The sequence below is a fragment of the Sturnira hondurensis genome, unplaced genomic scaffold (assembly GCF_014824575.4).
Source record: "Sturnira hondurensis isolate 20B ecotype Veracruz unplaced genomic scaffold, ASM1482457v3 Scaffold0006413, whole genome shotgun sequence".
NCBI lineage: Eukaryota > Metazoa > Chordata > Mammalia > Chiroptera > Phyllostomidae > Sturnira > Sturnira hondurensis.
Genome location: NW_028079044.1, coordinates 24,637,156 through 24,871,216, shown reverse-complemented (window position 1 = coordinate 24,871,216; position 234,061 = coordinate 24,637,156). Strand labels below are relative to the sequence as shown.

General features: G+C 45.5%; 5 protein-coding genes, 1 long non-coding RNA gene, 2 other non-coding genes and 1 pseudogene across 10 annotated transcripts; 4 read left to right on the top strand and 5 right to left on the bottom strand.

Annotated features, from left to right (window-relative positions):
• Window positions 1–9,155: 9,155 nt before the first annotated feature.
• Window positions 9,156–38,944, bottom strand: POP1 (POP1 ribonuclease P/MRP subunit). Its single transcript, XM_037048254.1, has 16 exons — window positions 38,841–38,944; window positions 36,694–36,837; window positions 35,002–35,169; window positions 33,652–33,827; window positions 32,458–32,706; window positions 29,749–29,836; window positions 29,128–29,315; window positions 28,174–28,430; window positions 27,965–28,058; window positions 25,763–25,874; window positions 25,023–25,142; window positions 19,553–19,668; window positions 17,213–17,404; window positions 16,040–16,194; window positions 11,164–11,499; window positions 9,156–10,240 (listed from the first exon to the last, which is right to left on the bottom strand). The coding sequence occupies exons 2-16, from the start codon at window positions 36,833–36,835 to the stop codon at window positions 9,586–9,588; spliced, it is 3,048 nt and encodes a 1,015-aa protein (XP_036904149.1). The 5' UTR covers window positions 36,836–36,837; window positions 38,841–38,944; the 3' UTR covers window positions 9,156–9,585.
• A 101-nt stretch (window positions 38,945–39,045) lies between these two features.
• On the top strand, window positions 39,046–53,412 carry RIDA (reactive intermediate imine deaminase A). The gene is made up of 6 exons (XM_037048252.1): window positions 39,046–39,199; window positions 47,129–47,234; window positions 48,869–48,923; window positions 49,147–49,215; window positions 50,223–50,278; window positions 52,927–53,412. The coding sequence occupies exons 1-6, from the start codon at window positions 39,135–39,137 to the stop codon at window positions 52,987–52,989; spliced, it is 414 nt and encodes a 137-aa protein (XP_036904147.1). The 5' UTR covers window positions 39,046–39,134; the 3' UTR covers window positions 52,990–53,412.
• Window positions 47,198–60,001, bottom strand: LOC118988546 (uncharacterized). The gene is made up of 3 exons (XR_005066799.1): window positions 55,636–60,001; window positions 53,734–53,849; window positions 47,198–47,273 (listed from the first exon to the last, which is right to left on the bottom strand). It is a non-coding gene; the product is annotated as an uncharacterized LOC118988546 (long non-coding RNA).
• Window positions 60,002–60,709: 708 nt separating this feature from the next.
• ERICH5 (glutamate rich 5) lies at window positions 60,710–78,616 on the bottom strand. Its single transcript, XM_037048251.1, has 3 exons — window positions 78,180–78,616; window positions 63,142–64,035; window positions 60,710–61,848 (listed from the first exon to the last, which is right to left on the bottom strand). Exons 1-3 carry the CDS (start codon window positions 78,235–78,237, stop codon window positions 61,742–61,744), a joined length of 1,059 nt encoding a protein of 352 aa, XP_036904146.1. The 5' UTR covers window positions 78,238–78,616; the 3' UTR covers window positions 60,710–61,741.
• LOC118988959 (60S ribosomal protein L35a-like) lies at window positions 73,148–75,135 on the top strand (annotated as a pseudogene).
• On the bottom strand, window positions 75,570–75,698 carry LOC118989030 (small nucleolar RNA SNORA17). Its single transcript, XR_005066927.1, has one exon. It is a non-coding gene; the product is annotated as a small nucleolar RNA SNORA17 (small nucleolar RNA).
• Window positions 78,617–87,616: 9,000 nt separating the features above from the next.
• On the top strand, window positions 87,617–90,800 carry RPL30 (ribosomal protein L30). The gene is made up of 5 exons (XM_037048253.1): window positions 87,617–87,720; window positions 87,819–87,871; window positions 88,143–88,288; window positions 89,645–89,775; window positions 90,696–90,800. The coding sequence occupies exons 2-5, from the start codon at window positions 87,851–87,853 to the stop codon at window positions 90,743–90,745; spliced, it is 348 nt and encodes a 115-aa protein (XP_036904148.1). The 5' UTR covers window positions 87,617–87,720; window positions 87,819–87,850; the 3' UTR covers window positions 90,746–90,800.
• Window positions 90,393–90,524, top strand: LOC118989012 (small nucleolar RNA SNORA72). Its single transcript, XR_005066912.1, has one exon. It is a non-coding gene; the product is annotated as a small nucleolar RNA SNORA72 (small nucleolar RNA).
• A 4,243-nt stretch (window positions 90,801–95,043) lies between the features above and the next one.
• On the bottom strand, window positions 95,044–221,695 carry MATN2 (matrilin 2). Of its 3 annotated transcripts, none has more exons than XM_037048248.1 (19): window positions 221,455–221,695; window positions 210,158–210,325; window positions 173,741–174,310; window positions 164,801–164,923; window positions 149,547–149,669; window positions 139,417–139,539; window positions 130,847–130,969; window positions 125,520–125,642; window positions 122,262–122,384; window positions 121,936–122,058; window positions 113,460–113,582; window positions 112,070–112,192; window positions 109,740–109,862; window positions 103,394–103,807; window positions 101,034–101,186; window positions 99,909–99,980; window positions 97,687–97,821; window positions 97,222–97,320; window positions 95,044–95,572 (listed from the first exon to the last, which is right to left on the bottom strand). In XM_037048248.1, the coding sequence occupies exons 2-19, from the start codon at window positions 210,297–210,299 to the stop codon at window positions 95,517–95,519; spliced, it is 2,871 nt and encodes a 956-aa protein (XP_036904143.1). In that variant the 5' UTR covers window positions 210,300–210,325; window positions 221,455–221,695; the 3' UTR covers window positions 95,044–95,516. The 3 variants fall into 3 exon arrangements, with proteins under 3 accessions (XP_036904143.1, XP_036904145.1, XP_036904144.1); XM_037048250.1 differs by having other exon boundaries at window positions 97,687–97,764; XM_037048249.1 differs by having other exon boundaries at window positions 210,158–210,299.
• Between the last annotated feature and the right edge of the window lie 12,366 nt (window positions 221,696–234,061).

Sequence of the window (234,061 nt, the reverse complement as noted above, 5' to 3'; positions counted from 1 at the left end):
GTCTCGCCGAGCAAGAAAGTGGCCATCTGCAAGCCAGGAAGAGTCTTCACCGGAAACCAAATCTGCCATCACTCTGGTCTCAGACTTCCCACCCTCCAGGGCTGCGAGAAACAAACGTCTAGTGTTGCAGCCACCCAGCAGTCTGTGGTCCCTCGTTAGGGCAGCCCTACCTGACTGAAGCAGCAGCCTTCAGGAGACATATTCCACGGCACCTCAGACTGTGAGGGGACGGGTAACTTCTGGTGTGTTAAGCCATTGAGAGTGCAGAGTGTATCTCTTGCAGCAACACATCCCTGTATCTATAAAATGATGCCGTTCATTCCCAGTGCACAGGGTGTTGTTGGGGTTCAATTAGGTGATAACTTGTGTGCATTCTCTCTCAAGTAACCCACTTAAATCAAACAAGTGCCGCCCTGGCTGGTGTGGCCCAGTGGATTGAGTGCTGGCCTGTGAAGCAAAAAGCTGCCGGTTTGATTCCCAGTCAGGGCACATGCCTGGGTTGCAGACCGCAATCGGGGGTGTGCAAGAGCCAACGGGTGGATGTTTCTCTCGCACATTCATGTTTCTCTCCCTCCTTCCCCCCTCTCTCTAAAACTAAATAAAATCTTGAAAAAGTAAAATAAATGCCTGAAGAGCACATTGCACGAGCCTGGCATTGTGCTGTCCCTGCCCTCAGGGACCCTCAGAGACCTCTGCCTAGCCAGCAGACCCATAAACAGATCACTGTGTACTGCGGTTAGGGTCCAACTATTGCAGGGCACGAAATAGGGAGGAGGGAGCGCTTAATTCTGGAGGTTTCAGGAGGGGCGATGGTGGACGAGCTTAGTGAGGAGGGCCCTTCGCTGCCTTTGGACGGTTCACCTGAGCCCCAGGAGTCTCGGTCTCCCCGCTTTCTGTGAGCATGGGTTCCCCCAGGGAGCCGCCAGGGATGGGTGAGGTTCTGAGGAAGCATGAAGTCTTGATTTACTTTTGGTAAAGAAGATACCAGTTTTAATTTTTTAAGGCCACAAGAAGCTGGCCTTTATTCATTCTTCGTATTCATTTTAAAGGAAGCAATGGTGTCCCCATCTGTTCCTCCCCACCCCACCCCCCACACATGGACTGCGGGCTCCTCCGGGACCTGGACAGACCCGGTCATATATGCCCTTGGCTTCCCCAAGCCTAAGGCCTGGTTTGTGGCTAGAGCTCCACGAACACCTGCGGACACACACTTCATCCGGTTCCCGGCTGCAGCACTGAAGGACAGAACCCAAATCCCCTCCTGAGGTCGCTTTCCTGAATTTCCCAAACCTCCTACATTCACACCAGTCTTGACCGGATTGAGAAGCCTTTGCCTTGGACCTCTGGAAGCGCCTGCGTCGGTCCAGGGCGCCACCGCGTGGCCGTATCTTGGAACTGCACCGTCGCGGGCCAGGCGGGAAGGCCCATCTCTCCTGCCATCTAACCCTGTCTTTCCCACAGTTTTAGAGAAAACACATCCCGAGTTGGCTACCTTCAGCCTCACCCTCTTCCCCTGCGAAGTCTCTGGAGAGGACAGGCAATGCTTTGACCACAGCTACTTTGGCCTCTGTGCTCCAAGAGCCTATTAAAGGGAGGTCTCTGTGAGCAACCAACAGTTTCGTTAAGGACGCTGACAGGTACAGGTCCAATCACCGTGGGCAGTGTCCTCACCTCAATGAGCCTCAGGTTCCTTCTCTTCAAAATGCAGATTATAAAGCTCATAAAAGTGCTGCGAGGATTAAAAGACATACTCCATAGAAAATAAGCTAAGGCCGTGAGTGTCACGGAACAAGTGCCCTGCACCCGAAGCTCTGCTCCGAAGCGGATGACCCTATCATGTCCATTTCACCGACCAGCACCTGCGGGTCAGACCGCGTCCATGGCCTGCCCGCGGCTGTTCCGCGGGGAAGGACAGCACTTGGAGTCAGGCCTCCGGGAGACCTGCGTTCTGGCCCCAGCTCCGTTACACCTCGGTGGTGTCCCTGGGTGGCTGTGGACGAGGGCGTGCCTTCCCCTCTCTCTGGGGCTTGGTTTCCTCCTCGGCCAAAGGAGGGAGGGGGTGCGGGCCTTTCAGCTCCCAACCGGTTACTCAACAGGTGTGCCTTTCAGAGGCCCCATGGGAAAGCCTCACAATCCCACAGAAGAGTGTTGTCGTCCTTTGCCCCCAGAGGCCGCTGGACAGAAGGAAAGGACAGGGAGCTTTGGCCAGAGGGGTGACAGATGGAAAGAGTAACTCTCGACTCATTCACGGGAGTGGGAGAGTAACAGTAATCCTCTCTGGGACCAGAGGCCCAGGGAGCTCAGAGGGAAGCAGACTGGGGAGCCAGGCAGCAGATTTATGGGCAAGATTAAAAGGGTCGAGTGAAAGGAGACTTGAAAGACTGAACTGGGCTGGGAAGGCGCAGGAGGCAAGGGCTTCGGGAGGGCGTCCCTGCGCCCTCACAGGGTTCCTGTGTGCCCTGAGCACACTCAGAAAGACAGTGCTGTGTGGGGTGCCCGCTCCTTTCTGGGCGGAGGGGTGGCTGTGTGCGTTATCCCTTTGTTTCTGGCTGACGTTTTAGACACGAGGGGGGCTGATGGAGAAAGATCATCACGGCCTCTCACAGATGCCTAATGACGGCAAGACGAGAGGTATGGGCTGTGCTGGAATGGAAGCAACTGCAGCTTATCTGGGCATGATCAACAAGAGAGAAAAGTAACTGAAATCCATCTACTGGGACTCCAGGGATGTCTTTCCCGGAAAACAGCAGGCTGAGAGAGACTGGAGACCTGTGCCAGACCACACGCCAAAGTCCTCATCACTCTTCACGTGGCACTGAAGCAGCGCATTGTTGACCTTGAACTGCCCTGGGACAAGTCCACGCCTGATCGGTGTTTACGTCCCACCCTTCGGGCCTGGCACAGAACAGCGACACGCCTCTCCTGGCCTGAAGAATGCCGGGAGGGAAGGAACAATCCGGCGGGAGGTCGTGAGCTCAGACCCCAGTCAGCTGCTGAGGCCAGAACCCCAAATGGACGTCTTTCCAGCAAGTTCCTGGACGTCTCTACGTGTCAGGTTCCACATCTGTGACATGAACACAGCGATGAATGCGGCTGTAAACATGACTCGGTGTACTGCGCAGGCAGCCTGGGGTGTGCTGTGTGCTCCGTGTTCCCTCTTGTTACTACTGATGACCCAACGCAGTTGTCAGAAACTGAAATTCCATTCCACTGGCCAAACTGAAAGAACTCATGTTTTTCCCACTTCAGGGGACATCCATGCTGAGGAACCACTAGTGACTAAGATGAGGGGGTATCATGCTGGGATTTGGGGCTCCCCAGCTGTTTTGGTTCTGTCTTGACTCCCTGTCACTTGGCTCCCCTCGTCCTGCTCAATGAATGGCCTGGGCTGAAATAGCGAAGGGAGCTTAACAAGAATGACAGGTTTCAGGGCCACACCCCAGAGGCTCAGAAATTTGTGGCTTTTGCAAGCTCCCCAGAGGCTTCCGATGGTAACCAGGTTGGAAAACCACTGGCTCAGCCCCTGCTCCTCCAGGGCCCTGGGTCTCCGCGTCCCCGTGACCTTGTCCAAATGCGCGCTCCTTTCAGGTCCGGGCGCGGCCAAGACCCTGCTTCTCTAATGCGGACGCTGCAGGTCCAGGACCTCGAGGCAAGTAGCGAGACTATCTCCAACCTGCCCACCTCACTGAGGAAGGAGATGACCGAGCCGCAGGCGTGGGGCGAGCCAAGAGCTGAGCACCGTGGGACAGAGGACAAGGGAGGTGTGGGTGAGCAGAAAGGAAGCTGGAAGCTAGTTGGGCAGGACAGATGGGAAAGCCAGCCCCGGAGCCTCCCAAACACGACCACGGGGTTATTTTCCAACCCGACAACAGTCCTGAGATTCGTTTCCTCGTGATGGTTGCAGGCATACAGCGGGCCATACTCTCCCCTGCGCCATATTCTCCCCTGCGCCGCGCAGCGCCTGCAAAACGGAGGGAGGCTCTCTGCACAGATGCCGCGGTCAGAGAGCCAGCTGGGTGTCTGGACCGTAGCCGCTCCCCACGTCGGCAAGATCGACTTCACAGTCTACATGCCAACTGCTGGCACTTACTTCAGAGGGCTCACTGCGCCCCCCACCCATCTCCCTACCGCTCCTCCAACACCCAAGCGTGCACGTGCTTGTGTGCGCACACCCCTTGGCTCTTCGAAAGCATCGAAAGGAAACAGTCACCCTGTCTCCGGAGGACGCTGTGTCAGACGTTTTTCCTCCCATCTCACACTCCCTCGCACACTTCTGTTCAGCCCTAACCACAGCAGCCTGTTGGGAACAGGTGTCATCCAACTGCACGTTGCCTTAGCGGCACCTCCTTTCCACCCTGAGGGCTTCTCAGCTGACCTTCCCTGGGATCCCGCAGAGCAGACCGCGCCGTTTGAGCACCTGTGCAATCCTGGCGGTGCAAGGCTACGCAAGCTCCAGGGGCACCCCTTGACCCCTGGAGTGGGAATGAGAGCTGGTAAACCCAGGTTTCCCTCTTCTGGGCCTCGCGCGGACAATTCGGGGATGCATCCACTTGTCCACACCGGTAGCCAGTTGAATGCACACTCCAACTGCCTATTATTTCTTCCCCAGTTCACTCTGCCCGATCTTCATGCTCCTATTTCCTTAGATAACTTCCTAAAACGTAAGCACCTCAGGCTCTGCTTTTTAGGAAGCTCACACCTGCCTAAGCCGGTAGCAGCTATATCCCGCAAGGGAGGAGGAGTCTGGAGACTTCAGGGGCCCAGAATGTTCCGGGCTCTCCTTAAGCCAGCCGCTCCTGCCCAAGGCTCATGCAGCTGTACAGTTGTTCTGAGGGCAAATTATGTCTTGTACTAAAAATACTTTAAGGCCCTATATGCGATGTCAGAAACAAGAGAAAGAAAGCTAAAGACGTGAGGCTTGTTTGGCCCTTGAGAAGAGAAAAGCAAAAGGTTAATAGCTGATTTCCTAAAAATAGAAGGCTGCTCTCCGAGTTAGCTGACAGGTAAGAATGGAGCTGAAGAGGCACTCTGTCCATCAGAATGCCCCCAAGAGGGGCTGAGGGGACAGCATCTCTGGGTAAAGTGATGAACTTCCTGTCATTGGAGGCATTCAGCTCCTGATTGGTGGGCAAATGTACTGGGGATAATGTGGATGGGATTCATTCATTAGACAGGAGCTTTTAAAGTTGTTCCTTGTCTAGTTCCGTTTAAAAATCACAGAGCCTTTTCTACCTAGGATTTTGGTAGAATGGGTCCACCTCCAAAGAGGGAATATTAACTGATATGTAACCTCATAAACTCCCCCATTCCAAGAACCTACACAACTGGATTGTGTTTTAGTTCTGAGGTTTTCCAGAGGTTGTTTTTTCATGGGTTTTGGTACCACCTAGTGGCCAATTTGTGCATTACAACAGATGCTTGTGCTGGTATAGTATTTATTTGTAGTTTAATACAAACACCAACATGCTGGTATAGTATTTATTTGTAGTTTAATACAAACACCAACGAATCAGATTAATGCACAAGAATATTAAACACAAGTTATGGGTTAGTCAAAATGCTAGAATCTGAGGAATAACAGCAACCAAATAAGACCCAGTCTCCCCTTCAGGAAGCTCACAGCTAATGGAGTAGACGATAAACAACAAAAGAATGATTATTGCCATGTCTGCAGGAAGTAAGGGCAGCCCTTGTGATAGAAAATAACGCAGGTCGGGGGTGGGCTCTCTGAGAAACATAAAGTTAAGCTCGAAGCTGGAGTGAGAGGGGACAGAAAGCAGAAAGTGTGGGGAGCCCAGGGCGAGAACGTTCCACGAAGGCCCAGCACAGCCTGTGGCCACGTCTGGATGGCTTACCCAAGGGGCCGCATGACCAGCAAGTTCCCGCAGTGAGTGAGGCTGGGGGAGCTGCGATGAGATGGAAAGGCTCCGCGTTTGAAAACCTGTGCTTTCGTGAAAGCCCGTGGATGGTCACCATGGGTCCTCCAGAACCACACTGGCTAAATGTTCGTTTTTACAAAGACGGGGAAGGAAAGCACTGTCATGTAAATGGGGTTGTTTGCTCAGCTCCAGCCGCTGAGATCATCCAGGAACACCCATCCGGAACAGCTCATGCACCCCATTCAAGACAGCCTCTGTCTGCTCTCCCTCCGCAGGGCTCCCCAGCTCCCCGTTACTGGGAAGTTTCTGGGCTCTTGGCTAATGACAGAGGAAGCTCATATTAAATGTCTAGAATGGTGGTTCGTATCTGGGCTGCAAGTCACCCAGAAGCTTTCCAGTGCCCCACCAGTTAAGTCAGCACCCCTGGGGGCGGACCTGGGCTCCGGGGCTGAGAAAGCTTCTCAGTGGTGATTCCAACGTGCAGCCAATAGCTGATCTGGAAGGATACTCCCCGAGAGAAAATAAATGACAAAGACCTCATTTTATACTCCCAGGTGGTCAGGTTATACGAGTCAAGAGCCAGGCTGTTTTCGGGTTAAGACCAGGCCCCTTTCCCAGGTGGAAGTCCCCATCAGACCGCTCAGCCTTCGCCACCAGGCTCTCCTGGAATTCCCACCTGGCAGCTTCACAATGGACCCTGTGAGCAGGGCCTGCTAACAGCACAAGAGTTGTGCGCTTTCCCTGGCCTTGTTATTTATTCCCACTTTCCCGCAGTGCAAGGCATCCAAAGAGCCAGACTTCTTAAAGCAGCAGGGCCCAGACCAAGTTGCACATTAGGACAGCCTGGGAGCTTCTGAGACATACTGATGCTCAGGCCCAACCCAAGGTTGGGGGGAAGCTTGGGCCTTCAGGTGATTCTCACACAGCACTCCTGTCAAACACCGCCACCTGTGGTCCTCCATGTTCTGGGGTGACCAGAATCACGGCTGTGTAACCGGGCCTGCTGCTCCGGGTAACCTGCAGCCCCTAGACTTTGTGACCTTTGATCATCTGCTAGGCAGCCCAGTCCTGGGCCTGGCTTCTGTCCTCCCCAGGCTTCATATCGGCTGGCCACAAATGGACCAGTTAAGGCCACTGTGGAGTCCATCCAGCCATCAGCTGCCCACCTCACCTCCCACTGACTGGGAAGAAAGAACACATCCTGGGCATGTAGCAGGCAAGGCAGCAACGCAACACAGAGTTCTGGGTGCACCTGCTGGCTTCCTACGCCCAGCAGGGGCATGAGCATTAGGGTTCCTGCTAATCAAGCTTTGTGAGGAATTGGCAACACGCAGTCCCACTGCCCATGGACTGTACAGCTTTTCATGTGAGCAATTATGGCTGCTGCTTTTCTTAGGAGGTAACTACAACACACATCTCCAAGCCCAGAAGGATATGTACCAGACGCAGTAGGTACCTCTGGGTGCTGAAAGCACAGGTGATTTATGCTGCTATTGTCACTTATCTGCATTTTCTAATTTTTCTATGATGAGTATGGATTACTAATATAAAGATATTACTTATATAATGTAACACAAAGCAGATCAGCACACAGAATCAATCGTTTCACACAGAACTCAGGGGCCGAGCTGGTCTCTGGGTGGTCAGCTCAGTCTGCTCATCACACACTTCCTGACTGTATGAACTCCACCGTCTCTGCCTCCTTGAGAAGAGCACAAGGGGACACAGTGTACTGACTTGGTAGATCAGCAGGCATCTAGTGCGATCAAAATACACATGTTCCAGTATATTCCATGAAACTAGTGTTTCCTGGACAGTAGCTATGCAAAAAAAAAAAAAGAGAGAGAGGGAGAGAGACAGCAAGTGGGAGGGGGCGTCTGAGAAATTTCCTTCCTGTAGGTGTCTGCAGAGGCTCAACTAGACCAACAGTCAATGTGAATAGGCAACAGGCGGAGACACATACAGCTGTCACCAGACTTAGCTGTGAAACACTGTTCAGGGACACGTTTTGGAAAACGCTAGTCCACTTTTCAGCGCAGTTCTGACTACCACCGCAGAGCATGAGTGTGGCCTGTCCCTCGCCACCAGAGCCGGCAGCAGGCCCCAGGCAGGGGCTGCGCAGGGCAAGGCTCCCTGACTCACGGCACACTCACGCTGCCACCGCCCCTACCCCCCAACCCAGTCAGCCAGGCCACAGATAAAGAGGCTCAGAGCCTAGAAAACAAACGAGGAATGCCTCAGTGATATTCATAACTGAATGACAGGTAACAATTTACTGTTTGCAGACGCCACAAAGTTATATTTTTCAGTCCCATTTGGGCTGGACGCAAATACGTTCAGAGGCACAGACGGTGAGAGGGGAAACACCACCACGTCATCAGCTCCTAGGATACTTCTGCGTCTCTCCCCAGCTCACGGTTTGCCAGTTGCTCCTGCAAAAACCCAGCACGTTTACAGGAACGAACGCCTCACGGTGCGATTTAAATTTAATAACGACAAAAAAAAGCCCACTCAAGATCTGCTAGGACTTTATGGGAGGAAAATAAGGGACCGAGGGTATGAGTGAGACATGCACAGGGACTAGAAGTGGTCACCTCGTTTCTCTGTGAGGATCAGCCGCAACGACCCACCATTCCTGCGGGGCAGGACGAGACCTCTCCTCACGGCTCAGGTGTCAGTCAGGCAGATGACGGGACTGCACGACAGTTTACAAGCAGCGTGACACTTCCGTCGTCACCAAGCGGAGGTGAGTGTAGCACCGCACGGCCACACTTCCCCAAGTTCATTCCTAAGCACGCTGGTCCTACATGGTGCTCCTTGTAAAAGGAGTTCGGGATCAAAAAAATTTAGAAAGTATTTCTAAATATCTTCAGAATCTCTCCCTTCTTGGAGATTTACAACGTACACTATCCCATGGAAGGCTCAAGAAGTCCTTTAAAAAGACACACTTAACTGTGTCTTTTTCATTTCACAGAAAATGTTTTTTGAAACTTCGTATGGCTTTGAGAAGTTATTTGCAGAAACAAAAAGCTCAGAAACACGTACTCTGCGGACCGTGTGCTGGTCAACAATGACGAGGGCAGGGATAATGAAAACAAGAGACCCCATCGTGACTCCACCCCCGCAGCCTCGCCACGCCCACGCCCGCCAGCAGAGGGGCAGTAATAGGCTTCCCCGGATTGCCTCCTTCTCGGTGCCGATCGTAGCGCCCACGGCAGACCGCAGTGAGCGCGCCGGACGGTCGGCCCGTGTTTCAGGTACACACGCCAGGCGGGTCGTCTCTTCCTCTTTGGTAACAATCGATCATTAAACCACCATTGCTGCTTACCACATGACCACCGAGTTTCAAAAAAGACTTGCCAGCCCTTTGTTTCCAATAAAACGAAAGCATGGGGAGGAGAAAACATAAAGCTTCTAACCATTTTCAGCAAGAATGACACAGGCCAAGAAATCATAACTGAAAAGCCTGTGGCTGTATACGGCAAATAATTTCAAAGTATTACAGCAAGAACCGAAAAGGTGGAAATCAATGAGATTACTGGAACACTGTAAACGTTTCATTTATTTGTATAGTACATAATTTTTTATGCTTGTTTTCAAGGAATTTCACATATTTCAAAACAAAAGACAGCTGAAACCAAACTCGCTGACGGTGGCCCGGGCAAGAAGCAATCACGTGTGCCCCGGCAGGGGTGTAAACTGGCATTCACAGCTGGACGGCTACCCTCGCAAACCGATACTGCGGGGAGGCGGGAGGCCGCAGGAGCACCAGGCCCCTCTGCGCTGCCGGCTGCCTGCACAGCGTATCCAGCAAGCCCGTCAAACTAACAAACCCCAGGGCCTCTCCACAGCCCACAGCCATGGAGAAGTCTCCCTGGGTGACAAAGCCCAGGAGAACTCGAGAGCAGTGAGCAGTCACGTTGGGAAGTGGGCCTGACCACAAGCCCAGGGTCAGAGCCGGGTGCCCCACGGTAGGGCCCCCCACCGTCAGGCCCTCGGATCCAGCACACCCGTGGTTCTGCCTCTTTTCTGTTTTCTTCTTCTCTTTCTGTTTCCGAATCTTGCTCTTGAAGGGGTCGCTGTGCTTGGGCTCCTGGGGCCCACAGTAGAGCCGATCCCGGCTGAGCTGCAGGAAGTCCTCCGCGGAGGGGGCGCAGATCATGGTGTGCGGCTCTGGGCTGCCCTTCCCGAGCAGGGACAGGCTGACCCACACCAGGGCCCTGGGGAAGCGGTGCAACAGGGGCAGGCAGGCTTCCGGGCTCAGGGCCTGCTGGCCCCTGCCGGGAGCACGCGGGGCTGCCCGGGGGCGTCCACAGCGGGGCCCGCACCAGGCTGACAGCTGCTTCAGCGATGCTCTGCTCCTTCGTGTTGGAGGACATTTCGTTCAAGGAGAGAATAAACAATTAGAAGATTAGGCATTGCTGGAGTTCATTTAATTTTTTATATTCTGTGGGAAAGGATCAAAAGTGCCATTTTTAAAAAAATTAAAACATTGACACCTTTTTATAATCACATTTTACTTTTCACGTGCCTACTATTCTGTGACAGAGACTAAAGGTTTAAGAAGCTGAAGGCAGAGGAAAATAAGACAGTGAGTGGGATAGAACCTAGGGTTGCACGCACAGTGAGAGGATTAAAGAGCAGCCAATGTTTTCATTAGAAAAGAAACTGTAAGGGAGTTAGGTGAAAAGTAAAAAAAGACATGAAATTATGAGGTTACTGTGAATAAAAAGTAAGTATAAGGAGAGAGGGGTGAGCACTTCTTTAAAAATCAAAGTACAAAATAAATAAGAAAAATCAGAGCCCAGAATACAGGATAATTGATGAGCCAGATCTAACAGCCTGCATCAGCACTGACAGTAGAACCCGTTTTACATGACAGCTTCTGTGTGACAACATCACGATGAACCCGATGGGCCACAAACTCAGATCACCCACAAGGAGTGCGAAAAAACCTGATTCAGTGATTTAAAGCAAAGAGCGCTGGCCCCGGGCTTGCGGGGGCTTCTTCGTTCACCTACGACAACTCACGTGGGCAGGCGCCACTTTGAGCAAAGACTAGAGGAAACACGCCGTTTAAAGGAACTGCCTTGATTTAGGTCAGCTGACGACACTCTCAAATCTCAGGCCAGGGAGCTTCATGCCCGGAGGCAAATGCAACTTGGCTGGTGCCCTGGGCCCTCTATGAACGTCCAAAAACTCGCTACGGCTTTGCCTGAAGGAACAGCCTGGTCAGTATTGAACGAGTGGACCCAAAACGTGTCCAGAAGTCATGTGCGCTTACCTCAGAACACAGAGGAGGCTGCCAGTGGCGTCCTGGCCTGACGGCCCCGCGGTCCCTGCCTGGGCTGGACACTCTGCGTCCATCCCTCCTCCGGGCTCCCTGGCGTCGTGTAGCGATGTGCCCTCTTTGTCAGGCGCCTGATGGGTTTTTTCAGGCGTGGGAACGAAAGGCACCTCGTCTCCTCTCAAGTCACTCTCCTCACCTCTCGGCGGGGAAGGCGATCCCTCCTGGGCCTGGCCTCTTGATTCCCAGTCTCGAGTTAACTGCTCCCAGGGACAGCAGAAAGGGGCCAGGGTGCCCAGCTTCACATAGTTGGGCCGTTTGGCGGGAGGGCGTCTAACGAGAACCGAAGGGGAGAGCCGATTTTGAATAATTTAGGATTGGACAATTAAAATAATGACGGCCATTGTACTCTAAGACGAAAACGCATTCTACTATAAAACAAAACCAAACATACAAAGTTTTCTAAGAAGCAGAACAATGAGAAACAGCCAACTCCACGGGCCAAGCTTCTCCGTTTCCTTCATTCTTATTTTCACGGGCAATGCGTCCACAGGGCAGCCCCGCGTGGCCACCGCACGACTCTGGGGGCGCCCCTCCCCGAGACTGCGAGTCAACACGGTCCCTTGCGCAGCGGTGTCCATGCACACTCATGAGGCTCTCCATTCAAATGGCACGGAAGGAGTGAGGGTCAAGTCCTCTCTCACTCGCTCCCGACCTCTAGGGGCCAGGCTGCCCTCCGGAGGCAGCATCAATACCAGTTCCTCACATATCCTTCCCGGAACATCGTCTGCACCTAGAAGCAGACACATTCATGTTCCTTTCACGCTTTGTTCATTCTTACATAGTGGTGGCCTACCAGATACAGCCTTTTTGGCCTAACTTAACTTCTTTCACTTCACATAATATCTTGGAGATCATGCATCTCCATCCACTGAGATCCCAATCTTTTGTAAAAGGCTGCGTATCTCACCCCCGTTTATTCAGATGGCTTCCTAGCGCAGGACAGTTCAGTTATTTTCAAACTTTTGCTTCTACAAACAGCTGGAATGCAGGACCCTGAGCAAGCACAAATTCCCAGGCATGGAGGTGCTGAGGCAGAGTGTTATTGGCATTTGCAATTCTGACAGACATCTCCAAATCACCCTCCACAATGCGGTACCAGTCGACCTTTCCAGGAATGCCTGGGTGAGGGGAGGGCCTCTGAGAAACTCGTTAGCCAGTGAGAACCAGGGTCTGCTCTGGTTCTTACTGACCCCAACAGATGGGAGCAGTCCTGCTACTGCCGTTCTGGGCTGGGGGACTTTCAGGAGTCCCAGACTGTGTCCTCACATTGATGGTCTCCCCGGGACAGGCCTGGCCATCCCTTCCCCCATCTATTGCACACTGCATGCCATATCCTGGGACCCCAGGTGTGTTCCCACATCTCAAGAAGGGCAGCTGGTGAAAAAGTCCCAGGACATCTGTCTCACCCAGAGACCTTTAACACACTTAAAAATGTCCAACTTCACTAGTAAACAGGCAAACACAAATCCTTAGTGTGTGCAACTTTTTTGGATTGAAACCAGCAACCTTGTTTACGGTTGCTGGGAAGCACAGACAGCTTAGGTCTGTGCTTTCTTTCCTCTATGGTTCCTCTCAAGCAGTGGCCATTTCTCCTCCACCTCTCCTGGGCCTGGCCCTGGGCAGATGCCCCCAGACCAGTTTCCCTCTCCCTCTTCCACGACCCCAGCTCCTGAAGCACGCACTGCCAGGCAAACCACGGGCTCTCCCTCTACCGATGCCCAGGCCACCCCCATTCACGGCCCCGCTGCCTCCCCCTCCATCACGGATCCTGTCAGTCTCAGTGCCTTGGGCATCTGCACACACCATCCTTTTTGTTCCCCAGCCTCCCAGAAATGCTGGTCCTCATTCCATGTCTTCACTCCACCTCAACCACCCACGCCGGCTCATTCTGGTCATTACTATTGCTTGCTCCACCTTAAAAATCTCAGGTTCAAGTATTGTTCACTCAGAGGGAAGCCTCCTGTTTTTCCAGCCCACGCACCTGTCCTCTGCAACAATTCCTCGACCACTGAGCCCTCCTATCCATTTGCCGTGTCCTCACTACATGCCCCTGTTCTCACACCTCTCCCCTGATAAGCTTAGACCGAATGGGTCACATGAGAGTCACTTCCCCATGAGGCCGAGGCCAAGCCCATCCTGGTTGCTTTCAACCTCCACCTGCCCAATGCCAGGCCTGATTGGCAGAACACAGCTGGGGAAGAACACACAAGTCCTGAATGTTCTTACCACAAACACAAAACTCAAGTGGATTATTTACATTTCTCCAGTCAGTTCTGTCTTTTACTCTCCCAGAAAACCGTTTCTATTGATTCCACTCTCCTTGGATCTCCAACAGCCTCTCCCCTTTCCCTACTCCTAGCTTGTAACCTCGCCTCTTTTCTCACTGAGAAAACGGTCAAAGCCAGGAGAGTACTACCCAGTCTCTCTGCCAGAGTCAAAACCTACCTCAACCTGTGTTCAAGCCCTGGCTGGTGTGGCTCAGTGGATTGAACACCCGCAAAGAACTGAAGGGTCGCCGGTTCGATTCTAAATCAGGGCACATGCCTGGGTTGCGGGCTGGGTCCCCAGTGGGGACCATGTGAGAGGCAACCACACAGTGATGTTTCTCACCCTCTCTTTCTCCCTCCCTTCCTCTCTCTCTAAAATTAAAAAATATATATATATGCACCCCTATGTTCATTGCAGTGTTATTTACAGCAGCCTAGGTATGGAAACAACCTAAGTGTCCATCAACAGAAGAATGAATGAAGAAGTTGTGGTACATGCAATGGGAATATTACTCAACCATAAAAAAAATGAAATCTCACCATCTGCATCTGCAACAACAAGGATGGACCTGCAAGGCACTATGCTGAGCGAAACAAGACAGAGAAGAACAAAAAATGTATGATCTCACTTAAATATAGAAAGCAAAACAAGTGAACACACAAAACAGAAACAGACGGACAGAGAACAGATGATGGCTGATGGAGGAAAAGGGCAGGGGGAAAGGTGAAGAAGGCGAAGGGGCCGGGGACATACAAACTTCCAGTCACGGGATGGAATGCATGACATAGGGGGACTCAGTCGGAAACGCCGCGAAGCTCTGCCCCAGGACTGGCGGGTATAGGACTTATCACGTGATCGCTTGGTTAGGTACATAAATGCTGTGCCCCCAAAACTAATCTGCACACTGACACTACTGTAATAAAAAATAAGCCCAAGGAGGGCAAAAACAGACTTTGCCTGCCTTCTTCTGCTACAGCCCCAGTGCTTGGAAAGGTGTTTGATATACAATAGGATCGAAATTATGTAAAATGCATATGGATGGGCTATTCACAGAAGCACATGGTGAAAAACCAGAACTTACTGGAAGAGCCACTGACAAACTGTGCTACATCCACCCCAGAGTCCTGGGCAGCCATTCAGTCCTATCTGAGCAAGGGCTGGCCGAGTGCACTCACCAGCTAAACCCGGCCCTCGGTCGGCTTTCTGTGACCCATGAGTTGAGGATGGTTGTTACGTTTTTAAACAGTTGGAAAACAAAGGAAAGGATAATACTGTATGGCACAAGAAAATGATATATGAAGTTCCAATTTGAGTGTCCACGACGTGAGACTGGAATACAGCCGGCTCGTTCACTTAGGGGTCTCCTGTGGCCTCTTTGGTGTCACAAAGGCTGGGGCAAGCAGTTGCCATAGAAACTAAAGGCCCCACAAAACCAAAACCATTTAGGATCTGGCCCTTTCCAGAAAAAGTTCACCAATACTTGGTTTTGACTATCCATTACATAGCATTAAGTTTAAAAAGCAAATTGCAAAAATAGTATATACAATATTCCATTTTAAAAAATTGTTATCTTTGATAAATTTGTATGCATAAAGAAGTCTAAAGGGTAAGAAACAAATACTATTGCCAATTATTCTTTAACAAACAACAGAAGGCCCTCAGCTACCTGTTATAGGAGGCACGGGACAAATAAGGCACGACCGCTGAGAGCGCATGAGCCAGCGCCCCGGGAGTGGGCCCCATCCATTCACTCGGGCATCCTTTCATTCACCTGTCCTCCGACAGTTTGGGGCCAGCCACTGCCGTCTCTGTGGCTGCTGCAGCCAAGAGGAAAGCACAATCGTGGAGCTCACGGTCGAGGAGCTACACCATTCAATTCTTCACTCACTCATCAGTCAGCAAGTAACAGTTATGATGGCCCACTGTGCGCCAGGCACTGGCTAGAGGCTCCAGATGCCACGGCGAGCAGAGCTTCTGGGTTTCCGGGAGCCTACGGTCACGCAGGAAACTCGGGTTCCCACTGTTAGTGTGTACTTCACAGTGTAACGGGAAGAAAGCCCCTCACTGTCCACGCCCCCCTGAAAAAAGAAAGTCTAGACAGAGAGACCGTAAAATGCAAAGACAGTGTTTATCTCTGAGTGCACGAAATACACCCGTTTATAAAGTGTTTTATGTTTCCATAGTTTCATTAAAATTTCATACGCATTACCTCTATAACTCAAATTTCCATTTTCAGGGGGCAGGGCTGGGAGTGGGAAACTACTATTAAGCACCTGAAATCCACGTCCCCAGTTTAGATGTACACTATCACCAACGTCAGCAAATGACCAAGGAAAGGGTCTGTGACCTGGATGGGCCTGTAAAGCCGGCTGCACGACAATCTCTCAACTGAATCGTCTGGGTAACGCCGAACTCAAGGAAAACGTCTATGCATCTCTACCTTCTACAGTAAGAGTTACCGAAGCCATTCCAGACACTGTGAACCAACGTAAGCACTTCTCTTCCTCTTAAGACGTTACCAAACTAGGAGCCAGTTTCTTACCTTTTGTACTTTTCAAGAAGATTGCTGGCTTGTTCCTCAGCAAACAGAAGCCCGGCAGAGCAGTCCGGGAAATCGCCTGGGATGTCAGGTGACCCTTTGTACTGAGCATGCGCTCTGGCCTCTTTTAATCCCCCGGCTCTTGCACCGCGATAGATCTGGAAGAAATGTCAAAGAGGTCCTGTCCATTTGAAATCGCTTAATTGTCTGTATGGGGGAAATGAGAAACGACCTAAATGCCCATCAAAAAGAGAGTGGGAAAACAGATTGTGGGAAAACCCTGTCATGAGCTACCGCACATTAAAAATGAACGAGACAGAGCGTCGGGCAACGTGGAGGGAGCTCAATGTTGAGGACACACAGCGAGCTGCAACAGCATCCACACGGTGAGGTATGTGACGTGGAGGAACACGTCAAGTTCAGGTGCTTTGTCTGGGGCACATCCGTACTTTACAGAGCTGTAAACACACGCGTGGCAGCGACAAGCACCCAAACCAGGACGGCGACTGTCTCAGGAGGAGGGAGGGACACGGAGTCGCAGAGGGTTACAGGTGCTTCCAGTGAGTCTGTGATGTCTTATTGCTCCAGCTGGTGGCTCACTGTATCAGTGTCTATTGTTTTTCTATACTTCCAATATCTCGTAAGTTAAAAATCAGAATTATTTAAAAATATTCCCACTCCCAAGCGATTATCCCTCACACTAGGCATCACCAAATCACCTGCAAGGATCTGAGAGTCTTACATGTCTTCTCTACTCTCTAGCTCAAAGTGGTGTTTAACCAGAAAACACACACACACATTACATTTTTAAAAAATTGTTTAGTTAATAAACAGAAGTACATAGTCGGCACTTAAAAATGTACTCTATACATCTATAAAAATTGAATGATAAAAATTGCCTTTAAATGGCAACAAATTTCTTCAAGTAAAAAAATAAGTCAGTATTTTGTTGCCACTAGTATTCAAAAAATCAGGCCACTCTCAAAAACCTGCAAAACCTCACAATGTGTCAGCACAACCCTCACTAAGAAAACCCTGGCTCCAGCGACTTTCGGAAGCGTCTTGACGCTGCGTGTGGCCGTGTGCACAAAGTCTGGGACATTTTCAGCACATGGCGTTTACTAGGAATGTATTTAAAACCTTGCAACTCTTAGTCAGAATCAAAAAGTAACTTACGAACGGAATCCAGAACGCCATGCCCCAGCCCTTTGGGAGCAGGACGTCCCAGCCACTTCCCCAGCCTCTCCGGTCGTCTCCAACCACTCTGCCCGGCTGCTGAATCAAAAGTACAGGTATCTTGGACTCGTGGGGACCTAAAACAAGCTGTGAGCCAGGCACCAGCAACTCACTTCTCTTCCGGTTTAAATCCTAAAGTGGAAGAAAATAATTCAAGACAAACAACCCTAGCCTTCTAGGAGATTCTACTGGGTCTCCCTAGAAGCAGCTTTAGAAAGTTACATGCTCCTTTAAAAAAGCAAGGAAAAAAAGTGTTCTCAATAAGTAAATTGAATTCTTTTAATGTACAAGGTATCCCTCCAATACAATTTTCCTCTCTACAAGTGCTTTGGTAGAAAATGACAAATTATCTTAAATTTGGGCAAGAACATACTAGATGATTCAAAGTTGTAAGACATACATCCAGACAGAAAACTATACTTGAACAACAATTAAATAAATTTTTTTAAAAAGATATACATCCATTCCACTAATTTCTTATATCAGGATTAATCTTCTATCTCGATATTCTGTCCCTACAATTTATTTCGGTTATGATTTGTCATGAAGTAAAAAAAGTACAATTAACAGCTTCTCCAGGAACCCAAGTGGAAAACTACTCTGGCTCTTGAGAAAATTCCTCACCCAGTCTAGAGGACTGGAAACACAAGATGCTATAACTTACTGGTCAGGTAGACTGCAGATAACACTCTTTCAGACTTCTGTTGACAGCTGTGACAAGAGATGAACAGGGAGGGAGGGGAGAAGCCTACTCCTCGATGAGGAAAAGTACCCACGAAACTGCCGCCAGGCTGCCGTCTAACTGCTTTCTCATGGAAGCCCTTGAGCCATGGCCAAATCCTGAGTCTCATTTTTGTTTCCACAACCAACTACAAACTGGAAATTCCAATGATCTGTGGCTTTCGCCCTGACTTTTCCTCCTGGGATCAAAACCTGTCTGCTGGACATCTGCTCCCGGGACTCCCCAAGCTCAGTTTCCCTGAGATTAAACTCATCTTCCTACTGCATTCGCTCTCCTCCTGTATCCCCATCAGCCTTGTGACGCCACAATTCTCACGGTCCATTCCCTTGTTCAGGCATCCATTCAAATATTTACTATTCATTCAAATAAATACCGAGCACACCTGTTATGTGCCGATTGCTATTCTGGATTCTGCAGACACAGCTATGACAAGTGAGACCTGGCTTTAGCTCTCTTTTAACTAGACTGTCAGGAGCTAACCTACAAGTCTCCTCCTTTCTCTCCACCTGCCTTCCAGTCAACCACTGAGTCTAGTCGATTTTTCCCTCCAGGAATGTGTATGAAGCCCCAGCCCTGGGACCCCCGCCACACTGCCACAGTTCAGGCCCCACCAGGTCCTACATTACAGATTCTTTCCAGGGTCTCTTTCAAGGCCACCCAACCACAAGTCCTCTCTCCAGCTCCTCCATCCCCACCCCTCATCTCCTCCACTCCCCACTGGTTGCTGGAGAGAAATGGGATCAGTGGCTTAGTTTACCACCTTCCACAGTGTCCACCCTGCATCTTTGGTCCAGATCCTTAAAACGCCTCGAGGTCTTCTGTGCTCTGGCGGCTAGTTTCATCTCCTGCTTCCCCCAACTCCAAGCTACTGATCTACTGGAAGATTCCTGAACGTGTCATCCAGTTTTCGGCCTAGGCCCTTGCACACGCTCACTTCCGGCCATCCCTTGTCTACTGCAGCCGTGGCCCCTGGTCCTGAAACCCCGGTTAAGTCAGCTCAAATACCACCTCCTTCATCTGGGGAGCTTTCCCTAATTTCTACAGCATCCCTTCTTTGGGCTTCCTTTGTACCCCGTACGCCCTTGACCACATCAAACAGCCATCTACCCCATCATCTGATGTAAACCTGACACTAGCAGGAGCGTAATCATTGTGGAATCAAAAACAGGAGAACCAATAAATCGATAAAGACAGAGAACACTTAAGAAGTGTTCTGACCTTTCGTTTCCAAGAAAATATTTTATAGGTGCTTACTTCTGTAGAAGAACATACTTAAGAAGAAAAACATGTATTCAAACCATAAGGTTATCATTTCAAGAAAACGCCTTTGTGTTAACTTTCTCTAGGAGATGGTTCCTTTCTAAGAACAGGAAATAAAACCACAGCATGTATCATAAGTGAGGGAGCAGTAAACTACTGGAAAACAAAAGTCAGTCTATGGGATTCTATGAAAGATGAAGTAACTTCTATGTCCTCTCGAGCGATGAATTTCAGCTTGCCTTCACGGCTTTGCCAATGACCCTCATGCCATTAGTTACCTGATCCGAGATTTTGTTCTCTGTGACACTCTCACGGATGGCGCGGCTCCACATAAAGCTATGCGCACACTCCACAGGCACGCCCTCCAGGAGCAGCTGTCTAACTTTCTCCTTATCTAAGAGGGAAAAGAAATAGCCTTCAAACCACATCCTCGTTAAGCTCTAAACGTGGCCAGCTGACCTTTCGTTTCCAAGAAAATATTTTATAGGTGCTTACTTCTGTAGAAGAACATACTTGACTAGAACGTAAGTTATTCTTACAGTGGCTCTCATAATCTATGAAAGAGCAAAGGCTCCTAAACTTATTTTTTACACATTTATTTTTAGTGTAGAAGATGCAAACATCACGTAACATGGCCTTAAATAACCGCCCAATTCCACAGGTAAGATCGCCCAAGTCCAGGAACCCCCCAGAGGTGACCAACAATGTGAATGGTGCCATGGGCCACGTGTCCCCACCAGCTGGGTTCAGGGCCTTTACCTCACTCCTGCCCAACGGTGATGAGACCACAGGTACTGGCCTTTTCTTCAGCCCTAGTATTTACTTCAAGTTTCTGATAACCCTTTGTACTGAACTATCTACTCCTTTCTAGTAAACGTATTTTCCCGTCCCTTTAAAATGGGCATATTTTCTGCAAAGTACGTTATTTAATTCCTTTAACAAACACCGTGCCCCAAAGCACCGCAGTAGGAAAGGAGGCGGGGCTCTGCCAGTCATAAACCTCTACGCTTCCTACGTGCAGCCATTTAATCATGCGGGGGCTAAAAAAAAAAAAAAATCTTCCAAATCCACTTTTGTTTGACTGAAGAAATAAAAGAAAAAAGTCAGACAATTCTTGAGTTTTGCCCATGGCTCTAAGAGGCCAACACAGGAAGGTCCCTCAAAGGCACGTACCTGCGTGGGTCTGAGGGCTGGGAAAAAAGTAAGTTAGCAGTGACCGGGCCGTAATGGGACAGATTTCAAGGGAGAACAAAGATAGAAAAAACGAAACCGATGAACGGATCCGAGAGGAAAGCTCCTGCACAGCAGCAGCTGCCCCGCGTGCACCGCTCTTCCTCATGGGGCCACAAACGAGTGTCTCCAGTAACCGGGTGCATGCGGCGAGTTCCCGCAGCCTGAGAGGGAGCGAGCGGGCTCCACTGCAGACAGCCTCGGGCCTCCCGCAGCACTTCCCCTGCTGATGGTCCGAGCGATGGAAGTGGGATCTATTCTGACTGCTGCAGGCAAAAAAGGCGGCTGAGACTCAGGGTGCAACAGGAGCGTACAGCCTCATCTTCACATATGCTTTAAAAATAATTATAAATAAGCTAGGGAGATGACACGTCCAGACAATGGAATATTATTCAGAAAAAGAAACTAGCTATGAACCCTGTGACAGGAAGCCGCCTCTCACCGCTCCCCAGAGTCTGCAGGAAACCCTGGCACTTTGGGCTCCGGGGCCTGAAAGGCCTGCCTTAACCACAAGGGGGCAGAGTAAACCCCCACCTAACCTGGCTTTACCATCTGAGAATCAAATAAACCAAAGTTAGAGCCTTCAAATATACTGTTTTAAAGTATAGTGACTTTAAATATAGTATACTTCAAATATACTGTTTTAAAGTATAGTGACTTCACTTCTTCACTGAGACCCCTTCAAAGGAACCTAGCTAAAAATTTAGGGATTGTTCCTCCCACAAGGGCAACCAGAGAAGTCACAGCAAAGTGACTGATAACTAGGCACTTCTGAAAGTCAAGTGCAGACCAGAGCTCTAACAGTGTTTAGAAAAGCTGTCACCAGAACAGCGTTGATCTCTCACCTATCACTCTAAAGGCAGCTTGACTATTCCCGTGTTTTGGGTATACACTGCCAAAGAGTGTGTAAAGAGAAAGATTAAGACAAGCCCGTGAGCACAATGTAAGTTCAATATTTTCTAAAACAGATTCATCTCTGGAAGACAAGGGCTAGTTAAAATAGTATATCAAAGCAAAGTAGCAGATGCTAAGGAGAGCAAGTGCTAAAATATAACAGAGAGTACAGCAGAAATTATATTTTAAAACCTCACCCAGGAAACTAGTTACTTACACAGTGAAGTGCTAGGGTAATAAAGTTGAAAAAGTTTGCAAAAACATTTAATTCAAATGCAAGAACCAAACGATCAAGTAAATGTTTTCAAAGCAGCTGAGAATATGCATCACCACTTCAGGTCCTTCACTGAAAGGAAAAACCTGAAGCTGCGGAGTTAAGACTCCCTCAGGAAATATCTTTAATTTAAAAACCAAAAAGGTATGTGTGCTGGTTTGGACTAACAGTTTCGAGAGGGAAGTCACCCAGCACCCTATGAAGGAAGCCATCATAGTTACTGCTCAGCCCAGGGCCCAGCAGACTTCAGGAAAGAGAAATAATAATGGCATACACTGAGCCCTGGCTGGTGAGGTTCAGTGAACTGAGTGCTGGCCTGCAAACCAAAGGGTAATCTGTTCCATTTCCAGACTGAGGCACATGCCTGAGTTGTGGGCCAGGTTTCCCAGTAGGGGGCGCATGACAGGCAACCACATGTTGAAGTTTCTCTCCTCTTTCTCCCTCCCTTCCCCTCTCTAAAAATAAATAAATAAAATGCTTTTTAAAAAATAACATACAGTAAGTCACAAAATGTATAGCTTCTACCCTGCACATCGCGATAACCTAGTAATATTGTTAAGATGTTTTTTAGCCCACAAAGCGAACAACCAACTGAAACGAGAATCCTGATTTAATGTAGGATGAAGCCTCAGCCCTTCCTCTTACCAGTCACTAACCCGCTGAGGCTGCCAGACACAGTGATGGCCAGGCCTCAACGAAGGGGCACAGCTTTGGGTTCCTGTTAAGCTAAAGATAACATAATGGCCTAAGTTGTGCATTAGCTCCTGAGCCCTAAAGCAGAAGGGCCCCTGGCCACATCCTCAGGAAACAAGACTGAAGGATACAGAAGCTGGCCTCCAGGCCTAAAATAATGATTTGCCTCAGTCTTGACCCATCGGCAGACCCCCCACCCCGAGCCCCTTACTCACGACGACTCGTGATTTTTGGTCTATGAAACCCTTGTCTGTAACCCATTGGGAATTCCGGTTTCTCCAGCACAAGCGGCCAGTCTCGTGGAGTAGCGCTGTGTAATAACTGCCACCTTCCCTCGCTGCACCGGGGTCGGCAGCACAGCATGGCAAACTCTGCTTGCTTACACTGCTGTCCTCTGGACAGTCCTCCTTACTTCCGACAGTCCAGTGCTCGGGTGTTTTCCCCACAGCAAGCGCTTCTCCAGCACCAGCTGGGTGCCCTGCAATCTAACTCGATGCTGACGCTCTCTCCCTAGAGAGTGTCATGTCCCACAGGTTATGACACTTCAGATGCCAATTGGCTATACAGTTTTCTGGCCCAAGACTGCGCCCCCAACCCGTATTTCATAATTCGCTAGAATGGTTCTCAGAACTTGCTACATTACTGTTTTGTTTTTTAAGATTTTGTTATTTATTTTTAGAGAGAGAGGGAACATCAATCGGTTGCCTCTCATACCCACCCTGACCTGACTGGGACTGAACCCGCAACCCCCAGACGCGTGCCCCGACTGGGAATCCAACCTGTTACCTTTTGCTATGTGGGATGACACCCAACCAACTAAGCCACACCAGTCAAGCCTGTTTCGTTTCAACAAAAGGAACAGCCAGATGACTTGATAATTAAACTCAGTCTCTAGCCCCTCCCCCCAGAAGGGGTGGGGCTAAAAGTGCCAACCCCCTAATGGCAGTGCTGGTTCCCCTGGCAACTAGCCCACCATCCTCAGGGACTTTTGGAAAGTCCCTCCGTGAACATAATCTCAGGTGTGGTTGAAAGGAGGCTTGTTATGAATAACAAAAGATGCTCCTTTAGCCCTTTAAGGCTCTTATCACTTAGGAAATTACAGAGGTTTTTAGGAGCTACCTGCTAGAAAAGGCACAAAGACTAAAGTATGCATTTCTTCTGTTGTGACAATGTAACCTCTCTTTTCAGAGCTAATTCCCAGTACAATTAAGAAGATAAAGAGTTCCTGACTCAAATCAGGGTGTAAGTAGCACCCTAATAGGTCAGTTTCCTTTAAATCAAAACAGGCAGAGAATGACTACAGTATAGAAGGCGGAACTGGCGGTCTACCTAGCAGTCTACCGGAGAATGAGGTGGTTAGAGCATGTAACAGTGAGATTCTTCCAAAGATCCATCTTGTATTAACTGACCACGCTCACCCAAGCAGGTTTCTAACTTTAGCTTTGAATTGCCTGTCTACATGGTGTTACACTGGTACAATACGACCTCCTGAAAAAGTTTCCTTCTTTATGTAGCTCACATGCCAATCAAAACTTCAAAGAAATTACTTAAAACGGGTTTTAATGAAATTCCACAGTAACTAACAAGACGTTAAATCACATTTTTTAAGATGTAAATTCTACTTGAACTGATTCAAATTAAGATAAAAGCCTTAGAAAGGATTTAATATAAAACTGCCTCATTCCAAAAAAAGAATTTGAGGCCAGAGAATCGAAGTAGAATTAAACTATAGCTCTAAGGCCATTCTGGTGAGCCACAGTCAATGGTTTAGTAAACACTGCAGCTTTTATGGCTGCACCAGACCACACTCCTATTAAAAAAGAAAAGGAAGAGGCAACAGCTCACTGATTAAAGTCTAGACTGCATAATTAACGTACCTACACATCTTCAAACTCCCCTCATTCAGTCCACTTTTCATGAAGTTGTGACGGAGTAATTTTGTGACCCCTTAGTAAACTCTGACTATACACGGAGGTTAAAAACAATCTTCCAATCATTATGACACATGCCTATATTTTTTCTCCAAAACTTCACACGCTAATTTTAATGATTCTTTCAAATAACATGCCAAACACAATTATCTTTCAAATCATAATTCTTTCATTTACATGACAGTAAATACAGTAAGACACTATCGAAACTGCTGCACCTCCCAGACCAGACGAAAATGGGGGCCAATGCGACCCACCTGCCTAGGCCACTCCAGACCAACGACGCCCTCAGGTCGCTCTACTGGGTCTAAACCAAGTCCTCTCACCCTTCGGCACCCGGGATGGCCTTGCCAGGATTCGAACCTGGATCATCTGTGCAGTCAGACAGAGGCTTCCAACGAGCACAAGACCAGCTGCAGGTGCACCTCCCTCCCTCACACGACAACTCTGGAACGCTAGGCCTTTTCAGAGAACCGCAAGGCAGAAAGACCAGTTTTGCTAGGTACTAGAAATAAAACGAACGTGAGGATCAGGCGACACGTCTCACAGCTACAAGGTGCTCCCCTACACGGCATCTCCTGGATCGTAATCACCTTGAAAGAAGCCAGATGGAGGTCGCCCTGGTTTTCTAGACATGAAGTGACTGCCGAGGGGTCACAAACAGAACTCTGGGACTAGACTGCTCAACACAGTGAAGAAAAAACAAAGCAGTTTCAAGAACTTTACCTTGGCATTTTTCTGGATTGGGCAAAGCTTTGGACCTCTTTTGAGGCAAATTTACACGAGGATCCCCAACTGTCAGTCCCAGAACAGTACCTGCCGGGATTTCTGCCGGTGATGTGACCCCTTTAACAACAAACAAAAAAATCCAAGCTTAGAAAGAGTCATTACAATGTATATATATATTTGCTTATATTTTCAAGTCTTCCTAATGAAATTTTCACCTGAGCTATTTTATTTAAAAACCTGTATTTCCCTTTTTTCCCTACTGACACTTTTAGAGAACAAATTAACATTCACAAAGAAGGAAGTTTCTTTCAAAAAAAACATCAATTGAACATTATCGATTATTTTACAACATAAACTTGTATGTTTCTATCATTGATAACTACAGTAGCTTTACACACAAAGCATTCATGTCTATAGTTTCTCTTCAGATGGTATAAATCTTTCACCTTTTACAAAAGCACTCGTGTCTAGTTAAGGACAGAGTTCAGTTTAGTACCTGGTATACGCATTTATCTGCAACATCAGAATGCCAGTTACATCTCGCGTGTTTGCTGTTCCATAAGCAAAGTCAAACAGGCCTTACACTAACGATCCACTCTCTGACCGGCCTTCCTGCCGCATTATAACCAGGAGTTACGGGTTAAAGAGCGCCACTACATGGAGGTAGTCTAACTGCAAAACCGATTCCCACAGCTGTCCCCCCAACGGCCGTACACCCCAGTGTCCCCTCCGCATACCTCCCAACAATTCAAAAATGGCTTCTTGTCTGCGGTGAAGGGAAACAGCATCAGGACTCTTACAGGTTTCAATCCACCAAAGGTGAGGTGTCTTCTCTGTGTCCTCTCCCTCCTGAAAAAAAAAAAACAACTCCGGTTTACCAGACAAATAATGAATCGGCCTTAATAATCCAGTGTGGCTGTGACCCTGCCCCACCCCCATACATTTCTGCTGCACATAGGAATGCGCATTTTATGAGAGGAACAGTGGAAAGTGGCACTATTTTTAACACAGATACTAACACCAGACCATTCTCCTAATTAGAGGCAAGGGCAGAGTGGGGCACTGCTGTCAAGATTTCACACACCAAGAAAAAGACGCTCTGCTTTCAGAGGCTGAGCTTCTCCGCGCTGAGGCCTCTGTGCGCAGCGCCAGCAAGAGGGCCAGCTCCTCTCCTTCCGCCGCCAACTCCTTCGCCACCAGTTTAAGCAAAAAAACCTTCCCCTCCAAGGAAATTCCTGTATTATGACTAGAGCATTCCTAGGTACTTCAAATAACACGCGCAAGTACCTTACTTACACTTTTCCCTGACAGAACCAGGAATTGCGCGCAGTGTCAAAGAGCACTGGAAGTGTCAGGTGCACGCCAAGGAGGAGCACAGACCACCACGGTTCGCACTGACGTCCACTGAAAGGGGATGCGCTCCGAGACCCTAAAGCAACCTGCAGCGCCACGTGCCACTCTCTCTCAGACACGCAGGCAGCACAGTTAGTGGTTTCGAGGGCAGGCTCTGCAAACAAACTTCCCAGGTTCGGACCCTTGCTCTGCGCCTCGTTTCACTGGAGTAGGGCACCGGGTCTGTGCCAGGTGCCGTGCCAAGCACTGGGGGCAGAGTAAGGAACAGAACAGACCCTGTCCTGGCCACCACAAAGCTCAGTCTGATGGGAGACCCAAGTACTGTATAAACGCACACACACACACACACACACACGCAGACATACACACTGAGGGAATGTGCAAGATGCAATGTGAGTTACAGGAGGGAAACTGATTGAACTTGAGGGATAAAGAAAGGATTCTGCAGGGAAGTAAGACAGATATTGAAACCTGAAGAATGAGGAAGGTTTAGTGGTGGAGGCAGAAGGTCCCATCAGGTGGGAAAAAAGAGCAGGCGCAAAGGCTCTGAGGGAGACGAGATCTCGAAGGGAAAGGCCAGCGTAGCTGAACCGCAGAGTTGAGAGACGAGGCAGAAAGGTGTAGGTGACCCGGTCACATGAAGGGCTTTGGACTTTCTCTCAAACACAGTTCAGAAGCTCTTCATCATGAAGCAACACCGCGAGAACACACCGTTCAAAAACCACTCTAAATGGAGTGGGAACAGGAAACAATGAGGGACGTGAAGATGCTGCTTCGGCGTTCAGGCAAGAGACTGGGCAAGGAACGGCAGTGGTTGAGGTAGTGTGGGCGCAACGAAGAGAGAGACGTAGCCTTTGTGTCTTCAAGTACTTTCCTTCTGAAAGCTCAAAAGCTGTCCGGACCTTCATCATATTCGACCGTGTCAAGCCTGTGGGAGGCACAGGCACTGGGAGGTCCACTGCCCTGATTCAGCAAAACAGACCAACTGTGAGCCCAGAGTGCCTGGCTCCCGACCTGGTCTCTACTTTCCACACCTGTGCTGTCCATGTGATGGCCAAGAGGCAGAGTTATTCGAATTTAATTTTCAGCTAATTCAAATTAAATAAAGGTACAAATTCAGTCGCTCAGTCCCACTAGCCATGTTTCCAGTGCTCAGCAGCGACATGTGGCCAGCGGCTACCATGCTGGACAGCACAAAGGGGACAGCGTGTCACAGAAAAGACTGCCAGACAGTGCACCAGACACATTGCTCTCAAGCTTTCAGGGAGCCTAAAGCATGCACAAGTACAAACAAAAAAAGTGCCGCACACTTTCAGGGGCTTATGGAGCAGAAGTTAAGACCTGTCTACAACCTCACAAGGTACAAGAATAATTTGTATTGAAGTAAGAACAAGCCAATTTACTTAGTACATTCATTTAGATTTGACTGTCTAGGAGAAGTGACAAAGTCCTTAATAATAAGCCTAAATAGAGAAATAAACATTTATAGGCCATGGCCCAAAATGTTGCCAAATTGTGTGTTAGATTTCCAAGTTTGCTAGAAAAGACACAACTGGAATAAACCACACAGTCCCATGGAATCTTACCGTGTGGACAGACGCAGCTTTTAGCGCCTCGGTTAGGATGCAGTGGGAGAGTGGGCCAATCAGGCGGAATCGGTTCATCTCCATCGTCAAATCACTGAAAGAGAGAGGAAGCCTTAAAATGGGAACCTTCATGACGCACGACGTCTGCGACTCCGGCCAAACCATGGGAAGGCTCCGCAGAAACGGTTCTGGGCGGCTTCAGCCTGCACCTGATCACAATGCCCGTGGCTGCAGAGATCCAAGAACGGGGCTGGCGTGAATCTCTGGTTCCATCCCCGAAAAACTTTTTAACTGGTTTAGCGCTTTCTCCATCATCTTTCCGTTTTCTCTTCTTGCCCATTTTCTCATCGGGTAGCACAGGTTGGCTTTCTTCGCGGGACGGTGTCAGAAGGGGGTCAGGGACGCAGGGGGTCGGCGTGACAGGTTCAGTGCATTGACATGCTGCTTTCACCTCCTCTAAAATATCCTGAGGGTGGAGTTAAACGTTTTACTTTCAATTTTTTTTAGCTTAAATGCATTACAAATTTAATGTGGTTTAATTTACATTATTTTTATCCTCCCTTTAAAAATTCACATTTTTATGCCCTCGCAAATTAAGATAATGGATTCTCACCAAAGGTTTTTGGCTCTTCTGAGTAGTGCATGGCACTTGGGACACAAAAGAAATCCTGAATGTTGAAGATGGATGAAAACAACAGGACTACACTGACCAAATTTTTTTTCCCAAATTTTAAAAAAATGAGTGTGAAATAGTCTACCATCTAAAAACAGTGAGTATACCAAAAAAAGAGAGACACACAGAGAGAGAAGCTGAGCTGAACGCAGTATCTGCAATCTGCAGAACTCATCCCAACAACTCATCGTCCAACAGGCTCCAGCGGGCACCCAGACACCAGTGCGCCGTCAGGCACGGGGGACGCGTCCGTCCAAAGGCAACAACGTAAGGTCTGCGTCATAAGGTGGGCTTTCATCTCTACTCACGGCTTAGTGAAAACAGAGAGGTCAAGATTTGCTTCATCAATTTTCAAGCCACTTTCCTCCCTCTGGTCACACACCAGGCTACCGCCGAACTTTTGCACCATTTAAATTTCTATAGAATTGACTTCCAACGACCACCAACACCACAGTAATGAGTGACAGGGAAATAAACTCAAGGATTATACCTGTTTAAGAGTCGGGTGAAGCCAGATCCACAACTGCCTGCTCTCGGCAGTGTCGCGGGGGGTCCTCTCGGGCTTCCAAATGAATGTCACAGGCCCCAGCAGGCCCTGGGGGTATTTATTTGCCCGGTACAGCGAGAGACTACCTTGGCGCTTTCCCAACAGGCAGTGAACTGCTGCAAAGGTCAGTCCTGACACAAACAAAAACAAAAGTCCACAGTTCTGAGTGTTGAGACTGCGGTATCATTTCCTGACAGCCAAGCTGTTCTTTATGGTCTCTCCCAATGGATGAAGTCGAGGCTTTGCCCACTGCTTCAATCAAAGTGGCGCACAGTGAGCTCTCAATAAGCATTTCACTGAATGAACCGTTTGATGGGTTTCCAGCTTCTTCCTGCCTAAATTCACTCAATCAGCAAAATGGGTCTCTCACTTTACACTTGACAATATTCGAAAAGTTTAACACCGCTCCAAGCTTTCCTTTATTAATGTACTCACTGGAAACACAAACTGTCTCATGAATTTTTACGTATGTTTAAATTCCCAAATGCATACAGCAGACACTTCTTTATAAAATGAATAAAGGGTCGGAGACGAATATCGGACTCAGATTTCAAACAAGCGTACCTGTGTCTACGCTACACATTGGAGAAAGTGCCTTCAGTATTTCTTCCTCTTTGCCCTTCAACTCCAGACAACAGTAGTAGGATAAGTCCTGCCCAAAGAGAGAGACACCATTAGAAACTCAGCAATTTACGTGAGGGCAACTGCATGAGGCCAAAAGCCACATTGGAAAACCTTCCAGAGCCCAAGACACAGAACAAATTGCTAAAGCTACCACTGGACAACTCAAAATCTGAAAGTGGTCTGTGGCTACTACATTAGCAAACATCCTTAATTGATTTAAATCAAAATAAAAATGAATTTCCACTTAAATGTAAGTTGCAGTGTCCTACTTTTTATAAAGAAAATCTGTGTCTTATCTCATATTCACAGACAAGCAAGTAGAGTGTAAAAACTGCTGCCTCTTAGTAAAGGATTATTCTTCCGTGAAATCTACCTTAGGTAAGAGTCACACTGTTGCAGGCAATTTATCCCGCATTACTTCCATGCTCAGTCTGACTATAATTTTCAATTTTGACTAAGCAATGTAAAAGGAAAAATGCGAGTAAGACTTTACCAATTAAATAAGATAAAAAGGGATCAATATGAGCTAGCAAAATCAGTATGTTAAGAATCATAGCCCCGGCCGGGTGGCTCAGTGGGTTGGAGCATCGACCCCGACACCAGAAGGCTGTGGGTTTGATCCCTGGTCAGGGTGCGAACGGAAGGCAACTGCGGATGCTTCTCTCTCTCATGTCAATGTTTCTCTCACTCTCTCTCCTCTCCTTCTTCCTCTCTTTCTAAAATCAAACACCTTATTTTGTCGCATATGGTGCACATTTTTTGCCCAAGTTTTTGAGGGAAAAATAAGGATGCGCATTACACATGGATAGTACTAAGAATGTGCACTACACAGGGTAGTGCTAAAAAGTGGGACTGTATATACATTATGCACAGGAGCACATGGAAGGAAGGAAGGAAGGAAGGAAAGAAGGAAGGAAGGCAGGAAGGGAAGGTGGAAGGAAGGAAAAGACACACGGTGGCTGAGTGGATCAAAAAACAAGAGCTTTGCATATTCTGTCTACTGGAGACTCACTTCAGATCAGACAAAAAGACACACACAGAAGAAAAGCAAGGGGATGGAAAAAGGTATTTCATGAAAACAGAAACAAACAGAAAAAGGTAGGCTAGCAATACTTATGACACCAGACAAATAGGCTTTAAAACAAAGACATGTACCTCCACGTGTTCACTGCAGCACTGTTTGCAAGAGCTATGACATGGAAGTAACCTGGGTGCCTACCAGTAGATGAACGGACAAAGAAGTGGTGCATGTATACAATCGAGTAGGACTCAGCCACGAAGGGAAAAAAACCTTGCTGTCTGCACCAACATGGATGGGCCTAGAGAGTTCTGTGCTGAATGAAGGTCAAAGACAAATGCTGTACAATTTCACTTACACATGGAATCCAAAAACCAAAATGAACAAGCAGAATAGAAACAGACTCCCACATACAGAGAACATGTTGAGGGTTGCCAGATGGGAAGGGGGTTAAGCAAGTGGATGACAAAGGTAAGGGATTAAAAAGTACAAATTGGTAGTTACAGAATAGTCACAGGGAAGTAAAGTACAGCACAGGCAATGTAGTCACCAGTAATGTAATAACTATGTATGGTGTCAGATGGGTACTAGGTTTCTTTGTAATAAATGTCTGATTATTGGGTTGTATACCTGACACTAATATAATACTATACATCAATTGAAAAATTAAAAATTACTTTAAACATTTAACAAATTAATTTTTAAAGTAAAAATTAAATTACTTTAAAAAATCATTTAAGTGGTGATTTGCTGCTTTGTGCACTTTAAAATTTTTTAAAGGTTATTGTTTTGATGATTCTGCTCTATTGCTCTCAAGAGTTATCAGAGGGTACTAATACCAACGGCTTTCAAAACTGGGCCAAGACTATCCTGCCACTGAAAGGCAGGCCCTCCACAAGAAGAGAATTTCTAAATGCACTCTGGAAGACAGAAAGCAACTGAATTAACAATGGCTGGCCAGGGAGGGACAACCAGATAAAAATGAGGCTGTAAAACCAATCGTCCTCTCAAACAGTTTGAAACCAACCTCCCAGCATCCCACTGAATCATAAACATCTAGAACAGCATCTGAACACCACTCAGGGCCCACAGACGGTTCTCAAATATCTGTTACTGACAAATGATGATTAAGTGAATCAATGCTGAATTCATCTTGAACATGACCATCAAAACCCTGCATGGCCTGGTTACTACTTAGTTCTCCAGAACTGACCTCACCCTGAGCCTTGCTGTGACCCTCTTCATCCCTGTCACAGGCAATTTATTTCAGTCCCTCCCTGCTACCTGGCTTCCTTCTGCCTCCCGGACTCTCCCATTTTCTCATTCCTTAGAGATCTGTTCAAACATCACTTCCATGGGGAAGCTTTCTTGTTCCTCTTGTGAAGAAAGCTCACAGCATTGTATAGATCCCTTTCCATTGGATATCTGGCTAATTCTTTGACTAATGTCAGTCTCCCCTAAAACCTTTAGGCTGCTCCATCTCCAGCATTTAGCAAAGTGCCTCATGCTCAGGAATTACTTTCAAAAGAAATTATTTCAGAGAAAGGGCTTTAGCATACCACGAACAATTCTAAGAGTCTCCACCAGAAAGGGTCTAGATGAACGGAAAAGAAAACAACTGGAAAGCGTACCTGGAGGAGGCAGCGGTTGGTCATAGCTCGATAGCAGGCCCTGTGGCTCTTGACTGTGGGCCGCTCCCCGAGGCAGTAACCCCACTGCTTGACCATGTGAAACCGCTTGGCGTGCCAGATGTGAGTTTCCAACCACATGTTCTTCTTTTGTCTACGGTTAAATTCTAGCATCCGGTTGATGTGGCATCTTCGCGCTTTATGGCATTTGTTTTTTGAATGTTCTTTTTTCTGATGTACTGCTTTCTCTGCCTGTAGTTTCCAGAGCAGAAGCAGGCCCAGTGTGCAACCGTTTCAAAACAAAGCTAAGTGTTAGGAATTCAAACTTAAAACTAACTTGAGCCCATTAAAGGCCCCAGGAATCTGCTTAATTTTTTTTAACTTGGTGATTTCTCCAGTGAAAGCAGAGAGGGAAGCAATGGAAGGAGTGGCGGTTTTACAGGTAGGCAAACCTAAGAAGGAAACACGTCCTTTCACTTAATAGTTGGGCAAGCTTCATGGACTATGAAGATTAGAATATATATATAAAATGTTCACCTCCAACTTACTGTGGCTAACAGTGTATTAGACAGCAAGAGGGAATAAATCCTATACTAGCTTTTGTTGTTATTTTTTATTGTTTTTTAACCTCAAAGATTATAACTAAACCCAAAACTTAGGATGAAAAAATACAGAAGTGAGGAAAACCTACACATTCTATGCCAGTTGGGGCTGACAGGTAAATGCTAAACGCTATCACTGGGAAACAGACTTCACCTTGAGCTTGAAACTACAAAGTTCCTGTGTGCTTTTCGCTCTCAGTCTCTCCCACAGCCAAGCTCAAGTTCTGTGGGAAAAGCTCTTCTTCGTTAGTCTGTGGGCCCCTTATGGGTAAGGACTTTCCCTTGATGGATTCCAACCCCACGGCCAGCACAGTACTGGTACCCAAAAGGCGCACAATACAAACATTCCAAAACAACTAATAAAGACGTGGGTACCTCAGACAACCTCAGAAAGTCTAAGCCAAAATTTCTGGTGAAGCCAAAAATAATTAGGCTTGAAACAAAAATTAAAATCAAGCTCAGGTTTTCAACACTGAAAAGTCAAAAGGCAAGTACTAGGCAATGCTGCTGCCTTTTTCTGGTTTTCATTTTAACAAATTCCCATTTTCTTTTAGGAACTACTAACTAAAACATTTACATTAAGTGAAACTTATACCTCTTTCTGAGCAATCTCCCGTAAGCGTCTCGGAAGGCGTTTGACATTGTGGCTCATGGCTCTTCGTCTCATGTGTCGCGGCAGAGTCTGGAAAACCAGCGAATTCGAAGACTTCTGAGTCACTGCTTTCAACATAGCACTGATTTCAGCGGCTCGCGCCTGAGCGAAAGTAGAGGCTATTGAAGGAAAGAGCGCTGTCATTAAAAACCAGTCTTGGGTTTTCTGGGACATTTTTCTGGGACATCTCAGAAGAAAGAAAGATTTGAAGAACATGAGCTTACAACTCACCCACCACCCTAACCCCCCGTTAGAGTGACATCACTGGTGGTTATTGATGCAAAGATTGTGGAACTATTCTCCAACTTTCACTTTTTCACATTTTCTAGAAGGATTCGGTGTCACTTTTCTAATAAAAGAAAAAGTGTCAAGATTACAAAAAGCTTTTTAAAACAGCTACACTGCAAAATAACCATGACCATTTTTTAAGTAAAATAATCACAGAAGAAAACAAAACAATGTTCACTCATGATTTCTGCACACGAAAAAAACAAAAACAAAAAGATGAAAAACACAAAGGAAAAAAACAATGAAAAAAAACACTAAATTTTAAAAATGATCTTGACTCCAAGTGTTTTTTCCTTAATATTTTCCAAATATGTGACCATAACTATTATTAGTTTTCTTTATTGAAAACTACGTTTAAAAAAATAGACCGCTGGGGAAATTCAAGTGAATTCCCCCAAGAAGGTATAAAGAGAAACCAGAAGGCACCCCTAAGGTGTGTACAAGGAATATGGGGTCATGAGGTAGTGGGGGTCAAAGTGATGAGGCAGATGCGGGGTGAGGCTAGAAACGACCCAGAGTCAGGCACTTAAAGGTCCAGGTTGCCTTTAGTCCTCACCTGAGGATGTGTTTACTGATATTAGAGAGAAAGGAAGAGAGAGAGAAACCCTGACATGAGAGAGAAACGTCTATTGGTTGCCTCCTGCATGCGCCCTGACCAGAAATCAAACCGGCAACCCCTGGTGCACAGAATGACACTCCACCCGAGCACACGGCCAGGGCTGCGCTGCCTTTAGAGCACATCGATTTGCTCTCAGCCCTGGAAATGCCATGCTGAGGCGTGTAAACTGCATTTTATATGTTTAAAAGGGGGAGGGAAGAGAGAAACAAAGAAGGGAGAGCAATCAGGCCCAAGCCCGAACGCTGCAGGTGAGAAGGGCCTGGAGCAAAAGGAGGCGATCTCCGAGAAGGCAGGGCCACGGCACCCAGAGGGCATCAGAAATCTGGCCGCATTAAAAATGAGGAGCTCGTGGTACAATCCAGCCTCACCGCTGTACAAATACCTACCTGTGATATACTTGGGAATCTCCTGCGATGTGCCCTCAGGACCTGCTTTCCAGCCTCCCTTTTTCTTAAACGTTACTCTGGAGGAAGACTGCTCACTCGCATCAGGCTCAGGCGGTGAACAGTGGGTCATTCTGGTTTGCCGTGCTAGTGCAGTTCCAGCAAAAGGATCTAGTATATTAAGAAAAAGAAAGAAATGTGTTACCCTTATCGGGAATGGAGAATATTTGTTGGGTGGCAACAGTGACCATGTTTTCAGTCCTGTAACCACCCTGTAACATGGCTATTACTGCCCTCCCTTTCCCGGGGAGGAGAATGGGCAGAAAGGTGCATTGACTTGCCGGAGATGACACAGCTAATAAGCAGCACACTAACTGATCACCTCGGTATGACACACAAAAGAATCCTGGGTGTGACTGACACAAGGGAACTTTTCTCCAGATAAAGAGTGCAACATGGATTTTAAACCCAACCCCCCTGAAGTACTACAGCCCACATGACTTTGTATATTCAGTCTTTTATTGTCATTCTCTGGCACACTGAGGTTGGGAGCCCATGCTAAATTTGAAAGAAGAAATAAAAGCAAAATCTCTATACAAAAGCCTGGACATTCAAACCATTCTGCCTCCAAGACAACATCAAATCCTTGTCTGCGAATGGAGAGATCAGTAGGAAATGTTATGGATTCCCACTTACTTCCATTATGGTGCTAATTATGAAGCCCCTACAAATATGAAGCATGTTACAAAACACGTCATTGCAAGGTTTAAGATAACATGTTAAGGTTTATCACACGGCATGGTAGGCATCAACTGTTAGATCTGAACCTAGATCTTATGACTATGAATCTAAAACATATTTCATCAGACACAATGCACACTATTCTTCCGAGTGTTCCCCAAAAGGTCTTCGTCCCCTGCTTGCTGTCATCCACCCCTGGCATTTTCTATTGCTGCTCAACGAACAATATCACTTTCATATTACTTTATGAGGTTCTAAAACCAGCACTCTGATTAAATCAAGATAACTGCACTGGTTATTTTTAGGAGATACAGAAGTATAATTTAACAATAACTGATCAAAGGAGACACAAAATATGTCAATTCTAAAAGACAAATAGCCAATTCTCATTCCCAATAGTTATTTTCTAAAAAGTCATAATACTGAACCACTGTTTCTAGAGAAATAAATACATATACTCATATATCACATTGATTATAATTTAAAATCATAAAAATAATTCATCCTGGTAGATTCATCCTCTATTTTACAAAATAAAAAACGAGGTTCAGAAGTGTTAAGTGACCTAAGGTCACCCCACAGCTGGAAATCAAACCCCAGGCAGAGCCGGAGCTTCCTGAACTGCACTGCGCTGCGCACCATCGTCTCAGTCCCCATCCTCCAGTCGGCTCTGCATGACAGCTGACACGAGAACACAGCTGGAAATGTCCACACGGGGTCAACTGAATTCCCCCCTGTTCTGCACACGTCTACGAATGATAGCCAAGTGTCATGGTGTTAATTTAGGGTTTACAAACAAACTTTTGCAACCAGGTGAATTTGCAAATAGTAAAGGTCAACTAACTGTTATCTGTTCTTAACTCAATTCATGTACTATTTAGATGATGACCATCAAAAGGTGCTGACGAAAGCAATTTGCTCCAGTGAGAGTGGAGAGAGCACTGTGCATCTTACCTAGTTTTGGAGCTCGGAAAGCTTTTCCGCCTCCACTGTGGTGCTTCACTCCTCTGTCAGCCACAAAGCCAGAGGATAAGGTCACGTTAGTGGGCTGGTTTCTCATTTTCTTTGCATGTTTTCTTTCTTTTGCATTAGACATCTCTGGAAAGAAAGTAATAAATTTAGTACAGGGGAAGGGAATTTCCATTCAAAAATAAAAATATAATAAATATTCATGCAACTAAATATATAATAAATCTTCACTACAGGTAGAGCAAAAATATAAAAATGGTATCATAATATTATCACTATCATAATTATCACTATCATTATCACTATCATAATATTGATTTACAGCAGGAATTCATAACCAGAGCAATCTCTTGGGGAGCCATAAATGGTATTAACACCAAAAACATGATTCAATAGAAAAAAAAAATTCTATTGCTGGAAGAGACTACATTAGTACACTTCAGTTTGCATGGCCAAATAAAGTCATGTACCAATGTTGACACTGCAAAAAGTCCATTGAAAGAATGAAAAATGTGGTAAGAGGTAAGATTCCCTATGCCATGATAAAATTAAATTAGTGAAAACATTTATTAAAAATTCTTAGGTGAACATGAGCTGGAATCATGAACCAGAATCAAATGAAACAAACAACTCACTATTCTGATATAACATGCACAAAAACTGAACATAAATTATTGATGTTTTCATTTCTACTACTGAGATGAGGCCAGCTGCACCTTCCTTTAATTTGGAACAGCAAAAGATTTCTATTTGAAGGAAGGATAAAGAACAAAAAGCTGGAGGAGCCTGATGGATTTACTCAGTAATTCTCAATTCTCAAATTTGACATCCCCCTTTCTTTCTCAGCAGTTTCAAACACTTGTTTTTTATCTTGAAATAAAATTCACAGTAACAAAACTACCACACATACAATTGTTATCAGGACATGTCTTACAATATGCCCCAATTATAACGTAAAGAACTAAACCAAAATTTTAATAATATGCATTTCACAACTGTACTAGATGACATTGTAAAAAAAGGAAAAGCTCTGAAAGTTCTTGAGCCAGAAGAAGGAAAGCCAAAACCTTAGCAGTATGTCGAATGAGGAGGGACAAACAGGATTTTCTTACAGTATTACATTTTAGAAGAAGGGCAGGACTGGGATCTTATCCGTCTTTTTCACTACTGCACTTTCCAGCACCCAGCCCAGTGCCTTGCACAAAGTAGAGGGTCAACATCTATTTCTAAAAGGTACATGTGCACACATAAATGAAGAAGTGAAGCGTGCTATAGTGTATTATAACAAAATTAAAACTATTTAGCCAAATACCACCCCTTCTGACACAGCAAGACTGAATATCTGCCAAGAGACCAGCCCTGGGGCCAGCTGCTGGATCAAGACCAATGTCTTCCTTTTTGAAATCAGATCCCAGTCACTTAGGGCTCAACTCAAGTCAAAAGGGAAGGAATAAAGAGCTCCAAAAGCTCCAGAAGCACCAGAGAAGAGAACAAGGGAGGGGCTGGAAGGTGGAAAACGCTCTGATTGCAGCTTGGTCGTTCCCAGAATGACCCATCTTATTGCTTTCGGGCAGCGAGTTTCAACCCGAGAGACACAAGAATTTTTTAAACATGCAATACATGATTTTTTTAGTCAGGGGCACGGACCTCTTTTGCCTTAGATTGTCAAATAAAAACATGACAGCAGACAACATAATAGGCGTCCGGTATGAATCAATCAAAATTATACCTATTTTTGTCAGGCAAAAAAAGATAATATAATTTTGGTGTGCCACAGAATTTTAGTAATTAGGTTATGTGTATCATAACATGAAAAGGGTTGAAAATGGCTGCATTAAGGTATAAGGGCGAGGCGGGGGGCGGGGGGTAGACAAGCCCAGTCCGAGAATGGCCTCCCTCGGGTGTGGCAACATAGCAAAAAGAAAGACTGAAGGAGGTGGACAGCAGGGGCCAAAGGAGGGGAGGGGCGGCCAGAAGAGCCCAGGAGCAGAAAACAAGGGGGAAAGAGGAAAGAGGGGGTCAGCAGGGTCTGAGAGAGAAGATCGTGGTGAGGGGAGCAGTGTGCGGAAATCAGGTTGGGGGCCGACACACAAACACACTCCCCTAGTGAACACCAGCCCCTCACAACCTACCTGCCCGATGCTCCGGGGGTGGAAAGCTAGAGCTTCCCAGGTCAGAATGACAAGATTCTACCACAATCCCCTCCAAAAAGACAGGCGCTGCGAACGAGCTGGAGGACGCATGCGCCAGTGCGGCCAAGGTCTCCACGTGGCCGGGACCCGCGCAAAGACTACAACTCCCAGAGTGCTGAGCGAACCGCCCCCGCTACTTGGATAGACTGCCGTGGGCTGGTCTTGTTGGGACTCGAGAGGTGCTACTGAACGGGATCATTTTGACCCAAGGCCCTGAGGACAAAAGATTTAGCCATGGCGTCCTTAATCAGAAAGGTGATCAGCACCACGAGAGCCCCAGCAGCCATTGGTCCCTACAGGTAACCGGGCATGGGTAGCGCGGGTGGACCCCAGGTGTGCAAGGTCGGTCCCGGGACTGACCACCTGGGATCAGAGCTGGGATGGGCTTCAGGATTCATCCGCCAACCTCATCAAATACGCGAGGAAAGCTAACCTGAGAAAGGGGGCAACGCATCCGAATACCCACAAGTGAGTTAGGAGCACAATAGGTTGTGGACACTGCGTTCCCAGGGATTTTGTCTGGACCAGGGGTATCTGGCTATGTAGCCAGCCAGAAAAGTTCCTCTGGTTAGAAGTGGTCTGTTTTTTAACTTTTTTCTCCCCTTTTTTAGGGGTGGGCGGTGGAGGGGGCGGGTAACAGCTTCTTGAGCTATAATTCGCATACAGCCAAAATTCATCCCTTTAAAGTGTTCAATTCATCAATTTTTACTATACTCACAAAGCAGTGCAGCCACAGCCATTATGTAACCTCCGGACATTTTATTACCCCGTCCACCTCTTCCCCGGGCAACCACTAATCTCCTCTGCCTCTCTCTGGATTTGCCTGTTTTGCACATTTCCTATAGTAAATGGAATTCTACAATATGTGGTGCTTGGGAATTGACTTCTTTCGCTTAGCACAACGATTTTCAGTCTTTTTCATCTCATGACACACATAAATTGATTACTAAAGTTCTACAGCACACCAAAAAAATATAGTTTTTGCCAATCTGACAAAAAATAGGTATAATTTATTCATTCACACCAGACAGCTGTTGTTGTGTTGGCTGTTGTCACTTTTAATTGACAATCTAAGGGAAAGGACATCAATGCCCCTGACTAAACAGTCAGGTATTGCATGTTTTTAAAATTCTTGCAGCACACTGGTTGAAAATCACTGACTTAGCATAATGTTTGGCTAACCCTCTTTTCACTCAAAGGAGTAAATCCATCCACAGGTGCTTAGCAAATCCCTGCACATCCACTCAAGACACAAGTTTTTACAGCCCACGTATGCATGTTTTGGGATTATTAATTCATTTGCTCATGCTTATTTCCCTCTAACAAAGTCCAGTATGAATCATAATGAAGATAATTTCTAAGATCGCCCCACTTGCTCTAGCTAAATACATACATCCTGGCCAGAGCATCTGTCCTGGGTGTGTTTCCACTTTGTCAGAAGTGCTGCTAGATAGAAAAGTTCATTCCTTTCTTAAAAGGCTTCATTTTCTTAAGATGTCTCAGCTTTAAAACTATTGGATCTTATATGTATTCTTGTGTACTTTTATTTTCCTAATGTAAGTTTTGTTTTTACTTCTCTAAAGTATGTCCTGTAACCTTTTTCTATTTTGTCTTCTTAAAATACTCTATAGTGTCTGTTCACTGTTAAAAGAATGACAGCTGGACCCCTTGAACTATGACAGACATGTATTGAGTAGCTACCACCTGCAAGCACTTCAAGGGGTACAAAAATGTATAAGAAATCAAAAAAGAAACATGTTAATGTAGTACTCACTATGGCAGGCACTACGAGAACCACCTTCTTTTCTAAATAGCATCCCCATTTTACAAGAAAACTGAAGCTCAGAATGAACTTCTGTTCAGTGAAAGTGACAGAACTTGTTTGAACAGGGCCTGGCTCCCTCCTCTACACCACAGTGTCATGAAAAGTAGCGCTTATATGTGGCAGAACAGTAATTGTTATGATAGGGTTAGAAATAAAATGCAAAGGGTGCGAGGGAGTACCAGAGGTGGGGGAGTGGGGTGGCAAAAGAAGAAAAGAAATTGGTGACTTGGGGCAGAGGAAGAAAAAGATTTAGAAAGGCTCCTTGTGAGAGGTAGGCCTTGATTGGGGTTTTGAAGGTTGAATCTGCCACTTACAATGCTGTAGTAAAGTTTGATTTTTAAAATACAGTTCACCCTTGAAAACCATGGGTTGGCCCTGGCTGGTGTGGCTCAGTGGATTGAGTGCCGACCTACAAACCAAGGGGGCACGTGAAAGGCAACACACACTGATGTTTCCCTCCCTTTCTCCCTCCCTTCCTGTCTAAAAATAAATAAATAAACAAACCTTTAAAGAAAAACACGGGTTGAACTGCGTGGGTCCACTAATATGCAGCTTTCTTTCAATATTGTAAATGTATTTTCCTTATGATTCGCCTAATAACCTTTTCTCTAGCTTACTTGATTGTAAGAATACAGTATAGATACATACACAAAATAGGTGTCAATCACTGTTATCAGCCAGGCTTCTTTCTGTCAACAGTAGGCTGTTAGTAAAGGTTTTGGGAGGTCAAAAGTTAACATGAGGATTTTCTGCTGTTGTGGGGGTGGGTGCCCCATCATCCTCATTGGTCAGGGGTCAACTGTACTTTGTTAAGGACTTCAACAGGAAGTTGTGGGGTGAAGGGTGTCCCAGGCAGAGGGAATGACTTGAGGCATAGAGATAGCAGAATACATGGCATAAAGATTTTCGGGAGGAAGTTTTGGTAATCTGAGTACCAATTTTACTTTTTTTTCATTTGCCAAATCTGTGTACTACCTCTATTTTAACTTACTTAACACTTTTCTTTGAGATGGCTTACTGTGACAAATTTAAAAAGGAATGGCAGGGGCGGGGTGAAAACCAACCCAAAAGAAGGCAACCCGTGAAAAAAAACCCCTCAAATAAATAAACAATTACTAAATTCTAGCCAGATCCTGCAGTTAGTTCAGAACCCAAGGCCTGTGCTCTTTCTGTTAAAAGCGATAGGTTTCTTTTCACTTTTAGGCTTGTTTTCTAAAAATGATTATTTTCTCCATGTAATCAGAGGATTGAAGTCCTAGTTGCTAACATTTATGAATGCTTACTCAGCCTTAGGCACTGTTCTAAGTGCTTTGTATGCAGTTGCTATTCCAGTCCCCATTTTTCAGATGGTGGAAGAATCGAAAGGAATCGATTCCTTACTGTTGTTCAATGTTGGTGTGTGACACACACTTTCAGAAACACTGGTTAGGACTTGGACTTTGAATTTTTTTGTTTTGCCTCTTGCTAAAAATTAGCTTTTAGCAAAGCCTGGATTGTTATGGCTTCCAGTGATAAACTAAAAGGGTATAAACTTCATTTTGTATGCAGTAAGGAGCCATCAAACGTTTTTGAAGCAGAAATGACATGATCAGATCCCTTTTAGGAAGAGAATTCTGATAGTCATTTGAGAAAACGTTAAGACTAGTTAAGGGAGCATCACAAAAAAAACCTAAAAATCAGTGCTCTTTTTTACTTCTGCCCAGTGGTCTTCCCTCAGAACAAAAGTGACCCTTAACAAAAGCCGAGTGATTAACAGAGCCCGGAACATGTGCTTTCCTCCAGTGTGTAGTTTGTTCAGGAAAGCGAGCATGAGAGTAATATCCCTGGTTGACCCAGAGGTGGAGCTCAACTAGCATAGTAAAGCTGCAAGCACAAAAGAAGGCAAACACGAATATGTCCGCTTGACAAGGGGCAACCGTCAGCTTCCTTGTGGGGAGACTTCAGGACCTGGTGCCTCTGTGCTTTTCTGTATCCAAAGGTGATACGAGGCCACTGGCAGTGGTACTAATTTTCAGTATTCTGTGAAGAAAGAAACACATTCCAGCTACCCACTGATATCCCAATAGAGTGAATTAGACATTTTATAACCACTTGGAAATTGTGCGTGTGTGTGCATGGAGTTTGTAGTTAGTTCACTTTCGAGAATTCTGGGTCTTCTCCAGGAGGAGTTCAGATGTGTTGAACTTTCAGTCCCTGGCATCGGGATGGATGGGGTGTTGTCACTAATTAGCTAATCAGCTCAGCACATTTCAGGGACACCCAGGACAGAACCTTGAGAGATTTTGACATCACATTGCTATCATGTTGCTTTCCATTTCCCTAGCACACTATGCAAGTAGTCTTACAAGTTTGAAGTGCTAGTCCATGTGGCATAAATTATGATGTGAGAATTACTACTAGGATGTTTTTGAAGAGTGTTATTACCCTTTGACCTGCAAGTAGAATAATGCATTTTAAATTTTCTGGAGCCTAATGACTTGTCTATGGTTAGTAGGATTCTTATGCTCAGGAAGGGTCAACTGTCCCATTATTTTTGTGAACAGTCTCTATTAATTTACAAGAGTTAACTCACTTAGCTCAGATACTGTCAGAGTTCCGGGGCTTAGTCTTAATTTTCTGAAATGAGTTCCTTTTTATGGTAAAAAAAAATTTTTTGACCAAGGATAATCCATATGGGCTTGAACTATGGGGAGAGTTAAAGGTATTTTTCAAAGGGCCACGCGTAGCCAATTCTACACAGAATAGTTAATAGAAAGTGTTAGCTGGTGGTACCGATCGACCTGAGACAAGCTGACACATTAACAAATTCAACAGTTACCTATTTGTGGGCTAGGGTGAAAGCCAGATGGTGGAGAAGAATTCCTAGACTTTTTAAATCCTGTTACCAAGTTTAAATTTACCCTCTTCAGTTCTCTGATACTAAAAGCCAGTAGGTCTTCCAAAAAAGATACTTTATTAACAGCCAAAGTTGTTCAAGCTACTAAGTGGTTAGAGAGCAAACCGTCAACAAGAAGCTATTATGTTCCCACTACGTGTAAGGAATCACCCAGGCCCTGCACAGCTGAGACAGCCAGACACTGCCCCGGCCTTCTGGGAGCTTGCAGCCTGGCACACCCCGGGCGTTAGAAGAACAGAGGACCTTGAGGCAGAGTCCTGTACCTGGCTCAGGACCTCCTGGCAGAGGACCCTGAGGCAGGCTCCACCAGAGGACCTCATGGGTTACACGTGTATGGAAAAGAGAACTTCAGATCCTTTGGTGGACTAGGAAGACCATTAATCAATCAATAAGGATTTAGAGCTCTAGACATATTATACACTTCAACTAACATTTATAATAGCACTCTGGAAATCCGAGATGGAAAAATAAATCTCCCTGTTTCAGAAGCCTTTGATTCCAGTAGAAAATAACTCTTATTTTCAAGACTCTTACTTTTTTCCCTCCTCCTATTAAACACATTTTAAATGGTAAAGATGAAAAGGAAGATTCCCAAGTGTCAGGAACAGAGAAATGGAATCAGAGCCAAAAGAACAAGCTGATGCGTGAAGCCCATGAGGAGCTAAGACCTGGGTACAGGCCTTCGGAGCTGGGGTTCTAAATTCCCACCTAGAAGATGATGCCCTAGGTGTATACGTTTGAGGTACTGGAAGGAGATGCCTCCACAGAGCCTAGAAGAGGTACGGTGAGAAGCGGGTGAAAAGAGGCGTAGAAAACTGTATCCATGACCCTGTCAAAGCAGGAAGGCAGTGCGCTGTGTGGCCTGAGCCTCGCGTTGTACAGCCTGCAGAGCACATCCAAGGCAAAGAGAATGAAGAGGTCACCTAGAAAGCCAAGGCATCACTGATGGCAGATGTCACATCAGCAATAACCAGGGCCAGGGGCCATGCAGAAATCTTCCAAGTGCTGGAAAAACTAACTTCCAATTCTGCGTCCAGCTAAATTCTATTTGAAAAGTGAGGGCAAAATAGACATTTTTTATTAAGGGAAAAAAAGTTGTTAGAGCCCTGGCTGGTGTAGCTCAGTGGATTGAGCGCGGGCCTGTGAACCACACGATCGCGGTTCGATTCCCAGTCAGGGCACATGCCTGGGTTGCAGGCCAGTTCCCAGCAGGGGACTCACGAGAGGCAACCATACATTGATATTTCTCTCCTTCTCTCCTTCCCTTCCCCTCTAAAGATAAATAAATACAATTTTTTTTAAAAGTTGTTAGAAAAAAATGTCTAAGCCCCTGCTAGGAAAAAAAACACACACACTAAAAACATACCTCAATAATGAGTATGTGGAACAAAAAATTATGTAAGTAAATCTAAATAACCCCTGAAAACTAAGAATATACAGAGATGGAGGCTAGGGAGTTGGGGAAGAGCTTAAGTGAAAACACAATAGGACTAAAATAATAGAAATAACGAGGGGGGGAGCTGAGTTTTAACTAAAGTCCCTCTTGTTCTATTCAGAGGAAGCTGGATAAACTTGGGAGTTTAGAGCAAATGTGTATGAAAGATTCAGGAGTAATAACTAAATTAGAAAGAATATAAGTTTCCTTATTTCCAAACCAGAAGTTTAGCAAATAAGGAAAACTGAAAACTTCAGAAGTCAGAAAAGGAGGAGGAAAAATCAAAGCATGAGACATAGGAAAGCTGAGAATAAGGTTAACAGATAACTCGTAAGTATATGGATAAATGCATTAATGGAAACAGATTAAGCTCTCCCAATTTAAAAGGGATGCTTAGATTAGAAGGGACATTACATTTAAAAGGAACAAAATTAATTCCACAAAAATCCACTTCAGCTGGAAGGGTGCTATGTTTCTCTTGAACAAAGCACTGGGACAGGAAGGATGGTAACGTGCCTGTGGCTTTACCGACCCCGTAAAGCTGCTGCAGCATCTGAACCCCCGACTCATGAAGTTACGTGAGCAGCCGGTGGAATCCGAGTTCCCAGCGCACTGACACCTGTTTGGAGAATCAGAGAACTTTTCTGCAACAGAAAACAACCTTATACTCTACTCCTATTTCTCAAGAAGAGCTCTTAACAAGGCAGTGATTCAAGGGATACAGTGTGACTTTTATGACCTTGTTCCAGACTTCTTTCATGAGTTTTGTAACACGGTCTTTGATGCTAATGTAAAGGCAGTGATTCATAGCGACCAGTGGGGCGTCTTCACCAAAGCAGCAAAACCAGATGTGTTACCAGGTACTCCGACAGTGTCGGCGGCAGGCCCCTTTTCACTGTTTTATCTTTCAGTGGTCTTCACAGTTTCCAAAATGGGTTCACAGAACCAGAGGGTTTTTTTTTTTTTAGATTTTATTTATTTTTAAAGGGAGGGAGGGAGGGAGGGAGGGAGGGAAAAAGAGGAGAGGAACATCGGTTCCCTCTTACATGCCCCCAACCGGGGACCTAACCCAAACCCCAGACACATGCCTTGACTGGAAATTGAACTGGTAACCTTTCGGTTTGTGGGACGATGCCCAACCTACTGAGCCACACCAGTCAGGGCCAAACAAGAATTCTTGATGGCATCAGTAGGCTTTCAAAGGATAAAATGGAGAACCTAGCTTCACTAAAAAAGTATGTTTTCTGGCTGACTTAGTAGCCAGAGCTTAGTAGTTTTCTGGGTAGAATTAGAGGATTCTTCAGCTTGGTTGGTTTCTGGCTTCTATCAGCAAGAACCTTGCCAGACAGGAAAAAACATGACTCCGTACCTATCCCTGCATATGCAGTCTTCAGCGTGAGATCAAAGGATACGTGAGTTTTGTCCTGCTCTTTTTCATTGTATTTTAAAAATATTTTTCCATTTAAACTAGACTGTATAAATACAGATGGCCTTGATTCTTGTCAGTGGGAAACCGGTAGAGCACCACATAGACCAACAGTGAGGACTGTACATAGTCAAACTGGATACCCTTTATTTGCCCATTTTTAGTGGGTTAGTTTTCTTTGTATCACTGAGTTATAAGAGTATATATTCTGGATACAAGTCCTTTGTTTTGCACATGTTTTCTCCCAGTCTATGACTTGTGTTTTCATTTTCCTAAGATGTTTTTCAACAGGCAAGTTTTTTATTTTTTTTTAATTTTTATTTATTTATCTTTAGAGGGTAAGGGAAGGAGAGAGGGAGAGAAATATCAATGTATGGTTGCCTCTCATGCTTCCCCCACTGGGAACTGGCCTGCAACCCAGGCATGTGCACTGACTGGGAATTGAACCGAGATCGTCTGCTTCACAGGCCCGCGCTCAATCCACTGAGCTACACTAGCCAGGGGTGGCAAGTTTTTAATTTTAATGAAGTCAGTTATCAATGTTTAATATTACATTTTGTGCTTATTGTGTCCTAGCAAAGAAATCTTCTAGCAGTGCACTTTATATTGATATCTTATCTTTACACTGCATCTCTGTCTGTTGCAGTCAAGCTGTGTTGGTGGACAGGACCGTTTACATCTCGGGACAGCTGGGCATGGACCCTTCGAGCGGACAGCTTGTGCCGGGAGGGGTGGCGGCAGAGGCTAAACAGGCGAGTCACTTTCCACAGGCGAAGTTTCGTTCTGTACTACTTTTTAATATTGAGGAGTATTAAAAATCCACTAGGCTAATTTACTATAAAGAGATTACCAGATAAATGCTTTTTAACTTACTTACTGCTTTCAGACAATTGTATGTCAATAGAAAGTTAGAAATTTAATGAATTATTTAACAAAAAAAGATTGTTCTTTCCAAGGTGATTTTAAACCTGAATTATTGGATATTAACTAAACTTATTATGATAACCATTTCATGATATATACTTATGTCACATTATGTTATGTACCTAAAACCAATACAATGTTATGTCAATTATATCTCCCTAAAACTGGCAGGGGAGCGCTGAATTATTGAAATCAGATAACATCTTGCCATTTCCACAAGGATTGGAAAGTTTTATTTCAGGGCCACTGACCTGCACAAACCACCCCACGACCACAGAAGTGAAAGTCAACACCTGTTAGTGAGAGAGAAATATCAAGATTACATGCAGTGTGTTCTTCTAAATAAGACTGGGGAATACAATCTAATCCAATAAGTAGAATTATATGATAATTTCATACATTCACCAAGTCGTTTGGAATATCCAAAGACAGTAACTAAGTGTCCACCCATAAGGAGCTAGTTTAATCACATAATAAGTGCACTGCTTCTTGGCTTTCCTCGGGCAGGGTGAGTCTGCCTGAAGCTGTGATGAGACATTTTCTCCTTTTGCGCATAAAAAACCGGGTTGAAGTCGTTTCCTCGGTGCTGGAATGTGTGAAGTTGTCAGTGTCCGAGAATCTGAAACAAACAGTTTCTGGGGTTCCTAATGCTTTATCACTTCAATACCATCAGTAAGAGCCATCAAGCAAGCATTAAAACATGCTTTTTAAAAAATAATATTTGATTTTAAAGAGTTCTTTTCCCTTTTTCTCAAAAAAAACAGTATATATTAGTAAATTTTATTTATGTAAATTTATATGTGTGTTTGTGTTTGGCAGTCTGGCCTTTGGAAAAACATAATTTTTCATCCTGCCCTTATTTTTTCCAATTCATTCTTTGTGTCAACTTTACTAGTCACATTATAGTATCTGATGATATTTTTTCTTTAAAAATAATTTAAATAGATAATACATAGATAAGGCAAAAAATTCAAAAGGTACAAAAAGCATATACAGTGAAAAGGTGTCTCCCACCCTTACTCCATCCATCCTCCCCAGTCTCCATCATCACTGCTCCTTAGGTACGGTCAGTATAAGACCCAGTGGCACGTGCAGTCCAGAGACAGTCGGCGCTGGTACCAGCATGTGTCCTCAATAAGTTTTTTTAAATGTCTATATCCTCACACACACACATACACACAGGTGGTAACTTATTGTGCTTGCTACTCGCATCTTGATTTTATTTCACCATGTAACAATTTATGCTGTAGAGCTTTTCATGTTAATTTACTTGTATGGATCTAGTATGATTTATTTCATATTTATTTAGAGGTAGCCTAGAAAGAGTAGAATTTCCTAAAAAGGGAAACTTTTTTTGCAACATAAGTTATTTATGGAGGTATTAGTGAAAGATGATTTATTGAATTGATTAAAGCTTTACTGTAACATCAGTGCCTTGGGCCTTCCTTGCCTTGGTTCACAGGCTCTCACAAACATGGGTGAAATTCTGAAAGCTGCAGGCTGTGACTTCACTAATGGTGAGCTCCTTGACACTTCTGCAATTTCTGTTTGATTTTTTTTTTGCTCTTTTTTTACATGGTGTCCAGTAATATGCCATGCCATATCTTTGTTGCTTTTTAACATAGTTTTAATTTCACTCCCATTTTAATCAAGACAGTCAGTCGTAGACCATACACTGTTTTTTAAGTACGGTTTTGGATCAGACCAAAGAGCTAACCCTGATGACTATGTATCTTCTAGTGGTAAAAACAACTGTTTTGCTGGCTGACATAAATGACTTCAATACTGTCAATGAGATCTACAAACAGTGTAAGTAACTTGGCTTCAGTACCATTTTCCATGTTAAAGAGGAAAATTAACTAGTAACTATTAACTGTAACGAGAGTGCACCATGAACTGAGAGTGAGAGGAGATGCTAAAGAAGTCCTCGCAGACGTCATCCGAAAAGAGTGCGTAGTCCGGTGGGACACATCCAGTGTGCCCTGGGGAGAGCAATCCAAGACCTATATGTTGTGTTCCCTAGAATAATACACAGTAACCCTACAAACCTAGTTCCCTGAGGCTTAATCTTGTTACACCATTCTCAGGTTTTTACACCCTCCTTATATATATATATTTTTTTAAACAGATTGTATTATTGCTACGATATTGTCTAGCCACCATCCCTATTTGGGCGCTCTCAGAATCATTTAGCTGGTTAGTTACTTAACATTTCCTCATGTGCAAAATGGGTATTTCAGCATTGGCATGCTGAGATGAGCTAATACAACACATAAACACGTTAGAACAGATGCCAGTATGTTGCAAGCACTCAGTAAATGTTCTCTCTACCCATTCACATTGTTGTCTTAGTGGGGAAATGGGTGTCCCTGCCAACTGGTGAGATGAGACCAAAGTGTAACGTGGGGAAAGCATCGTTACTTACTCTGCCCTGAAGGAATGGCCAGTAAGTGGAAGTTGGCAGTGAGAGCACCTGCCAGAACTGCTGGAAATGGGCAGCTATTTCCTATTTAGATCATTATTTTCTAAGGATAACTTTAAAAACAAAATGCTTTTCATACCAAACAAGGGCAAAGTATCAGAGAATGTATTTGCATTTTTTTCCCAGAAAGCTAAGACATTATAGAAAGTAGTAAATATATCACAGGAACCTTGTGGCAAAATATTTTATCAAGCACACATGAATGCAAGCCTATTTTTCTCAGTGTTGCTTATGTCTAAGAACTGAGAAATCTTGAAGCACTCACCTTCCATAGTCTTGATTATGCAATATTGAGTAATAATAGGATCTGAAAACTATAGTTTTTTTAATTTAGACTTCAAGAATAATTTTCCTGCAAGAGCTGCTTACCAGGTTGCTGCTTTGCCCAAGGTAAGTACCCTTTAAGATGACTAATGTACACAATTTAAAATTTCTACATTGTTTTCCGAATGTAACATACTAAGCAGTGAGGCAGGAAATTTCTAAAAGGAAAATAAATAGCCCCAGCTTTCCAGGAACTTAAAGTCTAAAAGGAAACCCCTAACATTATATGCATGGGGAAAAAATTAAGAAACTTAGACACAACCAAGTTTAAAAACAAAGTTTTAGTAACAAAAACGCAACCAAAACACAGAAAAATTGAACTGTACGGAAGTCCGACGACAACGAACCATTCAGCCAGACTGGTAAGAGGGGCGGAGTCAGTGGCGGAGCGGGGTCGGGCTAGAAAAAGCAGCCAAACCGACCGAGGCTTGCAGGCAGGGTTGGCAGATTCCAGGTGTGGAGTGGCAATGGGTGGACCCAGTGAGGGCACAAGGTGGTTGGCTGACTGCAGTCATACATTTGCGGACAGATAAACCAGGCAAAGGAGCGAGCAGTGAGACAGACCATGCAGGCTAGGGCCCCAGCGACGGGAATTAGAGCCTAAAAGCACCAAATGAAAAAACTTACAGGGTCGAGGTACTGGGAGAAGCTCCCAGGCTCACGGTTTGTCTGGAAGCTCCCAAGCTCTCAGACCCACAGGGTACTGGCGGGTGCACAGGCCCACACACCCAGGAGCTGGCACCAGGGGAGGGGGGGCCAGGTTTGCTTGCGGGAAGCAGCAGAGGGGACCGAAATCTGAGAGAGAGCAGAACAAATGCCATTGCCCCTCTCTGACCCCGCCCCCACATACAGCATCACAACCCAGCAACCTGGGTTGTCCCACCCTGGTGAACGCCTAAGGCTCCGCCCCTCAAATGTAACAGGTGCGACCTGACCAAAAAATTATGGCCCAAACGGAAGAACAGATCAAAGCTCCAGAAATAATACAACTAAGCAACCAAGAGATAGCCAACCTATCAGATGCACAGTTAAAAATACTGGTGATCAGGATGCTCACGGAACTGGTTGATTTTAGTCACAAATTAGATGAAATAATGAAGGCTTCACTAATTGAAATGAAGGGAAATGCACAGGAAACCAATAGTGATGGAAAGGAAACTGGGACTCAAATCAAGGGAGTGGACCAGGAGGAAGGAAGAAATGACCAAACAGAAAAATGTGAAGTAACAAGAATTCAAAAAAATGAGGAGAGGCTTACGAACCTCCAGGACATCTTTAAACATTCCAACATCCAAATTATAGGGGTACCAGAAGAGGAAAAGAAACAGCCACGAGTGGAAAACTTATTTGAACAAATAATAAAGGAGAACTTCCCCAGTCTGGCGAAGGAAATAGACTCAGGAAATCCAGGAAGCTCAGAGAGTCCCAAAGAAGCTGGACTCAAGAAGGAACACACCAAGGCACATCATAATTACGTTAGCCAAGATGAAAATGAAGGAGAGAATCCTAGAAGCAGCAAGAGATAAGGGAACAGTCACCTACAAAGGAGTTCCCATCAGACTGTCAGCTGACTTCTCAAAAGAGACCTTGCAGGCAAGAAGGGGCTGGAAAGAAGTATTCCAAGTCATGACATCCAAAGACCTACATCCAAGATTGCTCTATCCAGCAAAGCTTTCATTTAGAATGGAAGGGCAGATAAAGTGCTTCTCAGATAAGGTCAAATTCAAGGAATTCATCATTACCAAGCCCTTATTTTATGAAATGTTAAAGGGACTTATGTAAGAAAAAGAAGATAAAAATAGGAACAGTGAAAGGACAGCAAACTTACAGTTATTAACAACCACACCTAAAACAAAAGCAAACTAAGAGGACAGCTAGATCAGGAGAGGAACCATAGAAATGGAGATCACATGGAGGGTTAGCAACAGGGGAGTGGGAGGAGGAGAAGGGGGGAGAAGGTACAGAAAATAGCAGACAGTAGGTAGAAAATAGACGGGGGAGGGCAAGAATAGTATGGGAAATACAGAATCTAAAGAACTTGTGACACATGGACATACACCAAAGGGGGAATGGTGGGGGAAATGGAACAACTGTAATGGCATAATCAATAAAATATATTAGAAAAAATTAAGAAACTTAAGACATTTTAAAAATTAGTCTTAAAAATTCAGAAAATTAAAAATTAAGTCCACACATGAACGCAGCAGAATCAGAGTACTTAAATTTTGAAAAAGAAGTAAAATAGCAGCTATAGTGTTTTGATGTTACTTAGAGCCTGTATACATGGAGCCAGGCTTGTGGGTGGTTATTTTAATTCCTTTACTTGGTGGTTACTTGGAATGATCAATATCATCAAACTTATGAAGGTATTGGGTATAGAAGAAGGAGCTCTGAACTTGGAGTCACAAGATGTGGGTTTGAACCTCTGTCATGTAGCTTTGTGTCCTGGGAAAGGTTAAATAACCTTTCGAAGCTTCAGTGTATCGGTGGGAATTGAGGAGAGAACACGCCTGTCCAACAGAGCTGCTGTGAGAATGACGTGATGAATGAGATGACCGTGATTAGCCTGGTACCCTGGCTGTCATAGGCTCTTAGTGAACGTTTCCCTCCCCTATCCTTAAAAAGTTTAATGTTAAAGATGCTGTAGTAGGTATTGTAGAGCTCATTAATTTTTTTAAAATGACCTCAGCGTTGCTTCCTTATTTTCCTCCCAGGGAGGCCGTGTTGAGATCGAAGCCGTCGCTGTCCAGGGCCCTCTCACAGCAGCTGCGCTCTAAGTGGACCGAGTGCTACTTAGTCTGGAGTTTTCACAGTGTTTTTGAATTAACGTCATAATTTTTATAGTCGACGTGGAGAAGTATACAATTGACTAAAGTATCTGAAGTATTATGGAAATATAATATAATAGGGGGAATGGAACATGAATTGGAAATGAGGAGACGAATCCCGTTACTGATACTGTAAGCTTCACGTATGCACGCAGATGCCTGGATGTGAGAAAGAATGAGTGTGCCTCCTTCAATTAGGTCCTTTTTAATCTAATGTTGTGAAGTATTTCATTGTCGTGTCAGACATACGATTCTGCTTTTACTTGAGTAAAAATAAAGATTTCAGTTTGAATGGCAGAGTTGAAGAAGAAAGTGGACCAAAATTTTATAGAACATTTTTCTAATGGCAATAAAGTAGACATACAGATTTTCCTTGGTGTGATTCTGTCTACTTATTTTTAATGGTTTAATTTCTACACTAGAGCACATTCCCTAATTAAAGATGGGGGACCATGGAGAGACCATAAAACGCCACCTATTTTTTTTCTCAAAACTTGTTTCTGACTTGCATTTTTACACTGTTGTAATCTATGTGTAAATATTTTGTGTTCTTTAAAGTCTTTCAACATTTTTAGACAACTACTACATGATTACTTCCATGTAGACTAAATTTGTTGTAGACTAAATTTGAGCACAAAAATTATACAGATTGAGAAGTAAAAGTCTCTTTCAGTCACTCTCCATTCCACTTACCTCCCCCAAGAGAACCTCTGCTAAGACTTTCGAACATGACCAGCCAGCAGTTTTCTGCGTGTACACGCCTGATCATCGAAGTGCGGTTGTGGCTGGTTCACACAAATGGAGCTCCACTGTGTATACAGCGGCAGGCCAAAGCAGGGTTACAGTTGTACACATGGAAAGTAATACAATGATTAATAATAACCCAAGAATAAACTGTGTTTTGCACACTCACAACTGTTAACTTTGTGCCCCACCCTGTATTGTTCTATATATACTCTCTTCTGTCTTGAAGATATTAAATACATATAGTTCTTCCCATTTTTAAAATCGTAGCCGAGTGTTCTTTTGTGTTGGATATACCTTAGGTGATTTAGGTGTTTCTCCAAACAATTTGTTTTCAAAGTTATGGTCATGTGCCACTTAACAGCGGAGATACATTCTGAGAAATGCACTGTTGGATGATTTTGTCATCGTGCAGACATCACAGAGCACACTTACACAACCTAGATGGACTGGCTCACTACACACCCAGGCTAATGGTATAGCCTGTTGGTGCTAGGCTGTGAGCCTGCGCAGCACGCACAGCATGAGTAAATCACGCACACGAGAAACGATGCATTCGAGACGTGAACACCAGGTGTATGAGGCTGCTGCCCGTGTAACACAGCACACTGTTTTACAGCAAATTTTTTAATAAGTAGAAAGTGGACCCCCTCAAATAGTGACTAAAAAGTATAAATAATAAATACATAAACCAGTAACAGTCATTTGTTACCATTTTCAAGTACTATGTCCAACAGACACTGCGCTGTACTTGCATAGGACTGGCAGCCCAGTAGGCGTGTACGCACCAGCCTCAACACAAACACAGGAGCACTTCATTGTCCCATGACCTGATGGCAGCTGTGACTTCACTAGGCCCCATTAAATCAAATCTCATGGGACCACGGTTGTATGTTTGAGCTGCATTGACTAAAACGTCACTAGGGGACATGTGAGGTGTTACAGGAATACTGCCATAATATTCTTACACATACAGATAGCATCGTTATATATGCCTGTTTTTTCAGGTTATTTTAGAAATGGCATGCTACTTTGAAAAGCTCAATCAACTAAAACAGAGTATTAAAAGCAGTCAAGAACAAATTTGGGAGTAATTCCAAGCGGGTTCTAGGCCCAGGTCTTCCACTTAGCTCTATCACCTTGAACTAGTTATTTAACCTCTTTAAGCCTCAGTTTCCTGAGATAATAATTGTATCATCTCAAAGGACTGTCATACAAATTAAGATGATATATCTGGAAAGTACTTAGCACTGTCTAGCATATGACAAAGGCTCATCAAAACTGTCACTATTCAGCAATATTTAATGATTATAAGTCATCACAGAATATTGTGCCGGGTCAAAGAGTTTGTGCTATTTACCTAACTAAGTTTATTAAAAGATGAGTATGAGGTCTCAGGCAGAGGTGGGGAGTATGGCACTGTGAATTGACAGAATGAGACTAGATGCTGAAAACTGTTTTAGACATTTTCACATGAAGCAATATAACGAATAAGGGCATGAACCATAAAAGCCAAATCACAAATCCTGTTCCACCACTTTGGGCAAGTTACTTAAAAGTTCTCTGTTCCATTTCTCCTGTAACACATCTCCTCTGTTTCATCTGTAATGATATTACTACTACCTACCTTATAAAGATGTAAGGATTAAATTAATATGTATAAAGCCCTTAGAATAATGATTGGTACATATTGATGATGATAGAAGGTGTTCTGTTATTTGACAATAAAAAGAAATGAGCTATCAAGTCACAAAGAGACATGCATATTGCTAAGTGAAAGAAGTCAGTCTGAAAAGGTTACATATTGCAACTAGTATAAGCAAGCAAAAAAAAAAAAATCCATAGACTCACATAACAGAGAAGTCCAGAGTACAGCTGGCTTTAGGTGTGCATGCTCCAGAAACCTCGTGGCGCCATCTTGTCTCTCTTGGGGGAGATGCTGCAGACCCAGACATGCAGACCACCAGGGTGCGAACCCCAGCAAAAGGGCATCACTTGCTGCTGTGTCCGGCAGGAGAGTCTCAGAGAAGCCTCTGATTGATGCAGCTCAGGTTAGGGTCCCCTTCCTAAATCAATGACTGGAGCCAGGAAATTAGATAACTGTTTAGCCTGGGTAAAGGGGACATAGTTATAGATAGATCATGGATTCAAACGCAAGCGTTAAAGAGGGGGAAATAAAATGCTGGTACCCAGGTTAGTTGACTCGTTAGTGGCTGGGTTGGGGTTTTGAATCTTCTCTCCACACTAGAGGAGAATCGCTAGATTTTGTTACCTGTGAAAAGGAACCCTTCTGTTAGCCTTTCAAGCATACAGAAAGAGCTATCTCTTTGAAGTGTGTTATCATTACAGAAATGATCATGAGGTGTCTAAAAACAGTCACCCGTATTTTCCTGCTGTGGTCATATTCTTTATCTTTGACACTGTGAAGTTTGAAGAATGCTTTTTTTTTTGGAAGGACACAATGAGTCAGCAGTAATTTCAGGTGTTCCTGTAATAAACTCAGATTAAAAATATACTGAGAAAAGCTTTCAAACATTTCATTATTTCTGTTTATTCAATCAAAGCCATAAATATGGAACCAGAAGTACAAAGTAATGATTTTGTACAAAGAAGTACAAAAGTACAAAGTAAGGGTTTTGGCCATATTTTCCCCTGCAGCCAATTATGTTCAGTACTGAGGAAAGTTTCGTGATTACATGAGAATAAAGAGCATTCGTCATCAACAAATCTTGACAGAGTGACAAATATGCCCTGAGTCCTTGAAGGCACTTTCCTGCCCTCTGAAGAGCTTAACAATCTTTTCTCTAGCATTTGGTTGGCAATTCAGAAGTATTAAAAATAATGCCAAATAAAATATTTACTTTGTGTTTTTTCCTAAGATATCAGAAACTTACCAGCAATTGTCATCAGCTAAGTGCTAGTATAATCAGGCATAGTCGCTCTCTCTATAACAATAACCAAGATTTACTACATAGCAAGTTTCACTGGTACATTCTCTCCAACCTGCTCACCCCGATAGGCTCCAGTGAACCAAATCCAGAAGCCCTGTTCTCAGAGAAGTAGACAAAGGCCTGCTGATAGCTGTGCTTTGGCTTACTTGTTATTGCAACACTGCAAATAATCACCCCTCACATACATCAACATGGTTTCTGATTGAAGTACATGTAATATTTGAATTTCACCTTTTAGGGTTTATAGTTTCTGAAGTTTGTACCATGAACATGTGCTCATTTTATACTAAGAAAAATTAATAATAAAGGAGTCCTTCTTTGCAATTATAACCTAAATAATCACTGTAGCCACACTCAAATACTTAGATAAAAGTAGTGTTATTTTTATCAAAAAGCTTTTTAACCAAATTGTGATATCCAGAAAACTTGAAGCAAATCCATACTGATCCACTAAATAACTACTGGTTGACATAAACTATTAGTTTGCCTTCACAGTGAATTGGTTCCTTCTTGTATGTGCCCTGACTGGGGATCGAACCTGCAACCCTGGCATGTTGGGACAATGCTCCAACCAACTGGGCTACGTGACCAGGGCCAACTACAGTTACTAAGAAAAATTTGAGAACTATCTATATTCTACAAGAAAAAAAAAAGGCAGATGCCAAGCCAAAATTAGTATCCCTTGGTGGTTTCTCAGAATTCTTTTTTCTAGAAACTGTTAAGACTTGCAGATCTCTGTTCTCAACAGCTGAGAGTGGAGCATGTTTATTCAGGCCAGTGGCACAGTATTAAACTGAAAGGGTAACTTAGATTAATTGAATGTGGACTGGTCCTTCTTCCACCTTCAAAAGTTAGTAAAGCCTGGATTTGATGCCTGGAGACTTCCTTCATTAGGTGCAGAAATGGTATTATTATTATTGTTAGCTTGCAGTATCTCAAATACTGTCCGATAAATTAGCTGAGTGGTACTTCTGAGGTAAAGCTAAAGGCCTACGATTTTACTCTGTGCGAATTAGTAATACCAGGGAGCTCTCTAACCTGTTGATAGTAACAAAAACTCAGAAGAGCAATTCCACACCTATCGTCTGCTCTCTGAAATTACACTGATTCTGTCTCTGCAATTAAACCTTGAGATTATAGCCAAATGCTCATTAACTTTATAAGCTCTGGGGAGGAGAGGAGCTGACAAAGTTTGAGATTAAAAGACAGCCTGTAAGTAACTGCTTTCAAATTCTCAGACACAGCCGTGCCTTGCTGTTCGGCGTGAGGAAAGAAAGAGGAGAAGATGGTTCTCCTTTTCCCTCACAGATGTGTGTGGACTACACGAATGGGTTTATGGGGGCGTTTGTGGAACAACTCAGAATTAACTGCATCACCAAATTATGAAACTCAGATGCTTATAATGTTAGATGCTCTGACACTGCATTTTCCAAAGGAGCACAGATGTAAACCCTACTAGGGTTATTTGACCATGACCATCCAACACTCTTTGACTAGTTAGATGTGGAAAAGACATTTTCCTTGAAAAGCCATTCTAAATCCAAGGCCAAGTGTGGAATAAAGTTTTTGTTAAAAGTGATAAGGGGCCCTGGCCAGTGTGGCTCATTTGGTTGGTGTGTCATCCTGTAACCAAAAGTTTGTGGTTCCATCCCTGGCCCAGGCGAGTATGGAGGCAACTGATCAATGTTTATCTCTCTTTATTCCTCTCTCCCTTCCTCTCTCTCTAAAAAGCAGTGAAAAAAATATCCTTGGGTGAGGATTAAAGAAACAAAAAAGTGATAAGGGTGTTCTGACTGCTCAAAGGCTATTAGCTCTTCTAGGAGTTCTTACACCAAAATCTAAATGAGAAAAACAATATGGTCACAGGCTGACCACACGCTCCATTCCTGTGGTCTCCCAGGAGGCCAGGTGCAGAGCACTTCCTGCCCAGAGTTTTGGAGTGTGGCCTGGGGAGTTCAGTTTGCAGCTGCACCCTCTGCTGGTAAATGCACACTTCCCGACTGGGGATGCTAGCTAGCAGATCATTTGTTCACCATTTCCCTCTAGTCAGGAACAGAAAATACTGAAATTATCTTAATAAAATACAAACTGGGCTACAAAGTGGCTATATAGCACCCAGGATTAGAAAATCCAGCCCTGATGGTAGTTTTTGTATTAATTCATTATAAACAGCGCAAGCCTTCCATCTAACTTGTACATTTTTAATCTGGTGGCAAAACTGATCATCTCTTCTGACATGGGATGTAGCATCAGAATGCACTTTGCTATGCTAAGTTTATCAGTCTTGGGCAAAAGAAAAACAATCTAACACAGGAAAGGATAGATCAGTGATTTACATGCACTTTTTACAACCCAAGGGTTAGTAAATTGTCATTTGTGTCTTTAAATGTGGGTATGTAAATACACACTTCTATTTTAGCATATACATACAGCCTGGCATAGACATTACCTTCTTGTGAAAGTATACACGAGAAACTTTTCATCATCTTTGTGCAGAAAAATAAGGGATATAGGAGGGAGAGGTTCACTGCTTGTTTTATACATTTTTGTATTATTTGTGTTTTACTCTAGAAATTTAGTATTTTAATTTTGTTTTTGAAATTAATTAACATTATTTAGCTGGCATATTTCAATTTTGGAATATTCAAATAGCATGAACATTTTAATTTTCCTTGTAAGTTTTGAATAAAAACAATATTATCTAAAAGAATAAGAACAGTTTCTAAACAAGGTGTTAGTAACCAATTAAAGGCCAAAGGTAAAAGTGTAGAAAGTACCATAAATTTATACAAATTTCCAAATTTTTCCTGAGAATGATTTTAGTCATTAATGAAAAGTAATGGGATTAATAAAAAATTCAAAAACTTTACATTACAACTATACAACAATGTTCTTGAGAAAGAGTTCTTTCAAGCATGAGTTCCAAATAGGTCTCTAACATATGTCAGATACTGAAAAAAATCCACACGATGGAGAATGAACCTTATGCCTCTTAAGTAAATGAATCCTACCTATTTTTTCAGTACTTGATTAAAGTATAATTCCACGGTTTAAGGTGATTATTCATATTTTACACTATTCTGACATGTTCTACTTAGTAGATATCTCTATAAAAATACCTTCTGGTCAGAAAAAAACAACTTTGGATTACATCAGTTCTGCTTTATGTTACTTTCTGACCTGAAAACATTGCTCTTTTTGGCCCTGGCTGGTGTAGCTCAGTGGGTTGAGCACAGGCTATGAACCAAAAGGTCGCCAATTTGACTCCCAGTCAAGGCATATGCCCAGGTTGTAAGCCAGGTCCCTAGTGGGGGCCACGTGAGAGGCAACCCACTGATGTTTCTCTCCCTCTTTTTCTCCTTCCCTTCCTCTCTCTCTAAAAATAAATAAATAAAACTTAAAAAAAAACATTGCTCTTTTTGGAACTACACCAAATATATAGCTTGTTATTGAGCTTGAGTAGCCTTGGCAGGAAAATGTGAGCATTACCTCAATGCATGTTTTAAATATATCCTTTGGTGATGAAGTAAATGCAAATGGGAGCCTTTGGTATTTATTATGCATTCATTGATTCAACAAATATTTATCAAGCGCTCTCATGGTCTGTTAAAGGAGCTACATGCCTGAACACACAGATAGACACAACAGTCCTTGCTCTCAGCGAAATCACAATCCAGCTGCTTCTTGCAGCAGAGGGGATGATGTCAGCTCCTCAAGCCACCATGCTTATTGGCCGCCTCAACTCTTCAAAGTCAGAAACACAAATTAATATTAAACTCGGGATAAAAATGATCATTCTTCCAACTATGCCCTATATTCTTAATTACAGTTCATCTTAGTAATCATTTTAATGCAGAAGCTGAGCAATAATCTTTTAAAAAGATGATATATTTACAAATAAGATAAAGAAACCAAATGCTTCCAGAATATATCTCTATCCTGATATTCATAAACACAGGCACTCAGTGGTGGGCAAGGTTGCTATTATTATTATTCACATATAAGCACTCACCAAGATCCCCCAGCAACTTTGGAAAAATTCTCTAAAAGTGAGTTTCTATTACAGTGCATCATCTAATGTTAATGAACTATTGTAAATGGTTTTTAAAATCTTGATTTCTTAGCTGCTTTTTACCTCAATAGCCTAATATTAAATCACGATAATCTCAAAAAGAATTGGGCCCAAGGAATAACTCCACAGGGGTGACAAACATGTTTTAATTCTTGCTGTTTGTTGCCTTTGAAACACATTTAGAAGTCAGTTACTTTAAAGTCAATCACTGTACTTTGGCATGACTTGGATACCAAAAGGGTACCAGTAATTGAAACCCCTCACTTGAGGGTAAGATCACCAGATTCAAAATGGCACATGGAAAATGTGCAGCCTTTCACTGGGAAAAGGTCTAATCCTGCAGCAGCAACAGAGTGTGAATTCCTTTGACAAGGATTTTGTTATGTATTTAACATGATGAATAGATAGACTTTAGGGGAGAAGGTAATTTGCTGACATTCTTGCTAAGGTTTTACTAGCTTTAAATTCTGTATTAGGAAATACATCCCAGGTATAGCTTGCACCATTTTGCTGTTCATTCTCATTCCATAGTAATTATAACTGTGACTTTATTGTCCTGAGCTCCCTAAAATTTACTAACTCCCTCCTTTAGCCACTTATACCTGAAGGTTTCTACTTTCATTTTTGGGTTTCATTTTCTATACTGAATGGACCCACGGCCACAATGAAGAAAACACCCTCAAACTCCTACAATCTCATAAACCGTAGTTGTTCTTGGCTCTGGCTATTGTCTTTTTAAAAGGATATTCTAAGCAGCTAAAAAAACAGTTTACAGCTAAGGCGTTTTATGGAGCAATGTAGTCAAGAACATGATAACCACACTCATATAGAACATGTAGATCTTGAAAGCTAAGCTCTGTAACCACAGCCTCACTCCATCTTCCTGTCCTCTGTGATAACGCTCGGGTCCATCACCCTCCTCTCACCACACGATCTATGTGGCTGCCGAAAGGTCCACGGCTTCTCCCGTTTCTCCGTCTTGTGTTTCAGCTCCTTCGCTTACTTTCTCCCTCTCTGTTTCAACCTTTTCTCCTGTCTCACCTGGAAAAGTGACCAAAGGAGAGGTTAAGAGATGCTTTGTAGCATTGACAATAAAGTAGCCACGGCTGGTTTCCAATGGGGACAGCTCTTAATGTTTAGGTCTAAAGAGTAAGTTTTTCTGGTGGTTTCTGGGTGGTTCTCTCGGATCCTCTGAGTGCTCATGGCAATGAGTCCGAGTCTGGACACTGCACATACGAATCTGTTTCCCTGAGAAGTCAGTTTGGACAGTGTTGGCCCCCAAGCTCATGGGTGGAGCCAAGCAGCAGCCACTTCTTTTGATGGGACCATACTCCTAGTCACCAAGGTCCCCCTGGGCTCCACTTGACATTTCCTGCGCCCCTCACTTCACTCCCCGTCATTATCCTAGCCCCTACAGACTTGGGTTTGCCACCCCTGGTCTAACAAATATGTGCGTTTTCTTGTGTCTCCCCTGTGATTCCCACAGTACCTTTACATACCTTACTTGAACTGCTTACCTCACTGGACTGGTTCAGTTCCACCTTCTCCCCACTAGCCTGTGACCCCCTTGAGAACAGGAGCTATGTTTCAGTCCTTCTGCACCCTAGCATCCAGCATATGATGAGGCACACCAAAATTGCCATGTTAATACATGAAAGAATTAAGCAACAGATGGATAGATGCTTCACTTAATTATAGCATAAAGCTAGAATTTGCCAAAATATGAATCATGCTCCAGAAGAAATAAATTAAAATGTCATTTTTTATTATATGTCAACAATGAACAGTGTAGCCACCACTTGTTTCAGGCTGGTAAAGCACATTTCAACAACACCATGTGCCAACACACTACATTTTCTCTAGTCTTTTCTTAACGGTGAACAGACTGCAGGACAGGTGCAGACTGACGGTGACTTTCTAAGGGTAAGATCCATTATTGTGCAGTCTTTCATTAGAAGGTCAATTCCCCCACTAACCGTCTACTTATCTTTACTTTGGACTTTCATAATCATGCGTGGGGCTCAATAAAGAATGAACTTGGAAAAACTCAGAAATTTTAACACGTTGCCTTCTATTATGCAGAACGTATTCAGCTCTATTCAATGATGAGACTCTAGGTTAAAAATGTGGACACGGACTCTGCTTTAGAAAATTGTGCTGGAAAGCCAAACGCCTGTTTTCCAGGTGTGGAAGCCTTTTTGGTTTGGGCCAAATGAACTTCAACCACCTGTGACAGAGACTGCAGTGGCGATATGTTAGCCACCCCTGTTCCCAGAGGGGATCTCTTCTGGAGCCCCCCAAAACACCCTGAACCGTCAACAGCATAACCCTTACCTTCGATGTGGTGGTCCTTTTCGTTTGTGTGAGTTTTCCTGACCATTTCCATGTCGGTGCCTGCTTCCAGCATTCCTGCCGGATGCTCGGAGCTCCTGACGCCTCCTTCAGGTTGAGTCTGCTCCAGGTTTTCTGGACGTTCAGGAGTTTTATGAATCAAATCATTCTTTACAGCTGTTTTCACAAGCTGACTTCCTTCCAGTATTTTCAGAAATCCTTTCTCTCTGGGCACTGTCTTTAGAAGTTGGGACTGCTCATCTCTTCCCAGTGTTTCTTGAACTTCATGCTCTTCAGTTCTTTCAACAAGCTGACTTCCTTCCAAAATTTCTGGAGCTTCAGTCTCCCTGGGAACAGTTTCTAGGAGTGGGGGCCTTCCCATTGCTTCCTGAGGTTGTGGCGCTGTACCTGCTTCCAGAGGTGGCATTTTTTCAGCTATTCTTAAAGAGTGCACCTCTCCGACAGTGAGCGGAATCTCAGCATCACCCACTACTCCAGGGGAGGTCCTCCCTCCTGCTGTCCTCACAGGCTGACTCTGGGCTTCCCCCGCGAGAGGTTCAGTCTCAGCACTTCCTTCTGAAGGCTGGGCTCCTGTCGCCATTTCCGCATCTTTCCTTTCTTCTGCTTTTTGAGTATCATGTGTGCCACCTGGCTGAAGTGGCCCAGACTCCCTGGGTCCCTCCAGAGGCCGAGTCTTCTCGGAGGATCCTGGCGGGTCTGCAGCATCCTTTGCCAGGGGCTGTCCATGGAGGGATTTAACACCATTAGCTGCAGACTCTGATGGAATCTTGAGCTTCTCTAGGGGAGAAAGGCTTTCCTTTTGTGCCTTGTCGTGAATAGTAGCTTCTCTTCCCAGTGTAAGCGGTTTGGGTTGGACAAAGCCAGACTCACTTTCTTCTGTGGTTAAAAAATACATATTTGAAGTTACTTGTTGGTCATTCATTTGAAAAATAAAATGAAAATAGACATTATTGTTTGGTTTCCATCATGAGAATGCATATTGCTATCAAGAAGTAGATTGAACAGTTTAGGACAGTGCTGGGTACAACTGAGTATACAGCAAGGCCACGCCATGACCCGGACATACTCCCTAACTCCATCTCTCTGCTGCTTTCAGCTCCGACACCTCACCTTAAACATTAAGGTCCTCCAAAACCACAGCGTTTTCTTCCCTGTTTGCTCCTTATGCACATTCTCATGGCTCCCATCTCGTATTCTGCTTGAGCGCATTTTGTTTTCTCATGTCCTGGTCCCTGTTCCACCCTTCCTCCTCCTTAGTCATAGTTGAAGATGTCCCCATGGGTGGCCCTGGGGCTGCCTGAAATGCCTCACTTTCCTCCTAAAGCAGGATGACCCTCAGCGAAAGGAAGAGGCCCCGTGACAGGGAAGCCCTACCAGGTAAAGACTGAGATGTCGAGAAGGAAGGGGGCGTGTTCAGTGCAGCCAGAGAGTTTCATTTTGTTTTCGGGGCAAAGTAGGAAGAGAGATGGAGAGAGAGTTGGCAAACAGGCATTTTAACTACGGCTCTTCCTCCAGCCATGTGACCTGGGCAATCACTCCCTGGGATAACAGCTGTAAAACTGCTGTGACTCTGTCCCTCCCACCTGTTTCAGATGCAGGTGAGCCAACACCACACCTTGAACAGGGGGTGCAAAAGCCGACGTGGTGACATGTTTACATTCTGACCCACTGACACAACTTTTGGAAACTTGTCCTGAAAGCACAAATGCTAGGAAAATGCTTTGGGGCAAAGGACATCATCCCAGTACTCTTTGTAATGGCAAAAGCTGAAAACCAACTTCAAAGAATAAAACTGGGGGGAAGATAAATATTCCACTGGTGAAAGAGTGCTGTACCATGAAAAAAGATGATCATGAAGGCCATATGCTAAAATAAGAAAATAATTCTGATATGTGTTAAGAAATTAGCACTCACAAGCTGGGTTAATCAAATGAAATAATGCATATAAGGTGTTTATTAGCACAAGTGCTGCTGTACAATTAAGAGCTCAAGCAGCCAGCTATCAATTTCATATATAGCTATAGGTATATATTGTATGTATCAATGCTGAAAGGAAGGAATGGAGGGAGGGCGGGAGACAGGAAAAGCAAACTGCAAATGGAGGGAGAAATCTTGGCAGAAAATGAACCAGCACATTATAATGGGCCCCTAGGTGATATATTTCTCCTTCTGTATTCTTTTCCAAAAATAGTCTCTCTTTTTGCAGTTTTCCCTAAGTTACCTCTTGCCTTGCCATACATGGATATAGTAAGAACTGTGTGCTTATATAAATTTGAGGTGTACAGCTAATTCTCAGGCGTCCTATCTCCTCTTCTCTGGGAGCAAATCTTTTCATTCTGTTACCTATTCAGGAGGGACATTTTTTCTGTATCTCTACATGAATAGCTGTTTCATGATTTTTCAGAGGGCATTTCCATTAACTCCCACCATGGAAAATAAAGGCTTAGCTTTTTTCATTCCTTCCCCGTCACCCCCACCCTCTCCCATACATAGTCACATTTCCTTTCAATTCACTAATTGTACACTCATAATTATTTAAAATAGTAATTATGTGGTAATCTGGGTTATATCTATATTGTCACATGTACGTATAACAAGAACGTCTGCTTAGACGAACTGGGCCATATAGTAAGCTATGACTTTGGGTGAACATATTTTGTTTTTAATAATTGTATGCTTCTTCACTTCCTTGGTTTATGTGTTATCGTTAATTCGACTCACTGCCAATTGTTTCTCTTCTTAATACATTTCTTCACACCAAGTCATTTCCCACCCTGCCTCCTGGACAGGAGCAGAATCAGAGCCTGAGGCTGGAGAAGCAGCGTTTAGGAAGGATTTTGTGAGATGCACGGCAGCAGGCTGCAGGCCCCAGGGGTCCGAGTGACAGAACTGGAAGGAGAACTACCCGGCACTTCCCTCTGGCCTCGTGAACGAGGCTTTCAGATTAATAGCATGCCAGGTAACTTAACCCAAGGGATTTCTCAGGTCTATGAAGAATTTGTTATGACAAGACAATTCACTTATATATCACACAACGGATGTTCTGGTGATGACTGCCCTAGGGAATTAACAGGGAAATGTGTTAGTAAATGAATCACAGACATCTGCCAAATTGTATTTTCCGGTGCGACAGTCATGACAGTGATCAGTTCGGCCAGCTCAACCCAGCTGTCCCAGCACTGGGCATGTTCTAAAAGCATCATTCTTCCAGAGGAGAAAGCAGTGGGGGAAATGTGCTGACACCCGAACCATAGCCACGCGATTCTACATTTTTGAAAAATATATTATGCTATCAGTCTAAGTCAAGTTTTTCCCCCAAATCTCAAGCATAAGTGTCCAAGGGACCTATCAGTTTTTACCATAACTAGAATATCCACGCCCCTGATCACAGTACCAATTTCCATTCTTATGTAGTTGTCTTCATCTTAATGGTATACCTGATATAGGCAAACATCCTTAACATGTGATATTTTTATAGCACAACCTGAAAATAGTCCCCAAGCTGGGAAATATTACTAAAGAATATCACCCTCTCTAATGTTTTTCTGGAGTAGCCCAAAGGAGCTAAACCACCTTTAAAATGATCACCAAAAAAATTAGAAAAATGCTCAAAGAGTAGTGACAGGTTCATTTTGTACTTACATTGATCAACTAAAAGAGAGGCCAGAGGCCTTATCACCTTGAAAATGACACCTGTAATGTAGTGGGGTTTGAATCCTGCTTCCCCCACTTCCTAGTTTTACCAAGTTTCTTGGCACCTAAGTTTCATCACCTGCAGACCTGTTGTGAGGATTACATAATAACGCCTGGGAAGCACCAGCACAGCGAGTGACACCCCCCAGGTGACAATCAGTGTCAGCTGCCACCAGTCTCATACTCCACATGATGGCCTTAGCCAGGAAGAGGCTGTGGCGGAGAGACAGAAAAGTAAGGCAATTCCATCCATTCCAGTACTGGCATCTTTCTCAGTCTATTCAGAAAAGAACATCAGAATAAGTAAATGAAAAGGCTGGAAAACAAATGGTTATTTCAAACCATCTCTCAGAGAACTCAAGGATGAAGTCTACAATCGCCACGAACATTTCCTTTCAGACACGGGACTGCATATCCTTCAGAACATTTTCATCGCCCCCCCTGCTGAGGGAAGTGCAGTGTTTGAATCCGTCTGACCTCCCTCCTCCTGGGCTGGAGTGGGGCTTCCCAGACTGTTCCGATGTTGGGTATGCATCCCGAGTCCATCATTTCCACAACTGTGCAATGTAGACAAGTTCCTAGCCCCTCTGAACCTCGGTGTTCTCATCTGTAAAATGAGGATATTATGTTTGCCTTTCAGGCTTGTTAGGAGAATTGGCTGAGATGAGAATGTGTGTAATTACCCAAAGTGGGGTGTGACATAAGACGGTCCTCAGTAAACAGGGGTGCGGGGATGCGGCCACGTGGATTTCTCACTGCACAAGGGTGTCCTGCTGAAGGGGTGGGGGAGAGCTGAGCCCCAGTCTGTGTGCCCCTGCACGGCCACAGGTGTCGGGGTGGAGAGGGCGTCTTTTCCCAGTCTCACAAAGGTCCTCCGTGGGCTCACAGTGGCCCCGTCCATAAACTATAACCAACTCTGCAACGAAAAGAACGAACTGTGCCTTTCAGTGACCTGGATAAAGAGTCACCTAAACTCTATAAAGCTGTCAGGGTTGACCTATAACGTCCTGTTGTTACAACGGTAAGTTATAAAACATGATTGTTACACGAAGGCCCGTGGCAGGTACTGACGTGATGTGATTTCTGCCCAGTGCTCTGAATGTCATGTGAAGAAATTCGGTGAAGCATGGGTAAATGGCAGGACTACCTATGACTCAAATAAAAAAAAAGAACATGATTGGTAATAGATAATGGAATAGTATTCATAATATCAGCCATAATTTGACCAGACTTGACTGGCATTAATAAAAGCCACTGATAGCTCTGTGTGTGTGTGTGTGTGTGTGTGTAAACAAACATGTTTCAGTGTTGGCTTTGATTCCGTTTTATTTCTAAACATTCATCAGGTGCTTTCTGCATGCCAGCTCTGGGCTGAGCATGAGGGTGATGGCAGTTAACAGGGAAGATCTGGTCCCTGCCATCTTAGAATTTACTGTCTGCAGGGACATTCTAATAACTACTTCCCTCATTAAGCCCAACTTGGTACCCACACATTCAATACCTCTTACCCCAGGATCTCCACACACTCTGTCCCCGGGGGCGCTTTGTGAATCCTCGGCACACCTCCTGGAGGTAGAAGGTACTACATCATTTCTTCTAGCCCTCTGACTGGAAAAGCAGTGAGCTCTGTTGCCCACAAAAGGAGACATTCTGTGCCTAATCTGTATTGCTACCTAAGAAATATTGAGGGCAGATGCATTGTTTCCACACCTGAGGTTGTTTAAAGGTGTGTCTGTTTTCCGAATCCTGCATCTGATCAAATCATACACCGCTTTGGGCCTAATCCTCTGGTGCTCATTCTCTCTCTCGATTCTGCAGTAAGCTGGTCTGTGCACAAATCTGTTGTGACAGTTGAGCTAACAGGAGCCTGGCCGCAAGCACCATTGTGATAGGCACACAAAGAAGTTAAAAGCTAGGCCAACATTACAGAAAGGCTTAGGACTAGAGCTAACATACCTGAAATTCACGTTATGGTAGAAGCTCATCAACTCAGTTCATTACCCTAATCAGAAATGAAAAGTTTCTTCCCAAGAAGGAGAAAACCTTGAGGTCAGCATTTCCTGTCCCGTGGGTCTGACAACGATACCCCCAAGTTCTCACTGGCCTGTCTGTGGGGTTTTCTAGAAAACCAGTGTGAAGAGGGGAGTCTTGGTATTTTCCCTCATTGCCACCACTTCTAGGCTCTTAGAGCTTTTGAGTTTGGGGAACCAGGGAAGCAGCATGAGTCAGCTCCAGGGGAAGAGTCCACTCAACTTCCTTCTCATTTGTTCACTTTGCTTTCTTCTCAATCCCATTCTATTATTTATCCACCCATCCCACAAACATTTGCAGAGCTAATTGTGGTGCTACTGTACATATTTTTGCCCCTTTCCTTCATCAAAGTCTGTAAAAATATGGCCCTTGTGTGCCATGGGACAAATGCTGATCCCCAAAGGGGCATTCTGCTATTTGGCGGATGTTAACAAGGCCCTCGTCTTGAAGAGAGGTGACCTTAAGCAACATCCCATGCAACGCCAAGTACGAAACCGGCAGCCAAAAAACAATCCTAGAGAAAAGGCAAATAAAAATCAGACAAACTACCTTTCTCTCTTAGTAGGAAGACTTGAATTTACATATTTAAAATCAGTTTTGACCATCACAAAGTAAAGGCAATAAAGTTTGAAGGTAAACGTAATTTTTAAGTTTAACCACAGAGAAACAAGCACACGTAGCTGGAAAGACACTTGGGAACACGTGGTAAGCCCACAGGGAGACAGGGGCTCCTGCGCTGAAGAGCCACAGCCAGCCCTCTGGCCCTGACAGTCGCCCCCCTCAGATACGACTTTTCCAATTTCACTGTCTTTGATTTCTTTTAGACTCCTGTAAAATACACTCTTTTTTCAAAAAAGCTATTGCATAAAACCTCACTTTTGAAGTCATCAACAGTATTCACCACTAGAAAAAGACAAGTTTCATTGATCGATGGTCGTTATTGGCGCATGGCGATCCAATATGTGGGCAGAAATCTAGTCTACAAAATCAAGGGCATCTCACTGAACAGGAAGGGGAAAGTGAAGATTATGTTTCTGATATGTGTGAATTGTGATCCCTGGCCCACGGGCCTACACAGGCCTCACCCACCATGCTTCTCCAGAAAAGCAGCAGCCGACATGTACTGGGGCACTGTGCCGACCGCTGCACGTGGATTGTCTCACTTAGCCCTCCCAACCGTCCCCCACAGTAGGTCCACTGCAGGCATGCCTCGTTTTACCGTGTTTTGCAGGTACTGCTTTTTTAACAAATTGGTTTGTGGCAACCCTATCGGTGCCATTGTCCAACAGCATCTGCTCACTTCATGTCTTTGTGTCACGTTTCAGTAATTCTCGCAATAAGAGAATTCTCTCTCACACTTTTTCATTATGATTGTATCTGTTATGGTGATCTGTCATCAGCGATCTTTGAGGTTACTAGGGCAACACCCTCCATACGCAAAAAGATGCCAACTTTCTGAAGGCTCGGATGATTAGCATCTTTTAGCTCACACGCATTGAGGCACTGCATGTATCTAAACTGGTCTAATACGATGTGCTCAACCCAATGCAAGTCAAGCCACATGGATTTAAAAGTCAAGAAGTGTTGGTATGAATAAAGAGCACGTTAGCAGGCCTCACGGTCTTGCGTGTTATTAGAGAGGCCAAAGGGACCGTCGAGGAACAAGGGTCACCCATGCCTCCTGGGTGTGGGGCTATAGCCACCACCACCCAGTCCCAGCCCAGCCCAGTTATCCCCAGGGACCCCCACACCTTGAGGAAGAAAGTGGTGTCCGTTGAACTTGCCCCTAGGACAGAGCAAGTCCTCACCCTTTCTTTTCTCTGCATTTTGCCAACGACCATCCCTTGTTTCTGAGCATACTAGCATTATCTGGCTTATTTTACTCCCCCCTTTCATAAAGCATAATTCCCATGGAATTTTAACCGTTAAAAACAATGTGTTTTTTTTCCAGTCCTCAAGCTTAAAGGGCAAAACTCTGACACCCTTGTACATACAAAACAATGGATTCCAGAGCCTGATGGCGGTCCCCAAGGAGGGGTTCATGGAAGTGGACAACAGCAACAGCCCTGGGACGCAAAGAAGCTTCCGAGGTCATTACGGTGTTTCCCAGATGGTAGCACTCACTGCAGGGCTTTAGTCTGCTCTTCCGACTTCAAAAAAATAAAATAAAAATAAAAAACGAGCATTGTCTAGTACTACCTACACTTGTACACTCCGGGATTTGAAACCTAGCCAAGTTTGATGTGTTTTATCAGTTTTGGTGAGCCTTTCTGTCACCCCCCACAAGTATTAGGTTTTTATTTTAAACCTGATGGTGTAAAACATTAACGTAAGTGAAACCGTACACAGGAGCTGGCAGATGTGGCCACCTTACAGAAGCACGATTTGCCAGAACATGATAAAGCTCTGCTCTGCTGTGTCCACCTTTTCCTGTACCATAGACAACTCTTTTTTTTTCTTTTCTTTCTTTCCTTGTGTTGTTCCCATTTTCCCCTCACCTCCCCCTCCCCGCCGATAGAAGACTCTCTTAACAACCCAACACTTTCTCCCTGAGCCCACCTGGGCCAGTGACCTTCCAGTTTCTGTTGCTCTTTGGGTTCTGATTCCTACTCTCCCTGATTTTCTAAATAGTGCTCTCACCCCGCAGAATCCCCACCTCCGCTGATCCGTTCACTCGCCCACCCACCCACTCCACAGAGCTAGACTGCAATTCTCCCATGTGTACGGCCCCAGGACACACTCTGGCACAACTGGACCTAGACCTCAGATGGAACTGGAGTCTGAGAGAAGGGGGCCTTCGGAGTCACACACATCAGACTTAAGCCCCAACCCCATCACTTAGTACCTCTGAGACCTTAGACAAGCTACTAATCCTCACTAAGTGGCAGTTTTATAGTTGTGTCTGGTAATACTAATATCTGCTTTATTTATAATGCCCTTATAGGAGCTAAATGAGATCATGGACTAAAGGACCTGGAGCCAAGCCGGTGCCCCTATCTTGTCTCCTGACCCCTGTGCCACGCCCATGTTTCGATGCAGCTGCATCAAAGCCTTCTGGTTAAAAAAATAAAAGATTAATTGTATGGGTGAGAGTGTAAATTGGCGCAACCTTTACGGAAGGCATGCAGGCAGCCCTCTATGGAAATTATAAGTGCACACACCCTTTGACTTAGTAATGGCACTTTTGGGAAACAGTCCTGCAGTTACATTTCACACAATCAAAATGATGTATGTACGAAGGAATTCAACGGCAGCCGTTTGCATCAGGAAAAGACAGAAAATAAATCAAATGTCCCTCAACAAGGATCTCATTAAATAAATCACACAATGTATTATTGAGCAAGTGTAAAAAAGGAGAAAGAAGTTCTCTAGGTATCAAATAGAAAAATCTTCACAATGATGGGTGAAAAGAACAAAGGGAAGACTACTGGTTAGAATACACTACATGTTATGAATAAAGGTGAGAGAGAGAAATAATATTTGCAATGTATAAAGAAGCTTTGGAAGAACATACAAAAGAAATTTCACCTTTGGGTGAGATCAAAGCTGAGCAGACGGTGGGGCTGGGGTAGGAGGTGAGGTTTTCACTGCATGTCTTTTCCAAGTGTCTTCAACTCCTTGAGCCATGCACTCAGTTCTTATACTCCATTTCAATTAGCTGTGCATAAGAACCAGGCCTACCACAAAGACTTACCAAACACTTCTGGGTGCCAGGCTCAAGAGGGGACACGAAGACATACAGAACTCAGTCCAGAGACTTTTAGCGTTTAAAAGAAAGAAATCCCTATGCCCTGGCTAGCGTAGCTCAGTGGATTGAGCACAGGCCTGCGAACCAGAGGATCATGGTTTGATTCCCAGTCGGGGCACATGCCTGGGTTGCAGGCCAGTTCCCAGCAGGGAACGCACGAAAGGCAACCATACATTGATGTTTCTCTCCCTCCCCTCTAAAGATAAATAAATAAAATCTTAAAAAAAAAAATCTAAAAAATAAATAAATAAAAGAAATCCCATTTTTATAAATGGCTGTATGCAAGAAGGGCCTATAAAAATTCATTTTAGTGTTTGTCATGTTTGTTATTCAATTATGAAAAAAATAGTTTGCCTACTTAGGACTGAAATTCACTGTGTAAAAATACTGGCTAAAGACTGAAGGAATCTCCACAGTACAAAGACCGATTGTGACAAAACTGTGTGAATCGAGCCTCTTCCCCTCACCCAGGCCGCAGGGACTCCAGGCAGCTCATGAGAGTGCAGGCTGGAACAAATGAATGACCGGCTGCCAGTGGACAGGTACACATTAACCTAGAAATGAATTTGTCAATAATTACCATCTATTTACTTTGTCCACTTTGGTGCTTAGGCTGTAAAATCTCAGGAAGAGGTCTGCCACAAAGAGATGGCATTTATTTTATAAAAGAGTTCAGGGAAGGGTTAGCCATGTAAGCAAGGGCTCGCCGCACTGGGAGGAGGGTTCAGAGGCCAAGGCTCCAGAGACCTTTGGGTCCATTCAAGTCTGTGGAGTCCACAAAACTTCTGTGTCCAGATTCCATCAGCTACTAACGGCATTGACAAGAACATAAATTGCCCTAATATTTATAACTTGCTTCCACAAAGAAGAAATTCCAAACTCAATTTGTCTAATTGCCCTTTAAAAAAAATTCTCACTGAGGATATGTTTATTGGTTTTACAGAGACAGGAAGGGAGAGAGAGAAAGAGGAACATAGAAGTGAGAGAGAAACATTGACTGGGTTGCCTCCTCTATGCTTCCTGACTGGGGATCAAATCAGCAACCTAGGTATGTGCCCTGACCTGGGGTCAAACCCATAACCTTTTGGTGTACAGGACAATGCTCCAACCAACTGAGCTACCTACCCAGGGCTGTCTAATTGTCTTTTTGAAAAAAAAAGTCTCTTTCCTCATACAATTCAGCACACTGAGTAAAAATCTGTGTGACTATGAGAACTGTTCCACTTTGAAGCACTGGATTATTTACAACGAGAGGCCACTCCCCACCTGTTTCCCTAGTCAGTGGTCTTTGGAGGCGAGGAAAAGCTCAGCAGCATTCAGGGTCTCACAGGTCAAATGAATGTCTCCATGTGAATGGGTTTTCCTATTCAGTCGCAGCTTCCTAACCAGTCCTGCTATATCACATTCAAATGGGAGCCCCCAAAATAAGCACCTTCATAGCTTAATGTTACTAGATTTAAGAGCTATAAGAAACCCTTGGCTGGTGTAGCTCAGTGGACTGAGCTCAGGCTGCAAAACGAAGGGTCGCTAGTTCAATTCCCAGTCAGGGCACATGCCTGGGTTGCAGGCCAGTTCCCAACAGGGGACGCACGAGAGGCAACCACACACTGATGTTTCTAGCCCTCTCTTTCTCCCTCCCTTCCACTCTAAATAAATAAATAAATAAATAAAAATCTTTTTTTAAATGTCCAGGGAAAATTTATTTAAAAAAAAAAGAGCTGTAAGAGATCTTACAGGTAGGTAATCTAATTCAACCCATTATTTATTATTCTTTTGCTGATAGTCTAATACTGCATCATGTATAACAAACAGTTGTTAAACAACAAACAACAGTTCTTAAGCCAGTAACAGAAGGTTGTTGGCGGAACTATCCACACGAATCCAGTCTACAGGCTACTTGATGTATTTTAGCTTTAACCCTTAGGGTTCTGAGGTTGATATTGTGAACTTAGAAGGGTGTCTTGGAGTTGAATTCCTGCTGCTGAACGTTGGGGCCTGCCAGGAACAGGACTTCCACAACACCAAGTACGTCTGGAAGGCTGTGGTCTTCCATTTTTGCTGGCTAAACGGGGTCTCCGGAACCAAAGGGAGTGTACGGCTCTTCTTAAAATTGAAGGTGTTTATGCTCGAGATGAAACTGAATTCTACCTAGGCACGAGATGTGCTTATGTGTACAAAGGAAAGAACAACACCATGACTCCTGGGGGTAAACCAGACAAAAGCAGAGTGGCCTGGGGAAAGGTAACTCGTGCTCATGGAAACAGTGCCTGGTTCGTGCTACATTCTGAAGCAACCCTCCTGCGAAGGCCATTGGACACAGAATCCGTGTAATGCTGTACCCCTTGAGGATTCAAACTTATTGATAACTAAATAACAACCCTGACTGTGCGGCTCGGCTGGGGGCCCTCTGGCAAAGCGAAGGATTTGGGGCTGGGGACATGGATGGGTGGCAGGTTCAGTGCCTGATCAAGATGCAAAGGGGAGCCAACTAATGAATGTTTCTTTTAGACGTCGATGGCTCTTATCTTCCTTGTCTCCCTCCCTTCCCTCTCAAATAAGTAGATAAAATCTATTTTAAAGAGTAAATTTAAAAAAAGAACCTCTTATGATATAAAGATTATCCGTATCTCTATGGGAGGCATTGGAAGTCTCTACATCTACACACTCTGCTTAAAACATCTCTAAGGTTGAATGTCCTCCAAATATTCATATTCCTAGTTAAACTCAGAGGAATACATAAGTTTCATATTTACTGACTCTTACTTAGAAGCATATATATTTTATTATAACCTTGTTTTTATATTATTTATTCATATATATGTATTACATATCATATTTTATATTTATTATAATGTATATCTTATTTAGGGCTTATAATAAATACTCTATTATACTTTATTTATATTTCTTGTTTTTTTCTTTTTCTTTTTTTTCCCCAAGTGTCAGACCATCAATCACCCAGGCGCTCACACCAGAATGCTGGGCGTAGACAGGCCTCTCTGCTCTCTGCCACCTAATGACACAAATGTGACACAGCAGACACATCTGCAACGCCTCGAGGGGCAGTTATTTATATTTCTTTTGTTGTTCGAATGGTGAATGACCACTCCTCTCATGGAGACCCAGAGTGACTTGAGGCCAAAACAGATTTAAATCTAGTTATCAGAAGCTCTGGCACAGGACTAGGTCAAGCTCTGGAATCAGAGTACCTCAATTCAAATCCCAGCTCTGACTATTCAGAGACCTGGAACCTTCGGCAAATTATTCACTCTTATCTGCAAAATGGGGAAATCATAATCATAGTCATAACATTGTTATAAGGATTAAATAAAGTAATTCACTCACCAATTATGTACCAAGCATCGCTAGGCACTGGGGTGGGAGAGAGGGGAACAGTGAGTAAATGTATGCACAGGACATTTAATAAACATGGACTGTTTTTATCTCAAAGCACATACACACTTGGGATTTTATATGAAGAAGTTTTGAGAAGTTTTTCCTGCAGAAACAGGAATGAATTATTTATCCAGCCTCCAATGTCATGGAGGTGAAGTGGGGATGACCACACAATGGTGTCCACTTACATGAAAGTATTGTCTGATGGAGGCTCCGAAGCAAAACACCTGCTGATTGATTCAATATGTGCACTGAGCAAGTTATGCAATGTACTAATTCATCTTCTGTGCACTAAAACGGGTGGTCATGTGTTTTAACCTTTCAGATCCACATCTTCATAAACTCAGAACAGCAAGGAAAGCATGAATAATCACTGAAAGGGTGGGTGTGACTCATGTACGTGGTTATTAATATTGGTGATAAAATTTTTTTAAAAGGTCATTCACTATGTTGTGAGAGGATTAAAAACCCCATTTCATCTGTTGGATTCTCCTGCCCTTCCCCAAAAGTAACATTCCCTGCAATACATGTTTTTATCAGTTTAAAATTCTGTAATGATGATTTAATGCTTTGCTGTTTAAACCAGGGTGCCATTCCTGGGAGACTCGGGACATGGCAGGGGATGAGAGAAGCCAAAATAATATGGTGTGTGTTCCTGAAGCTTTTCCCATTTTCCCCAATTTTCATGTTGAAATTAACAAGGATGTAACATGGAACAGAATGCAAAGTCCGCCTGATTGCACAAAATAATACATGAAACAAAAAAGAAACTGTTCCTTGCACCAGCCTTTTGAGAGCATATTTGGGGTGCAGAGGATTTCGTCTCTTTGGGGCAAAGGTCAGCAAGCACCAGGCCTCAGGAAGGGGTTTTCCGCCTTGTCACATTGTCAGCCACAAGGTGTTTGGGGTCATTTTTAAATATGGCTTTAGTTTTTGCCTATTTTAATTTTTTTTTTATTTTCTGCTACCTACTGAAGCTAGAAATAAATCATCGTAGGCCATGAAAATTAGTGCAGTGAAACATTACTGACCAGGACTCAGTGCCCCAGCTCTGAAACAGCATTTGAAAAACCTGCCCTCTCTGGTACAAAAATCAGACAGGAAGATTTCTGTGTTAACCGAATAATACAAGGTGCTAAAAGAAGACCCGAGAAAAGGAGTTCATCGGAGTATAAAATTTCCCCTAAAGTTAGTCTTGAAGAAGATTGTAAACCAGCTTGAAGGAATTTGCTTAACCTTCAGAGCTTTGTCCAAAAGGTTAGCCATTCAAAATCTAAGAAGTGAGTCAGCTATAGAACCCAGTCACTCTACTTCATTAATCTGCTTTTATTCTTTCCGTGGCACTTCCCGCTATCAGAATCTCTCTTAATCATTCCTTCAAGTTGTTTATTGTCTGTCTCATCCACCTCAAAACTTCAAAAGTGGAGTATCCCTTATCTCCAGCATCTGGCCAAGCAACCTGGCTGTTATACTCTATACTTGACACTCAAAATATATTTACTTGTTGAATTTCTTAATAAGATTCCGCGATGACCACTTTTGATCACTTGCGTATTTGTCAAATACTTAAACCAAGGATAAGAGAAAGTGTACCTGACCTCTGCAGAAGTGCCGGGACCTATCTGGAGTGACTGTCTAGCTGTACTTTCTGCCCCTTGGCCATGGCCAAAGCTGACACTCTTTCAGGAGGGCAAAGCGGTCCCAATAGAAAACGGGTATACATCTCTCCTTACGACCGAAACTAATGGTTCCCTGTAAATTGCACCTTTATATAATCTGTAGTTTTTTGGGAGATTAAATAGCACCTGTTGTTGAGGACAGGTAATTGCTCATCTGTTTAAAAGAATGTGGCACCTAGCCACGTTAGGGATTTAACGCCGGCGGGCACACCGGGGGACAGGGCAACCAAAGAGCCCGGCCCTGAGCCCTGAGCTTCGGGGCGCACGCGGACCGCCGCACCCTGGGTCACAGCAGCGCCGTTCCAAATTTCTAGATGGAGTCGCACTGAGCTAAGGGTACCACTCCCATCCTCAGGGAGGAGCCCGCCCCCTGCCGGGCTGGGTGGGCACGAGCCGCCCCTTTCGGACCCCCAGGGAGCCGGCGGACCCGGATCGGAAGGCCCTGGCGGACGGCGGGTCCGTCACATGCTCACCGCTGCGGGGCCTGCTGCAGTCGCTGGCCTGGCCGAGGGCGCTGCTGGAGCAGCCCATTGTGGCGCCGCCGCGGGCAGGAGAGCGGCTCAGCGCGCGAGTACAGCCACCTGCTCAGCCCCACGCGGTGTCCGTCCCGGAGCCTGGATCCCGCGCGACGACCGCCGCAGCACAGAAGTTCCTCCAACCTGGGCGGCCCGGCTCCCGTGGCTGTAGGGCGCAAGCGCACTCTGCGGAGCGCCGGGCTGCGGGTGCGCACCTGGAGAGGAAAGGGAGCCGCGGGGTGCGCTAAGAGTCCAGGAGCGGAGAGCTAGGAAGCGGAGAGGACGGGGACGCGGAGCCAGGTGTAGTGAAGGCCGAGAGGAAAGCAGGGATAGAAACGATGCCACGGGAGTGGGAGGACGGATCATCTGAATAATCACTAAATAGCTGGGGAGAGGAGGAGATGATTGTGGCCAGTGGCTCTTGATTGGTAGACTAGATTTGTGATGAGTCTTAATCTTATATAACTTAAGTACTGTTACCACAAGGAAGTTCAAGGTTGACACAATACTATTTAATCCACCCTCGTATTCAACTCTGGTCACTTGTCCAACCCAGGACCACAAACTGCATTTAGTTGTCGTATCTACTTTGCTCCCAACATCCGAAGTCGTTCCCTCAGTTTTCTTTCGTGACCGGTACAGTTTGTAAAAGAACAGGCCAACATTCCTCAGTTTGGGTTTGTCTGATGTTTCCTCATGGTTATTTTCAGACATAATTGTCTGTGTGTTCATACTGAGGCACATGTCAGTTTGTCCCATTATTGATAGTGTAGTTAAGGCAATATTTGTTAAGTTTCGTCACTGAAAAGTTATTTTACTCTTTGCAATTTATGGGAAGAGACTTTAAGTAAATATTTGAATTCTCAGCAAACTTTTATCTGCTACTTTCGGCATATAGTAATATTCTTGCTTGGATCAATTATTTTTACAATGGTTACAAAATCATAATTTTTCTCATTACACCATTCCTTCTACATGATACTTTCATGGAGCACTTTCCCCTTTCCTCCCTTTATTATTCACTTAGGGAATACTCACGGATTTTTACATTATGCAGTGGGTTATGTTGCCATCTGCGTTAGTTTGTTGGGGCTGCTATAACAATGTACTGCAGATAGGGTGATTTAACAAATTTATTTCCTAGAAGTGTGAAATCAAGGGGTGTCCGCAGGGCCAGTTTCCTTCAGAAGCCTCTCTCCTTGGCTGGCAGATGGCAGTCTTCTCCACGTGTCTTCACACGGTCCTCCCGCGATGGGTCAGCTCGACCTCATAAGGACACCAACCGTATTGGAGTGGTGTTCGCCCACATGACCTCATTTTACCTTAATTACCTATTTAAAGGCCCTTTCTCCAAATACAGCTGCGCTATGAGGTACAGGGGGCTAGAACTTCACCATATAAATTTGGGGCTGCCAAGTTCAGCCTTTAACACCATCATTATTTTTATGCTCAGATTGTGTAAAATTTGGGATATTTCCCTATAAGGGTCATGGGATACAAACAAAGCCACGGTCTTTGCCATGTCCACAGGCCTCTCCCCTTCTTCCTACCCTCCTTTTCCACCTTCCCTTTCCCTCCTGATCTGCTCTCTCCTTTCTCTCTTCCTCTTCCTCTCCCTCCTACACTGCAGGCCTGGCAAAGCCTTGGCCACCCAGCAATTAGTTCAGAGACCCCTTCAAATAAAGGTGAGACTGGAGATTTTTGAGGAAGGGCCCTTCATAACATTACACATAAGTTATCATTTACTTTTTCGAATTGGCCTGGACTATCTTACTTTTCCTCAGCTGTAACTATCAGCCAAGCCATGGCCTTCCATTTCCGTCAGAGGAAGCATCTGAGAATCAGTTGAATAATCACCTGGTGTCCTGTGGATGTTAGGAAGTGTTTCTCATGAGCTACTTCAGCTTTTGCTCTATGGGCTGGGAATGAAGTGGCAGTAGGAACAGGGACAGCAGTCAAGTGTGGGCTCAACACCGTGTTCCCCCACTTACCAAACTGGGTGGAGCGCCCTGCTTGCCAGCAGCAGCGAGAGGGACCAACAGTGAGCTTCTGAATGGTGCCCTTTGAGAGGACCTATCAGCCACTTTATGGAAGATGGATCGGACCTCTTTGGGGACAGTAGTCTTTACTGTAATAGACATTAGATTAGACTTACTTTGCCTGCCCATTATGCCTCTGCTGGCACCATCCTTTAGGGGATGGTATGTATTTTCAAGATATCACACATCTATGAAGACATTACATTCACATTGTACTGTATTGAAGAACTCACTTACTGTGGAACAAGGAATAGGTTCATTCCTGTGTGAATTACCGGTCTTTCCATATAGCTCATTGTCCAGGAGAAGCTACACCCATAAAATGCTGGACGGGCACATTAAGCATGTTAGACACCTGTGAAGGCTGGGACGCTGCCCTGTGGTCTGCAGTGTCCTCTGAACCAGTGACTAATAAATGGCTCAGCTTCCTCCATGACTAGTATTTCCAGCTCTGGGTCTTGCTCTCCCGGCTTCTTGTTCATTTGGCAAAGTACAAAATAAAAGGCGAAGTACAAAATAAAAGCCTTTTCTGCTTAACTGAGCTCCTTTGTTTCTGTTGCTTACAAAAGTATCCAGACTAACATATATAATGCTGACCCTACCTCCCCTCTTCCTGACCACTCTCCTTCTTAGCAATTGCCTGTCCTGTCTATTCCTTTAGTCCTGGTAACGCCTGATGGTAACTGATACTGTGATTCTAAAGGGCAGTATCACACCTCGATGTGTTATATCTAGAAGGTGCAATGGTTTACGTATCTTTTCACCTCCAAGGACTCCTTGTATCGTTTTTTCTTTGACATACCCACGTCGTTGTTGCCACAATTTTGCATTTATTATCTATTTCTCCATTAAGAAGTCAGTGACATTTTCAGATCAGTAGGACATGCAGTGGTACAGTATTAAGTTGATTAACTCTGGTTAAAAGTGAAACACATTGATGTCTTAGCATGTGCAATTACAGCTTTACTAAAGAGTACATTGCAGACTTTTCAAATGATTGAAAATGATATGTAAATTTTCATACTTTTGTGGACACTTAGGAACACAGGATCCCCATGTATTCTAAAATTCAAAAACTGACTATAAGAAACTGACCCTGAGTTGTTTGTATACAAGAGCATAAAAAACATGTTTCTTTTCATGGAAAAGTGGCTTTAAAAAATAGGAGAAAATGTTTCTCTGGCTTATTTCTCTTTTTAATCTGATGCACTCTAGAGCATTCTCAGTCTGAACAAAAAGAGTATAGAACTATTTTGGATTCTGTATTTTTGTGGAGGCAGAAAGGGTGGACCTGAGTGAGTAACATTCCTTCCCACCTGTCCTGCAGAGGTTGAGAATTCTTGTAGAGGGGTGTGTCTGCAGTCACCTGAAAGGCCACCAACATTCCCTGGGTCTACAGGGTCTTTTTGCTGGGATTCACGGTCCCTCCCTCGCCCCACCATATTTGTGAGTGTACTTAATGCCAGGGGTGATTTAAGAATGCGAAGGCTGAATTAGACAAATAGAGTTCCAAATTACTAATGGGCCACTTTGTAATCTGGACACTGGATAAGTAATAGTTGATCATAATGAACATGAGTTTTAACTGCGTAATGATAAGGGGATGGGTTAATGAGTATCAGATGAACTTGTATTTGCTCTAACAGGGAAGGCAGCTGGTCACTTTTAAGGCCCATAGCAAGTAAAAACCAGCAGCATAAAAGCAGGTGCCTGCAGTTTTCAGAAACTTGGAGCAGTGATTTTGGTGAAGGAAAACTAAAGGAGAGCCTTATGTTAATTCTGTCCTATCACCTTTATCTTTGAAGACCACTCTGAAATGCTGCAGACCAGTATCCAGAAAAAGATAATGTCTGCATAGCAAAATCCTTTCTCAAAGCATATACGTATCCCAACTTTTTAGTATTAAGATTTAACAACTGTTATCCCTTTGCTGCATTTGCTCTACCTACCTACCTGCCACCTACATTTATTTTAGCAATTCAAAAATAAGTCGCAGATATCCTGATACCTATCTAAAATTATTCATTGTACATCTCTTTAGGCTAAGGACTTTCTCTGTGTGACTTAAAGTAGCTATTTATTTGTTTATTTTTTAGAGAGAGGGGGAGGGAGAAAGAGTGAGAAACATCGATCAGATGCCCCTGGTGCTCCCCCAAACAGGGACTGATCTTTCAGTTTGCAGCTGGGCACTGAGTCCATGGAGCCACACCAGCCAGGACTAAAGTAGCTATTTTTAACAGTTAACAGTAACCTTCCAACACAGGGATCTGCAAACTGTGGCCTGCAGACCAAGTCCTGCCGGCGGCCTGATTTTGTAAATAATGCTTTATCGGGACATGGCCATGCTCATTCATTTCCATATTGTCTGTCGCTGCTTTTGTGCTACAACATCAGGGTTGAGCAGTTGCCACAGAAACTTAGGCTAAAAGGCCTAAAATACTGTTTGGCACTCTTATAGAAAATGCCTATTCCCACGCTAATAAAAACAAGTGTGAAAATATTTACAAAATCTTCACGAGCCAAATGATTTGACTGTCATTTTTCGAGGCGAGCGTTCCTTCCTCCAGTGTGTAGGTTTTGTGATGTTGTGAATGACTTCAGTTGTGGGTGGGTGAGTGGCTGTGATGGGGAGTTGGGGCAGTAGCAGTAGAACGGAGGAGGAGAACTAACACCCACTGCATACTTAGTCTACACAGGGCCCTGTGCGAGGTGCTTTGTACACTACTGTGTTTACTGTGACCCTCACAACAATATTATTAGGGGGACAGCATTAGCCTAATTTTATTGATGAAGAAGCCGAGGTTTACCCAAAGTCATTCAGGTATTAAAGAGAAAAACAAAGAACCTAAGTCCGTCCTAAGAAGAGACAGCAGAATCAGTTAAGATGCCCCAGGAAGAATTCTCAAGCATTTTGTGGTCATGATTCATACACAAAATGAGTGCTTTGGACCTCTCTGGCTTTTAGCACAAAACTCGGTATGACTGCTGGGAGAAAGCAACCAAGACCTTTCTTTAACCTGAGTAGGGACATGAACTAAAGACCAGTAGCTTAGTATCATATAATGAAAAGCACCTCAGGAAACTCACCTCCAGTATTTAACCATTCATTCTCTCTCTAAAATGGAGGTAATAATCAGGATTACTTTGAGGAAAGTGAGTATCAGAAACCTTTGAAAGTATAGAGCTCAATATAAAAGTGTAAAGCATCATTGTTTAGTTTTCTCTATCTAGGCAGGCATGTCTCAAAACTAATTTGACTCCCTTTTTAAGATTTTATTTATTTGTTAGAGAGGGTGGGAGGGAGAGGAAAACATCAACGTGTGGCTGCCTCTCGCGTGCCCCCGACTGGGGCCCTGGCCCACAACTCAGGCCTGTGCCCTGACTGGGAATCCAACTGGCACTCAGTCCACTGAGCCATACCAGTCAGGGCAGCTCGATAATTCTTCAGTTCTCTACTTCTCAAACTTTAGTACTGATAAGAGTTACCAAGGCTGCTTATTAAATTTGGATTCCAAGGCCCCACATCCAGAGATTTCTTCTACTGACCCGGGTGAGGCCCGGGAGTCAGACCTCAGGGTGATTCGGAATCAGATCATCTGGGAGCTGTAAGCTGAGAAACATAGCTTTAAGACATAACTGACATTCCACAAGATCTATTTACAATAACCACTTTATTATTAAAAAGGAGCTATTCACATAACAATTAACACATGCCGGTAAATAATTTAATGTAAAACAATTCAAGCAGTGCCAGTGCTGAAATATATACAGTGAAAAGTAGATGTCCTCTCCTCACCACTTACTCTTCTCATCTTTCATTAAAAATTTGATAATTAGCCTTCCAAACTGGAATTTTCCAATGCAAATACCAACATATATATTGGTTAAGAATGACAAGCATTTGATGTGTTTTTTTAATGTTCAGATATACTTGTTCACATGTCTTTGAACTGTGACCGATGTGTGGACAGTTCCAAAAGTTCAACTGCTAGGCCAAAAAATTCAAAGAGCACAGAAGGAATAAAATATAGTGTATCCCCACCTCCTTCCAGCCTTCAATTCCACTCCTAAAACTGTTGTGGTCTTGTGTGTCCCTATACAAAATGCTTATGTGGGTAGGTTCATTTGTTTTTTAAACTTTATTTACTCATTTTTTTTTTAAATTATTTTTCAAGTACAGCTTTCTGTCTATTACTCCCATCCCATCCCACCCCCCATCCTCCCCCCTCCCTCCCATTTCCACCCTTCTCAGTTGTTGTCTATGTATCCTTTATATAGGTTCCTCTAAATCCCTCCCTTATTTCCCCTGAAATTCCCTCCCCTCTCCCCTCTGGTCACTGTCAGCCTGTTCTCTATTTCAGTGTCTTTGGTTATATTTTGCTTGCTTGTTTGTTTTGTTGTTTTATTTACTCATTTTTAAAGCGGGGAAGGGAGAAACATCAACGTGTGGTACCTCTTGTCCACCCCCTACTGGGGACCTGGCCCAAAACTCAGGCAAATGCCCTGACTGGAGACTGAACCTACAACCCTTTGGTTCACAGGCCAGCACTCAGTCCACTGAGCCACACCTCAGCCAGGGCAGTAGGTTCATTTTGTTTTGCCACATTGTCCATCTGTCCTTCACCCCAACCTATCTTATATCTAATGTTCATCTTACATATAAACACCCAAGTGCCTATCCCCCCAACCTATTTCATATCTAATGTTCATCTTTTTGGTGACAATTTTAGTGCCTTCATTGTCTTCAAGCCCCATTTGTAATGGAATGACTGATTAGCATGCTGCTTCTATTAATGCTGAAAACCTCGGGATCTTGTCCCAAGGGTCTTCAATCATGGATAAAGAGTCTCCAGGGATTTAAATGCATTTCTAAGAAAACACTAGCCTCTGAAATAAAATTTTGAGCATAAAGGCATTTCTTAAAATTCTCTAAACTTACATAATTATAACATTTAAATCTATGTTCCACTTTTTATTTCTCACCATATTCCAGCCAAACTGTAATATCCATTCACTGATGATGCTCTTTTAGCTCTGCTTGTGCTCTTCTCCAACTAGTACGGATACCCCCTTGATTTCAGTTAATCCTGCTGGGAACCTGACCTCAGATCTCAGTCCTTATCTGTGTTGACCTTTACTGTGGTTGCCTTCAAAGGGCTGAATGTAATTTCAACTCCTTAACAGTTATGGAGTAGTTACATTTATATGGTCCTAAAATTATTTCAGCCCTTCGAAGGCAGCCTTTGAAGGCTGATGTGGCCCCCAGTGAAAATGAGTGACACCCCCAGCCTAGAGTGTTGAATTTATCAGATGTTTGTTAAATTGAATAAACACATTATGCTATTTGTGTCTTTCTCCAAGTGTAGATATCATTGCTGAGGCATATTGTATGACCAAGGCCTAACACGGAACCTGGCACATGGTGGGCTATGCAAAGTCTGTAAGCATTTCATACTTCTACAGGGCAGTCAGATTTATTTATACTGTCTTTTCATAGGTCTTATCTTCTCAACAAGACTGTTCTTTCCATGTCAAGTGCCTAACAAGCATGTTTGATGATGACAGGGAAAAAATGTTTAATCTACACATTTCCAAATTGTACCTGCAATGAATTGTAATGTAGTGTTCTTAAGTAGGTAAGTCCATTTTTACGATAGGATTCCGACCACAAATGAGACACTGACGTGGATCCGTAAAGCCCAGTATTACAAGAGGAGCTGGGTGCTTCAGCTTTCACTCTAGGTAGCAGCACCACAAATTCTTCAGCTTTCAATCAGTAAAATAAATAAGGAACAAGAACAGAGCTTAATGTTTAGAACTAGACTAACAGAGAAGGGCACACCATCTGGGTTTGCACAATGTTAAGTAATTTATATCTAATTGTTATAGCAAGTAGTATAATAACCTAGCTCTACCTGGTTGGTTAATTTCACATCAAAGTGGGATGCACATTAGAATAAACTTTAACTGTGAGGTGACCTACAGTACAGACCCAGGTATGGGTATCAGCTCTATATAATACATAGTCGGCTCCATAATACACTAGATATGGAGACTTGAGAATAGTCACATTACTTATAACACTTGGGGACTGTTAAAATAATAATGTAAGTGGTTGTTGATGTAAGAACATCCAAACATATAAAAGATTTTTATTTATGAGTTTATTTGAGCCAAACTGATAACATACGTGGGGAGCAAGATTTCAAATGCTCCAGAGAATAATTTTTGCAGCTTCTTTCATGCATTTAAAATTAAGGAGGGAGCTCATTTAGTTACAGCACAGTCCCTACACACCACGGTTGTGGTACAGATCCCCAGTCAGGGCACATACAAGAATCAACCGATGAATGCATAAATAAGTGAAACATCAAACTGATGTCTCTCCCTTCCTTTCTTTTCTCTCTCTCAAAAATCAATAAATGAAACTCAGTAGGGGATATAAGGGAAGATTGGAAAAAGCAAGGTGTAGATTGGATTACAATAGTTAACAAAGGTATGTTAACCTAGACGCACCAAATTAATGCACTGGGCAGGCTTAAAACCTTTCACGAAAGAATGTATAGACCTGGAGCATAACTACCCACCACGATCTGCCCAGTTAGTAATTTATGGTCAGAGCACGTAAGGTTACTTTCCGCAGAACCCATTTTTTTCATCCACACCACGCTCCTGGCACGGTTCAGTTGGCCTTTTGGTTCCTACTCCTCCTGACCTTCTCAAGTACAATAGCCCCCGAAAATAGCTTACCTACTGGGCTGATTTTACTTATGATTTATAACTTGACATTTATATCAAGGTCCAAGTTCTCGACAAAAACGATGCTTTAAACTAGACGTGTTTATCATTCTCTCTGTGCAAATTCGGCTTACAAGCTGATACTAACATGGCTAAAAAAGAGGTGAGTTTGAGGAAGCCAGGGCGGGACGCCGAAGTTCTCCGAAGAACCGGCCACTCGGGCGCAGGCAGGGGACTGCACGCTGCTGCTTCAGCCCCGGCGGAACTGACCGAGGAGGGCAGACCCGGCGCTGCGGCGCACTGTTGTCCTCCCGGTCTCTCCCAGAGCCCCGGCTCGGGGCAGAGATGAGCCCCGCAGCGCTAAGACCTAGGTACAGCCACCTCCACCTCTTCGCACCGTTGCTCCAGCCTCACCTTCAGGCGGCTTCTCCAAATACCAATCAGCTCGACTGTTTTCAGCCCTCAGTCTGCAGCCAGAAGCGAGAGTACCGTTGTGGGCACAGGGTTTAAGGCCGCAGCACTGCTAAGCTCACTGAGACACGGCCACCGTCACTAGCCGTACCTATAGCAACTGGTGGCGGTCCTTCTCTTCTTGCCCTGCCTCTTCCGCTGGCGATTTGCTTCCGCTTCCGGCTTCGGAATCCAAACTGAGCCGCAAAAAGCTTTGCATTGTGGGAAGTCTTTCTTTTCTGCTCCCCCGGCCATCTTGGCGGCTGCGCTTGGTGAGTGGTTGGAGCTTTAGGCCGCAAAGGGAAGCCAGCGGGTTGCCGTTTGGACCTGCGGGTCCTAAACCTGCTGTTATCTGCTCTGTGTATTCTAGGTAGGGGTCCGACCCGCACCTACGGCAGAAAGATGGTGGCCGCAAAGAAGACGGTGAGTGAAGTGGGCCGAGGCAGGGAAGCGATTCACGTGGAGAGATGAGCCTCGGCTGGGGCGGGTAGATCGGAGCACACTGGGCGGACAGCATGCCCGGTGGCATTTGGAGGGTCCTAAAAAAAGAAAAAACCCAAGAGGGCGTCTCAGTGGCTTCAGACCCTCGATTTCGGAGGTTTTGTTAATGGGCTCGGCTTCCAGAAAGCTGGAACCGGGTTTGAGGTGGTTACAAACAAGGCCTTCAGATACATGTTAAGTGTTTGCTTTGTAGAAAAAGTCGCTGGAGTCGATCAACTCTAGGCTCCAACTTGTTATGAAGAGTGGCAAGTACGTGCTGGGGTACAAGCAGACACAGAAGATGATCCGACAAGGCAAAGCCAAACTGGTCATCCTCGCCAACAACTGCCCAGCCCTGAGGTATGGAAAGGATCTGAAGTGTGTGTCGTCCACTGTGAGCGAATATGCAGAGTGTAAACTTGCAGTATGGGTGGCGTGGACTCGATTTCTATGTAAAATTTGTTTTACAAGTGAACACTTGAAAAATGACTTAAGGTTGTTACTGTGACGTTTGGCTCTTGATTCCCACTCCCACCTCCCACGCCTGTTTCTCCTTGTGTAAGTGTATCTTACGGGAGAAATGTGGCAGAAGGGATAAAAACCACAATGTCAGAAGGTTGAGGGAAGCACATACATGTAATTGTTTTCACATGTCTTTGGTCCGCCTTTTAGCTTTGAGATGCTTTACAATGTGCTTCATTGCATGAACTTGTCCTAGTGTGGAAAAGCTAGATGAGAAAGTCACCTAGTTCATCCTGCTACGTCAGTTCTCTCCACCCAAGTTTTTGCAGGATTGTGTTAAAACTGAATTTACTGGGTATTGTAAATAAGTTAAAGAAGCTTGGGTCTTACAGCACATAAGCCGTGTTCAGTCCCCTATCCACGTACATTTTCTGTGATAATGTATAACCTCATAGCATTTTACAGGGTGTCAGTACTTCTGCAGTACTCTCCTCCATCCCATCCCATAGTTTGGTCTTATTTCAAACCTACTGTCTATAGCAGTAACGTGAATGTGAACACAGTCGTGAAATGCGGATTCTGATTGGGGGTTTGGAATGGGGCCTGAGATGGTGCCTTTCTTACAACCACCTTATGCCACTGCTGCTGGGCTGTGGGTCCACACTTTGAGTGGAAGCAAAGTTCTGGTAGAACTCCCTTCAAATTTGCAAACCCACAAATGTCTACCTACTCAGTAGATACAAATGTTAACTCTAGGTTAAGTAATATCACTTCTGATCTAGGATTCAGCATCAGAGGGTGATAGAAATGGACCATTTTTTAAAGGCAACATGGATTTGAATCCTGAATTCTCCACTTACTATTCTGTGCCTCAGAATTTATTTCTTCATTTATTTAAAAACAAATAAAATACAAAAAAAGTAGAGGTGGTTGGGGGAATTTACATATAAAGCACCTGGCATGGAGTAAATAGTGCTTTGACTTTGCACCCTTCCCTCTTCTCCATGAATGTAGATACTGTCTTAATGGGACGTGCTCAGTAGATTTTTTTCTGGTTGTCTCACCTCTTGTAATGGATCCAAGGGAGGATGGTTCATGTTGGGTAATGGATATGATAATAGGTTCTTAACAGTAACACAGCTTAGTTACTGTTGGAAGACCTCACCAACATTAAACCTAATGAGAAAAGTAGTAAATACTTAGTCTGTCAGTCACTTGACATGGTCCTTATTTGCCTTTGTTTGATTCCCACAGGAAATCTGAAATAGAGTACTATGCCATGTTGGCCAAGACTGGTGTCCATCACTACTGTGGCAACAACATTGAACTGGGCACAGCGTGTGGGAAATACTACAGGGTGTGCACACTGGCTATCATTGATCCAGGTACGCGTTGGAAATCATATTTTCCTTTATAACGTAATACAAGTATTTGCTATACAAATGTCTTTGGTTCCTGAGTTCAGATGGTGAGAATTTGGATATTTTAAGGCACATCTTACATAGAGAAGATCTTACAGAGATTTTCTTATAGAGAATTGATAATGTCATTATATTGGCTTTGGTGTAAGTGATTTTTTTTTTTTTTTTTTTTTTTTTACTTTGGGAACATGAATTTCATTTGGTCTCTCAAATAATGACTTAGTACCTTGGTAAAGATGCAGTTATAGAAGGGGAGGATAATCGGGCGAAATGGAGGGAAGTAATCCTTAACTGGCTGCTTGAACAGAGGTAAACTTGGTTAAGAGAAGTTGACTCGTGAACAACACAGGTGTGAACTGCATGGGTCTCTTATGTACAGGTTTTTTTAGTGAGTTTTGCTTCAGTGGATTCACCAACTACAGACCAGACAATATTTTCATTCCATGGTTGGGAATCCCAAGTGTGCGAAGGCCAACTTAAGTTATACACAGGGGTCAACTCCCCTAATCCCTGAGTTGTTCGAGGGTCAGCTGTACACGTCATGTTGTTTTTGAACTTAAGAATTCTCAGTTCATAAAATACTGCGAATATTCTCGCTGTTCTGGTTTTGTAATAATCAGGGCAGGCTAACCATTCGCTATATTAAGACCATGCATGTGTCCCCAGACCTAGTTCTTTCCCTAGTTCTGGTTTTATAAATGCTGGTGATAAAAAGTCTGATTTATATTGCTCATCTTAAGTAGGAAACGTCTGCCTCTATGTGACTTTGCTAAACCTCAGGAAAGGATGGCACAGCTGGTATAGTGACTTGAAGATGAGCACTGCTGGTGTCCTGACTACTGGTTCCAAATGAATTGCAAAATCATTGTTGTTTTATTTTTCAGGTGATTCTGATATCATCAGAAGCATGCCAGAACAAACTGGTGAAAAGTAAATCGTGCAGAATTTTTCTTTAATAAAACTGGCCAGAGCTTGGTTTAAGAACTGCATTCCTTCCCATTATTTTTGCATCTTTTTATTTCAGTACTTACTGAAGGTCGGATTAGACAGGGTGAGGCAGCTAGGGATTGTGGCAAAACTTTTGGGTTAAGAGACATATATTCCAGTTTCCATTTTTCCTAAATGGAGTATGCGGGATTCCTTTCCTGTATTGGATTTAATTCCAGCTTTAGAACATGGTTGGTATTTTATATTTGAATGTGTTTGAGAGGCAACAAGGTTTAAAACCCAAAATTTAACCAGAATTGGAATTTATTGTCCAGTTTTAATCTACCAAATCTAGATAGCACAGAAAAGTAAATGAAATTATGTGGATGTTTTCCCACCCTAAATTTTGCCACTACATATTACATCTCCCAGGTGTGTCTCATGGAACCCCTTTCCCACATTTATTAACATCCCTTGGGGGAAAAAACATTCAGAGTAATCGATTTCGTGTGGGGAGATACTTATTTATATACATCCTGATTCACAGAGTTGAATGGTGCTGGTAGGGTGTACCCTACACATTCTGCTTAGGGTCCGAGGGAGGTTGTAAAAGTCAGAAATAACCATGTCTTGAACTTCAGAGTCCATCAGCGTTTAGGAAGTTTTTGGTGGTAGATGAGTGAAGGCAGATGAGGATGCTTTCAATACATTATCTAGAAAGTAAAGTATTTGCTGAACTTGGGATCAAAGGATGCCCTTTATAATAATAGTTATGTAACAACTATGGTTGAGTCAAATTCTCAGTTTCACAAGTAAGGGAATTGGTCCCTTTTTAGGAGAACATTCCATGGTTTTAGTTTAGGTCTGAAGTCAGCCTGAGTTTATTAATATATTGGAGAACAGCTGTTATGAACTAGAGTCTTCCTACTGGTTCATTTAGTTTACTCAGTTTGGGAGCACTGCTGACATTTCACAGAGGAAACAGCTCTTCGTTGTGGAGGACCGTGGATACTACAGGGTATTTTTCATTCCTGGCTTTCTTTCCATGTAACAGCACCTTCAACTGTCACCCCACAATTTAAAAGTAGCATCTCTTAGTTAAGAGGGACAGAATTGTAAATGTCCTGAGGTGCTCATATTTGCATGTCTAAACACCAGTGTGCCCAAGGTGATTTAAAATGTTTGAAATCTGCAGATAACTGTAATTGAACAACAATAAAGTAATTGTGGAAAAAAGTTCACTTTCAGTAATTTATTCTTGAACTGATTTGATGATGAAGTTTGTGCACATAAGGCCCCTTTGGAAAAACTATAGAATGTACACTGCTAAGAGATAGATAGCCTTGATAAAGTGGCAGATAAAACACTCCCTGAAATTGAGGGGCGAGGTGCAGGGAAGTGTTAGAAATCTTTGTCCTTAATCAGAATTACATGGTCAGCCCTGGCTGGCATAGCTCAGTGGATTGAGCGCGGGCCTGCAAACCAACTGTGGTTCAATCCCCAGTCAGGGCACATGCCTGGCTTGCAGGCCAGTTCCCAGCAGGGGACACACGAGGGGCAACCATACATTGATATTTCTCTCTCTCTCCTTTCCTTTCTCTCTAAAAAATAAAACCTTTAAAAAAATAAATAACTTGGTCAGACTACTGTTGGTCTAACGTTAGTCTGTTTCTGTGATTCAAAACGTTTCCGGTTTTAGGAAGTTTATGTACTTGTTTTCCATCTACTTGGTTAATTTCTCCTTCCAGATTGACCTTTCAGCCAGTTGGAGATCTGTGCCTCCAGACTGTTTCCAAGGGAAGGGAGACAAACTGATTTGTCAATAGGGTTGCCTCTTGCACACGCCCCACCTGGGGACCAAACTAGGAACCTTGGCATGTGCCCTGATTGCGACCTTCGCTTTGCAGTGTGATGCCCAACCAGCCGAGCCACATTGGTCAGGGCTCCATGTGCTGTTCTGTGTACTCAACTGTCATTTCAACAAGAAGTTTATAGTTCAGAGAAAAGGAATTTAAAGCAGTAAACAGAAGATTTCTCATCTTGGTCTGAGGCAGCTGTGATGGATGAAATGCCATTAAAGTGCTGCCAAAGAAAGTACCGAATCTGGGAATGTCTAATGTGATATTTTTAAATGTTCTCTTCTGATTGCAATGAGTGTGGTGGGTTTGGCTGGAAAGCAACATATTACGTCGTAGAGAACTGCAAGAAGTCCCAGCGAATTGGATTTCATAATCATGAGTGTAGTTGGACTTCGTGGAAGATGGTCAGTTCTCTTTGATACTCTGTCTTGCAATTCTTATTTCCAGCTTGGACTTGCTCCTCCCTTTTCAGGGGCATCTGCTTTCCTTCTCCCGCCCCCTCTCAGGTCCCTGCCTCCCTGCCCAACACACACACACATCCTCTTTCCATAGGACTGACTGCCTCTGACTTACAATGGAGCCTTTTTTACAGGGTTAATCACATCTCTCTCGTTAACCTAAGGCCCCAGAGGGCAATGACTAAACCTTTTCAACTTTATATCATTTATTGTGTGTGTGGCACATAATAAAAACTGAAAAATCAGGATAAACAATGACTTTCAGGACTTAAACATTTCTCATTGATAAGCTTGTGGCTTTCTAGTCCAGAAGTTTATCTTAATCTTGTCAATAGTAGGTCTCAAACATCTGGTACATTAACCATTATTTAATGTACTACCTTCCACCTGTTTGCTTCAAAAGGTAATAGCAGTGGGAATCTGCCCAAGCACTTTCCCCAGGTAAGGTAAGCAAAGAACTGATTCACTCAACATACACTTCCGTGGCCCCATCTTCGTGTCAGATGCTCTTGGCTGCTGAATAAAAATAATAGCTAATACTGAGCCTTTAAAATGTGTTAGACTTGACTGACTAGTGTACGTGTTAACCCACTCAATCCTCTTGACAGTCCAGTGAGATAGTGCTGTTACCCCACTGGACAGCATCAAGGCTTGGAAAAGTCACAATGAAATGAGGGCAAAACTACACATGAAACATACAGATAGCAAAACAAGGAAAATGGTGAAATATTTCTGATTTTGGGCAATCTTCATATTAAATATGAATTAATCTAAAGTTGATGGGTTGTTGTTTCCTTGAAGGCATTTTTCTCACCAAGTTGAAAGTTGAAACCCTTGTGAAGTGTAATAAAGCTTAAAAAACCAGGAGCATGGGCAGCCCAGAGACACTAGAGGGAGCCAGGACTCAACAGAAAGGGAAGTAGAAGGGAGCCAATTGCATCTCAAAAGGTGAGCCAACCCAAATCAGCGCTTACCTTCCTAATGATGTGTTTGGGGGATCAAATGGGTGACTTACATGTAAGTATAAACTGGATTTGATACTGAATCGCAACTTTTAGACTTTGAAAGAGTCATTTTTAGATGTAATCAAGGCCTAGAAGCTCTCTCCACTGCCCCACACTGCCCTTTGGGAGGACATCGTAATGGACGCTTGTCTTCAAATATTTAATCATGAAGCTTAGTCAAGGTATTCCGTTTGTAAGGCATAATTTTGCCTCCAAAATCCATGGGAAGATCTCACTTGAGTGTCTTTGTCTCATAGTGAAGCTACTCCCTGTGGTGTACCCTTGGTGCTCTAGATGCCTTCGCCTTTGACCCCGTCCCTATTCCCACCTCCTTAGTTTCCCAGGGACAACCGCTATTGTGCACTATCCTTCCAGAATATGTCTTATACTTAAATGTACTGTATGTATCTGAACAAATAGTAATGCTTGCGGCCATCTGAATTTACAGAAATAGCAGTGTGCCAAACATACTTCACTGCTGGCTTTTTCAATTCAGCTCTGTGTTGGGTTTAACCGTGTGTACATGTAGACTTAGTGTGTTCTTCTTCAGCGCTCCATCTCATTTCTAAGGTGTGGGCTATGCCACAATTCATGAGTCCCCCTCTGATTAGGATATTTCTGGTCTGTTAACCTCGTGCCCTCCAGCAGCATTCTCGTGTGGGTCTCAGCCCTGCCCGAGGGCAGTGGCCAGAGTACAGGGGTGTGCCTGTTTTGTTCTGCTGGACATTGCCATTCTCCAAAGGACTGCCTGTTTGCATTCTCATTCACAGTGTCCCAGAGCCCCAGGTTCCCACATCCTTACTGACACATGTCATGGTCACACATACTCACTGTTGCCAAGTGAGGATAAAACGACAGCTATTGTTTCCACCTGCATTTTCCTGATTGCCATGGAGAGTCAACCTTTTTTTCATATGCGTATCGGCCATATTTCACACTTAACATTCCTAGCATTTAAAGTTAAACTAAGAAGTTTACACAGAATACCATTCTCTGAAGTAAATTTTAATATTGTACTAAAATATCCAACTAGTACATGTCCTATGATTTTATGCATACATCCATATACACATATCAAGGTAAAGTCCAATACAAAAAAATGGCTTTTCCTACAGCCAGTGTTGTGCAGAAGGAAGACCGTGCAAACTGTACTTTGTGGCCAGATGAGATCGCAGCGCTCTAAGGCAGGACGAGGCAAAAGCAGATCAGGTCCACAGTACGTCACAGAGTAGCTTGCATAGCTTATTTGTTCTGACTTGGTAAACTCATTTTAAGGTTCCGAGGGATTCTTTCTGTCACTAAATTTATACAAGTTAGTGTCTACTTTTCACCTTTGTTCTATGGCAAATGGGCTTTCTTGGTACTGTACAACTGACTGTAGCCCGAGCTTCGGGGCTCAGAACTGCTTTCACTGTGATCCTCGATATAGTGCCAGAAACACAGACCATTTCGAGTCTTCATCTGTATCTCAGGCGATTTTCCAGGGCTTCCATCCTCTGTGTCATTTCTTCTAGTAAATCTCAAATTAAGGAAGAGGACTCTGAATTGCCTATTTTTATTTACACTAAAATATAACTTAATTTCCCTAAATAGAAATTTGTCCTAAAAAAATCAGGCTTTTTGTTCCATTTCTGTTACACATTTTAAAACCTTGACTTGTAAGTTTATAATGACTTTAACAAATGTGACCAAGACTATAGATCTCTTTTGAGATAAAACATCAAAGTGGGCTAGCTTGGCTCAAATTCTTTTTAATTTTTAACTCTAATCACACCTCTGTTGCTTAAAAATTAACCTGCTGTAGCATGCCTCCAGGAGCCAGAATTGATAATGTCAGTAATGTGAAGAGGCAAGAAACAAGGATTAGGCCTTGACAGTGAGCTAGGACATCCGGGGAGGGGGAGTTTTCACTCGTGGTGCCAGAGAGTGGCCAAAGCGTAGCAACCTTGAGGACGGCTGACCTGTGCTCTTTTATGTATGACTTCCTTAGTCACTTGTGAGGGAGACCCTCGGAGTTGAGGGGGGAGAGGAAGAGAAGAAGAACATTCAAATAAGCATTTGTCTTCCTGTGAACTCCTTAGTACCTTCTACCTGCCCCACTGGGTGCAAAATGAGAGCCCAGATTCACCACCTGCATCAATCACTGTCAGATTATTTTTCTTGGGGGACCATATTTTCAGCTTTCAGAAAGGGAATTTCTATATGCTGTTCCTTATTATATAAACCCATTGGCACAGAGCCAGTTCTGAATTAAACCACTTCCCTATTGACTAGTTGGTGCATGTTGAGATAAATATCAGCCAGTTTTAATAAACTGACTAATTTTAAATCCAGAGCCGTTGGCAGGCTGTTCAGTGTTTAAAAACACTAAATCCTCATTTCTCTATTATCTTAAAGCATTCCTTTTATTTGTAATATTGTTTTAATGAATCATTGGATCCTGCTGTACCCTGGTGGAATGCTTCATCTTAGAGTGCTGATATAAAAGATCTTTGCTGCCAAAAAAAAAAAAACCCAACCCAACCCAGTCCTCGAGAAACTGTGTCCAAAAGAGGCCACGGTGTGGGTTCGGGCCAAAGAAAAGGCCTGTGGTAGAGATGGGGTTCGAAACTCGTCATTCTGACAGGGGTGTCTACCCTGTTGGGGTCTCTGGGCCACAATGGAAGAAGAGTTGGGACACAAAATCACAAAAAAAATCTCATACTGTTTTAAATAAGTTTACCATTTTGTGTCGGGCCGCATTCATAGCCATCCTGAGCCACGTGCGGCCCGGGGGCTGCAGGCTGGACACCCCTGCCTCTTCGCTCCTAACCTTTGCTATACTTCAGATCAGTACATATCCTCCACTTTTTCCTATCAGACAGGGAGTTAATGAAATACATCTGTTTTTTCATGTACATGCTGACTGGCCATACTGCTAAACCTTCCAGAACAGCAAATAGCAACTAAAGGCTTGACCCTTGACCCTAAGCTTGCTTGTGCTTGGCTCTCAAACACCTAACAGTTTTCTTAAGGAAAAAAGCCCTTCCTGGAGTTCACTATTCTTGACTTTATGGACATACTTCATTTGGCCCATTTGGCCCATACCCATGTATAATATCTGTGATGTTTCGACAACATTCTTTGCATTCCATACAGAAGCATAATACAAGAAAAGGATATAGCGTTGTGTTAATTTTCTTACTTCTTCATTTGCAAGATTCTGGACCATGATAAGGTTTTCACATTTGCATTGATCGGGTTTTTCTTCCAAAGGACTTCCTGAGAAAGCAGATGGAAACTGTTCACCTCTGTAAACCCACCAGATTTCCCAGACAGCAGAACAATAGGACTGAATCAGCATATGCAGGAAACCATAAGGAGAGAAACGTTGGACTTTCCCCCCACACGGCCTGATCCAGTAAATCCCAGGAAAGGGCGTCCAGCACTGACGTGGCCTTTGTTGTGGATTTGGGGAAGACCAAGTCAGTTGCTTTTAGTTTTCTAGTTCTCATTTTCCTTCCGTTATTCTCTTTCCCCATCCTATTTTCTATCTCCTCCTTTCCTCTCTTCTTTTAAACTGCATTTGTTGGCAAGCTGAAGGGTTGGTATCAAGTTAAGCTACAGTGATATTTCACTGGGAATTACCTGAAGATTTTGTGGAATGGAACAGCTTTTGTGAAGACCGTGAAAGACTGTCTTCTTCAAACAGATATCTGTGTTGCACTGCAAAATTAGAACAGGAAAGTAGGTCTTGGATACTTATGGTGACTGGCTCAGATTCTGTAAAGACAAGAGCAAATGAAGTCAAACCTGCCTCACATGGCCGTGGTATAAAGGAGCTCGGCTGTCAGAGTAAAGCCCTCTGCATCCCCAGCACACGGTACCGAGCATCAGGGAACGCTGCGGCAGTGAGACAGCGCGGGGAAGCTGCTACCAAACACGGCTAAGGTGTGGAGTAACCGTGTCCTAGCTGACTGAGGGGGAAAGCCACAGTCAGCATAACTCAAATCTTACTTTCATTTCATTTTAAAAGCAGTTTAGTTTTTAATTACTACAGTTGACATACATGATTATAATAGTTTCAGCTGTACACCCCAGTGATTGGACATAATACAACTTACTAAGTGATCATCCCAGTAAATCTCACACCCATCTGACACCACACATAGTTTTTAGAATATTGTTGACTGTATTTCCTGTTTGTACTTTACATCCCAATGACTATTCTGTAACAACCAATTTGGACTTCTTAATCCCTTCACCTTTTCCACCTGCCCCCCCAATACCCTCCCATCTGGTAACTGTCAAAATGTTCTTTGTATCTATAAGTCTGTTTCTGTCCTACCTTTTTTTGCTTTTTAGATTCAATTATTTATAGGTATGTGTTTCCTAGCATTTTAATTGTTAATATTTTTTATCATTTTTTCTTCTTATTTTAAAAATATTTTATTTCTTTATTTTCAGAGAGATGGTATGGGAGGAAGAAAGAATGGGAAAGAGACATTAATCCATTGCCTCTTGCACACCCCCAACTGTGGTCCCGGCCTGAAACCCAGGCATGTGCCCTGACAGGGAATCAAACCAGTAACCTTTGGTTCGTAGGCCAGTGCTCAATCCACTGAGCCACGCCAACTAGGGCACATTTTTTTCTTCTTTTTGAAGATGACCCTCTAACATTTTACATGATACTGGTTTGGTGGCGATGAACTCCTTTGGCTTCTTCTTGTCTGGAAAGGTCTTCGTCTGTCCTTGCATTCTAAATGATTGCTGGGTAGAATAATCTTGGTTGTAGGTACTTGCTTTTCATCACATTGAATATTTCTTGCCAATCTCTTCTCGGTTGCCAAGTTTCTGTTAAGGAATCAGCTGACAATTTTATGGGCGCTCCCTTGTAGGGAACTAACTGCTTTTCTCGCGATGCTTCTAAGATTCTCTCTCTGTCTTTAACCTTCGGCGTGGCATCTTTGGGTTCGTCGTCTTTGTGATTCTCTGTGCTTCCTAGACTTGTAAATCTATTTCCTTCACCAAATTAGGGAAGTTTTCTTCATTAGTTTTTTCAATAGGTTTTCAATTTTTTGCTTTCAATTTTTTGGATTCTTTTTTCTTTTTGCTCCTCTGACTGGGTGGTTTTGTTTTGCTTGTTTGTTTTTGCTTCCTTATACTCCAAATCACTGATTTGACTCTCAACTTTATCTACTCTCCTGTTGATTCCCTGTAAATTATTCTTCATTTCAGTTAGGGTATACTTCATTTCTGACTGGTCCTTTTTCATGCACTGAAGTTCTCACTAAGTTCACTGAGCATCTTTATAACCAGTGTTTTGAACTCTGCATCTAGTAGATTGCTTGTCTCTCTTTTATTTAGTTCTTTTTCTGGAGTTTTGTTACGTTCTTTCTTTTAGGACACATTTCTTTGTCTTCTCATTTTGGCAGCCTCCCTGTGTTTGTTTCTATGCGTCAGGCAGAGCTGCTACGTCTCCCAGGCTTGGCAGTGTGGCCAAATGTAGTAGTTGTCCTGTAGGGTCCAGTGGCACAGCCTCTCAGATCACCCAGGCTGGGCACTTGAGGTGAGACCCCCATGTGGGCTGTGGACATCTGCCTGTTGTACTTGAGTCTTGATTGCTATTGGTATGTCAGTGAGAGGGATTTATTGCCAGGCCAATCAACTGCAAGGATTGGCTCTGACCACTGACCACTCACCTCCGACCACCATGGAGGGTCAGCTGTGCAGGGGCCCAACCCACAGAGCAGGACCCACTTCAGCAGGGCTCATATTTCTCTTTCATTCCTTTACAACTTTTGTCTGGGGGCCAGCCATGGAGGAAGTATCCACCAGAAGTTCTAAAAACACTGCTTTTAAAGACTTACCTGTTGGCTGGTGAACCTTCTTCGGCAGTTCTCCAGCTGGGGAGTCCTGACTTCCATCGGAGTCTTCCAGAGCTAAGAAGAAAAAGATGACCAAAAGCAGTGACAGTTGTCTGCATGCACACGTGTATTCCTTAGGAAACTGGTCCCAGACCAACTCCTCGCCCACCTGCCCTAACATAGGGTATTTTGGTATCATTTGGTAACACCAGGAATTCAAAAAGAAATTGTTTACCAGGAAAACTCAAGACCACTCTAGGGTAGTTTTCTCCAGTGAGGGAAGCCTGGACCCCTTAAGTGCATCTTAGTTAAGAACGCCCCCCAAATATCATACCTAGAAGGCGAGGCGGGGAAAAAAAATTAGAGCTGTCCAAGATTTAGTTGCGGAGGCAAAAGCTCCACTTGTTTCAACTTGAATGAAACAGCCTTGAGGCAAAACATTATCTTCTCACAGCAGAAATCTGAAAGGCCTTCCCTCCCTGGCCTCCCTTCCTCGCATTGTCTCTCCCTTGAGAGGAGGAAGATACATCGCTTAGACTGGGATTTTAGTGGTGACTGAACCTGGGACGGGAGTGAAAAGAAACTGGGCAGCACTGCTGTGCGCCAGCACGCCCTACACAGGGCACAGCCACTGGAGAAAGGCATGGAGAGCTCTTGTACGCGACAGAATCTGGATTCTCAAGGGCAGTCTCATGTTCTGTATGCAGACGTGGTCCATGCAGAAAGATATTCTTCGATTTCAAACAGTGGGCTTGGACAGACTACCATCCCTTTCCACTCCAATTACAGGCGCATCCTGAAATTGCGCATCTGCTCTCCGATTTATGTAATAGTTGTTTCTTAGATGACCATCTCTGAAGGTTTTTTTCTTTTTTGGGTTCAGGATAAAGTATGCCAGGGTGTCAAAACACTTATCACATTGCTCAGCACAAAGCAAGCACCAAGCAACATCGGCTGTCAGTTTTGTCTCCTCTCTCCCTCTTGTACTTCCTGTGCTTAGTGTTTACGGGCCTGTACCCCAGGGGGGCACTTTTTGGAGCACTCTGAAGGAGGGGATGGAGAACTTCTCATTCAAGGGGCCATGCTGCCCTGTTTGCTAAGGTCTCTTCTAGACACGAGCTGCAGTACCTTCACATATGCCTTTCTTTAGTTTCTCACTTATCTCGCCCATTGTGCTGAAGTCTTCAGCGTAGAAGAGATGCTTGTTGGTGGGTTTAGAGGCGATCTCTTGCAGTTCTTCCTCAATGGCTTTTCCTACCCCGACGGCATACATAGTTATACCTAAGGTGAAGAGCAAAACAAGAACGGGTCATTGGGGCTGTGTTCCCATGGCCTGGAAGCCGTGTGCACTGCACCCAATGCCAGCTACAGGTTGAGTGGGGTGATTTCTATGTTGACCTCCCTTTATTTTTTTACCATTTTTATTTTGGTGCTGTGAGCAGAAGACAGGGATCCAAAAGAGGAAGGTGAGGCGTCTAGGTGAGGTCAAGGAGCTAGACCACTAATCTGTTGCTCAGCTCTGGGCAAGGTTAGTTAACTAATCTTTCCTTGAGTCAGCCCTGTGGACCAAGTGGAAAAGAGCACTACCTATGGCTTACTAAATGGAAATCTCTTCTGGGATAAGCCTAAGAAGCAGGCATTTTATGACCTTATAACCTAGTTTCTACTTCTCAATGGTACAGGGTAGGAATGATACGTGACCTGGGGCAAGGTGAAGTTGCATTCTGCCCACCCCCACCCCGCCTGGGGAAGACAAAGCCTTGTGAGGAGGTGCTGAGCTAAAAAGAACTTGCAGACCGCTGGAAATCCCCAAAGTCAGAAACCACAACAAACCCAAGAATCAGCGCTAGATATCAAGACATAAGAGATCTCTCCAAGAACTTCTCTAAACAGTATGAATCCCCGTGTATTCTTTATTCAAAAGTAAAACACTAAGGCCTTAAGTTGTACTTGATTGCCAACATTTTTTCAGCATGGATATCTTATTCTGCCTAATTCATTAGACCAGATATTTAAAAATACACATAAAAATGGCTCTTTAAGCCAGGGGGCAAGAGCTATTCCTTGTTCTAAGTCTGTGTAAGGTCAGCAGCCAAGTTCAGCATATTTGTCCAGGAGCCCAGTGATTTATGTGCAACTTTCTAAAAAGGGTAATTAGTATTTTAAGGTTGTGTTAGCTATGCATAGGAAAAATTACAGGTACATTTTTTGGTTCAAGAACCAAATGTATTTCTCCTACCACCTGCTTTTGGGGGATTTGTGGGAAAGTGGGTTGTGCGAAAAGGAAGGTAGATCGATCTCAGTGCGACACATACCAGGACTGCCGCTGCCTTCGGGGGAAGACGCCTTCCCCAGCACTTTAAGAACGCAGGCTCTAGGGGCCCGTGGGTTTGGCAGGCGCCTTCATTCACAAGCTAGTCTAGATGCAGAGGAACCGAGAGCGAGCAGCCACCCAGATGACAGGCAGGACGCTTGTCTGTGGCTGCTATTCTGTGGGCCTCAGAAGAAGTTGTGAACAGTGAGGGAAGCAGTAACAACCACACGGCCTCCTCCACAAAGGCCGATTGAGAGGAACGGACTCTCCAGCGGGTCACTAGCACTTTCACCCCTTTGTGCGCTCACTCAGCCAATGTTAGTCACACAGGTCCTGCGTGCCAGGCCGAGGAGCTGGGTGCATGACGTCCTGGATGAAGCCCCTGTCTGCACACACTCTTTCCTGCCTACAGGACCCTTAAGGCAGTGTGTCCTCCACAGGTTCTTAAAGACTGTGGCTTTTAAGCAAACTGCTTCACAGCCTTGGGTTTTCTTGTCTCCCCAAAGAAGCCACTTTGCCTTAAGCTGTCTCTACCAACCGTCCTAGCTTTTGGTTTTCCATTTCCAGGGGCCACACTTGACATCTACCCACAGGTGAAGTAACCTCCAGTCCTCCTGCCGTCTAGGTGGGGTCAGAAACCCCTCAGACGAGAGGCTGGATTCTGTTGAGCAACGAGAGCTTAGAGTCACAGCCTCCTGCAATGTTTCGATTTTCTCAAAAGCTACCTTTTGCCTCTTGCGAACACAAGAGTATTTGCTCTCCTAAGGTTTTTATGCTTTTAGCATTCACTTGCAGTACTGATTTTTAAAAGAAGGATCAGTAACAATCCCTCCCACCAGGTGTTTTCACCAGTGCTTGAGGACTGTTGTGCACTTACCTCTGGTTAAACAGCATTGCAGGGCTGATTCTCTCCACTGGAGGTCACACCCTGGCTAGTCAAGTGCAGTAGCTGGTCTGGGTCTAGACTAATCGCCCAATCTGCAACTTTCACATCTTGCCCGTCCCTTACCTCCCTTGCGGGCCTCTAGATGGCAGTTTAGTAAAGGTGCACAGCAGCAGTAGACGGTGCCTTTGTGTAGGCTCAAAGACTCACTCCTAGGGCGGCTGTGACTACCAGTGAGTTCAAGAAACCGGAACCCCAAGTGGTGTAAGCCCCACCCCCAGCCCACTTTACCGTTGGCCTTGGCTTTACTGGCCCACTCGGAGACGTCGTCCTGGGCCCGTCCATCTGTGAACACGATGGCCACCCGGGGCACCCGCAGGGAGAGAGGCCTGGCCCCTTCCACTTGGGTGAAGCTTCTCTCAAACATGTGCTTCAGGGCCAGCCCCGTCATGGAGCCCTTGCCCATGTATTTCATGTGGGCCACGGCCTTCTTCATGTCCTTGGCTGAGCTGAAGTCCCTCAGAGTGAACTCCGTGCGGACCTGCGTGGAATATTGTAGCAGCCCCACTCGAGCGGCTTTGGGGGAGATCACCAAGGAATCTATAATTCCGGTGACGAACTGCTTCACAGTCTCAAAATTATCTTCTCCGAGGCTCTTGGATCCATCGATCACGAAGACCAGGTCGATTGGGCCTTCAGAGCATCCTGTGAGAATGAAAAGGAAGTGGACACAGGTAACTGATTTTAAACGATCATGTACGCCCAAGAATAGGAGAAAGTTATGCTTCAGTTGGAGGCATAACCACTGTGGAGAACTGCCTTTGTTCTTCAGATAACACACAGACGAGTGTGTCAGGAGAAACACACCGCAGAGATACAAACTGTCTAGGCTCCCAGTCCAAACTGTACCCCGGGTCCCTGACAGCAGGTCTGGGAGGGACTGTGTATAAAGTGCACCAAAGAGTCTGACAGCTCCCAGCAGATTCCTACAACTTCACTCTGCACCCCAGTGCTGGCATTCTGACAGAGAACGGAGAAGGAGATCTGTTTGTTTGTTTGTTTGTTTGTTTATGGAACTTTATGCATATTTTTAGTTGAATTTATTGGGATGACATTGGTTAATGAAACCATGAAGCTTCCCAGTGCACAACTCTGTGACACATCTTCTGCGCACTGCATCGTGTGCTCACCACCCAAAGTCAAGTCCCCTCCTACCACCCTTGGTCCCCTTTTGCCCGTTGCCATCTCCCCCACCCCTTCCCCTTGGGCAATCACCGTACCATTGTCCTGTCTATGTGATTTCTTTTCCTTCTTCTCAATACCTCCACCTTTTTCACCCAGTCCCCCAACCTCCCTCCTCTCTGACAGCTATCAGTCTGTTCTATGTTGATAAGATTGTGTTTCTCTTTTGTTTATTAGTTCATTTTGTTCATTAGAGTCCACATATAAGTGAGATCATATGGTATTTGTCTTTTTCTGACTGACTTATTTTCACTTAGCATAATATTCTCCAGGTCTATCCACGGAGAATGGATAGACTGTTGCATGGATAGACCTTCTTTTTCATGACCAAGTAAGAGTTCTTTCATTTTCATGACCAAGTAATATTCTATTGTGTAAATGTACCACAATTTTTTTATCTACTTATCTATTGATGGGTCCTTGGGCTCTTTCTAGATCTCAGCTATTGTAAATAACACTGCTATGAACACAGAGGTGCTTATATTTTTTCAAATTAGTGCTTCAGGTTGGAGAAGGAAATTCTTAAAATCCAGCCCAGCTATCACCTTTTGCAGAGAGCTTTCCTGGAAACCCAGCTTGTATTAGGCACCCTCTGTGTACCCCTCACGCTACAAACTTATCCAACAAAACTTCAGTTATTGAGCACCTGCTTCATGCAGGGCAGCAGGCACAGCAGGATGCAATAGTGACCCAGACAACATTCCAGCACCGGGTTGCTTATCATCCAGTGTACTCCACACACCGTGCAACAGCTGATTAAGTGTGGGTCTCCTCCTCTAGTCTGCCAGTTCCTCCACATCAGGGGCCATATCTCATTCACTTCTGTACCCACCCCCCAAACCTGGCACACAATAGGTGTTCAATAAATGCTTGTTGACAGAATAAAGGAACTGGTGCCCACTGGGTAGCACACCTACCTGCAAGTACCCTACTGACCTATTACAATGTAAACATGAATTATCACTGGGGATTCTTTCTCCACATAAAAGCTTTCCAGGCAGCTCAGAAGGTTGACAGTAAGAGCTTTATGCAAATACTTGAGCAATCTGGATGTGGAGAGATTTTTGTTACTTAGGGCTACATAAGACATTTACACATCCCAAATGGATGACCTCATCACATTCTCTGTTATATATCAAAAAGCTGTCTAATCTTTGAAAGTGAAGCACAACAATATAAGCAATTAAAGGCACACACATTTGAAAATATTTCTATGCCTGGCCTAAATAACATGCTAATGGGTATGTGTGTGCATGTGTGTTAGGGGGTTGAGTTCCTCTTTTTCTCCATTAAGTGCTTATCCTCGTTCCTCAACTTACTGATTCTTTATTAGTGAAAGAAGAAAAGGCCAATTCAGAGTTCCATTTACATTCATAGTTTGTTCCTGAATCAACCAAAAAACAACAACAAAAACAACTGTCAGGGACTTCCAGCCAAGATGGAGGCATAGGTGGAAACACTGTACCTCCTCACACAACCAAGTTTATGAACAACAAAGATTTAGAAACCAGAATGCAACCAGAACAGAGAGAAAATTGAACTGTACTGAAGTCTAACAACAATGAACCATTCATCCAAACCAGTAAGAGGGACAGAGTCAGCGGCTGGTGGAGAAGGGTCACAGCAGGAAAAAGTGGTGGGACTGACCCAGGCACACAGGCAGCAGTTGGCAGATCCCAGGCATGGGGTGTCAATGGGCAGACCCAGTGAGGCACAAGGTGGCTGGAGGACCGTGGTCACATATTTGTGTACAGACAAACCAGGTGAAGGAGCGAGCAGTGAGAGACCCAGGGCCCCAGCACCGGGAAATAAAGCCTAAAAGCACCAATTGGAAAAACTTTTGGGGGTCGAGGTGCTAGGAGAGTCTCCCAGGCTCACAGAGAGTTCGTTGGAGAGACCCACAGGGTTCTAGAGGGTGCACAAGCCCACACACCCCGGACCCAGCACCAAAAGGGCCCAATTTGCTTGCAAGAAGCAGCAGAGGGGACTGAAATCCAAGAGAGAGCAGAACAAATGCCATTTCCCCCTCTGACCCCGCCCCACATACAGCATCACAACCCAGAGACTGGGTCGCCCCACCCTGGTGAACACCTAAGGCTCCGCCTCTCATATGGAACAGGCACAAACAAACCAAAACATTATGGCTCAAGAAGAAGAATAGCTCAAAGCCCCAGAGCCAATACTTTTAAGTGACCAAGAGATAGCCAACCTACCAGATGCACAGTTCAAAATACTGGTGATCAGGATGCTCACAGAACTGGTTGATTTTGGTTGCAAATTATATGAAAAAATAAAGGCTACACTAAGTGAAATGAAGCAAAATGCACAGGGAACCAATAGTAATGGGAAGAAAACTGGGACTCAAATCAATGGAGTAGAGCAGAAGGAGGAAAGAAGCAACCAAACAGAAAAGAATGAAGAAACAAGAATTCAAAAAAATGAGGAGAGGCTTAGGAACCTCCAAGACATCTTTAAATATTCCAACATTCAAATTATAGGGGTACCAGAAGGGGAAGAGGAAGAGCAACAAGAGGAAGAGCACCAGAAGTTATTTGAACAACTAATAAAGGAGAACTTCCCCAATCTGGCAAAGGAAATAGACTTCCAGGAAGTCCAGGAAGCTCAGAGAGTCCCAAAGAAGTTGGACCCAAGAAGGAACACACCAAGGCACATCATAATTACATTAGCCAAGATTAAAATGAAGGAGAGAATCCTAGAAGCAGCAAGAGATAAGGGGACAGTCACCTACAAAGGAGTTCCCATCAGACTGTCAGCGGATTTCTCAAAAGAGACCTTATAGGCAAGAAGGGGCTGGAAAGAAGTATTCCAAGTCATGAAATCCAAAGACCTACAGCCAAGATTGCTCTATCCAGCAAAGCTTTCATTTAGAATTGAAGGGCAGATCAAGTGCTTCTCAGATAAGGTCAAGTTCAAGGAGTTCATTATCACCAAGCCCTTATTATATGCAATGTTAAAGGGATTTATCTAAGAAAAGAAGATAAAAATTATGAACAGTGAAAGGACAGCAAATTCACAGTTATGAACAACCATACCTAAAACAAAAGCAAACTAAGCAGACAGCTAGATCAGGAGCTGTCTCCTGATCTCCATAGAAATGGAGATCCCATGGAGGGTTAGCAACAGGGGAGTGGGAGGAGGAGAAGGGGGGGAGAAGGTACAGAGAATAAGCAGGATAGACAGTAGGTAGAAAACAGACAGTGGGGAGGGCAGGAATAATATGGGAAATGCAGAATCTAAAGTACTTGTGACACATAGACAGGAACTAAAGGGGGGAATGGGGGCAGGGGGTGTGCAGGGTGGGGAGGGAAATGAAGGGGGGAATGGGACAACTGTAATGGCATAATCAATAAAACATATTAAAAAACAGTCAGGCAAAGTGCATGTGGATCTCTAGTGGATTTCAGAAATACTGGAATGATTATATCTGTGTGTCTGTTTTTTCCTCTTCCTTGTACACTCTTTTTGTACAGAAAAAAAAAAACAGCCCACACAGGCTCCACACACAGAGGGGCACGCAGGCTTCTCAGGAAACAAGGATGTTAGTTAGGTGGAGTGCAAGGATATGGGGACGAGGGGGCCAGACTTCGGCTTTCCCACCCAGGAGCAACGCAACCCCACCTGCTGGCTACTTCTTTGCAGGAGGGTCACCCCAACTTTCCTTGGGCATTTTATTTTTGGTAGTCAATTGACTGGCCTTCAGGACTTAATCTTTACCGAGTTCCAGAATTTCAGGGTTGAATAAGACCTTTAAAGGTCATCTAGTGCAGTGCCCCCTGTTGCTTACATCTTTACCACATCCCTATCCAGCCGCCTGAACAACTCTCCCGTTGAGGAACACATCTCCTCACCCCTGAAGCCCCATCTTGGGGCAGCTCCACCACTGATGATGACGACGGCTGTCATTCGTCAAGCACTTAGAATGTGCTGGCGCTGGGCTGAGCACCTTTAGTCATCTTATTTACTTCTCATAGTATAGATGAAAAACTGAGACTCCGAGAATTTAAATACAGAATCTGCCCAAATTCACAGAAGCGTAAGAATGGGGGTTTAAATTCAGATCTGTCTGACTCAAGCTCATGATCTTAGCAAGCCCATCACACGGCTTCCCTGAGAGAGAATTTCTCTGCCCTCCGCCTGAGCTGTACTGCAGCCTCTCGCCAGTCTCCTTTTCTTCCCTGGGGTGGGGATGGGGGTGCGGTGGGTCACGAGGTGACAGTCACTTTAATAATTGAATGGTATCTCAAGTCTTTTTTTCCAGAAAGATTCCAGTTTCTTCCTCTATTTTTCACTTGACATCATGCTGAACTTCCTCACCATGGTGCTTTCTAAATTCCATCTCTATGCCTTTTCTTAATTTTTTCTGTAAAATAATACATGCATATGGAACAAAATTCAAACATTATAAAAGAATATGTGTGTGTGTGTCTGTTGCCCTATGTATATGTGTGTATGTATATAGATATATATAATATATATATTAGAGGGAGCCTCTTCCAAAATATATCAATAGTAATATACTATGAAAACCATTTAGTGCCATTTTTTCTCCCAAAATATCTTGAGGATATTTTAGGTGAAAAAAATATCTTGAGGCTATCTACAGCTGCTTCATCCTTTTCAACAGCTGTATAGTATTCTACTGTACAGCTGCACCGTAACTTAACTGATCAGTCTCTCATAAATAGAGATTTACCTTATTCCCAGTTTTTTGTTCATACAAATAATACTTCACAAAATGTTCATATATATATACAGTTTTGGGAATACATGCATACATTGGTAGGATAAACTCCTACAAGTTGAATTGCCTATAAAATATTGCCAGATTGCCCTTCTAAATGTTGTACTGATTCAGATACTTAGTGATAAACTTGTAATTACCTATTACAATACACCTTTGCCCACATAACGGATCATCAACTTTTTGATCTCTGTAACTGATAGGTTAAAAAAAAGGTATCATAGCTTTAATCTCTTCCTATACATTTCCCCTTTTTTGCTTCTATGGCTTTTATGTTTCATGCCGTGTTTAGAAAGGCCTTCTCTAATCTCAGATTATAAATTAGTTCTCTCAATTTTTCCCCTGCTGCTTTAGCAGTTTTATTTTTGCACGATTAAAGCTTTGCTCCAGCCCCCTCTTCCCTGAAGTGCAGGGCTCAGGGCTGAACGTAACTCTCCAGTGCAGGGCGCAGCCCAAGTCTCAAAAGATTTCCCACTAGTGCCGAGTTCCACTCCCTTCCCCACTCTCTGTTCGTGCACACGCATTTACATTCATGAGGGAAGCAGGGGTGGGGAATTTGTTCCCTGAAAAGAGTCCAAAAAGCAGTTACTCCCAAACCAAATGAAAGCAGAAAGCCAAGTTCAGATCACTTACTCTTGCACCGCCTTCCATCCTCCGCTAGAACAAATCCCTCCGAGCACTTGCAGATGTAGGAATCACCACGATTAACGCAGATGTGTTCGCAGCCATGGTGGGCCGATTTGCAAACATCCTTCCCTGGGAAAATGTGGAGTGAGAGATCCCGTCAGTGCAGAAACAGGCTGGAGTGAGCGGTCACGTCGGGAGAGCGCGGAAGTAATCCATTTTGTAGAAACCCATCTGTGTTCCAACCTCCTTTAAAACAGCCCCCTTTCAATCTAATCCCTAGGACAGGCTGAGGGGAGTGCCCAGAAGGCTTTCACCCCCTCAAGCCTGAATGGTAAGGTGGGTGATCGGTGTCCTGAATTTATCGGCAATTTTTCAAACTGTTCGACCTGCAATGGCTTTGATGTTCCCAAACTACTCATTTTTTTCCAGAGACATCCCCAACGCTCCTGTTTGAACACGAACATGTTCAAATGAACATGTCTCATGTGTGGGGCACATGTAGTAACAGCCCTTTAATCTTCACAGCATCCTGTAGTAAGAGGAAGGCAGGACTACTTGTGCTGAACTTACAAGTGAAACAACTCAGAAAGTTGCGCGGAGTTGCCCGAGTCGCAGCGAGCTGCTGGCAGATGGGGTACATCCTCTCCCCTGAGCACTCCCCTCCGCGGTGTGAGAGCCTGTGGTTCTTCTCTCTCATTTGCTCTCTAAAGGGGGGCGCTTCCTACAACATGGCAATCGGTGTGCTACAGATCCCGCTAGAAAGTGGGAATTTGAAAGTGGAGGGATTTGATTTAGCAATTAAATCCCAGGGGTAGAAGTGGTACCTATTAAGCAACAAACTTGTTGAATGGATAAATGGTGCATGTATGCACGCTTGCATATATAGAAATAGAAAAGAAAGCACGGACTGGCAGCTCGGGCAGACGTGAGGGCAGCATGGTGGACAGGGTCTCCACAGAAGGGGTATTGCTGCGTGAAGGCAAAACACAGGATCATGCAGGGAGCCCTGCAGGTTGGAGCCAGGGTCTCACAGGCCTCCAGGAGACAGCTATTCCTGCTAAAGGTAGGAGCCCTTCTTCCCCGTGGACGACGAGAGCAGTGAGTTCACTCTAACCCAGCTTTGCTGACACATGGAGTGGCCCCAGTTATCTCAAAGGAATCTGGGAGGAAATTCCCCCACGTTCAACCTCAAGGCCAATGAGTTCACTTTGCCTTAACTAAAACAGGGCCATTCTGCTCATGGGACTAGAGTATCAATCATAAGAGCAGGTTGATAGCGCTGAACCCCCCAAAATAGGGATTCCCAGCTCAGAATCTCTCAGTGGAGAAAAATGCTTGCCTCGTGTTCTTCTGACACCTACCTCTCTGAGCTGGCATGTCTCTGTCTCTAACTTTGGGCGCCGTGATGGTTAAGTTTATGTGCTGTGGTGCCCAGTTGTTGGGTCAAACAGCAGTCTAGATGTTGCCATGAAGGGTATTTTTCAGACGAGATTAACACTGGAATCAGTACACTCTGAGTAAAGCAGAGTATCTCCCATAATGTGGGTGGGCCTCACCTAATCAGTGGAAGGTTTTTAGTAAAAAAGACTGAGGTTCCTCTGAAGAAGACAGAATTCTGCCAGCAGACTGCCTTTGGATTGGAGCCGCAACACCAGCTCTTCCATGCATCTCAATGCTGCTGGCCCACCTGCAGATATCAGACTTGCCGAACCCCCATAATCGCGTTCTATCTGTCCGTCCATCCATCACACGTATACATCTATCTATCTATCTATCTAGGTGCATGTGTGTACATATACACACACCCATACATCTTATTGGTGCTGTTTTTTTTGAGAACATTGACTAATATGCCTTCTAAGTACACTGCCAGAGTCTGATCTGTATGATATATAGAAGCGAATGATGGTAGAGTAGATAAAATAAAACCCACAGAAGATCCCTCCAGCGCCTTTCACATCCTCTATGATTACTTATAAGAGCTTCCAAGAAGCAAAAGCCCTGTAATTATCCTCCGATGCCCACAGTGATTGCTCACAGAGATTCTAAGTCAGTCCCATGACCAGCCGGGCACTGTCCACACAACCCTTGTGGAAAGGGCCAGTAGCTGGGGGGAAATGAAAAGAAGCACAGAGCCTGACAACTCAGGACCTTCATCTAAAGATTCCTAACAACTAAGGATCTACTGTACTGATCACCAGCAAAACACTACAGCACCCAAGGCAGGAACTTGTCACTGTGACATTGATCACAAAGAAAGATTTTAAAGATTAAACGGAGTCCTATAACCAAGGCCCACAGATGGACAAGGGCGTCTCTAGCTGGGCGTCACTTACTTCTGCAGTGTTTCCTGTCCCCAGCGAGCCGGAAGCCCTCCAAGCACTTGCAGACAAATGACTCGCCACTGTTCACACAGATGTGCTCACAGCCATGGTCCACTGCTTGGCAGACATCTTTCCCTGGGGGCAGCAGAGCAAGTTAAAACATCTCATTTACATAAAGCTTCCCCAGGGCTCATCAGCTTCCCAGGGTCCATTCATGTCGGCCTGGAATCCAGAACCCCTTGAGCCCAGAGACCCTTGGGGAAGAGGGTGAAATTGAGGCTGCGGGTCAGTGGCTCCAATTCAGGCTATTTCTCCAAAACCTCCTCACCACCTCCCCAGCCTCCTTCACTAGCATCTAATTCAGGTTCTCATAAAAATGCCATCCATCACCAGCTTTCTGCAGATGTACTTTCTGATATCAGACAGGAAACATTTTGGGTATGATTGCTTAGAAAATTAACCCTCAATTTAGATTAGCAGCACTGAAAACTGATTTTGGCTCTGTCCTTGACACATGACATGACTTGGGAGAATTACCTAACCCTTTGAAACCTTATCTTGCCTGTCTGAATGAGAGTAATAATCCCAGTTACCCATCTCTGCAAACACAAGTTGCCCTTTGGAAAGTGCTTTGAGAAGCTTTCAAAAAAGTGACTGATAGGGATGGAAATCACTTGCTTAGGGTTACACACTCCCCTTCGATTATGTGGAGACATGTCTGGCCCCATCAAAGAGGCTTTGCTTTCTGAGATATAAGAATGGCCTCATCATATGATGGTCTCTAGGAGGGATTTGTGCTCCCAGGAACAACAATATCATTAGAAATAAAGAAACAAAGGCTCAGAGAAGTTAAGCAACTTGCCCAGCTAATAAATGGCAGAAATGGAAGTTGACTGAATCTTGCGTTTCCACTAACCCATGCAACTAAACCACTTCGTCTTGCCACAGGGCATAAATGAGCAACTTCAGCTGTAGGTTCGACAGTGATTTCTTTGGAAATCACAGTGATTTGCATCTGTGCATCCATTTGCTCTATTTTTAATGGGCTTTATTGTTTAGGACAGTGTTAGATTCACAGAAAAATTAAAAAGATAGCACAGTGATTTCCCATAAACCCCACACCCAGTTTCCCCTATAACATCTTCCATTAGTGTAATACATGTTATAATTAATGGGGCAATATTGATACATCAGCCAATATCAACCAAAGCCCACAGTTTGTTTGCATTTCCTTACTTTTTACATACTGGCTTTTTTCTGACCCAAGATCCCATCCAGAATTGCACAATGCGTGTGGTGGTCACATTGCACTGAATTCGGGAGTAGCTGACTTACACAGAAACGGGTGGATTTCATGTGAGGACAGGCACACTGATGTGAGCCAGCGCCAAGGAAAACTTACTTCTGCAGGTTTTCCCATCTTCAAGGAGCATATACCCTTCAAAGCACTGGCACACAAAGGTGTCTTCACTGCTTACACACGAGTGTTCACAGCCATGGTTCCCCAAGGCACACGCATCCAATTCTGAGAGCCCCAGTGGAATCAGAGAAACAGAAGAAGGAACGGATTCAGACATCTGTGACTTATTCAATCTCAAACGACATTTCAGACACCCTAAATTAAAACAGTATCTAACTCCACAGTGCACATTTCAAAATAGAAAGCACATCTGTAAGCAGATCTCCTTAATATATAAAGAGCACAAAAATTAAACAGCATCATCTTCTTCACAGGAAAAATGAACAAAAGACCTGAGAAGACAGTTTTACAAAAGGAGAGAACAAGTGGCCTATAAATATTAGAAAATAAGTTCAACTTTATTGGCTATCATATAATGTGGATAACTTATCTACATGTCTACCTAGCTATGCCTGCATGCATCACCCTGCATGCATAACCCATTCATTTAGTTAACGATATCTCACGAGTCCCTGCTCTGTAAGTCAGGCGCTCTTCTAGGCTCTGGAGACACAACAATGAGTAAAACAAAGTTTCTCCTCTGTGAAGCTTATACTTGGCAGCAGGGGTGGGAGGGAAAAGCGGGGAAGACACCAGACAAAATACATGTCAGGTGGGGCAAGGTGCTTTGAGAAAAAAGCAGGCAAAGGGGGAGAGGGCATGCCTGCTGGGTTGGGGGGGGGGGCCTCGTCCTTTTACCCCCAGCAGTCAGAAAGGGCGGCACAGAGCAGAGCCCTGAAGGAAGAGAGGAGTCGAGTGTAGGGGTGTCTCAGAGAGAACAGCACTTCCCAGGAAGAACGTGCCAACTGCTGCAGAGGTGGGAGCTTGGCACGCTCCGGAGAAGGCAGAGACCAGTGGGGCCCAGGCAACGGGAGGGAGCCCGCGGGGACCCATCAGGTGCAGACCACAGGGGGTTCGCAGGAAGTGGTCGGAGCTAGGCGAGAAAGGGTCACCGGGGCGGGGAGGAGGGGGCAGTGTGCGTGTGAACAATAAAGTGACACAATCTCATCTGACTCCATTTTAAAGGGACTGCTGCACACAGAATGGGGCCTGGGTGAGGGTGCAGCACAGGAGCCGGAGGAAACCAATAGCAATAGGCCTGGGGTCCCTGACCAGACTGGGGAGAAGTGGCCAGACTGAGGCCCTGTTTTGAAGGTAGAGCCTACAAGGTTTGCTGATGGCTGATATGCACTGAAGTTATTAAGTAAAAGCTCTGAAGAGTATAATCACTTTTATAATTGGGCACAGATCATACAGTTTTTCCTAAGGCATTTTGGCAGTATTTTATTTTGGAGGGGAGTCCCGAAATGCACCCTGAGTGTTAGTTAAAGCACCCATGGTTATTCTCATTCACCAGCTAGGGACGTTGAGGTTAAGGGTATGCCAAGACCAACTGCTAATAAGTGACAGCACCAGGGTGAAAACGTAACCTTCTGACACTGAATCCTCTGGTTTCGCCAACTTCACTGTCGTGCTTAGTTCTAAGGCAGCAATTTTCAAACCGTGCACCACAAGAATTCTTAAAACGTGGGATACTGGACTGTTTAATCAGGGGCACTGACCACTTTTCCCTTGGATAGACAAATAAAAGAATGACAATAGCCAACACAATAGCTGTCTAGGATGAATGAACCAAAATTATACCTATTTTTTTTGTCAGATCAGCAAAAAATATAACATCTTTTCTTGGAGGGCTGCCGAATTTTTGTCATTAGTTTATGTGTGCTGTGAGACAAAAAAAGGTTGAAAATTGTTGTTCTCAGGTGAGCCTGCAAATATGAAGGAGATGTTTCCAGCTTTCCTTCGAGCAGAAGCGCTGCCAAAATTCTCGAACAACAGGAAAGCGTGATGTTAACTGAAATTATAACCGCAAAGGAGAGTGAACAGAGTTGGCCCCCCCTGTCTGCTCTGAATAGACCTGACTTCCCTAGGCATTGTCTAGAGCCATCACGAATTCAGAGCACATCCTCACGCAGTCTCTAGTGGAAATCCAGCCGAGTTATCCACAGTACAGACCACTAGGTGGCTGGGGAGGCGAGCCTTCTCTCATGAATTCATATTAAGGATGCTCTATTTCCCAAGGTAGTAAAATAGCCATGACTCTTTCAGGCCAGCCTTGTCAAGCCAGAGTGTGCACACCCACTGAGCACACCCCTGCTTTCTAGAGCTTTCCCCGTGCCCCTGGCAGTCCTCTTAGTTCCAGCTCGGTCTTGCATCTTGAAGAGTGGGTGAGTCTTCCCACACAGACCCTGAGGGCCACTGACACCCAGGCACTCTGGGGCCACGGTGGTCAGAGCTTGACCTGGCCGAAAGGCACTGCTTTCCTGGGAACCTGCCAAACCCAGAGTCCCTGTCCCCGGGGGCACGTCTTCACCATCAGTGGCAGATTTTCCCAGAGTTCCCGGCCCGCTTTCTGAGTGCTCTTGCACTCTCATAACAGTGGCTGTTTTGAAATTTTGTTGCGTGCATTCTTTAAAAGTCCGTGGAGAGTTGAGGTTTTTAACCTTTCCCCTCCTCACCCCCTCAGAGTGTCTGATCTAGAGACAGTAACACAGTGATGAGTTCTCAGCCTCAGCATTGATTTAGTACCTGCACACAACAGGTCCCCTGGCAAGTACCCATGGAGCGAAAGGAAACATTTCCTCAATTTTCCACTCTGAAAAGTGAGGGTGACCAGACCCCCACTCCTGGGGCTTTTGTGCAGAGGTTTTAACAGAGAACCAGTGGGGTGAGGGTGCGGGGTCAGCTGGGTTTCTCACTGTCTCCCAACACCCGCCTTGCAGAGCGCACAGTTCCCATCTGTTCAGCAAAATGTCCAGCTTCAGCATGTCAGGCATGCTCTGGGTCACCCATAAACTGAGGAACCGTACACGGGAAACTAGAGAATGCCAAAGCTGTGCTGTAGTTGACCTCCTGACCACAGGATCTAGCAGCTTTCTACTCACCAGGTCTGGAAACCAACCTGGAGCCAGCTTCTCCCGGGAGCCAAAGGTACTCCCCTCAAGGAAAGTACTTCCGTGGGTCCCTAACAGGCAAAGAGCCACCATCCCTGACTCATTATTGTGGGGTACCTTAGCCTTGGGAGAACCATGGGCACCCCAGTGACAGGTTCATTCATTCAGCAAGTATTCATAGAGCACTTACTCGGTGCCAGACACTACATTTTCAGGCTGAAAGGGATCTTGGAGACGGACTGGTCAATCCTTTTGTTTCAAAGCTGAGAAAACTGATGGCCAGAGAGTGACTTTCCCGTGGTCCCTTAACCTGCAGAGGTAAACTGGTTCAGCTGCGCTGGGCAGCAGAGTGATTAGCTCACAAATCCATCACCTCCGTGCTCCCTGGTCCACTGCCCCTAGTGGTCATCATAGGTCAGCAGAGTCTGCTCAGACCCGCTGGGAGACTCTCGGAAGACAAATTAAAATGGTTTTCTCATGGGAGGCCAGGCCACCAAGTGGCTTAATGTAACCCTAAGTGCTGTAGGAGATTTGTCACGCCTGCTTCTCCAAGCTCATCCGTCACCCGTCTCCCTCAGGCACTCAAAACTCAGTACTCTCTGGACCCCGCACCGACACATGCTGTTTCCTATGGTTGGGAAGGGCTCCCCACTCCATCTCAGTCCGTGCCAGAACAAACACCACACACTGGGTGGCTTTTAACAGCAAAAATGCATTGATCTGGAGGCTGGAAGTCTGGGATCAGGGTGCCCATATGGCTGGGTGAGGGCCTCCTCCCAGGTCTCAGACTTCTGGTTGTGTCCTCACAGGACAGAAAGGACTAGGGAGCATTGTGGGGTCTCTTTCATAATGGCGCAAATCCCATTCATGGAGGCTCCACCCTCATGACCTCCCAAGGAGGTCATCATCTCCCAAGGGCACCGCCTCCTAACACTATAACCTTTGGGAGGCTCAGATTCCAACATAAAACTTGAGGGAGGACACAGACATCCAGGCACAAACACCTGCCCCCTCTGGCTCGCCCACTCTGCCAGTCTCTAGGTGTCGGACCAAACGTCTCTCCCTCAGGAGGCTTTCTCTAGACCAGGTGATGGCCCCCTGCCACGTGCTCCTGTGGCACCTCTTCTCCCCACATCACAACCCTCTTCCCCTGGGATGGATGGTATTACGTCCTTAAGATCTTTCTTCCCTGGGACATTCTAAACTGTGCCAGGGAAGAGCCTGGACCTGCCTCTACCCCAGGGATGCCCACACTCAGCATGACACGCCCAGCGGACTGCAGGTACAGGGTCCGTACGTGTGGGGACGAGAACAAATGCAGCCAGCTTAAGGAAGCAGCTGGACCCAAATCCAGAGGCGAGAGTGAGCACAGATTCACCCAGGAGCCGCCACTGAAATGAAATGGACGAGAGGACTCGGGAGAAATCGAGGGACACAGGAAGAAAACATGTCTCCCTAAAAGAAGGGTCTTCCTCCTTTCACACCAAGGGGGCAGGCCCACACGCTTCATCATGCCTTCACCACGAATGGGGTCTGCCATCTGGGATCAGGATGATCAGAAGTGTCAGGACACAGAGCAGGTTTTCAGGGTCCCCTCTGGCAGCCCTGCGTGCTGACACAGACGGCGCTCTCCACATCTGGATTTCACATCTAGCGAGTCACGTACGTCTGAGGTGCAGTAATTGTGGGGTCATGCGTTCTGTGGGCTTGCACTTCGGCGGTGATGACAGGCAGCAATCCTGTGCCTGGGGCTCCACGCAGGAGGTTACTAAAACCAACCCCAGCTCCAGAGGGAGAAAGCCACAGTGGCCGCCTGCCTAGAGGGTAACCAGGGCCGAGAGGCAGAATGACCGTTTTCTGGCCCTTCTTGGAACACAACTAGGAGCAGCTGATCGTTTGCTAACTCTGTAAAGGCTTTTGTGCAGACAAACCGAGAAGCAGCTGAACTGAGCTGTAATTTTAAAGGGCATCTTACTCACTCGAGGCAAGGGATCCGACACCAGGCAACCCAGGTTCTGGTCCCGACTCTGCCACTGACCCCCGGGGCCAGCCTGGGGGTGCCTGTTTCCTGCCTGTGCCTGTTTCCCACAAAAGCAAGGGGAGGTCTCTAAGCTCCCTGCTGTTCCATCAAACCTATAATGTGGACTGAACTGTGTCCCCTCCAAATCCACCTGTTGCAGTCCTGCCCCCCAGTGTGATGGTAATTTGGAGGTAGAGATTTTGGGCATTTTTAGGTTTAGATGAGGTCGTGAGGGTGGAGAGCCCATGACAGGACTGGTGGCCTTATGAGAGGAGCTACCAGCGAGCTTGTTCTCTCCTCTCTCTCCTCTCTCTCTCTCTCTCTCTCTCGGCCACGGGAGGACACAGCCGAGAGGAAGCTTCTCCCTGAACCTGACCGGGCAGGCACCTTGATCTCAGACTTGCAGCTTGCAGAACAGTGAGAAAGAAAACCTCTGTTGTTGAAGCCCCAGTATCTTGTCACAGCAGCCCTGGGAGACCGCTGCACTCCCCTCGCCTTGCTCAGGGCTTCTTCTGCCCTTCCAAGTCAAGCTGGGGGATCAGGCCCTGACAGGCCTTCACAGACCTGCCTGAGGTGGCTGGACAAGGGGGACCCTGACTGGGTCTATCTATTCCCAGTGCTCTATCTCTGTGGCTCAGACCCCCACCAAAGCCCTTCCCCAGTCAGAGGAAGGTGGTCTTCCTAGGGCCTCCTTAGGCTCCTGAGTCTGACCCCTGGGTAACCTCTCCTAGGGGGCCCCTCCAATAGGAGCAGGCCAGGCCCTGGGTGGTGGGGGTTACTTCGGCCTCCTTGGCGGGGAGGGTACAGCCTAAAGGTGGGAGATAAGACCACAACAGAGTATCTTTGGGGTTTATGGCAATTTACATGTTCCCAAAGCTCTTCGGTGAAAGTCTCTCCCTGTGCCACATGGTAACCTTGGCAGAAAGGCAGCAATGACCACTCTCAGCTTACAGCTCGGTGATCAGATCCAGAGATGGTCAATTCCCTTGCCCAGGCTAGGAAGCCACCTAGTCTTGGGACTATTTGTTCAGTGTTCTTTCTACTCTGTGAATTGTTTCTCAGATCTGTGCACAGAGAGCCTGGAGGTGAGGCTGGGGCAGCAGAATGCTGTGGTAAGGTCCAGACCCCACCTGCAGGGGGCGTAGGAGAAAAGCTTCCCGAGGGGGCAGACAGGAAGTTCCCCATAGGTGTGTGAGGGGTGTTATTAGCCACAGGCTGGGTTCCCACCAGCAGAGGGGGGAGAAAGTGGTTTCCTAATTGAGCACAAAATGGACTAGGGGTGTAATACCTGCTCAGAGAATCTGGCTCACTCTCCTGAAAAACTAGAGGATTAAGGAAGACTTAGGATGGGGCCCCAGGGGCCAGGCAAGGGGTTCTCCGACACTGCCAGATCAAGGAGCACGGCTGGAAATTGATTCTGAGAGACAATGGAGAGTCACTGATGGACACTGAGCAGGGAGTGGACCCTGTGCCAGGTACGATATGATAGAAAGACATTTGCTCTGACATTCACTCACTGAACTTTATTGAGCATCTCCCATGGGCCACATAGGACCTGGTCTCAACCTCCAGGAGCCAGCAGGCCAGTGGGCTGCGTGTTCTCTGCCCATCTAGCCCACGGAGTCTTTCCTGATGCTGGTACCCTTGTGAAAGGTCTGTCTCAAGGAAATTTCCAGGGGCTAGAGTGGGGAAGAGGCCTCCCAGTTAACTATGCCATGCTGGAAACACAGCCCATTATGACAAGACGGGGCAGCCAGGCTGAATCGTCCTGGGGCAGACTGGAAGCCTTCAATTAGGGGAATAGTTCAATGCATAGGTAGCAGCTGATGTCTCCTAGGTACCCCCATTCCCTGAGGATAATTCTGGCCTGTCTGATCATCTCACAAGTTTTCATATAGTCTCAACCACATACAAGACACACGTCAAAATTCACTTCTAATTGCACTGTTCACCATTTACTCTTATGGATGATATCACTGTACCAGTAGTTGCAAACACACTTTAAATGCAAAAATGGGCAACATTTACAAGTGTCAGTGGTGTAACCCAGAGGCAGACCTGGGTAGGGAGAGAGAGGGAGCACAAGGTTTTATGGAAAAGTGGCAGCATTTGTTTGGAAGGGCTGTGAGAACTTCTTTAGAAGGCCTGCAACCTTCTTCCAGTCGGCTCTTGGTGATCACAGTAAGAGAGAAGAAGGAAGGGCGTGAATAATCTAAGACAGTGGGGAATTTAAAGGAACCAGTGAAAAAACATGCATCTGGCTCTGGCATGCGGTCAGACGTTGCTACAATTCGACACGCCCATCCTCTCTCTGCACCCGCCTGCCCACACCCTCCTGTGCTGGCCGGAGGGGCAGTGCAGGAGGCGGCTGGGCAGGCGGCCACAAGCAAGCATTAAAATGGGTAATCCGTTTGCCAAGACTCGAGAATCTGCCTCCAAGTACGGAAACGTTTCTCACAGGCTGCACAATTAGGGAGGCACACCCCGCTGGGCAGTCAGCTCACCTGGCCACGTGAGTGGACCCAATAAAAAGGTGGATAAATTAGTTTGTGGCACAATTGTACCAGTGGTCAGGAAACCCAACCCTATAACCAGCAGGATGGGGAGGGTAAATTACAGTCTTTTTTCCTCCACTTCTGATCCCTTCTTTCAAAATGACTTTTTAAAAAGCCTTTATCTTGGAAATAGAATTTCAGGGCAGAAAATAGTATATTTTTCAGTGAAAGGGAGAGAAAGATCTAGGGGATATTGTGTTTGTTTTGGGTTTAACTTAACAAAGACCGAAGATGGGACCAGCTACAAGGAAGTATGTACCCAGGAAACATCAGGCCAACCTCACCACCTGAAGCCAGATGACCTAGATGGGGGGCGGGGAGGTTTCTCAGGAGCCTCCCTCGTCCCAGAACTGCCTTTGGAGTCCCATGCACCAGAGACTGGACCCACTTCACAACAGCTGGCAACCACAGGCTCTCTACTGATCTGAGCTGCGGTTTCCTCACCGCAGGATGGGGATTCCAAGGGGCTGCAGGAACAGGAGGCCTGTATCAGCACGAAGGCAGCAGTCAGGAAGGGGTTCACTGTGCTATTCCCGTGCAACCCCGGCTGGCTTCCACTTTCACCCAGACTGAGGGGTTAAAGAAGTGAGAGCTAAGAAATGGCGCTCTCTGTCCCGCCCCAAAGCAACCATGAGGCAGTCTGTGGAAGTAGAGAAAGCCATCTCTGGTGCTGGAAAAGGGAGCTGGGGGCGGGGGTAGGGGTAGAGGGGGCAGCACCACGGGTCTCACATCAAGGAGAGAGGCCTTTTTGCACATTGACTCTGCTCAGCGACGGCCGAGGAGGAACGCTCGGGAACTACCTGTCCTATTGTGCACCTCCCCGGAATCACCCGTGACCCAGGGGTCGCCTGTGCCGACGCCCACTTGTCACCAGATCTGAGAACACTCACTGGCACAGGTCTTCCCATCACTGCGGAGTACGTGGCCCTCGGGACACTGACAGGCGAAGGATGTGTCTGTGTTGATGCAGGCGTATTCACACCCATGGTCGCTCAACAAGCAATAATCAGCCCCTGCAAAACCCAACAGCCAGGAGAGGTGGTCAGTGAGGCCCGTGGGCTTTTCCACACCACCTTGCCCCCGGGCCTGCCGTCACCGGGGGACATCCCCCTGCTCTCCCTGGAGCAAAGGGCAGAGGAAAGAGAGGCCAGGTGCTGTCCTCTGCAGTCCTCACACTTCTCACTCCCGCACCAGAAAGGGGCGGAGGGGGACTCACGGGAGCAGGTCTTGAGGTCCTCATTGATGAGGAAGCCTTCCGAACACTGGCAGACGAAGGACTCCTCTGTGTTGAGACACAGCTGCTCGCAGCCATGCTCCTGCTCCGCGCAGTGATCCACGCCTGCGGTTGTCACACAAAACCAGAAAATAACAATAGGGGAGGGGGCATCGCCCACCAGCAAGGGGGCATTCAATACAAAACCTCCTTGGAAGGACCCCCTGAGGAGCCATCTCACTTTCTTCTACCCTGTGTGGCTGGCCTCTCTAGAATATCAGGCTCCTTTGTTTCTCTTCCCAGGTGCTTGAAGAGCAGAGCACACGGGACACAGCCCGGTGTTACTGACCACAGCCCTCTTCGCCGAGGGCCTGGGCAGGCAGTCGAAGTGCTGGAGGCCGTGTTGAGAACAGATGCGAACCCCATCTCACCCGGAGGCAAGAGAGGCTCGGGAAGGCCCAGCTGTCTGCCCAAAGGCGCACCGAGAGAGAGTCATGCTGAGAGTCATGCTGAACAATGAATGAGCTTCCTGGCATCAGACCACTTGGGATCAAATCCCACCCCACTGTTTCCTGACAGGAAACGGGATGATGCTGGCTGCTTTCTTAGAGGACTGTGGTGGGAAGTCGGGGAGTTGCTACGCATACAGTCCTCAGCATCGTCGCCGGGGCCCAGTCACCTCTTAATGAATGCTTATTATTATTATTAAGTAGTGCTGAATAAGAATTAATTGTATAGTTTCATTTCCATCTGAAAATGAAAAAGAAGGTTCTTTCCCCCATAACTAGGACACCCAGACTCAGAAAACAAGCCAAAGCCCAGGCCTACACAGATGGCTGCCCCTGGCACCCCTGCACTGCACAGCTGGCCCCGCTGGGCGGTGGGCTCTGAAGGGCCGTGAACACACAGCTGCGTGAACCGCTCCCACCCACGGCCCTGCAGGCTGTCTCCCAGAGGCCGGACAGACATTAGAGGCCGTGTGCAGGGCCAGCAAGTGGACTTCTTTGACTCTCACAGGGCCTGGCTCTCGTGCCTTCTGGAACATTCCACCAGTGGATGTGCCTACTGGAAACATGGCAGGATCTCAGGAGCCAAGGCCTGTATTTACACCCTGGTTCCACCATTTACCAGTCATGAGGCCCCAAGAAAGCTACTTAATCTTTTTGTGCCACGGTTTCCCTATCTTACTTTAAAAAAACACCAATTTTTATTTTTTATTGTAGAGCCAGGGGGAGGGAGAGAGAACGAGAAACACTGATTGGTTGCCTTCCTTCTAAGTCTAACCCCAACCAGCAACCCAGGCATGTGCCCTAACCAGGAATTGAACTGGTGACCTTTTGGTTTGCAGAACGGCGCCTAACCAACTGAGCCCTGCTGGCTAGAGCTTCCCCATCTTTAAATAGGGATAAGAATGTAGATGCTTCCTACGGCTGTTGTGAGGATAAAATGAGCGAATGCCTGGAAAATGCTCCCCGCGGTGCTGCCCAGAGAGGCCTGGGTGGCCCGGGCTTCTCCGAGCCCTCGAGGGGGACAGGACACAGCGGCTTTCTCGGGGGACTCCCAGGAAGAGAAAGAACGTATGGCTTGGTTTATACATTCTTTCTTTTCCACTTCCTTTTTTAAGATTTTGCTTATTTACCCTTAGAGGGGAAGGGAAGGAGAGAAGGAGAGAAATATCAATGTGTGGTTGCCCCTTGTGCATCCCTGCTGGGAACTGGCCTGCAACCCAGGCATGTGCCCTGACTGGGAATCGAACCGTGATCCTCTGGTTTGCAGGCCCGCGCTCAATCCACTGAGCTACACCAGCCAGGGAGATTTATACATTCTTAAAGCTCACTAGGTGGTCCTTTTGATTAGATTCCAGAGAGACAAAAACGGTTCATCTCTGTCCTCTCTTTTGAGTCCTTCTAAGTCCCCCAAGGCATGCTGGGAGGGAGAGGCAGGCCATGGTCCCTGGGGCTTTAGGTGGGCTCAGCCTACTCCTGGAAGAAGGCGGAACGTGCTCAGATCCGCCTTCACCAGGGCACCTCCTTGTGGCATGGAAGACCTCCTGCTCCCCACTCACATCTTAGGAGGGTACTCAGAGACATCCAGAGGCAAATGCCATGGTGGGGCCGACCTTCTGGTTCAACAGTCCTCTGACCTCTGAGATCAGTCCTTAGAAAGCCAACTGGAGGCACTTTGTTCCCTCTGAAGACTAAATGGGCACAAGTTTTCCTGCTCTGTACCTAATACTTCATCTGGGAAATTTCCCCTCCTGGCAGTTTAAGGTCCAAATGCTGAACAGCTGCACTGTTCTCACTCACAGGCTATCTCTGTCCCCCAAGCTGGAGCAGATGTGCGGCTTGCTGGGTGGAAAGCCACACAAAGGGCCCCTTCTCTGCTGGCGGGTCACCAAGCCCCTCTCCCCGCACCAGGGTCACAGGCACCCAATGCGGTGCTCAGGCGCCCCCACCCCCGCTGGCCTGGGCCAGTGCAGACTGGGCCTCATAAAAGACGGAACCGTCCAGCTGGCAAAGCCTGCTAGTTTCCATGCGTTTACGTCACCCAATGGAGCTTTGTTGTGCCTCTTACAAAAGAAAATTAAGGAAAGGCTTCACCAAAAGTCCCATGTGTCTCAACTCCGCCCTCGGATTAGCTCTGTGGTAGTCCAAGTGCTTTCCAAGCTCTGCCCCTTCCCGCCTCTTGTCCTAAGCGGAGGCCAGCACTCTCCCAGGCTCCGTGATAATAATGAACTATTATCCATAACTGTATGTTTTCTGTGTGCTGGCCACAGTGCTGAGAGATTGAAATGCTCCTAATTATTCCCCTTAACAACTCTAGGAGATCAGTCCTATTATTATCTTCACTTTCTTAAACGGATGGAGAAATCAAAGCTTGACAAAGTGAAGTAAGCGCCCTCAGTCACACGTCTAGGACGCAGTTGAGCTTGTACTTGGCTTCAGGATGGTCTGACTTAACCAGTGCTTTGGGGAGCACTGATTAATATTTATCAAGTGCTTATTACATGTTTCACAGCACTCTTCTAAGTGTTTTGTACATATCGATCATTTTAATCCTCACAATGCAATCTACAAGGTAGGAAGCATTAATAGTCCCATTTTGTGGATGATGAAATTGAAGCAGGGAAGGTTAAGTCTCTTAGACCCTCGGGTCCACGGGAAATCCGGGGACTTCAGGAGCAGCAGTCTGCTGGTGAGCGTGGGGGCACTGTGGGGCCCCTTCCCTCTAGTCAGCACCACCACCCCTGGGCACACTTACGGCTGCAAGTCTTGCCGTTGGGGTCCAGGGCATAGCCCCGGGGGCAGCGGCAGTAGTAGCCGTCCTCTGTGTTGACACACTCGTGCTCACAGCCTGGCCTCTTCAGCGCACAGTAGTTGATCCCTGAGGGGAGAAAGGGCAGGTTCTGCTTCAGGCTCCGGGCTTCTCCAGGGCAGTGGGGTCGGCCCCTCACAGGAAATAGTCAATAAGGTGTTCTACGAAACACACAAAAAATACAGTTCCTGCTCTCCCGAGCTTGTTAGGAGGAGAACCTGGTCCCCAAAGTGGATCCCTGGTGTCTGCAGCACGGGTCTTTTCCCCTTTGGTGTCCAAAAAGCTGAAAAATGAGTCGAGGGCCACAGTCCCCAGCCTCATCCCTTCCAAGAAAGATGGAAAAGCTGAGTCTCTTTTTTCAATTAATCTGATCACTAGGGTTCCAAGGCATGTGGGGGGCTGCCATCTGCTGTGGCATCTGACAGTGGCATCAGATGGCACAAAGCAGAATGAACAAAAGCTGATCTTTCAAGATAACCAGCTACTTAGGAGAGGCAGGAAATGGCAGTCACATTAAGAAGCGTCCACATGCTTAGGCTTGCTCTGAGTGAGACCATGGCAGCATCCATACCAAGAACCTGGAGAAGACCCACCTCAGATGCTGCCCAGACTGTTGTAGATTTGTCCTATGGTAATATTCACCCCATCCAAGCTAGTTAGCCATCTGGTTGCCTGGCAGCCAATTCGCAGTTTCATTTCCTGGTAGAAAGTGCTAACACCCCAGGGCCTCACATAGAGCAGGTTATGGGAAGGATGGAGAACAGTAAAAGGGAACAGAATGAGCTTGTGGGGGGCTTTTACGAAACTGATGTTGGGGGGAAAGGTCACCATCAACCTCAGTGGCTGGGCTGGATCAGTTTAACTGCATTGTTCTTTTTTCTGGGGGTGTGATGGCACTATGGGTTGCCTTGCCAACAACCATTACCCTGTTGTCTTGGGACCAGAACTCTGATCCTCATGAATAATGGCTGGTCTAAGTCAGCCCGACAACCATGTTTTCCTTTGTCAGTGATTGGTCTAGGGTGGGAATGTGCCCTCGTTCTAGCCAATGAGACGTAAGGAGAAGTTTATTGGAACCCCTAGGAAAAATTTTCTTTCCTGAAAAGACGAAGATGTATAAAGAGCAATGTTCTGTTCTACCCTCTTTCCTTTCTGCCTTTGGGTCTAGTAGTGTGAGGTCATGATGTCTGGAGCTACAGGGGCTGTTTTATAACCACAAGACGACAAGTGTGAGGATGAAAAGTCAACACACTTCAGCAGAATAAAGGGATAGAAAGAGTCTGGGTTTTTGACAACATCACCAAGCCAATCCTGGGATCAATGACCTCTGGGTCTTGAGGATAGTATGCCAAGTGAAATAAGGCAGTCAGAAAAGGACAAATATTATTTGAGATACCTAGAATAGGAAAATTCATGGAGCAGAAAATAGAATGGTGGTTGCCAGGGGCAGCGGGGAGAGAAGAGTGGGGTGTAGTGTTTGACAGGCACAGAGTTTCAGTTTAGGGAGATGAGGAAGTTCCGGGGACAGGGGAGGGTTCCATCATGATGTAGCCTACGCAGTGTCCCTGAACTGTACAGTGTACAAGGCTTACAATGTAAGTGCAATGGGAACTTTTATTGTGACGTATATTGTACCTCAGTTTTTAAAAAAGCTGGCACGGTCTTTAAGAGAGACATACACACAAATAAATATACTGGAAAACACCAGATTCTTAAAAAGGTGATCACCCAGTTATTTGGCAAACAGCAATTCAAAAATGACTGTCGATCTCTGTATTCTTTACACGCTTCAGTCATATTTCTTCATGTGTGTTTCTTAGATATTCGCTTATTTATTCATTCAATTAGTTTTTATTGAGTAGCTACTATGTACCCCATATCTGGCTCAGTCTCGTCCCTATGAAGTGCTACACATGGACCAGGCTAGGGTGCAGTTTTATCTGGTAAAACCCCTGTGACATCAGATGATCGAACTTTCAGGTAACAAGTTAAACAGCGCTTATGCGATGGAGACCAGGCTGAGAAGGTAAGACAAAAACAATGAAAGATCAGTGATCACAGGGAATGAATTATAATGCCAGCTGAGTGGCACAGGTAGTTCCGAAAAAAAGTGGACCAGCTACTAAATATTAAAGCAGGAAGTCGTGTTCCTTCAGTTTAGTAAATCCAGGCACTGGTAAGTAAAGCAGTCTGTCCAAGGTCACACAGCCAGTGTAGTAGACACTGCCAAGACCAGCCCTCAACATGCCCTGGCTCAGTCCAATGGGTGGACCCCACCCCGGGTCTCTCGAGGGTGAGGTCTCCAGCTTCAGGGAGCACCAGCATAAGCGACCCCAGAGCCCACTCACATCTGATTCTGCCCTGGGGTCCCAGCTGCAAAGCCAGGCCAGTCCTGGTGTCTGCGCTTTGCACAGCCACCTTAATAATTGATGCCTTAAATCGATGCTATAGCACTTTCCAGGAAAAGAAATCGTGCCCGGATGAGGAGGAAGAATGAATCCCTGCCAAGGGTCTTTTCTTCAGCAGGATTCTGCTTGAACTCCTCCCTCCTCAATTTAACTGAATGACATCAAATTCCTTTGAAAAACAGATTTTGTATTAGATTTGAAAATAGCCCACATCCATTAACCAACTATTAAATGTAGATAGCTGTACTCTGATCTTGAGATCTGTAATGCTCTTGAGATCCTCAGACTCCTAATAACAAACCTCATGTTTGAAACCCAATTTCTTTGCTTTCCTCTTCCACCTAATGCTTCTGAGAGACAGTGAACTCTCAGTGTCATGAACAGCTGTCCGCCACAATGGACCGAGGGCAAACATTGAGTCAGGGGCTGGGTCAGCAGCAAAGACTGGAAAATGTAACAACGAGGCAGGATGTTGGGAGAAGGGCTGATGAGGACATCGGGTTTCAGGAACGACTGCCGTTTCCTTGGATGAAAAAGTAGGGCACCTGGCTGAAAAGGAAATGGAGCTCTAACTGCTGAATTACAGGGTGGGGCAAAAGCAGGTTGACAGTTATTCGTATGAAAAATATTAATTAATTAATTAACAAATAGTAATGCAAGAATAAAGTCTGGGTTTCGTGCACTCACAACTGTAACCCCCCTTTTGTCCCACTCTCTCTGTATGTTCACAAGCACTAGGGACTCTGGGCTGGGCCGAAGCCCGCGAACGGCGTATCTGCGGACTGATCTGCGGACTGATCTGCGGTCAAACACTTCTGGATGGCCTCTTCCCCTGCACTTGCCCTTCTCCTCTCGGCCTCCCTCCTCCCTCGATACTGATGTGGGCACCCCCTCGGAGCCTTCTCTTATTCCAAGTGCCTCTCCAGGCCGGATGTGGAGGGAGCAGCAGAGGTGGAGGGAGACTTAGATGAATGGGATGAGACGCGCAGTTTCAAGCGGATTCCCTCCACTGATGGCCACACGCCTGGCTCGTTTCCTCTTCCCTCCGTTAGTAACACAGTGGAGCCCGCAGTAACACGAGTGTCTGAGTCGAACCAGATCTAATTATTCCCCACATAAGAGCTTTTGGCCCACGAATATGAGTCCACCTGGGAGTGATTTTCCCTGGGTGTAGTCAGCCATGGACACATTCTCCACCAAAAAAAAGGATGTGAAAAGCAGAGAGGAGCGGCCAGGCCAGGAAATCTGGCCCTCTAACATACTCTGTATGTGCGGTCTGGTGGAAATACTCCATCTGATTGTTTCTGCATTCTGAACGCTCTCAGTTAAAATTCCCACTTCGTGTGTGCATGTTTCCAGGGTTTGCATCCAGGCAAGGCAACGCAGTTATCTTCTGTAAAAGAGGCTCAGTTTCAAAATATGGGCTCTGCAGCCATCTGCCCGCTTACGAGGCTTAACGCTTCCTAGAGTGAGTGTGTGAGTCAGTACGGGCTGTCAGCAGAATGCGGCTTCTCTGGATTCAGTTACATAGCCCACGTTCCTTTTCAAAAGAGATATGCAGCCAAACCTCTGAAAATTCAGTCCTCTGATGCAGAGTTGCCGCACCTATCACTAGGAAGGGGTAGGGGGAGGATCCGATGAGAGTACACACCCCTAAATAGGAGCTCCGGAGAATTCTGCGTGCTGCACTGTCAGGAGAAGGAGAACAATTCAGAGTGTCTAAGTGTGGCCTGACTATGAGAATATTTTTTGAAAAAATTCACAACCTGCATGGCTTAAAAAGGCCATCTTTCCAACAAGATTGAGTAACTCAAATAATAATTGCAATTTCTCCAGGATGACAAATCTCAGGGAGATCCATCCATTCATTCATTTAATAAATCCTGTGTCACACCTACAAGTGCCAACACTTTGAGCTGTTGAGGGTGCAAGAGTGAGAAAAAGACAAGAATCTTTGTCCTTGTGGACTTTTCATTCCAGGGGTCTCTCAGGGATGGTCCAGTGTAGAGATCCCATTTGGGGCCCATGCTCTGGGTCCCCAACAGGGCTCTTAAAGTGCCAGATGATGGCGTTTGAGTCATTCTGCACATCCTTCATCTCATCCTCCTGACACCATGTCCCCCTTGAACGGCCTGGGGCTGCCCAGAGCCTTGTGTTTCCTCCCTTCACGTCAAAGAGGATAGAGCTGCAATTTCCCTCTCTTAGCAGCTACCAAGTGTCTTGTCTCATAGGACTGGAAGAAACCCGCTTCTTTTGCTCCTGTATCTGATGTCTTTTCTTTCTCAAGGTCCTAAATACATGTTGTAGGGGTAAGAAGGAGGGAGAGAGCACCCCCATTTCAGATAGAGCTTCAGCTCAGGCCTCAGCCTATATGAACCCAATGGGCAGACCCAATGTAGTCAATCTCTAGAAGCCATCCCCATCACAGGATCACGTGAGATAGAGATACAGTAAAGGGCGGGATAATATGAGGAAACATAAAAGTTGCACACAGCCCTGGCTGTTGTAGCTCAGTGGATTGAGCATGGGCCTGCAAACCGAAGGATCATGGTTCGATTCCCAGTCAGGGCACATGCCTGGATTGCAGGCCAGTTCCCAGCAGGTAATGCACCAGGGGATGAAGAGATTAACTACAAATGGGCACTAAGAAACTTTTTGGGATAACAGAAATGTCATTTGATATTTGATATTCCTCTTGATATTTCTCTCCCTCTCTCCTTCCCTTCTCCTCTAAAGATAAACAAAATAAAATCTTTTTTTAAAAAAGTTGCACACAAATATACCTTGTTAGAGATTCACAAGGAAAAGGAAAACTAGTGGGGCATTTAGCAGAGCAGCCTTCTCCCGCCACGCAGGGCCACTTACTGCTGCAGGTTTTCTTGTCTGGATTCAGGGTAAAGCCTTTTAGGCAGTGGCAGGAATAGGAATCATCTGTGTTAACACACTTGTGCTGACATCCGTGATTCCGGGAGGCACAGTAGTCTATCTCTGCAAAGACAGAAAAAAACATTAATGACAAACATAGCAATGAATCTAGCACAGGGAAATTAAGGGATTTTCATCTTAACCTTTCCTAAGCAGACAGAATCCTGCGACCTCAAACACTAATGCCACCAAGAGGTCTCTCTGTGAAGCTATTTCCATGTTTAGCACTATGGCGCCTTGGAAGACAATTTTCTTGACATGTTACAAAATATTTATACAACAAAGCCATTTATGAAGGTGCTTTTCTTGTTTTGGTTCATGTAAGAGCCCCTAAAGTGGAAGAGTATGGTTGAGTGTTATTTTGCTGTATTACAGGCTGGGGAAAGAGAGTTTGGTGATGTTTCATGGAACTAATGCAATTAGAACAATGACATCTTCCCAAAGCAAAACTCCAAGCCACTTAAATTCCCCAACACGGAGCCAACCAATAGGATACAAAACCACATCCTGGGAAAAGGAAGGCTCCATCTATATTCTAGGCATGAAAGGCATAGATATTCTGGATGCACACCACTTCCCTTCTTACAGCTGCATACAGATGGGGTCATTCATCTCCAGGTTGCATGATCGGGGAATGTGATCTCAAGGTGTGCATGAATTTAAATCAAAGTATTCAGAAAAGAGTTACATGGAATTTTTATAATGGGCTTTTACTTATGTAAGTATTTTTAGATATGGGAAGAGACCATTCTATTACATTTAAATTTTGTGATCAAAACATTTTGCTATAGTGGAACTTGGGTGCATTGTTTGAAATTGCTTGAAATAAGTGGCCACTGACGGGGTCTTAAAAGAAATCTTTTTGATTTGATGAGGATTTTTATTGTTTTATGGAACTTGTGGACTATGTATATTATTTTCATATCAAGAGTGTGGTATGAATGAGTTTCCCCAGCCTGTACTAAACAAAAGAAAGGCATAGAATATCCTTTAAAAAATCCTCACTCGAGGATATATTTATGGATTTTTTTAAAAGGGGGGGCAGTGGGGGGGAGAGAGAAAAAGAGTATGTGGATGGGGGACGGGGGGAGAGAAACACTGATCGGTTGCCTCCTGTGCAGGACCTGACTGAGGACTGAACCTGTAACCTAGGTATACGCCTGGCCAAAAGCTGCAATCTTTCGGTGTACAGGACAGCACTCCAACCAACTAAGCTATCTGGCCAGGGCTTGAAAGAAAAAACGTTGAGAAGATGCCAATTCTTCCCAACTTAAAGTCATGGAGATTTTAAACATATATGAAATGGATAGAATAGTATAATGACATATCACTCACCTCCAAGAGAATCAATCTATGGCTGACCTGGTTTCATCTATATTGCCATCCTCTGCATGAAGATTCTATAGTGCTTTGAAGCAAACCCCAGATGTAATATAATTTTGCCCATAAATACTTCATAATGTCCTTAAAAGACTGGAACTCTTAAAAATATAACTACAGTACCATAATCAGATATAAAGATATTTAAAAACCTTTTTATTTGAAAACGATTTCAAACTTACAGAAAGTCACAAACATAAAAATACAAGTGTGTGAATACAAGAAGCACCCATATACTCTGCTCACACTTCATCTATTGCCACATTGCGTTACCATTGCTCATCTTGCTGAACTAGTTGAGGGTGAGTCACACCCGTCACGGTCCTTTTTCCTTAAATACAGCGTGTGCTTCCGAAGAGGAGGAATATTCTCTTGGCGTAGCCATAAACTTCACAAATTTACATTGACGCAGTACTTTTATTTAACCTACCATCTATGTTCTAGTCTTGTCAGTTGATCTAATAATGTTTTTTATAGCAATTTTCATCCTCCAGTACAGGATCCAGTAGTACAGGGTCAGAGATTATATTTAGTTTTCATATATGCTTAGCCTTCTTCTTTTTTTAACTTATAAACTTTTAATTTTTTAAAACTTTTGACTCTTTGTAATAACATGTAAAAATGTGTACAGATATGTAAAAATGTTTGCTTCTTCTATATATCCTTCCTCTATAAGCCTTTTTAAATTTTTGTCTTTACCTTTAAACTTTAAAAATACAAACTAAATACTAAACTAAAATACAAACTCGCACATTAGTGCAGGCCTACACAGGTTCCAGATCATCAATATCATGGCCTTCCTCCTCCACATCTGGGCCCACTGGAAGGTCGTCGGGGCAACAGCACGCATTGTGGTCCACGATGACAGCGCCCTCTTCTGGAAGGGCCTGCCCGAGGCTCTTCTTGAAGACAGGTCATCTTTTCAGAACTGTCCCTGTGGTGGTTTGCCGGTAGTGTTTCTTTTTTTATCATGGGTTTTTCTGGTAAACAGATAATGCGCCATGGACATTCACACTGCTTAGCCTTCTTTAATCTACAACCAGGCTGTCGAATGAGGCCACTTAAATGAAAATGGATTCAAATTAAATAAAATAAAAATTCAGTTCCTGCCCTGGCTGGTGTGGCTCAGTGGACTGAGTGTTCACCCGCAGACCTAAAGGCTACCAGTTCAATTCCCAGTCAGGACACATGCCTGGGTTGCAGGCCAGGTCCCCAGTAGGAGACACGTGAGAGGCAACCACACATTGATGTTTCTCTCCCTCTCTTCATCCTTCCTTTCCCCCCTCTCTAAAAATGAATAAATAAAATCTTGAAAAACATGTTTTTGATAATGCTGAAATGACACATGAAAATGCTCATCATTTAATGTCATACTATATGACCTAAACTACAAAATATATTCATATGCATAAAAATAGAGAGAAATACAGCAAATTGACATTAACAATGGCTATCTTTGGATAACTAGATTACAGATCATTTCATTTTGTATAATTTCATATCTATAATATCCAATTTTCCACAATAAACATATATTACTTTGGTAATATAATTGAAAAGTATTAAAAATAAAAATACACATTCATAATTGTGAAACCAGTTGCCATGGAAAATGGCAGAAATAACATAGAAAAAAGAACATTATGGGAGGTATCCAGTAATTTGGAGAAGAAAATACTCAGGGAACATTACTGGGAATGAGATGTAAATCTTCAGATCTCTATATCCAAAACACAAAATACAGGCAACAAACAAAGCCGTTTTAGAATCTCCACATAGCTGAGTGACTATGAGCTTACAGGTACACCTGGAATTTGGGTAGATAAGAAGCAAAGGTATGGACTTCCGCCAAGATGGAGGCATAGGTGGAAACACTGTGCCTCTACATCACGGTCTCATTCTATTCTAGTCATTCAGACTTTCTTGCTGTCTGTCCCTCAACCTTCCCAGGTCTCACAGTTCTTGCCGTGGGGCCTTTGCACTGGTTCTGTGTTTCCTCTGCCTCAAAGGTCTCCTCTCACCCTCACGTCCTTCAAGTCTTTAATAAATTCATCACTTTCTCATTGAGATTGGCCTTCTCCTCTTACCCTGCTCCAATGGAATGTAAGCTCCGTAAGGGCAAAGGTCTTTGGGTCTGTTTTATTTATTGCTTTATGTCATTTATACAATAGTACCGGGCACATAATAGGTACTCAAAAATATTTCTTGAATGAATAAATGGTTATTGGTATTACCCTTAATAGAGTGTTTCATGGGGTTTAAATAAGTAAACATTGCCCACCAACTACCACTGAAGGCTCACTAAGAGTGGAAGGCAGGTCTCATGCCTTCCTTGAGGCTTCTTCCCAACAGGCTATTTCAAATCCTCCCTCTAGAAGGACCTCAGTTCAGCGATCAGCATCCTCTGAGGTTCAGACATTCAGCCAGTTACAAACCCAACCAGTGATTATTCTTTCATCCAGTGCACATTTCTCTGTCTGGTCCACAGGCTCTCTTATTGCTAATTGATCAGATGCCTATTAAAACCTAGATAGTTACTACAATATTTTCCATGCCTGCCTAGTCTACTAAATGAAATACAATTATTCTGCTATGAATCATTCTTAGTGACCAAGAAAATGTGAGAAGTTTAATCTGTTCTGCAGGTCTCAAAGTACAAGGAAGTAGTTACCAATTCAGTTTAAGGAATGATTTTCTAAGAGTCAGCATTGTACAAAATGCAATGCAATGCATGGAGTGTAGTGAGTGTCACATCAGTGGGGTTATTCAAGTGCAGGCTGGAGGTGCAGGGTGGAAATATTGTACGATGAGTGATTAAACTAGAACTAGGTTGAACTTTTAGTGCCTCTCCAATGGAGGGCCTTTGACTCATGTGCACAGGTGTCACACGTGACCTATTACAGACTGTAGAAAGACAGGGCCACTCTGCACGTTAATGGTAAGTTAGCCAGGAAACCTGAAGACCAATACATTTTAGTTCTTCTATTGGTCATTCCGGATTAAATTGTTTTCTTTTTCTGTGTTTAGCTTTTAATGCAAGTACAAGTATTCACTTAGTACTAGTGAAGCATTCTTTTTGAAAAATAAGGATGGAAATATCCACCAAGTTATCGATAGAGTCTGAAAACTAATGGGTATAATGATCTTGAAGTCTGTAAATTATAAATAGCAACATGAAAAATATGGTGCCTACAATTGCCTCTAACCATCATTAGTTGAATAAGCATTAGACACGAAACCCACAGTCTCCATGATACCAAAGACACAAATCCCTGTCCAATGGACTGAAGTCCTTTATCTTTCCCGCGAAAAGACCCTGAACATCCATCCAAGAATGGTCTGATGCCTGCTTCAGGAGTAACGATTTCAAATTAGACTTCACAAAGCCTTGCCACCATGTGTTCCAGTAATTCCACTCTGGATATACACCCAAAGGAACTGACAGCAGAGACTCAAACAGGTAACTTGTACACCCACGTTCATGGCAGCATTACTCACAATAGTCAAAGGTGGAAGCAACCCAAGAGTCCACTGACAGATGAATGGATAAACAAAATGCCATATATACACAGAATGGAGTATTAGCCTCAAAAATAAAGGGAATCCTGACACATGGTAAAACATGGATGAACCCTGAAGATACCATGCTAAGTGAAATAAGCCAGTCATAAAATGACACATAGTGTACGATTCTATTTATTTGAGGTACAGGAACTAGCCAGATTCATAGAGACAGAACGCAGAATGGTCGTTGCCAGAGGCTGGGGAAGGAGGAGGGAACAGAGAGATACTATTCGATGGGCAAGGAGTGTCAGTTCGGGGAGACAGAGATGTTCTGGGCTGAACGGTGATGGTGGCTGCACAACACCGTGAATGTACTCAATGCCACTGAACTGCACGCTTTAAAAATTGCCATGGTAAATTTTATGGTATATATGTTTTACCAAAATCAAAAACGTCTTGTCATGTTTTACAAACTGATGGCACTGTAGCTATGTGGGTCTACCCGCTCCCCTCTGGAAAATATTCATATACATTTGGATGGGTTGTTTTAGGGCAAGGACTTGAGATAAAAGGTCATGGTCTTTTGAACACTACTTAAACATTTTAAGAGACATTATTTGTTCAGGAACATGAAGCTCTATTATGTACATTTTGGCTTAATTGTAAATTAGTGGTGCTCAGTGTATTGCATACTTACTACTTGGGTTATCTTTCACATATACTTTTGGGTAAAAATAGACACTAAAATTCACCCTGGCTGGTGTAGCTCAGTAGATTGAGCACAGGCTGGGAACCAAAGGGTCACCAGTTCGATTCCCAGTCAGGGCACACGCCTGGGTTAGGGGGCCCATGAGAGGCAACCACACATTGATGTTTCTCTCCCTCTCTTTCTCCTTCCCTTCCCTTCTCTCTAAAAATAAATAAATAAAATCTTTTAAAAAATAGACACTGAAATTTAAGAACCTAAGTATGTTTTATTATTTTTTTCATGTTTATGAGAAGTGAGAAATTTGTTGAAAAATATAACTTTTAACATCACAGCGGCAGCTAGGCTGACCTGGCTGGAAACTGTGGTGATACCTTATCGGTTCCTAATGGGGTACCTCTAAGAGCTCCAAGCTCCACCCCATCTTTCTGTCCTCTTCCCTGGTCCATATTTCCCAGGCCTCGGTCTTGTCCCTGCCGGGGGATGTGGAGCTCTGTCAAGTGTCTTGGTTCTTACAATTGGCCTTTGTGTCTTAATTTCTTATTCTCACAGCTTTCCAAGTACTCCAGTGTCTGTGTCCTTTCTCCTACCAGCTGCCTCCTGAGGTCTGACTCCCTGGCCTGCTCCCAGACATGGTGGAAAGGAGAAGCCCTTCTTCTAGAGGGCATATGTTCCTGAAGCTGCCGCCCAGACCTCTCTGAGTGCCTGCACTCATCTCTGCCCACAGGCAGCCCACTTCTGAGTCTGAACTCTGGGCCCAAGACTGCTGCACCGCTGGGCTCCACGCCTTATCAGTGACACCTTGCAGCTGGAGCAGTCCCTCCCCTGACTCTCAGCCAGACCTCCTCTCCAGGCCCCCACACTGCAGTATCTACTTCCAGAATCTCCTGGCCTACATCCTCTTGGGGCTTGTAATTCTCCACATCCCGAGATTCTGGGATAGGAGGCATGTGGAGCCACAGTGTGGGGGTGATGGCGGAGGAAGAAATCAGGTGACCCCAGCCAGGGAAGGATTCTGTCCAGGAAGGAAGGAAACTACATAGGATGTGTGTTTTTCCCCCCGGGCCCCATCTCAGAGACGCTGCAGCATCCCCACCTGTTCTAGTCCAGCTGGCCTCCTCCCTCCCTTAACTCCTGCTGGGGGTCTCACCAACATCACACTGTAGGCCCTCAGTCGTACAGCACTTTGTGTGGGGACTGAGCTTCTGTGTGGCTTGTGTCCACAGCCAGCTTCCAGTGGGAGCCCCGGGGCCGAGTCTTGAATTTGTTAACACACAGTTAAACTTAGCTCAGGCTCACCGTTTATGCTCGATACGTACCAATTTAAAGCCTTTGAAGCCAGTATCATCCCTGAAAAAAATCTCACCACCAGGCAATTTGCTAAGTGGTTTATATGGATTAGCTCATTTACTCTTGAAGGCAACACTATGAAGTAGACAATATTATCATCTTCTATTACAACTGAGGAAACTGAGGCATAGGATCACCCAGTGAAAAGGCCAAGGAGCTGGGATTTGAACTAAGGCTGAGTCTGCCCCTTTGGTGAAGAGAACTGACTCATCAGACCAGCAACCACAATTCCCAAGCCTTTACCACAGTGCAGGCGGCTGGTTTATAGTTCAGAGTATTCAGAAGGGAAAGGAGACCACAAACAGGGCAGTCTATTCACTCATTTACTTCTCTCACTAAACAGCTGCATGCCAGTCCTGTGCCAGGTGTGAATTTGCACCAGTCCGGCTCATATCTTTGCACACCTTTCCTCCCTGGCTACTCCCAGCTCATCTTTTTCTTCTTACCTGGTGACTGACAGCTCTGCCTCTAAGATCTCTTCTCCTCTAGGAAGGACCTTGCTTTATTCATTGCTACTGGCACGTGGTTAGTGCTCCAGAAATGCATGTTTTCATTTAATGTGTCCCTTCTACTCCCACACTCCACCCTGCCTCCAGCACTGGTGTTTGTAAGCTCTTGACATTTAGGGATTGGCAAGCAAGTTTATGTTCCAGAGTTAAGGAGGATGATTTTTAAAAAAAGCCATGTAGGTATGTCCTGCTTTATGTAATAGATGCATTTTAGAAAAATTATGGGTGCATGAACTTTTTATGAATGAAATTCTATTTTTTCATTGATGTTTGTTTTCATGATGACTTATTTTAAGTTGCTATTAAACTTCATTGTTAAAAATGTGCTGGGCCCTAATACTTTCAGGATAAGCTACTTTCAAGCAAGCCTCTTTATAGGAGTTTAATAACTCACACACAATCGCTTCAGTGCTGTGACATACCTTTATATTTAAAAGAATGCTTTTGGACTTCCTTGGTACACTAGTGATCACCTTTAGTTTACAGATTTTTATGGTCAGATTTGGGGGGCTCAAATCAATTCTGATTTGTGTGTGTATAGTTCAAATCAAATAGAACTACGCAGCTAAAACAAAAAATGAGCAGTTCTCTGCCAGCACCCTCCCCCACTCGGGACAACCACACTCCTTTTGGCTCAGCGACTTTCCTGTACTCGTGTGGAGTCAGAGCTGAAGCCCACAAGCCACAAAGCTCCAGTGAAAGTAGTTCTTAAGCCCCATTAATACTGACGGGCACAGCAAGGCTGAATCAGCATGAGGTAAGATCGTCTGACTGTGAGCATGCTCAGCAAAAGCTGGAAGAACACCCCCACCTGTGGTCTCTGACTAAAGTTAAAAACCACCTTCATTATATGCCTTGAAGGATGACATTGAGGCAGAATCAGCTACGGTCTTAGAGCACGTTAAGGAAGCCCTGGCAAAGGAGGACCAGAGACAGAAGGCACTAGACCCCCCAGCACCTCACCCTACGCTCCTCCAGGCCTGGGAGATTTCCAGGGCCACAGCAATACCCACGGCAATACCATCCACAGAGAAATGTTCTGGTTGTTGTTTGTGACTTACTTGTGCATGTCTTCTTATCTGGATTCAGGGAAAATCCTTTAGGGCACCGGCAAAAGTAGGAGCCATCGGCATTCACACACTCGTGTTCGCACCCATGGTTTTCCGAGGCACAGTGGTCCACAGCTGTACAGATTAAAATGCAGGGTTTAAGCAGAAACACAAACTGAGGTAAAGGGAATGGTAGAATGGAAGCATGCTTCTGATAAATATAAATAGGGATGAATATTGTTGCCCCAACGAGTATGAATAAATAAATACGAACCCAAGGCCTCTCTCCTGCAAACATAAAAACCTATGGAGCCTAGATGAAGCAATTTATATGAGACGATAAATGAAAGAATATATAAACCATTGTGTTTAAAAGGTAAAGAAATGCAAGCTGAAACAATGGTAAGGCACATGTACAGCTACTAGACTGCAAAAACAAAGACAAGGTGAACTCAGTGGCAACAGGCAGCGTGGAAACGGTCAGAGTCATTGATGGCAGGTAGCAGTCTCAACTCAAAAAGTTTGGGAGGACATTTGATGATGTTCGCTCTGGAAATGTGACCAAGCAAATTAAAAGAAGGGGGACATTAACTACAAAACATTCAGGGACAAAAAAATTCTGGAAAATAAGATGAAGCTTAGTGAGGGCAAACAGGTTAGTAATTTATGAGAAAATGCACTAGCCTCTTTCTCTTTAATTCTGCAAGTATTTACCGAGCACCGACCCTGGGCCTGGCTCTGCTTCAGGTGCTGAGGGTTCGGCAAGTGACCGATCAGACAAGAATTTCAGCCCTCCGGGAGTTCCCGTTTGGATGGTGGTGGACAAAAAATAAGATAAATAGCACAGTCTCTTTGGAGGCAGAGAGTGTTCAGGAGAAAAATGAAAGGGCGAAAATGAATAGAGACTATGGGGGTGTGGGAGGGAGGGTGTGACGGAATGAAAGCGTCAGGAAAGGCCTTGCTGAGAAGGTGGCGGGTGGACAGAGCTTTGAAGGAGGCACCCGCAGTGAGGACATCTGGGAAAGGGCCCCATGGCAGGATGAGGAGAGGCTGGAGGCTTTGAATCAGTCTGAAGTCTAAACCACATGCTTCCAACTCGCCTTTTTCCAGAACGCTCTGGAAAACAGTACCCAGTGTTGGATCAGGCATTCATACGGTTGTACAGAAGAAGCTCTTTTAATTGACCTTCACTTAGCCCTCTCCTAATCAATCAAGGCTTTTTATTAAAAGTACATTTATGTGTTTTAAATAAAATGGTTAAGGTAGGTTTATACATGTTTTTTACGATTCTGCTCTTTGAATGACATTTCCCATTAATCGGCCAACCACAGGATAGGAAGGCTTCTTGGGGAACTCTGATTCCATGTGCTGGTTCTGTTTTCATGTGCATAGCCTCTGGGAAACTAAGGGGAGAGAAGAAATCGGCAAGGGAGGATTCAGGCCTTCCTGGGTCCTGACTGGAGAGCCTGGCCTAGAGAAACCCCACCATGTGAAATCCCCACCTTGACCTCAGGGCCACTCACTGGGGACAGCAGATGAGACCGTGAATACAGCATTAAACTCAGAGGGCCCAACTTTCAGGTGTTTGAATCAAAAAGCTTTTTAAGGGCAAGACAGTTCCAGCCGATTCAACTCTGACATCCTTAAATGCATGTTTTGGGTTCTTTGCATAACTTCCTTGGTTGCAAAATAGTACTTGTGAAAAGAGAGGCCCAGTATAGGGGGCAGATGGATGAAGGTGATCTGTGTGTATGACCCAGAGATGCCTCTGTTATTCCAAGTCCTATCTACTTCAACAAAATCCTTTCTTGGTTACTTTGTCTGAAATTTCTACACTCTCCTTTTACAAATAGAAAGAGTACAGTAGTCCCTCTTATCCACGGGGGATACATTCCAAGACCTCCAGTGGATTCTTGAAACTGCTGATAATACTGAGCCCTATATATGAGGTCTGTCTGGAAAAACCCCAGCTATTTTGTTAATGTAATGAGAATAGTTTATGCAGCATCAATGTAACCTGACAGCCAAGGAGAGTGGAATGGAATGTACATGTGTGAACAGTGATGACTTCACTGTAATAGTCAGTGGGGGTGGTAGATGCCATTGAGTGAGCATGTGTACTGTGTGGTCATTGCATTCACAATGACTGAGCGAGTAGAGCAACGAATCTGCATCGGATTTTGTGTTAAGCTTTAACATTCTTTCATGAAACCTATCTGGATAATTCGGAAGGCCACAACTATGGGCAACTGGTGATTGGCAGCTTCATCACGACAACACACCTGCTCATGCATCATGTCTCATGCAGTGTGTTTTGGTGAAACATCAAATCACCCAGGTGACCCAGCCCCCTTACAGCCCAGATTTGGCACCCTGTGACTTCTGGCTTTTCCTAAAACTAAAATCACTTTTGAAAAGGAAGAGATTTCAGACTGTTGATGAGATTCAGGAAGATACAATGGAGCAGCTGATGGCAACTGGGAGAACTGTGCGAGGTCCCAAGGTGCCAACTTTGAAGGGGACTGAGGTGTCATTGCCTGATGTACAATGTTTCTTGTATCTTCTACCTCTAAATAAATGTCTCTATTTTTCATATTACATGGCTGGAGACCTTCTGGACAGTCCTCATATACTATGTTTTCTCCTATACATACATAATTATAATAAAATTTAATTTATAAATTAGGAATAGTAAAAGACTAACAACAACTAATAACACAATAGAATAATTATAACAATATACTGTAATAAAAGTTATGTGAATGTGGTCTCTCTCAAAATATCTTACTGCACTGTACTCTTGTGAGGTTGTCACATGATACAGCACCCACACATGAGACGAAGTGAAGTGAATGACGTGGGCATTGTGACAGAGCAATGGCCATCTGACTACTGGCCATCTGACACTATGGCCCCGGAGTGACTAATGGGCAGTGCGCAAATCCAGCATGGCTATGCTGGACAAAGGGACAATTCATGTCCCAGGCAGAAACGAACGTGATGACTCAAGGTTTTATCACGTTACTCAGAATGGCATGCAACTTAAAACTTATGAATTGTTTATTTCTGAGATTTTCCATTTAATGTTTTCAGACCATGGGTGACTGCAGATTACTGAAACCATGGAAAGCAAAACCATGGATATAGAGGAACTACTGTAACTCCCCGTCTATAGCTCTTCAGCCCTGCGGGCCACAAATTGCTGACGTCTCAGGGTCAAAGCCAGTCTCAGTGTGGTCAGTCTCTGCCTCATATGTGAGAAATCGCACAGTTGTCTTCAATGATAATACTTTGGTGCAAGGTAACAGAACCTAAAATTAACAGTCTCTGATTTACAATCTGGTCACATTCCAAAGTTTTCTCCATAGGGATCAGTCTACAAGGGGGGGCTTTAGTAGAAACAAGGTCGTTAGAGGGGAGCGTTTGAGTTTCAAAGTTTGTTAACAGAGTAAGAAAAACCAGACTCATCATTCAGAGAAATGGTAGAACCAATGTGTTTGCTAAGTATGTATTAGACACACACAGAGTCTGAGTCACAAACCTCTCCTCTCCAGGCACACCTGAATACCTATATGCAGAATTTTAAAGCTCAGAGAGTTTCTTATTGATTTTGATCACAACAGGTGAGTACTGTGAGCTGAATTGTATCTCCCTCCCCAAATCCCTATGATGAAATCCTAATCCCAAATTGGTCAGAATGAGACTGTATTTGGAGGCGGGACCTTTAAAGTCGTGATTAAGTTAAGATGAGGCCAGTGGGGTGGGTGGGTCCTAATTCTGTCTGACTGCTGCCTTTACACAGAGAAAAAAATTGGACACAAAGAGACACCAGGGATGTGCTTACATAGAGGAAAGACCAGGTAAGAGGCAGCAAGAGGGTGGCCACCTGAAGGTCAAGCAGAGAGACCCTTAGTAGAAACCAAACCTGCTGACACCTTGATCTTGGACTTCCAGACTTCAGAAATGCAAGAAAATAAATTTCTATTGTTTAAGTCACTCACTCTGTGGTATATTATTATGGCAGCCTTAAAAAATATTATAGGGAGATATCTAATACTTAACATCTTGGGGGTGGAGGAGATCATGCTCCAAATGTGAGAAATTAGCTGATGAACTAAAAATCTGACCTTTTAATGCAAAAATCAATCTTCCCATCCCTCGTCCCCAACTTAAATACCAACCGTCTCCTCCTCACTGAGGATAATTGATTTGGGAGAAGGTAGGAGAAAAACTTTGAAGGCAGCAGTGATGCCATGCTAAATGTCCACACTGTTTATCGTTCTGAGTATGGAACTCAATATGTTCTTTTTAATGCACTAGATATTCAACATATTTTTAAATGCAAGCATTTGTAAGACAAAACTTCGTAAAGGGTATAGAAATTCAGATTCAACTGATATTTAGCAGTTGCCCATGTATCGGACTGTTGCAGTGGCTGGACTCATATTAACTCATTTAACCCTCACAACAACCCTTTGAGACTGGTGTCATTGTTTTCCTCAGTTTACAGATGCAATGACTGGAACACAGAGGGGTGAAGAGATTTGTAAAATGGAAGCAACAATATACTTGCCCCAGACAGCTATGACAATTATACATAAAGTAGTCAAACAGATCCTAGTACCTAATAATCTTCAAAAAAGCACTTTTTATTCTTATCACAGTGCCTCCGTAATCAGATAAGGTTTAACTTGGGGGTGAACGGATACCCTAATGCCATTCATTTGGTCCACAATCATTCATTTGGCAATGCTACGTGTCAGGCATGTGCTAACCCTGGAGGGCGATGACGAGCACACGCCATCTGCGAGGCATCTTAGAGGAAAGGCAGGAAGGGGAAATCAAGGTCTTAGCGGTTAGTACCTAGGAAGTGAAAGTGGGAGGAACAACTTTCAGGCTTGACTTTATAAACATCTGTATTCTGACTTTTTTTGTATTAATATGAAAAAAATTTGTAACTTAAAATATCATCTAGGGGAAAAGATTTTTAAAAAATGCTTGAGGTTGCAATCACTCACTCAACTTTAGTCAATGATTCAAAAAAAATATGGCAAGTCCACTCATTGAAACATGAAGGTACGATGAAGGGTACACATGGCCCCTGTCTTTAAGGGTTTACGATCTGCCTGGGTACACAAGATGAACAACAGGATCAAAGTTACCCTGAAGGTCAAGGCTGTCAGTAAACAGCAGGTGAGCACATACAGCAGAACATTCACCCTCAAAGATATAACTGGTCTTTGAAAAATGTAAGTTTGACAATGACAGATGATTACTAGACTTATTAGGGTGATCACTTCCTAAGGTATTCAAATGTTAAAATCACTATGTTGTACACCTGGAACTAACATACAATTGTATGTCAACTATAATTTAAAATAAATTTAAAACAGTTTTTATATGTGCACTTCGGGATGGAAAATACCACAGCTTGCACTGACTGGTGTGGCTTAGTTGGTTGGGAGTCATGTCATTGCAAAGCAAAGGGTCGTGGGTTCAGTTCCCAGTCAGGGCACATGCCTGGGTTGCTGATTTGGTCCCCAGTCTGGGCATGCGCAAGAGGCAATCGATGTTTCCCTCTTACATCAATGTTTCTCTCCCTCTCTTTCTCCCTCTCTTCCCATGTGTCAAAAAAAGAAAGAAAGAAAAAATCTTTAAAAAAAAAGAGAAATTAATACAGCTTTAGTGGCAGCTGATGAATGACAAACACAAGGACTCAACTAAAATGAAAGGAGGACCTTAGTCAATAACCCACCCTTGACCGCCTGCATGTGGAAGTGTTGATAAACTTAGCTGATAAATTTAGGCCACAGTGAAATGAGCAGTTAGGGAGATGCGACATTGCCACTCGAATTTAACATTCTGCGAACTCAAAAGTGGGGCGATGTTGTCTGTCAGTCCTGAGTCTGGACGAGAACTGGATTTCCCCGCAGGTCACAGTCATAAGTACGGGGTGAGTCAAAGCACCAGAACCACTGCCATGACGCGCGGGAACTGAACGCCCATTGTGTCCCTTCAGCAGTAGCTGAACGTGGAGAATCTCTACCAAATCTCCTTAAGTGAATACTTGAGATTTGCAGTCCCTACTTCCTCACCACCTACTTCCGGCCCCTTGAAATCAGCCCCTCTTGATCATTGTCCGTGGTCTCCTGGTCGTCCTGGTGCCCCTGATGCCTGGCTGAGTGCGTGGCAGAGGGCTCTGAAATGTTTGCTGAGATGAACCAGTTACTCAACCTGATGGCTTTCTAAGTTCTGTTCCCTTTGGCCTCCCTGGCACATTAATATCGGCTTGGCCTAGAAATACCCTGTCCCCCCACACTCCGTGACTCTTCAGCTGTCTCTCCTTCCCCGCTTTCATGCCCTCCCCATCTTGGGCTGTCCCTTCACAGATAATTTTCCCGCCCCTACTTCTCCCTTTGCTCCCTACATGTGGTTACAGCCTGAGACTCAGACCTTCTCTCCCTCCTCACTCTACACTTTAGATATCCAGGAAACGACGATAATGATTTGTATAGTAGTAGTAGTGATAAATTATCTGCTGTGTTAGGAACTTTACTCATTATCTTACCTAATCCCACAAAATCTCCTGACTCTACATTACGGGTGAGAAAGCCCCAGAAGTTAAATGAATTACGAGTTACACGAAGACACGTGACTAGCAAGCAGCAGAGCTGGAGTTGGGCCCAGGACTTACTCTGCTGAAGGTCCAGATGACTTCAAAACAAAAACACATAAACATTTAAAATGAAAAGCACATGGAGATGGAAATTTAGAAAAACAAAGGGGATGCTGCTGCTTCCTGGCTGCCTCACTGGTTCTACCGGCTCCCAGTTGTGCGACCCTGGTCTCTGCTCCCTCCTGACATGTCCCTGTTGGTGACCCACCTCAACTTCAGACTCACCTTGTCTGAAACTACTCATCACCTTTTCTAAAAAATCTGTTCCTGTCACTCTTTCCTCACTGTCACCATCACTCTCAGAGTCATGGAAGCTCAAACCCAGCAGTCACTAGTGACTCTATCTTCCCCTCTTTATGTATAGCACCTTCTTTCATCCCTTCCTCCCTCCCTCTCCATTCCTACAACGCCTACTCAAACTCCAGCTCCTGTCCCTTCTCGGCTGATAATGACCATGGTCTCCCAACTGGTCTTCCCATCCCTTGCCACCTTTCTCCCAGAACCCACCCTGCAATCTACCACAAGGTTAAGTTCTCTAAGATGAGGCCTTGCCTTTGTGGCTCCCCAATAAAGTCCTTCAGTAGCTCTCTTTCAGAGGTAAAGTCCAGACTCTTTGTCTGATTTTCAAAGCCTTGAACAGTCTAGTGTTTGCCCTGGTATCTTAAACTTAATCTCTTACCTCACATCAGCAGGGATTCTCTGCTTCTACACAGCTGGTCTCCTTAATGGTTTAAGTCAAGCTTAGGAGCTTTAATGAGAGTGATCATATCATTTATTGTCAAACTGGAACCCCTTTGAAAGTGAGAGGGGGTGGTATTGAGAATTGAGCAGGCATAAACTGAGGCTGTCCTGGATTAACTGAGATTTATGGCCTCCATATTCTTAACGGGCCTTCCCCATCTACTTATAAACCATAGACCAGCTGCTCGTGGGATTATCCCAAGGTTCCTAGCAGCCCTTGCTCTCCTCTCAGTCTCCTGCTCTACATCTGGGAGCTGGGGGTCTTCACCTTTGATAAGCCCCTTTAGGTCAATACCCTCAGGTTATGCTGGCTGTTTAGCTTTCAATTTGGCGTTCTCCCTGTGAGTCTCTTCCTGACCCACCAGCTCCCAGGAGCAAGGCTTGCCCCTCCTAGCCCAGCCTCAGCCCCCGAACTTTGAGGGTAGTACCACCTCCACACCACCACTGTCCCTCATGTCTCCCCTTGCCTTGGACATTTGTCCAAGTGCTACCCTTCTTTCCTTGCCCAGATCTTCCCTGCCCTAGCCATTAGGATGTCTCTCTTCTTTGGCCTTCTATAGCCTTTATTACCTCTATCATTTGCTTTGCATTCAGTACAACCCCACTGAGCAGCAACTGACCTTTTGAGAATTAGTTCAGTCTCTCTAACCAAGGTCACTGGCAACAAAGGTCCACTGTTGCTTAATCATCTCACTCCCAGCCTCTAACAGGTAAGGCTCCTGGTCAAGGAGGATGACGACAGGAACACCTGATGGATAAGACCTGGTTATACACAGTCCTTCCAACTCTACCACTCTTCTGCTTGACCGCCCCTCTGAGGAAAGGCAAACATTCTTAGAGGCTGATAACAGCATCGTGAGAAATGCCATTTCTAATAAACACAGCCCACAACAGCTCCCTGGCAACCACAACATCTACTTCATGCTGTTGCTCTCCAACAAATGTCAAATTCCAGAAGTTATAGCAAAACCCTTCAAGACACAAAGGTTCTCTGCTACATAGGGACAATTAAGCAATTATTGGGCAAGACTCAGGGAACTGGGTTCCTCACTGCTCTCTAGTTTCCCAAGGGCGGAGGCGGCCCTCGGCCCCAGCCTTGGCCTTCATGGCCCCGTCCTACCTACTCACTGTGACCGGACTCCCCCTGTCCCTTCCCTCACCCTGTTTCCTAAAACTCATCTACTGGTCTCATTGTCAATGTCCTGGTGTCCTTCTGACCCTGTAGCTCCCACAGTTTCTACTCATTTTACAACTGGTAAGGAGAAAAAAATACATAAAACAAAATACGCAGTATGATCTCATTTTGTCAAACATTAACAAAATGCTTTGCGTTATATATTTACATGGGAAAAAAGTCTGGCAGATAATGCAACACACTATTAGTGGTTGTCTCATCTGTTTAAGTTGAAAGCATCTTATTTACATAATAAAAGTTAATTAAGCAAAAACCACGAGTTGGTGTTTCCTACGTTGCCTTCTTCCTGCCAGTGGCAGTGGGTGTGGCACCCTGCCCCCTTTCATGGGCGCCACCAGCAGATTCAGGAAGAAAGACACCAGCTCTAAGGCTCAGAAGAACAAGTCCATTCGTGGATCTCTAAGGAGGGGGGGTTTCAACGCATCCGCAAGGAACAGCAAACCAACCAACCCATGGTACCCTCTCACACTTCACCTGCAAGGAGCGGGCCATCAGCTCCACTTTAAGTTTTGTTGCTTTTTCCATCCACATCTTTACCTAAAATCAAGGTTGCTGGATAATGTATATTCTACGTGCAAAAAAAAATATTCACTATTTTGTGGGAAGCAAGAGGTAACAATGGGATATGGAAGAGAAAAATGCAGGATTTGGGGTCAGAAAATGTTTGCTCTAGTACTTGATATCAGCGGGCTCCTGTTCTTTCTTTTCCTTCAGATTTCCTGCCTCATAAGTTTTCAGTAAGTTTTCAAGGTACACATACGTATTGTGTAAGCCAGGCACTGACTCTTCGTGGGAGGATGAGGCCGTGCACTTGTAAAGGGCTTCACAGACAAACTGGGAGGTGCCGGCAGGGATGTGCTAGCCTGCTCTGCAGGTGTGAGGAGAGCCACTACCTGTCACTGAAGAGATCAGATGTTACCCGCCACCCCCACCTCTCACCAGGTCGTGGAGTCACTCACCTGGGACTCTGCTCAAGGGACTGCAAGTTCCGTGCACCGCCCTTGCCACTCCTTAGCTGGGGCCTGTGTCTGAGGCTACTTTTTGTTTTCTCTGACCATGGTGTCGTATTAGATATGGCTGGGCTTCTGCACCTGGCAGTCATTTGGCCTGTCACCAAACTGCAGGTCCAATACTTAGCAGGAAGCCTGCCCCCGTCTTTGAGGCGTGGTGCCACCAGGTGAACTTTAGGCATGAGACACATGAGCTACGTTGACGTCCTGAACATGCCCTCCCATTTTCACTTGGTGAAAATCTGCCCAGTCCTTTGCAAGGACTGCAATAACAGGCAGTTTATACAAATTGTCATAAATACACCTTTTGCTGAGGACCCAGGATAAGAAAATGCTAACCTCGGCCATACCTGAAGTCTTTAAAGTTCCAGTTCGAACCACTAGAACCTCAAATGAGCACTTCGTTAAAATTCAAAGGAGAGAGACCAGATAATGCAGGAGGTTGGGGATCGCTGGGGAGGGCCTCACTCTCCCTCCTCCCTGTGATTTCTCCTTACGCAAGGCTGGGGGGAACACTCACCCACACACTTTTTGCCATCCTCCGCCAGGGTGTAGCCACTGTAGCACTGGCAGACGAAGGAGCCCAGCACATTCACGCAGAGCTGCTCACAGCCGTGGTCCTCCGCTGCACACAGGTCCTGGACTGAGACAACATCACACCATCAGAACACAGTGCTGACGGAGGCGACCCCCGGGACAGTGCTGGGCAGCAAACAGCCGCACAGCACCTGCTAAAAGAACTTCTGAAAACACTGTAAACACTGACGTGTGGTCATAGTGGAAAATTTGGAAAACACAGAAAAATCTATAAAAGAAAATCCCTGTTAGCCGCCCCCGACCTGTAATCCTACCACCCAGCGGCAACTGCTGTTAACATTTTGGTGACTTGACTGATATATACACACACATATATTTGAAAGTTGGAATCATTTGTCCTTATTAGCTGCATTTAAATAATTTAAAATTCACATCAGTTTTTATTTCCCTGTGTCACTAAAACTGCTCTGAAAACATTTTGAGCGAACTGCGAGCTATCGAGAGCAGGCATTTGCACTGGTCTGTATCAAATACCATTCCTACTCTTTGAGAACCAGAATGCTTTGTAGTCCGTTTCAGAAATTCTTACAGAAGTAGTCTGGCACTGTCTCTGACATTCTGCAGATGGGGAAGCTGAGAGAGGGCACAGAGGAAAGGCCTGCTATTCCACCACAAACATAGCAGGTCTAAGAATAGCCCCCAATTCCCAAGCCTGTATCAGCCCCATTGGACATACTTCTCCTCATTCTGTGCACCTATCAGAAAGATTTTTGAAAACCCTCTTTGCACTCTGTGTATTCATCCCAGGAATAAATGAGGAAAATGGGAAGGCAGGGTTGGTTAGGAAGGTAACAAAGATTACTAGGGAGAAAGGGTGTATGGCTCTTTGTGGTAGGTCCTATTTTGGTCAGATATTTATCCTATGCCCACGAAGTGCTGAGTCCTGGCTACTTATTCTAATGCAATGTAAGAAAGCACCTACAGGGATGCGTTTAAGGTAGTGGGACTAAGAATATATCAGAAGACAAAAAGGTTGGAGGCATTTTCAATCTATCACTGATTCAGTCTCTCCTTTGCAGAAACATGCTGAATTGCATAGCAAGGAGAATGGCTTGGATTCATAACTAGCTCTTCCAGTAACTTTACCATTAAAGTTGGAGAAAAATCATAGAGTATTAAATGGATTGAATACATTAGGAATAATTTTCTCAGGTTAATATGTCAGTTATAGTAAAAACTCAGCGAACTAGAAAGCTTGATTAATTCTTGAATTCAATAGTTATACTTTAATGTAATTACCCAGGTCTTTGAGTTCTATAATTTATTATGCTTTCAGATAGATATAAAATACCAAATTGATAAAAAGATAAAAGATGATTAATTCATCATCTATTAAATTCATTTATAGTTACAAAATAAATAAAATCTACATCATAACATTAAAAATGCGTAATTCTACACTTTGCCTCCTTGCAAAACCAAAAGAAGAACAACAATAAATCTAAAATAAAAAAACAACCAGACCTGCCAGGAAATGGAACTGTATGAAAGTCTGACAACCAAGGAGTTAAAGAAGAAACATTCATCCAGACCAGTAAAGGGGCAGAGAGGGGCTGTGGGGGTGGAGAGGACACGTGGCAAGGTAGTAGCTGGAGACCAGGAGGTCCCACATTTGCATGCTGTTAAACTGGCAGGAAGGACTGGGGAGTGAGACAGACCATACAATCCAGGGTTCCAGCACGGGGAAAGAAAACCTTGAAACCTATGGCTATAAAAACCTATGTGGGTTGTGGTGGCAGGAGAAACTCACAGCCTCACTGAGTTTGTTGAAGAAACCCATAGGGTCCTAGAATGTACACAAACCCACCCACCTAGGAATCAGCATCAGAAGGGCCCAATTTGCATGTGGGTACCAGGGTAAGTGACTGAAAGCCAGCCAAGAGCCAAATAAGCAGCCTTGTTCCCTCTCAGACCCCTCCCCAACATACAGCACAATGCAGTTACCTGGGTTGCCCTGCAAATACCTAAGGCTCCACCCCTTACTACATAACAGAGATGCCAAGACAAAAAAATATGGCCTGAATGAAAAGAAGATCAAAGATCTAAAAAAAATACAACCAAGTGATAAAGAGATAGCCAACCTATCAGATGCAGAGTTCAAAACACTGATAATCAGGATACTCACAGAAATGGCTGAGTATAGCTGCAAAGTAGAGGAAAAAGTGAAGGCTATGCAAAATGAAATAAAGAAAAATATTGAGGGAACCAACAGTGAAGGGAAAGAAACCAGGACTCAAATCCATGATTTGGAGCAGAAGGAAGAAATAAACATTCAACCACAACAGAATGAAGAAACAAGAATTCAAAAATATGAGGAGAGGCTTAGGAACCTCTGGGATGACTTTAAACATCCCAATGTCCAAATCATAGGGTACCAGAAGGAGAAGAGGAAGAGCAAGAAATTGAAAACTTATTTGAAAAAATAACGAAGTAGAACTTCCCTAATCTGGCAAAGAAAATAGACTTCCAGGAAGTCCAGGAAGCTCAGAGAACCAAAGAAATGGGAGCCAAGGAAGCACACACCAAGGCACATCATAATTACATTAGTCAAAATTAAAGATAAGGAGAGAATCTTAAAAGCAGCAAGAGAAAAGGAGAGAGTAATCTACAAAGGAGTTCCCATAAAACTATCAGCTAATTTCTCAAAAGAAACCTTGTAGGCAAGAAGGAGCTGGAAAGAAGTATTCCAAGACATAAAGGCAAGGACCTACATCCAAGATTGCTCTATCCAGCTAAGCTTTCATTTAGAATGAAAGGGCAGATAAAGTGCTTCCCAGATAAGGTCAAGTTATCTTCATCATCACCAGGCCCTTATTATATGAAATGTTAAAGAGACTTATCTAAACAAAAAGAAGATAAAAAATATGAACAGTAAAATGATAAACTCAGAACTATCAACAACTGAACCAAAAAAAACCCCCACCAAAGTAAGCAAACAAGTAGAATGGGAACAGAATCACAGAAATTGAAATCACATGGAAGGTTAACAGCAGGGAGGGAGAGCAGGGAGAATGGAAGAAGAGGTACAGGGCATGAGAAGCATAAATGGCAGGTACGAAATAGACAGGGGGAGGTTAAGAATAGTATAGGAAATGGAGAAGCCAAAAACTTCTATGTACAACCCATGGACATGAACTAAGGGTGGAGTGTGGGGGATGGGTAATGCTGGTTGGGGGGTGGTGCAGGGTCAGAGGAAAAAAATGGGACAACTGTAATAGCATAATCAATAAAATATACTTTAAAAATGCTTAAGTCTAAGACTCTACAAATAAGGATTCTGGTTTATTTTTTAATAAAAAGATTTTATTTATTTATTTTTCTAGAGAGAGGGGAAGGGAGGGAGAAAGAGGGCACAAAACACTGATGTATGAGAAAAACATCAATGGACTGCCTCTTGCACACCTGCAAATGGGGGCCTGGCCTGCAACCCAGGCATGTGCTCTGACATCGAACCGGTGACCTTTTGGGCTGCAGGCTGGAGCTCAATCCATTGAGCCACACCAGCCAGGGCAAGATTATGGCTTTAAAATTCTAAAAGAAGTATTTTCATTCCCAAATCAATCATGTACTTAAAAATGCACTTCCCTCTTTGTTCACTTGCACTCTCTCTCACTGGAGAACACTCAACTGTGTGGGTCTAGCAGCCAATCCAGGCTGGCCGAAGACCGCATAGGCCCCAAAGGACTAAGCTTTAATATAAAACAGAAACTCCGGACGCTGGCTTTTGTGTTGGCCTTGCTGAAGACAAGGTTGGGCTTGTTCCATGTTAGAACCAACAGAGATGAGACGCTAGAAATGTAGGGGCAGCTTCCACTTCCACCCAAATAAATCTGGCCACACCACAGTCTCCCGTGCTTGGGTCCGTGAAACGCTTTTCTCGCAATCCCGTGGGACAGACTGATTTCCAACAAAAGGACTTCGAGCACATTGCTTTGTTGGGGAACAGCTGCAGTTTCCCGAATTTCAGGCTGAAGTGCTTTGGTTTGCTTGCACGTTGATGGGAAAATTCACTTCTTGAAATGAGGACCTTCAACGGTTGCTCAGAGCTTTTGGCTTCTCCTACCAGCTGTCAGTGCGCTGCTGTGCTTTCCCCTCCTGGCGTGTATCGCAACGTTAACCACAGAGGCCTGCATGCAGGGATGTCTTCACTGTGCCTCCCTTGCTAGACTCTAAGCTCCCTAATGGGGAGGGGAGCTTTCCTGCACAAGGGCTTGCTGGCTGGAAAAATGGCAGCCCAGCACACTGAACAACCTACCCCCTCAAGCCCTAAGCCTGTCTTTGGAGATCGGGCACAGGAGCTTCTCCCCCAGGGTCCTCCCTCCCTTTTCTCTGCTCCAGCTGCTCCTTTGCACCCAGCCCCGCCCCTGTGTCCAGCAGGAAACTGCCTAACAGTGGTTAGGAAGGATTGGTGGGAGTATGTGCGACTTTTAGTCTCTTAAGTATAACTATCTATTTTCAAATTGTCTAACGAGAGTCTGCAACAAGAACTTACATAACAATGAAAAAAACCCATGTGTTACAAAAGTACTCCTTCAAAATTAGCCGTTCAAAAACAATGACCCAGGAAGGGATGATCTTTTTTCCAAAAGACTTCCCCACCCCCCACACTGGTTAGGTAGAGAGACGCAATGAAGTGCTTGTTCCTTTCCAGACAGGGCAGGACACCCGCCTGGGAATAACTGCAAGGTTCCTCTACAAAAGCAGAGGTACCCAGCTTCCACTGCCCATTAGAACCATCTGAGGGCCTTTTGCAAATTCGGGTGCCAGTCTCCAGCCCCTCCCTACATCGGACTGATGGGGTGGGAGTAGGGAGGGATGCAGGCAGCTCCCAGATAACACCAGTGTGTAGCCAGGTTGAAAGTCCTGGAACCCACTGGATAAAACGTCCCCACAACCCTCCAAGGGGAAGGGCCCCAGGGCCCCTTATTAACAAGACTGCCAAGCTCAGTTTCCTCCTTTGAACAACTCTCAGAATTACTGCTGTCCTCGGTCCCCTCGGACACTAGGTAGGGATGCTAAGTGTGGTAGGGACAGGATTACGGCTTGAATTCCAGAAGAACAGTCCCACAAACAAGCCAGCAAGCCTGCCAGCTGGCTTCGTGGCTGTTGTCTTTTCATACTGTTTCTAGAACACTGGGGATTTATAGCCACTAATGGTCCGTACTGTCCCAAGGGAAACCGCTGAAGGATAAATTTAATTAAATGAAGACATGGGAATAAATACAGACTAGGCTCTGACAAAACAACGGTTGTTTTTTGGCAGTTGTCACTTTCATTTAAAACAAATACAGATGTTGGGGATGATTCTTTATGCTTTTGAAAAACAGCCTGGGGGGGTGGGTTTCACTGCAGGGTGATAAAACCATGGGGCGGGGTGGCAGGAGCATGGGACTCAGCGTTCCCATCACCCTTCCAAATCCTCTTGACCAGGTGGTCCCCACTCACGGCTCATGGCCTCAGTCAAAGGTCATCTCCTCCAGGAAGCCTTTTCCAGGTTGGCTGGGTTCCTTCTTCTGACTCCCTAGCACCATACACATGGCTCCACCCTCGCTCTTCTGCATTTTCCCTGTGCTGTTGGAAGGACCCGATCAGAAGCTGTCAGCTCCATGTGCACGTGACCTTGGTCTGCCTCAAACTCCCCAGGGCCTAGCACCGTGTCCTCACACATGTAGTTGGTGCTCCATAACTGCTCATCTGCTGAATGAACAGTGGCAAGGGCCCCACTCCCTGCCTCCCAACTCTAGGATGCTCCTAGAGTCCTAAAAAAATACTCTCCTCCACCAGAAATGGTGTCATGGGAAGATGAGTAAGATAAGAACAAAACTCCTTCCTCTCCTCATCCCGGGAAAGAGGGATTCCCATACCAGAAGAGGGCTCAGAGCACAGTGACAGTGGGAACCGGGCCCCAGCTGCAGACATCAGAATTATCACAGTGGCTGAGGACCCGCTGCCTTGTGTCTGCAGCACCCTGGTACCTGGCACAGACCGGCACAGTGCAGTGTTCAACAAGGACTTGTGCATGGACAGATTAACCCACATCCACGCAGCACAGACGCAGCGTTGACCAGTGATCCTGCCTGACCAATCTTACCTAGGCTGTAAGCTCTGAGGTGAGCAGGGTGAGTATTATTTTTCCTTGGGGTGCTGTGTTCCGTACAGTGGGTGTTTGGTGGACATTTGTTGATTTGACATGACAGTCACCAGCCTATTAAGGTTCCACGTCCCACACCGTAACTTCCCTTACCACCACTATAATTTAACACTTCATTTGCAATCGATTATTTAATGTCTCTTTCCCCTGTCACACGAGGGCAGTGCTTTGCTGTGTTCAGCCTTCCAGCTCAAATATCTAACAGGGTATCTGGCATATGGTCAATTTTTAAAAACATATTTGAATGGCCAACTGAATTAATTTGTCAAATTGTTCAAAGTGCTGGAAAAACAACAGTGAATAAAATAGATTAAAAAATCGATCGATTGATCCCTGTCCCCATGGAGCCAGTGGTGTGAGAGAGCCAGCTCCCACTGACCTACCGGACAGGCTGTGCACACAGCTTCCCAACCCCACACTCCACAAGGCCAAGTGTGTTTCTCGAAATCAGCGGCCGTGGCAGTATTTACACCACAAGAATTGGTGAACATGACAAATCGGAGCTTCCCCCCACCCTGGAGATCTAGTTGTTAAGCACACACCAGCACACCACTGACAGGGGCCAGACACAAAACAAACAGGTAAAACCATTTGTTACATTAGGTTTTGTAAGTGCTGCGGAACACAATTAAGCAGGAAATAGTATGACCAGAAGACGATCGCACTGAAAAGATTATTTTACACGTGGACCTGAAGGAGGTGATATGAAAAAGTAAAGATCGAGGGACTTGAGCCTTGCAGGAGGAGATAAAGGGCAGTTGTGTTTCTTTAGACGGGGTGGGATGAGGTGATCCGACCCAGTGAAGGAATATTGCTCTGGACCCAAACCTGGCTGTAGCCGGGTGATTTCTGTAAGATTGAATTTTCATAGAGGTTAAATAATTAACTGGCGAGCACATGTTATTGCAGAGCTAGACGAGATAATAAACCACCTGGCAGATGGTGGGAACTCAGCAGACGTTAGCCTCCTTATTTCTCAGACTAGAGTAAAGCAAAGTCTTGTATCTCAATTCTGATGAGCATCACTTTGTTGGGTGCCTGTGAAACCTACACATGAACCTTAGATTCAGACTTCTTTAAATAACGTCATCTATCTTTGACTGAGTTTTGGTTTGTGAGTTCTATTCTGAATTGTTCTGATACACAAAACAGGCAATTTTGAATTTTGTAACAAAAGATCTCACCAAACTCAAGCAATGCCTTGTGGAAGGGCAATCCTTAGCGTGTCGCTGAGCATCAGCAAAATTTGCTTGTTTCTCTTAGTTCCCAGAGAATCTTAGAGGGATGTTAACTGTGTCTGCTCAGTCATCCTGGGTGAAATAAATCAGCGAGGCTTTGATGACTAAGAGCCCCAAAGTCAGTGCTCAAATCCATCTCAGCTTTTCCCCCCGAGGCTTCCCATGCACCGTAGATTTAAGTGCCTTCCTTCATTCGTGATCTCAAAACCCTGGCGTTGTGCCTTGGCCCGGAGAGCTTGGAAAACTTTCATCTGGTTACACTGGACAAGGAGCACGGGACACAGACTGTGGTTGCTGTGGCTGACATCATCCTGGCCGAAATCAAAGGGCTTTTACTGACTCTTTCGAATTTCAGACAAGTCACATTGCATGCTGTTGACACCAGTGACAGTGGAGTTAAACCAAAATGAACACCTTTAAAGATGTGCTCCACTTTTTAAATAGCTCCTGCTGTTATTTAGCTTGAGATGGATAAAAACCAAAAATTATCTATCACAGCAAGAAAGAAGAGAAGCGTATTATTAGGGCTGTCATTCCACCGGAATGGGAAACAATGGGATCCCTGCCCGCTCAAACTCCAAAAAGCTCTGTCAGAATTAGCACCCTGCAAACGCAGGCAAACCCCAAATGTGCATTGGGGGGCCCGGTTCCCTTCTCTCATCGTGTCCGAAAGCACTAATCTTATTTTGACAGCTGCCCTTGGATGTAAAGACTTTCAAGAGAAAATGTGAGTCAGCCTTGTGCTTACACTCTGAGAGAAACAAAACAAATCCAGGGCTGGAGAAAAAAACAATCTGTCCTTTAGGCAAACTAACTCCAGGGGTGCTCGCATCTGTCTTGCCCCCAGCGGTTGAATTCTTTTTTACATCAATTCTCTGCTCACTAACAAGATTTTAGTTTTCTTTTAAGAATGGAAAAGAAAAGGGCGCCCCAAAATAAAGCTTTAAAAGAAAAGCAAATCTGACCAAATTAGGTTGATCGAAATTATAAACGTCCACGAATAATGCCCTCCTCTTTTAGAGTGCTTTGCAATTTCCAAAGGGCCGTCCCATCGTCGCAATCTTAATATAAACTCTCTACTAAGTGGGCTCTCCCAGGGAGAGATCCAGTTTAAAACATTTAGGTCAGTGGTTTCCAAACTTGAGCTCACATCAGAACCCCCTAGGAGGCTTGTTAAAACGCACATTCCTAAGCCCCACCTCAAATTGAGGGTAGGGCCTGAGAATTTGTATTTTTAATGGCTTACCTCACAGAGCTGAAGCTGCTACCTGGGACCCCCACTTTGAGAACCACTTCTCTAGGTGCTTGTGAAAATAAGAAAACAGAGAAGCTCTACCAGGTTCAAAGTCAGTTCTCCCTGCTGGGTATGATCTCCCTCACAACCGAGAGTTCTCCACACACGTTTAGTCAGCTCGGTTTTCCCGCCGGGCCCTCTCGTCCAGACTACCCTCCTCACCCTTTTAAACCCTGCACCCTGGCACAGCCTGAGGGTGAGTGTCCAAATTCCAAGGCCCAGGAGCCGGGAGCCAATGACCGAATCTCCTCTACTCAGTGGGGCTCTGATTCTGCTCTGGGCCCTTCACTCTGGGGCTGTGGTCACAGCCTGCTCTTGCTCCGTGCACGGTGGGCCACTCCACTGCTCACACCCTGACCTTCCCGTCCACACCCCATTCTCCCTCCAGGATTCCATCTGCTCCCGGGTCAATTAGCACCACCAAGCAGGTCCAGTCTGGCATTTCCTGAACTCTAAAATCCTCCACCTCCTGCTGCACCCACCACTTGTGTGGGCTCTTTCTCGCAGTAACTAGTTTCCCCTCAAAACTAGATTTCCTCTCTGAAGTTATCCCCCATCTTCTGCCATAAACTCCTCCCTGGAGCAGAGATTATTGATTGCTGTGGCCTCCTAATTAATTCTGTGGTATAAGAAACACATGCACCGAACCGATGAGAACCGCAAACCGATAGCATCTTTCCTAATTCACTCCCCATGTGTGGAGCACAAAGGAAGCCAAGATCTGAGTATTTCTCAGGTCTCAAACATGTAAGGGAAACACTGATTTTTCTCCCTCCACCCCATAAGAGTGCCTGGCCCATAGAGGGGGAATCTGGAAGTACTGAATGAATAAATGAATGGACGGATGGATAGATGGCATTTCTGCCCCCACTCTCTAATTCTAATCCATTTACATACACATATATAAAACTGCCAGGCTCAAGTTACTAAAACGTGATTTTACACTCCACACCCTGTGCTCATCCCCCCACTCACGAAAGACCGCCATTGGAACCTGACCTACAACCAGATCACCCCCAGTTTTGTTTGGGCTTACATTCCTTCCCTTGTCCCCCACTAATGCCCCACACAGACCATCCCAGGCAGGCACTGTGCCCTAGCTCGTGTCCCCCAAAGATGACAAGCCCTGCATTTTTCTTCTTCTCTTCTCTGACTTGCTAGTAAAACCTACTCCACCAACGTCTTCCCTCTCTGTCTCAGCACCTGCTTACATTCCCAAAACACCTTGTTCTGAATATGCTCATAGATTAACATATATACTCGTTCTGAGTTATAAGTGGCAGTGAATTGCACATATTTAAGGTGCACGATTTAATAAACATGACATATCAACATATCACCATAACCGAGATAATGAACATGCCCATCAGACCCAAATCCCCAAATTTCCTCCTGAGCCCTTGGTAAACCCTCCTCCTGCCTCTCCCAGCCCCCTGGCCACAGGCAACCACTAATCTGCTCTGTCACACAGATGAGCAGCCCTTTTCTAAAATTTTATATAAATGGGATCTTGTTATTTCATTGTATCAGTTGGAACCTCCAGTACCAGACTGACTAGAAGGGAGGACAGACACACTGTCTTGCTCCTTAGGAGGAAAGCCCTTCGTCGTCCACCCTTGAGTATGACGTCATCTGAAGGTTTTTTCATAGGTGTCTTTCATCATGCTGAGCAATTTCCCCTTATTCCTGGTTTGCTGAGTTTGTATAATGAATGAATGTTGGGCATTATGCATAGCTTTTTCTGCACATGTTAGAATGACCACATGTTTTTCATTTTTCAATCTGTTAATATGGTGAATTATATGGATTGATTTTTCAGACTTGATTATCTATAGATTCTATTCGCTAAATTTTTTGCCTCACCTGAGGAAATGTTCATTGATTTTAGAAGAGAGGAAGAGAGAGAGAGAGACAGAGACAGAAGGACATCGATGTGAAAGAGAAATGCTGATTGGTTGCCTCCTGTATACGCCCTAACCTGGGATTGAACCCACATCTTTGGTATGTGCCCTGACTGGGAAGCGATCCCACAATTTTTTGGTGTATACGGGACAATGCTCCAACTGACTGAGCCATCAGCTAGGGCTCTATTTGCTAAATTTTTAAGAATTCCTACATCTACATTCATGAGGAACATCAGTTATAGTTTTGTCTGTTTAATAATGTGACTTTTTCTGGATCATGCCCCTTGACTAAACTCAAATACAAAAGCTATTAAATCATTTATGTAGCTTGGGAAAATAATGTCAGGAACATATCTGAAGAATGAAAGCAATCAAATATATTTGGTATGGTTCTTGAGAGAGAAAAAATATGAGAAAGCTAGATGAGAAAGTTTATATTTTTTTGCCAAGTGAAGTTATCTAAATGTTGCATTGTTATTATTCTTCTGGATAGATTAAATAGTCCAGAAGGGAGGGAAAGGAAAGGAAAATTCTTTATTTAAAACAATAAAGCAAGAAAAGGAAACAAGATAAAGCTCTTTCTTGTTCATGGGGATTCAGCGGGAAGGGGAGGATGGGAGAAACAGAGGTGTGAAATGAAGAGACGCACACTTCATGATTCCTCCTGCCCCGTTTTTTACGGGGAGAGGGAAGGAGATAAACTTCCCCTGGGCCCTCCGGGCTAGGCTCTACGCTAACAGTTTTGCAGTTAATTCCTATAATGGTACCATGTGAGGAAGACTTTTTGGAGGACAGGAAAATCCACAGTTTTAACCTCTAGCATATCCCAAATTGCTCGCATGGACAGAACTTTGAAGGGAAGATTATTTCATGTGCTTGACCTAGTCTTTGAAAGGAGGGACACATTTTGAGCCACTGACCAACTGGTGTCCAGAGGGGGGTTACCTGGACAGCGAAGAGACCCAGCACCAGGTCATCTAAAGATGTGTTTACACCTCCCCTGAAGAGGAGAAAATTAGTGGGTGTGGGGGTAGATAACATTCTTAAATAACAAAAGGACTTTCTCTTCTAATTTGGAAAAGGAAACATACTTTTTAGGATGTGGCCTCGGGTGGCAGAAATCTGATCAATGGTGGAAATTATGCACAGTAGGGTTGCAGCTCAACCTCTCTCGCAGGCTGTGTGGGGGAAGAGGTGCAGGTGCGCTGCATGATCCCCGGTCCCCGATGGGAGATCATGGCGGACAGGCACCACTGCCCATCTAGGACACCAGGAGGGAACACAATCCCTGGGTTACATAGGAGAGGGAGCTAAAGTCTGATGGCCAAGGTCCACTTCCGCTCGAGGAATCTGTGAACTAGCCGTGTCTGCCTCCTCTCTCCACACAGGCAGAACATGAATACACAATGGTGTGTGTGTGTGTGTGTGTGTGTGTGTGTGTGTGTGTGTTTGAATGCAGTCACCGAGGAGGCACTCTCACAATCGTTATGCACAATGACACACCACAGCAGCTGGTAGTGGACTCGGGGGATGATGAGCATTTGGATGTTAGCCTTGCTGAATTCATTCTGAATCTCCCCTTGGATCAGTGAGCCTTTGAACCTGCCTGTCTCCTGGGCCTGGAGGAGTTTCTCTGGTTGCAGGGTTACCCTGCTGCCTTCTGGGGGCCCTGAAGGGTCAAACCGTGGTTAGGAGCTAGGACTGTGAAGTCCCACGATTCCTATTCTGGTCTGAATACCTCACTAGCCCTGTAACCTTGAGTAAGCTGTCTAACCTTTTTATTGTACCTTGTTTTCCTTATCCGTAAAATGAGAACGACAAAACCTGCTTTAAGAGCTGGTGTGAGAATTAAATGAGATAACAGGTATAAAGCACTCAGGAGAGCTCCTGGCACATGGCAAACACTCAACCAGAGGCTTGTGTTAGGCCTGACTTCGGGCAGCACGCTGAGCTGGGCAAGGGCTGCAGTCATGTTTGGCGGCAATGACCTTGATCGTTTATCTGATTTACTCTCAGGCAGGAATGTGAGCTCTGACAGAGTAGGAGCATGGCTGATTTAGTCGCTGTTTTACTTCCAGTAATCTGCATGCTCCCCAGCACATCTTCCTCAAAAGTGGAAACGGTTGTGTTTCATTCTTCTCCAGGCCCACCGAGTCCCGGTGCTGCGGGGGCAATCCCTACAAGCAGCTCCGAAACGGAGATCAACGTTGGCCCACCCTCCCCTTGGCACAGCTCCTCACTGTCCACCCCTGGACCAACGCCAAGGGCTAACATGAACTTGTCAACGAGATAGGTTTTAATTTGTCACCACCCTTCCCACTTTATGGGTGAGAACACTGAGTCAAGGAGTTTAAATAACAGCTCAGGATGAGGCAGCCACATCCCATGAGTGACAGTGTCAGGATTCAAACCCATTTCTTTCTGCAAGATCACTGGCAGGCGACAATAGAGTCACTACGTCTTTCTGAGAGAGAGAGAGAGAGGGAGGGAGAACTGTTCTTTATAATTAGACATATTAAGCTAAGTCTGGTGCTTATGATAAAGATAGTTGAACTGCTTTGGAGTGACTAGAGGGCTGGGCCGATGGGTCGGCCCAGCCCTGGCCCCAGCTCCATCCCGTCTCCCTTAACTAGAAGCCCTCCCCCACTTCCCTCCTTCTGGTCCCCATGCCCTCGCTGCCAGTGAATCTCAGAGTGTGGCAGCAGTCTATGGGAGGAGTTCACTGACAGTACAGAGTCCTGGGCCCACTCCAGATCTGCTGACTCTGAATCCCTCGGGTGAGGCCCAGGGCTCGGCTTCAGTGTGGCTCTAGTTACTGCGGCTTGAACCACCGCCCTGGATTCACATCCCTCCCCCACCCTGGCCTCCTTGGCCCTCCATAGTCTGTCTGAAGCCCAGGCAGCTTCTGCTTCATTCTCTTTGCCCCCACAGTTCTCAACTGGAGGGAGCCAAGGCCAGACCAGCACTTTGGGAGAGCTGGGGGCCTCTCTGCTTGAGGCTGGAAAACCCTGGTGTATGGGAAAGGCCTTGCTCATGACATCAGGGGAGAACTTTTTATTTTTTATTTTTTTGCTGAACTCAAATTCCTCTGGCTTAACGATGTCAGCCCAAAGAAAATGGGCATGGGCAGATCCCAGCACGTCACTGGGGCATGAAGCAAGGACAGGAATTCCTTGTGCTCCAGAGAAGGGAGTTAGCCAGGTAGTGGGAGGCTGCATACTCTGTGGAGAAGTTCCTTGGAGAGGAAAAGTTCCCCAAGAGGCTGGGGCCAGAGGGCAGGGTGGGGTGGGGCAGAGCCTGAAGAGGATTTAGGGGTGTCTAAAAGGATGTTTAGGTGGTTTGCTGAGCAGTGTGTGAGATGACATTCCCTGGGCTCCCCCAGTTATCTAGTAAATCCCATCAAACCCGTGAATATTTGGTGTGAGTAATTTTTGTCGTGGAAACTGAAGAAGGGTCAGAGGTTCAAGCAGATCAGGGTGAGTCAGACTGAACTCAGCGACCTGGGATCCTAGGGTGTGAGAGGAGCCGAAGAACACAGAGCCCCTGGGGTTCATAGAGGTCAAGGCCTTCCGGCTTCCACAGCCACAGAACTGGAGGAGGCAGGCAGTTGTTCCCTAATCTAGGGGGTGGGCAGGAAGGCCTCTAGCCAACCACCCGCAACCCCGAAACTGAAAAGTGAGAAGACAAAAGGAAAATGTGGTTTGGCTCTATGAATGCGATACTAATTACTGCCATTTGTGCAAATAGCTTTCCATTAATGCTTAATTGCTTACCGTGCACTATAATAACAGTTATGCATTGCATGAACTACACATCTGATCAGCTAAGCTTTATTTGCCTCCATGTGGGCCTGTCTTCCTCCTGCCTTTCTTGCCTGGTTGTCTATGGACTAATACAGTGACTTTATTTACAACTTGAAGAAAAATAAGTATGGACACAGCACTTGGTGTTGGAGTAATTCTCTCCTCTGAGAGGCAAATTTCCTCATGCTGGCTCAAACATCCATATTATCTAGTTGGGGGACTTGGCCAAAAAGAATGTGAGTTCTATTGACACATATCTGTTGGCCGTTTTCTCTGTAGGAGACCCATAAAATATCCCTCACCAAAGCAAATAGATCCCCGTGCGCCTCTAAAACAGAACTAAATAATCATTCTCAGGCAATGTTACTAACTCCTCCGAAGTCCATGCTTCAGAGAACAGACTAAAATATGGAAACAATTCCTCGGGGAACAGTCACGAGACCTGGTATGAAAAGGCCCTTCAGCAGTTCTCTCTGAAGAACAGCTTGGAAGTAAAAGGCACCAGCTCATGAATTCAAGGAGGCCGTTTCTGAGACGGCGCCGCCAGCCATCTTCCCCGCTCTTCCTGATGGCCTACCACGTGCTCGGCTCTGGCCAAGGGGCTGTGGTAGCAGAGTAGGCAGTAGAGATCAATACAAAATACATGAATTACAAAATCTCACTTGTATCTTTAGGGAGGTGATGACTTGGTTGGGTCATGGGCCCCAGATAAATGGGCCCGGATAAAAGAAGAGGGAGAGGGAGAGAAGAGGAGCACAGTAGGAGTACATCAGCAAAGCAACCTTACTTCTGCAAGTCATCTGATCCGAGTTGAGGATGTACCCTTGTTTGCACCTGCAGACGTACGAGCCCGGGGTGTTGATGCAGAAGTGGGCACAGTTATGCTCCCGGAGGCTGCACATGTGGACCACTGAAAAGAAAGATACGGCAAGCTTAGGCAACAATAATGCCTTCTCTCACTTCATGCACACGGCCAACGCGCATTCAGAACTCTACTCTGTGATGGAGAGAGCAGGCTCCAAAGAGAAAGAAGCTGCAGCCCCCACTCCCAAGGGGGTTTCAAGCCTCTGGTCAGAAGAGACAGTTCTAGATAAATGCTATCAGCCGTAGGTAGACACAGGGCCGTGGAGGGTTAAAGGGAAATCGTGTTGGGCTCCGCCCTATGAAATCACCAAGATTCAACAAAAAACAGGTCCCAGTGACCTACAGAAAGAGAAATTTCATAGTTCAAGTAACAATACCCAACAGTGGGTTGGAAGGTCAGAAGGCTTGATGATACCAGAGCAGCTTTGGCTGAGGTGCGGATGGTCAACAGGCAGCCGTGGAGCTGGAGGGAAAGCTATTAAATGAGCATATGGCTAAGAATCAACAGCTTCTCAGGATCATAAATCCCACGAGTAGTGTGATGTGTTTAGCATGTAAAAGTGTTATGCCAAATTTTGGAGTAAAAAATGCATTCGTATGTCCCATGTTTCCATCAGTTTTAGGTCTCATTTGAAAATATTTCTACATTTAGTTTCTGAAGTACCTCAACTTTCAGCTATATCAGTTCTTACATAAGTCTGTTTGGAGCTCATAAAAATTCCTTTTTTTACATTTTAATTTATGACTTTCTAAAAAAAGACAACTTGAACATATTTCAAATTTACCAACATCAGCATAAACAAGTACGAGTTATGCAAGTGTCCTCAAAAACAAGAAAGGTGGCCATATGTGGAAATGTATTTATAGAAGCTCAAATAAAAGAAGCTTTCAAAAGCTAAGGACAATCCCATTAATCCGGGGCTTAGGAAAACTCAGCAACCAATGAAATAGATGCTGCCCCGTTGTCTCTTCCTGAATCTCACTGATGGTCTGAAAGCTCTTCCCTTTCAAAGGTGACTTTAGTTTTTGGAAAATCCAGAAGTCACAGGGCACCAAATCTGGGCTGTAGGGGGCTGAGTCACCTGGGTGATTTGATGTTTCACCAAAACACCGCACAAGACATGATGCGTGACCCGTGGCATTGTCACAGGGAAGCTGCCAATCACCGGTTGCGCATAGCTGCAGCCTTCTGAATCATCTGAATAGTTTCCAAAATGTTCAAGCTTAACACAAAATTTGGTGCAGCTTCATTGCTCTATTCGCTCATTTTGAATGCAATTGCCACCCAGTACGCATGTTCACTCAACAAAGTCGTCATTGTCACACATGCGCATTCCAGTCCACTCCCCCGGGGCTGCCAGGTTACATCAATGTTGCATAAAGCAAACCATTCTTGTTATATTGACAATGGCTGGACTTTTTCTGGACAGATCTTGTATGTCTCCTTACTTCTACATAAAAAACATGGCGAGCATTAATTAACTAGGGAGTAAAACATTTATTTCATAATAATACAGTTTAGAATGATTCTTCTGAGTTTATAATTGTCTGTGTTTTAGCTAAGATAAAAACAAGATATAGGTAAGATTAGGAAAGTTCATAGATCAAATCCCATCAATCATTTTTACTTTGGTGTGAAATAAATATGTCTTTGTGACCACGGGCAACTTTACTAATCACTTTGTATAAAATTGAAATGAAAATAGCACCTGTCTCACAAGGGCCTCATAAGGGTTGAAATAATCCAGATGGTAAAGTGCTTAGAACAGGAACCAGTACCCGGGGGGGTGGGGCGGGTGACTGCTCAAACCTGTTAACTGTTACACAGCCAAGGGCAAGCATCGTGGTCTTTTGTTTTGTTTTATATACATGGGTTCACCCTACATATATTGATCTTCAACTTGTTTTTTCACTGAGCATTATTCACAAATTCTATCTATATTGATATATAGCATCTTCATAGCACCTAAGATGCACTCCCATTTCAGAGATGTTAAAATGTGAGACATGTGCAGTCGATCCCAATTATTTGCAGATTCTGAATTTGTGAATTTGCCTGCTGGTTAAAAGTTATTTGTGACCCCAAAGCCAATACTCCCAGTGCCTTCACAGTCGTTCATGGGCCTGCTCAGAGCAATGCAACATCGGAGTCTCCAGCTGAGGCTGAACTAGGCGATGCTCTGTCTTTTTGTTTCAGCTCTCAGCCTATAAACGTGTCCTTTTCAAGGTCTACTTCATGCCATGGTTTTCGCACCTTTGTACTTTTTGTTGGTGTTTTGCTGTTTAAAATGGTCACAAGCACAGTGCTGGAGTGTGCAAAAGTGAACTGCTAGTGAAGTGTGTCTCGTATTCCCAAGTGCAAGAGGCTGTGATGTGCCTTAAGGAGAAAGTGTGCATAGATAAATTTTGTTTGCATAGATATCCCACCTCAGTGCTGTGAGCTCTGGGTCCAAAGTCAGTGAACCAACAACAGATATTAAATAAGGTGCGTTTAAATAGAAATACACATAAAACAAGATTGTGTATTGATCAGTTGACAAAAGTGTGACCAGTGTCTCGCAGGAACCTAATTGTATTTCCCCTATGAGCAATGTTTCAGTATTTACTAATTCAGTGTTCACCATAACTTTATAGAACACAATGGCTGAGGATAAGGAGAATCAACTGTACATCTTAGATTTCACCAAATGCATTAGCTCTGGTCTATTCCTTTCAATTGTTTCATTCATCGGTCGTACGACTCATTTTATTTGTCCACTTCTCAATTAGCTGACATTTGAGCAGGCCCCAAATTTTTGCTTGCTCACTACTGTGATGAATATTCTCAAACACACCTCCCCAAACTCACGTGCCACTATTTCCCCAGGATTCGGTTTCAGTTTAACAGATGCAGCCTAATTGCCTTGCAAGGGGGTCACACCAGCCATGCATGAGAGTAACAATTCCGACCCTCTCACACCTTCAGTACCTGACATTATCAACTTTAAGTTTGTGATAGTATGTGAGGGAAAAATCATCACTCTGATTTTAATTTGCATTTGCTTCGCCCTCTGGAAGGCTTTTTCCTTTGAGTGGACTGCTGGAGCTGAGTTACCCACGGGCACAAGGGCATTCCTGAGGAATCCTCAGCACATCACCAATTTCCTCCATAATGAAGGAAGTCTAAGGTCTAGGTAACCAGCTACACAGCAGTTAAGAACTGATGCAAAGCCCAAGTGATGAGCCCAGTGCCCGTCTTCTCAGTGGGACCCTGGCCGATAAAATAGGAAGGAAGGAGACGTGAGGCAGAGAAAATATCTGTTGGGCAGCAGATAGCGCAGTGGTGAAGAGGTTGTTAGCTTTGTCACTTACTATGCATGACCTTGTACAGATGACTTCTTTTCTCTAAATTCCACTTTCTTCACCTGTCAAAGGGGGAAAATTAAAAGAACCATTGCATATAGGGTTTTAGAGCGGCAGCTTGCTGCTGAGGCTTGTTTGGGCCAGGTTCTGTCACAGAAACTGGAACCAGGGGACTGTAAGTTGGAGTAGCAGCAGAGAAAGCACGGAACTGGGAGCCAGACTTGCATTCTGGTTCCCCTCTCCCTCGAGCAAGTGAGGGAAGTTCAGGGAGGTTGGGTAGCTCTTTTTGGCTTATTTCTTGACCTGCAGAAGAAAGGCATGAACAGGGCCTACAGGGCCTCGGCACACACGCTTATCGCTTCGTCTGTGTAGCACCCCTTGTTCTAGAAACTGCCCTCCTCACTCCAGAGGCATGGTAACGGTGGGAGCTGCTGTGCTGGTGTGAGGCAGCCCCACTCCTGGCCACCGTTGGGTGGGACAGGGTTTGAAAACCAGAGTCCTTTCTTGGCATTTAGGAACTAGAACTGAGAAAGCGGGGTTTAAACCGAGGGCAAGGTTACCTGGGGGGTTAACATGCCCTTGGGCCAGAGCACTCAGTGCACAGGGAAGCAGAGGGAAGAGGAGAAGAGAACGTGGGACTCTCCTTCATTACTCTTCTTGGTAATCCCATGAGTAACACAATCCCTCCTTTCTCAAGCTAGTTCAAGTTGAATTTCTACTACTTTCAACTAAAAGAATCCCAAACATTTTACGAAGGTAGAATAAAAATTCTGCATCTGTAAAATTGTGTGGATGAGTGTTCAGTGAGTCCACGAGCATCTGGGTGTCATGCCTTGCTCTCCAGCGGGCCAGGCCTTTGTGATGGGACCGACAGGGACACAACAGTTCTGCCTCTTCCGCTGGCCTACAAGAGCTCTCATTTCTCAGAGGGCCCCCTGCGTGGGCACTGGGCCAAGGCTTTGGGTTCACGGGAAGGAATCACTAGTTAGTCGACTGCCATTGGCAGGACTAGATTTTTTTTTCCTAACTAGGAAATATGGATGCTCGTAAATGTTTATTAATGAACATCTGAGCGATTACAGTAGTAATCAGAGGAGTGGTGGGGCTGACCAGGAATCTTGAAAGGGACAGTTATTGGGTGCGTGAAGTCCACATCTGTCGAAGTCACTCTAAGCTCCCACTCAACACAACAGGGCCTCAAAGAGGTGCAGTAAGTGTAGACTTAGCTCAGGTTGGTTAATGAAAGGCATGTCTTAGGAACACTATTAGGGCTTGACATTGTGCCGGCCTTGGTGGGATGGGGTGGGGCTATTAGGGTAGGAACGGCCAGTCTCCAGGCTCCAAATACCAGGCTAGGTTGATAAAGCAGGTACCAAGAAGTTGATTAAAAGCAGACCTGCCCAAGTTATAATGAGTCTTCAGAAGGCTCAGGACAGACATGTGTTTTTCATCCCCTAAATTCTGTGTCCTCTCTCACTGGATGGCAAAAGTGGTGGACCCCAGGCTGGGTAGGCACTTCCCAGACTGGGCCTCCATTCACAGGACACCTGGCCTCCAGGTTTCTCTGGTGGTCTCAGGACTGGCCTGAGAAGGCAACCTCAGGAGTCCCACCTTCCTCCCCTGCTGTGGCCGGTGTGGGAACTGACTACCCATGGGTATAAAGCCACCACTGTGTCCAAGTTCACGTGGACACAGCCAGTGAGAGCCAGAGCCAGGGCTCACCCTCAGGGGCAGTCCGGCTCCAGAGCCTGATCTCTTCCCGAGTGTTCGATGAAGGTTCCTGCCTCGCACACACTGGGAGACTAAGACCCAGCAGCGCTTTTCGGCTCTGCCTGAAGCACAAGGGCTTCACCCCTTCTTCCCTCTGAGACCCCATCCCTAGGTGTACCACAGCCTCCACCTCCCTGAGTAGCCCTTCATCAGCACCTTTCAAACTGTGGGTCACAAACTTCACAGAAAATCTGGGTTTGTTTTCATGGTTTTGCAAAAAATAGGAAATAGAAAAAAGTGGTTGAAAACACCATTCCTTTCCCAGCTTGCTACAGTTGCCCTCTCTGCAGAGTAAACTCCCGTTCATCTTTCAAGACCATGCCACACAGACTGGTTATGATGCAGGTTCGGAGCCAGAATGCCTGGATTCACAACTCAGCTCTGCCACTTAGTGCGGTGTGACTTTGACAAGTTATTGAGCCTCTCTGGTCTCAATTTCCTTTCCTATACAGTGGGAATTATAAGAGCCCCTACTTCACAGGTTTATTGTGTGAAATAAAATATGAGTTAACATGTGCTAGTAGCTCAAGAGAGCACACACACATATTAAAGTCAGTAAATGTTAATGACTGTTATTATCATCTGTGGTTTAAAGCTCTCCTAGAGCCTGCAGGTAGACCTAAGCATCTTTTGATCAGACCTGGGCTAGGTCCCCAGCGCTGGGTGACATTCCAAGGTCACTGAGGTATGGTCAATATCCGATTTCTCTGTGATTAGAGCATCTTCCCACCTGCCTCGAACCCTGGGCCTGGTGTGTGGAGAGCTCTGGACACAGAGGGACTGCAATCTGCATCCCCAACTCTGATACTTAAAGTGGCTTATCCTTTCTAAGCCTCAGTTCCTATTTCTGTAAAATGGGGATAATAAGAGTACCTGCCTCCTAGGCTGTTATAAGTGCCTAGCCCAGGACAAACTCAGCTGTTATTATCAGAGTGTCACTCAGTAACTGTGGAAGGAAGAAATGAGACTTCCGAAACCTCAGAGATGCCATCTGCCAGCTTGGAAGATACTCATCACTGTTGCCTGAAAACCGGAGCACAGATCAAAGCTGACAGCCTGCTGGTCCTCCAGGTATCTGATCGCAATTATACACCACCCAGCGCACACCGAATAGGGCTCTACTGTTTCCTACACCGCTCACACACCTATTTCTGCAGGTAAAACCCCCATTTGACGGAGGTGCTCAGCACCATGTACCACTGGCAGGTGAGGTCCTGGAGGCTGGAGTCTGCCCCTCCCCCCACTACAAAGGCTTCCCTCAAACTCCAGGTGAATGTCAGCCTCGCTGCTGGTACACCTAGCACAGCTGGATGGTGGAGGCTGCCATCAGAAAGTGCTTTTCCTCACAAGAGTGATTTATAACTCCCAGTGTGCAGGGGAGCAAAATGAGCAAGAGCTTTGGAAGCAGAACCAGCATCCTCTGGCTATTTCTTCTCGGGGAGCTCACTGAACAAGTTCACTCACCCGTAGAGAGGGAGGACAGGTATCGCGTTGCCTCCCCAGGTTCTCATGAGGATCAAGAGCAAAAACAGAAGGGAAAGTGCTTTATAGATGTCACTTACTGTGCTCTTTACTGCACAGCTGATAGAGGCCCCAGGGCTCCCTCAACCTTTGAAGACAGTTGACAAGTCTGCTCCTCAGAGCCCAGCAATGCAGCGAGACAGGACCTGGTCTCCCCTGGGAGTGGGAGTGGGGATTCAGTTCTCAGGCCCCACAAACAAATGAATGAATGGATGGCATGGCACCGATGTTTTCTTAGAGCTTCCCAATTACAACAAAGTGCTGGTGGGGAGGGTGGGAGGGGCTATGAACTGCCTTTTAATGTTGCTGCCTGGCCATAAAGAACACAGAGAAAGTTCTGCTACGGACGAGTCCACACCCTCACATTTGTAGATCACCTTTCCACTTGCTGGTAAGTCCAGAGCACCTACCAAAGAACTCCTCCATGAACACTTCCCAAGACAAATGAATACACCCCTCAAAACTGTTGTGGAACCAATTTCTTTTTTAGTATTTCCAGGAAGAAAGGAACATACATTCTGCAGAAGTCATTTAAAGTCATAAACCTTAAAACTGTTCACAGTGCGCCCTACTGGGTGGAGTTTTCCAGGTGACTTGGGCCCAGCACACCACACAGAAGCCAGCCCTCCTGTGGCACCAGGGAAAGAGGCACTTCTGAACATTTTCCAGGCGACATTGCAGAGAAAAATTTCTTTTTCCTTCATGGCATTGATTTTTGTGAGTAAATCATTTGATTTTTGAGGTTAGTTCTCATCAGGGTTTTTTTTTTAAAGACACATCGCGAGCACACCATTCCTACTCTCTGTGGCTTTGAGAGGAGTTGGGGGTGGCGTCCAGGCTGTGTCACATTCCGAGAACTGTCCCTCAGAGCCCCAGAGGGGCAGGATCCTGCTCCTGGAGACTGGAGATAAGTCTGGTCCTTAAGCTCACTCTCCACTCGAAATATTGGTCATTTCAAAATAGATACTTGCTTTTGTTGTCCCATCAAAGAAACATGGCAGTTGGAGGGGACAAGGACCAATGGGAGTGGGAAAGACAGGACTGGACACTGTTTACCAGGTCAGAAGGCACATTTCCAGTTTCCAGGGACCATAGTGGAACCTGGGTTGGTGCCCTGGGCCCCTCCCTCCTGGAGGAGGGGCGAGAAAACTGCTGCAGGAGCAGGAAACTGGGGAGGGAGCAAGTGGACCCACTGGAAAAAGCTGACACAGGACACTGGGCTGAAGGTTACTGGAAGGAGTCTAGCAAGGAAGGGAGAGGGAAGCCTTGTGAGAGTAGGGTTAGAAAGCAAGAGAGGGAAGAAGACCCTTAACGAGGGAAAAAGCAGCCCTGGCTGGTATAGCTCAGTGGATTGAGTGTGGGCCAGTGTAGGCCTGTGAATCAGAGGATCAAGGTTTGATTCCCAGTCAGGACACATGCTTGGGTTGCAGGCCAGTTCCCAGCAGGAGACGAAAAAGAGGCAACCATACATCGATATTTCTCTCCCTCTCTCCTTCCCCTCTAAAGATAAAGAAATAAAATCCTTTAAAAAAAAGAAAAAAATTTAAAAAGAGGGGGGAAAAGCAGCTCAAAGACTTAGGGAAGGCTCCCATAACAGAGAAGTGGCCCAGAAAGGGGGGGGGGCACCCATTGTCATCCTAACGGTTGGGAAGGAACCAGGACCACATCTTGGTCCTCCCCATACACTGGGCATCTTTGTCAGTTGAGAAAACATCCAGGGCCAGCACCACCTTGGAGCAAATATGGTTGTATTCCCCATCATCCAAGGAGAAATTTTGCCATTATTTTTGCCCTCACAGTCCCATTCCTACTCCAACTCATGAATTCCAACTCAGGGAATTCTGGGAGAGTTCAATGTGTAGGAGAAAAACTTCACCTACCTACTCTTACTCATTCTGCAGTAAATGTCCCCTCCCCAGGGAAGTATCCCTGAACACCCGGGACTAGGCCAGGTCCTGCCCTGAATTATTCCTCCATCACACTGTAATGACTGCAGTTACTTACTTATTTGCATTTCATGCTTAATATCTGTTTCCTTCGCTAGAGTATAAGCCCCCCAAAATGCTGTGTATAAACCCCCCAAAACATTGTGTGTATCTTGGCCTTTGCTGAACAGCCCTTGCAGGCACAGTACCTGGGGTGAGATAGCACAGAATGAGCCCTGGAGGGCAAATAAATAGATCCTAGTAATGCCCCTGGAAGAGGCACAGGATTAGGGTGCAGGACTCACCGCACAACTTGTTCTGGAACACTGAGGTCAGCGACTCCATCTGGCTGAAGTTGGCCACCAGGAAGACGTGATCCTCATGAGGCTCGCTCCCAATGGCCTTCAGAGTGTTGAGGTCCACCTGGCCCACACCAATGGCAAAGATCAAGATGCCTGTGTCCCGTGCCTTGGCAGCTACCTCGGTCACAGAGTCCTGTGGTCTCCCATCTGTCACGATCATTATGACCCTCGGCACATTCTCCCTCAGGGGCCGGGCACCCTCTGCTTCAGAGAAAGCAATGTTCAGGGCGTACTGGATGGCCAGGCCCGTCATGGTGCCCGTGGACAGGTGCCTCATCCTCTTGACGGCACGCTCCACCTCAGACTTCCTCTTGAAGGTCTTGAGGGAGAACTCATTCTTAACGGTGCTGCCATATTGGAGCAGGCCCACTCTGGTGACGTCAGGGCCGATGTCCAAAAACTGCAAGATGTCCATGATGAACTCCTTGACCTTGGCATAGTCATGGGTGTTGACGCTGCGGGAGCTGTCAATGATGAAGACCAGGTCTGCGCGCTTATTTTCACAGGAGCTCTCTGGGAAAGAGGAGAGGTCAAGTGCATTAGAAGAGTGTGAAAGATAGAGTTTGGCTATTGTTGGAAGTCACGGGGCTGGGGATCACCTTTCAAACCTCCAATTTCCATCAGCGTTTCTTCATACCTGGGAAAGTAGTGAGGGTGTATGTGAAAGCTATGTGTGCATGTGCAAGCCTGGGTGCCCATGAGTCCAGGCTGCCAACAACTGGTATTTCTTTTCACAAGATAAACGCACAGTTTAGTTTTTAGAAAGTTGTCAATACACTTTTCAGGTGGCCAAAGACCTGATCAGGGTCAAAATGACTTCACTGTTTACTCTATGCCACAGAAGCTCACCTGGATACTGCAGTGAATATGGAAGAAGTTTAGAAAAGGGATCGACATCAAGGAACGTACAGTCTATTTGGGGAGACTCAACTAGTGGAACGAGTGAAAGAATAGCTGGAATGAAACTATGTGCAGAGAACAGGGATATTGGTGGGCTGGGGTCGAGGAGAGAGGACATGAGCTAGCCTCATGGGTGCACGGTGTTTGGATTGAGAGACGGCACACAGGGAGAGGGACAGCTGGACAAAAGCCCAAGATGGTGCAAAGACAGTGGATAATAGAGCAAGGGGCGAAGGAGCAAGGGGCGAAGAAACTGCTAGGAGTTGTGGGCAGGAATTAAGTTGGAGGGGTAGCCTGAAAGTTATAAAAGGCCTTTAAATTCAGACTGAGAAGTGTGTACATAATGCTACAGGTGATGCGCATAATAGGATTAGCATCCCGTGATGTAACTTGTCTCTGCCGTGGAGAAGCTATGTAATAAAAAATCAACTGAGTGCTGTAATGGTTTGCAAGGTGGGTGACTCAGACCACTTTGCACTAATCTGGTTAGGCGAGGGACTTCAGTCTCAGTCAGGGCAGTGGTGGAAATGGATGAGGGGCCCGGCCAAGAAACATTTCAACCAAGGACATGGTTAAATTGGAAAAAGGCAAAAGCTAAGTCTCTCCCTTATCACCACAGCCAGCATTCTTATTCCTTAAGCACCCGAGAAAAAAGGCTATGTGAGGTTTGAGTCCACGGGTGGAGCTCACTGCATTCTGTGAAGAGGATGGTACTGGATGAGAAGAGACCTCCTGCCTCAGAGGGTGGAAGCTGGAGTTTCTCCGATGTTTTGAGCCACTGCCTCCAGCCAGGGGGAGTCCCTCCTCCCTTCCCCAGACTTGGCAGCTAAATCCACATTTGATAGGGATTAGAAAAGGGATCCCAAGTGCTTGCCCTAAATCCCAAACACCACAGCTGCAAAAAAGAGAGAGAAAGCCAAAAATGAAACAGTGAACTCAGTCATTAAAATGAGAAATAAGAAAGGCCCATGAGGTCACCCCATCCAGGCCAGCTTGCCAGGCCATGACTTGCCTTCACACCAGCACATAACACCTCACCCACTGCAGCCTCACAAGTCTAACAACTTAGGGAAGGGAGCACCCCCAAATGCCAGATGCTGGAAGGGAACCGGCTCTCTGTGGTACCCACATGTAACACTGGGGGCTGTGTGAGTGTAAGGTGAGTTTCTCAGACCAGAGGCCCCAGAAACTGCCTTTGAGGACCCTGGAGTAAGATCGATATAAAACCCCTGGCATTTGTAGGATGTTTTAAAATCTTGTTTTGTCCCCAGAGGGCTTTTATGAGAAAAGAGCTAGGAGTATCACACCCATTGGCTAGATGAGAAAATGGAGGTGCTGACTGTTGGAAAACCTCTTATGATTTAGAAAAAGGAAAACTCTGTGAAGATAACACAGATACCCACCGCACTGGGTAGTTGAGAGAATTGAAGGAAACGATCCAGCCGAGCCCTGAGTCCCGGACACTGCGTCCACCAGCAGAGGCCCTTGGAGAGGGCACCTTCTTCTAATTTTCACGAAGGTGCGTATGTCTAGCACATGGCGCTGGGTGCAGAGGATGGCAGGCCCACAGGAGTCAGACAGAAGACAAGGTGCAGGAGCCAGGCTGACCCCTTCTAGGAGCCTCACCTGCCCCACCCGGGATGTCTCCCACCCTTCACTCGTGAACTGACTTCAGGGAGAATGTGGCCAGTGACCTCCACCTGCTGAGCACTGGAACCAGGCTCTGACCCTGGGCAGAGGAGGACATTCATGGCAGGCTCCTGGGAAGGGAGGGAGAGGGACAGCAGACTGTTCCCCTGAGGGCTCTCTTCCCCTTTGGAAATGGGGAGTGAGTTTCCCAGGACTGGGATCCTTACTGTGGGTCTCCCACCAAGCATCACAATCAGTTCACTTGCAGGGAAGCCCAGAAATTCCACAGGGAATTATGTGCTAAATGGATTAGTGCGTATCAAAACAAACGAGTAGTTTCACAAGGCAGTTAGAAAAACACGCAAAGGTTCAAAATGTTGTGGGAGGTTGCACGGGAGCTGCGATGGTGAGTTGAAAATGGGTTATAGCGCCCGAGTGACCAAGTTTTCCTCTGTAGGTTCAGGGTGGTACCTGAAAACGTTTGTTCCTGGCAAGTTCCCGGTGAAGCCGATCACCACTCCAGGGACCACACTCTGAGCACCACCGGTTACCCAGAGAGAGCTCTCTGGGGAAAAGAAGTTCTTGCAAGTCATGACCTCATTAACTCACTGGGAACTCCCCGCAGTGGGAAACTAGTCTCTCCCCTCTGCATAGCCATGCAGTTGGGAATACGGTAAGTCCTAGGTCAATGTTTGTAGAATTAAATGAGGTTCAGGGACTCCCGGATTAATAAAATCTCTAGAGATGGGGGGATCAAAAAGAGTCCAAGTCACTCACTTTCCAGAAGGAGAAACTGAGGTTCAGAGAGGTGATTCTATGTCCACGAGGTCTCATGGCTCACGAGGGTCACACCTGGCACTTTGCTGGTGCCTTGCCCACCATTGTCAGGCAGGCGCCTTGGAAAATTCTCCGAGCATCTCGAGCTGCTGTTACAACATGAGCTCATAAACCCTGGGGAGGCTTTCTGATATATTCACTGTGAAGAGCCTAACAGCTTCTCCACAGGGGACTCCTGAGAGATGATCCCAGAAAATGACTCTGTGTGTGTTTGTGTGTGTGTGTGTGTGTTCCTTTCACAAGCCGGTTCTGATCCACGATGTCCCTGTCTCCTCAGCCTGGGTGAGTACACAACACTCCTCCTTCGAGACCCTCACAACGGACTTTCAACAGTGACTGGGAGAGGATTTGTGAGCATGTTACAAAATGTCATCCCTTGCACTGTAAAGTGACGGTCTGGCCCTTGTCAACAGCACTTCCAGTGCCATCCGTCAGCTTGAGACCACAGCCTGCACGTTGGCTGAACTGAGTGTCCCGGGCCCTTGCAGAGCGGGCGAACCTGAGCCAGGACAAACGTAAGCAACATTCCCACTCCCATGGGACTGCAGTGTGCGATCNATGTCCACGAGGTCTTATGGCTCACGAGGGTCACACCTGGCACTACGCTGGTGCCTTGCCCACCGTTGTCAGGCAGGCGCCTTGGAAAACTATCCGTGCATCGCAAGCTGCTGTTACAGCATGAGCTCGTAAGCCCTGGGGAGGCTTTCTGATATATTCACTATGAAGAGCCTAACAGCTTCTCCACAGGGGACTCCTGAGAGACGATCCCAGAAAATGACTCTGTGTGTGTGTGTGTGTGTGTGTCTGTGTGTGTGTGTGTTCCTTTCACAAGCCGGTTCTGATCCACGATGTCCCTGTCTCCTCAGCCTGGGTGACTACACAACACTCCTCCTTCGAGACCCTCACAACGGACTTTCAACAGTGACTGGGAGAGGATTTGTGAGCATGTTACAAAATGTCATCCCTTGCACTGTAAAGTGACGGTCTGGCCCTTGTCAACAGCACTTCCAGTGCCATCCGTCAGCTTGAGACCACAGCCTGCACGTTGGCTGAACTGAGTGTCCCGGGCCCTTGCAGAGCGGGCGAACCTGAGCCAGGACAAACGTAAGCAACATTCCCACTCCCATGGGACTGCAGTGTGCGATCTTGGGACTGTTTCTCCTCTCAGGGTTGCTGATTTGTTGCTAATCGGCCTCCCTTGCTCCGGCCACATTCAATCACAACCAAGTAATTGTACAGTAACTATTTGGGGCCATCTGCCCGGGAAGATCCAGGCATGTTTGGAGAAGGGTGTGATGTGAATCTCCATGGCAAGGGTAAAATCACGTCATCCAGGGACTCAAAGGGAGCTCTGGGGTGCTCGGTGAGATGGGCAGAGTCCTCTAATCTTAGTGCAAGTCTAGCCTCTGTTGCTTTCTGTACATGTGGTCTTGAGCCTCTCTCCTTAACCTCTGTGACCCTCAGTCTCTTCTTCTGTCAAATGGGGATAGTGATGCCTCCCAGGGCTGTTGTAAGACTCCAAAGAGAATACAATAATAATTTATAGCTACTGTTCACTGAGCACTTAATAAGTACCAAGCTTTGTTCTGACTACATCCCATATGTTGGCTTATTTACTTCTCATACCCTCCTTAGGGAGTAGATAAGATACTGTTATTATCCTGTTTTGCGGATGAGGACAGTGAGTCTAGGGAGGTTAAATAGCTCAGGGTCTCATCTTTCGGCCCTGGCTCCCTGGGCCCAGCTCCTTCTTTCCCTGGGTTCCCAGGGCCTGAGAGCTGTGGCCCAAACTGGCCTGCCTCCTGCCAAGTGCTTCTCCTCTGTGAAATGGCTATCGATTTTTTTTATTTAATAAGATAATGAAAACAGGTGCTTTCCCAGTAAATCAGGACAGCTAGTTGTTCTCGTCCTCATTCTCTTGACAGGTGCTGACTGAGAGATAAGTAGGAGCAAGGCCCATGGGGGACTGAAGGACGGGACAGGGAGAGGGAGAGCTGAGGCCATGGACCCTGGTGGGACTGGGAGGAACAAGAGGAATGTGGCTGAGATAATAGGCAAATGTCTGGGGTGGGGTGGGGGAGGGAAATGGATTTCAGAAAATGTGATATTTCATACCAATTCCCAGCAAAGTTCCCACAAGCAGATGGTTTGTGGGCACTTAAAAAAAACCAGCTGTAGAACATTGAATGATACAAGTGAAAACATGTAACAATTTCTAGGACAGTGCAGGAGTACAAGGACTGGGAAACTGGAGGATGATTTCCAAGGGCTGACTTGAGGGTAGTGATCATGAAATTGAAATGAGACCAACAACGTGGCGTGTGTGTTGCTCCACTACACTCGGCTGCACAGGTCTAGGGGGAAGCAGGCAAAAGCTGATTGAACCAGGGCTGTCATTTAGCCACTTGAGAGTGATGAATCGGGAGAGTGGCAAAGGCCATCAACAGGGCACCTATAATGATTTCCTCTACAATTAAACTGGGAGAACAGGGAGTAAAGGCAATGAGTGGGGAAAGGAAAGAGAAGAAGTACCAGGATCAATGACCTGAAGGTCCCGATGAAGTCACAAAATTATTGAACCTGGAATATGAGAAGGTATTAGAAGGGATGAGCTGGGAAGATAGGAGGTTTAAATTGAGATTATGACAGGACTGCAGTTATTATAACCACAGGGTCAAAAGTAGGATAAGAGGAGCAATGGCGCTATGATGGAGGGCAAGAATATTGGAGGAAAGGAAGTCAAAGAGATTCAGGGATCACTCACATGGATATTGAAATCACCAAGAATTAAGACAAGAGTAACGTTGAAGAAAGTGGCAGTGAACCAGGAGCAAAAACCATTCTAGGAATAACCAAANGGAATACGAGAAGGTATTAGAAGGGATGAGCTGGGAAGATAGGAGGTTTAAATTGAGATTATGACAGGACTGCAGTTATTATAACCACAGGGTCAAAAGTATGATAAGAGGAGCAATGGCACTATGATGGAGGGCAAGAATATTGGAGGAAAGGAAGTCAAAGAGATTCAGGGATCACTCACATGGATATTGAAATCACCAAGAATTAAGACAAGAGTAACGTTGAAGAAAGTGGCAGTGAACCAGGAGCAAAAACCATTCTAGGAATAACCAAAGGCCTTTTGCAAACGCCCTAAGAATGACCAGAAACACTATGAAGCAGATGAAAATGTCATAAAGGGACCGAGGGAAAATGATCTCACTGAGAGTTTCAAAGGGAACTGGGGAGAAAAACTAAGGCTGTTTTATGATGAGAGAGAGAGAGAAAAAAAAAGAAAACCGCTATTACTATTATGAGCCCAACAGGAGTTTAAAGATGGGGGAAACATACAATTTATGTTTTTATTCCTAGATAGGATGGACCTGGCAAATCAGGAATCCTATACTTAGTTTGAATTTCAGCAAGGCAAAACGACTGTCTCCAGCTGGAAAGATGCAGACCAGTTAGGTAAAGCCAGCCACTTGACAAACATTTACTGCTAGTGAGTACCTACTAGTGTCAAGCCCTGGGAACACAATGGAGGGAAGACTCCCAACTGTGAAAAGCAGGCGTACAGTCAATAATAACAGCACACAATGAAATAAGTAGACCCAAAAGACAGAGAGCTCCGAGAGGGCATGGAGGGGCACGGCTGCTTTTCTCTCTGCAGACAGACTACCCAGGCTCCAGGGCAGGCTTAGCTATGCCCAGTGCCTTGTCTCTGTCACAACCACAGTCTCTGCTCAGCCTGGCCTCAGCCTCGGGACCCTTCTGATGCCGCCCCCAGGCCCCTCCCGTCTACCAGGGCTGGCACACGATGCTGAATCATTTTACCAGCCTGGTCTTCGAGTCTGGCGCTCCTCAGCAAAGACTGAAGTACTCGATTTTGTCTATGTCTAAGAAACTGAACAAAGGTAAATCAGCTAATTATACATTCAACCCTTGAACAACTCAGGTCTGAACAGCTCAGGCCTACTCATATGCAAGTTTTCAATACAAGTTGCCCTCCTATGCTCTTCTTAATAACATTTCCTTCTTTCTAGCTTCCTTATTTTCAGTATTTATATGGTACCTGATACATATAACATACAAAGTATGAACTTGTCGATGGTTTATGTCATCAGTAAGGCTCACAGTCAACACTAGGCTGTTAGTGTCTAAGTTTTGGGGGGAATCAAAGTCATACACAAATTTTCAACAGCAGGGGGTTGGCGCCCCCAACTTTGTTCACGAGTCAAAGTGTCCTTATCTGTGTCCTTATGAGACACAGAGTATTAGTGACAACATTGATTTTCAGTGAGGAATAAGCAGGGCGGGCAGACGAGACTGACCACACCAACAGTCTGCACATACACTCCCAGATGGAGCCACATTTCGGACAGAGGGCTGTTAGCAGGGCAGGGGGCCAAGCAAAGGAAAGAGAAAGAGCGTGAGGACTGGTTCCACCAGCTGTAAAAGTGCTGTGTATCTGCCATGATAAGAATATGAAATGGCCCAGGAAACTTCGTCCTGTGAGCACTTGGTTTATGTGAACTGAACTCTACAGGCTGCCCGAGAAAGAGAGACACAGTTGGAGAGAAAAGACGACTTACCACATAACACAACCCTGCAGTAGTATCTCCCTTTGTCCTCGATGGGCATGTGCCCACAGACGCCTGAGGTGCGGCCCCTGCGGCCACCTCATGTGGTTCTGTCCTCAGGTGCCTCCAGACTATGACTAGCTCTGGGATTACAGGTGACGTCATGGTGATTTCAGAGGCAATTTGGACCATCTTTGCCCCCCAGGGTGACTTAGCATGCGAGTCCCTTGTATTTAAGACACTTGATTGGGGCACCACAGTCCTTGGCCTGGGCTAGAAAGACCACAGTCCGTTCTTCCCTCTCCAGTGTCCTCCTTAGTCACCAGTGGCTACATTACCTCATGCCAAACAATTTACAATGAACTTGATGAGCTACGGCTTTCTTTGAATCAGTCACATCTACTCACACCTTCCTGAAGAACCACTGGGGAATACCCTGATAACTCAATTGTATTATTTTTTTTTTAAGATTTTATTTATTTATTTAACTTTAGAGGGGAAGGAGAGAGGGAAAGAAACATCAATGTATGGTTGCCTTTCGTGTGTCCCCTGCTGGGAGTTGGCCTGCAGGGAACCAGCCTGCAACCCAGACATGCGCAACCCAGGCATGTGCCCTGACTGGGAATTGAACCGGGATCCTCTGGTTCACAGGCCTGTGCTCAATCCACTGAGCTACACCAGCCAGGGCCTCAATTGTATTATTATATGAGGGAGACAAGCTGGACTTCTTAATGGGATCAAAGACAGATCTTGGACTCATTAGCAAATCATTCACCATTTGGAAACATTTTCCAGACATGTGCTCAGAGTTGGGGGCACTTGTGGTTCTCTCTCCACACTGCATACAATGGGTGGCTGCTGGGAGGAATCATTAGTAAACTGAATTGCAGAGTCTAGGCCAGAAAGGATTTCTGAGAACTGGAATAATCAGTCAAAACTACCACAATGAAATCTAACTAGTATAAACGTCAAGCCCTGCATGTAAGGCTCAAAACATCAACTGTATAAACCACAGGAAGTGAGACATTTGTATTGACAGCCAGTCACATGAGGAAATCTCAAACTTGGATGGCCCCTGGACCCCCAGCCCCCAGCCCCAGGACCTGTGAGACATGCCCCCCGACCAAGCCTCAAAATCAAAGTCAGCCATAGGATTCCTCTCAATACAACACTCAAAATTCCCACTACCTAGTGCCTGGGAAACGAAACCTGTTTGCCAGTCAGACTCTCTCCTGTCACTCTCATCTAATCCCTCCCAACCTCAAAGCCCCAGTCACCCCATTGATGGCTTTCTTGGCCTGGGAGAGTGGAGAACTCTCTCCGAAAACGGACCCTGCCTTTCCTGTCTTTACAGCAGAACTTCCCTATAAATGAATATTTTGGTGAGTTTCATTGATCAGAGTCACAATAGCAGTATTTGGCTATGAGTACAATAGAAATGAGCCCTGGCTGGCATAGCTCAGTGGATTGAGCACGGACCTGCGAACCAAAGGATGGCGGTTCGATTCCCAGTCAGGGCACACGCCTCGGTTGCAGGCCAGTTCCCAGCTGGGGACACATGAGAGGCAACCACACACTGATATTTCTCTCCCTTTCTCCTTCCCTTCCCCTCTAAAGATAAATAAACAAAATCTTTAAAAAAAAAAAAGAAGAAATGAGCCTCAGGATGCTGCTTCATAAGAGCAGTTTCTTCAAAAGCCACTACCCCAAGGGTCATGTGTAAATAGCCACTGGTCCCGTTCAAGGAACCATGTACCATGTGCTTCTCTCAAGAACACACAAGAGGTGCTCTGCAGGTCAACCCTTATCTTATTAAGTTCATCCTAACACGTACAATGAGAACAAAAGTTCACCAGCAAATGTTGAAAGTTTGTATTGTCAGGTTTGCTCAAGTGTTACCAACAAGACAATCTGCGGAGCAAAGAGAGATGGGTGACCTGGGAGAGATGGAGTCTATACACTGCGATATTTTTACGTAAAATGTTTTTGTTTTAAAGAAGTTTTAAAGAAGGTTCTGGTGAATAAGCCTGCATTGTTGGGTAGCAATGATGCTCCATAAATTGGAGACCTGAGCCACTAGGGCCCCAAGGAATGCTGGGTTCACACTAGCTCAGATTTCAGTTGTCCCTGCTGACTGTCATAAATTCCTTTAGGAACACAGCTCTGTAAGGCCCTCAGGGAGAGCGCACCAACAAGCCAGCAAAATGGAAAAGAAAGAAGAAAAAAAACCATGCCACATCACACCAGCCTCCTCTGGTAACTGTTACATGAGCTGAAAGAAATGGGACGTCTTATGAGCTTCAAGGACTACGGTTTCCAGAACTCCGGGTAATTTTCTTTGTGAGGGAGCCAGAAAGAAAGCTGCCCCAGGTTAACCCTGGAGAAAGCGGTTTCCAGTGAAGTGAATTTCCTTGCAAGGTAAAGCAGTTTGCTAAAGTTCCACTAAAAAACAAAAAACAAAAAACTCTTGTCTCAGAGTTTGTCTTACAAAACAGGCTTTTTCTTGATAAAGAGAAGGATAAAGAAGCCCTGAAACAGTTGATCGTTTTAAAACTCACTCACTTACAAAATACGTTTGGTATTCTCTATCAAAGCCCCTCTAACCATCTTTCCTCCTTTCTCAAACTGAGAAATGACTCATACCTCAGAACTGTAATCTACACAGGCACGCACGCACGCACACATGCGCACGCGCACGCCGCCTGTCCCCCAGTAGGAGACAGTACAGAAAGCCCTGGGAAACTTTCAGGTGGTTTCTTCTTCCTGCAAAGTGGGAAATAGAGCAGGTGGCTTTTAAAAAGCAAACTGGTGTTTGACCCACAGGAGCGTTTTAACTTAATACGGTAAATTGAGCAACTGCCTCATCTGCTTTCTGAGTTCAGCAAAGGGAAGTCAGGGCAGAGCCGCAGAGCCGCAGAGCCGCAGAGCCGAGACCTGTGAATAGCAATGCAGCGTGGGTGGAGAGGGAGGAGCGCCAGGAGGGAGAGGCCCTGACACGTTGCACCTGGCTCCGTGCAGCCCTGCAGCCCTCTCCCTGGAAGGGGAGGGGTGCAGGACACACAGAGGCAGGGACAGAAGACTCTACAGCTCTCTACCAGCAAAGGCAACGTTGGTCTTTGAGATGCTGCTCTCACCAGTTTGGTTTGGTTGAGTTACGAAAATGTTGTAAACCCCCGTCTTTGTGCTAGGTGCTGGGGATACAGTTTGAGAACCAAGCTTGGCCTGGGGCAGCATATAACCTTGTAGAGAACACAGATTCATAAGATTCATAAAAACATGGGCAGTTAGAGCACTGATCCCAAGACAGTGGGTGGGGAGATATCCAGAGAAGCTGATAAGTGCAGTATGATATTATTTTATAGCATTCTGTAATTAGGAGATGAACAAGGTATTGATTGACCAGGCTGAGTTGGGGTGGGCATTTTATGCAAAGGGTCAGCATGAGCAAAACCCTGGAGGCAGAGTGGAGTGGGGTGCACAGGTGCCTGGGTAACTGCAGGCGGTGTGGTATGGTTGAATCTTAAGGAACAGGGTGGGGATGACAGGGCCATGTAGGGCAGGCTGCTGTGCCTTCTATTAAGAAGTTTGGACTTCATTAAGGAGTCAATGGGGAACCACAGAAGGGTTTCAAATCTGCCCACCTCCTTCAGGGAACATTTCTAAAAGCTTCTGATTCAGCCCAGGCTTCACTCTCTTCAACCTTGATAAAACCCAGAGCCAGCCTCTCCAGTCTGCCCCCTTGCTTTGCCTCGCATTTGAATCCCCAGCTTGGTCTCAGGTGTAAATTAATGTCTGCTGTGTGCACACTGATAAGAAGGCATCAGAGAGAATTTTAAGCCCACTCCTTTGTCTTTAGAAGGCACGGTCTACCCCTTTGTTCTCCAACCCTGGAGTGAGTCTAACTAAAGGACTGGTCAGCTGATTGGTCCCTTCCAACTCATCCTTCTTAGGTGTCCGACTCCTCTACCTCTATTACTCTCCAGAGTTAATTCCAATTGCAAATGAGATAACTATTGATTGAATGTCAATTGGCACTCAGCACGAACTCCTACCTTCTTCTATGAGGCTCCCGGTACTGCAGAAGCTAAAGAGACAAGAACCACATTCCCCCGACTCCTTTTCAGCTAGAGTTCTGGGTGAGAATTAGGTAACACCAATTCAAGCAGGAAGGGAGGGAGAAGCTGTTTCTGCAGGCAAGGTCGTAGAAAGGCAGACTTGGTGTTCTACCATCCATTTACCAGCTTCATAGATGTGGTTACGGTGGCGGCAGTGTCCTGATCCCAGGACAGAGCCTCATGTGATGGCGCTGGACTCCCATTCCTCCAACTGTCCCAACAATTATGTAAGCACACAGTTTCCTGTATGAAATCTCTTTCTGCTTAAAATACCTAGAGAGATTCGTTTCCTGCACTGGCCCTTGTGTTCCCCTCAACTCCTCAATATATCTGTCTTAATGCCCCACCCATCCACAGTGGGTTCCTGCTGAGAACTCCAAATACACTGGAACAAAAAAAAAATACAACTGGGCATGCAGTCTGCTTCACAAAGCTCACCTAAAGGCCACCTCCAGCCAAGCTTTGTGAGAACTGGGCCAACTCTCCTCCCCTCCCCCAAAACCTCTGCATGCCCACCTCCATCCTCTCTACAGTGACGCCCCCAGGCACTGGATTGTTCCCACTCTCCAGTTCATCTGGAAACTTGTTCTCTTTCTGCACTTTGACACAATGCTTCATTTCCTCCACTCTTACTTCACTTGGCTTAGGTTTCCATTCCCTAAAATACATTGAGAACGGTAAATTACATAAAAGGAAAATTATTGTGCCAGAAATTTGTTTCCTCATCACTCACAGTGCTTGAGCAAATGCTCAGCTCCAGCTGCTGTAGGCGACTCCATTAAGCTTGATGCCAAATGTTAGGGTTGCCATGGAAGACAAAAATAACATCTTAGGAATCCCTCACACCCTTGGTGACTTTGGTTTCTAGGTTGTTCTGCAAATAGTCTTTCTTGCAGCCAATCATGAAGATGAAGATCGGTTAATAAGACTGCAAGTTTAATGAACTGAAATGGTATTACTTACAGACCTGATAACTGGGAAGCACTTGAGATATGCATTTTAAAGTTGCAAGTGACCTTACAGACTGCATTCAATCTCCCTGTTCTGCAAAAGGGGAAGAGAAGTCATGTGGTGCAACGGTGGGGCCGCCTTCTGACCCCCAGGATACCCATGCTCCCCCACACCACACACATTCTCCACCCTGGGCAAGTCATGTGCTCTCCCTAACATTCAGTTTCCTCTTCTGCAATACAGAGACAATGATTGTACCTGCCTCATAGGATTGTCATGAAAATTAAATGAATACGTATATGTCAAGTACTTAGATTGTGCCTGGCACAAAGTTAAAGTCAAATAATCATTTATATTTGTTGTTATCATTATTCCCACCTGGTATTGTGTGGAGGACTGTATGGTAGCAACATGGCATCACAAAGAAAGCACTGGACTGAGGGCCACGAAACCCTATTCTGGTCCCTACTCTGCCACCAGCTAGGTGACTCTGGCCACATAACCTTCTTTACCTTTTTTGACCATGGCACTTTGATTTTTAGGATTGGACTGAATGATGTCTCTCAATTCCTTTCCAGCTCTAATGGGCTATTGGTTCTACATAAAATAAATTAAATAGAAATGCCCCTGCCCTGGCTGGTGTAGCTCAGTGGATTGAGCACTGGCCTGCAAACAAAAGGGTTACTGGTTCAATTCCCAGTCAGGGCACATTCGTGGGTTGTGGGTCGGGTCCCCAGGTGGGAGTGCATAAGATGCAACCACACATTGATGTCTCTCTCCCTTTCTCCTTCCCTTCTCCTCTCTCTAAAAATAAATACATAAAATTTTTAAAAAAGGAAAAAAATGTTCCTTGGCCATAATAAATGTTTATAGCCATATCTATAATGAGCTAATATGTATAGAGCAATAAGTACATATCAATATAATACCAAATGTTGCATATACACTAACAACCTATTGTTCCCATTTAACAGGTGGCAATACTGAGACTCAGAGAGTTTAATTTGCCCAAGGTCACACAGTAAATGATGGAGCTAGGATCTGAATCCAGAAATCTGAGTCCAGAACTCATGCTCTTCTACATTAATCTACAGGAAACAACAGACTTACAACTATGCAGGGTACCACCTGCATGACTTCATATTACATTAATGTTCCCTGGTTTTAACTGTAGAGTTCTCTGCGAGCTGTACCCATAAATTCCTAGCATCTGGTACTGTTCAAGAAGGCTTCAAAGGACTTCTGGTCAAGATGGTGGCATAGGTAAACTCAGCTCATCTCTTTGCAAAACCACATCAAAATTACACTAAGTTATATTGCCCTGGCTGGTGTGGCTTAGACTGAGCACTTGACTGGGAACCAAAGGGTCGCTGGTTTTATTCCCAGTCAGGGCACATGCCTGGGTTGTGAACCAAATCGTGTCCCCAGTAGGGGGCACATGAGAGGCAACCACACATTGATGTTTCTCTCCATCTCTTTCTCCTTCGCTTCCCCTCTGTCTAAAAATAAATAAAAAATTTTAAAGAAAAAAATTACATTAAATTATAGAACAACCATCACTCAGAAATGGCAGAAATCGAGTTGAATGGAAGTCTCACAACTATGGAATTAAAGAAACCACATCCATCCAGACTGGTAGGAGGGGCAGAGACACGGAACAGGCTGGTCCCATATACACATGTGGTGGACAAAAATTCAGGAGGGGCATCTTGGGAGTGAAGAGTCCCAACCCCACACCAGTCCCTCCAGCCCAGGATACCAGTATCAGGAAAATAAGTTCCCATAACTTCTGGCTGCAAAAACCAGCAGGAACTGAGTTGGCAGAAGGAACTTCTGGAGTCCCAGGCATTTTTCTCTTAAAGAACCCACACACAAACTCACTTAGATTTACTCCCTCTGAGTTCCAGCACTGGGGTAGCAGCTTGAAAGGCACCAGTGGCATACAGGGAGGAACTGAAGTGTCCAGCATCAAGGTGAGAGCTGGGGGACAGCTTTCTCCCAAACAGAAAGGTGAGCAGAGCCACAAAGCTGGCATGGGGGTGCCATATCTGAGACTCGATCATTTTGGCTAACATCGTTTGTCCTGCCCTGCAGATCACCTAAGTCTCCATCCCACCCAGTTTACAGCTGTTAACAGTAGCTTTTCCATATGAATGCCTGGTCTTGGCTTAAGCTACACGACTTCCTAAATCCTTTCTAATAAGATAGCTGGCCTCATGAGTCCCCAGTGCCTGAACCTCTTTCTAAGTGACCTCAATCTTGGCACTAGCAGCAGCCAGCCTAGATTCACAGCTTGGCTTTGCCTGAGAATCTCCAAGCCCAGCACAAGTAGTAGTCATCTCAGATTGTTTTATAGCTCATGCAGGGTGGCCCTGGGCAAAACACAGGTGGGGTGACCTTGGCCTGCACTCCCAGTGGACAGCTACAGACCATGATGGAAAACCATTACCCTAGCATTAGCCTCCTAACCAGTGTTTGCATTTGCCCCTGTACAGAGGTCCTGACCCTGCAAAGCTGATCTTCCATAGAGGACAGAGGTTAGTGGTCAGTGCCCATAGCCAATCCTTCTAACTGACTGCCCTAAGTAAATCCCTCCCATTGACCTGCCAAGGCAACAAATGCTCAACTGCAAAAGGAGAGTGTACTCAGCCCACACAAAGGGCACACCATGAGTACCCAGCTGGGGCGATAGGGGAATCTGTGCCACTGGACCCTACAGGACACCTACTACATTAGGCCACACTACCAAGACAGGGAGTCATAGCAGCTCTACCTAATACATAGAAACAAACACAGGAGGCTGCCAAAATGAGGAGACAAAGAATCATGACCCAAATGAAAGAATAGATCACAACTCCAGAAAAAGAACTAAACAAAATGGATATAAGCAATCTATCAGGTGCAGAGTTTAAAACACTAGTTATAAGGATGCTCAAAAAACTTAGTGAGAACCTCAACAGCATAAAAAAGATCTGGTCAGAAACAAAGGATACACTAATTAAAATAAAGAACAATTTATGAGAAAACAACAATAGAGTGAATAAGGCTGAGAAGCAAATCAATGATTTGGAACATAAGGAAACAAAAAAACAGAACAAGAAGAAAGAATTTTAAAAAATGAGGATAGTATAAGCAGCCTATGGGACAACTTGAAGCACTCCAACATATGCATCATAGGGGTGCCAGAAAGAGAAGAGAAAGAAAAAGAAATTGGAGATTTATTTGAAAAAAATAATGAAAGAAAACTTTTCTAATTTGGTAAAGAAAATAGACATGCAAGTCTGGGAAGCAAAGAGAGTCCCAAACAAGATGGATGCAAAAAGGCCCAATCCAAGACACATCATAATTAAAATGCCAAATGTTAAAGATAAAGAATCTTAAAAGCAGCAAGAGAAAGCAGTTAGTTACCTACAGGGGAGTTCCCATAAGACTGTCGGCTGATTTTTAAAAGAAACTTTGCAGGCTAGAAGGGACTGACAAAAAACATTCAAAGTCATGAAAAGCAGGGACCTACAGCCTAGATTGCTCTACCCAGCAAAGCTATCATTTAGAATCAAAGGGCAGATAAAGAGTTTCCCAGACAAGAAAAAACTAAAGTTCATCATTACCAAACCATTATTATATGAAATATTAAAGGGACTTATTTAAGAAAAGAAGATCGAAACTATGAACAATAACACGGCAATAAATACATACCTGTCAGCAATTGAATCTAAAAAAACAAACTAAGAAAACAAGAACAGAGACAGAATAGTGGATCAGAGAGCATTTTGATGTTTGCCAGATGGGAGGGGGATGTGGGGGAATGGGTAAAGAGGTGAGGGGATTAAGAAGTACAAGTAGGTAGTCACAGAATAGCCATGGGACATAAAGTACAGCACATGAAATGGAGAAGCCAAAGAACTTATCTGCATGACACATGAATATGAACAAAAGTGTGGGGATTGCCTGAGGAAGGTAGGGGGTTCTGGGTGGAGGAGGGAAAAGGAGTAAAAATTGGGACAACTATAATTCCATAGTCAATACAATATAATGAAATTTTTTAAAAGCAAACAAAAAAAGGAGTCTTCGGGAAACTAGCCACAAAATAAAATAATTCTTAGTTCTTCGTTACACTCCAGAGGCGATCACCTCCACCAATACCCCTCATCTGGACACTAGCATTAGCCTCCTAACCACTGTTTGCATTTGTCCCTCTACAGAGGTCTTCAGTCCAATGGCCAGAGTGACTCTTTAAATACAGGTGAAATCATGTCACTCTTCTGCTTAAACCCCTCCAGTGGCCCCATCTCTCTCAGAAAAAATCCAAACTCCTTAAGTGGCCCCAAAAGCTGTCATGTTACTTCCCCAAGCCACACAACACTGGCATGCTCCCCCCCTGCTGTTCTCTCTACCTGGAACATTCTTCCTCTGGATTCAGTGACCTGTCCCCTCACTGCCTTCAGGTGTGTGTAGAAAGCTCACCTTCTCAGGGAGACCTTCGATTTACAATTTCTTTCTCCCAGCACTCCTTGCTGTCTTTCTGCCTTACTTTTATTTTCTTTTTAAAAAATATTTTATCTAGTTATTTTTAGAGAGAGGGGATGGGAAGGAGAAAGAATGGGAGAGAAACATCGATGTGTGGTTGCCTCTCATGTGTCCCCTACTGGGGACCTGGCCTGCCACCCAGGCATGTGCCCTGACTGGGAATCGAACCGGCAACCTTTTGCTTCACAGGCCTGTGCTCAATCCACTGAACTACACCAGCCAGGGCTCTACCTTACTTTTCTTCATGGTATTTACCAACTTCTCTCCTATTATGCATTGTACTTATTTTTTTTTGTTATTTGTTTCTCATATTATAATACATGATCCATGAGATAGGAGTTTTGCCTATTTTGTTCTCTGTCGTGTTCCCAACACTCCAGGAGCAGGTGCCCCAGTATTTATTAGCTGAATGAATGAAGGATGAATGAGTAGGCACTGTCTGCAGTCCTGCCACACAAGAGGACATCTTGTGTATTTTTGTATCAGATATGACTCAAAGATTTCTCACCACTCTCACCTGTCAAATGTTAGTCCTGGATAAAAGAACTTAAAGCTAGATGTTCATGTTTTTAAAATTATACAGGAACAGGATCAATCCACTTTTGCATAAGAGAGCCTCGAAGACTCCAGTAGATTAAAAAGAGGAGCAAAAATGAATATCCATTATTTCCATAAATAGAAAATGTTTAAAATGTATTAAAAGGGGAAGCAGGAGATGGGTGTTTTACTCCACTAGCTCTTGAGGCAAAACCAGTCCTGAAAAACAGAAGTTCTAAGACAGATTCTCAGCACAGTACTGGCTGTTCCTTGTGATTTCTAAAACAATTCATAGACAGTTTTAAGTTGCATTAGAGACATTTATATTGTGTTTAATACACTTTCATTTACCATACGAGTTTTAAATTGCTAAAAAAATGTATTAAAGTTTGAGCCTTTGACATTCTTTGATGGCAGTTTTTTTTTAACATGTATCACCATTTGAGTAATGTTTTTATAAAGATTTTATTTATTTATCTTTAGAGGGAAAGGGAAGGAGAGAGGGAGAGAAATATCAATGTATGGTTGCCCCTCGTGAGTCCTCTGCCGGGAACTGGCCTGCAACCAGGCATGTGCCCTGACTGGGAATTGAACTGCCGTCATCTGGTTCGCAGGTCCGCACTCAATCCACTGAGCTACACCAGCTACACCAGGGCTAATTTTTTTTGTCTTCCCATCTTTTACCTTGATTACTGCCCTTTCTCCATTTTGTATATTCAATACGTTCAAGAAAATGGCATAACACAATACAGTAGATGACACTCGTGATTGCCTACTTAAATTCACTCTTCTCTCCAAGCCATTCCTGCTCCCTTGCTAAGATTCTAAGCAGCAAGGGGGTGGCCATGAGCTCTGCTAGGCCAGGTTCCACACACCTCTGGAAGTGACCTTTTATGGATGAAGCAAGTCATGGTTACCCCACACCCCAGAGTAGGTAGTTAGGGTGGGCATGCAATCCAGTTTTGGCCGGCGGAGAATAAGGGAAAGTCTACTGGTTTTGAGAAAGATTTTGATCTCTGATAAAGGAAGTGAACAACTAGATGAAAGTCCACCCCTACTCTCTTGTTGCCTTGATGTGGACCATGGAAGGATATGATGGCTGGAACTATGGTTGGAACTATATACGCACAGCCACCTTGTGCGTATAAGGCAGAAGTCGAAGGAAGGAAAGCCTATCTTTTAGGACAACACAGTTGAAAGCTGGACAGAGGCCTGATCTCAATTAAAAAGCTGAGGTCTTGCCACAAACTGGGAATCAAAAACCTTCAGACTTGTTGTGGAATATTTAAATCTCTCTTAATAAAACCACTGTTAGCTTCAGCCAGTTATATCTTACCTTCTACCAGGAGACTTCACTGCTGCACCAAGCCTACTTCAGAGTAGCTGCTAGACAAAAACCTGGTGCATGTATGAATGAATCTAAAGGTACAACTTTGGATATTTTAACAATAAAATGTATTGGACTGTTTTGCTAATTACACCTATTTTCTAAAATTCTCATGTAATCAATTCTATAGAGGTCCTCTAAAACCAGCATCTGATTTAAGGTTGGAAGAGAAAGAATTGCTACTTTATATTTAAATCAGTAAATGCTCAAATAGATGAATAAAATTAATACTAATATTATTAGTAAATGTCATCTTTCATGCATTCATTCAGTACACGATATTAGAAGGCTACTATACCAGGTGCTTTAGAATAGAGATGAAAGGGAAACCCCTAATTCCTAGTTTTAAGAAGTGGAGTAGGGTCTGCTAACAGCATTTTGTCATGTATGGAGTGTTTCTTAATAATAAAACTACATCAACAATACAAGCAACAAGCATGTGTTGGATGGTTACTCTGGGCCAGGCTCCACTCCAGCCCTGTACCCGCATGATCTCATTCCATCCTCATTCCCAGTCCATGAGGGGGTACCAGTGTCACCCCCATTTTACAGGTGAGACAACTGGGTTCAGGGCGGGTTACGCTGCTTACTCACTCTCACACCATGGGATGCCAGAGTTCGGTAAACAACAAGAGCTACTGTTACATTTTTAAAACCACGCTAACAAGCGTGGTAAGGCAGGCCCAGGAGCCAGAGTGGACAGGAAGCTCAGCAAGAAAAGGAGGCGGTGAAATGTCGGGAACAGGGAAGCCATCTCAGGCTGAGCCTCTGCAGAACAAAGGCTCCGGGTGGAGAAACAACAGTCCAGGACACCACTCTGCCCTTAAAGGAAACACCCCCTGCCAGCTGAGCACCTCCAAGGGAGGCCCCCTTGGATGTCTCCCAGACACTCAGAGTGAACACAGACTCGGATGTCACGCATGGCACCCAGTGCATACTTGTCAAGCAAATCAAGTTTCAGCTGCTGTGGTTGTGTGGTGGTTTCATGCTGGAGAGGTGTGCCGACCAGAATTATGTCCATCTCACCCATGTCTGGGGCTGGACTCAGTCAGTGCCTGGTTGGTTGGTGGTTTCGTTCCAGACCTGACAGTCTGACCACTGGCAGGGGCAAGTGTCTACATGAGAGCAAAGGAGGTGGTAAGAGGGGGAAGAGGCTCCACTCAGCACTGGGAGGCTTAATCCTGAGTCCCGGGCTGCTGCCGGTGCACCACTTCATCTTGGACGAGTAACATCTTTGGGCTCTGGCTTCCTTACCCCAGGTTCTTAACCTTCCATGGCAGTCTGCAGAAGCTCACCACCCCTTCTCAGAATAAAAATTGTACAGGCCTAGAACAAAATGCAATACCCTCTAAGGTGGCTATTATAAAAAAATTGGAGAGTAACAAGGGCCAGTAAAGATATGGAGAAATTGGAACCCACATGCATTGCTGGTGGGAATGTAAAATGTTGCAGCTACTGTGGAATAGTTCGGCAGCTCCTCAAAAAGTCCAATACAGAATTACCACCTCTCCCAGCAATTCCATCCTTGTCGTTTATCCCAAAGAATGGACAATGGGGACTCAAACAGATATTGTATGCCAGTGTTCAGAGCAGCATTATTCACAATAGGCAAAAAGGTGTAAACCACCCAGGGGTCAGGCAACAGATAAATGGATAAACAATGTGGTATGTAATGTGTGTGTGTGTGTGTGTGTGTGTGTAATTCAGCCATTAAAAAGTGAAGTTCCAATGCATGCTAAAACATGCATGAACCTTGAAAATATTAAGTGAAAAAAGCCAAACACCAAAGAACGCATTATATCATTCCACTTATATAAGGCATCTAGAATAGGCAAATCCCTGGAGACGGAAAGTAGAAAAGAGGTTACTGGGGGACAGAGGAAGCAGAGGGGGAGTTATTTCCTAATGTGCAGAGAGTTCCCGTATAAGATGATGAAAAAGTCCTGAAAATAGCAAGGGTGGGTGCGCAACACTGCGAATGCACGAAACCAAATGCCTCCGAATCGCACCCTTTAACACAGTTAAAGCGGTTAACTTTATGTTATGTATATGCTACCACAATAAAGCAACAAATACATGAACAAATGCAAAGGATTAAAAGGAAGCTGATTGATTACTTGAACAAGAGTTATCAAGATATTCAAAGGAAAAAAACTGGGGAATATATGAACATATATTTTTTCAAAATAACACTAAATAACAAGATAGAAAGATGCGTCTACTAACTAGTGTAATTCTGAAGCAGCGCTGAGTGTTAGCGCTGCTTTGAGTTGCCTCCGACAACCAGTGCGGGCCGCGAGGATGTCTGTGGTCTATGCTGGGACTGCTCCCACGCCCGTGGTTTGTGGTTTGTAATCATAACAGCAGGAAATGCTAAATGGCAGGTAGAGGTTAGTGGAAAAGGATGTAATGTTTTTCCCCGTCCAAATTACGGACCTACTGAAGTCCATCCAAGAGCTCTTTGGGGGCCCCCGGACCCCAGGGGGGAACTCTCTCAACTAGACAGCTCTAAGCTCTCTTCCCATGACAACGGTGTGACCTGGAGAGTGACTCCTGGCTTCTTCACCGGGGATTGGGGATTATTATAAACTCTACCACTCACGGGCTCTGTGAGGGGAAGGGAGACGAGGCAAACAACAGGTGTTTTGTAAAACTGTGAAACCACCCTGCTTTGTGTCAGGTATTAACAGGGAAACCTAGGGGTCAACAGAGTCCTCGCCCCCGCCCCCAGCATGGATCCCCTGGGTCTCAACGTTCCTTCCACATTTTTGCTCTGTGAACTACAGGAACAGAACACTGAGTACTTTTTGTTAAAGAACACCAAGCCCCCAGGGAGTGGTGATATGGGTGAAGGTGGTCAAAGGTACCAACTTCCAGTTATAAGGTAAATAAGGCCTGGGGATGTAATGTCCAGCATGGTGACTATAGTTAATAATATTGTATTGTATATTTGCAAGTTGCTGAGGGTAGATCTTAAAAGTTCTCATAAAAATTGTTAACTATGTATGATGATAGATGTTAACTAAAATTATTGTGGTGGTGATTTTGCAACATAAACATGTCAAATCATGCTGTACACCAAAAATTAATACAATATTATATATAATTTATATCAATTTTTTAAAAAAGAATATCATATCCCCTCTTAAAATATAATGCTAGGAAGTATAATGTATACCAACAGATTTGAAAACACAGAAAAAACGAGTAATTTTTTAAAAAATTTTAAGATTTTATTTATATATTTTTAGAAAGAGGGTAAGGGAGGGAGAAAGAGAGGGAGAGAAACATCAGTGTGTGCTTGCTTCTCACACACCCCCAACTGGGGACCTGGCCTGCAAGCCAGGCATGTGCCCTGACTGGGAATCGAACTAGCAACCCTTTGATTCACAGGTCGGCACTCAGTCCACTGAGCCACACTAGCCAGGGCACAACACACATACTTTTTAAGAAAAATACCAATTATTAAAATAGATTAAAAAAGAAATAGAAAACCCCAATAGACAAATGACTCTTAAAGAAATTGACTTAGTTGTCAAATATATCTCTTTACGGAGGCATCCAGCCCACGTGGTTTTATGAGTTTTACTAGCTCTTGAGGACTTCTCTCCCTGGTCCTGTATAGAGTTCCCCCCTGAGGTCCATGCTACTTGAAGCTATAGAATTCGTACCAAACCTTAAATCATCACGGTTAGGAACCCCGAGTCAAACGTGACCTTCACATGACCCTGCAATACCGTTGGCACCCAGAACAATGCCCTGCACACCATAGCTATTAATATCAGACAAGTATTTGTTGAATGAATAAATAAGTGACAAAACTGAGGCAAATAATGAAACAAAAAATAGTTTATTAGAACTAAACAATCTGGGTGAGGAAAAACAGCTAGATAAACCAAATGGTTTTCCTATTCCTCTTCATTCTGGATAAAATTTAAGTATGGAAGAAGGGCGTGGAGGAGCCTGCTCCCTTCAGTGGACAAAACAAGCACACATGACAGCCACAGGGACACCAGCCTCGGGGCACATAAGGATGAATGGGACCTCTAAGCGGTGGGGATTTGTTCCTGGGCAGCCCACCAAGGCCCCCCAATTTAAGACTTCTCCGCCTTTCACTGGGCCTAGCATGACATTTGGATCACGGGGGTTCTCAGTGCACGTTTATTCAATGAACGGACCGAGTGGACCGGAACAAGCTCGAGCATCAGGGCTGGGAATGAAGAGCGAAGGATGACCACTTAGTGAGTTTTATAATGTCTAGTCACTGGGGTGTACACCTGAAACTAATACGATCTTGTAAGTCAACTGTAATTGAAAAACAAAAAACGACTTTTTTAAAGCAGCCTTTTGTAGCCTTTGCCAGGTCTGAGCCCTTTGGACGGGATTTGTCTGCAGTTGACTTCGTGGTCCCACCTGACTTCAGGGCCTCTGGGGCTCATCCTCCAGGGGCTTCTCACAGCCAAGTGCCTGTGCTGCCTGCACTCCCTGGTATCTTCTCTCCGAAGGGCCCTCCTGGCTGTCAGCCTGATCCTCACGTGCTTATGTTCATCTTGTCACCAGCCCGCAGTCCCAACTTCTCCATCAGCTCTTTGTACATCTGGCCATCCATCTTCCTCTTTGAAGTACTTACTCACTGGCTGGCTGTGGACTAATGATAACTCCTCCCTCCCTGCTCCCACCCCCTGTCCTCTGAGCAGCCAAAATAAAGACATTAACTTCCTTTCATTGTTCCCTAAAAATCAGCCTCCTCTGAATATATTGAAAGAAAAAATTTTTTCTAAGCTAATGGTTCTAATTCTTGGCTTTTGAAAAATCTTACTTGGCTTTGGTTTCACATCCTGGCTAAATCACATGAGTTCCCCTCTGCAGCCTTCAGCTGCTGGCGGTGCAACCTACTGCGTTTGTCCAACCTGCTTTAAGGCCTCAGAACTACACGATGGTAAGTTAACAGGTATCATACCACTCAAGGCTTTGAACATGCTTCCCCAGTGTGTCAGTCACAGTTACATCACCCTTAAATGGCAATGTAAAGGGCATCAGAGAGTGAAAAGATGCAATTTAGAACATGTCAGAGGAGACATATTGTCCTTCACAATCTGGGAGAGTGAAAAGCAAAGCAACTTGTTACAGATTGAATTGCATCCCCTGAAAAGCACATGCTGAAGTCCTAACTCCTGGTACCTCCAGCTGTGACTGCATTTGGAGACGGAGGCCTTTGGAGAGGTAAAGTAAGATAAAATGAACACATGTGTGGGCCCTAATCCAAGGTGGTCAGTGTTCTTCTAAGAAGAGGGAACAAGGATGCAGACAGGCTAAAGAGGGGTCTGTGCAAAGACCCAGGGGGATGGTCATCTGCAAGCCAGGAGGAGCAGAAACCAACCCTGCCAACACCTTGGTCTTGGACTTCTAGCCTCCAGAACTCCAAGGAAATAAATTTCTGTCGCATAAGCCACCAGCCTGTGATGGTGTTATGGCAGCCCTAGCAAAGTAATACACAACTCAAGTCTCTATAACATCTCCTCCCAAAAATACACAAAACATTTATAGTTGATCATTCAGGCAACTCCTTGAACTAGCTTCCCTCGGATTTTCAGTATCTAATAGTCTTATATATTTAGACATAAATTTTTTAAAGTACCGATGACTGTTCTTTATAATCATTTCCAAAGAATATAAAATACTCTTTTAACATTTTATGTGGGGACTTGGAGAAAGATTATAGAAACCATTTTATATCAAAATTGCAAATGATTCTAACTTGTTAAGTAAAGGAGAAAAAAGATATTAATCAAGAAACATTAACATAAATGAAGATGATAAATTTTAGTACAAGAAAGTGTTCCACTTAAGTTTTTAAAAATCTGCTGTATGACAGCTATTCAGCCATGCATAATGTAGGTTTAGTGATATTCCTTAACTGCAAGCTCTACGTGAATTAACCAGAAGCCAATGCAATTTACCTGTAACCATTCTTCCATTCATTTAATTAACATCACCAGAAGTGAAACCAAGGGACTCAACAAATTATATATTGCCAGCCACTTAAAATTTCTGTTTCTCCCTTGGTTAAAAAAAATGGAATTTCAGAGCCTCCTACAGCAGATTTTTTTTTTCTTGGAGAGCAAGTATTTACCTAGTTTTTTTTAATAGGGGAAAAATCTTCATCTTCTGGTTCATGTCTTAATTTTGCAGGCACCTCCACACAGAATTCTGGAACGTAAGTGTTTGAGGATTTGAGATTTATTTGCACCCGGAGCCCAATATTCCTGAATCCTCCTCAGGAGCCAATTCTTTGTGTCCCCAACTCCCCTCACTAACCTGGTGGCTACAGAGTTTCCTACAGAAGAAAAATCTGTTTCCTTGAAAGCGCAGGTGTTTGGTGCTACATCCCCTCTTTAATGTCCTAATAACAAACCTAAACTCTTCCCTAACAGGCTCCAGAGAGCCCCGCCTGTTTTGTTTCGTTTGTTTTTTTCCAAGCTGAATAGCCTCAGGTCTTCCACCTGTCCTGGATTTGGACCCTTCACCAGCCCGGTGGCCAGAGACTTTCCTTCCTCTTTGTTCGTTTGCTAGTTCCTTTACTCCTTCTCTAGGTATCTTCTCAGAGCCCGTTGTGTATCTGGCACATTCCAAAGCATGGTCAACGCAACACAGGCAATGGAGCAGACAACTGCCGTGCAGGCTGATTAATGAATGAGTGCTGGGCTGGGACAAGGCACCTGCCGTGGGACGGCACTGTCAGGGATTAAATCCCAGCCTAGAAGGTCAGAGATGCTTCCTTCTGTAGGGACCCGAAGATGAGTCCAATTCAGCTGGATGATACAGAGCAGCTGGGGCTGGAGCAGAGGGTTTGAGCAGAGGATTGGCAACTTGGCTTCTGGAATCCCACTTGAACTCTTCCATAGGTGAACGACCTTGAGCAAGACACTGAACCTGTCTAAGCCTCAGTTTCTTCATGTGTAAAATGGGGATAATACTACCACACAGAGTAAAGTGTGAAGTGCCTAGCACAGTGCCTGACGTGATTGGCTCCAGAAGGGTAAGGGTGCATGCTTCCCCCCTCCCCGCCCCCACGAGCACCAGCCATCAAAGAGAGCCGCAGCTATGTCACCCGCTGGGGGATGTCCCCCTCCACCGCCATCTCTACACACATATGCTGCAGGTACCAAACACACAGGCAACCTGAGGATAGAATATCCTGGAACTACAGAAGGAAATGAGGGATGGAGGGAGGGAGTGATTTGAGAGTGTTAAGGATAAGCGGAAGCATATTAAAAATTAAAGAGTTTATCTGAGCAAAAATCTATCCAAATCGGGCCGTATCCCATGTAGTCAATAGGAAGGAGCTGCAAGGAGACGCAACTAAGGAAAGACTTTGATACGTAGAAGGGAGCAGTCATGCGGAAGTCCTACCAGACAAAAAAGCTGGTTGGTTATGGCAGGGGTCGGGGAGGGGCTCTGACTAGTGCCCACCAGCGGAGTCCTGGTTGACTGGTCTAAGATGCCCTTGCTTGGACAGCTGAAACTGTAATTAAATCTCTGCTTGGTGACATGGACTTAGCATAAGCAACTCCATTTTGGGCCTGTTGTCTAAGAGGAGTTATGGAAAAGGAAGGGGAGACACAGTTTAATAGAGAAGGAAAAAAGAGAGAGGCAGGAAGAAAGAATCTGTAGGAGGGGGCAAAAGCAAGCTATATACTCATTAGCTAGGAAAGCTTTTAATTTTGTGGCTTATTGGAAGTCAGATGCTGTCCTTTTTCGGGTTCTCCCAGTATTTATCACAAGATAGGAATGAGGAATTCACTCCATACAGTTTATAAAAAACGAATGATAACAGAGGAGCTGGCTCATACATAAAACAGCACATGCATGAAGAGATGTGTTCTGTGGGGGACAGAATGCCAGGGCTCCACCAAGGTCACGACAGTCATCCGATGGCAAAGACACGTGCCAGGCGCTCAGCTGCTGAGCTGTGCATGTTAGACCCTGTGCTGTAGGAGGCTGGTTCCCCACCTGGGGCTGGAGGCCCATCTCCACGGAATCCTCCTGGGTAGAAAATGCTGGCAGCTTATTTTCAAAGCTTTCGAAGGGGTGGGCCCAGGCCACAGTTAGTTTATACTCTCCGGCTGCAACTTCCCTGCAGATGTTACTCATCCTGAGTCGCCTTTCTGGCTCCTGCTGCAAAGCGTCTCTTCTCAAAGGCTCTTCCTCCTGCCCATCTGCATCCCACCTTCTCACTGCCCTTCTGCAACGGTTCTAAAACTGAGGTCTCCGGAAGTGTAACTTCTCATGCTTCAACGTACTGAATCAGACACTCTGGGCACAGGGACCTGCAGTCTGTATTCTCCTAAACCCTCCAGGAGTTTCAGATGCTTTGTGAAATTTGAGAACCAATGCTTGGCTACCTGACCCACAGCCCAACCCCTGCCTAATCCTACTGGCCCACCTCCCTTGCCTGATTCTAGTGTCCCCCACCTATGCCCCTGCCTGATCCTAGGGCACCACCCCCACTCCCCTGCTTGATTTTACTATCCCATCACCTTCTATCTCGAAACTTCTCCCTCCTTGGCTCTCCCACCCGGAGAGAGTGAAAGAAAGCCAGCCCACCCTAGGAACCAGAGAAGGGGCATCTGGAAGGCAGAAGAATTGACAATTGCTATCATGTCCTAGGTAAGAACTGAGGGATCACTAACTCCAACCATCTCCTTTAATAGAGTAATAAACTGAGGCGTGGAGAAGAAAGGAGACTTTCACAGAGTCAATTGCTAATTAAAAGTCAAATCAAGACTGGGACCATCCGGATGAATCTGTAACAGGGTGGGTCTGGCCAGATGGCTGGGGAGCAGAGGAGGGGAGCCCAGAAGCAGTGCCAGAACCAGCACCTCCCCCACACAGAAGGGCAGCCTGGGATTGAAACCAGAACTGGAGTTTGATAGCCTTCCATACCCCAGGTCAAGTGCAAACAAAGCCAATGTGTCTACATAAACCAGTGTGTGTTGCCCCAGCAGCTGAGCAGCTTATGAGGCAGGCAGCACAGAGACTGCGTGGGTTGAGAGGGTCAAAAGCACACGTAGCAAGATGCAGCTAAAGACTCTGCCCCCTTCTGGAAAATGGAGGCCAGAAGAGAGGCAAAGACACGGTGCACGTGACGAACATGGTGGGCATTAGCCCACATTGGTTGAGAAGCCAGATGCCCCACCATGCATGGGTTTCTGGGCCGGGCCTTTAAAAACAGAATACGTGGGGAAACACATGCTCTTTCCATCTTCCCTAACTAGCCCCATCAGCCCCAGGGGGCCCGAGTCCCTGGGCCACCCCGTCTGGGAGCACTACGCCCTGAGCAAAACGCAGCAGCAGCACTGGCGCTGCACGGGCCTGCCCAGCCAGGCCCACAGACGCGCCAGTGAGCCCACAGCCAGAGGACAAGAGCAGTGAGCAACAAGTGGGACTCCGGTCAGCACACAGACTCCAGAGGATGCCAGGAGCCAAACTGTGACACGGAACCTACCAAGCAGCCTGAATGAGCATGCCACAGCCACCTGCATTCCCCAGAGGATGGTACCGTTCAATGGGGAAGAAGAGAATCCAGGTGCACCCATGGACTGGTCTGGCCTGGCATGGTACGGCAGGGTTCTTTGTCTTTGGGCGTTCTAAGGGAAGCAGGGTTCTGAGGCAGAAACTGCCATTGCTCCAAGACTGTATAGCCTTTAAATAAACCTCTTTCCTTTTTCACCAGATCTCTGACTCTGGAGTTTGCCTTTTGGCAGCAAGCAGTAGAATCCCACTGGCTGTTCTGTAACAAATCATCCAAATTAATCATCCACTCACTTGTTCAACACACACTGAGTTTCTGCTGTGGGCAGGACCAAAGACAGGCCTCGAGGTCTGGGGATCCCAGATATAACCTCCAAATTCAGGGCAAAACCTCCAAATACAGATGAGCATGGCACAGTCTGCTCACGACTCCTGGGCCAGAAGCAGTCAGGGTCTGAAGTCAGCAGGCTCTAGTGTGAGGTCCCTTTTTTCTTTGCTCAAAGGCACATCTGCTCCTAACACTTGCATTCCTTCCCCCTTCCCAAACTGAGGGTGGCAGGGCAGCAGGGGAGGGTGGGCAGGGCTGTGGAGGAGGGTGGAGTGGGGGTAGAACCTTTTCTTTCTAGCTTTTCTGGACCCTGAGAAAGAAGATACCTATGACAAAGGGCTTTTGGTGACTAAGTGGGCTCAAATTTATAAAACAGAATCTAGCAGTCATTTCTACACAGAGGGCTATCATGCAAACCACACTTCAGGGAGAAGCTAGCATTAAGCTGTGTCTGCCTCCTGCACTGAACAGCCTGCCCTCTGAGCCAGCCTTCATAAAGATTTCCTAGAATCCTATATCAAATAGGACAGAGGTTTCCCCTGTCCAATCAGCTATGCAGCTATGTCCCCGCCCCCACCCTGCACCCAATCCATGAACATCTTTATCAATCAGAGCTGCTCCATTCTGACCAATCAGGACAGTGCCTTTTGGACCAATCAACCTCTGAGGATTTGGAGTCCTCATTTACATGAGGATAGACCAATCAGGGATCACGGGCAGGGACTTCTGTCTATATAAGTCAGCTCCCCTCTAGCTCAGAGAACACATTTTCTTTTTCTAAAGACTACATTTCTCCAGCAGGAGCTAAAAGAGCAAAGCTGAAACACTGAAGACTGACACAGGAGCAGAACAGAGCAGGCTGGTGCTAGGGCAGAATGGAGTAGATGAGAGCAGGGGGTGCAGACCAGAGAAAACCAGGGCCCACCTCGACCCAGGGCCGCCTCCCAGCCATGCTGTTCCACAGCTGCACTGCTTCCTAAGTGAGCCTTAGTACTTTGAGCTGTTCTGCAGCTGTGCTGTTTTCACAGCTGTATCACACAATTGAGCTCTTTGCACTGAATAACGTTTCTTCACCGCATCCCAAATTGGGGATTCCTGCTGGTGTTGAACTGGCAGCAGTGACCATCAGTTGACAGTTTGCAGAAGACTTGACAGCTTTGCCAAATCGCTTAATCTCTCTGAGTCTCAGCCTCCTAGCTGAAAATGGGATAAACCAATAACCGCCTAGCAAGAGTTCATCTCCTTCGCATAGATTAGTGAGCTAGCATGTCCCTCCTCACACCAGGGCTCAGTAAATGAGAGCACCCTCCACAGGTGCTGTGAAAAATCACACACTTGGTCCCTGTCTTCACGGGTTTACAGTGTAGTGGTGAAAATGAGGCGAGTACAGAAATGACTAGAATAGGAATCCTTCTTGGGTCCACACCACTACTACCCCTCCGAATGTAAGGCAGACATGGCCGACACTTTAGCAGAGGACCCACGGTGTGCGGGGCCAGTCCTGGGAGGGTCCTGCCTGGCAGGGAGAGGAAGCGTCACCAGGCTATCATCCAAAAGACTCTAACTTTTCTCCATACCTCAACTATGGCATGAGCTATGCCTCCTTACAGGCTGAAAGGGATTCCCCACTGCAAAATGAGGAGGGCAGAGGGCAAAGACCAAGAGGGTGATGGGTATCGTGTGCAGAAACAGCTGTGTGGGAAAGTGCCGAGTACAACAGAAGAAGAAACACACATGCCAGACAGAATTTAATAACTCCACACCACCGCCTATAAATACAGAAGCTCCTTCCCAATCGGGAGAAGATGGCGTTAGAGCATGAGCTCGCCCTTCCCTGATCAAAGAATCAAGTTTATGACCTGCTTTACTGAACTCAGTCTTGTTCTGTTCACAGCACTGGGCAGAAGGAACTTGTTTTGGGTCCCTGACCCAAAAGGATTGGTTACAGAAGGAGGTGGCATTTGACCTGGCCTTGGCTGATAGTAGGCCTTGACCGTGGAAAAATATTCCAGGTGGAAGGGAGAGGGCCCTGGGAAAGCGGAGGGAAGGGGACAAATGTTCTAACCAGGGCAAAGTGGCTTCAGAGCAAATAAGACTGGTGGCCTCAGTGGGTCACTGCTTGGTGAGCTAGAAACTCTGAAAGCCTCCTTCCTCCCTGAGGGTGCTGACAAACGTCACCTAGGGGATTGTTTTAGAAAGTGAAAATTCATTTTCTAGCAGCCAGTGCTTGAAAATGTTAATCATTATTAATCTGTTGGCAAAAACTTCCATTGGCAAAAACATTCATTGGCAACAGAGAGCAGGATATTCTTGCCCTTAATTCTGGAGGCCAGGCAACTCCTTCGGTCACACCACTAATTCGGGAGGTTTCACCTCCATGTATAAAAAAACACTCTGTGTTTTCACTCATCATTTGATGCCAGGTTTGGTGAGAGATGTGTGCAAAAAAGGAAAACAGGGCCTCATCACGTACTGTGACTTCCAAGGAACTGAACTTGGGGCTGTAGACAGTGAGATTGTCTACATCAGATTGTCTTCATTAGCTTTGTTTTGAAGTTGTAAATCAACTGTTATAAAGAAGTTTCACTAATTCTGTGGCCTCTGGATCAACCGCCACTGCCAACACTCCTGGACTTTTTCCAGCAGTGGGAGTTCCGCTCCCATCATCCCCTGAGCACACCATGAAGCCAGCCTTGTTTAAAAATCTCCACCTCCTGCTTCCCGAATCCGCGGTCCTTGTGTCTCAACGTGCTCTCCTAAAACACAAACATGAACCCTGCATGGGTTCTTTTGATCAGAAGGAGACTCTATTATATGGAAAGGAAAATGTTTCAAGGTTAGTTAGCAGAAATCAGATGAGTTAGGTTGGTAAATTTAGAACGTACATGTCAACAAGACCATGGGGGAGTCAAGGATACAGTGGGAGTTTGGCCAAGGAGGGTTAAGGTTTCAAAAAGGCTGATATGCTCTCCCTGGTTGCCCTGGCAACAGGTCCACTACCCCTCCCCATATGACAGTGTTATAATAAAGAGAAAAATGTGCACAATAAAGCAGGCAGTAATTAAAGGGATGGGGGAGCAGCATGACTTCCAGTGAGCGCCCCCTGGAGGGGATTGAGGGAGGAGTTTGAAAGGGGGCCTGTGCCATTGATAAAGGGTGGGGGATGGGTGCAGAGAAGGAGAATACAAAGACTTCCCGGAGCTTGTGCTCTGGATAGAGCGCACCCTGCTGCTCCAACTCTACGTGCCAGCGTGGTTGCCTAGAAAGAACCTGGGCTGGAGAAAGTGCTCGTCTGTTCTCCTGGTGGCCTGGGAGTGTAGGATCTCCCTGACCTTGGCCGGAGCCCAGGAAGGCTGAAGCTGTCCAGAAGGCACAGTGGGCGGGAAGGGAGTAAGCAGTGATCAACACTGTTGCCTGTTCAAAGTCAGCCAGGGGCCTCCACCCCTGCAGAATGAAGCCCAAACTCTGTGGAACCCCGAGGTCCTAGGAGATCTGGTTCCTGCCATCTCTGGGCTGGTCTCTGGCTCAGCCCACTGGCCTCGGAGACCTGGTGCCTGGTTGGCATGACTAGGCCCCGCCTCCACACTCAGTCCTCGCTCCTCTCCTGCCTCCTGGCCCCTCAAGGCTCCACCTTGCTGCCATCTTCACCAGGAACGCTCCCCTTCAAAGTGTGCGGGGGTCCCTGAGACCCCTGCAGAGGGTCCATGAACTCAGAACTATTTTCATAATGGTACTAATTTGCCTTTTTACTCTCATTCTCTAATGAGTGTGTAAAGTACCAAAACTTTGATGATGTGCCTTTAGATTCCACATTGCAACTAACCTTTAAGAAACTATACCATTTGTCAAGTTTTAGTGTCTATCAAACAAGAATACTCATAATTATACCAAAAAAAGATTACAATGCTCCTCTTCCCTCTGACTACGCATCTGTGTGGAGCCATATCTTCTTCGTGGAGTCCAACGAAAGCAACACCTCCAGGCGGGCGGAACGCGGAGGAGCGAGGACCCAGCTGGCCTCCATGAAGCCAGACGCGAAGCAGACTCGCAAAAGCGACGAACAGTGCTGTTCTTCTCATTAATTTTTAAGTTTAGAAAATACCATATGTTAGAAAAGTGCCTTATTTCTGTTATAAGATGTGTTATGGGTTTATTCTTGTTATTTTTAAATCAATTAATTAATCTTTTTTAAAACTTCTCTGTGTCTGTTTCTGATCCAGTAACTCATTTTTTTTTTAGATTTTATTTATTTATTTTTAGAGAGGAAGGGAAGGAGAGAAGGAGAGAAATATCAGTGTATGGTTGCCTCTTGTGAGTCCCCTGCTGGGATCTGGCCTGCAACCCAGGCATGTGCCCTGACTGGGAATCGAACCGCCATCGTGTGGTTAGCAGGCCCGTGCTCAATCCACCGAGCTACACCAGCAAGGGCTTGATTCAGTAACTCTTGATCGATTAACTCTAACCCACCCCAACAAAAGCCCTTGGGGATGCTCAGTAACCCTTCAGTGTAACAAGCTCTGAGACAGAGAGTCTGAGAACCACAGCCTCACACCAAGCCTGCGGCAGGCAGAGTGGACTGTCACTTAACCCGCCCATCCTGCTGTGCACAGGTTGCACCAAGTGAACGATTTTTTAAAATGTCTCCCCCAGTACATGGGTGCTTCCTGGTGGTGGCTGTTGTCTTTAAAGCCCCCATGTCTGGCACATGCAGAAACTGCAGGTAAGAGAGTGAAGAAAGAGACCCCCCCTGTGGCCCCGAGCCCCAGGCTGACGCCCAAGCAGCCTGCAGTCATTCATTCACAGGAGACGCAGAGGAGTGCACTACATTTTTTTAATTCACTCAAGTTGTTACTGAAACTCGGACCTGAATTAAGACATAAATGATAAACTTTCTTTAAAAATCAGATAATTCTAACAAAATAACCTAAGAAACAACTCGGTTTCTACTCTTAAACTTTCAGAGACAGCTTTGCAATGAAGTAACTAGTGAAATGCTTTATGCAGCCGGACATCACAAGTACAACCCGAGGAAAAGTGCCACGTGGCCCGAGTGATGCTCTGAGCGCAGAAAACAAGAGGCTGAGAACAGCAAATGCCCAGGAAACACTAGACACCGTATTCCAAAAATGAAGAGAAGGTTGTTCAAACTCAGGGCAGCGACAACAGAGAGCATGGCTTCTCCGTCTCCGTTCTCTGTCCAAGACAGACTGAAAGCAGACCGCTCCCAAGCATCAAGGTCAAGGTTGCAGTGTCTGCCTTCCAGTTCCAGGATTCTCACTCACTCAGCCATGTTCCTAAGTCAAGCAGCCCTCCGGCATGTCGGGGAGTGGCCACTTGCCACTCCCTGGGGTGGGACATGTGCCACGTTCCATCCTATTCTCTGTCCCTGGAACATTCTCTGGCAAAATAAGAACCAGAATAATACTGGATGTGGGGTTCATGCCTTTGGCAAAACAGCTGCTATCCCTTACCTCAGAAGACAGGGCTCCACTTCGGAGCCTGAACTCAGGGCTCAGGAGGGCAGTGAATGCTGCCCACTGGGGGCGGCCCAGGAGTGGTGTGTGTGTGAGTGTGTGTGTGCACATGCAACGAAGAGAGATTGATTGATTGACTCATTCATTCATTCATTTTGAGCCAAGAGAAGGAATATGCTTTTCTGGCTCAGTGTGTGATTGCTCATTCTGAAAGCAGCCCCATCAGAAACCCAACTATGCAATTGCTGCTGTTTATCCAGAAATCAAGCATTTCCAGTTCTCTCTGTATATTTATACATGTTTATCATCTTGAAATTTGTTTTAAAAAAAACCTTTAACCAACATCCTGAAAATTCCCCAGTCCTTTACGCAGTTGCAGAAGTCTCAGGCTTACATCAGCACAGAAAGGAGGAAGCTCGGGAAACTAAAGACATGGAAGGCCCAGGAGCACGGGGTCATCGTTTAGCTTAACATCAGTAAAGATTGGGCTTCTTAAAACAGGGCTCTTTGGGTCCCTTTGGTCTCTGTCACTTTGGATGCTGAGGCCACCAGGCCACCGGGCAGTTCTCTTAGTAGCCTTCGTAGACTCTAGAGGCTTCATAGACTCTTAGTGGCCTTCGTAGACTCTAGAGGCTGGCCAACAACATGCAAATGTAAAACAGATTCAGAAAATGACTTCATGGAATGATAGTCGTGGTAAAGCTATCATACATTGCATAGCTACAGAGCACAGATATTACTTCATTTCTCCTCACAAAAATCTCCCAAGGATGGCATTAACATTCCCATTTTACAGATGAGAAAACTGAGCCTCAAAGAGATCACACTGCCTCAGTGTACACATCTGGTCGGTAGCAGAGCCAGGACTTACTCTTTTCCAATGGCTGACCTTCCTATTCCCCCCACATGCTAGGCTTACAGAGCCCTACCAGAGCCCACATGTGCAACCTGGACAATTTATTTATACCCTGTGTTTTCATGACCTTTCCTTTTTCTCAGAGAAAGAAAAAAAAGTCACCTAAAGAAAACGTGTTCACTGAATCGTAATAAAACTCCCTGGCCTTTTGTGTTCCTGGCATCCTGTCGCAGCCCACAAGGCCCCCACCTGTCTTCTGTGCCCGCTTCCGCCTGCCACAAACCCTCTGCTTGCTTCCCAGGCTGCCAGGCTGGGGAGTATTATTAACACAGATTAGCTGGACGGACACCATAAAAAATGTCCATAATACGCTTGTCCAGAGAATTCCAACAGTAACCTTCTCAGATGGAAACTCTTGCCCTTGCACACGAGAGAAGAGTCATCCAATTAAATGGAAGACTTGGAAATAAAAGAGATTTTCCAAGAGATTTTCTTATCATTTTGAAAGGCTGTGTACAACCCCTTCCTCAGCTCAGGATGTGCTCATTGCCAGCAAGATTCCCTCTCCCCCAGCACACCCACCAGGGGACCCAGGGACAGGGGAGCTTCAGCAATTGGTGTCCCACCCCCACCCCCACCCCAGCCTGGAGATCCGCCCTTAACCACCCATTCCAGCCTGCTTCTGTGGGCGGTACCTGCATCACTCACCCAGGAGGGCCGTCTGGGGGTGGGTCCGAGCATGTCTGCCTCTGGAGATGGACCTCGAGGGTGGCCGTTCCCTGGCCTCGGCAGGGAGGAGGAGGGTCTGTCCGAGGATCAGCAGGAGGCAGCGCACCAGCATCTTTTCCATCTTCAAGAAGGGGAAAGGGGGCAAAGCTGTGACAAACACAACAGGGGAAGGGGGCAGGGTGAGCCGGCCGGGTCTCCCTGAACTCTGGGCCCTGCAGACCTCCGCCCTCCACCCGCCTGGTCTTCTCATGTTTCACACCCGCCACTTGCAATTAAAATGCCATTTGTGTGAGTGATCCTCAAGAACCCAGGTAACCGACAGCAACTGGTAGGTTCTTGGTTACTCTGAGCGGAGCATGCATAGTTGGGATTTTTCATCCCTTTGGTCACTATAAGACTGAACAGAAAACTTTAGGGGAAAAATATCCATCCTGAAGTTTCCTCTCAATTAAGTCTATTACCAATTACTCACAGTCACATTCTACATCTTGGATTTGGAAAAGGAAAAAGCACATCTGAAGAGTCCAAGTAATAATATTCCTTCAGTCTCACAATAGTGCATGCCACAAATTAATAGACATAAATTTCCCAAGGAATTCATGTGCAGGTGGCATAAGGCAGCCTCACATAGTTAGCCTCCCAGCCTCCCACACACGTCTGCTCAGAGGCAGCAGGGTACAGCGGGGAAGGGCTTAGCCCCTGGCGCCAGACTGTATGGCTTTGAATCTTGGTTCCAACACTTCATGTGTGTGACCTTGGGTGAGCTACCTAACTTTTCCAAGCCTTATGGGAATATGAGATAATGTTAGTTAACGGAGCGAGTTAATACATGTCCCTACAGCATGCAGAACGGTGCCTGGCACACCTGGGGAAGTGGGGACAACCAAGCCAGCAAAGGAGCTAGGGAAGAAGAGACGCATAGGATCAAACCAGGTGCTGAGTGAGAAGCTCAGTGGGTATGAAGTCTTTGGAGGAAGGATCCTAAGCAGAGAAGCGACGTGGTCAGATCCAGGTTTTCCCACGATGGCCAATCTCAGTGCATCATTTGGGCTGAGAGAGGTACTCAGTGAATGAAGTCAAGACTATTCTGCCTGGGGACAAAACCCCACGGGGAAGGCTGTGTTCTGGGACTGGGTTTAAATGTATCCTTCCATAATCAACGAAGATCATGGGTGTCGGAGCAATTTATTAATTGATGCAAATTAGGTGTAGAGGAGGAAATATTCAAGGAGGAACAACTTTTAAGTATTATCGTTTGCATATAAAGTCTTCACTAAGCCCTCTTCTTGCTCTTGGCAATTTCGCCCAGGGCCTTCTTTAACCCTCACCCCTGTCTCACGGAAATCAGAGTCACCATTTCTGCTTTTCAGAGATGAGGAAACTGAGGCTCAGAGAAACTTCATAAATTTGACCAAGGTCACGAAGCTGAAATAAGTGACCAAGTAGAGATTCCAACCCAGGGTAAGCAGGCCAATTTGCCAATTCACTAATTAGCAGAAAATTCAATTATCTGCATGTCAAATCACCAAAAGTCACTTCATGCAAGGCCATCGCTGAGCCAACCACAGAGGTGCGAGGAGGGCAGAGCAGGGCAAGGACCATTTCTGGAGCTTAAATGGTGATACTCGACAATTAAGTGAACTGCTTGTTCGGCAAAGTGCTTTCAGGAATTGACCTGGAGACAAACTCCAGCATGTCAACCTCAGATTCCACGGTTTTTCATACTTGCTGTACTGAGGTAGTTCCATTTTCACCATGCATTAAAAATATATTAAAATAGCCAGTGTTTATTCAGGGATTACTATATGCCAGGCGCTCAGCCAAGAGCTTTAAAGGTTTTAAGTCATTCAAGTCCCACAGTAACTCGGTGGAGTTAAGTAACGTGAATGAGGTTGCGTGGCTGACAGAGGGGTGAGGCTCAGAGCACACTGGCTTATCACGGAGAGCTACTGCCCCCCCTTTTTTAAATTTTTAATTTTTTATTTATCTTTAGAGGGGAAGGGAAGGAGAGAAGGAGAGAAGTATCAATGTATGGTTGCCTCTGGTGAGTCCCCTGCTGGGAACTGGCCTGCAACCCAGGCATGTGCCCTGACTGGGAATTGAACCATGATCGTGTGGTTCACGGGCCCGCGCTCAATCCACTGAACTATGCCAGCCAGGGCCACCCCCCCTTTTTAAACAAATTAAACTATTTACTGAGTGGACTGGTCCCTTTTCACAGCTTTAACTGTGAGATTCCTCCTGAGGAAAGGAAGAAAACTTAGAAGATTTTTGCATCTTTCTCTGGTATTTTATTATTATTATTCTAATTTTTCAATCACAGTTTGTGTTTCAGTCGTTCTTTAAAAAAAATTTTCTCTTATTCAACCTACTTTCAAGCTTCCTTGATACTGATTCTACATGTGTTTCATCATGTATATGTTGTTTGTTATTTTAACGCTGTTCTCCTTCCTCTGAAACGGGCACATACAGTAGTCTGCCTGGATCTGCAGTTTTGCTTTCGGCACTTCCGGGTACCTACAATCAACCGCAGTCCAAAAATAGTTAATGAAAAAATCCCAGAAAGGAATAATTCCTAAATTTCAAACTTCATGCTGGTCTGAGCAACGTGATGGTATCGCAGGCCTTTCCGCCCGGCCCCAGCCTGGTCGTGAACCACCCCTTGGTCCAGCGTCCCCTCACCATGTGTGCTTCCCGTCAGTTGGCCACTCAGGAGCCATCTGGGTCAGCAGATGACTGCGGAGGCGTGGCAAAGGGCCTGGGTTCAAGTAGCACTTATTTTACTTACGAACAAAGCACAAGGGCAGTGATGCTGGCGATTTGTATATAGCAAAGACTGTAAAGTGCTTCCTTTAAGTGACAAGGTATATGTGTGCAGGAAAAAGACATACTGTATACAGGGTTCAGTACTATCCACAGTTTCAGACACCCACTGGGGGTCTTGGAACATGTGCCCCACAGATGGGGGGCAACTACTGTACAAAGGCCATATTTATTGATTTCAAAATACGTACAACATGCTCTCAAGGCCCACCTCCATCCTGACACATTTGCACTTAAATCCAAATGCTTAGAACACGATGTGGTAGATAATTAGCATTTGCAGAAAAAGCAAATACTATTTCACCAGTTTGGGTTTACTGTGGCTTTCAAGCAGTGTTTGCATTTTCAGGTCACTGTTGATGAACTAAAGGCCCTGAGGGTGGGTGGAGGGTACAGAGCTAAAAAGAACCCCAACTACGCGAGCATGAAACTAACATAATACTGTATGTCAACTATGAAAAATAAAATTTAAAAAGCAATCTTTAAAAACAGTAAAATAAATAAAACTAAACACATCTAGCTGTCTAACCCTGAGCAGGCTGCCTCCCTCTCTGCGCCTCTGTTTCCTTATGTCAAACAGGAGATACTAAACAGACCTGGTTGTTGAACGGGTGAAATCAGTTCATGTACGTAAAGCACGTAGTCACTGCCTGGCACATAGCAGTTGCTCAGAACGCATTAGCTACCTGTTGTTTTATTACTATTATTATCATCATATTGCAATCAAATCAATTGATAAACTAACAGTGATTAATTTTTTCACATTAAAACACTTAATGTGCATTAGCTTTTATGCTTACTTATGACTGTTATACTAAATTAATGACATACAAATCCATAATTCAAAAATACATTTTAGTATCTGAAAGTATTTAAAACTTTCTTTTTTCATAATGCCATGGCATGGTGAGCCACAGGCTGGGAGAAAATGTTTGTAAAACATGTATTTGCTATATGACTTTTATCCAGACTACATCCACTCTTATAACTCAAAAAGAAAAAGACCAGCCCTGGCTGGTGTAGCTCAGTGGATTGAGCGCTGGCCTGTGAAGCAAAGGATCGCAGTGAGATTCCCAGTCAGGGCACATGCCTGGGTTGCAGGCCAGTTCCCAGTGGGGGACACATGAGAGGCAACCACACATTGATATTTCTCTCCCTCTCTCCTTCCCTTCCCCTCTCTCTGAAAATAAATAAATATTAAAGAAAAAAAAAGAAAAAGACCAAAAAACCCAACTGAAAATGTAAGAAATGTTTGAATAGTCCTATCATCAAAGAAAATATTCAGCTGACAAATAAGCATATAAACACATCAACATTCTTGGTCATCAAAAAATGCATATTATAATCATGATGAGATTTCATTAGAATAGCTACAATGAAAAGGGCTGATATAACCAAGTGTTGACAAAGAACTGTGAGGAAAACAGAACCCCCATGCATTGGTGCTAAGAATGCAAATGGCGCAGTAAACTTGGTGAACAATTTGGCAGTTTCTAGAAAATCAAATGTACACTTGCCAAAGGACACAGCAGAGGGTGACCAGCTGTCCTGGTTTGCCCAGAACTGCCTGGGCTTTAACAGTGAAAGTCCTGCCTCCAGGTAATGCCTCCGTGTGGGGAAACTGGGAGGTTTTGTCCCCCTACCAACAACCCAAAAGATATGAAAACACGTCCACACACAGACTTGGACTCAGATGCTCCCAGAAGTTTTCATTGTGAAAGCTACAGACTGGCACCAACCCAAATGTCCATACATGGATGAGTGGATAAATAAGCTGTGGTACATCCATAACAAGGGAAGACCACTACTCAGCAGTTAAAGGAATGATGGACTGGACGAATCTCAGAATAGTTGTGCTGAGTGAAAGCAGCCAGACAAAAAAAGATCACATACTCATTGACTATTTATATGACATTTGACAAAGGGCGACATTGTGTGGCAGATAGCAGGTCAGTGGTTCCAGGGGCTGGGGCTGGAGAAAGGGAGTGAGGCACAAAAAGGCATGAGGGAAATTGGGGGGACGGTAGAAATGTTTACATCATGATTACGTGGCTCTATACATTTGTCTGGATTCACCAAATCTGGTGAATACACTTAAATGTGATGAATTTTGCTGCATGTCAATTATACTTCAAAAAAAGTTGCTTAAAAAGAAACTAAACAGCCCTGGCCAGGTGGCTCAGTTGGTTGGAACATCGTCCCAGACACCAAAGGGTTGTGGGTTCAATCCCTGGTCAAGGCACATACGGGCTTCATGTTTCTCTCTCACATGATGTTTCTCTCTCTCTCTTTCTTTCCCACCCCCCACCCTTCCTCTCTCTTGAAAATCAATGAGAAGCATATCCTGGGACAAGGATTAAAAATAAATAAATAAAACCAAAGAAATGGGGACAAGGGTACTGAGTACATATCAACATTAAACCAGTATGGCAATATTAATATCAGACAAGGTAGATTTTAAAAACACATGTGCAATAGCAGTGAAACAAGAGAAAAATAAGTCAGTGCATGCAGCCCAGGTTAATCATTGTTTCCCAGTCCAGCATTCACAACTGACAGCCTCCTGAAGAACAGGAGCCAACGTGAGCTGGAAAATGGAATGATGTTCGGGAAACAGTTCTTTTCATCCACGAGTGTATGCGAAGAAGCGCTGTGCTGAGAAAGAGGTTCATTCAAGCTGAATAAGTCCCCTAAAAAGCATTTGGGAGCATGGAGAAAATATTTTTTTTTTAAAATACAACCGCTTGGACTTTTGTTTTAGCCATTTTTCTCTTGCCCCTCCCTGTGACAGTGCGTCTTTTCATGTAGCTTTGCCCAGAGGATAGGGGAAGAGAGAGAAGGAGATTGTTCCGGCCTCTTAGCTCTGGGTTCTTCTAGGCATCACTGGTCCAATTAAGGGGCCGGCAAGTGGATTCCCACCAGCACCAACGCTATGTGCTGTGGGCCTGGATGGACAGGCCTGGCTCTTTTTCAATACACTGTGTGACTTCAGTGAAGTAACTCAACTCTCTGGGCCTTCATGTGTCAGCCCCAAATGACAGATGTGTCCTGGAAGCCGTGTTTCCCAACCTGAACCAGCCACAGGCCAGCACATCCCTGAAGAAGGTTGGATGTGACATCCTCCAGGGTGGTCAAGGCTTGCCTCAGAACAAGACAGGAAAAGCAGGGAGGACTCTAACATTTTTTAAGTGCCTACTATTAGCCAGGCAACGACCTAGGCATCTGGTATATTTTCAGCTCTTTTGGTCCCTCCAACCACCCTGTGAGGCAGATGAGTTCCCAAATTTATGGAAGGAGCACTAAGATGCACAGATGGAAGGACAGTGTCCAAGGCCTTGGAGTTAGTTAGGTGACAAAGCCAAGATTCAATCCCTGCCATCTCTCAGGAAGTCAGCTAACTTGTTTAAAAAAAAGAGGGGAGATTTCAAATCACCTTCCCCTAATTTTGAAAGTTCTTAGACATCAGATTCATTAGTTTTGTCCCTCCAAGGCCGCTCCATCTGCACCCCTGGCCGGCACACTGACTACCCTCTCTGCTCACAGAGTAATGGTCCCAGAGCTGCAGCTGCCCCAGAGACCCCACCTCCCTGGCTCCCACCTTATGCCGGAGTCCCCATCCCTGCTTGGTGGGTGCATGGGAACCCCACTTCTGCTAAGTCTGGAGGCTGTGGTTCTCAGGTGGCTCTGAAGGTTAGACCGCTGTTCGCTCTGATGCTGCCTGGTGTTGCATGTCTGTGCTCTGCACCCTACTGGGAGACATGCAGGCCTGCTTGCCCGCTCAGCCTTTCCGGACACAAAGTCATCTTCTCGCGCTCAAGTCCTTTCACCGTTATGGCGACTTAATCTGCTGAGCCACCCAGACTGGAAACTTGGGCCCGTTCCATATCTCCCTCACACGACCATCGCATTCGTACGTGGACAAGCCCTGGCCTTCACGCCTCTGCGTGGCTGCCCCATCCAGCGCTCCTCACTGTGACCACTATTGCGGCAACTCTCTGTCCTTCCATTTCTCCCCCCAGCTCTTCCAGGAGCTTCAGAACTGCTCTTCCTGCCTCGGGTCCTTTGACTCCTGGTCCTGTCCCTTCTCTGTGTGGACCCCATCTACGTTAGGCCTTATGGCATAATACTAATGCCCAAGGCCTCCATGACTGACCACTGCCCACCTCTCCAACTGGGGCAGTCCCACATGTAGCCCTGACCCTGCCCCCAGCAGCGCCTGAAGAACTCAGGTTCTTGTCAGAGCTGGGTGCCTTCACTCACGCTGGTCTCCTGTTGGCCTGGAAGGTCTGCTTTCTACATTAATCCAAACTGGCTTCATTCCTCCAGGCTCAGCTCATGCTACCCACTCTCTAAAATGCTTCCCAGTTTTCCCAAAGGCCGCTGGCTCCCTACACACTCCTGACACCGGGTTTCTTGCCTGCTCTGGCGCCTGGTTCTTTTTTGTTGCTGCCCTATCTACCTCCCTGCCTGGACTGTGAGCTGTTCCTTGGGACCACACCTCGTCATATCTGTGTCCTCCACGCGCTGGGTGCTGAATTTTGTAAATAAATCTTCAGAAAATAGGTAAAGCTTGAATGAACCCATCTACTGAGCAACAAAAGGTCAGTAAGTGTTGAACCCAACTGGCCCTAGTTCTGCACCAGACAGATACCAAGGCCAAGCCCAGATGTTCCTCTTGATACCGTTCTCGGCCGGGCGCCGGGGACACCAATGGCTCCACTCTTGCTTTGGGCTCACTGCCTTCAGACTTCTAGAACACGAAACAGAAATAAACTTCCTCTGTGAAGCCCCTGCCACTTCCATTGTTTTCTGTAACTTGAAATTGAACACAATCCTAACTAACAGGCTGTTTCTAAATCTCTCCTATTGAATCCATTCAGCACCAGCACTGAATTCAATCTTCCCAACACAATACCACGCTTCCACGCTCCTGCTCAGAAACTGCCGGTGACTTCCACATGCCATTAGGGTAAAAATCTAGATTCCTTAGCTTATCACTCCAAGCTCCATAGTCTGGCCCTGTGTTACAATGCTCACCTCACCCCTGCCAACACACAAACACAAACACACACCATCGTTAACCCCTGATTCCTGCCCAGTAGCTCCATACAATGTCCCTCACTCTTCACTGGTTTGACTGAGTTATGACAACTGAGATAATGGGTAGGGGCATACGTCACTTTATGTGGCAAAAGGGACTTTGCAGATATGACTAAGTTAAGGATCTTGAGATGGAGAAATTAGGCTAGGTTATCCAAGTGGGCTCGATATAATCACATGGGTCCTTATAAGAGGGAGAAGAAGGGGCAATGGAGAGGAAAGAGAAGATGGAGAAGGAGGAAGAGAGAAAAGGAGAGGAGGAGGAGGAAATTGGAAGTTGCTATGTTTTAAAGATGGAAGAAGAGACTAGGAACCAAGAAGCATAGGTAATTTTTAGAAGCCAGAAAGGGCAAGGAAACAGATTTTCCCATCGAGCCCCCAGAAAGACACTGCCTTGCGGACGCCTTGGTTTTAGCACAGCTGTTTCTGACTTCCGGAGCTGGAAGAGAATAAACTTGTGTTGTTTCAGGCACTAAAATTATAGTAATTTGTTATAGCCTCCACAGAAAACTAATACCTAAAATGTCAATGGGGGATTCCGATGGGGACTGAGCCACACTCTCCAAGGGCAGATCAAGGTTCCCCTGACAACACTCTTTGAAGAACTTTCCAAAGATGCTAACTGGTCCACTCGCTCAGCCACTGACTTCACATGCAGATGTTCTGGTAAAGTCTCAGTTTCAGCCAGCTCCCTCTGAGCACGACTACATCCTACTCACTGGTAAGTTAATTCACATGATCTCATTTAACTCTCACAACAATCTTATCACATAGAGAGTATGGTGCCCATTTGATGGATGATATAACCAAGGCTCGGATAATAATACAAATAGCTAATAAATATTGAGCACATACTCCAAGCCAGGTACTAAGCACTTCCCGTGTGTTAAATAATTTAATTCTTCCAGCAACCCTTTTCCCCATTTACAGATGAGAAAACTGAGATGCAGAGACGTTAAGTAACTTTTCAAAATCCTTACAGGTGGTGTGACTGGCAGGGTCAAGACTGGAACCCAGGCCCTTCAGGGCCAAGATCAGCGTGTTCCAAGTTGTACTCTGACTATCTCTCATCGTTGCCATCATCATTACCACCTATTGGTGACAACGGCTCAGACTGCCGGAACAGAGCCCAGCCCTGTCTTTCTCTCCGATGCCCCTTCAGGGTCCTGCTGGGTAAGGCACTGATGGCTGTCTGCCGAGCGAGCCACATGGCAGGATTCAAAAATGATCTCACGTCTGGAGCTCCAAGTGGCAACTGCTCCCTTGGAAGGGCCTCCCTGGTGCTGTTTACTAGCAACCGTGATGGCACGCTCCACTCTCCGCTTGGCACTTCAGCCCTCCTCTTCCCCCAGCCTCCGGAATTATTCCCACGTGCACATTAAACAGGGGAGCTTTCCTAAGAACGGGGAGTCCCAGGGAAGGATTCTCTCCAGGGCACACATGCTCCACGCCACATCCCAAGGAAGCACTAAGAGACTCTCTCGCCCACTTGACAGGTCTCAGACTCAACCACTCCCCATGGGACCCCCTCACGGCCTGCCCCACTGCCTGCCTAGCTTTGCACCCAACACCTGTGAAGGCCAGCCACTCGGCCTACTTGTCCTGGGACCTGAGCCTGTGTCTACGTAGCCCCTTCTCCCTCCCCACCCTGGACTCAACCCCTCCCTCCACTAAGGCACCAGTACAGAGCTGTTTGTAGGGAACCAGTGGCATTTCTTTCTAGAATCTTCAACAAATTTCTTATTCTCTGTCTTTCAAAAGGCAATCATCTCTTTCCCTTTCCTTATCTTGGGCTTCCCTTCAACTACCTCTCTGACACAGCGACAGGTTGTTTGCTAAGCTTCGGGCATGACAGCCGCCTGAGGGTATGTCCAAGGTGGACTGTGGCACCTTCAGTGAGGGAGCTCAGGCCCCGGTGGCTCCAGTTGGCCTAGATGTGGGCTTTCTAAGCAAGGAACTTTGCTTTGTAGAAAGGAGAGGCCTGGCAACTTGGGGGCCTGAGAGTGAATTCTATTGGCTCAAATAAAAGTATAAACACATAGGGAAATAGAAGGTGAAGAAGAGCCACAGGTCTCTGCTTTCTCCACAGGGGACTGACTCTAAGAAACCAAGCCTCAGCAGCTGAGAGGAAACTTTCCAGACCATAAACCAATCTTGGTATCATGACATGGTTTTATGATCTTGTCACTTTGAAAGCAGGCTGGGAGAACTGTGCAAGAGTGGACCCCTAAATGGAAAACTCCAGTTAAACACATGGAACATCTGCCACCTTTGTGTATCCATGGAGAGGCTCTCTTCCTGATTTGGGAAGAAGGTGTCTGTCTGCTCAAAGGAACCCCTCGCTTTTTCTGGAGAGATGGGTGATAGAACTCACCGTCTAACCTTAGGATGCACCTGGGACTACTCTACTAAGGACTTGAATAGTCCTCGCAGCATCGTGGGGATTATCCCACTAAATAGATGAGGAAACTGAATAGAACAGTTGGGTAACTCCAAAGTTACCAAGCTAGGCAATCTAGGCAGGCCATCCGCGGTGTCCGTTCTCTTGACCCCTTTCCCCTGCAGCCTCTTGGTTGTTTTCCGTGGTCTCACAGCCGATTAAATGCGCTTGGTACAGATGCATCCTGGCTCCCTGATTTATGACAGCTGGGAACTGGGTCAAACGTTCGGGGTGGGAGTACGTGTTCCTGAGCAGTTAGTTTCCTTGGAGACCTTACTGAGAGTCTCCATTTTTCTGTCCTCTTCCCAAACTATCCTCGGGGTTTCTAGCAACTACCATAAAATGCCCTCCCCTTTCTTTCCTTTGTCCACAGTGTAGGGAAGCTGGAGCTGAAGCTGCCACAGAAAACCAAAGAAGAGAATCTAGGTGGCCCAGCAGACCACTGTGCGGGGCGCGGGAAGAGGGGGTGAATCGGCATCAACCCGGCTAGCCCGCTCAACAAGTCTCCCTTCCCTCGGTCCGTGGAGACCAGGTCTGGGCGCCCCCGCGCCGGGGCACAGCGCCCCCACGGGGCACGGCGAGGTGGCTGCTGTGCTGTGCGCCACGCGCAGGGAGCGTGCCCGACTCGCGGGGCCCGGGTGGTTTGACTCCTGCCGGCGAGGGGCAGGGGCAGCAGGGCACTACTTGTCGGTCTGTCCCGAGGGGGCAGAGCGACGGGCCCAGGGCGGGGAAGGGACGCCTGGAGCTCCGGGCCGTGCGGAGCTGCAGGGCGAGAGGGGAGGAGGGGGTACAGCGCCCGCGGGCGTCGGTCAGCCCAGCGCTCTCGGTCTGTCATTAAGTCGGTTGGTTCTCCTGTCTGCGCCCCGGGGCAGCGAGGCCGTGCAGAGTCCCTGGGAAAGCACGCCCTGCTCACCTGCAGCAGCCGGCGCCTGGAACGCGAGACAGCGACGCGGCCACCTGGGTCTTCCTCGCGGGCCTCCGTGCCGCGTCGAGAGCCGCGGGTGCCTTCGGGGACCGCTCGGGGGAGCCGAGCAAGAAGCACGCGCCGCAGCCGCTGTATCCTCCTTGGCCGCCTCCTCCAAGTCCCATCCCCGAGCGCTCCCCTCGCTCGCTGGCTGCCTGGGAGGCTCCGGGCCAGCGCGGGCGGGCGGGCGGCGGTGGGGCGGCGCCGCGGCGGGCGGAAGGAGGGGTGTCCTCTTTGGGGATGGGGAAGGCGCGGAGAGGGAGCGGCCACGAGGGCCGCCAGGGCCGCTCCACCCCGCGGGCAGCCCCGAGAGCTGGGCACCCTAGCGGTGTGCCTGGCTCCGCTCTGCTCGGGCCTGTATGCAAGCCCAGGTGGGCATCGGACTCCAGGGGTCCGGCGCCGCAGGCTCAGAACTACAGGGAGCTTTGGTGGCTTGGTGGACGGGTGTGGGAGGAGAGCATCTCCAGGGGGAAGGGAGGCACAGCAGGGGTCCTATGCCCTGAACTTCGGGTCACGATTGGCAGTAGGCATCGGTCGATGACGGTGGCAGAGTAAAAAGTGACGAGAATTGGAATAATTGGTGACAAGTGCCAGGACCTCTCTCGTCAGTGCCCAGAAGACCCCACCAGTCATTTTAACAGAGCGTCCACTGGCAAGGACAGGCTCAAGAATGAGGGGAGTAAGGATGCCAGGATGGAAAGGAAGCAAAGTTCCTACCTACCCTGAAGGAGCGGGAAAGTCTAGTTCAGACAAGACTTTTGAAATGACGGGCGAAGATATGTGCAGTTTCGTGAAGTGGGAGAACACGGGGTGCTGGGCTCCGCACAATAGGCCAGGACACCTCCTAATATGGGCACCAAAATCCTCTCCCCAAACCAATAACCCCACGCCTCCAGTTCAGGTTTTAACAAGCTATGGGGGAGAGGCAGCAGAACCGAGTTAACGAATTTCAAAACCTCTGCATGTGCCAGTCTGATACTGTAAGTGCTCTTGGCTGCTGTTCCTCCTAACCATCAACTCCTATTTGTTGACAGGTGGTTTCTGGAAAAGGAAAAAAAAAGAAGACTAGAAAACCCACACCATATACAAAATCAGTCCTCCAGAAAAGCTCCAGAAGTGAGTAATTAAATTTACCCATAAAACGAGGGGCTACCATACTGAAGCCATCAGGTACCATAATGCCAAGAAAAAATCTTGGATTCACATTCTCCTTACCCTGCACCTTGGGCCCACTGGGCACTCAGTTGTGTGTGCTGATCAGAAGTTTCTTTGTATTTCTTAGGCAGGAGGTAGGTAAAGGTCAGAAAGCAGTGGAAGGTCTTCAGGAAATGTTTGATCTCTGAAGTCTTGGATCCCACAGATGAAAGTAATTCCTGAGTCTGGGCCAGTGAAAATCCCGGAGTTGCTGGGGAAGTTGAGTTATGGTTTCTGGAAATTATACGTTTAAAATGTGTCGCCTTCTTCCAAGACACCAGTGGGATGCAGTAATTTACCAGGAAAACAATAGTAGTTCTGAAATCCTTCCAGATTTTAAGGAATTGTAATTTAGTAACTGATTCCAGTGAGTCAGGTGTATGCCAACCAAAATGGTTTCCCCCCCAGGGAGTTCTATCGGAATTCCTCAGAATAGAAAATCTCCGTGTGAAGCGTGCCTGCGGCCCAGTCAGGTGGGTCAGTGAGCGCTACCTTGTGAAAAGATCTTCAGGTCTGCCAGAAGGAAAGGGAGCAAAGGTGAGTTTGGTGTCTTGAAATATCAAGTAGAAAAAAAAAACCCATGCCTTAGTTTCCTGATTCCCTTTGGAGTGAAGGCAGGTTAGTGAGAATAAAGCCCTGCCCCCAGCTTAGTTACTGTACAGAGGGCCTTCTTCAGAAGAACAGTGAGTTCAGAGGTTTGTTCTCAAAACTCTGGGGGCACTCAAGCAAGCAGACAAGAATTAGGGTGTGAGGCATTTGCGAGTTCAGGAGTCAGCTGGAATTGATAGCTGCTCAAACTAATCACACCTTGGTAGCCGTACTGGGTTCCCCTCTCAGTTCTCTACCTCTACATGGGGTCTATTGCGGTGTAAGTTTGATGGGGGAAGAGGTAGGGGGGTCACTTGACCCAGGCCTCAGACTCATGAGTAACCGCAAATATAGACTTTTGCCATAAGCATTCATTTGTTCCTTGTGAACAATAGAACTTCTGTTGTGTTTTGCTTCCTAGAGGGCAGGTTGAAATGAGACTATCGAACAGTAAGTGGACCAGAGTACAAGGAAAGTGAAGCAGACAAGTTAGCTCACAGACCCATAGCCTAAGATAAAGCCCATACTGAGTGAGTGAGAAACATCAAGTTTTAAGGTCAACTGCGCTGTTTCTCTAGGTGACTGGTGATGGTCTAGTCCTGTGTAAACTGTTGGAGCTCCTCCCACTCCCACTCAGGTAGAAGGGCAGGATGTCTCACCTGGGGGAGGAGACATGTGCCCTTTGCTGCCAGCTGGTTGGCTCTGGAGATACGGGGCTGGCAGGAGAGCATTCCAGGACAGTGGCTGGGTTTCCGCTCCTGCCCAGGGTGGAGCTCTCTCCTAGCTGGGGCCCTGCTCCTCTTGGGCGCTTGCTCCATCAACAGGGATGGCTAGTTCCATGGGCTGGCTGGTAGCACCACTGTTTTAGGTGAAGTAATTTCTAAACAAACATCATCCCACCTTGGAAAGACAGGATGAACGTGATCTAGGAAACACTATAGCAAGTCAAAAATTTGTCCAGGAGAACAATAACATTTAAAAGACACAAATGTTTATATGTGCTCTTGAAGTTGGACCATTTGCTCTGGAGGGCAGGCACCAGGCCTGTTTGTTCACAAACACTGCCCCACTGCCCCGTGCTGTGCTGTGGAAGGGACTGGGCTGCTGTGGCTTTAACCTGGCCTTACAGCCTGGTGGTGTTTGTGGAATCGGGTTGATGAGGTTACCTATTAAGAATGAGATACAGGCCCTGGCTGGTGTGACTCAGTGGATTGAGCTCCGGCCTGCAAACCAAAGGGTTGCCTGTTTGATTGCCAGTCAGGGCACATGCCTGGGTTGCAGGCCAGGTCCCCAAAAAGGGCACAGGAGAGACAACCACACACTGATGTTTCTCTCCCTCCCTTCCCCTCTCTAAAATAAATAAATAAATAAAATCTTTAAAAAAAGAAAGACAATGAGATAACAGGATGGAGTGGGGAGCCATAAGGCACAGGCAAGAATGAGTGGGTATCTGACTTGTTTTCTTGGATATTGACAAGGCTGAAACACCACCTGTCTCCTTGGAGACTAGTTTGCATTTGGGAAGTGCAGGGTGGACCTGCTGTGTGTGGAAATATTACTCAGCAACACAGACTGCTGCTTCTTTCATCCCTAAGCCTAGGAATTGGAACAAAGTGGTCTGTTGGTAGAAGCCAATAGCCTCATGCCTGTGACACTCAACTGTCTTCTCAAAATGTCATTCACAAGTCTATATCTGCATTGGTTGCCTGGCATTAAATTGGATTGCAAGATACTGGGGCAATGAGTGTATGTCTTTGTCCTATAAAACCTCCACTTGCTGCCAGAGTTCAGTAAGCGGCGACTGAAGAATAACAGAAATATCAGAAGTCAGGACTTTTCCACATTCTCTGTTGCTGGAAAAAATAACTGGGACATGGTTACAACTGGGATGGAAAGAAGACGGCGTGACCTGTGGAGAGGCGCAATGTATCGTACGATGGAGGAGAATAACATGTAGTGCAGTAAAGCGAACACTGTCACTGGAACAGCAGCCTCTGGAAAGGAGTCAGGGAAATGTCTTGACTCATTTGAAACAAGAATTGACAAAGCCATTCCCAAGTATGGAAAGTGCCAGAACATTACTGGCTACCTGTACACTATCTGTGAACGAAACGATGTGGAGAAGAGGATGCAACAACCCAAGCTTTAAAACTTGAAAGTTTGTTTTTGTTAGATCACAATGTCTAATAAGACAGCACAGCATCACTGGCCAGAACTAGTGAGATGACACTGACTAGCAATGTTTCACCTTTAGCTCTATCTCATTCATGGGGCAGAATAGGATGTTAGAACACATTCTGAAAATCAGTTATAACTGACCCTTGAGTGACATGGGTTTGACCTGTGTGTCCACTTACATGTAGTTTTTTTTCAATAACTATGCAGTCAGTCCTCCATATCCCTGGGTTTTGCATCTGCAGATTCAATCAACTGCGAATTGAAAACACTATTTTTTGATTGGGAGAATCGAAATCCCACCGTAGGCCATGGTTGGGAACCCACAGATGTGGAGGGCCGACCATATGCATCGTTCTATGCATTTTATACAACAGACTTCAGCATCTGTGGATAGATTTTATTAGGAAGCAGGGGGGTCCTGGACCAACCCCCTGGGGGTACAAATGGATGACTGCAGTTAAGTTTTAGGGGAGTCAAGTTATATGCAACACAGCTAAACTACAGAACAACTATTAGTCAGAACCACCTGAAATCTAGCTGAATGGAAATCCTACAGCTAGGGATTGGAACAAGAAGCCACACCAAGACTGGTGGGAGGGAGCAGAGACATAGACCTGGCTGGTTCCACACCCGTATGTGGTGAATAAAAAATGGGAGGGCTATCTTGGCTGCAGAGGTGCCCCCTGATGAGCAAAGGGTCCCAGCCCCACACCAGGCCCCCAAGCCCAGGGTTCCAGTGATGGGAAGAGAAGTTCCCATGACTTCTGGCTGTGGAAACCAGTGGGGATTGTGGCTGAGGCAGACAGAGGGCTTCTGGAGTCCCAGGTATTCTTCTTAAAGGGCCCAGCACAGACTTACTCGGACTCACTCCCTCTGAGTTCCAGCACTGGGGCAGCAACCAAAAAGTTACCAGGAGAGGAACTGAAGTGTCTGGAATCAAAGGGCTGGAAGGGGCAGCTTTCTCCCAGACAAAAGTGCTGGCAGAGGCCAATGTTCCTTTTCTGAGCCCTCCCCCTCAGAGGCAGCAGGTGGACAGATAAAGCACTTCTAAGACAAGGTAAAGCTAAAGAGTTCATCATCACCAAGCCATTGTTACATGTAATGTTAGAATTATTTTAAAAAAGAGATCAAAATTATGAATATGAAAATGGCAACAAATCCACAACTATCAACAACTGAATCTTAAAAGAAAAACAAAAAACTAAGCATACAACCAGAACAGAAACAGAATGATAGATATGGAGATCACTTGGAGGGTAATCAGCTGGGAGGGGAAAGGGGAAGAATGGGGAGAAAGGTAGGGAATAAGATTTGTAATTAATAGGTACAAAATAGACAGGGAGATGTTAAGAATAGTATAGGAAATGGGGAAGCCAAAGAACTTACATGCACAACCTATGGACATGAACTATGGGGGGAGGTTGCTGGAGAGAAGAGGGGTACTGGGTGCAGGGGGGCCAAGGGGGAAAAGTTGGGACAACTGTAATAGGATAACTAACAAAATATGTTTTAATATATATCTAAACAAATAAATTGGAGTACATCAAAATAAAAACTTATGTGTTTCAATGGATGCCAGCAAGAAAAAACAACCCAAAGAATGGGGTGGGGGGAATTTTTGCAAATCATAGACTTGCGTCTTATTTTGGCAAATAAAGACTTATATCTAGAATATATAAAAAACTTTTACAGTTCAATAATAAAAAGACAACCCACTTAGAAAATGGGCAAAGTTTCTGAATAGACATTTCTCCGAAGAAGACATATACATGGTCAATAAGCTAGTAAAAGATGCTCAGCATCACTGATCACTAGAGAAATGCAAAGTAAAACCACAATGAGAGCACCTCACACCGGTCAGAATGGCCACCATCGATAAATCGACAAACAAATGTTGGCAAGGATGCAGGAAAAAGGGAATGCTGTGCACTCTTGGTGGGATTGTAAATTGGTGCACCCACTACAGAAAGCAGTATGGAAGTTCCTAAAAAAATTTAAAATAAAAATAGAACTACCATATGATCCTGCAACTCCACTTCTGGGTATTGATCCAAAGTGGATAAATCACTGATATGAAGAGACATATATCTGTATGTTCATTGCAGCATTATTTATCCTAACCAAGATACGGAAGCAACCTAAGTGCCCATCAACAGGTGAATAGATAAAGAAGAGATGGTACATATATAAATAGAATATACATATACTAAAAAATAATGAATTTTTTGCCATTTACAATAGACATTGACCTAAAAGAAATTATATTGAGGTAAGTCAGAGAATTGCAAATGTAATGTGATTTCACTTATTGTGTGGGATCTAAAAATAAAATAAATGAACAAACAGAACAGAAAGAAATCAACAGATACAGAGAATATTTTGACGGTTGCTAGACGGGATGGTTTGGGGAAATGGGTGGAAGGGGAGAAGGATTAAGAAGTACAGATTGCCAGTTATAAAAACAATCACAGGGATGTAAAGTACAGGGAATTCAGTCAATAATCTAGTAATAATTATGTGTGATGTCAGATGGGTGTTGGACTTATCAGGGTGATCACTTTGTAAGCTATGTAAATGTCTTATAACTACGCTGTGCACCTGAAGCTAATATTCTATTAAATGTTAACTGTATTTCAAAAATATTTTAAGTGTTAAGTATATATATTTATCATGCGACTCAGCATTCTATTCCTTGTTATGTATCCCAGAGAAATGAAAACATGTCTATAAAAAAAGTGTACATGAATGTTCCTAACAGCATTATATACCATAGTCAAAGGTGAAAACAAACTATATGTCCACCAACTGGTGAATGGGTAAGTAAAATGGACTAGTATCAGTAATAAAAAGGGATGAAATAGGGAGTGTGCTACAAAGTGGACAAACCGTGAAGCATGCTCAGTGAAAGAGCCGATCAAAGACCACATGCTGTGTGATCCCACGTCCAGAACAGGCAAATCCCTCGGGACAGGAAGTACATCAGCGGTTGCTTTGATCTGCGTGTGTTGGGGGGAAACAGGAAGTGACTCCCAGTGTGTGCGGTTTCTTTTGGGAGTAATGAAAAGGTCCTAAAATTGATCATGGTGATGACTGCGCAAATCTGTGAATACAAAGAACCATTAACTCGTATGCTTTGTGTGGTATATGAATTACATTTTAACACACTTTTGGTTTATGGGCCGAGGGCAGGCTCTGAGCCCTCATGCAAAACAAACCCTTTGGTCTCTTTGGGAGCCAGACTGCTCCTCCTCCTGGTTTGCGCACTGGACCAAATCTGCCATGGGGAGGCAGGAACGACTTCTCGCCCACTCCTCAGTGTCTGTTCCTGTGCTCTCACACACCTTTTCTGGAGTTTGTGCTCATTTGCAATTACTCCTTTACACTGCAGGACTGGCCTGTTGGTGGGGACTCCTGGACTCACGCCCACAGTCCCCACCACAGGCAAATTCAAACTTTATTAGGACCCTGTGGCATTGTTGTAGAGGAGCAAAGACAAGTGTTTTCTCGCAGTTTTCAGTGCATTATCCACATCTGCAGTGCTCAGGAAGTGGTGGACACACCACTGCACTTCAGGGCACGTTAGCTGTTGTGCAGCAGCTCCCTCCACATACCCAGGCCTCGGGATCCCACTGGATCCCACACCTGGTCATTGGTGGCTGTAACGTTACAACGGTCCTACTAGGAAAGGGGAAGGGGAAAGTTCCCAGGGAGAGGCACACTGGTGGTTTAATGCTCCATTCTGAGCCCTACTGACTTAAGTTCCCATAAAAGGAACTTAAGAATACGAAGAGCTAAGAATGCTGGTCCCTTTTGATTCCAACTTGAGCAGAGCATTAGGGAGCCTCATACGAGCTGTCCTCTAATCTCTCTTCAGAGAGCAATCCTTTCATTACCAAATTGCTAGTGTTCGCCTGTCACCTCTACAACTTCCTTCTAGAAGTCAGGACTCCCCCTCCCACCCCTCGTATACCACCCCCCACACACACAATAAACACTACTGTTGTGGCATTGGTAGGATTGTCTGGAGGAGTGACCTTCCCTTTGCTTCCTTGCACGGTTTATAGAAATGGCTTTTTCCCCAGTGGGATCTTCTGTGAAAAGCGGTCTCCGTGGAGCTTGAGCCTCGCGGCATTGTTCCTAAGGAATTTGTCATACTTGTCATGGATGGCATTATAGATGGTTTTAATTTCTCTCATATGCTTATTCTTATTATAGTAACCATTTCTGAGTTCATTCTATTTGCCAGATAAGTGCCAGGTGCTGAGGACAAAACACCGAAGGACGCAGACAGACTGCGAGTTCCTAATCTCCTGGAATATTACAGATGAGATAAGCAACAGGAACTGTGAGTGTAAGATGTGCCTTGATTGGGACACTGGATGTGCTGTGGTAGAATATAAAACAAATACCTCCCAGGCTTTCTTTTTTTTTTAATTCTATTTATTTAACTTTAGAAGGGAAGGAGAGAGAAGGAGAGAAATATCAATGTATGGTTGCCTCTGTTGAGTCCCCTGCTGGGAACTGGCCTGCAACCCAGGCACGTGCCCTGACTGGGAATCGAACCGCGATCATGTGGTTCACAGGCCTGTGCTCAATCCAGAGCTATACCAGCCAGGGCTCTCCCAGACTTTCAAGTTGAGAACCAAAGGATAAGTTATTGTCTTTATTTATTTATTTATTTATTTAGCAGCACACTGCTCACGTAATTTTTTAAAAGCCCACAAGTTTGCAATGTTTCTCGATGCCCAAGTTAGCCCTGGTTTCTCTATTAAGATGTTTCAGTTAGCTCTCAGGGACACAGATGTATCACACACTCACATCGAAGGACAGAAGCCTACGAAGGGAAAGGACTGCTCTATTTTCTCGTCGGTAGGCGTAGGAACACACACCACGATCCAGGCTTCCTGGGGCTGGCGTGGTGGCGGGAAAGGAAGGTGCTCCTCGAGGCCCCCAATTATTCCTCTAAGACAGTGCAAACAAATCATCTCACAGTTCTATTCACATACTAGCCTGAGTCACGATGTTTGAAAGTTTAATATGTATATTCTTCTCAAAAAATCTGCAGTATCTAATTTCCTCAGAAGGAAATCACTCACTTAAAACAATTAACCCTTTTATAAAAGGCCCACCTCAGTTGATCTTTTTTCCTGCCTAAAAAAATTCTTTAAGAATTCAAAGCTGATATTTGCAGATTATTATCTAGTTTAATTAAATAGGAAATTTATTATTTCCCTTGTGTAGCTCACATGGCTTTGCATGACTTCCTTTCCTTCCTGGGATGTATTAATGCCAATTAGTAGAAATCAACTGTTGTAAGAAGTGAAAGGTGATGTACAGAATTAGAAAATTCCAGATGTCTCAAAGATACACAGCCTTTGGCTGGGTAGCTCAGTTGGTTACAGCAGTGACCCAATACACCAAAGTTGTGGGTTCAATCCTTGGTCAGGGCACATGCAAGAATCAACCAATGGCCCTGGCTGGTGTGGCTCCAGTGGATTGAGCACGGGCCTGTAAAGCAAAGGGTTGCTGGTTCGATTCCCAGTCAGGGCACATGCCTGGGTTGCATGCCAGGTCCCCAGTAGGGGACACATGAGAGGCAACCATGCATTGATGTTTCTCTCCCACTCTTTCTCCTTCCCTTCCCCACTCTCTAAAAATAAATTTAAAAATATTTAAGAAAAGAATCAACCAATGAATGCATGCATGTGTAAATGGAACAACAAACTGATGTTTTTCTTCCTCTCTAAAAGTCAGTATTTTTAAAAACAAGTTATGCAACACCCACTCAGACTCAATAGCATTTCAATCCTGGTTCTGCCAATAACTGGTACGATTTGGGACCATTATTTTGCTTTAAAGGTCTCAATTTCCTCAGCTGTGAAAGAGACAGTGTGTGTAAAGCAGTACAGCTGGCATACAGAACGGGTTCGGTGAATGGTAAATGCCAGTCTACCAGGTAAAGAGGTGGAAGCCACTGGACGGGGGACTGGTTAGATACGGGGAGACACACAGGGACTAGGCAGAGGAACTAGGGGCCCAAGCAGCGATGGCTGGAACGGTGGGCAGGTTGCCCTGCACAAGTCAACAGGAGCGGATTCAGGGGACACTGCTTCAGGGGACACTGCAGCCAATCTTCCATTTTGGGTACAATGAGTATGAAATGTCAAAATATCCACTGACATTTCATACTCATTGTACCCAAAAGACTGGGGTCACCAACAAAAGCAAGGTTAGAGCTGCCATTATTGCTGATTGAAAGGGAACCATATGTAGAAACGATAAATATAATGAAAAGGCCTGCACTTTAAAAAAATTCTGTGAAGGAAAATTAGTGACAAAGAATAATTAAAACTACATCCCTTTAAGGAAAATGAATACAGTAAAAAGTGACATCACACAAATGCCACTGGGTCAGCGGGGCGTCCCCATCACACAGGGTCCTTTGTGATGTCTCTGGGCACACAGAGCAGAACTTTTGTTCCTTTGTCTTCCAAGAGCCAAGCCAGGGGTTTCCTCAGGCGGGGGGAAGGCCGATGGATCATCTTTCGATCAGATGCGACTTCAGGATCCCAGGAATGCAGGACCCGTCACTTCTCAAGTAACTTTTCAAGTTGTAAGTATAGTGGGGGCCAAGGTACCAAAGGACCAGAACTGTGACTAGCAAGCAGCAGACGAGATGACACAACCCTTGCCTTTCCTGAGAGAAACCTGGCTCACACCCTCACTGTTGGCTAGTCATGCCTCACCGACTCGGGGTCACAGTCCCTTCCACTCTCTGCTCTATTGCAACACTGCAGCCTGGGTGTCTTGACATACACCTGGGATTATATGTATAATTTTACTTGCTGAGTTAAAGAGGTTCCCATGTTAGTAAGTTTACTTAAGTGAAAACCGTGTTTGTACTAACAATGACCGTAAAATACGTGTTTTAGATGGGATAAAACAAATCTTGAGTCCACCTTGCTGTTTTAAGTCAGACTCTTCATTCAGAAGCAGTTGTTCTTGCTAATTAGGATCCTGCTGATGGGTGCACGGTGCTAAGACTTGCTCTGATGTAACTTCGGCTGAGCTGCCAACAAGCTTCTCCCCCGCTATCTGTGCTCTCGTCAGAGGGCACGCCATCGGCTTCTAGACAGGTCACAGCCCTGGCTGGCTACCAGACACCAGTCGTTTGGCTGACAATGTGGCCAGTGTGCAGAAACCCCCTAAGTGCATTCCATGGGTGTGGGGACATCCTTGCAATGCCTTTTTCCTTCCCTTTAGAATATGTATCTCAAGTATCTGAGCTGTCAAAAATGCATTTCATGCAGCCACAGGCACTGTTTCTGGTGCTCATTAGGTGCGAAGGTGGGGAGGCCTGAAGCAGACGAGCCTGCACTTCTCGCTGGCCATCTTTTCACACGTTATTCTTTCAATACCCTAGCACATCAGAGACTGCCCTGTGTGACCTGCAGCAATACTACTTCATCCTGTGGACGTCAGTCTCCAGACCAGCTGCCAAACCAATGTATTTTTCTTTTAAGTGGAAATACTATTTTTATAGTCTAATTAGTTTTCCTCCACTACAAAAACTCAGTTTGCACAGCAGGGTTTTTCCCCCCTCAAAGCATAAATATTTCAAACATAATACATCCCTCTATGGAGAAAACAACTTCAACAGTTACAAGTCTAGAAAGACGGTCTATTGAGAGCATTACTACAAACGATTGGTGATGAAGGAACTGAGGGTGGAGAGGACAGAGGAAGTAAGGTGTGTCTTGCTTAGGTTGTCAAACTAAACAAATGTTTAGGGCCAGAACAGAGAAAGAAAGGGGAAAGTGTCTTAGATTCTCAGGGACGATAGGACAGGGACAGGGACAAGGACATCAGACTTGGGGGGATGCTGCACACAATGTTTATGTAGGAAGAAGGAGCAGAAAGGGGAAGGCAACTCGTCCACCAGCCTTCAAACCCATGCGACTCGGCATTCTGGGAATCTGACTAGGTTGGTTAGCGGAAACTCAGTTTCTAGGGTAGGCAGACCACAATCCAAGCCAAAAGGTATTAAGTTTTCCTCTTCTCTCTGCCCCATTAAGGAGCCTTAAAACATTCTTTCTGGCATGAAGGGATTACTGGTGAGTCCATCTGCATACCGCGTGGTGCTGAGCTGAATGTCTATGGCCTTAACAGGAAGGCTTACAGGTTATCAAGATGAAAAAAACCAGTGAGCTCTCATCAGTCAAGTGACCGAGAGGCAAACACATGTGAAAATTGAGGGAGTAATTGTTTGGCTGTAGAAACAAAAGAGGAGAAAGAACCTAGATATTAAAGTGGAATTTAAAATACATTTAAAAGATAGACATTTATCTGGATTGGCAATGAGACAAAGACCCAATGAACTGCTGAGGCATGGGATGTGCTCTGCAGGGCCATTTAAATCCAAACTTCAGTCTCCCCACAGCAGAGACAAAATGACAGGTCCTTACTTCCCAGAGGCAGACAGAGAGACAGCTTTGGAACTGAGCTTGTGTTATACTGTTAAGAAAAACCAGCAGTACCAGCACCATATGGGATCTCTGAGTAGGACCTAATATCCTGATGTCTATGGTGCTATTCG

Bases quoted from the DNA above. Each gene is read 5' to 3' on its own strand.
- POP1 (XM_037048254.1), bottom strand. From the start codon at position 36,835: ATGTCTAATGCAAAAGAAAGAAAACATGCAAAGAAAATGAGAAACCAG. The intron at 29,316-29,748 runs GTACGCTTGTTT...TGTTTGTGTCAG, and splicing joins AATGTGTAGCGTAGACACAG to GACTGACCTTTGCAGCAGTT. The intron at 25,143-25,762 runs GTATGCGGAGGG...TTGTTGTTAAAG, and splicing joins CATTTTTGAATTGTTGGGAG to GGGTCACATCACCGGCAGAA.
- RIDA (XM_037048252.1), top strand. From the start codon at position 39,135: ATGGCGTCCTTAATCAGAAAGGTGATCAGCACCACGAGAGCCCCAGCA. The intron at 47,235-48,868 runs GCGAGTCACTTT...CTTGGTTCACAG, and splicing joins TGGCGGCAGAGGCTAAACAG to GCTCTCACAAACATGGGTGA. The intron at 50,279-52,926 runs GTAAGTACCCTT...TTTTCCTCCCAG, and splicing joins AGGTTGCTGCTTTGCCCAAG to GGAGGCCGTGTTGAGATCGA.
- ERICH5 (XM_037048251.1), bottom strand. From the start codon at position 78,237: ATGGGCTGCTCCAGCAGCGCCCTCGGCCAGGCCAGCGACTGCAGCAGG. The intron at 64,036-78,179 runs GTGAGCATGTGA...TTTTAACCACAG, and splicing joins CTGCAGCAGGCCCCGCAGCG to AAGAAAGTGAGTCTGGCTTT. The intron at 61,849-63,141 runs GTAAGGGTTATG...TCACTTTTCCAG, and splicing joins AAAGGACCACCACATCGAAG to GTGAGACAGGAGAAAAGGTT.
- RPL30 (XM_037048253.1), top strand. From the start codon at position 87,851: ATGGTGGCCGCAAAGAAGACG. The intron at 87,872-88,142 runs GTGAGTGAAGTG...TTTGCTTTGTAG, and splicing joins TGGTGGCCGCAAAGAAGACG to AAAAAGTCGCTGGAGTCGAT. The intron at 89,776-90,695 runs GTACGCGTTGGA...TTTATTTTTCAG, and splicing joins ACTGGCTATCATTGATCCAG to GTGATTCTGATATCATCAGA.
- MATN2 (XM_037048248.1), bottom strand. From the start codon at position 210,299: ATGGAAAAGATGCTGGTGCGCTGCCTCCTGCTGATCCTCGGACAGACC. The intron at 164,924-173,740 runs GTGAGTCCTGCA...CTTTCTTTTCAG, and splicing joins GTTCCAGAACAAGTTGTGCG to TGGTCCACATGTGCAGCCTC. The intron at 109,863-112,069 runs GTAAGTGACGCC...ACATTTTCCCAG, and splicing joins GGACAGGAAACACTGCAGAA to GGAAGGATGTTTGCAAATCG.